Source organism: Oncorhynchus tshawytscha, linkage group LG04 (genome assembly GCF_018296145.1).
Source record: "Oncorhynchus tshawytscha isolate Ot180627B linkage group LG04, Otsh_v2.0, whole genome shotgun sequence".
Lineage (NCBI taxonomy): Eukaryota > Metazoa > Chordata > Actinopteri > Salmoniformes > Salmonidae > Oncorhynchus > Oncorhynchus tshawytscha.
In genome coordinates, this window is record NC_056432.1 from 33,138,739 (window position 1) to 33,372,597 (window position 233,859).

At 43.8% G+C, this 233,859-nt stretch overlaps 7 protein-coding genes across 14 annotated transcripts; 4 read left to right on the forward strand and 3 right to left on the reverse strand.

Moving 5' to 3' along the window:
• Positions 1-14,561: 14,561 nt before the first annotated feature.
• LOC112248585 (protein unc-45 homolog B) lies at positions 14,562-24,089 on the reverse strand. 2 transcript variants are annotated; one of them, XR_006083224.1, is made up of 21 exons: positions 23,984-24,089; positions 23,088-23,258; positions 22,932-22,968; positions 22,610-22,785; positions 22,284-22,373; positions 21,964-22,131; positions 21,620-21,785; positions 21,231-21,401; positions 20,833-21,004; positions 20,274-20,574; positions 20,001-20,095; positions 19,471-19,612; positions 19,193-19,333; positions 18,398-18,525; positions 18,197-18,263; positions 17,935-18,048; positions 17,679-17,794; positions 16,684-16,801; positions 16,400-16,555; positions 15,091-16,042; positions 14,562-15,045 (listed from the first exon to the last, which is right to left on the reverse strand). XR_006083224.1 is itself a non-coding variant. In XM_024417734.2 (20 exons), the coding sequence occupies exons 2-20, from the start codon at positions 23,256-23,258 to the stop codon at positions 15,770-15,772; spliced, it is 2,802 nt and encodes a 933-aa protein (XP_024273502.1). In that variant the 5' UTR covers positions 23,984-24,089; the 3' UTR covers positions 14,562-15,769. The 2 variants fall into 2 exon arrangements, 1 of the variants encoding a protein (XP_024273502.1); XM_024417734.2 differs by having other exon boundaries at positions 14,562-16,042.
• Positions 24,090-31,610: 7,521 nt separating this feature from the next.
• Positions 31,611-118,128, forward strand: pip5k1bb (phosphatidylinositol-4-phosphate 5-kinase, type I, beta b). Of its 2 annotated transcripts, XM_024417739.2 has the most exons (16): positions 31,611-31,910; positions 65,931-65,988; positions 78,527-78,623; positions 79,303-79,371; positions 80,550-80,680; positions 91,641-91,758; positions 93,812-93,964; positions 94,162-94,458; positions 104,891-105,093; positions 105,308-105,391; positions 106,060-106,108; positions 106,238-106,322; positions 108,181-108,336; positions 111,216-111,333; positions 115,124-115,253; positions 116,893-118,128. In XM_024417739.2, the coding sequence occupies exons 4-16, from the start codon at positions 79,303-79,305 to the stop codon at positions 116,893-116,895; spliced, it is 1,596 nt and encodes a 531-aa protein (XP_024273507.1). In that variant the 5' UTR covers positions 31,611-31,910; positions 65,931-65,988; positions 78,527-78,623; the 3' UTR covers positions 116,896-118,128. The 2 variants fall into 2 exon arrangements, with proteins under 2 accessions (XP_024273507.1, XP_024273506.1); XM_024417738.2 differs by lacking the exon at positions 65,931-65,988.
• A 930-nt stretch (positions 118,129-119,058) lies between these two features.
• On the reverse strand, positions 119,059-154,033 carry cert1 (ceramide transporter 1). 5 transcript variants are annotated; one of them, XM_042320660.1, is made up of 19 exons: positions 153,950-154,033; positions 151,755-151,908; positions 150,053-150,187; positions 141,231-141,347; positions 129,401-129,508; positions 128,442-128,580; positions 128,152-128,238; positions 126,359-126,516; positions 123,348-123,440; positions 122,963-123,049; positions 122,626-122,712; positions 121,969-122,046; positions 121,147-121,242; positions 120,762-120,894; positions 120,591-120,661; positions 120,369-120,497; positions 120,095-120,224; positions 119,679-119,815; positions 119,059-119,367 (listed from the first exon to the last, which is right to left on the reverse strand). In XM_042320660.1, exons 2-18 carry the CDS (start codon positions 151,845-151,847, stop codon positions 119,688-119,690), a joined length of 1,869 nt encoding a protein of 622 aa, XP_042176594.1. In that variant the 5' UTR covers positions 151,848-151,908; positions 153,950-154,033; the 3' UTR covers positions 119,059-119,367; positions 119,679-119,687. The 5 variants fall into 5 exon arrangements, with proteins under 5 accessions (XP_042176594.1, XP_042176595.1, XP_042176596.1 ...); XM_042320661.1 differs by lacking the exon at positions 153,950-154,033 and having other exon boundaries at positions 128,152-128,235; positions 151,755-152,443; XM_042320662.1 differs by lacking the exon at positions 153,950-154,033 and having other exon boundaries at positions 128,442-128,577; positions 151,755-152,439.
• A 175-nt stretch (positions 154,034-154,208) lies between these two features.
• polk (polymerase (DNA directed) kappa) lies at positions 154,209-163,750 on the forward strand. 2 transcript variants are annotated; one of them, XM_042320658.1, is made up of 16 exons: positions 154,209-154,313; positions 154,513-154,663; positions 154,874-154,993; positions 155,154-155,306; positions 155,754-155,885; positions 156,019-156,175; positions 156,687-156,887; positions 157,141-157,265; positions 157,398-157,564; positions 157,694-157,726; positions 157,842-157,938; positions 158,758-158,929; positions 159,137-160,378; positions 162,995-163,043; positions 163,226-163,306; positions 163,409-163,750. In XM_042320658.1, the coding sequence occupies exons 2-16, from the start codon at positions 154,532-154,534 to the stop codon at positions 163,410-163,412; spliced, it is 2,865 nt and encodes a 954-aa protein (XP_042176592.1). In that variant the 5' UTR covers positions 154,209-154,313; positions 154,513-154,531; the 3' UTR covers positions 163,413-163,750. The 2 variants fall into 2 exon arrangements, with proteins under 2 accessions (XP_042176592.1, XP_024273504.1); XM_024417736.2 differs by lacking the exons at positions 154,209-154,313; positions 154,513-154,663; positions 154,874-154,993 and having other exon boundaries at positions 155,169-155,302; positions 163,226-163,750.
• Positions 163,751-165,810: 2,060 nt separating this feature from the next.
• On the forward strand, positions 165,811-171,250 carry LOC112249693 (ankyrin repeat and death domain-containing protein 1B). Its single transcript, XM_024419473.2, has 15 exons — positions 165,811-166,239; positions 166,864-166,964; positions 167,354-167,452; positions 167,640-167,738; positions 167,981-168,085; positions 168,210-168,314; positions 168,438-168,536; positions 168,670-168,768; positions 168,909-169,007; positions 169,153-169,251; positions 169,503-169,601; positions 169,703-169,798; positions 170,309-170,510; positions 170,763-170,894; positions 170,998-171,250. The coding sequence occupies exons 1-15, from the start codon at positions 166,056-166,058 to the stop codon at positions 171,051-171,053; spliced, it is 1,674 nt and encodes a 557-aa protein (XP_024275241.1). The 5' UTR covers positions 165,811-166,055; the 3' UTR covers positions 171,054-171,250.
• A 1,427-nt stretch (positions 171,251-172,677) lies between these two features.
• Positions 172,678-190,277, reverse strand: poc5 (POC5 centriolar protein homolog (Chlamydomonas)). Its single transcript, XM_042320665.1, has 13 exons — positions 190,092-190,277; positions 189,313-189,396; positions 184,872-185,025; positions 183,979-184,086; positions 183,582-183,772; positions 182,583-182,759; positions 182,076-182,180; positions 179,974-180,153; positions 177,316-177,487; positions 174,604-174,740; positions 174,112-174,213; positions 173,642-173,824; positions 172,678-173,501 (listed from the first exon to the last, which is right to left on the reverse strand). Exons 2-13 carry the CDS (start codon positions 189,394-189,396, stop codon positions 173,367-173,369), a joined length of 1,728 nt encoding a protein of 575 aa, XP_042176599.1. The 5' UTR covers positions 190,092-190,277; the 3' UTR covers positions 172,678-173,366.
• An 8,340-nt stretch (positions 190,278-198,617) lies between these two features.
• On the forward strand, positions 198,618-229,922 carry sv2ca (synaptic vesicle glycoprotein 2Ca). The gene is made up of 13 exons (XM_024417740.2): positions 198,618-199,016; positions 207,189-207,989; positions 215,198-215,378; positions 217,187-217,338; positions 222,164-222,297; positions 223,077-223,166; positions 223,805-223,915; positions 224,022-224,110; positions 224,601-224,765; positions 225,054-225,187; positions 225,405-225,611; positions 225,781-225,940; positions 226,086-229,922. The coding sequence occupies exons 2-13, from the start codon at positions 207,383-207,385 to the stop codon at positions 226,267-226,269; spliced, it is 2,214 nt and encodes a 737-aa protein (XP_024273508.1). The 5' UTR covers positions 198,618-199,016; positions 207,189-207,382; the 3' UTR covers positions 226,270-229,922.
• Positions 229,923-233,859: the final 3,937 nt, after the last annotated feature.

The window sequence follows — 233,859 nt, forward strand, 5'->3', positions numbered from 1 at the left end:
CTCCCTCATCTTTTGTAGGAGCAGCATTCCCTTTCAGCGTCTCCTGCTCATTTGGGTTCTGCACATCTGCGTTCTGAGGTTTAAAGTATGGAAGAAGAAATTAAGTGTCACGACTCCCACCGAAGGTGGTTCCTCTCCCTGTTCAGGCGGGGCTCGGTGGCCTACTAGCCATCATCGATCCATGCTTCCTTTTCTGATTGTTTTGTCTTTGGTTCATTCACACCTGGTTTTCATTTGCTTTAATTTCTGTGTGTATATTTACCCCTGTTTCCCCGCTTAGGTTTGTGCGGGATTATTTTCTTGTTTCTTGTGGAGGCTTTCCTCAGTGTATTTCGCGTGTGTTTAGTATTGTAGGTGCGTTGTTTATTTGCGCTTTACGGGAGTACTGTTAGTTCCCATCGTCTTGGGTGTTGTTTTGGGGTATTGTACTGTACCGTTTTTTGGGATTTGCCCTTTTTAAAATATACGCTACACTGACATCTCTGCTCTCCTGCTTTTGACTCCTTACCTACCTACCTTCAGTGCGTAAACGCAACATTAAGAGAGAGTATGGAGGTGTAAATCACAGAATGAACTCAGGACACAGCAAAGGAGTGAGATTATGGAGAGACAGCTAGTGCCATCCGAGTTATATTCTTTATGTAACATATTCTTTATGTACCCTGCTGCTCTTTTGTCTCTGTAGAGAACATCATAATGCATGTTGAATGAATACCCATGTAAATTAACAGCAGTATGTATTTCGATGGAATCTACTCTAGGTAATACAATAACACAATGTAACAGTAATGGTTTTAGAACATAGTGTCACAACAAAATGTAAGAGCAGTAGAAATGGTTCTGAGAAAACATTGCGGGAAGGTTCTGGTAATGTTGATGCACACACTATTAAAAACACCTAACTTTAAGAGTTGTTTTGGTGTGACGTTATTACATGATTGTTCCAGTAACGTTCCCTAAACATTCTTCAGCAATCATGTCTGGATTCAATTAAATTCGTTCTGAGAAAACATTACTGGAACGTTCCCGCTAACGTTAATGGAGATGTCATCCGAGACACCTATCCAGGTATAAGATCTTAATTTGATCAGTTTCTCACAGCAGGAAAATAATCCTGCATCAACAGGAAATGTGAATTACTATGTGGATTATAATGAATGGATATTTCTGTATGGGTTGATACATTCTTTCATTGAAAATGGAAATTACAAACATGAGCATCTTTTTAACCTCGAATAAACTACAAGCTTTCATTTCATGCAGCGCAGGAACATTTCTCCTGCAACACGGTGGTCAAATTAAGATCCTGTATAGGCCTAACAAGCAATTATGTGAACTGATGACAAACTGCCTCCAAAAGAAAACTCCAGCTCAAACAGCACTAGCAGAACTAAAACTGGGAAGTAATTTATACATTATTTTAGCAATAAACACATTATGCCGTACATACCTACACGTATGCTATGGTCACAAGACGCTTGCCACCTTATTGTCCCTAGAATTTCTAAGCAAACAGCTGGAGGCAGGGCTTTCTCCTATAGAGCTCAAATTGTATGGAATGGTCTGCCTATCCATGTGAGAGACGCAGACTCGGTCTCGACCTTTAAGTCTTTAATGAATCTCTCAACCTTTTAGTCTGGCCCAGGGGTGTGAAGGTGAACGGAAAGGCACTGCAGCGACGAACCGTCCTTGCTGTCTCTGCCTGGCTGGTTCCCCTCTCTCCACTGGGATTCTCTGCCTCTAACCCTATTACGGGGGCTGAGTCACTGGCTTACTGGTGCTCTTCTATGCCGTCCCTAGGAGGGGTTTGTGCCGTGGGGGAGATCTTCGTGGGCTGTACTCAGCCTTGTCTCAGGGTAGTAAATTGGTGGTTTGAAGATATCCCTCTGGTGGTGTGGGGGCTGTGCTTTGGCAAAGTGGGTGGGGTTATATCCTGCCAGGTTGGCCCTGTCCGTGGGTATCGTCAGACGGGGCCACAGTGTCTCCCGATCCATCCTGTCTCAGCCGCCAGTATTCATGCTGCAGTAGTTTATGTGTCGGGGGCTAGGGTCAGTCTGTTATATCTGGAGTACTTCTCCTGTCTTATCCGGTGTCCTGTGTGAATTTAAGTATGCTCCCTCTAATTCTTTCTCTCTCTCAATCCATTTCAAGGGGCTTTACTGGCATGGGAAACATATGTTAAGATTACCAAATCAGGTGAAGTAGATAATAAACAAAAGGGAAATAAACAATAAAAATGAACAGTAAACATTACACTCACAGAAGTTCCAAAAGAATAAAGACATTTCAAATGTCATACGCCTCTCTCTCTCTTTCTCTTCTCTCGGAGGACCTGAGCCCTAGGACCATGCCTCAGGACTACCTGGCCTGATGACTCCTGGCAGTCCCCAGTCCATCTGGCCGTGCTGCTGCTCCAGTTTCAGCTGTTCTGCCTGCGGCTATGGAACCCTGACCTGTTCACCGGATGTGCTACCTTGTCCTGGACCTGCTGTTTTTGACCCTCTCTCTCTACCGCACCTGCTGTCTCTAACTCTGAATGACAGGCTATGAAAAGCATACACACAAATTTGTCCTGAGTTGCTGACCTGTTGCACCCTCTACAACCACTATTATTATTACTATTTGACCCTGCTGGTCATCTTTGAACGTTTGAACATCTTGGCCATGTACTGTTATAATCTCCACCCGGCACAGCCAGAAGTGGACTGGCCACCCATCAGAGCCTGGTTCCTCTCTAGGTTTCTTCTTAGGTTCCTGCCTTTCTAGGGAGTTTTTCCTAGTCACCATGCTTCTACATCTGCATTTCTTGCTGTTTGGGGTGTCTGTATAGGACTTTGTGACATCAGCTGATGTAAAAAAATCTTTATAAATACATTTGATTGATTGATATATCTACTTTAATAAGAATCTAGAAACATATGCCAGACTAGAGAAAACATTTTCTGTGTAGTGTTAAACAGTAGCACAAAAAAACGGTGGAGATATTATCAAAAACAACTGAAACAAATTTTCAGTCAGTAACCCTGTGCATTATGTTGAATATAATAATCTGTCTGTACACAATGTAAGCTAAATCTGGTTTAACAACAGATATTTTTTTATAAATTCCACTGCTAACATTGTGTGTAACATAGTCTTTTGTTACTGCATTTTAGAGGGCCAGAAAGTCATGGTAACATGCAGGGGTTGGAACCGATTCGAGGAACAGAACTAAAGTGATCTAAACTCAGCACAAAAAGAAACATCCTTTTTTCAGTACCCTGTCTTTCAAAGATAATAATATAATAGTAAAAATCCAAATAACTTCACAGATCTTCATTGTAAACAGTTTAAACACTGTTTCCCATGCTTTTCCATGAACCATAAACAAATAATGAACATGCACCTGTGGAACGGTCGTTAAGACACTAACAGCTTAGAGACAGTAGGCAATTAAGGTCACAGTTATGAAAACTGAAGACACTAAAGAGGCCTTTCTACTGACTCTGAAAAACACCAAAAGAAAGATGCCCAGAGTCCCTGCTCATCTGCATGAACGTACCTTAGGCATGCTGCAAGGAGGCATGAGGACTGCAGATGTGGCCAGGGCAAGAAAATGCAATGTCCGTACTGTGAGACGCCTAAGACAGCGCTACAGAGAGACAGGACGGACAGTTGATCGTCCTCACAGTGGCAGACCATGTGTAACAACACCTGCACAGGATCGGTATATCCGAACATCACACCTGAGGGACAGGTACAGGATGGCAACAACAACTGCCCGAGTTACATCAGGAACGCACAATCCCTCCATCAGTGCTCAGACTGTCCGCAATAGGATGAGAGAGGCTGGACTGAGGGCTTGTAGGCATGTTGTAAGGCAGATCCTCACCAGACATCACCGGCAACAACGTCGGCTATGGGCACAAACCCACCGTCCCTGGACCAGACAGGACTGGCAAAAAGTGCTCTTCACTGACGAGTTACGGTTTTGTCTCACCAGGGGTGATGGTCGGATTCGCATTTATCATTGAAGGAATGACCATTACACCGAGGCCTGTACTCTGGAGCGGGATCGATTTGGAGGTGGAGGGTCCGTCATGGTCTGGGGTGGTGTGTCACAGCATCATCGGACTGAGCTTGCTGTCATTGCAGGCAATCTCAACGCTGTGCGTTGCAGGGAAGACATCCTCCTCCCTCATGTGGTAACCTTCCTGCAGGCTCATCCTTACATGACCCTCTAGCATGACAATGCCACCAGCCATACTGCTCATTTTGCGTATGACTTCCTGCAAGACAGGAATGGCAGTGTTCTGCCATGGCCAGCGAAGAGCCCGGATCTCAATTCCATTGAGCACGTCTGGGACCTGTTGGATCGAAGGGTGAGGGCTAGGACCATTCGCCCCAGATATGTCCGGGAATATGCAGGTGCCTTGGTGGAAGCGTGGGGTAACATCTCACAGCAAGAACTGGCAAATCTGGTGCAGTCCTTGAGGAGGAGATGCACTGCAGTACTTAATGCAGCTGGTGGCCACACCAGATACTGACTGTTACTTTTGATTTTGACCCCCCCCCCCCCTCCTTTTGTTCAGGGACACATTATTCCATTTCTGTTAGTCACATGTCTGTGGAACTTGTTCAGTTTATGTCTCAGTTGTGGAATCTCATGTTCATACAAATATTTACACCTGTTAAGTTTGCTGAAAATAAATGCAGTTGACAGTGAGAGGACATATTGTTCCAAAACAGAACCAATATTTTAAAAGCATGGGAATTGGTTAATAACATTATTTTATGTTCCGGGCATTTTTTTCCAGTCACACAAAAAAAGCGCCTATGTAAAGCCCTCACTCTGTCACTCAGAAACTGACTGCCAGCTGAAAATCTTTGCCAGTGTGTGTGTAGGCTATCTGCCCCTCCTCCCTCCGAAACATAGTCTACTGTAGCTACTGAGGTTACAAACATGATTCAGAAATTAAGGAGAGATTTTTTTTTAAATACACCTTTTCAATGCTAGTTAAAGATATTATAGTTATCACGTTTCACATTGGATTTATTAAGTACAAAAAAGTAAGATGTGTTTTTATTTTAATTCTGGTGCCGCTCTTCACAATGCTTGTTAGCTAGCCGTCTAACTCTGGTTGTCACGCCCTGACCTTAGTATTCTTTGTTTTCTTTATTATTTTGGTTAGGTCAGGGTGTGACAAGGGGTGGTTTGTTGTGTTTTGTCCTGTTGTAACGGCAGATCTCCTCTTCTTCTGAAGAGGAGTAAGGATCGGACCAAGATGCAGCGTGGTAAGTGTCCATAACTTTAATCAAAGAAAGTACTGAACACTGAATACAAAAATAACTAAAGAAACGTGAAGAAACAAAACCGAAACAGTACCGTGTGGCGACAAACACTGACACGGAAACAAACACCCACAAACCAACAGTGAAACCCAGGCTACCTAAGTAGGATTCTCAATCAGAGACAACTAATGACACCTGCCTCTGATTGAGAACCATACTAGGTCGAAACAGAAACCAAACATAGGAAAACAAACATAGACTGCCCACCCCAACTCACGCCCTGACCATACTAAATAAAGACAAGACAAAGGAAATAAAAGTCAGAACGTGAGAGTACCCCCCCCCCCCAAAAGGTGCGGTCTCCGGCCGCAAAACCTGAACCTATAGGGAGGGGTCTGGGTGGGAGTCTGTCCGCGGTGGTGGCTCTGGCGCGGGACGTGGACCCCACTTCACCACAGTTTTTGTCCGCCTCCTCAACCGCCCCCCCGTGGCCTCTTATGAGCGGCGACACTCGCTGCCGACCTCCGACTGGGGACCCTAGCCATGGGTCCCAAATGGAGGGGAGATTCCGGAAGCGCCGGACAGGCGGGAGACTCCGGAGGCTCAGGACAGATGGGAGACTCCGGCAGCGCTGGACAGGCGGGAGCACCTGTAGGCAGAAGACAGAGAGACAGCCTGGTGCGGGGGGCTGCCACCGGGGGGCTGGTGTGTGGAGGTGGCACTGGATAGACCGGACCGTACAGGCGCACTGGAGCTCTTGAGCACCGAGCCTGCCCAACCTTACCTGGTTGAATGCTCCCGGTAGCCAGAGCCCGCATTGGGCTGTGCTGGCGAACCGGGGACACCATGCGTAAGGCTGGTGCCATGTACGCCGGCCCGAGGAGACGCACTGGAGACCAGATGCGTAGAGCCGGCTTCATAGCACCTGGCTCGATGCCCACTCTAGCCCGGCCGATACGAGGAGCTGGAATGTACCGCTCCGGGCTATGCACACGCACTGGGGAAACTGTGCACTCCACCACATAACACGGTGCCTGCCCGGTCCCTCTCGCTCTCCGGTAAGCACGGGAAGTTGGCGCAGTTCTCCTACCTGGCTTCGCCACACTCCCCGTGTGCCGCCGCCCAATACATTTTTGGGGCTGCCTCTCGGGCTTCCAGCCGCTCTGCAGTGCTAGCTCCTCATAATGCCGCCTCTCTGCTTTTGCTGTCTCCAGCTCTGCTTTGGGGCGGCGATATTCCCCTGGCTGTTCCCAGGGTCCTTTACAGTCCAAAATCTCCTCCCAAGTCCATTTCTCCAAGTATCGCTGCCTCTCCTGCTGCTGCTGCTGCCTGTTCCCACGCTGCTTGGTCCTTGGTTGGTGGGTGGTTCTGTAATGGCAGATCTCCTCTTCTTCTGAAGAGGAGTAAGGATCGGACCAAGATGCAGCGTGCTAAGTGTCTATAACTTTGATCAAAGAAAGCACTGAACACTGAATACAAAAATAACAAAAGAAACGTGAAGAAACTAAACCGAAACAGTACCGTGTTGCAACAAACACTGACACGGAAACAAACACCCACAAACCAACAGTGAAACCCAGGCTACCTAAGTATGATTCTCAATCAGAGACAACTAATGACACCTGCCTCTGATTGAGAACCATACTAGGCCGAAACAGAAACCAAACATAGAAAAACAAACATAGACTGCCCACCCCAACTCACACCTTGACCATACTAAATAAAGACAAAACAAAGGAAATAAAGGTCAGAACGTGACTCCTGTCTAGGGTTTTTGTATGTTTATGGGGTTGTTAACTAGTCTAGGTGTTTTGTATGTCTATGGTTGCCTAGATTGGTTCTCAATTAGAGGCAGCTGTTTATCGTTGTCTCTGATTGGGAACCATATTTAGGCAGCCATATTCCTTGGGTAATTCGTCTGTGATTGTCTATGTGTTAGTTGCCTGTGTCTGCACTTACATAGCTTCACGTTCGTTTTGTTGTTTTGTAAGTTTAAGTGTTCTTCGTTTCATTAAATAAGAAGATGTATTCATCTCCTTTTTTTTTGTTGTTGTTGTTGTTGAATTTTACCCCCTTTTTCTCCCCAATTTCGTGGTATCCAATTATTAGTAGCTACTATCTTGTCTCACCGCTACAACTCCCGTACGGGCTCGGGAGAGACGAAGGTTGAAAGTCATTTGGGTTTGGCCCGTCATTACTTTCCTGGATTAAGATTGTGTATTCGTCCCCAGTGGCTTCTGTTCACACCAACAATGTTACCTCTAGCTACTTCCCTCTCCTCAGTGGGGCCAGGCAGGGTTGTTGTTTATCCCCTTTCCTATTTGATATAGCTATTAAGCTTTTTGATATCGCCCTGCGGGTGGAGGAGAGGATTAAGGGAATATTAAGGGGCGACATAACTCACAGTGTGTCCTTATATGCAGACAATCTTCTTTTATACACCTCTAACCCTGTGGAGTCTATATCCTATCTCTTGGACATGCTACAAGGTTTTGGGAAATTCTCTGGTTATAAGTTAAACCTAACAAAAAGTTTGCTCCTCCCCATTAATCAGTTAGCAGAAGGGATTGGGTATGACCATTTGCCTTTTAAGGTGGAGCATCAGGTCTTTACTTATTTTTGGAACTTCAAAACACTCCTGGAGCGCACTAAGCAGGATTTAATAAGGTGGTTGTCTCTTCCCATTAAATTAGCAGGTCGCAATAGCTATGTTAAGATGAATGCATTACCTAATCAAATCAAATCAAATTTTATTTGTCACATACACATGGTTAGCAGATGTTAATGCGAGTGTAGCGAAATGCTTGTGCTTCTAGTTCCGACAATGCAGTAATAACCAACAAGTAATCTAGCTAACAATTTCAAAACTACTGTCTTATACACACAAGTGTAAGGGGATAAAGAATATGTACATAAAGATATGTGAATGAGTGATGGTACAGAGCGGCATAGGCAAGATACAGTAGATGGTATCGAGTACAGTATATACATATACATATGAGATGAATAATGTAGGGTATGTAAACATTATATTAGGTAGCATTGTTTAAAGTGGCTAGTGATATATTTTACATCATTTCCCATCAATTCCCATTATTAAAGTGGCTGGATTTGAGTCAGTGTGTTGGCAGCAGCCACTCAATGTTAGTGGTGGCTGTTTAACAGTCTGATGGCCTTGAGATAGAAGCTGTTTTTCAGTCTCTCGGTCCCAGCTTTGATGCACCTGTACTGACCTCGCCTTCTGGATGATAGCGGGGTGAACAGGCAGTGGCTCGGGTGGTTGTTGTCCTTGATGATCTTTATGGCCTTCCTGTAACATCGGGTGGTGTAGGTGTCCTGGAGGGCAGGTAGTTTGCCCCCGGTGATGCGTTGTGCAGACCTCACTACCCTCTGGAGAGCCTTACGGTTGTGGGCGGAGCAGTTGCCGTACCAGGCGGTGATACAGCCCGCCAGGATGCTCTCGATTGTGCATCTGTAGAAGTTTGTGAGTGCTTTTGGTGACAAGCCAAATTTCTTCAGCCTCCTGAGGTTGAAGAGGCGCTGCTGCGCCGTGTCAGTGGCACTGTATTGTCCTCAAAGCGGGCAAAAAAGTTATTTAGTCTGCCTGGGAGCAAGACATCCTGGTCCGTGACGGGGCTGGTTTTCTTTTTGTAATCCGTGATTGACTGTAGACCCTGCCACATACCTCTTGTGTCTGAGCCGTTGAATTGAGATTCTACTTTGTCTCTATACTGACGCTTAGGTTGTTTGATTGCCTTGCGGAGGGAATAGCTACACCTAGGTATAGACCTAAGGATTTCTGGGCGCATTCCGCCCAGGGAAAGAATCGGGCCCACTCTGTCTGCCAGTCCTGGCATAGACTCCTCAGGAACCTCCCCAGCTTCTAGTTCATCCTTTCCACCTTCCCATTGGACTGAGGCCGGTACCCGGGAGTGAGGCTGACCGTGACCCCCAGTTTCTCCATGAACGCCCTCCATACCCGTGAATTGAATTGGGGCCCATGGTCTGAGACGATGTCCTCCTGAAGGCCATAGTGCCGGAAGACCTGCTGGAACAGTGCCTCAGCAACCTGGAGAGCTGTGAGGAGACCAGAGAGAGGAATCAACCTGCATTATTTTGAAAATCTGTCCACAACCACCAGAATGGTGGTGAAACCTTCAGAGGAGGGGAGATCCGTAACAAAGTTAATGGACAGATAAGACCAGGGATCCTGAGGCACGGGAAGGGGAAGCAGCTTCACTGCTGAGGTGTGCCAGGGGGACTTAGTTTGAGCACACACAGAACAGGAGTTGATGTACTGAACAACATCCTGCGCCAAGGTGGGCCACCAATACTTCTCGGAGGGATATTGGATAGTATGGGTGATTTCAGGATCTCGACGACAGCTGTGTGTGCCCAGGTCAACATCCACTACCTTATCCCCGTGGGAATGTAGACGAGCTCAGTAGAACAGGTAGTGGGTGTGGGTTCCCTCTCCAGAGCCTGGTGAATGTCCACATCTACGTCCCAGACCACAGGAGATACGACATGAGATGGAAAGGGATAGCAGGTCCTCCGGCATTCGGGTGATCAGTCTGTGATTTTCATCCTCGACCATGAGATTGTGGGGTTATGGCGTTGGAGCCATGGGAGGCAGAGGATGATCTTGTGAGCTGATGCACTACTGATGAGGAAGGGAATATTCTCCTGATGAATGGACTTCAGGGTGGGGGTGAGTGATGTGGTGATGTGTGTGATCGATTATCAAGAGCTTGGACCGGAAATGGAAATGAAATACTCACACCTGCCCCAGGGGTTGGAAGATCACGTGACAGTCCCTCTGCTCTCGTGAAACCCGAGTTGGGATGTACCAGACACTGCTGAAGCTGGTGTCCTCCTTGACCACAATAGGGACAGAGCCCAAGCTGTTTCCGTCTATGTCGTTCAGCCGCAGGGAGGCATGTGACCTCTACCTCCACGGGCTCAGGCTCTGATACCGAGTGGTCAATGAGGGAGGGAGAGAAGTGATGAGGGTACTGACATTATTCCCAAAGTAGGTTTTCCAAACAGATGGCAATTGCAATGAGTGCGTCCAAGGAGAGGTTGTCATCTCGCCATGCCAGTTCCATTTGGACCTCCTCGCGCAGTCCTCTTCTGAATAGCATATGGAGCGTCGGCTCATTCCAGCCGCTGTATACTGCTACAGTCCTGAAGGTGAGCGCATACTCGGCAGCAGTCTGGTCATCCTGCCTTAGTTGAACTAAGTGTTCGCACCCTCTCTGCCCTCCGGTGGATGATTAAAGATACCTCTGAACAGAGCCATGAACCCCTCATACGAACCCCCAGCTCCTCCTCTCCTCTCTCCCAGACGGCTGTAGCCCAATTCAACGCCCGCCCAGTCAGCAGAGAAGTAACAATGGCAACCTTGGACCTTGGTGGGAGCTCCCATCTGGTGCGCAAATAGAGGGATAATTGGAGTAGGAAGCCCCGGCACTTAGATGGGGTTCTGTCATATTTATCCAGGAGGGACAGACAGGCATCGCTGACCTGGGTGGACTACTGAGTGGACTGGTGCTACCTCACTAGGTTGACTGGTGGCACAGTCCTCCTCTAGATGAAGGCAACGCTGCTTGGGCATGTTCGAGACGTTGAAGAAGGCGAAGAACCTCTTCCACAGCCTTCCCCAGTTGCGTGAGTAGGTATCCCTGTTCGTCAACCTGGGAGATGTCCTGATTATCTGCCTCTTCCATTTGTTGAGGATGTATTCTGTAACGTATACGCTGGGAGTCGGGAAGCAATTGCAGGTAGTGAATTTAATATTAAACAGAACAATACAAGAACCACGAGTAGCGTATAGACATGAAACACATAGTAAATACTGCCTGGGGAATGGAACTAAGGAAGTGACAGATATAGGGGAGGTATTCAGTGAAGTCATAGAGTCCAGGTATGACAAAGTTTGATGTCAACATTTTCCCACAAGAAGGACTGCTGCGCCACCTTCCTGTTCAAGTGAGTACAGAACAAGGTGAGTCCAAAAATGTATTGTATGCTACTGTATAATGATGTAATATGCCAGGTAGATATGTATACTGTAGCTTAGAAAGCAATACTAGGGAAATGCGCAGATACATGTTGTGTAAGGTACTGTAAAACCTAAAAACGAATTATTGGCCCATCGTCTCAGCGAATGCTTGAAATAGCTGATAAGAACCTTGATAGTGCTGCTGCAAGTGTTATGTTTTTTTTTGTGTGTTTTTATTTTAATTTAGTTTGAGTACGTGTGCGTATATGTGTGTATGTATATATGCCCCAAGGAAAATAAATAGATTAAGAAAAATAAATGCTTTTATTTGACTTTATCATTCATTTTAATTGTATTTTTATTTTTTCAAATGTATTATTATTTTTTTACTTTTTCTTTTTTTTAAAGCCTGTCACATCTGTGAATGTGGAATGTGTTTTGTTGGTTGATTGAACAACAAGAAAACTTAATAAAACTTTAAATTGAAAAAAGAAAGCAATACTAAGTGTATGTTGTGTAGTAAGCTGTTAGTAGCCCATATGTCTCACCCTAATAATTTGGTCCCTTTCCCCCTCTTAACATAGCCTACAGTTCTGGCTTGGTGTACAGGGAGAATACTGTAAGAACGGCCCATGTTCTGAATTCTGTCGCTGTACATTTCAAAAGTGCTGAACAAATAATTTTATTGACTACGTCCGTCCTAGCGCGCTCATTAATGTCGTAATCGAAATTACGGATTGCTTCTAATCTGCTCTCATTCCCTTATGCCGTAGTTTGTACCTCTCAATTGTCAGTAGAAACCACATTTGTTTAAGCAAGTTGTCACTATCGTCGTAATGATGAGACCAAGGCGCAGAATGCATAGAGTTCCACATAATTTTAATACAGAGAAACTCACTAAACAAAACAATAAAGAACAACGAATGAACCGTGAAGCTATACAACTAGTGCAGACAGGCAACTAAACATAGACAAGATCCCACAAACACAAAAGGGAAATGGCTACCTAAATATGATCCCCAATCAGAGACAACGATAAACAGCTGTCTCTGATTGGAAACCATATCAGGCCAACATAGACATACAAAAAACCCGAGATGACCCACCCTAGACACTATCACGCCCCAACCAACACAGAGAAAAAACAGCTTACTATGGTCAAGGCGTGACACAAGTCAGCCATAGCTCCCGAGTGGCGCAGCGGTCTAAGGCTCTGCATCTCAGTGCTAGAGGGGTCACTACAGATACCCTGGTTCAAATCCAGGCTATATCACAGTCGGCTGTGATTGGGAGTCCCACAGGGCGGGGCACAATTGGTCCAGTGTCATCTGGGTTTGGCTGGTGTAGGCTGTCATTGTAAATAATAGTGTTTTCTTAACTGACTTGCCTAGTTAAATAAAAGTTCAATTTAATGAAAACAATACCAACTATGTTTTTTAAAAGGCAGTAGATGAGGCTGAATTAACTGCTTCGCTGACAGATAAGTATCTACTGATAGCCAGGTGTAGTGGTGGTAAGGATTCACTCCATGGTGCTGAAAAGAAAGCTTTTCTGTTGGGACAGTTTTATGTAGGCCCTAATAGTTTGTGGGCACCATTTGTCACAATTATAGTGCAGTTAATGTATTGTTCAGTGTTGTGTAGTGGCTTTGCTGGCATGCATCTACTTTAAAATTAGAGTTAGGCTCAATGGTGCTGCCAATGCTGTCACAAATGCTATAATGGAACAGATACAAAGATGAGTCCTCTATCTTGCTGGCCTGTTGTTTTCAATCGTATCTGCACTCTCATTGGCTAGAATGGTCCCACCTGATCTCGCCTCCTCCCGCCTGCCTGCCATCTTTGAGGACATGTATTTCCTTTGTTAGAGTGGTCACGTGTATATCTTGTAATATAATAGACAATCTTTGGCGCTACATCACAAGGTTATGCGCTCCTCCCCCTCACAGCAGCTCTAGATAGAACTTTGTGGAATAATACAGACCTACGGAAAATGTTTACGTGTCACAGCAAACATTACTTTATTCGGAAGGCCTGATGTGAGATATAGCATATACACAGAGTGTACAAAACATTAAGATATTGAGTTGCACTCCCTTTTGCCCTCAGAGCAGCCTCAATTCGTTGGGGGATAGACTCTAAAGGGTGTCGAAAGCATTCCACAGGGATGTTGACTAGTGTTTCCCATAGTTGTGTCAAATTGGCTGGATGCCTTTAAGGTGGTGGACCATTCTTGATATACATGGGAAACTGTTGAGCGTGAAAAACCTAACAGCATTGCACTTCTTGACTCAAACCGGTGCGCCTGGCACCCACTACCATACCCAGTTCAAAGGCACTTAAATATTTTGTTTTGCCCATTCACCCTCTGGATGGCACACATACACAATCCATGTCTCAAGGCTTAAAGATCCTTCTTTAACCTATCTCCTCCACTTAATCTAAACTGATTTAAGTGGATTTAACAAGTTACATCAATAAGGGACCATAGCTTTCACCTGGTCAGTCTGTGTTCCTAATGTTTTGTACACTCAGTGTACATTCTACGTGATCAATTTGGGGTTTACAATTGAACCTTTTCTGAGATCTCTGCCAAGAAAGGAGGAAAGAATCAGCCTGTGGGCTTACTGCACATGCAAAAATACACACACACACATCCACATCTGTGTGAGGCTATTTGCCTTCTTTTTCTGGAAGTCATCCAGATGGAAGTCTTATTTTTGCGGGGGTAGGGGTCACCTGGAGGTCAATTCTGACATAAGCTGTATACCAAGATTGTGGATAATGGAAAATATTACACTCAGACTTTTTACCATTGAAAGAAATGGTCAGTTCCGGTCTACTTAACTGGGTGTCTCCCATAGACACCAATGCAATAGCAGTTGTGTCTGGTCTATTTAGTTAATTGACTTTCATTCAACCAGAAAAAAAAATGTGATGGGGGTGTCTCACATCCTCTTCCATCTCTGTTGTTAAAAACCAAGTGAGCACAGTGGATGGAAATAAAAATGCCACTCCCACTTCATGGTCATTGGATGCCGACAGCCCCGCCCATTTCTTCCGTTTGCCTTTAGCCAGACAACTTTGTGCTTTCACGGGTTCAAATGTTTTCCTCTTCTTCCTGCTGCAAAAGTCCAAACCTTAAAAGAATATATATTTTGCCCATGTGACTGTTTTAACTGCTTATCAAAAACAGTCATGACCAATGTCCACTGTTGAAAATCATACTAGGCTGTACTGACAAACAGTAGAATAAAATTGTCCACTAAAATTAGGATAGACAATAGTCAAAATTCTCATCTTTATCCTTAAGTGTAAAATACAAATAACATTAAACAAACACCTCTTATCCACACAAATAAACTCTACTTAACTTACAAAAAAATCTATATAAAGTGTAGCCGGTTCAGAAGGGAAACATGAGTGTGGTGGCTTCAGCTGATCGGATCAGCGGATATTGCACCAGTTGGATTCCCATGAATTACATGCGGTCTATTGAAGTCGACCAGTTCTGCACATGCTTCCCCAATGCTGGATGTCACACGCTCTCATGCGCTGATGTCTCTTGCTGCTGTAACTAGCTGTTACTCGCTATGCTTGCTGTTTCTGATATCCCACCACCAGCCCAGCCTCCACCTGTGGGTTCTGTTTCTGATGTCCCACCACCAGCCCAGCCTCCACCTGTGGGTTCTGTTTCTGATGTCCCACCACCAGCCCAGCCTCCACCTGTGGGTTCTGTTTCTGATGTCCCACCACCAGCCCAGCCTCCACCTGTGGGTTCTGTTTCTGATGTCCCACCACCAGCCCAGCCTCCACCTGTGGGTTCTGTTTCTTCCTTCGGGGGGGGATTTGATATAGCGTATCGTGCTCACTGCCTATAGTTTTATCATAACATTCATATGACGCTTGGCTCTGGCAGTGAGCTACCCTGCAGGACAGAGCTCTAATGCCAAGACAGGCATTGTTATCTTTTCTAATAAATGGTTAAACGTTCACGTGGTGTTTTCTTTCTGAAAATTCTAAATAAAATATCTCAAGAGATTAATTTGTACTGTCTCTGATTTCATGATAGGTGGCTGTTCAGGTGCACCATCAGTCCCATCTCCTGGCCTCCCTGTCCATTGGCCCACACTCAACACAGAGTTTCTCAATCTTCAGTCTCTGGACCTCAATCTGTGGGGTGTATCTGATCAGCAAGTTAGGCAGACTGTAATTAGCTCACACGTTGCAGTTTTCATTAAAAGGCACAAACTGTAAGTCCAATGTACTGTAACAAGTGTTGGCCTGACACTTTGGGAGGACTGTGGGCAGTGAGGGGTATGGGCGTTTGCAAGTGTACCCACCAAATATACACACTCATTGGACTAAAATGGAACTGTCATACATGTTCTTATTTCTGTGTGATTTGTTTCTGGTTGATTGGGTTGCGCCTTTAAGGGAGTAGGTCTATTGCAAGCCAGTCCGTAGTACTATAAAAAGCTTAAGAAACACTGCTTTAAGAAGGGGTTGTGAATGGCTTAATGAGGCCGAGGTCCATGGCCTTGACCAGGCAGGTGCGTGCCACATCGATCACAAGCTGCCTCTTGGGGTTGTCCATTGCTTTGCCAATCACTGTCAGGATCTCCAGGATCTCGCTCTCGATCAGCTTCTTGGCTAGCTCGTTGTCGTCCGAGTTCAGTATGTTGTACACAATCACCAGGCCTCTGTGCTGGATCTGGGGCTGGTCATGGAGAATGAGCCTCTGAAGGATCTCCATCCACTGCAAAGTCTGCGGAGTGAACCGAGAAAACACTGGTCAGTCAAAGTGATGAAGTGGATGAGGCCTCACCATACATTTTGAATAAGTATAACTATAATCAGTGTTGTGATGATACAAATGTATTAAGTAATATATAACTATATTCAGTGTTGTGATTATACATATTGATTACGTAACACATAACTAGTCATTGTTGTCATGATACATACCGACTGTCACAACTATAAATTGATGTTGCGATGATACAGCGTTGTGATTGATTGGGACAATTCGGCAGTTCAAATCAGTTAATATCTTTGCACAGGACCTGCCTTTGGGTCACCCCAAGGTGAGTGTACTAGTGTGAATGCAACCAGGCAGACATACCACCAGGGTCATCTTGGTGCACAGTTTCTTCTGGGCGGCAGTGAGCATGGCCAGTGCTCCAGCTGCAGCTCTCTGGAGCTTTTCATCGTCCTCAGCACACATCAGCACCAGCAGCTTCAGCCTATCATTCCCATCCTCCAGGTACCGATCCTGCACCTGAACACACAATGGTGACGTTAGTTACACTGGGTGACACGTTTGTTACCTGCACACACACACACACACACACACAACACACCGTATGTGATGACACTGTTCCCTAAGATTGAGGGGTGTCCTCTCACCTCTTTGCACGTCACCAGGTTGCACATGCACTCTGTGGCTGCCTGCCTGATATGATCATGGTCTTCAAACATGTACTGCTCAATCTCAGGGAGAGCCTTCTCTTTCAGGATCTTCACTCTGGAGCCGTGGAGGATGGGAAGTAATAGTTAAGAAATCACGCAAACGTCTCATCTCCTCCACTGAAAACGCTCTGGCAGCAACCGTCTCATCTCCTCCACTCAAAACGCTCTGTCAGCAACCGTCTCATCTCCTCCACTGAAAACGCTCTGGCAGCAACCGTCTCATCTCCTCCACTCAAAACGCTCTGGCACCAACCGTCTCATCTCCTCCACTCAAAATGCTCTGGCAGCAACCGTCTCATCTCCTCCACTCAAAACGCTCTGGCAGCAACCGTCTCATCTCCTCCACTCAAAACTCTCTGGCAGCAACCGTCTCATCTCCTCCACTCAAAACTCTCTGGCAGCAACCGTCTCATCTCCTCCACTCAAAACTCTCTGGCAGCAACCATCTCATCTCCTCCACTCAAAACTCTCTGGCAGCAACCATCTCATCTCCTCCACTCAAAACACTCTGGCAGCAACCATCTCATCTCCTCCACTCAAAACACTCTGGCAGCAACCATCTCATCTCCTCCACTCAAAACACTTTGGCAGCAACCATCTCATCTCCTCCACTCAAAACACTCTGGCAGCAACCATCTCATCTCCTCCACTCAAAACACTCTGGCAGCAACCATCTCATCTCCTCCACTCAAAACGCTCTGACAGCAACAGTGAAAAAACAAAAACAACTCTGGAATGTCCCCAGAGCATATCTGAGCTCACAGCTGTTTTCTGGTTAGAGTCATATTTATTTTGACAAACTTATTGAACACTTGTCCTCTCACACATCGACTACCTTATAGTGATTGTTGAATAATCTGTAATAGTCTCAGGTGTTTAGTTGGGTTATACATACTGTGGTGTGGTTGGTAAATTAAATTAACAGGCCTCACCTCAGTTTGTCGTTGAGACCAGCCAAGTTGGTGAGACTCAGAAGTGCCTCGTAGTTCTGCACCCCGTCTCTCTCAGGGTGCAACAGGCTGACCAGAGGACGCACCACCTCATAGATCTGTCAGAGAGAGAGAGATGACAAGGCAGGGTGAGGGAGGTAGGGTAAGAGAGAGAAAGAGAGCAGGAAGCAGAATGAGAATGAGAAAGAGCCCACACCCTCTCCCCCACGTAACAGGAAGTGGTCAGACAGGTTCTTACCCTCTCTCCTGGGAAAGCAATCTCTGGGTTGGACACAGCAGCGATCTTGGCCAGGGCGTGGGAGGCCCTTATTTTCCCTATAGCTGATCCTTCCAGAGCCAATGGGATCAGAGCCTGGGGAACACACAAGAGATCAGAGGTTCAGACAGTCAGAAACCCTCTGGTTAGATAAGGGTAATACATCAAATGTAAGGCTGGCTATAGGAAATAGTGATGATTCTAGAACAGAGGATCTGATGAGTCTGTTGTGTCTGTCACTCACCTTGCCCCCTCCATGGGCGCAAATCATGCCACGGTCTTTGGCATCATCTGCCAAGGCAAGGAACACCCTGCGGATGAAAGCAAACACCATTGATTTCAATCCGATTTGTTCTGCAGCATTGCTTATTGCGTGTACTGACTGTAGGTTGGCTCTGGATAAGAAGCTAAATGTTCAAGCCTAGTACAGTCCCAGGTTGCTCACCTTGCCAGCATCTCTTTGGTCTGGTCAGTCAGGAGAAGGTTGTCAGCTTTCACCATGACAGTGAGAGCTGAGATGACCCCTCCCTTTAGCATCCTCTTCACTCTCTTCTGGATGAAATCCTTCTTGTCCTAAGGGCAGAGAAGCGTGTGTATTGTCAGCACCTCCCCCAGTCAATATACCTAGGACCTCAAAATATAAATAATAAACTTTGCTAACTGTAGAGAGCAGCATAGTCACATGTATATAGCTTTTATACTAGTTTAGTTTACAGTGACTTGGTGTCCAGTTATTTCCTGATATAAATAAGGATGACTTGTTTGGTATTTGTTTTTTTTTATTAGGATCCCCATTAGCTGTTGCGAAAGCCGCAGCTACTCTTCCTGGGGTCCACACAGAACATGAACCATGACATAATACAGAACATTAATAGACAACAACAGCTCAAGGACAGAACTACATACATTTAATAACGGCACACATAGCTGACACATCAATACATACACACAAACTATCTTGGTCAAATAGGGGAGAGGCGTTGTTACGTGAGGTGTTGCTTTATCTGTTTTTTGAAACCAGGTTCTCTGTTCATTTGAGCAATTTGTGATGGAAGGGAGTTTCATGCAATAATGGCTCTATATAATGTATGCTTTCTTGAATTTGTTCTGCATTTGGGGGCTATGAAAAGACAGCTGGTGGCATGTCTGGTGTGTTTGTGTGTGTCAGAGCTGTGCGTAAGTTGCCTCCCCCTGCCTGCTGGACAGACAGGGGGAGGCCTGTGTCTTTCTCTCATCTTACCTTGGGGTGCTGCTCTGGGACGTGCTGCTTGGAGAACTTGGCCAGCTGAACCAGCTCAGGCATGATGTCTTTCTTCTCATAGCTGTTGGTGCAGTTGACCAGGGTACAGGCCACAGCATATAGGATGGTCTTATCTTTAGACTGTATCACAGGGAAACAGGGAAGAGTGAAGTTAGGTACTCTCCTCCAGGTCCCATATTCACCCTTTAATGCCACTATGCTCCGGTCATCTTCTATGAGTTGGGTCTCTGCTCTGTCTTTAATAGTACAGTACCTACCTTGGCCAGTTCAAACATGGCTTTCATGGCAGGCTCGTCCTCAACAAAGTCATCCTTTACATCAGCGTCTTGGGTCAGGTAGGCCAGACCTTCTATAGCCCACTTCCTGGTCTTCGTGTCCATGGCAGAGTTACACAGCCACCTGACACACAGGAAGAGGGTTAACAGGGAACCGGGCTAACAGGAAATGGTCCTCCATCTTCAGATTATGACCATGGGAAGCCATTTCTAAATCACACTGAGGGAATATAATATTGTTCTCTCTGCAACTGAAACACATCAATATATCAATACAAATAGCACATAATTATCCTCATAAAGGATCATAATTGTCTGGACTTGGTGTGTAATTAGTCAAGTATAAGGGTACAGATATGTTCACATTCTATTACTCGTGATAGTTGTAGTCCATAATACTTTTTTTGGCTGTGATCGACTGTGTCTATGAATACTTCAGTGATATTAAGACCACAAAGTTACGTAATGGCAGATAAGCTTTCAAAGCTACCGACTCCAAAAAACAGACTCACTTCCTGCACTGCTTGGCCAGTTTCTCAGTGGAGCCCTCAGCAAACTGCCTCATACTATAGTCATCTCCACCTGCTGAGCCCAGCTTACACAGACCCTGGGGAAAGAGACACACAGACACACACAAAACAGTGAGTTCATGAACTTGGAGGGAAAGTTACACTTAGATAAATCTGAAGAGTCACTGTAACGTTATCAAACATGAAGAACTATCAATGAACCCCTCAAAAGAGCAAATTTCTATTCTATAGTATGGAAATCTACAGCTCACTCACCACCAGCGCACGGATCTTGATCTTCTCGTTCTTGGTCTTCTTGTAGATGTCTTTGAGCAGCGACACGCCGTTGGTGATAATGAAGGAGGCGCGGCTCATCTTCGTCGAGGAGTGGATCAGCGCTTCCACGGCGACCATCTGGTCCACCTCACGCTCAGAGCCACACAGCGCCACCATCATCTCCATGATGCCCTGGCGACCCACCAGCTGGTTGCCAACCTCAAATGGCCCCTGCAGCAGGCCTGACAGAGCGTTGATGGCGTGGATGTTCCTGTCCATGTCGTTGGGGTCAAACTTGCCTCTGTGGAGAGAGTCAGGGACAGGGGGAGTAGTGTTAAGGGTAGATGAGGGAGGTGGGGAGAGGTCAGGAATAAATGTTAGTCAGCTGATTTAGTACTCATCACCATCATCAACTATAGTGCCGTTAGATACTTCCCTCTTTGTAACATTACTCATGATGTACGCGTGCATCACAGATACCTATCAATCTCTGTATGATGTTACTCTGATTAGATATGCTACTCGTATGTTACTGTTATGTTACTAATATGTAACTCACTTGATGTACTCGTCACAGACTTCCCTGTAGTGGTCTCTCTCAGGGTCGCAGCGCAGGTCGTCCCAGAGCTTGTCAAGCAACACGCTGGCGATGAGCTGAGTGTTCTCCGTCATGGGCAGCTGGTCTGGGAGGTCAGGTATCTGGCCACACACCTTCAGGATCTTCTTCAGACCTGGCGGGGGGTTCACAAAGCCAGATGAATGACAACATCCCTAAATTAAGTTGAACAACAGTGAGGAAGAAAATTTTACTTTGTGAAGAAACAGTCTTGAGAATGTTCATCTCGTCTTTGGTGTCATAAACAATCAGTGTCCCTGTGTAAGAATTTCCACAACAAACATTTGTCAAAGGTCTACTTAGTGTCACAGATCATGAGCAAAGCTAACCGACTCGCTCACCATGGTCAATGGTGAAGAGGCTCTTGGAGTGGTCATGATCTTTCTTGTCCTTGCGAGGCACGTTCCTGCACAGCAGGTTCAGGGCCTGGTCTCTGCCGTGTCCTGAAACCTTCTTACTGGCAACCATCTCCAGCAGGGCCATCAGGATGCTCTTCAAGTCTTTGCTTGCATCTACAGGGGAACAGAATAAGTGTCAGACCACTTTTATGAAGCGTTTATAAAACACAAACAAGTAAATAAATATAAAACAGAACAATGTGTTTATATAGCTAATAGATGCTATTCGGAGGCAATTCGCATTGGGTAAAAAACCCTCCATACATGTATATAAATGTAGGGCTTTTGACTGGAACAGGATAGGAATGCAGAAACGTAAGTGGATGTCTCACCCAAAACCAGGGCTTCCTCCTTCCCATAAATCCTCTGGTCTCCTCCGGTAAGGGAGTCGTTGATGCACTGGAACAGGTCGGAAGTTGCCAAGGCGATGTCCTCATTGTCGACAGCCATGATGCTGCACAGCTTGTCAATGCCCACCAGGTGGATAATGGCCATGGTCTGTTTAGAGACAAACATACAGGTCAACTGAGTGTACACAAGGGGGACTATGGCTAGACATTACAATAGAAACTTTGAAAAGGATCCATATCTGTCACAAAGGACCAGGAATTGGGAGGATTGGCTCCCCTTCTTACAGAATCCCTTATGCACTGCCCTGTCTTCACCTGCCCCTCACCCGTGCTTTGTGTCCAGTGCACATTCCCGCGAAGGTACGGATAGCGGCCAGGACCATCTCTACTTTTCCGGTCTCAAGCATATCCAGCAGCAGAGGCACTCCGTTGTTCTGGAAGATTCTCTCAGCGCCAGCATCTTCTCTGGCCAGAACCACCAGGTTGTTAGCAGCCTACATGGGAAGTAAATACTATTCATACTGGCATAAAAGTTACACACATTGCATTTGATATCAGACTGTAAAAATATTAAAGACCACAGCATCATGCTTATCACAGTAAGTGGAATCAATGGAACTGATCTCTACTTCGGTATCATTCAAACCTTTTCCTTCTTGTCCTTGTCCATCTCCTCATCTAGCAGAATGTCAAACATGTTCTGGACCCGTGAGTCTGTGGAGAAGGTTGTCTTCAGCTGTAGACAGAGAGAGCGAGAGAGAGAGAGCATAAGAGAGAGAGAGCATGAGAGAGAGCATAAGAGAGAGAGAGAGCATAAGAGCGAGAGAGCATAAGAGGGAAAGAGAGATGCAGATAAGTACCGTAATGTGTGTTTTTATGTCTTGTTCATAAGTCAAACAAATATTATAATCACATAGTTATCAGTAAGTAAACCAATGGCTTGTGTCTAAATGGTCCCAGTTGGTAGCACACCTTGGCTTGGATCTCCGCCCCCAGCCTCCTGAGGGTCTCCAGGAAGGTCTTGTTTTTGGGCTCGATGGTGGAACACCTCTGGACGTCTTTGAAGGCCATGTCCAGCTTGTCCAGCTTCTCCAGAGCCTGGCACCGCCGGAACAGGGCTTTGACGTCTGCTGCATCCACGTCAATGGCTGATGGAGAGCAGAGAATAATACAAGTGTCTGGGTTGAAGTGAAAATACCACTGTGGTATGAGCATAATCCATGATTTGTCAGTTTATGTTATGGTGAGCATGGCAAAGTGTTTATTCCTAAACATATACTAGACTGTACCGTACCTTTGGAGGCATCGGAGGCTGCATTAGTGTAGCTTTCCTGAGAAAGAAAAAGAGTTCAAAAACATCAGAGGATCAGGAAATCACAACCAGGGATTAATAATTATAAAACGACAGTTTTTGCTTGTTGAAGGCCTGTGGTTGAGGTTAGGTGTTTACCTTTTTCAGGAAGCAGGCTGATCTGTTTCTGTAGATGACAGCGAGCACCTTTTTGTCTTTGCACAACTTGGTGGCTTTTGTGTAGCACTCAATGGCCTTGTCCACCTCACCGGCTTGGAAATGCTTGTTTCCCTCATCTTTTAACTGGATTGGATCTGCCATCTCTCCCATCTGGTGAGGAAATGAGAAGTTATAGTTCAACGGTTACAGGTTACAGTACGACTTGAACATTAAAGCCAATGAATGACTGGTACTCAAAGAGTAAACAGCACATATTTCTGGAACATTACATTACTCTTCTAACACTATAAATTGAACATGTATCTCTATACTTAATAGAGAAACAATACATTTAAAACACATTGCAGACAATTCTGAATCTGGAACAATGCTGTAAAAAAATATACCCACCTGTTCCTGGTAGATTGTAACTTTTACAACCAGCTAAAACACCTTGACAAGGTTTCCATTCATTTTGATCTCGGAAAAATATATATAATCACAGTTCAAAATTCTAAATCAGCATGAGTGATTACACCTCACTGTCCCAAAAATGACAAACAAATATAATATTGTAAGAAAAAATAATACTCTTCTTACCGTTCTCACTACAATGTCTCCTTACCTGAGTCCCCTTTAGCAAATGGCCCAGCACGTTCTCTAACTTTAAATGGCCACCCCTCATGCCTTACTTGGGCATCGTTTTGCACCACAGTGGGGGCCTTACCACTAATACAATCATTCTAATGGACAGCCACTCCACCGCTCCTGATAGACAATCACCATGTCCCCTGTCCTCTGTCCCCTGTCCTAGTAGAGCCCCTGGCAGGCAAGCATGTCACTCAAGACTGTGTACACTCAATACATGTCTCTCAATAGCGCCATATAATGTATACCTTTCAGGATTGTGTGTTCTTCTCTTCTCCTTTTATTTTCACTTGAGTGTCTAGTGTTGAGCTTCACTCCCGGATTGTTTTGCGTTCTATTTTTTTGGTATTGGGCAACCCCACCTCTCCTTTATACTCATCTCATGAGGTGGGCCAAAACCAGGGTGGGACCACATAAAAAATGGATGGGGGTCTACTCTACACAGAAGAGACACTTCCTGAGAGAACTGTACACTGAATTCTCACATTTAGCATTGGATCGGGTTTGTTAAAACGTCTCATTTCTTTTATGACAACATACCAATGCTGAGTCATTAAAATAATTGCATAGTAGTTTATCTTTTTGTTCTCTATTTGTACGTTATGACATGGGTAACCCCCTTGAAACATGGTCTGGCCCTGATATGGTCTATTTAAAGAATAGGTTCGATGACACCTGAGAACTCACCAGAAAATGCTTGTGCACTTCTAGTGAGGCGGGGGTAGGTGTAGTGGGGGGTCTGGCAGCTCACTGGAAGCTGTAGGAACACACAGAATGACCTGGCAGCTTCTAGAACAGGCCTGGGCTAAGGCCGGCCCGGGGGGGCGTATGCGGCCTGCAACCTGATTCAATACTGTCCGCTAAATCATGTTCAAATCATATAAAGTATTTGTAATAGTCAAGTTTTGAAAAACGTATTTGTTATTCAAATTAAAAGCCAAATGAATACTCGGCTTTCTGTAATGATTTAACTCCCACCGCTTGTGGAACATTTATTTTGAAGGCACGTATAAATAACAACTGCACGAGAACATGCAGTGACTGACAAGCTGACACACACGTCAGTTACAAATCGTAGTTAGCTAGAAATTGCGCAAAAATAAGTTTTAAAGATTTCAAAGAAAAGGAAAGTAGACAATGAATGTAGGGTGTTCCAGCAAGAGTGGACATCGAAATATGTCTTTATTGAGGTATCAAGGAAAGCTGTGTGCTTAGTGTGCAAAGAGAGCATCGCTGTCTTGAAAGACTAACGTTACAACTTGGCCTGACACTTCTAGACGAAGCATGCAGGGAAATATAGGAATATGCATTCTTAGCAGATGGCAAGTGCATCGAAAGTGTTGCTTTCTCAGCAAGGACTTTTCACAAAAATGCATTAAGCAAACGACGGAATTGCGAGAGCTAGCTATGTACTGTCCCACAATATTGCTAAACATAGCAAACCATTTACTGAGGGCGAATCCATTAAATAATGTTTAATTGACTGCAGCAATACTTTGCCCCGACAACAAAGAGCGGCGTGTTGAGGAAATCGCAGAGAATATGGAACAACAGTTGAAAGACAAGGTAGAGAATTTCACCTATTTCTCCTTGCCCTGGATGCGAGCAGTGATGCACGTGACACGGCGTAGTCGATATTCTTACGAGGCAAAACCCCAGATTTTGAAATTACAATTGATTTTGCTTCAGTGCAGTCAATGAAAAACACAACCACAAGGTCTTTTGAAAAGGATACAAGATCAAGTAGTTGAGCTAAACCAAGATCAGGAAAGGATTTTCCTGCATTGCATAATTCATCCAGGAGGTGCTCTGTAAATGGTTTCTGAAAATGAGCCATATTGTGGATACAGTCACTAAAGTGGTACACTTCATAAGAGAAAAATCTTTAAACCACAGGCAGTTTAGTTTGTCTCACTGTTGGAAGAGAGAGTCGGGTGATGCAGATCTCCCCTGCCACACAAACGTGAGATGGCTGAGTTTGGAGAAAGTGCTTAAAAGGGTGTGGGACCTGAAGCCAGGAGATTTCTGAGTTTTTGCAAATGAAAGGAAAATGTGGATTTCCACTGATTTCAACTGCAAGATAAAGAATGGTGGACATCATGGCCCTCATGAATGAACTGAATTCCAAACTACAAGGGAAGGGCCTTTTTGCACATCAGATGTACAGCCTTGTCAAAGCCTTAAAGGTAAAATTACTCCTCCTGACCCGCCAAGTAGAAGCCAACAATATCACCCACCTTCCGACACTACTGGTCGGTTCCCTATCAGATGACCAGCGGGAGACGTATTAATCGCTGCTGCGTGCTTTGAACGGGGAGTTCTCATCATTTTGAGGATTTCAAAGTGTTGGAAAATGACATGCTGTTGGTTTCCTCTCCTTTCACCTCCAGTGTGGATAACGCGCCCAACTTGAGCTTATCGATCTTCAGTCTGATGCAATGATTGGAGAACTATTCATAACAATGTCACTGACGAGGTTCTATTTATCTCTCGATGAACAAAACTTTCCAAAGATTAGGAGTCATGCTCCGAATATGTTTGTACTATGTATGTGAACAGACATTTTCAGTGATGAAATATAACAAGTCAAGGCACAGATCTCTTACTAACTCTCACCTCTCAGCAATCCTGCGCATAGCGACGTCAGAAACTATATCTGACTTCCCTGCTCTAGTCAATGCCCATCAGAGATGTCACTCCGAACACTGATTGAGTAGTTTAAATGTAATGTTAAGCTCTCTCTTTCTTGTGTTTTGTGCATACCCGGTAACAAGAGCTCTGTCCGTGGTTCTGAATGCACAGTTGACTTTTCCCTCCGTGTCGTTCATTGCATGTTTAATAATGGAAATATCCACCAAAAGGAGAACATGGATGTGGTTTATTTCTGTGCATGTTAAAAAATTAAAATAAGTAGCATATCTGGATGTGATTTGGGGTAGATATATCTATCAACACAGTCATACACAATGTATAATCCAGTAATATGATTCTGGCCCGCGAGGGCAAAAATATATTCTGTGGCCCTCGATGGAAAATAATTGCCCAGGCCTGTTCTAGAAAGAGAAAGCACTCGAGTGTGAGTGTGTGTTAGGCATGTTCTACAACTTTCTGGGTCTACTCAAGGGTTACCCCATTCATGGACGCAAACGACGCAAACTACTTTAGCAATAGTATCTTCTGACTCACGGAATTCTGTTAAGAGCCCTGATAGTTGCTCTAAACATTAACACGATTCTCTCGTGAAACAATCTTTCACATCTACGAGAAATAATTTTCAAAAAACAAAAAGGTAAATTGCCACACACCTTTTATAGGGTTAGGGTTTGTGTTCCCAAACGGCCATATCTCCACGTTAAAGCGTTAGTTTACGAAAGACAGACTGCCACCTGTGCTGAAGAGGAAGTGTAGTTCGTCAACTGGAGGCACACACAGTGTATGGATCTATGCAAAACTACTGTAGTCAGTGTATTTTTATTTGAAAGATTGTTTCGCGCTGACATGAAAGATAAGGGGCATATCAGTATACGTTTTGAAAAATGTTTGTATTGAAAGCGATGATTGACGTTTCGAAACATTAACACAGCGTCAGAATTGTAGTTTACGCGGAGCCAAATGTAATGGCTGAAAACCTTACATACGGAGAAGGGTTTGAGAGCTACTTGATGGTACTCCTGACTGATCTATTTAGAGCTGTTATAAGAAACAAATAGAGGGAAATAGAGACCATGTACAGTACATTCGGAAAGTACTCAGACCCCTTGAAAGTTTCCGTTACGGCCTCATCCTAAAATTGATTTTTAAAAAGAATCCTCTCAGCAATCTACACACAAATACCCCATAATGACAAAGAAAACAGGTTTAGAATTTTTTGGCAAATTAATAATAATTTTAAAAAAGCAAATTCGGCAACGATTACAGCCTCGAGTCTTCTTGGGTATGACGCTAGAAAGAGAAGCCTGGCACACCGGTATTTAGGGCTGAGCGATATGGCCAAAATCTCATATCCCAATAACGATACATATCATGATATAGCACATTTTCTGTAAATTCAATGAATAAATAGTTTATATAAAATGACCACATGTAAAGGCCTATTTATTATTGCATTTTGAATTATACTCAACATGTCACGTTTTGACCTTAGTTCTTTTGTTATGTCTTTGTTTTAGTATGGTCAGGGCTAGAGTTGGGTGGATTGTCTATGTTCCTTTTTCTATGTTTTGGGATTTCTGTGTTTGGCCTGGTATGGTTCTCAATCAGAGGCAGCTGTCAATCGTTGTCCCTGATTGAAAACCATACTTAGGTATCCTTGTTTCACTTTTGAGTTTGTGGGTGATTATTTTCCGCGTCAGTGTTTTGTTCCACATGGAACTGTTTCGGTTTTGTTTTTTCACGTTGGCATTTATTGCTTTGTACAGTGTTCATTATTCTTATTAAAAACCAAGATGAACACTTACCACGCTGCGCTTTGGTCCTCTCCTTCATACGACGACCGTTACAGAATCACCCACCAACCAAGGACCAAGCAGCGTGGTATCGGGAAGCAGCGAGATCTGGACTATGTGACAACTTGGGACGAAATAGAAAGGTGGTCGGTCGACCCAGGGAGAGTGCCGGAGCCCGCCTGGGATGCTCTGGAACAGTGCAATGGAGTTGGCACGGCGATGAAGGAAGCCCGAGAGGCAGCCCCAAAAATTTATTGGGGGGCGGCACACGGGGAGTGTGGCTAAGTCAGGTAGGAGACCTGAGCCAACTCCCCGTGCTTACCGTGGAGAGAGGGGGACCGGGCAGGCACCGTGTTATGCCGTGAGGCGCACGGTGTCCCCGGTGCGCAGGCATAGTAGTAGGGTGCGGTACATAGCAGCGCCTCGTATCGGCCGGGCTAGAGTAGGCATCGAGCCAGGTGCCATGAAGCCTGCACAGCGCATCTGGTCCCCAGTGCGTCTCCTCAGGCCGGGGTACATGGCACCAGCCCTACCCATGGTGTCCCCGGTTTGCCAGCACAGCCCAGTGCGGGCTATTCCACCTCGCTGCACTGGCCTGGCTACGGGGAGCATTCAGCCAGGTAGGGTTGGGCAGGCTCGTTGCTCAAGACCTCCAGTGCGTCTTCACGGTCCGGTCTATCTGGTGCCAACACGCACCAGCCCTCCGGTGGCAGCTCCCCGCACCAGGCTGTCTCCGTCTCCCTCCTGCCCAGCGCTGCCGGAGTCTCCCTCCTGCCCAGCGCTGCCGGAGTCTCCCGTCTGTCCTGAGCTACCGGAGCCATCCGTCAGCCAGGAGCTGCCGGAGTCTCCCGCCTGTCCGGTGCTGCCGGAATCTCCCGTCCATTCGGGACCCGTGGCTTGGGTCCCCAGTCCGAGGTCGGCGGCGAGGGTCGCCGCTCTAAAGGGGCCATGGAGGCCGTTAAAGAGGTGGAGAAAGACTATGGTGGAGTGGGGTCTACGTCCCGTGCCAGAGCCGCCACCGCGGACAGACACCTACCCAGACCCTCCCCTATAGGTTTTCAGGTTTTGCGGCCAGAGTCCGCACCATTGGGGGTGTACTGTCACGTTCTGACCTTAGTTCTTTTGTTATGTCTTTGTTTTAGTTTGGTCAGGGTGTGAGTTGGGTCTGTCTATGTTCCTTTTTCTATGTTTTGGGATTTCTGTGTTTGGCCTGGTATGGTTCTCAGAGGCAGCTGTCAATCGTTGTCCCTGATTGAGAACCATACTTAGGTAGCCTGGTTTCACTTTTGAGTTGTGGGTGATTATTTTCCGTGTCTGTGTTTTTTTCCACACGGAACTGTTTCGGTTTTGTTTTTTCACGTTGTCATTTATTGTTTTGTTCAGTGTTCATTCTTATTAAAAACCAAGATGAACACTTACCACACTGTGCTTTGGTCCTCTCCTTCATAGGACGACCGTTACACAACAAATAAAAAGGTACCTACTCATATTTGATTTCTCCTTTTATTTAGAACCTTTGTGCAAATTTTCGTATAAGCATGTAACAAAATATGAATGTATGAAATCTAAAAAGGTAAATAGAAAACATTTCAACTATAGTTGCAAACAAAATGTATATATTTGGGTGCTTGCCTCTTTTGCATATTATTTTGCCATTAATACATGTCACACATCAATTTGGTACCTTGGGTCGAGTGTTTGCGCCATATCACGAAACCCCTGTTTCTTGGCCGTGTAAATTGAGGCTACATCTTTTCAGATGTAAGTTGTAATGGTAGCTGTTATCTCCTTCCATCTTCATGATTCTTTGCCATGTGGTGTGCCGCGGGCAAAAGCCTCTTGCAACGTATGAGTCAGGGTTTGTTTTGAGCACTCGACTGTACTTTTTGGGGGCTCGTCCATACACTCTCGCCGAACTGTTTCACATGATTCTTGCGCAGGTGGTAAGAGGTTAGTGGTGTTTGAGCCTGTTGTTGGGACCGGACTGCGGCATATTTTGCAGAGGACGGTTTTCTGGTCCGTGTCAGACTTGTCATACCCAAACCACGTCCATGCGACCGAAGTAGCTCCTCTTTAAGGTACGAGCTCCATGTCTCTGTGCTCTGTGTCACGTTCACTCTCCATGTTTGTTTGTGTTGCAAATTTTCTTCCATACGGCAAAGCGTCGTCCAATTGACTAAAAGTATTGGCATAGAGTGTGGTTTGCGACACAAAATAAATGATAAGAACAATGAAACGACAGACGTTTTTTTTATCGTCACACGATATATATCGTCATATCGCCCAGCCCTACCTGTATTTGGAGTTTCTACCATTATTCTCTGCAGATCCTCTCTAGTGTTGTCAGGTTGGATGGGGAGCGTCCCTGCACAGCTATTTTGAGGTCTCTCCAGAGGTGTTTGATTGGGTTCAAGTCCGGGCTCTTGCTGGGCCACTCAAGGACATTCAGAGACTTGTCCCTAAGCCACTCCTGTGTTGTCCTGTTGGAAGGTGAACCTCCGCCCCAGTCTGAGGTCCTGAGCGCTCTGGAGCAGGTTTTCATCAAGGATCTCTCTGTACTTTGCTCCATTCATCTTTCCCTCGATCCTGACCAGTCTCCCAGTCCCTGAAAAACATCCCCACAGCATTATGCTGACACCATCCTGCTTCACCGTAGGAATGGTGCCAGATTTCCTCCAGAAGTGACGCTTGGCATTCAGGCCAAAGAGTTCAATCTTGGTTTTGTCACTGTTTTACGTTTAGAGATGTCAATCATCACTGCTTGTGATACGACTTTTGAAACATATGACCCTTTTCTTTAAATCACCGAGAAAGAATCCTTAAAATAAAAAATATACACTTGTAGCAGTTTTGCAAAGATCCATCTAAACAGCTATGAGTGCCTCCATCTGACGAAACTACACTTCCGCTACTCTTCCCGAGTTACACTGACACACAGTTGTTCGGGGCGTGCTAGATAGCTAATTATCACAGGTTGCAGGACTCTTGTCTTCCATAAACAATCACTGTAACATAGCGATATGGCCGTGTGGGGACACTTACCCTATCAAGGTGTGTATCAATGTAACATTTTGTTTTTTGAAAATACTTTCTCGCTGATATTAAAGATAAGGTCCCTATGCTTCCAAAACAATACCGCAAGCGATGGGTGTTAATGTTCAAATTGAGTGTTGCTGCTCTTAACAAAACTCCCCCATACATAAGACGTCTTCATCCAATTACTTATGTGTAATGGAACTGAGAGTCATGATCAAGGACTAGTCTTGGGCATGACCGTTTATAATGAACCCTTTTCTATTTAGCCATTGAATTGTACAACTTTGTTGGTAGACATTCCAAATGCAACAGTAGTTGTCAGCCACTAGATGGCGGTATTCCCCATAATGAAATGCACCATACACCAGCAAGGAGATCAGTGGTGAAAGTCAAACCTTCTGTAGCCTACCATCACTGCCCTGTAGATGGCTTGCTTATACAAGTTCTGCATCACAGCAGAGTAGGTTGGTGCACTGAATGCCTGGTTATGCTGAGAGGCGGAGAATGAGAGCTGTGTGTACCCAAGTCTACCTCTCTGTCAGGAGCCAGATACAGCATAGACTACCGTACGCAGGGAGCCGCACTCACTGCTGCTTGCGCTCTCTAATTATTGCCTAAAGGGGACTGGAATACTCCCTGAAATCTCACGGAAAGACAATATCAATTTCGCTATCCAAACGAGGAAGAACAGCTGGTAAGTTTGATGTGTTATTCTTGATAATTGTGATATTTACCTGTCCGTTGAAGTATCCATTTGAGTTGTGCCATATTGGTCAGGTGACATGACATGAGACGTTTCAGCAATTGCTGGCAAAGGTGTTTTTGTCAGTCGAAGATTAAGCGGCTACCTAGTAGGGCAAGGACGTGTTAAATTACTAAAATAGTCAAGCCTGGAAATGCAATATAACATAACCTTGACCCCGTTTCGTGACCACCAACTAATACAGCGAAATGTTGATGAGAACACCAGGACTTGTTTATCAATGGCCTGCAAAAGAAAACATTTCAGTGCACCCCAATTTATAAGGCTAACTTTAATTTATCTTCAGTATGGTGGCAAGGTTTACTGGTAGCTGTTGATGTGCTACTCTGAGAAACAGTTTATTCAGAAAAGTGTGAAATTACGTAATATTGCGAGGAAGTGGCGCCATGGTGTTAGCCTTCATGTAGCAATAGCTCAAGGTATCAGTTCTTGAACACGTTACAGTTGCCATTGGTGATTAATAGGCTAGACTCTCATATTGATGATCACATAGGGTTTCTGCTGAATAGCCCATTTCTGTTGATTTCTGGAAAATAAGCCTACCAATTTACTGGTGAGATGCATTATGTTATCAATATTGGCTAGGTTGGGGACCTTTCTCAGTGTTCCAAGGACTCTGTGAAGCCTGGGACTTTTCAACACCTGGCATCCTCAGGGATACACACACTATATAATACTTTTTAGCAGGTCACCTTAATGAATTCTGTAAAGTCCGCTCCGCGTGGAAGAGCTGAAAAAATGGTTGTCTATCAACAATAATGACAAGCCACCGGGGTCGGACATTCTGGATGTAAAATGACTGAGGACAATATTGCTACTCCTATTTGCCACATCTTCAATTTAAACCTACTAGAAAGTGTGTGCCCTCAGGCCTGGAGGGAAGCTAAAGTCCTTCCGCTACCCAAGAATAGTAAAGCCCCCTTTACTGGCTCAAATAGTCGACCAATCAGCCTCTTAGTAAACTTCTGGAAAAAATGGTTTTTGACTAGATACAATGCTATTTTACAGTAAACAAATTGAAAACAGACTTTCAGCACGCATATAGGGAAGGACACTCAACAAGCACTGCACTTATACAAATTACTGATGATTGGCTGAGAGAAATGTATGATATGATTGTGGGGGCTGTCTTGTTAGACTTCAGTGCAGCTTTATCGATCATAGTCTGCTGCTGGAAAAAACATATGTATTAAGGCTTTACACCCCTGCTATAATGTAGATAAAGAGTTACTTGTCTAACAGAACACAGAGGGTGTTCTTTAATGGAAGCCTATCAAACATAATCCAGGTAGAAGCAGGAATTCCCCAGTGTAGCAGTTTAGGCCCCTTGCTTTTTTCAATCTTTACTAATGACATGCCACTGGCTTTGAGTAAGGCAATGTATATGGATGACGCAATGCTGTACACGTCAGCTACTACAGCGACTGAAATGACTGCAACACTTAACAAAGAGCTGCAGTTAGTTTCAGAATGGGTAGCAAGGAATAAGTTAGTCCTAAATATTTCAAACTAAAAGCATTGCATTTGGGTCAAATCATTCACTAAACCTCAATTACATCTCGTAATGGATAATTTGGGAATTGTGCAAGTTGAGGTGACTAAACTGCTTGGAGTAACCCTGTGTTGTAAACTGTCATGGTCAAAACATATTGATACAATAGTAGCTAAGATGGGGGAGAAGTCTGTCTATATTAAAGCGCTGATCTGCCTTTTTAACAACACTATCAATGAGGCAGGTCCCTCAGGTCCTAGTTTTGTCGCACCTGGACTACTGTTCAGCCGTGTGGTCAGGTGCCACAAAGAGGGACTTGGGAAAATTGCAGTTAGCTCAGAACAAGGCAGCACGACTGGCCCTTAGATGTACACAGAGGGCTAACATTAATTACATGCATGTCAATCTCTCATGGCTCAAAGTGGAAGAGAGATTGACTTCCTCATTACTTGTTTTTGTAAGAGGTGTTGACAAGCTGAAGGTACCGAGCTGTTTGTTTAAAATACTAGCACACAGCTCAGACACCCATTCATACCCCACAAGACATGCCACCAGAGGTCTCTTCACAGTCCCCAAGTTCAGAACAGACTATGGGAGGCGCACAGTACTATATAGAGCCTTGACTACATGGAACTCTATTCCACATCAGGAAACTGATGCAAGCAGTAGAGGGCACACACTTGATGTAGTGTGAATTCTGTAATGAATGTATTGTAATATTTAAATTGTATAACTGCCTTAATTTTGCTGGACCTTGGCAGCAGCTAATGGGGATCCATAATAAATACAATTTGTTTTATTTACAGTAGGATATAGAATTTGACCAATAGGGAACTTCCTCTTGCGTTCATACATGCGTGTGGTTGGTTACACACAGCCCTTTTGATTTCTCGTTTAAAAAAAACTATTACCACAGAATTTGAGCAATGGCTGTACTTTTTTATAGACTATATGCAATTTAATTAGAAAGAATCTGAACTGAAAAATCCCCTACTAAATAAAACACATTACACAAACTGTACTACTATTACCATCATAGCTGTTATTTAAAGCTATTCTAGATGATATAGCTAAAAGTTGAACAAACCATACAACTCTATTCACAAGGACTACTTTGAACAATTTACACAACATTTCACAAAAACGCATTTACTGTAAGAACTGTGCAGATACAAAGTTTGGTATCAGAATTAAGGTAAAATCTCCCTCTGTTTTTTACGTGACCACGTTTTCCAAAAAACTGTTAAATATCTGCTCTGAATCAAGATTCAAAAAGATGTCTGCAGAAAGAATGGGGTGTCAGCTATGTCATGACACCTTGAGTATGAAAACATATTATTTTTGTGATTGAACTACAGTAGGTGAAGTGGATTTACATCCAGTAACAGAATTACAGTAATGGAATTACATCATGGGTCCCTGATCTGTACTGTACAGAAATGCATAATTATGAATATCATTCTCTTCATGGTAATGAATCCTAAATATGTACACAAAGGTAGAAATGTGCTATATATCCTTATTTTGCATATCTGAGTATTATTCTACATACTGACTATAATAATAATGAGCTCCGCCCCTAAACAAGACTACATTTGGTTGGTCCAGACCAAATCTGAACCAATCATAGACATCCAAACGTGTGAAATATAGACATCACAGCACAATAGAGTTAAGTGCAGTACAGTAGAGTACAGTAAAGTAGATATACTATATATTCAAAAGTATGTGGACACCCCTTAAAATGAGTGGATTTGGCTATTTCAGCCACACCCGTTGCTGACAGGTGTATAAAATCGAGCAAACAGCCAATCAAACATTGGCTGTAGAATGGCCTTACTGAAGTGCTAAGTGACTTTCAACGTGGTACCCTCATAGGATGCCACCTTTCCAGCAAGTCAGTTCGTCAAATTTCTGCCATCCTAGAGCTGCCCCGGTCAACTGTAAGTGCTGTTATTGTGAAGTGGAAATGTCTAGGAGCAACAACGACTCAGCCGCGAAGTGGTAAGCCACACAAGCTCACAGAACGGGACCGCCGAGTGCTGAAGCACGTAGGGCGTAAAAATCGTCTGTCCTAAGTTGCAACACTGCCTCTGGAAGCAACTTCAGCACAAAAGCTGTTCATCGGGAGCTTCATGAAATGGGTGTCCAAGGCCAAGCAGCTGCACACAAGCAAAAGATCACCGTCAAGGGTCGGCTGGAGTGGCGTAAAGCTCACCTCCATTGGACTTTGGAGCAGTGGAAATGTGGGTTTGGAGAATGCCAGGAGAACCCAACCTGCCCCAATGCATAGTGCCAACTGTAAAGTTTAGTGGGAGGAGGAATAATGGTCTTGGGCTGTTTTTCATGGTTTAGGCTAGGCCCCTTAGTTCCAGTGAAAGCTAATCTTAATGCCACCGCATACAATGACATTGTAGATGAGTCTGTGCTTCCAACTATGTGGCAACAATTTGGGGAAGGTCCTTTCCTGTTTCAGCATGACAATGCCCCAGTGCACAAAGCAAGGTCCATACAGAAATGATTTGTCAAGATTGGTGTGGAAGAACTTGACTGGCATGCACAGAGCCCTGACCTCAACCCCATCGAACACCTTTGGGATGAATTGGAACGCCGACTGCAAGCCAGGCCTAATCCCCCAACATCAGTGCCCTCTCTCACTAATGCTCTTGTGGCTGAATGGAGGCAAGTCCCTGCAGCAATGTTACAATATCTAGTAGAAAGCCTTCCCAGAAGAGTGGAAGCTCTTATAGCAGCAAAGGGGGAACCAACTCTATTAATGCCCATGATTTCAGAATGAGATGTTTGACGAGCAGGTCTCAATACTTTTGGCCATGTAGTGTATGTACTGTATAGTACATTATACTGTACTCTAGTGTGCTCTATTATACTGTACTTTTCCATGCTGTTCTGTGCTGTCTAAACTTGTGAAACATAGACGTCTATGACCTGTTCAGATTTGGTCCGGCCAAGGCGTACTGACCAAATATGAACTACTTTTCAACGTTGATGGACATCCGGTGTCGATTTGTGCTCAGTGGGTGAGGATGCTTGTTACAGTAAATGGAAAGAGGGTAGGTGGTAGGTGTCGGTAAGAGCTGTGAGAGGTGACATTAACCGGAGAGAGAGAGAGAGAAGATTGAGAGGGAGGGGTTGTCCAGACTGTTTTCAGTCTTGCTTTTACCAACAGATATGAGCTGAACATAACAGTATGCCAGTGGAAGGACAGTAGCAGGTGACCCAACTGTGACTACAATGATTGATTTCCCATTATAGCCAATGGTAATTTCCATGTAAAAGGACCCATGAGCACCAATGTAAAGTGTTTTTGGAGCATATCAAATTTGGTGTCAAATTAAAGCTAAGAGTCTATAGTTTTGGGAAATGAAGGCATATATATGTTTTTGAACCATTTTTCAATCCTAAAATTAGGAATAAGCAAAGGCTTTGATTTCTGGTCACACAGATGGAAAAGGGGTCTTTAAAATCATTTACTAAAAAAGTCTTAAAAGGTATTAGAAATACATCAAACACAATAATGTTGAAGGCCCCTGCCAACTAATATCAACATGTATATTTAGTTTTGCATAAATTATTAGCCTACTGTAAGTTTAAGAAATATTAACTAGTGTCTTGTCATTTTGTTACCAAAAACCCACATATCTAAGATATTTTCAAATTCTTCTCCCTTATGAGGAGGGAGGATTCTGAAAATTCACAGACGTAACAAGGGTTGTTCCATGTCTTTTCAGCAAAACTGATATTACCAGGTTCTGACCACTAGATGCTTGTAAATCTGTTTCCAACTAGCTTGAATTTTATGCGGCATAGTTGTCAAACCTCTACTTTGAAGAATCTCAAATCTATTTTGATTTGTATAACACTTTTTTTTGGTTACTACATGATTCCATATGTGTTATTTCATGTCTTCACTATTATTCTACAATGTAGAAAATAGTAAACAATAAAGAAAAACCCTGGAATGAGTAGGTGTGTCCACATATTCCTTTATTAAAAAATAATAGACTTTTAGCTTTCATTTGACACCCAAATTGACATGCTCCTATGTAGGGCACATTTTGGGGAATATTCAGAAGTGGAAACTTTCCGTGTGAGTTAACGGGAATATATGCAAATTAATATTAATACTATTTAAATGTAGATGTTTGCATTGGATATATTTACCATATCATATGGAGGCAGAAACAAACCTTTTACCTTATCATAAGTAGACATAATTGCAAATGTATTAAATCCTTCCAATAGAAATTTTTAAAAACAATTTAGTTCCGAATATAACTTTAATTAAATGAGTTGACTCTTCACATGGGAGGATTTCACTAAACAACAAAAGAAAGGGAATATTGAATGATCCCCAATGATCCTTCGCATCTCCCAAAAATGTCTGTAAAATTATAGTCTAGAAACTAAAGCATTGGTCTTCCTCTCAGGCTTCCATGTCTTCTCCATGGACCTCCTCAATGTCCACCTCTTGAACATCAGACTCTGAGGCCTCATCTTCACTGTCACTTTCCAACCTTGTTGATGATAGCTCATTGTCAGACCACCAATTTTTCAACCCTTGTATTGGTCAGCCTGTTGCGTGCTTTGGTGTGTGTTTTCCCAAACAAGGACCAGTTGCACTCTGAGGCAGCTGATGTTGGTGGGATTTGGAGGATGATGGTGGCAACAGGGGAAAGTGCCTCAGATCCACAAAGTCCCTTCCACCAGGTGGCTGATGAGATATGTTGGGACGATAGATGCCATATTGCATTTCCATCTCAAAGCCCTTGCTGGGAAGTGTACTTTGCCAGACTGCCAATAACCTTGCCCTCATCCAGGCCAAGGTGGCGAGACACGGTAGTGATGACACCATAGGCCTTGTTGATCTCTGCACCAGACAGGATGCTCTTGCCAGCATACTTGGGGTCCAGCATGTACGCTGCGGCGTGTATGGGCTTCAGGCATAAGTCTTCATACTTTTTAATGTATTTCAGAACTGCAGTTTCCTCTACTTTGACCAACAGGGAAGTGGGCAGGGCTGAACGGATTTCTGCAAGCAGAGTCTGAACATCATACAGGATGGCATTGTCTCCCTCAATCCGTGCAATGGCTACTGCTATAGGTTTCAGGCAGCTTACCACCCTCTCCCAAAATACATTATACAGGAGGATCCTCTTGATGGGGCTGTCCATACCGGCAGACTGTGATATGGCCATTTCTTGGAGAGACTGTCAAACATGATGGCCACACCACCCCAACGGTTGTTGCTGGGCAGCTTCAATGTGTTGCTCTTATTCTTCTCACTTTGCTTGGTGAAGTAGATTGCTGCTATAACGTGATGACCCTTCACATACCAAACCATTTCCTTGGCTCTCTTGTAGAGTGAATCCATTGTTTTCAGTGCTATGATGTCCTTCAGGAGCAGATTCGATGCATGAGCAGCACAGCCAATGGGTGTAGGACTCCTCCACTTTAGACCAAGCAGCCACACATCAGATAGTGCCTGTGGCATTTTCCTGTAAAGATTAGAAAAAAATCAGTTAAAAAAACAACAAATACAATTCCATGTACAGATAAATAGTTAAGCAGTTAGATTAAACAACTCCTTTGTAAGATTTGCCTTATGTGTATACCACAAAAAGGTTCACTGTTATAAGCTAACTTTCTTTTGATGAATTTGGCTTAAATTCATCAACAACCCTACTCCTATGCAACCCTACTCCAATGAATTGCACATGTTGGTGCTCAAGGGTTCTTTTAATAGGAAATGCCCGAGTGCACATACAGTGCTTTCAGGAAGTATTCAGACTCCTAGACATTTTCCACATGTTACCTTACAGCCTTATTCTAATATGTATAAAATATTTTTTCCCTCATCAATATACACACAATACCCCATAATGACAAAGTGAAAAGTGTTTTAGAAATTTTAGCAAATGTATACAAAAAAACAGATACCTTGTTTAAATAAGCATTCAGACCATTTGCTATGAGACTCGAAATATGATCTTGTGTGCGTCCTGTTTTCATTGATGTTTCTACAACTTGATTGGAGTCCACCTGTGGTAAATTCAATTGATAGGACATGATTTGGAAAGGCACACACACACCTTCTCTATATAAGGTCAGAGCAAAAACCAAGCCATGAGGTCAAAGGAATTGTCCATAGAGCTCCGAGACAGGATTGTGTCGAGACACAGATCTGGGGAAGGGTACCAAAATATGTCTGCAGCATTGAAGGTCCTCATGAACACAGCAGCCTCCATCATTCTTAAATGGAAGAAGTTTGGAACCACCAAGACTCTTCCTAGAGCTGGCCACCCGGCCAAACTGAGTAAATGGGGGGAGAAGGGCTTTGGTCAGGGAGGTGGCCAAGAATCCGATGGTCGCTCTGACTGACAGAGCTCCTCCAGAGTTCCTCTGTGTAGATGGGAGAACCTTCCAGGAGGGAAACAATCTCTGTAGCACTCCACCAATCAGGCCTTTATGGTAGAGTGGCCAGAAAGAAGCCACTCCTCAGTAAAAGGCACTTGACAGCTCGCTTGGAGTTTGCCAAAAGGCACCTGAAGGACTCTCAGACCATGAGAAACAAGATTCTCTGGTCTGATGAAACCAAGATTGAACTATTTAGCCTGAATGCCAAGTGTCTCTATTTAGCCTGAATGCAAAGATTCATGTATGGAGGAAACCTGGCACCATCCCCACAGTGAGTCATGGTGGTGACAGCGTAATGCTGTGGGGATGTTTTTCAGCGGCAGTGATTGGGAGACTTGTCAGGATCGAGGCAAAGATGAACAGAGCAAAGTACAGAGAGATCATGAAAACCTGCCCCAGAGGGCTCAGGACCTCAGACTGGGGTGAAGGTTCACCTTCCAACAGGACAAGGACCCTAAGCACACAGCCAAGACAACGCATGAGTGGCTTCGGGACAAGTCTCTGAATGTCGTTGAGTGGCTCAGCCAGAGCCCGGTCTTGAACCCGATCAAACATCTCTGGAGATACCTGAAAAAAGCTGTGCAGCGACGCTCCCCATCCAACTTGACAGAGCTTGAGAGAATCTACAGAGAAAGATGTGAGAATCTTTCCAAATACAGGTGTGCCAAGCTTGTAGCGTCATCCCCAAGAAGACTCGAGGCTGTAGTCGCTGCCCAAGGTGCTTCAAGGATCTGAATATGTAAATGTGACATTTCTAAAAACCCTGTTTTTGCTTTGTCATTATGAGGTATTGTGTGTAGATTGACGAGGGGAAACCATTTTAGAATAGGTCTGTAACGTAAAACAAAATGTGGGAAAAGTCAAGGGGTCAATACTTTTCCGAGTGCACTATTCAGTGATGTACCACACTGGCCTAGTACAGACTCCACAATCTTGACTGTGTTATATTCAGTGTTTCCTGACAGCCTGAGTAGGAAAAACTCTGGGCCCTATTAGGCTATATAGCTGATGACTCTGCCCTGGCCTAGCTTTATTACTAAGGCATAGTTTTCTTCTGGTAAGGTCACATGGTCAGGAACAACTCTTAGTTATGCTGCTTTAGTCAAACATGTAGTCTCACTCACTGCCCAGCACATTAACAGGGCTCTTTGCACTAGTGTGCTACATTCCTCCCCAGTGCTGAGAGCCGCTAGCAGACAGACCATCCCCTACTGAAAGTCACTCTGTAATGCAGAAAAACACTGGGCTGGATGTGTGAAATACAGTGCAATCAGAAAGTATTCAGACCCCTTGACTTTTTCCACATTTTGTTACATTATAGCCTTGTTATAAAATGGATTCAATAGTTGTTTTTCCTCATTAATCTACACAAAATACCCCATAATGACAAAGCAATAACTTAAAAAAAAAAAGTATTGTTGCAAACTGAAATATCACATTTACATGAGTAGTCAGACCCTTTCTTTACTCAGTACTTTGTTGAAGCACCTTTGGCAGCAATTACAGTCTTCTTGGGTATGATGCTTCAAGCTTGGCACACCTGTATTTAGGGAGTTTCTCCCATTCTTCTCTGCAGATCCTCCCTCTCAAGCTCTCTCAGGCTGGATGGGGAGTGTCGCTGCACAGCTATTTTCAGGTCTCTCCAGGGATGTCCGATAGGGTTCAAGTCCTGGCTCTGGCTGGGCCAATTAAGGACATTCAGAGACTTGTCCGGAAGCCACTCCTGCATTGTCTTGGCTGTGTGCTTAGGAACCTTCACCCCAGTCTGAGGTCCTGTGCCCTCTGGAGCAGGTTTTCATCAAATATCTCTCTGTACTTTTTCCTGACTAGTCTCCCAGTCCCTGCCGCTGAAAAACATCCCCATAGCATGATGCTGCTACCACCACGCTTCACCGTAGGGATGGTGCCAGGTTACCTCCAGACGTGACGTTTGGCATTCAGGCCAAAAAGTTCAATCTTGTTTTCTTCAGACCAAAGAATTTTGGTTCTCATGGTCTGAGTCTTTACCGACACAGGATGTGATCATGCTGGATCAAGGTTACTGGAAGATGATTAGAGTCATCCCTCAAGGAAGTAGACAAAACCAGAACGCCATCTTGGTCTCATTGTTGTGTGCTGTGTTTCCTCTACCGGTTTCTTTTATTCAACACTGAACTACAGTGGTGCAAAAAAGTATGTAGTCAGCCACCAATTGTGCAAGTTCTCCCACTTAAAAAGATGAGAGAGGCCTGTAATTTTCATCATAGGTACACTTCAACTATGACAGACAAAATTAGAAAAAAAAATCCAGAAAATCACATTATAGGATCTTTAATGAATTTATTTGCAAATTATGGTGGAAAATAAGTATTTGGTCACCTACAAACAAGCAAGATTTCTGGCTCTAACAGACCTGTAACTCCTCTGTCTTCCACTCGTTACCTGTATTAATGGCACCTGTTTGAACTTGTTATCGGTATAAAAGACACCTGTCCACAACCTCAAACAGTCACACTCCAAACTCCACAATGGCCAAGACCAAAGAGCTGTCAAAGGACACCAGAACATTTTTTGTAGACCTGCACCAGGCTGGGAAGACTGGATCTGCAATAGGTAAGCAGCTTGGTTTGAAGAAATCAACTGTGGGAGCAATTATTAGGAAATGGAAGACATACAAGACCACTGATAATCTCCCTCGATCTGGGGCTCCACGCAAGATCTCACCCCGTGGGCTCAAAATGATCACAAGAACGGTGAACAAAAATCCCAGAACCACACAGGGGGATCTAGTGAATGACCTGCAGAGAGCTGGGACCAAAGTAACAAAGCCTACCATTAGTAACACTCTACGCCGCCAGGGACTCAAATCCTGCAGTGCCAGACGTGTCCCCCTGCTTAAGCCAGTACTTGTCCAGGCCCGTCTGAAGTTTGCTAGAGAGCATTTGGATGATCCAGAAGAAGATTGGGAGAATGTCATATGGTCAGATGAAACCAAAATAGAACGTTTTGGTAAAAACTCAACTCGTTGTGTTTGGAGGACAAAGAATGCTGAGTTGCATCCAAAGAACACCATACCTACTGTGAAGCATGGGGGTGGAAACATCATGCTTTGGGGCTGTTTTTCTGCGAAGGGACCAGGAAAACTGATCTGTGTAAAGGAAAGAATGAATGGGGCCATGTATCGTGAGATTTTGAGTGAAAACCTCCTTCCATCAGCAAGGGCATTGAAGATGAAACGTGGCTGGGTCTTTCAGCATGACAATGATCCCAAACACACCGCCCGGGCAACAAAGGAGTGGCTTTGTAAGAAGCATTTCAAGGTCCTAGAGTGGCCTAGCCAGTCTCCAGATCTCAACCCCATAGAAAATCTTTGGAGGGAGTTGAAAGTCCGTGTTGCCCAGCAACAGCCTCAAAACATCACTGCTCTAGAGGAGATCTGCATGGAGGAATGGGCCAAAATACCAGCAACAGTGTGTGAAAACCTTGTGAAGACTTACAGAAAACGTTTGACCTCTGTCATTGCCAACAAAGGGTATATAACAAAGTATTGAGAATCATTTGTTATTGACCAAATACTTATTTTCCACCATAATTTGCAAATAAATTCATTAAAAATCCTACAATGTGATTTTCTGGATTTTTTTTCCTTCTCATTTTGTCTGTCATAGTTGAATTGTACCTATGATGAACATTACAGGCCTCATCTTTTTAGGTGGGAGAACTTGCACAATTGGTGGCTGACTAAATACTTTTTTGCCCCACTGTACCTAGAATCGCTGTCTCTAGCAAGCTTGTATGACTGGCTGGGGTTTGAACTCGGGTCGACTGCACTCCACTACACTGTTAGCTCGCTGAGCTAAAGCCTAGTCGTTAGTTTAAGGATCGAACACGAAGTCTTCAGGTCTCAGGCAACATTACTCATCATCTAGGCTTGGTTCCGATACCATCTCCACGAGGCTAAGTTTAAATTAACGGTGTCAGGAGATGTTTTCCCCGTGTTGGATGTCTCGGACAGAGCTTGATTAGCAATCTCTGTCCGTTAGTTTAGCATTTTGCTCGTACCTTAACCTGTTTTGGAACAGTCACAAGGTGTCATGGAGAAAAATGGGTCCACTATGGAAACCTAACAATGGAAAAGGGGTGCAGTGTCATGGATGAAAATGGGATCGTGTCGCCTTGACTTTGTGATGAGCTTCCCGTTTCCTACTGATTTGACTGTTAGGTGGAGGTGACCAGCTCAGGGTCAGGTTAGTGTGGCACTGTGGGTTTGAATGGGAAAGCAGCTCATGCAAATCGTGTCCCCTTTGACAAATATCACCAGAGCAACAGTTGTGTTCTGTCTGGCGCTGTTCCTGTCCTCATTCTGATATAAGACTTGCCAGAGCAGAGCCACGCCTGCCTGCGACATTGTCATATTTTACAGCTGGATAGGGATTGGAGATGCTCGTACCTGTTCACCGAAACTCATAATAGTTATTCTCTGTCTAACCTAACAGGCTCAATTGCTGCCACGTATATTTGACAGACAGCGAGCCGGTTGGTGGACGAGATTATTCTCTCAGACGGTTATAGGCTTCTGATTTAGGTTTGTCTATTTATGTGCTATAGTCTTTCTTAATGTGCATTGTTCCAGAGGTAAAACCATTTTAAAGTCCTGACCATACAGGGTTGTAACCATCATGACAGTTCTTAGTTTAAACATTGATGAGTGACTGTGGTCTGAATTCTGTCTGTATGCAGCAAACCAGCTTTTACGCTATTGGTGACTCAGAACTACTGATGTCACTTTTCTCTGCTGCACACAGGATGAATAGGAGAAAGATTACGATCAATATAAATGTTCTTCAGTCCGAAGGTTTGAGTGTTCCTGGGTCAAAGAGCATCATCAGACAGTCACACTGTACTACTCAGGCATATTACAGTACACTGAAGGAGTGATGGGGGTTGTTTTTCCAACAAAAAACACAAGATTTCGACACCCACCATCTCAGATTGTACTGAAATCTTTTCTGTTAGAAACCGATAACATTACCATTCCTGCAACATTATTTTGTTGAAATATAATTTGATCTCTGAGAAATTAAGAATTTATTGCATCCAATTTGGCCATTCTTTATTTATAGGATTCATATAATATTCAATAAATATAGTACCTAACACCTGATTTAGATAATGACCATTGGTCATTAAAGTTGTTAGGTTTATGTCCCATCCTACATCCTGATATTACCAGATTCTGACCAGTAGATGGTGCTGTTCCTGTTATTAGGTAGGGTATCCACCTATTCTGTGGGTGAAAGGGCGCTTTGGTGATTTCAATTTCACTTCCTTATGTTCTAAAATACATTTTACCAAGACAAATGTGATTCTTCATGTTCTGAAACGTTCAGTGGGGTCTTTCTCTAACATATCATTAATATTATATAAAAAATAGTCACATTTTGTAGCCTAAAACATCCGATAATAAGCACCGTGCAGCTTTCTCACCTCAACTTTTGGAGGATTAAACATGTTAAGGTGGTTGTCTGCAAAGACGTTTTTCTGTGGGTCGCAAAAGCTAAATTAACATGACACGAGCTGAAATTAATGTAAAAGGCTTTGAAAATACAAAGCTTGTGGTACTGTAGGCTCAGTGTTCCATTGACATTTCACAGAGATACACTTGTTGTGAGAAATCTTCAGAAAATGGCGACACCTATGCTTTGGAGGGGGAGGGGCAGGTATACTACACGGACACATACTGGCAAAGATATTCAGCTGACAGGCAGACACGGGAAGAAGTTTCTGATTGACAGAGGGAGGTCTTTTTTTTGCTTTAATATTGCAGCTGTATTGTAGGTTCTATCAATGTAATTGTCTGCATCATTTCCAATCCCCCATATATATATTTTATATATATTTTTGCCTTCTGTATTATTTTTCCTCTAACCTTACCACCCCTCCCCTAATTTGGAGTAAGCTAATGGACAACAATACCAAAGCTTCTACTTCCAGCTTTTACATACGACATACATTTTACGAACACTGTATATTTTACATGAGTTATTTATATTTTTAGTTCATTTTTTTGTCCTACCCTTCAGCTACCCTCAACCCCTCACATCTATAGGTGAAAAAAAACCAACCCTGGATTGTAAAATAACGTTATTAACTGGTTCCCATGCTTTTAAAAGAACGGTTCTGTTCTCGAACAGTATTGATCACTTTCATTCCCGGTTCAGATTCTGTTCCTTAAACAATTTAGTTATTTTCCAGTTTTCGGTTCCCTGAACCGGCTCCAACCCCTGCTCAAAATCGATATATACACTACATGATCAAAAGTATGCTCTTTGAACATCTTATTCCAAAATCATGGCCATTTAATATGGAGTTGGGTCCCCTTTGCTGCTACAATAACTGCCACTCTTCTGGGAAGGCTTTCCACTAGATGTTGGAACATTCCTGAGGTGACTTGCTTCCATTTAGTACAAGTGCATTAGTGAGGTTGGGCACTGATGTTGGGTTATTAGGCCTGGCTCGCAGTCGGCATTCCAATTCATCCCGAAGGTTGAGGTCAGGCCTCTGTACAGGCCAGTCAAGTTCTTCCATACGGATCTTGACAAACCATTTCTGTATGGACCTGGATTTGTGCACAGGGGCATTGTCATGCTGGAACAGGAAAGGGCCTAACCCCAAACTGTTGCCACAAAGTTTGAAGCACAGAAGCGTCTGTATGCTGTAGTGTTTAAGATTTCCCTTCACTGGAACTAAGAGGCCTAGCCCGAACCATGAATAACAGCCCAGACTATTATTCCTCCTCCACCAAACTTTACAGTTGGCACTATGCATTGGGGTAGGTAGCGTTCTCCTGGCACCCGCCAAACACAGATTTGTCTGTCGGACTGCCAGATGGTGTAGCGCGATTCATCACTGCAGAGAACGTGTTTCCCCTACTCCAGAGTTCAATGCGGGGGAGCTTTACACCACTCCAGCCGATGCTTGGCATTGCTCATGGTGATCTTAGGCTTGTGTTCAGCTACTCAGCCATGGAAACCATTTCTTGAAGCTCCCGACGAACAGTTATTGTGCTGACGTTGCTTCCAAAGGCAGTTTTGAACTCGTAGTGAGTGTTGCAACCGAGGACAGACGATTTTCACGCACTGGGCATCTTCGCACTTGGTGGTCCCGTTCTGTGAGCTTGTGTGGTCTACCACTTTGTGGCTGAGCCGTTGTTGCTCCTATACATTTCCACTTCACAATAACATTACTAGCAGGGCAGACATTTTACAAACTGACTTGTTGGAAAATGTGGCATCCTATGAGGGTACCACGTTGAAAGTCACTGAGCTCTTCGATAAGACTATTCTACTGCCAATGTTTGTCTATGGAGATTGCATGGCTGTGTGCTTTATTTTATACATCTGTCAGCAATGGATGTGGCTGAAATAGCCAAATCTGCTAAATTGAGGGGGTGTCCACATACTTCTGTAAATATACTGTATCTTACTTCTGGGTCATTCTATGAAAATGGTGGCTTTCCTGTCCCAGCCTTATTCACCAGGAAAAACACTTAAAAGTGTGAGATAATGACACAAATAAATATTTTTTTGTTTTAATTGGTTGTTTTATTATTAATTAAACATATGTAAGACAGTTATTTTGCAAACTTTTTTTTGTATATTGTTGAGCACGGTCAGTACCATTAAATTGGCTTGTCCCTTGGATCAGGAGTCAGGGTTTGAATAAAAAAAAATAATTCTCCCTCCCTTTTAAATGTCATAATACAAAGGAAAGTATTATAGTTATTTAGTGGACTACTTAAAAAACAATAATATCAAATAAATATTACAAATAATTTACAAGTAATAGCTGTCCATACATTTCATGTCACTGGTGTTAAAATGTGTAAAAAACACAACTTTGAAAAAATGCAACATCCTTGCCAAATTCTTCCTGGGTCAAAGGTTCATTGGAGACCGGACTGTTTTGAAAAGCACATGGTGTGCACTCTCTCTCTTCATATGTTAACAATTTGATGATTAACTTGGTAATTTCATGCAAGGATTTAAGATGTCACTCAGATTATACAGATTATAGTAAAGGAAATTGAAATATGCAATTTAATCAATCCTTTATATAAAGTAATTTATTTACAATTTAAGAAATGTGGTTTGAGCTACAGTGGCCGCCATCTTTGATAGGCCATCTTGTCTGCAGATTTGTCACTGGTGTTATTGTCACTGGTGTTACTGTTCTTGCTGGTAACACCAGTGACATGATGATAACGCCAGTGACAATCAATAACACCGCACAAAAATTCTCAAGGTTTTGTTTTATAAAACCCTCAACAATTATATAAAAAAAGTATTATTAGCATTTTATTACTGTTTCAATATTGTAATCACATAATATGGCTTTCCTTTTGATTGATAGATATGGCGAAATGAGGTGCTGCTGAAAAGCAAAGACTGCAGACAGCGCAGGGAAGTGTTTACTTGTTCACTGTTTCATATGCTAATTATTTGAATTTGAGGCACAAAACCAAAGCTGATTGCTGTCATACCTTGTCCATAGACTGCTAACACAGTAAGGAAACCAATATTTTAGTTCGTAACTATCCCTTTAAGTAGACCTACACAATATTTGTCACATGGCACGAGAATTGCTATATATATTGTTTTAACAAGCTACATAGTTTTGTGGATAGGCGTGACAGAGTAGGAAATTATTTGTAATGAAAAATATTATTAATATATTGATCAAATTTGTTTGAAATAATCTTATGTTTGTCATTGGATTCACATTGTGTCACTAGTGTTACATTGCGTCACTGGTATTACTGTATGACATATTGGTGTTCTAGCATCAGAGTTTCCCAATTTAATTTAATATGTTTTTTGTATCTAGCTAACTGTTGCTACATTCATTAGTAAACATTTTAAGGATATGATCATTCAATTTTGTTGACTCAACCTAAATGATTTCTAATGTTTAAAAAAAAGCTATAAAATGTCAGACAATATAACTTTACACACGCATGTTTAAAGTAAATGATTTATCATCCAAACAATTTTTTAGTATTATCATGAACATTTTCTCTTTTTGATTATATATGCAAATTGTTTGTATGAGAAATTACATTCTAGAAAGCCTGAATTGTCATCTAAAATATAGGTAACACCAGTGACAAAGGTTAGCACAAGCATTTTTTAAAAATAATGTAGTAAAAATATAAAAATATGTTAAGCTGTCATTTACATTGGTAAGGGGTTAACTATTATCTGACTAAGTTTAGATTTTTAAGAAGTTATATTTGTAAAAGTTGGCTGTTCAAAAAGCCACCATTTTCATAGAATGACCCCTCTATATTGTTTATGTCCTCCGGATTCAAAAAAGAAAGATGAATTCAAAGGTGAGCCTGTCATTTAGCCTTAATTCTCACACAGCATCCAGCGTAACTGACTCAATGCTATTTTCCAGATTTTTGACCACTTTTCTTTAGCCTCCATTGATTTAGTCATCCTAATATTGGTCATCCAACAAGGGTAAAAACTCTTAACAACTTTTGAACGGATTATGATAACCATGCGGCTTCTTTTACACATTGGAAAAAATATAAACATTTGACACCCTATATTAAGTGAAAAAAGTTTGATGTCAAATGGTAATTCACCCAAATTACAAAATTACATTGGTTTCCTTACTCTGTAAGGATAATCAGCTAACAAGTGCTCAGTATATGTGGGAACTCCTTAAAAACTGATGGAATAGCATTCCAGGTGAAGCTGGTTGAGAGTGCCAAGATTGTGCAAAGCTGGCATCAAGGCGAAGGGTCAAGGCAAAAGGAACACCTATGTGAGAGTGCTATTCATTGACTACAACTCAGCGTTCAACACCATAGTACCCTCAAAGCTCATCAATAAGCTAAGGATCCTGGGACTAAACACCTCCCTCTGCAACTGGATCCTGGACTTCCTGACGGGCCGCCCCCAGGTGGTGAGGGTAGGTAGCAACACATTTGCCACGCTGATCCTCAACACTGGAGCCCCCCAGGGGTGTGTGCTCAGTCCCCGACTGTACTCCCTGTTCACCCACGACTGCATGGCCAGGCACGACTCCAACACCATCATTAAGTTTGCAGACAACACAACAGTGGTAGGCCATATCACCGACAATGACGAGACAGCCTGTAGGGAGGAGGTCAGAGACCTGGCCGGGTGGTGCCAGAATAACAACCTATCCCTCAATGTAACCAAGACTAAGGAGATGATTGTGGACTACAGGAAAAGGAGGACTGCGCACGCCCCCATTCTCATCAATGAGGCTGTAGTGGAGCAGGTTGAGAGCTTCAAGTTCCTTGGTGTCCACATCACCAACAAACTAGAATGGTCCAAACACACAAAGACAGTCGTGAAGAGGACACAACAAAGCCTGTTCCCCCTCAGGAAACTAAAAAGATTTGGCATGGGTCCTCAGATCCTCAAAAGGTTCTACAGCTGCAACATCAAGAGCATCTTGACTGGTTGCATCACTGCCTGGTACAGCAACTGCTCGGCCTCCGACCGCAAGGCACTACAAAGGGTAGTGCGTACATGGCCCAGAACATCACTGGGGCTAAGCTGCCTGCCATCCAGGACCTCTACACCAGGCGGTGTCACCCCAGTCACACCCCAGTCATAGACTGTTCTCTCTACTACAGCATGGCAAGCGGTACCATAGTGCCAAGTCTAGGACAAAAAGGCTTCTCAACAGTTTTTACCCCCAAGCCATAAGACTCCTGAACAGGTAATCAAATGGCTTCCCGGACTATTTGCACTGTGTGCCCCCCAACCCCTCTTTTACTCTGCTGCTACTCTGTTTATCATATATGCATAGTCACTTTAACTATACATTCATGTACATACTACCTCAATTGGCCCGACCAACCAGTACTCCCGCACGTTGGCTAACCGGGCTATCTGAATTGTGTCCCACCACCCACCACCCGCCAAACCCCTCTTTTACGCTACTGCTACTCTCTGTTCATCATATATGCCTAGTCACTTTAACCATATCTACATGTACATACTACCTCAATCAGGCCGACTAACCAGTGTCTGTATGTAGCCTCGCTACTGTATATATCCTGCTGTTATACTGTTAATTTTCACTGTCTTTTTACTGTTGTTTTTATTTCTTTACTTGCCTATTGTTCACCTAATACTTTTTTTGCACTATTGGTTAGAGCCTGTAAGTAAGCATTTCACTGTAAGGTATTGTATTCCGCGCATGTGACAAATAAACTTTGATTTGGCTACTTTGAAGAATCTCAAATATAAAATATATTTTGATTTGTTTTATACTTTTTTATGATTCCATATGTTTTATTTCATAGTTTTGATGTCTTCGCTATTATTCTACAATGTAGAAAATATTACAAATAAAGAAAAAGTCCTTAAATGAGTAGGTGTGTCCAAACGTTTGACTGGTACTGTATATTGTTATTTTGGATATGAAGTGTGAAAATGCTAATGTAGGTTCTGTTGACTTGCACTGGATTTGTACCACATATGCGAAACAAAACCAAAGCATGTGTTGCAGTCATACCTTGTCCATAGACTACTTACAAGGTAAGGAAATTAATATGTAATTGTGTAATTTGGGTGAACCATCCCTTTAACATTGTGGCTGAATTGAAATAATAATAATAATAGTAATAATAATAATAATAGCAGGAAAAGCCATCTAGGGGTCACAATCTGGTAATAACCAGATGAGTTCTCTGAACAGGGAAAAAAACACCAAATTCACTGGGAATACATTACATAGGATGAAGAAACAATACTCAGATCCACAGCTCCATACTACTCCATACTACAGACATAGAGAACTGACACTGTATACTGTTTGTTGGGTGGGATTGGCGTGGGGTCCGTGGGTGGCTTTGGACCATTTCTTCGGATTCCTCGTCTGACTCATTGTTAGAAAAAAAGTTTAGTACAAATCGGATTTAGGTTACTATATTTGTTGAATATTATATGAATCCTATACATTAAAATGGCCAATTTGGGTGCAATCAATTTCATTTCTCAGAGATTAAAATATATGATAAAGAAAGTGTTGTAGGAATGGTAATCATATCGGTTACTAACAACAGAAAAGATTTCAGAACAATCTGAGATGATGGGTGTCGTGGCTAGTTGAAATGACAGAACGACCCGATAGGTACATAGGGCCATAATGGCAACCATGAAAGTCTCATTTGAGACATGGTTGCGTAACCCGTGGGTAGGTGGGCACTGAGCACTTTCTTTCCTTGTCTAGATAAACCACTGCTGCCTGTGACACTCACGATCTGACTGACTGGCGTGCCTTGTCCTTATGTAGGGGTTGAAGAGGTGGAACATTGGTTTTAGATGTCCTGATATAGAGCTAGCAGCGTTTTGTTTTCATAATGAAATCAGGCACTTTGCTCCTGATTGTTAGTGTATTTTGTGTGAACCTTCTTCATCGCAGTCCTCCTCCCTCTGAGCTGTGTTTCTCTTTCTTTTCATTCTCTGTCGTCTTTTCTGCAGTCCGTGCATTTAAACATTATGTTCAACTTCTCAGTTGCACCATAGTGTTTACAGGTTGACCACGAGTTACAATACTACTGTTCCATTCTGTACTTTACTACCTTTTAACGGGCATACATGTAAGTACTGTTATGTGCAGTCGCTGTGTAAAGGCCCAGTTTTCTCCTATGTATGAAAGATTCATTGCCATGAAGAGGAATAACCTTGGAGGCAAGAGGGGGAAAAACTCCCCAAAGAATGTTGTGGTTTTTTTTGCATTGTGGGTTGTTTACACATCCAGACTTGGGCAGCTTCCAGACAGGAGCTGAGGGTTCGGCCTCCATGGCAACAATTTCTTTCTTTAAGTGATGGAATTATTTGAGTTTATCAGTTTACTTTTCCACTTGGGGAAACAAACAATATTGCTGGCCTTGATTTCAGGCAGGAAACAGGTGGTTTTGAAGGCTTCTGTTGTCTTATCACTTATAGTCTGATGTCTTGTGTTTGACTCCTTATTCACTTCATAGAGACCTGGTTTAGGCTCTCCTGTACTCTGATCCATTGTGCAGAATGGTGTGTTTTTGTTATCTGTTGTGTTGCGGCCATTCACTAGGCAGGCTGAACCGTCAGCAGTTGTGTGTGTTCAGGCTGAGGGGCTGGCACCTAGCAGATGTCAACCTGATAGCACTGGGCACTCTTTATCCATCACCCTCTTTGTTCTATGAAATGTATTTGATCGCGCAAACTAAAGGAATTTGCAATGGCTACAACACTGCGGATTACAGTAAATATACAAATATACCTAATGGCCATAGGCAGTTCTTTTCTCTGAGCTCAGTTGATGTGCCGCTGCGGAGGGCTGAAACGTCTACCCATAATCCTGTATTTACAGACTCCATTAGAGACCCACTGATGCATATAACAACTCTAAAGTAGTCCTCTGAAATACACATTACATGTAATCGGTGTTTCTATAAGGAGTACATATTATGCACTTGGAAATTAAATTAATTTGAAAGTGTTGGGTTTGATGTAGTTCAATAAAATAGAATTAGATCAGATAGACATATGGATGGGCTTGATAAACCAGCTTCACTGTTAGATTTTACTAAGTTGATGTCAGAAGTTTACATACACCTTAGCCAAATACATTTAAACTCAGTTTTTCATAATTCTTGACATTTAATCCTAGTAAAAAGTACCTGTCTTAGGTCAGTTAAGATCACCACTTTATTTTAAGAACGTGAAATGTCAGAATAATAGTAGAGCGAATTATTTATTTCATATTTTATTTCTTCCATCACATTCCCAGTGGGTCAGAAGTTTATATACACTAAATTAGTATTTGGTACCATTGCCTTTAAATTGTTGAACTTGGGTCAAACATTTTGGGTAGCCTTCCACAAGCTTCCCACAATAAGTTGGGTGAATTTTGGCCCATTCCTCCTGACAGAGCTGGTGTAACAGTCAGTTTTGTAGGCCTCCTTGCTTGCACACGCTTTTTCACTTCTGCCCACAAATTTTCGATAGGATTGAGGTCAGGGCTTTTTGATGGCCACTCCAATACCTTGACTTTGTTGCCACAACTTTGGAAGTATGCTTGGGGTCATTGTCCATTTGGAAGACCCATTTGCGACCAAGCTTTAAGTTCCTGACTGATGTCTTGAGATGTTGCTTCAATATATCCACATCATTTATCCCCTCATGATGCCATCTATTTTGTGAAGTGCACCAGTCCTTCCTGCAGCAAACCACAACACGATGCTGCCACCCCCGTGCTTCACGGTTGGGAGGGTGTTCTTTGGCTTGCAAGCATCCCCCTTTGTCCTCCAAACATAACGATGGTCATGATGGCCAAACAGTTCTATTTTTGCTTCTTCAGACCACAGGACATTTCTCGAAAAAGTACGATCTTTGTCCCCATGTGCAATTGCAAACCGTAGTCTTGCTTTTTTATGGCGGTTTTGGAGCAGTGGCTTCTTCCTTGTTGAGCGGCCTTTCAGGTTATGTTGATATAGGATTTGTTTTACTGTGGATATAGATACTTTTGTACCTGTTTCCTCCAGCATCTTCACAAGGTTCTTTGCTGTTATTTTGGGATTGATTTGCACTTTTCGCGACAAAGTACATTCATCTTTTGGAGACAGAACGCATCTCCTTCCTGAGAAGTATGACGGCTGCGTGGTCCCATGGTGTTTATATTTGCGTACTATTGTTTGTAGAGATGAACGTGGTACCTTCAGGCATTTATAAACTGCTCCCAAGGATGAACCAGACTTGTGGAGGTCTACATTTTTTCCAGACTTGTGGAGGTCTTGGCTGATTTCTTTTGGTTTCCCCATGATGTCAAGCAAAGAGGCACTGAGTTTGAAGGCAGGCCTTGAAATGCATCCACAGGTACACCTCCAATTGACTCAAATGATGTCAATTAGTCTATCAGAAGCTTCTAAAGCCATGACCTCATTTTCTGTAATTTTCCAAGCTGTTTAAAGGCACAGTCAACTTAGTGAATGTAAACTTCTGACCCACTGGAATTGTGATACAGTGAATTATAAGTAAAATAATCTGTCTGCGAACAGTTGCTGGAAAAATGACTTGTGTCATGCACAAAGTAGATGTCCTAACCGACTTGCCAAAACTATAGTTTGTTAACAATAATTTGTGGACTGGTTGAAAAACGAGTTTTAATTACTCCAACCCAAAACTTCAGACAACTGTACTTAGAGCGAATCATCTTTCATACATACCACAACCCTGGCGTTACAAGCGCCATGCTCTACCAACTGTGCTATGCTCTACCAACTGTGCTATGCTCTACCAACTGAGCCACCAATTGAGTTTCTTTGAACAACCCTTTAAAAAGCTCTTTACAGAAAATCACAGAATTTCCTGAGTATACATGCTTTGTAAACAACAGGTGTAGACTAACAGTGAAATGCTTACTTACAAGCCATTCCCAACGATGCAGAGAGACAAAGGAAAAAAAATATAGAAAGATGACACGAGGAATAAATACACAATGAGTAACGATAACTTGGCTATATACACGGGGTACCAGTACTGAGTCAATGTGCAGGTGTACGAGGTAATTGAGGTAGATATGTACATTTGGGTAGTGGTAAAGGGACGAGGCAACAGGATGGATAATAAGCAGTAGCAGCAGCGTATGTGATGAGTCCAAAGAGTTAGTGCAAAGGGGGGTCGATGCATATAGTCCGTTTAGCTATTTGGTTAGCTATTTAGCAGTCTTATTGCTTGGGGGTAGAAGCTGTACAGGGGCATGATGGTTCCAGACTAGCCATGCGGTAGCAGAGAGAACAGTCTATAACCTGGATGGCTGTAGTCTTTGACAATTTGTAGGGCCTTTCTCTGACACCGCCTGGTATAGAGGTCCTGGATGGCAGGGAGCTCGGCCCCAGTGATATATTGGGCCGTACGCACTACCCTCTGTAGTGCCCTGCGGTCTGATGCCAAGCAGTTGTCATACCAAGCGATGATGCAGCCAGTCAAGATGCTCTCAATGGTGCAGCTATAGAACTTTGAGGATCTGAGGGATCTGGCAAATCTTTTCAGCCTACTGAGGGGAAAGAGGCTTGGTCGTGCCTTCTTCCTTAGTGATTGGACACCGAGCAACTTGAAACTCTCATTGAAAAGAAAAAGCCAGACTGGCCAATAAAAATAAAACATTAAGATGGCCAAAAGAACACACACTGACAGAGGAACTCTGTCAGTATCCAGTATCCCGGAGTCGCAAATTCAATGTTAACGTTGAGACTGGTGTTTTGCGGGTACTGTTTAATGAAGCTGCCAGTTGAGGACTTGTGAGGCTAGACACTCTAATGTACTTATCCTCTTGCTCAGTTGTGCACCGGGGCCTCCCGCTCTTTCTATTCTGGTTATTGCCAGTTTGCTGTTCTGTGAAGGGAGTGGTACACCGCGCTGTATGAGATCTTCAGTTCCTTGGCAATTTCTCGCATGGAATAGCCTTAATTTCTCAGAACAAGAATAGACTGACGAGTTTCAAAATTTAGTTCTTTGTTTCTGGACATTTTTGAGCCTGTAATCGAACCCACAAATGCTGATACTAAACTTGTCTTAAGAAGGCCAGTTTTATTGCTTCTTTAATCGGAACAACAGTTTTCAGCTGTGCTAACATAATTGCAAACGGGTTTTCTAATGATGAAAATTATAAACTTGGATTAGCTAACACACCGTGCCATTGGAACACAGGAGTGATGGTTGCTGATAATGGGCCTCTGTACACATATGTAGATGTTCCATTAAAAATCTGCCATTTCCAGCTACAATAGTCATTTACAACATTAACAATGTCTACACTGTAATTCTGATCAATTTGATGTTATTTTAATGGACAAAAAAATTGCTTTTCTTTCAAAAACAAGGACATTTCTAAGTGACCCTAAACTTTTGAATGGTAGTATATGTCAGAGCGGTATTGGACTAAGATGGGCGGCAGGGTAGCCTAGTGGTTGTGGAGTGGTTGAATGGTTGCAAGTTCAACTCCCTGAGCTGACAAGGTACAAATCTGTCGTTCTGCCCCTGAACAGGCAGTTAACCCACTGTTCCTAGGCTGTCATTGAAAATAAGAATTTGTTCTTAACTGACTTGCCTAGTTAAATAAAGGTAAATAAAATAAGATAGTGGCATAGTATAGAATACAGCATACATATGAGATGGGTGATGCAATATTTACACACAATTAAAGTGACTAAGATACCGTAGAGTAGTGTGGAGTACAGTTTACACATATGAGATGAGTAATACAAGATAGGGAGACATTTTAAAGTGGCTAGCATTTCATTTCCTTAATTCCTTAATTTAAAAAGTGTAGACCTTGAAATACTGACTTTACAAGTCCTTAACCAACAGTGCAGTTCAAGAAGAGTAAAGAAAATATTTACCAAATAAACCAAAGTTTAAAAAATATATACAAAAAATAACACAATAACATTACAATAACAAAGCTATATACAGGGGGTACAGAGTCAGTGTGCAGGGGCACAGGTTTTGTCATGCCCTCTTCCCTACTGTCTTGGTGTGTTTGTACCATGATAGTTCGTTGGTGATGTGGACACCAAGGAACTTGAAACTCTCGACCCGCTCCACTACAGCCCCATTGATGTTAATGGTGGCCTGTTCGGCCCGCCTTTTCCCGTAGTCCACAATCAGATCCTTTGTCTTGCTCACGTTGAGGGATAGGTTGTTGTCCTGGCACCACACTGCCAGGTCTCTGACTCCCTCCCTGTAGGCTGTCTCATCGTTGTCGGTGATCAGGCCTACCACTGTTGTGTCGTCAGCAAACTTAATGATGGTGTTGGAGTCGTGTTTGGCCACGCAGTGAACATGGAGTACAGGAGGGGACTAAGTACACACTCCTGAGGGGCCCCAGTGTTGAGGATCAGCGTGGCAGACTTGTTGTTGCCTACCCTTACCACCTATGGGCGGCCCGTCAGGAAGTCCAGGATCCAGTTGCAGAGGGAGGTGGTAGTCATTTAGGCAGGTTACTTTGGCTTCCTTGGGCACAGGGACTATGATGGTCTGCTTGAAACATGTAGGTATTACAGACAGGGTCCGGGACAGGTTGAAAATGTCAGTGAAAAAACTTGACAGCTGATCAGCGCATGCTCTGATTACACGTCCTGGTAAACCACCAGGCCCGGTGGCCTTGTGAATGTTAACCTGTTTAAATGTCATAATCACATCGACTACGAAGAGTGAGATCACAAAGTTGTCAGAAACAGCTGATGTAGTTTTATTGGGATTTGCAGCTGTGGTTGGTAAGTAAGGAATCCTGCAAGCTTCTGAGATTACTTACTTCCCCTTTAACATGTAAAACTGTCATGTTTCATGTTCTTTCACTGCAATTTCTCAATAGCGCTGATTCAATGTTAGCATTAGCTCTAATTGGCAACACTGACTGAACACTGAGTTTCCAACTACAGCAATAAAATGTGTTTATCAGCAGGGAGAAACTGTTTGAAATCTTTCTGTCCTCTTGGTTGTATAACAGCAGCTGAATCTAGATGGAGAAATTCACTTTTTCATCTGTTTGATCTTAATGATCTCCAAATGGCTAATTTCCACTTCCCAGCCCCACAGTTCCATTGGCAGCCTCTGGCTAGTGTTTGATTATCTTCCCAGGGATTGGTTTGTGGCGTTGTTATTTGTCTCTTGAGATTTGAATTGGCTGCAGCTGTAGGTCATGTTGTTGTTTGTTGTTGTTTTGGTCACGCTGAGCCCCCGCTCTCCCCATTCTCTGTCCTGGCAAGGCTAGGAGAGGCCCACAATGGGCCCTGAATAGGGAGACTGAAAGGAAGATTGATGAGGAGAGAGAGAAAGGGACTGTGTTGTGAGAGTGTGCATGAGGAAAGGGTGACGCTAGGAAGTAGAGGAGTGTGTGTGTGTCTGTGGTGGTAGTGACAAAGAAAGCCCCCTATGTGCTGTCTATCTTTCTCTCTCTTCCTTCTGTCCTTCAGTTCCTGTCCCTAGATCAGTGATGGGACCATGTCCCCTTGGCCACTTCTCACAACAACAAATATGGCCACATGCAGCGGCTCCATGCATATGAATAATCATGTCACCTCCTTCTACACCTCTATAGGCAAATGCATAGTCAACATACCTCACAACGTGCTGTGCAAAATAAACTAATACAGTATAATTGAATAGGGCTCATATACAGTTAAATGCCCCAACACACAGCTTTATGGTAGTCGACACAAGGCAACGTTTCTATTCTCTGTAAGGTAGTGCTGGCAGAGAGAGAGGACCTTGGACTGGGCTTGGCTGGGCTTGGCTAGGCTTCATTCTCTCTAAGTGTCATGTGTTTTTGTTGACAGTGGGTGGAGTGTTATGGTTTGGAGTGTATAGGCTAATTAATTTTGTGGACACAGTTCTCCTTCTCTTAGCTTGCCAGCGTGGCTGCTGAATGAGACGAGAAGAACACTGGTGTCCTAGTAACGTGTACGTTTTAGCCCCTACGCCCCTCATACACAACTGGCAGGTCCGGATCCGGACCAGAACCGGGTCAATTCGGAATTTCAAGGAAATTAGCTTTTAAACAGAAGAAAATGTATCTGCCCCATGCTAAATGTGTAGAATTGTACCAAATTTGCCTCAAAAATTGCAACATTTTCTCTACAGCAACAAGGGGGGTGTGAACAGTTTAGGGTCGAATGGGTTGGGAGGTGGGGGTTGATAAATGACAATATAGTGCTTGAGTACCCCTGCCCTACGCCATATCCTTCTCACTTGCTATATCACTATCTATAGCCATAGTTTTCACTGTCAGACCCTATAGGCTAAGCATTTATGTAGGTGCAGTGATAGTTTCGCTTGAGGCTGTATGGTAGACGTGCATCACTCACTTTAGTTAAATGACCAGAGACTCCTGCGTAAAGAGTAAAAAAATAAATACTTTATCCCACAGGTTTCCAGTATGTACAGTTATCCACAGATCTTCATGTAAACAAAAGGTATTGTAAGTATCTTCAGACAAGTAGAATTATTTCTACAGGGATATCAAAAATGAGGACATGGTCAGAAAACCGTATGGCTCCTCAGCTAAGCTTCAACTGACAAAAAGTGACAGTTACAGCTAGGGTTCTAACATGTGAAACCCATTGACCCCATATTAGTGAGCATGAGCCGCTACATGATCACTTAAAGAGACTGTATTCAATATAAAAAAGCATGAGATAATTGAAACAATGTAATTTATTGTAACATACAAAGAAACATGAACTTAACCAATAACTGTCTCTTATACTATAAATCTAGCCAAAATCCAAAAATGTCTCCCAAGCTACTTTATATTGCATTGTATTGACCTTTCTTTCTATGAAACATCTATCTTGACTAGCTCATCAAAACCCTCATGTCTCCCAGTCCACATGCAAACGACAGTAAGGCTGGTTGTACATTCCTCTCCCTTCCAAACAGAGCACCATAAAACAGAACATCACAAGACAGAAAAGCACTGTCATAGGAACCACTGTGCAAACAAACACCAGGTTTGATGAAAGGACTAGAGCTGTAAAATCTCATAAGCAATGGTCCCAAAGGAAGCAATCTAGCTTGCCCTCTACCTCGCTCTCATTCTCTTACTTTAGTAAACCATTCTCCCTTTTTCTATCGACCCCCTCTTTCTGTCTTTCTCTTGTTCACTTCTCTTTCTATATCCCTCTCATTCGCACTATTCCTATTCTCTCTCTCTTGCTGCTGCTACATTTGTGTCTCTGTCCCTCTTTCTATCCCTCTGTTTCTCCCCTCTCCCACTTGTTTGGGCCATGTGACTCTGTGTGCACAGAGGGTGACCTGCTCCTCTAGGCTCTGCTCTCTCCATCCTGCTCTGCTCTTCTGGACTGCGGTTGATCTCTGCTCCGCTCTGCTGCACAGTGCTGCTGGAAAGAGAGAGACTCCCTGAAAAAGAAACTCAACGATTATTCTCCAGGGCGAGCTCTCTCTTTCTCTCTTTCTCTCTGTCGCACTCTCTCTTTCTCTCTGTCGCGCTCTCTCTTTCTCTCTGTCGCGCTCTCTCTTTCTCTCTGTCGCGCTCTCTCTCTTTCTCTCTGTCGCGCTCTCTCTTTCTCTCTGTCGCGCTCTCTCTTTCTCTCTGTCGCGCTCTCTTTCTCTCTGTCGCGCGCTCTCTTTCTCTCTGTCGCGCTCTCTCTTTCTCTCTGTCGCGCTCTCTCTTTCTCTCTGTCGCGCTCTCTCTTTCTCTCTGTCGCGCTCTCTCTTTCTCTCTGTCGCGCTCTCTCTTTCTCTCTGTCGCGCTCTCTCTTTCTCTCTGTCGCGCTCTCTCTTTCTCTCTGTCGCGCTCTCTCTCTTTCTCTCTGTCGCGCTCTCTCTCTCTCTCTGTCGCGCTCGCTCTCTCTCTCTGTCGCTCGCTCTCTCTCTCTGTCGCGCTCGCTCTCTCTCTCTGTCGCGCTCGCTCTCTCTCTCTGTCGCGCTCGCTCTCTCTCTCTGTCGCTCGCTCTCTCTCTCTGTCGCGCTCGCTCTCTCTCTCTGTCGCGCTCGCTCTCTCTCTCTGTCGCGCTCGCTCTCTCTCTCTGTCGCGCTCGCTCTCTCTCTGTCGCGCTCGCTCTCTCTCTCACGCTCGCTCTCTCTCTCTCTCTGTCGCGCTCGCTCTCTGTCGCGCTCGCTCTCTCTCTCTCTCTGTCGCGCTCTCTCTCTCTCTGTCGCGCTCTCTCTCTCTCTCTGTCGCGCTCTCTCTCTCTCTCTGTCGCGCTCGCTCTCTCTCTCTGTCGCTCGCTCTCTCTCTCTGTCGCGCTCGCTCTCTCTCTCTGTCGCGCTCGCTCTCTCTCTCTGTCGCGCTCGCTCTCTCTCTCTGTCCCGCTCGCTCTCTCTCTCTGTCGCGCTCGCTCTCTCTCTCTGTCGCGCTCGCTCTCTCTCTCTGTCGCGCTCGCTCTCTCTCTGTCGCGCTCGCTCTCTCTCTCGCGCTCGCTCTCTCTCTCTGTCGCGCTCGCTCTCTGTCGCTCGCTCTCTCTCTCTCTCTCTGTCGCGCTCTCTCTCTCTCTCTGTCGCGCTCGCTCTCTCTCTCTGTCGCGCTCGCTCTCTCTCTCTGTCGCGCTCGCTCTCTCTCTCTGTCGCGCTCGCTCTCTCTCTCTGTCGCGCTCGCTCTCTCTCTCTGTCGCGCTCGCTCTCTCTCTGTCGCGCTCGCTCTCTCTCTCTGTCGCGCTCGCTCTCTCTCTCGCGCTCGCTCTCTCTCTCTCTGTCGCGCTCGCTCTCTGTCGCGCTCGCGCTCTCTCTCTCTCTCTGTCGCTCTCTCTCTCTCTCTGTCGCGCTCGCTCGTTCTCTCTCTCTGTCGCGCTCGCTCTTTCTCTTTCTCTCTCTGTCACGCTCGCTCTTTCTCTCTCTCTCTCTGTCGCGCTCGCTCTCTCTCTCTCTGTCGCGCTCGCTCTCTCTCTCTCTCTGTCGTGCTCGCTCTCTCTGTCGCGCTCGCTCGTTCTCTCTCTCTGTCGCGCTCGCTCGTTCTCTTTCTCTGTCGCGCTCGCTCGTTCTCTCTCTCTGTCGCGCTCGCTCGTTCTCTCTCTCTGTCGCGCTCGCTCGTTCTCTCTCTCTCTCTGTCACGCTCGCTCTTTCTCTCTCTGTCGCGCTCGCTCTTTCTCTCTGTCGCGCTCGCTCTCTCTCTCTGTCGCGCTCGCTCTCTCTCTCTCTCTCTCTGTCGTGCTCGCTCTCTCTCTCTCTGTCGCGCTCGCTCTCTCTCTCTCTGTCGCGCTCGCTCTCTCTCTCTGTCGCGCTCGCTCTCTCTCTCTGTCGCGCTCGCTCTCTCTCTCTGTCGCGCTCGCTCTCTCTCTGTCGCGCTCGCTCTCTCTCTCGCTCGCTCTCTCTCTCTCTCTGTCGCTCGCTCTCTGTCGCGCTCGCTCTCTGTCGCGCTCGCTCTCTCTCTCTCTCTCTCTGTCGCGCTCTCTCTCTCTCTCTGTCGCGCTCGCTCTCTCTCTGTCGCGCTCGCTCTCTCTCTCTGTCGCGCTCGCTCTCTCTCTCTGTCGCGCTCGCTCTCTCTCTCTGTCGCGCTCGCTCTCTCTGTCGCGCTCGCTCTCTCTCTCGCGCTCGCTCTCTCTCTCTGTCGCGCTCGCTCTCTCTCTCTGTCGCGCTCGCTCTCTCTCTCTGTCGCTCGCTCTCTCTCGCGCTCGCTCTCTCTCTCTCTGTCGCGCTCGCTCTCTGTCGCGCTCGCGCTCTCTCTCTCTCTCTGTCGCGCTCTCTCTCTCTCTCTGTCGCGCTCGCTCTTTCTCTCTCTCTGTCGCGCTCGCTCTTTCTCTTTCTCTCTCTGTCACGCTCGCTCTTTCTCTTTCTCTCTCTGTCACGCTCGCTCTTTCTCTCTCTCTCTGTCGCGCTCGCTCTTTCTCTTTCTCTCTCTGTCGCGCTCGCTCTCTCTCTCTCTGTCGCGCTCGCTCTCTCTCTCTCTCTGTCGCGCTCGCTCTCTCTCTCTCTCTCTGTCGCGCTCGCTCTCTCTCTCTCTCTCTGTCGTGCTCGCTCTCTCTCTCTCTCTCTGTCGCGCTCGCTCGTTTCTCTCTCTGTCGTGCTCGCTCGTTCTCTCTCTGTCGCGCTCGCTCTTTCTCTTTCTCTCTCTTTCTCTTTCTCTCTCGCTCTTTCTCTTTCTCTCTCTGTCGCGCTCGCTCTTTCTCTCTGTCGCGCTCGCTCTCTCTCTCTGTCGCGCTCGCTCTCTCTCTCTCTCTCTCTGTCGCTCGCTCTCTCTCTCTCTCTCTCTGTCGCGCTCGCTCTCTCTCTCTCTCTCTGTCGTGCTCGCTCTCTCTCTCTCTCTGTCGCGCTCGCTCGTTCTCTCTCTCTGTCGCGCTCGCTCGTTCTCTCTCTCTGTCGCGCTCGCTCGTTCTCTCTCTCTGTCGCGCTCGCTCGTTCTCTCTCTCTGTCGCGCTCGCTCTTTCTCTTTTCTCTCTGTCGCGCTCGCTCTCTCGCTTTCTCTCTCTGTCGCGCTCGCTCGTTCTCTCTCTGTCGCGCTCGCTCTTTCTCTCGCGCTCGCTCTCTCTCTCTGTCGCGCTCGCTCTCTCTCTCTGTCGCGCTCGCTCTCTCTCTCTCTGTCGCGCTCGCTCTCTCTCTCTCTGTCGCGCTCGCTCTCTCTCTCTGTCGCGCTCGCTCTCTCTCTCTGTCGCGCTCGCTCTCTCTCTCTGTCGCGCTCGCTCTCTCTCTCTGTCGCGCTCTCTCTGTCGCGCTCTCTCTCTCTCTCTGTCGCGCTTGCTCTTTCTCTCTCTCTCTCTCTCTCTCTCGATGTCGCGCTCGCTCTTTCTCTCTCTGTGTCGCTCTCTCTCTCTGTCGCGCTCTCTCTGTCGCGCTCTCTCTCTCTCTGTCGCGCTTGCTCTTTCTCTCTCTCTCTCTCTCGATGTCGCGCTCGCTCTTTCTCTCTCTGTGTCGCGCTCTCTCTCTGTCGCACTCACTCTCTCTTTCTCTGTGTCGTGCTCGCGCTCTCTCTCTGTCGCGCTCTCTCTCTGTCGCTGTCGCGCTCGCTCTCTCGCTGTCTCTCTGTCGCTGTCGCACTCGTTCTCTTTCTCTCTCTGTCGCACTCGCTCTCTCACTCATTTCCTATTATCTTCTATGTAGCAGAACCCCTTATCTTCTAGACTCTTGTGTGACTTGTGAGCGCCATAGAGCAAAACCGAGAGAGTCTCAGCTTCTCATAGTCTGGTCCAGTGGAGGTACCTCAGTGAATTTGATAAAAATAGTGAAACATTAAAAACGTTATCCTGGGGCCATAGGGCGAACCTCACTAGGGTACTTGGGACGCTCGAGTCCCACCTGGCCAACATCTGGTGGAGTTGCAGAGCGCCAAATTCAAAAACAGAAATACTCATAATAAAAATTCATAAAACATACAAGTGTTATACATCGGTTTAAAGATGAGCTTCTCGTTAATCCAACCACGGTGTCAGATTTCAAAAAGGCTTTACGGTGAAAGCATACCATGCGATTATCTGAGAACAGCGCCCAGCAGACATATCATTACAAACAGTTACCAGCCAAGTAGAGGAGTTACACAAGTCAGAAATAGTGCTAAAAAAATCCCACTTCCTGGATGGATTTTTCTCAGGTTTTCGCCTGCCAAATCAGATCTGTTATACTCAGACATTATTTTAACAGTTTTTGAAACTAGAGTGTTTTCTATCCAAATCTACCAATTATATGCATATCCTAGCTTCTTGGCTTGAATTGCAGGCAGTTGAATTTGGGCAGGCTTTTCATCCGGACAGCTAGTTTCTGTCCTCCTCTGGGTACATTGACTTCAATACAAAACCTAGGAGGATCATGGTTCTCACCCCCTTCCATAGACTTACACAGTAATTATGACAACTTACGGGGGACGTCCTCCAACCTATCAGAGCTCTTGCAGCATGAACTAACATGTTGTCCACCGAATCAAAAGATCACAGAATGAATCTATTACTGATAGTAGAAGCTACAGCTAGCTAGCACTGCAGTGCATAAAATGTGGTGAGTAGTTGACTCAAAGACAGAGAAAGACAATACTTGAACAGTTTTGAACAAATTAATTTCTTCAAAAATGAAGCAGAAGCAAGAGAGTGAGCTATATTTCGTTGTAACTGCTAAACTGCTTGCTGAATGTACACTGTACTAGGTCTGTCCCCGACTGCGCTGCGTTAAAAAAAATGACAATGGGTGACTGTGAGACTAGCACCCGTTGTCTCTCTCTCCTCCCTGCTGCAGCGACCACCACAGAACATCAACAGTGTTTATCGCGCTGTCCCTGTTGCTGAAGATGTAACATAATTACAGACATTTCTGACTGAAAAGTTCTGTTACCGAAATTCCTCATTTGTTTAGGAAAGAAATTCCCTACTCACTCAACCCTTGCTCTCTTTACGTGACACATTTATGCATTGCATGCACGTGACCAATAGGGCCTCATCTATAGCATATCATAATCACATAAAAAATGTGGTTATAACAAACTCTGAACACTGTAACACATGCGGAAGCAAAATGGATGCAGAGGTCATAACAAATCAACTCAAAACGTGGGAATGTTTACTGGTTTCTCAGGAGGTAAAGGGGAAGTCTGACGTGTGGAATACATTTACTGGAGATCAATAAAAAGAAGGTAAGGAGCAAATGCTGTGTGCATATTATGTGTTAGGTTACAATATCATTTTTCTGACCGTTTGGAACAATCTAAACAACACTAAATAAATGATAAGTGTACCAGAGTCTGTTGTAATATTTTTGTAAAGCCTTTATTACAGCAAAGACTAAAAGCAGTTGAATACATTTTTGAATGCAATGTCCGAAATGGAATGGTTTATTTTTGTTATTTTAAAACTAAAATGCTTGATTGCTTTTCAAATCATGAATGACTCGTATGCTGTGTGATGACATGAACAAATTAATTAAGTAAGCTAATGTATTAAGACTGTCGTGTCTTTGGCTATGCCGGATTAAGTGATATGACATGCTATTCTATAAAATAATTTCTCCGTCATTAATATTACCTGATTGAGATAATGATGTAAATGTAATTAACTAGAGGCGGGCACCACAAAATAATATTTATAGAGCTGTTATCTTCCGAATAAACTCTTAAAGACCTAGTAATATTTTGCATCAATAGCAGTCAATATTAATCGTCATCTTAATTTAGTCTCATCTGAAAGTTGTAAATTCTTAGTTATCTGCACGAACCCTGGCTAACAAGTTGAATCAGCAATACAAAATTGGGTTTAATTATTTATTTACTAAATACCTAACTAATCACACAGAATTACACACACACATATTTAAATCATAACTTGATTACACATTACGTTCTAAAGGAAAACATCCCTAGCGGGCGGAACAGATATGACAGCTTGTTACACAAAAGAAAAGGGGCTGGGTTTGAGTGAAAGAGCGGGAAGAATGAGGAACAAAGAAGCTGTGCTATCATAAATACAGTATCTTATGCATTCTAAATTACCGGCCATTTGGAAAAGGAAAATGCAATAAATATTTACTCTGAGCTGCGCTTCGGTAGGTTGGTGGTAGATGGAAGGCCGTGTTGCCCAACCGAGTCCTTTTGAAGAATGTCTCTGGTGGTCAAATGGATACGTTGTAGTAACATCGTTGTTTTATAGACGGTATACTCTGTCTGTTCCTTCCTAATCCTCGTTTGCATCTGCTGTTGCTAACTCAACGGCTAGGAGGTATCACTTCTGTAGTGAATAAGAGTTCAACGTTCATACCATTCGCAACCAAAGCTCACGCTGATGTTGGCTTCGTTCTGTAGTTATTATCTGAACCATTCTGACAGGACCGTCGTCCTCACATCGTCGGAACAGGAGGTTATAGTGTCGTCAAGGGCTTATATAGGAAGGGAGAGGAGGGCGTGTTTGAAAAGTTTTATAGCCCATGTCCCTTCACAGGGGCGGGCCACTGATTGAGCAGAGCCCTATCTTATGAAAACCCAAATCTCACATTTTAGAAGCTAAAATCACATTTCATCCCATCACGAATAATTTCATATTCAAACATTTAAATTGAACAACAATTCCATGTGAATCCGATAACTCTGAGGTGTAGACTTTCCACTGTAGAGTTTGTCATCTTATCATTGATGAGAATGTCTCCGATGACAACCGAACTGACATCATATTCATTAAGTACCACCGCATTTGTTCAATTGATCGGATTACCAGAATATAGTTCATTTCCCCCCACCTTCTGATGTTCCCAGAATCTCTATGTTAACCAAGGGTTTTGCAAATGTAACCTCAGTAGGGTAGAGAGAGGAAAAAGGGGGAAGAGGTATTTATGACTGTCATAAACCTACCACCCAGGCCAACGTCATGACAAGACTAAACAGGATGCGTTCTTAGGCCTACAGCTCGATGGTGGTTATACAAGGCTGCCATACTAAGCCTACTAATGATAATGACATTTATTATTAGAATGATGATCATAACAATAATAGTAATAACAATAAGGAGATCAAGAAAAAGAAGGGTTACTATTATTATCGATATTGTTTTTCGGACAATTTGGAACAATGTAAACAACACAAAATGAATTCTAAATAATACGAGGCACCGTTCTAATGAATATAAAGTGTAAAGACTTTATTACGGCATGGATAAACAGTTTCACAAATGTACTAACTTGTTGTGGTTGCGTGAGTCTTGGTGCTCACGGAATCAGTATTATTATCAGCTATTAAACAAACACTCAAACAGGCAACAAAAGCAAGATCTGTCTTATTGCTGTAGATACATATGGATGATTTACAGTTGAAGTCAGAAGTTTACAGACACCTTAGCGAAATACATTTCAACTAAGTTTTTCACAATTCCTGACATTTAATCCCAGTAAAAATTCTTTGTCTTAGGTCAGTTAGGATCACCACTTTATTTTAAGAATGTGAAATGTCAGAATAATAGTAGAGTGATTTATTTCAGCTTTTATTTATTTCATCACATTCCCAGTGGGTCAGAATTTTACATACACTCAATTAGTATTTTGGTAGCATTGCCTTTAAATTGTTTAACTTGGGTCAAATGTTTTGGGTAGCCTTCCACACGCTTCCCGCAATAAGTTGGCCCATTCCTCCTGACGGAGCTGGTGTAACTGAGTCAGGTTTGTAGGCCTCCTTGCTCGCACACGGTTTTTCAGTTCTGCCCACAACTTGTCTATAGAATTGAGGTCAGAGCATTGTGATGGCCACTCCAATACCTTGACTTTGTTGTCCTTCAGCCATTTTGCCACAACTTTGGGAGTATGCTTGGGGTCATTGTCCATCTGGAAGACCCATTTGCGACCAAGATTTAACTTCCTTATTGATATCTTGAGCTGTTGCTTCAATATATCAACATAATTTCCCCTCATGATGCCATCTATTTTGTGAAGTGCACCAATCCCTCCTGCAGCAAAGCACCCCCACAACATGATGCTGCCACCCTCATGCTTCACGGTTGGGATGGTGTTCTTCGGCTTGTAAGCATCCCCCTTTTTCCTCCAAACATAACGATGGTCATTATGGCCAAACAGTTCTATTTTTGTTTCATCAGACCAGAGGACATTTCTCCACAAAGTACGATCTTTGTCCCCATGTGCAGCTGCAAACCATAGTCTGGCTTTTTTATGGTGGTTTTGGAGCAGTGGCTTCTTCCTTGCTGTGCGGCCTTTCAGGTTATGTCGATATAGGACTAATTTTACTGTGGATATAGATACGTTTGCTCCTGTTTCCTCCAGCATCTTCACAAGGTCCTTTGCTGTTCTGGAATTGATTTGCACTTTTCGCACCAAAGTACGTTCATCTCTAGGAGACAGAACGTGTCTCCTTCCTGAGCGGTATGATGGCTGCGTGGTCCCATGGTGTTTGTACAGATTAACGTGGTACCAGCAGGCATTTGGAAATTGTTCCCAAGGATGAACCAGACTTGTGGATGTCTACAATTTTTTTCCGGAGGTCTTGGCTGATTTCTTTTGATTTTCCCATGATGCAAGCAAAGAGGCACTGAGTTTAAAGGTAGGCCTTGAAATACATCCACAGGTACACCTCCAATTGACTCAAATGATGGCAATTAGCCTATCAGAAGCTTCTAAAGCCATGACATCATTTTCTGGAATTTTCCAAGCTGTTTAAAGGCACAGTCAACTTAGTGTATGTAAACGTCTGACCCACTGGAATTGTGATAGTGAATTAGAAGTGAAATAACCATTCTGTAAACAATTGTTGGAAAAATGACTTGTGTCATGCACAAAGTCGATGTCCTAACCCGACTTGACAAAACTATAGTTTGTTAACAAAAAATGTGTGGAGTGGCTGAAAAACGAGTTTTAATGACTCCAACATAAGTGTATGTAAACCTTCAACTGTATAAAGCCAGGCACATTTAACAGTTAGGCTTTTGATTATAGACCTAATTAAGATGGTTTCCTCTCATCACTTTTCTTACACAATTAAGGCAAGGGCAGTTTTCTCATCTCTTAACCCCGCTGCTGCCTCCACCGCGTTTTTTCTCAACACCAATATGCTGGTCATCTTTGCCATTATGCACATAGCAACATGGTCTAGGAAAGGCGCCAATTCAACAGCGCACTGATGCGTTCCAGAACCACGGACAGCGACCACTATCCAATGCGGGAGAAAGAAATTTGTTATGAAATAATATTATTTTTGGTAGTGTTGCGCCATTGTTCTTACATAATATAACCATATACAATTTCAGTAGCACATCTTAGAGTTATGGATTGTGCCATCCCAATGGCCTCCACAAGTCCACTGAGACAGGTGCGAATCAGACGTGTGTCTTGTACACAAATCTTTTGCTACTGCTCGACTAAAGAAATCTCGGTCGACAAACAGCCTATCAAACAAACAATCGACCAATCAATGAAATGGTTTCAATCCTACACTGTACTGCATGATTGTAGCGGGTTTATTAAACCATTAGTTCTAGTAGCTATGTTGACTGAATTTAGCTAAAGTGGTGACAAGGATGTAGGGTGTGTGTAGCGGTTAGCAGTTATGATATGATGATTTGCCTTGGAAAGGCTTTTTTCGGCTGGTCACAGTCAGCAGATGTGTTATGCACTGAAGTCCACAAGCGAAGGGATAATAAGGTGAGAGGAGGAGATCGCTTAGATTTGAGAAGGAATTATACGATGAGCAAAGTGATCGTGCTGTTTGTATGTGGCTGCTATGAAAGTGAACTGTGTTTGTGTGTAGTCAGGGGTGTATTCCTTCCACCGATTCTGTTGAAAATGTTTCTTAAATGGAACGAAACGGGGGTAAACATACCTGAACTTGTCCAATAGAAACTCGTTTGTAACTGTTGGACTAATGATTACACCCTAGTTTAGCTAAGTGCAGGCAAGATTGTGCAAGGCGGTATTGAATGTGTCACTGTCTGTTACCTTCATTACTCAAAATTTTCTCTCGACCTGTGTGCACATTTATAGGCTAGGTTGCAACAACCTCATGATGGGTATAAGGACAATTTTTGTGTCATGAAATAGCCTAAACCTATCGACATTACATTGCTCTGGGTGAATGGAATGTGAATGACAGTCATCCAATATGCTGTGATGGAAATAAAGCCATGCTCATAAAAAATATAAAAAATAGTCCTCCATCATCATAAACGGCACCGACCGCCACTGGTGGGGTCATAATAGTTTGTATCTCAAACCGTTTGGACTTTACAGACGTTTTTGTGAGATTAACTGTTTCCGGGATCGGTAGTTCAAATAGAGTGCTTATTCTTTGCTAATGTTTTATATAATGTATCTCATGCCTTTAACCCTGCTTTCTGTTCAATTGAGCAGCGTTGTCTGTGTTTAAATTTAAAGGGATAGTTTGGGATTTTTGGCAGTGAAGCCCTTTAATCTACTTCCCCCGAGTTAGATGAACTTGTGGATAAAGTGTCCAGTATGACAAAGAGACATACTGGACACGGAGTTAGAGGTAATTGTGCTAGCCAATACTAACTAGTTTAACACAAAGACTGGAAGTCTTTGGGATCAGCTAGCATTCATCTGACTCTGGGGAAGGAGACAAAGGACTTAATTGTCAAAATCCCAAACTATCCCTTTAAGCACTGCTAGTTGGACTAAGTTTCCAGGTGCAGTGGACTGTTTTGAACAGTTAGCCTGCAGCTTTGTTCCTCTCTCAGAGGAGTGGTATGAGGGCATGCCAGATGATCCACAGACAGGCACTAACTTTCTTTAGCAGAATGTGGAACGGTTACAGAACTGGCTGTAAATTGTTCAATGCTGTACTTACGTAGAGGTTTTTGGGGCACTGACGCAGTATAGGTAGTGCGTAGATGGACGCAGTAGATTTTTGTGTGCGGGTCTTTATTTCTCATTCTCTCTCTCTTTCAAGCTGTATTGGCTGGATGAGCTTTGTTGTGTGGTCTATGTGGTAATAGTGTGAAGTAAGGACAAGACTGCAGTGGTGCTGCTTTGTGTTTGGCAAAGCATCATGGGCTGTGATGAGTTGAGATGGTATTTAACTAGGACAAGAAGTCTTTCTCTCTCTCTCTCTCTCCATGCCACTTCTCCTATGCAGTATTATTCTATCTAGTCATACCTCCCTCAGCTCAGCTAGGTTTCTCTGGTTCATTTAAAACTGTTTCTCAGCATCTGTTTCGTAAACGGAACACTTCTGTGAACATTTTCACAGAAGTGACAATTTTACACGAGGGGGCTCGGCCAATTTCATAAGGCCTCGTCTGACAGTGTACCCAATTAGGAGAGTGAAGCGCGAACCTCCAGCGACGAACAAAGAGAGTTTACACGGTCAGGCAGGCATGTCTGCTGGGAACGGGAGGGAGCCCACAACAACCACGGTTAGCCTCGACCTAATCAGTCTAGGATTGTCTTCTTACTTAGTCCTTAAACCTTCTGCTGTAGTTAAGAGGTATCGGATATGTTTGAAGTGTTTTTAGGTATCTTCCAGAGAGATAGTGTTGTCTAAAGGGATATCTTATAAAGCCAGTATAAATATACTGGAGGTAATTTAATCTCTCCTTTAATTGTACCAGGTCGGTTCCAGCAATATTTGAATCTCTTTTGAATTTCTAGTAGATGTGTCCTAGCCAAGGCAGCAATTGCTACGATTAAGTATCTTAATACCGTAGATCCCTGGGGCTAAGCTCCCTCTTCATGTAGCCCACTCACTGTGTCTGTGCCAGGAATCATCTGGGCTTGTTTAACATCCCTCAGTCGGGGTTGAAAGTCACGGCAGCCTGGCAGTCTTCAGCTCTCTGCATTGCTGACACACTATTGATTAGCCATCGCGTCTTCTATCGGCTGCAGTAATCCAAGAGTGTCAGGGGACTGAGGATAAACCAGCTTTGCTCTGTAGTATCCCTCCATGGAGATGATGTGGAGATATGAGATGCACCGTTTCAAGGTTTATAGTGGTAGTTTATATTAAAAAGAAGGGTCTCTGGGCTGAGCCTGGTAGCAAGTCTGTCACGTTCGTTGTCCTGTCAAACATGTGTTGTTTTGCTTCATGACTTTATGATTGGAGATTACTGCTCGTCTTCCAGGCTCTGCTGTTCAACAACAGGTTCTGCCGTTATTATGCAAACATTTGGACCATTTTCGACTAATGAGCTTTGATGCAAAAGCCAAGAGCACATCATTGAGAGCAGCTCAGCTTTCAGATTTAATCCCAGTGGATGACGTGTGAGTGGATCTCTCTGCTTCCTTCTCAGTATTAATAGTATTAGTTTCTGTGTTAGGAGGGTCAGGTATCACAGTAACATGGAATTATGGTGGGATTATTATTATCACCGATATTCTTTCCTGTCTCACAGTAAACCCCTAGGGATGTGTGTGTGTGTGCGTGAGAACAGAGGGATATAGTGGAGAAGAGAAAGGGAATAGAGTGAAGCTGATGGGGGAAAAATGAACTCCTTGAGTTATGGAGACCGTGAGAGCACAGCCACACCTCACTGTGTCAAACTTCCAGTGCGTGAGACCTAGCAGACATATCCAGACATATCTCCGTCAATATGTCACTGTGTGTGAAGCTATACAGTTGTGTAAAAGTTTTTGCTGAGAAGTCCTCACGTTCTCTGCAGACAAATGTGTGCGCACTTACATTTGAGTATTGTCCCACGTATCTGAGGTGTGAAGTGTTGTGTATGAAATGGAGTTTGAGTCGGAGTGAAAGGGTGTCTTCACGCCTTATTACAGAGGATCTACGCTGCTGTGCAGACTGAGTGCCTCAGTTTACGTCTCGTCCCACACCACTACTCACAGAGCAGAACCTATTTAGATCTCATTGATGATTGTAGCTAGTCTCCTAAACTGTGCTTTATTGGCTCCCTCTCCCTGCCTTTTATCTCTTCTCTTTTTTATCTGTCTGTCTCTCACAAAACGTGTACACACACACACACTACGCAGCAGTGCTGTTCCATTTGATTCTGATTGATTGTTGTTGGCCCCTTTACATTAAAGTACTGAGCCTGTACTTCATTATTGATCCAGCTCCTTTTACCCATTTGATTCTAATCCAAACCACAGCAGTCCATCCTCCAAAGCAGAAAAATACATACTTAAATATACTGAAATCATACTTGAATATATATATAAGTATATATACTGTAAGTACTGTATGTCCTTCATTTTAAATATCCTAAAGTCTATTTATTATCTAAATTGGAACCATTTTAAATACATTTAATGCATTTTAATGTAAACTTTATTAGTGTTTTATTAACATTTAAATTTATTAAATACATTTCAAATGATCTAAATTGGGACACTTTTTTGGGACTTAAGATATGCTAGAAAAGTACATCTCGTATTTGAAGTATACAGTATAATATGAATTTGTATTTTATTTAAGTATACTTGTAAAATATCAAAATAAAAGTTCTCTGCTTGGGCTATTCCACCTGCTACGTTATCTTATGTAGCTCAGGAATAGTGTCAGTGCTTCACCTCAGGAAGTACACATTTATTTAGTCCACAGCATTTCCCCAACATTATGGCAACGTTCTTATCAAGTTCCTATAACCACATTGCAGTGTCCTTGAGAGAGAGAGATTGTTCTTTTAGCTTGCTGCTCTGAGATCAAACATCACACAATTTACATCAAATCAGAGCCATGTACTCAATATCTGGCTGTGTGTTAATGGTGTTAGTGAGTTTCAACAGCTGCTGTTGCACCAGACGATGAGATGACGCTTCTATTTGAAAGTGGGCTATCCATCCACCTTTCTTTGTTTAGCTGGGAACAACAGCTCTGCAGCTGTGGGCCTCTCGTGGATTGTTTTGGAAAAGGTCTGATGGAGGGAGCGCTGGCTGGGCACAACACGGGTCAGATAGCCTCAGAGAGGGGGAGGGCGGGATAGAGGGAGAGAAGGGAGGGGTGGGGGATTAGAGGGTGTGATTGAGGGAGAGAGATGGGGATAGGGGGATAGAGGGAGAGTGAAAGGGGGATAGAGTGAAAGGGGGATAGAGAGAGATTTGGGGGGGGTAGAGAGAGTGGGAGTCAGGGAGAGTAGGAGTGAGGCACCAGCACAGCAGTGCCAACAGTCCAGGTCCCCTAAACAATGACACACGAAGCCAGACTGACCGACTGGCTAATTAACATTCCTCATGTTCAACAGACAGACAGACCCAGCACCAGAAAACATTTTGTTGTTGTTATAATTATTACCAGAGTGTAGGGTGCCCCAAAGGGACTCTTCTTATCAACTGTATGCAATCATTTCCTCTGTGTTGTCTTAGGAATTCAGTCTTCTCTGTGTTGAATTCTCCAACCCCCACTGTCTCACCTCTGACAAGCAGAGGTTACATCCTGGAAGTCTGACATCTGATTGGAGGTTAACTTTACAGTAATACTATGGGTGAACAACTCAGCTTTTGAACAACTCTGATGCTTATGAAGGGGTCTTTAGATGAATTGTTCTTCCTTATTTGTTTCTCTCTCTTTGAACATGCTTAGAATAATGCCTTGTAATGCTTTGTAACTTAAGCTTTATGCCTTGTATAATGTTATCGTTCATTTGACAAAGTAATTAAGTACACTTATATTTAGAATTCCTTCTCAGACGTTTCTTCATTACCTATGACTGTAACTCAACCATAGTCTCTTGCGTATTGCTAATTATTTTTATGAAGTCAGATGAGCATTTTAATAGGCTAATTGGTCAGTCTTATTACGAGTCACATGTGATGTGTGTATATATAATGTAGGTTACTGTATAGACACATATTACTGCCCACTTCAGGGTGAAATGTAGCCTGGCTGACGTGACCCACATGACTACACAGCGAGAGATGGTGTTAGCCAGATTAGGTGAAATGACCTTGAGGCTGTGAATTGTGCTCTTTATACATGTTATGCAATAGCATGACCTCCATGATATATTCATGATAATTGCATTTCCAATTCGCATTTGAATAAACATGTTATGACTCAGTGCTGCCCATGAAGGCCAACAGCCAGTGTACACACACACACACACACACACACAGAGAGAACACACACATACAGACAGTCTCTCCTGAGGCCAATGTTTATACACACACACACATACAGACAGTGTCTCCTAACCTGCCCTACAGCACAGACATCAGCTCCAAGTCAAATAGTATTTACTCTGTGTGTTGCTGCTGTGTTGTTAGCAACGGCAGAGCTGGTGCACCGATAAGGCTTCAGTTTGAGGATAAAGACAGGGTCTGTCTGCTACATACCCCTCTTAATGTCCGCCTGCTTTGTGTTTTGTTTGGGTCCAGACACACACAATAACATTTTCAATTAATAATAAAACCAGAATTGACAATCCTCATCAAGGACAATTTCACGCCAGCCGGAGCTCAAAATATTTTTGGTATCAGATTGTTCTGGAAATTCTCACAAAGAAGCTTCATTGGGAGGAAGGATGTTTGAAATGCTTTTTACATTTGTATCACAAACCATTTTTGAGAATCATAATGAAAGTGGCCATTTCAGGCCCTTTTTAGACCTGTTCATGCCTCCTGTAAGACCCTATGATCTGTGAACACTACATGACACCTTGGTGTCGTTATGCTCATTATAATGGGCTCTAACATATGGAGTGTGTCTACATTCTGAAAGACACATTTTCAGTCAAAACTACTGTTTTTGATTTAGCTGATTCTTAGACATTGTCTGGAACCATATAATCTTCAAACTCATCGCTTTTCCAGAGTGGGCTCTCTGGTACTTTTAATGATATGACCCATTTTATACATAGAAATTAACGTTATAAGTCATTAAATCTCCACCCAACACAGCCAGAAGAGGATTTGCCACCCCTCAGAGCCTCGTTCCTCTTTAGTTTTCTGCCTTTCTAGGGAGTTTTTCCTAGCCACCGTGTGTCTACATCTGCATTGCTTGCTGTTTGGGGTTTTAGGCTGTGTTTCTGTATAGCACTTTTGTGACATCGGCTGATGTAAAAAGGGCTTTATGAATACATTTGATTGGTTAACCAATCACAGCCCTCCTTTTGGATTGCAAATTCCAATGACTATTCAATGTGTTGATGGTGCTCATAAAACGTGTCCTACCTTCAGAATTAGCAGAGAGCCCAGTCTGGGAATGTGATATACTTGTAGAGTATATTGTTCCAAACAATACGTCTTAAAGTGAACACAATCAAAAAGGGTCATTTTGAGATATTAATATGACTATTTTTAATATTGAATAAATTAAGGTTGTAAATCAGCAAAAAAAAACGTAATTCAGCTACCAAGCTTAGCACTGTTCTTCAAGTAAATGTGTTTTTGGAAAATGCTCAGTGAAAATTGTTAGAATAAGTCCCTGTGAAGAGAATTGTATGGTTTGTTTTACTTTGCAATCATTCGTTGTTGTATGGTATACATTTTAAAGTGAAAATCCTAGTCTCAGCATTTCTCTGTTACTGTGGAATTGCCCTGTCTTGAGGCTGGTAGACTTCCTGACATGATGTCTACTTGGGAGGGAGAAAGCCCAGCTGTATGCGACAGGTGACATCATAGTTGTACATTTGACATTTTGGTTCCTCGTTCGTGTGTAGACGCACAAGAACACACACACACACACAGAATGCTAATTGGATGAAGGCTCACCAGAGTGAGCCCTGATTGGACACATGCCTGATGAAGTAAGATATGTTTGGACACAGAGCTGATAAGGAGGAGTGCTTATAGGTTGCAGCGGGACACACAGGCAAAGCTTATGTAAGTAATAATGGCAGGTGGACTGACTGGGCTGCGCTCTGAGTAGCAGGTACATTGATATGCTGGAGGTGAGGCCACTGCAGGTTTAGCTGGAGGTTAACAGACAGAAATAGACACAGAAAGAAAACACTGAAATATATCCAATATCTCGCTGTGTAAATGCCCCCACCATCTCTCTTTCTTCTCTCTCTCTCTCTCTCTCTCTCTCTCTCTTTCTCTCTCTCGCTGTCTTTATGAAACAACTGCACTTAGACTCATTTCACACTCACATACATTCTAGTTACACACACACACAAGCTGATGGTGTGGCTGAATGGTGAATAGCTTGTGTGTATGTGTGTGTGTGTGTGTGTGAGAGAGCCTTGGCTGAGGTTCCATTAGTCCTCATGCAGTAGTACACTCTGAGAGTCTGCAGTCTCTCTGCTTGCCGTGGAGTCATTTATCCAGCGCAGTTACTGCAGCACGCATGGCTGCTCACACACCCATCTACCTCCCCTCTTTCCTCTTCCCCCCACAGCAGAGCTCCTCACAGGGAGTTTTTGTTTGGCTGTGTGAGGGGGAATTATGGAGTGACTGACAGCAGGAACACCACTAATGAATGCACAAAAATACCCAGTTGTCTTGCCTTCTCAGAGAATAGATCATTTGCTGCGGGATGGTTAATCACTTCAGGTTTTGAAATAGATGAAATTGCCTTTAACTGTCGGAAATTAACAAAAAAATATGAAATTAATATTTTGAGGGGCCACCTGCTAAAATTGCTCCAATAATGAAAACACTTTAGCGTATCTGCTGGAATTTCCCAGTTAATGAAAAAATGTTTGCCTGCAGACATTTTTCCAAGTTTCGATTCTGACATCTGAGGTACGGCCTAACATTGAAGCAGAGGGCATTCTCCTACTGTTCTTTCACTCTGTAATCATATAATGTAATGGAGTCTTTCCTCTCTTCTCTTCCAGAGGCTGTCTGGAGATTGAAACCTCCCCATGACTGCCTGATGACCAAGAGATGTGGTCGTGATCTCTGTTCCACTGGCAGAGCTTTTCACTAAGCAAGGTGACTGATTACACCTTCACTTTTCACTTAGCAGGGTGACTGATTACACCTTCACTTTTCACTTAGCAGGGTGACTGATTACACCTTCACTTTTCACTTAGCAGGGTGACTGATTACACCTTCACTTTTCACTTAGCAGGGTGACTGATTACACCTTCACTTTTCACTTAGCAGGGTGACTGATTACACCTTCACTTAGCAGGGTGTGCTCATTATACCTGCTTCACGCGGACACTCCTGTCTACAGGGTCTTATTGATAAGCATCACTGCCAGATACTGCAGATATACTGTGTTAGTTTACATCGTCACATTAAGACCTACAGGAGCAATTCAGCATGACAATGTCTAGCGTATGTAGACAATGTGGCTGTGTATCTGTGTCAGATGATGCAGTGAAAAATGCGTAGCTCACCAATCTGCACAGGTCTATTAGTCAAACTCAAACTGTAGGCCTATGTGGTCGTGTGCTCTAGCCTGAGAAAGACGGTAGTGGCAAAACCTCCCTCTTTGTGAGCTTTGTGTTGACATTATGAAATAACCCAAAATGAATCTAGTCAGTCAATGTGAATTGACTTTATTCCTGTACCACTGACCTAAAGTAGCACCTGAAGAAACTTTGTTTGTTTCTAAACTTTGACCAGTGAGTTCCTTTATTCTTCTGCTCTGTCCTCTCATCAGATGTCAACGACCACAGAAAATGGAGTGGGAGGGTCTCGAAACACGAGCGGAGAGAAAACATACAAGAAGGTACAGTTTCATCCCTCCATATACTGCTCTCTCTGGCTGGATTCTACTGGCCTTTTATGACAACCATGAAGGGAGGTTTCTTAATGCTTGTTGAAATGAATGACCATTTATCACTATGAAGCCTGTTGATGTGACCCAAGAAGCCTTTTAAAGTGACCCATTGTCATATGAGCTCCTATCAATGTCCTGCTTCTACACAGTTCGCACATGATGGGAAGCTATCCTCACAGTCCATTCTCTGCTTTACTACATTTTCATTTGGATCAGACGTGGTGGTGATGGGATTTTTGTGCCACACACAATATAACAGGGCCTAATGCAGTCGATTTGAAACATCTAGGTATTGAATTTGACATTATCAGAACTATTGAAGCCATCGAAGACGGTGTCATGGGCATCAACTGGCTTTCAATTTCATGACGTTAACGTGCTTGTTTCAGAAAATCGGACATTGTTTTCTGATTGCACTGTATGTTCCTGAACTGACTTTTACAAGACATTTTACACGGACTTTTACAAGACATTTTACACGGACTTTTACAAGACATTTTACACGGACTTTTACAAGACATTTTACACGGACTTTTACAAGACATTTTACACTGACTTTTACAAGACATTTTACACTGACTTTTACAAGACATTTTACACTGACTTTTACAAGACATTTTACACTGACTTTTACAAGACATTTTACACTGACTTTTACAAGACATTTTACACGGACTTTTACAAGACATTTTACACGGACTTTTACAAGACATTTTACACGGACTTTTACAAGACATTTTACACTGACTTTTACAAGACATTTTACACGGACTTTTACAAGACATTTTACACGGACTTTTACAAGACATTTTACACTGACCTTTACAAGACATGCATGGAATTTGCTACCTTGCTCTTTGGAGTTTACGCCTAGTTCACCTACCTTTTTTTTAAGGTATCTGCAACCACAGATACGTATCTGTATTCCCAGTCATGTGAAATCCATTGAATAGGGCCTAATAAATTGATTTCAATTCACTGATTTCCTAATATGAACTGTAACTCCGTACAATCCTTGAAATTGTTGCATGTTGCGTTTTATATTTTTGTTTGATGGATTTTTTGCTTGATTGAGTTGTTGATTCGTTAATGTATGTGTTGATTGTTTGGTTGTCCCTGACCCTCAGACCACATCGTCAGCCCTGAAGGGGGCCATCCAGTTGGGCATCGGCTACACAGTGGGCAACCTGACCTCCAAACCTGACAGAGATGTTCTCATGCAGGACTTCTATGTGGTGGAGAGCGTCTTCCTGCCAAGGTGAGGAGCAGGGACATGACGGATGATTATATTGATGCTATAGTATATAAACTCAGCAAAAAAAGAAACGTGCTCTCACTGTCAACTGCGTTTATTTTCAGCAAACTTAACATGTGGGGCGGCAGGGTAGCCTAGTGGTTAGAGCGTTGGACTAGTAACCGAAAGGTTGCAAGTTCGAATCCCTGAGCTGACAAGGTACAAATCTGTCGTTCTGCCCCTGAACAGGCAGTTAACCCACTGTTCCTAGGCCGTCATTGAAAATAAGAATTTGTTCTTAACTGACTTGTCTAGTAAAATAAAGGTAAAATAAAAAATAAATAAAAAATGTGTAAATATTTGTATGAACATAACAAGATTCCACAACTGAGACATAAACTAAACAAGTTCCACAGACATGTGACTAACAGAAATGGCATAATGTGTACCTGAACAAAGGGGGGGTCAAAATCAAAAGTAACAGTCAGTATCTGGTGTGGCCACCAGCTGCATTAAGTACTGCAGTGCATCTCCTCCTCATGGACTGCACCAGATTTGCCAGTTCTTGCTGTGAGATGTTACCCCACTCTTCCACCAAGGCAAGTTCCCGGACATTTCTGGGGGGAATGGCCCTAGCCCTCACCCTTCGATCCAACAGGTCCCAGACATGCTCAATGGGATTGAGATCCGGACTCTTTGCTGGCCATGGCAGAACACTGACATTCCTGTCTTGCAGCAAATCACAGACAGAACAAGCAGTATGGCTGGTGGCATTGTCATGCTGAAGTGTCATGTCAGGATAAGCCTGCAGGAAGGGTACCTTCCCTGTAATGCTTAGCGTTGAGATTGCCTGCAATGACAACAAGCTCAGTCCGATGATGCTGTGACACACCGCCCCAGACCATGACGGACCATCCACCTCCAAATCTATCACACTCCAGATTACAGGCCTCTGTGTAACACTCATTCCTTCGACGATAAACGCAAATCCAACCATCACACCTGGTAAGACAACCACAACTCATCAGTGAAGAACTCTTTTTGCTAGTCCTGTCTGGTCCAGCGACGGTGGGTTTGTGCCCATAGGCAACATTGTTGCTGGGGCGGCAGGGTAGCCTAGTGGTTAGAGCGTCAAACCCTCGAGCTGACAAGGTACAAATCTGTTGTTCTGCCCCTGAACAGGCAGTTAACTCACTGTTCCTAGGCCGTCATTGAAAATAAGAATTTGTTCTTAACTGACTTGCCTAGTTAAATAAAGGTCCAAATTAAAATTAAATGTCTGGTGAGGACCTGCCTACAAGCCTATTGCGAGCAGTCTGAGCACTGATGGAGGGATTGTGCATTCCTGGTGTAACTCGAGCAGTTGTTGTTGCCATCCTGTGCCTGTCCCGCAGGTGTGATGTTCGGATGTACCGATCCTGTGCAGGTGGTGTTACACGTGGCCTGCCACTGCGAGGACGATCAGCTGTCTGTCTTGCCTTACTTGTTGTAATATTAATTGTATTTCAGAACCATTTGCTTTGCTAGTTATAGGCTGTTAGCTAGCTAACATTGAACCTGGTTGGTTAGCTACCTGCAGATTCATGCATGGTAGTAACGTCATGAGTTGGGATTATGGTTCATTGTTTCATTAGCTAGCTACATGTCTTAAGGTCACAAAATCAAAGGAATACCTCCCAGATTGCAGTTCCTAGGGCTTCCACTAGATGTCAACAGTCTTTAGAAAGAGTTTCAGGCTTGTTTTTTGAAAAATTAGATAGTATTTGTAGTTTTTCTAGGTGGCTCCCATTTTGACTGTAGTATTGTGCCGCGCGTGCATGAGGGCACGCACTTTATTATTTATCTCCGGTAATGAACATACTATTCTCCGTCTTAAATTGTACTGTTTATTTACATATTAGGGTACCTGAGGATCAATTAGAAACATTGTTGGGACGAAGTTTATTGGTAACTTTTGGAATTCCTTTATATGCATTTTGAAACCGGCGGATTACTGAATCAAGCGCGCCAGCTAAACTTACTTTTTTTGGGATATAAAGAAGGACTTTATCGAACAAAATTACCATTTGATGTGTAGCTGGGACCCTTGGGATTGCGAACAGAGGAAAATCTTCAAATATAAGTGATGTATTTTATTGCTATTTCTGACTTTTGTAATGCCTGTGCTGGTTTGGAAAATGTTTATAATGAATTTGTGTGTGGGGCGCTGTCCTCAGATAATCGCATGTTATGCTTTCGCCGTAAAGCCTTTTTGAAATCTGACAAAGTGGCTGGATTAACAAGAAGTTAAGCTTTTAAATGATGTAGGACACTTGTATTTTCATGAATGTTTAATATTACGATTTTGTATTTTGAATTTGGCGCACTCCGATTTCACCGGATGTTGTTGAATTTGATCCTGGTAACAGGATTTCCGTACTAAGAGGTTTTAATAAAAGACTCCACTATGCAAGTATCCATTTCAATAGATTGTTCATGCTGTCACTGTGAGCTGTTGATAGATGTAGCTGGTAATTTTGCTCTGGCTATCTACTCCGATTTCAGAGCACTCTCGTCTGAGTGTGCCAGAGCTTAGAATAACTGACAAATTTACCAATATGGCCGGTGTTAGTAAACGTTGGCAAAATAAAGCCTAATTAAATTGCTGCCAGCAGCATAGTTGCAGTCACCAATGCTCTGGATAACACAAAAACAGCCTAACCAGCTCTGCTCGGGCTTGTAAAATGGTCAAAGTGAGCTGTTCTCTCATTTGTGTCTGGAAGTAGTTAGCAAGCTAGTCAATGTTAGCCAGTTAGCTTGGGTGCTTGACTGCTGTTGTTAGGACAGAATGCTCAGATCAACCCTTAAAGAGATGGGTGGGGCTAAAGGTTAAGAGGGTGTGAACGATGCTGAATGGGTGTAGACAAAGAGGAGCTCCAGTACATGTACCAAAAATATTCAAAGGCCATTTTCCCAAAAGGGATGTTTCAAGTTATCAACTTTCAAAGCAGAATTACTTTCCCATTGTTCCTCAACTGTAGTGCATGATATACAATTTTCTAGCTCTGAGTCTCTACTTTTATCTAATGTAAAAAACCCAATTACAAATTTTGTTTCATAAGACCGAATCGAGCCGGTCAGTCACCAATGTGTCGGGGGAAACCCTGTTCAACCGACGACCGAGGTCAGCCTGCAGGCACCCAGCTCGCCATAAGGAGTCACTAGAGTGCGATGAGCCAAGTAAATTTCGGGAGCACGGACTGTAGGCCATTATTAGGCATTTTGACTATTGTATTAGTGAATTTCACTCTGTATGTAGGCTTGTTCTAGCTATTTGCGTTGCACGACCCCATCACGCAGAGCCTATATTCATATCAATAAATGAGACAAAACTAAATATTGATTAAGTCTTGGCTATAATCTGTCCTGATTGAAATAGCCTTGGGGTCCCTTAATGGTCTGGACTTTTCCCTATCAGCCACTGCACATGCTTCTTCAACAAGTGTGTTTAAAATGCTTTTTGAGACTGTATTTAGAGGCCTGTGAGCTAGGGTCTCTTTTTAATAATAATAAAAAGTTATAAAACACAAATAGAGTTCTACGATTATTACGCAAAGCACCAGTACCCAAAATGATAGGCATTCAACTTAGTCAATGCAATTCAGGCTATTTGTTTTTATTTGGATAGGTCTAAATTAAACATTAAATTATTAAAGTGATAGGCTAAAGAACTAAGAATTTAGATAATTTTGAATACACACATGGATATCAATCAACTAATGGATAAGACTTCTATTCCCTTTTGATTTAGTTCCTATTGCAACTGAGACAAATGACTGAATGGCTGACATATTGACTGGATTAATTAAATGTTCAAATATGTTGGAATGATGAGTTGCACGCATCATGCATGCTCTGCACTGGTAAATACTGCTGGTTATGTTTCATTATTCCTGGTAGACACTACTGGTTATGTTTCATTATTCCTGGTAGATACTACTGGTTATGTTTCATTATTCCTGGTAGACACTACTGGTTATGTTTCATTATTCCTGGTAGATACTACTGGTTATGTTTCATTATTCCTGGTAGATACTACTGGTTATGTTTCATTATTCCTGGTAGATAGTACTGGTTATGTTTCTGATTGGAGACCGAGCCCATAGAATGGGATGGTGCAATATTGAAATGGTCATATTTTGATAAGGTGCATGCATGTGGATGTCCACGTCACCCAGAGACATGCCCATTCTGTAGAGAGATACACCTAGCATACTGAAACTTCACTGTTGTAGGCATAATACAGCTAGTGCTATCTAGACTTGTACTGGCAATCAAATCCATGACATTAGCTACCTAGCTACCTAAATGTGAAGTAAACTCAACTGAGGAGTAATAGAGAATGGAGACTTTTAACTTGAAAATGTGCAGGATACCGCTTCCCAGTTTCCCTGACTTTGTTTATACTGTGTTATGTTTGAGCACTCCTCACAGGCTGTTCGGTGAACATTGTTTTTGTTGGTGAGATGAAACTGCCAAAACTCTCAAAGGTATTATTGTACGTCAGAATTGCAACACAAGATTTGTTCAAGCCTAAACTGTTCGTCCGTAATCGTAACACGATGTTTGAATGTTCACTGGTGAAATTTCACATTTACGTTTCACACATGGCTTTTCTTACGATCCTAACAATTTACATATGGATTTTCTTAAGATTCTAGCGATACGTACCTTTAACCTTTTGTCAGCTATCTCACTCCATAGCTTAACCCCTCGTTGATTATCCCTTACGTATAGTAATACTGAGTAGCAGTTTACAATATGTTGTATCTACCTACGTATGCTTTCACACATACATGCTTTACAGCCTGAGTAGATGAATCCTAATAAGTCCTTTAGAAACACTACAACCTATGTTGACGCTGCTGTGAAGTGACTCGTTGACTTTCAGCAGTGAACCTGCAGTATGGCTGAAGAGGGAACAGAGGTTGAGCTAGATCTGTCTGCTAGCTGAAATAGGAAAGCTTCATGTCTGGATCTCTCCATGAAACAAGGGAGGAGGCGTTCTCCTTAAACAGTAATGACGCACATAGAGGATTCATATCCTAAAGAATAAAAAAGGGGCTTCTATCATTTAACATGAATGTGAATCGGCTAGTTGAAGTCATGGTGTATGGACTCTGTCAATCCAGTGGATTATATACCCCAAATCCCTGGAAATCAGCTTACTGTGTCTTTTAACACCAGTGTGCAAAACATACTGCATGCCGTGTCATGCCTGGCCTATCAAATTGTCTGTCTTTAATAATTACATCAGCAGCTTAAAGAAACACTTTACATAACCCCAAACACACCCAGGAATACACTCACCCATACACACAAACAAACACATGCACATACACACACACACACACACACATACACAAGTGTAAGAGATGACATTATTAGTGCCGTCAGATCACATCTCTTGGTATTAACAGATGAGCGAACGGCATGCACTGTTTGAGTAATCTTCTTGTCTATATCGCACATATTTCGCCAAAGATGTAGAAAATCTGTTACCGAACGACATTAAACAAACCTCTCCCCATATGAAAAACAGAAAATCACCAGAGAATGTCATCCTCTTGATTGGTTGAGTTTTGTAAGCAAGTTTTTAAAGAATTGATATTTGCTAATGGTCATGCCAGCCTCTTTCCCTTCCAAGCTCGGCAGAGACTTGGACTAGGAAATGCTTTCTGTGTGTCCCTTTCCAAATGGCACATCAGGACATGCAAAGTCTGTCCTTCAATAGAAACTGAACACACTGGTATATGCAAACATGCTGTCAGATTTAACTCGCACCCTTGAGTTTCACATTTATTATTCTCATTTCAATATATACTGCAGGTTAAAGGGATTTTATGCAAATTTTCCTGCTTAACACAGGTGCAATAGCCATCCCAGAATGTTGAAATTAATTTGTTTAGCCAAACATACAGAGAGAGAACAATATGTTCTCATTTGTCTCTTTATGGGCATCTTTTGACTGAGAGCGGGCTGGTGACAATGACAACACTGGAGAGACCAGGTGTTTTAACCTCTACTAGAAGAGACAAAAGACTCTCCATGGAGGAAAAACAAACAGAACAAAATGAGTGTAGGAGGAAGCTTAAGTCATGACGTGGCTACAGGCATACAGTGGTTCCCAAACTGTGGGGCGTGAGGAGCCGCCGGGGGGGGGTTTATTTTAATTTTTTAAAGGAACTCAGTCCGGCTTTAAACATACTCTTGAAAGTTGTAGCATGCACGACAGCGCCAGCTGTTCTGGACGACCGTGTGGTAACGCTCTTTCTCGGTAGCCGATGTGAGCAAGACCGTTAAACAGGTCAACATTCACAAAACCGCGGGGCCAGATGGATTACCAGGACGTGTACTCAAAGCATGCGCGGATTAACTGGCAAGTGTCTTCACTGACATTTTCAACCTCTCTCTGACAGTCTGTACTACCTACATGTTTCAAGCAGACCACCATAGTCCCTGTGCCCAAGGAAGCGAAAGTAACCTGCCTCAATGATTACTGCCCCGTAGCACTCACGTCGGTAGCCATGAAGTGCTTTGAAAGGATGGTCATGGCTCACATCAACACCATCCTCCCAGATACCCTAGACCCACTCCAATTCGCATACTGCCGAACAGATCCACAGATAACGCAATCTCAATAGCACTCCACACTGCCCTTTCCCACCTGTACAAAAGGAACACCTATATGAGAATGCTGTTCATTGACTGACTACATCTCAGCGTTCAACACCATAGTGCCCTCAAAGCTCATCACTAAGCTAAGGACTAAAATAAACACCTCCATCTGCAACTGGATTCTGGACTTCCTGACAGGATTCCCCCAGGTGGTAAGGGTAGGCAACAACACGTCTGCCACGGTGATCCCAGACACTGGGGCCCCTCAGGGGTGTGTACTTAGTCCCCTCTTGTACTCCCTGTTCACCCACAACTGCGTGACCAAACACGACTCCAACACTATTAAGTTTGCTGACGACACAACAGTGGTTGGCCTGATCACCGACAATGATGAGACAGCCTATAGGGAGGAGGTCAGAGACCTGGCAGTGTGGTGCCAGGGCAACAACCTCTTCCTCAATGTGAGCAAGACAAAGGATCTGATCGTGGACCACAGGAAAAGGCGGGCCGAACAACACCTTTTCCCCCCTAGGAGACTGAAAAGATGTAGCATAGGTCCCCAGATCCTCAAAGTTATACAGCTGCACCATCGAGAGCATCCTGACCGGTTGCATCACCGCCTTACAGAGAGTAGTGTGTACTACTGGGGCCAAGCTTCCTGCCATCCAGGACCTATAAAATAGGTGGTGTCAGAGGAAAGCCCAAAAACTTGTCAGAGACTCCAGTCACCCAAGTCATAGACTGTTATTTCTGCTACCGCACGGCAAGTGGAGCGTCAAGTCTAGGACCAAAAGTCTCCTTAACAGATTTCACCCCCAAGCCATAAGACTGCTGAACAATTAATTAAATGGCCAACAGACTATTTACATTGACCTCCCCCACTGCGGGGGTCGTGGGATGTTCCCCAATGCTGGAAGGTGGGCCCGAGTGAAAAAGTTTGGGAACCCCTGCAGTAACAGAACAGCAGTAGTTTTTGACTCAATCTCTCCTTCTCTCTCTTTCTTTCTGTCTATTTCTCTGTCTACCTCTTTCTCTCTTTCTCTATCTCTCTCTCTTTCTCTCTCTTTCTTTCTTCCCCCCCCCCCTTGAGAGACACAGGGCACGAGTGACTGATGCAGAGCTCTCAGAGAGGATCCTCCGGGATCCTCCTTCACTTCCCTTATCTCCATTGGTTCCCTGAACTCATACTGCCAGGCTGTCACTGGCGTTGGCGTCTGTACATCTCAGACATTGTTTATCTGCTGTAACTTGTCTAGTGTTATTTTCTCGAACAGTACTCTAGTTCTGCTCTGTGTGGATAAGACATTTTCATTGCTGTGTGTGTTTGTGTGCTCTTTCATCTAAATGGTTCTAATATGAGACTATACCGTTTCAGTCACAGCAGGCAGGCAGCACATAGCTCTGTGCAGCTGGAGGTCATTCTCTTTGCTACACACACACACACACACACACACACACACACACACACACACACAGCGTGATTTCGTTCAGCAGTAGGCTGATGATCACACCTATTTATGTTGAGGCTGTAGCCTGTCCTGTTACTGGGTGGAAGCACTGGGTGGAAGCATCTTCGGCCAATTGAGGGTTCAACAACCAGGTTTCGATAGCAGCTCGCTGTGGAGGTGACCCTGAAAACGAAGCCTTTTTAACGCCCTTTTAATGGATTGAGATTTAGGATGCAGTGTGTTGGCGTGTTGTTACAGGATCATCTGGAGCTAATCACCCAGTAAACCTCCTGTATTCTGTTCCACCTGGCACGGCTACAGGTTCGTACCGAAACAGGCTCAGTCTCTACGTGAGCCATGTCAGCCTCTCATCAAAGAAAGAGAAAGAAAGGACAACAGAAATGTGTGTTATTTATTACTCTCTCTCTCTCTGAGTGGTTGTGTGTGTGTGTGTGTTTGCGCGCATGTATCAGCAGTTAACCCCTTGCTAGAGAGATGCCAGAGAGATGGGCCCTTCAGGTCAAAGTCATTACCACCTCTCTATTATTACACTGTCATTATCACTGGGACAGGTAGATCAGAGGAGAATACACCATGAAGTTTCAATATGCAGCACTACCATATAGAATATATAACATACTGTGTGAGCAGGACCAGCTATTATCTATATGTTATTCTACACTCACATTACTTTTCATTCAAAACTATTTTCTACCGTTCTTTTCTATTATGCCATAGCTTTAGTTTCGGATTCACGTACTTTACTCCAAGGCTGTTGTACCCTCCTCACCACAGCTCTTATGAATGCCCTGACACATCCTGCATTTGTGATCAGTCGTCATTGCTATCAGACAAAAGGCTACAGGACAAGCAAAGAGAGAGAGTGAGTGAGAGTGAGTGAGAGTGAGTGAGAGTGAGTGAGAGTGAGAGTGAGTGAGAGAGTGAGTGAGAGAGTGAGTGAGAGTGAGAGTGAGAGTGAGAGTGAGAGAGAGTGAGAGTGAGAGTGAGAGTGAGAGAGAGAGAGAGAATATATTCATTCTAGTGAGTGTGCGTAGGGTCAGTATGTGTGTGTATATATATGTGTGTATATATTAATTCTAGTGAGTGTGCGTAGGGTCAGTGTGTATGTGTGTATATATATGTGTGTGTATATTAATTCTAGTGAGTGTGCGTAGGGTCAGTGTGTGTATATATATATATATATATATATATATATATATGTGTATATATTCATTCTAGTGCGTGCGCATAGGGTCAGTGTGTGTATATGTATGTGTGTATATATTATTTCTAGTGAGTGTGCGTAGGGTCAGTGTGTATGTGTGTATGTATATATATATATGTGTGTGTATATATTCATTCTAGTGAGTGTGCGTAGGGTCAGTGCAAGATAAGAGTCAGTCCAGATAGTCTGTGTACCATTAATTGACTATTAAGCAGTCTGGCTATTTGGTTGTCTTCTGGCTTGAAGGTTCGGAGCCTGTTGGTCCGAGAGCTGATGCTCTGGTACTGTTTGCTGGACGGTAGCAGAGTGAACAGTCGATGGCTTGGGTGGCTGGAGTCTTTGGCAATTTTTCGGGCCTTCATCTGACACCTCCTGACATAAAGGTCCTGGTTGGCAGGCAGCTTGACCCCGGTGATGTACTGGGCCACCCACATCACCCTGTAGAACTGCTTGAGGATCCAAGGGCCCATGTCAAATCTTTTCCGCCTCCCGAGGGGGAAGAGGTTCTGCCGTGCCCTCTTCACGACTTTGCAGGTGTGTGCAGACCATGTTAAGTCCTTAGTGAAGTGGACGCCAAGGAACTTGAAGCTCTCAACCCGCTCCACAACAGCCCTGTGGATGGGGGCGGGCTCTCCCCTCTTTCTCCTATAGTCCACGATCAGCTCCTTGGTCTTTCTGACGTTGAGAGAGAGGTTGTTGTCATGGCACCACACTGCTAAGTCTCTGACCTCCTCCCTATAGGCTGACTCATCGCTGTCGGTGATCAGGCCTACCCTACCACCGCTGTGTCGTCAGCTAACTTGCTGATGCAGTTGGAGTCGTGTGTGGCCATGCAGTCGTGGGTGTACAGGGAGTACAGGAGGGGGCTAAGTACACACCTCTGAGATGCCCCGTCTTGAGGGTCAGCGTGGCGTAGGTGTTGTTGCCTACCCTCACCACCTGGGCACGGCTGCCAGGAAGTCCAGGATCCAGTTGCAGAGGGAGGTGTTCAGTCCCAGGTTCCCCAGCTTGATGATGAGCTTGGAGGGGACTGTGTTGAACGCTGAGCTGTACATGAACAGCATTCTCAGATAGTTATTTCCCCTCTTGTCCCGGTGGGAGAGGGTCGTGTGAAGTGCAACTGAGATTGCGTCATCTGTTGGGGCGTTCTGCGAAATTGGAGTGGATCTAGTGTGTCCGGGATGATGGTGTTGATGTGCGTCATGACCAGCCTTTCAAAGCAGATACATGACGGATGTGTTTCGTGCTGTGGGCTCAAGGTGACTGCAGACTGCCGTCAGTGAGTCTGTGGAGAACTCCATGCCTTCTCTCTGTCTATGGACACAGATCTCATATCATCATAATGCTGGTCCCCTGTGTTACATGGTGTTGTATTATTGTGTTCTATGGGTGTTGTTTAGGGTAATCAGAGGCATGCTCTCTCGCCAGGCTCTGGACTCTAAACAGGGCGAGGTGCCACTGGTTCATCTGGCTTGCCATAGGTAGCTGTCCTTAAAGACATCCTCCAGCGATTTTTGAACTTTTACTGTTGAAAAGCGATATCCCGAGTATAAATACAGTATAAACACGGAGGTGTGTCTCGCTTGTTTCTGTATGTGGGGATATTCTAACTAACTGTTCTGTGTCTTTGTGTCCGGTGGGCCGTTTCCATCAGCGAGGGGAGCAACCTGACACCGGCTCACCACTACCCAGACTTCCGCTTCAAAACCTACGCCCCGCTGGCCTTCCGCTACTTCCGGGAGCTCTTCGGGATCAAACCAGATGACTACCTGGTAGGTCTAAACACTGCACCTGGTACACACCAGGTACACTCCTAGTCCACACCTGATTATGGATTGAGACACATCCCGTAGGTTAGAGTTCATCCTACCTATCATGTAACTTTCACCAATCAACTCATTGGGATCAGTGGTGACTAAAGTGTATGGGAGTGTAACCAGAGTTTTACAAAGCAGTGGTTTTACCCTGTTCTACCTATCCAGCTGTGGAGGTGGAGATGGGGGTTGGGTTTGGGGGATGAGGTAATAGTTGTGCTAATTTCATTATGATGGGTTTAATTGCATCCCCTGCACATTTAAATGAAATCAGGCTATAATTTCCCAGAGGGTCGAGGTGGATGGATGTGTGGCGGCGTGTGTGTGTGTGTGTGCGTGTGAGAGCGCGTATATCAGCAGTTAACCCCTTGCTAGAGAGATGGGCCCTTCAGGTCAAAGTCATTACCACCTCTCTATTATTATACTGTCATTATCACTGGGACAGGTAGATCAGAGGAGAATACACCATGGAGTTTCAATATGCAGCACTACCATATAGAATATATAACATACTGTGTGAGCAGGACCAGCTATTATCTATATGTTATTCTACACTCACATTACTTTTCATTTGAAATGATTTTCTACCGTTCTTTTCTATTATGCCATAGCTTTAGTTTCGGATTCACGTACTTTACTCCAAGGCTGTTGTACCCTCCTCACCACAGCTCTTATGAATGCCCTGACACATCCTGCATTTGTGATCAGTCGTCATTGCTATCAGACAAAAGGCTACAGGACAAGCAAAGAAAGAGTGAAAGCCAGAGAGAGATGGAGGGAGAGAGACTGAAGGGTGAAGCAAACACTGTCGTAATGTGTCCCTGTTGATTATGCATTTATTCAAACACAGAAACAACAACGGAGATGAATTAAGACAGAACACACACACCACTCAGGGTCCTGAATGCAAATGCAGATAAATTGTGGATGTGTTCATGCTGTGGGCTCAATGAGTCTGTGGAGAACCCCATGCCTTCTCTCTCTCTCGCTCTCTCGTTGTTTCTCTCTATTAGAACACACAGCTCTGTTTTACTGCATTATCATTAAACATCCACACTATTCCACCTTCACTGACTTCCCCTGGTCCTTTGATTTCCACACAGAGGGGGTTCTGTGTTAGAGCAGGGCTTTTATGTTCATTTGGAGAATAACGCCACAGATGTTTTTGGAATGATTGTCGTCTACATGGGTTTTATTGCCAAAGGCCCATCTCATGTAAGCTAAACTGGAAATGTTCTTTTGTGCTTTGTTTGTGAAGGTTCAACTGATAAACGCACACGAATGCTGGTGGAAACAGAATACATTCACCCTTGCCCTGAGGCCTATTGTATGGTCTTAGATAACCTCTGTGGAAGTAATAAAGCTGAATGTGTGGTTTGTAAAAGCTGAGTGCACAGAATTACGGAAAGTACTATACTGATGCCATACCCTCAATGAACTATTGACCACCTGTCTACAGCCAATCCCAGCAAAACAGACCTTTCACTCAGTTTGTGGTGTGTGTGTGTGTGTGTGTGTGTGTGTGTGTGTGGAGGAGATGATGGGGGGGGTGTACACGCGTGTCTGCATGTGTGCGTGATAATCATATACCGCACCATAAAAGCCTCACACCCATCTGTGAATGAATGAAACTGTATGTTTGCTTTCCAGACCACCCTTATTGGCAACGTAATCCTTTTTAACCACAGTAAACGGGTGAAGGGTTAGTAGTTTGTCCATGGTAGAGGTTGTGCTTTATAAATCAGTAGAGAACATTATTTCCCTGAGGATTAGGCGCAGCGAGTTCAATGACCATAGGAGTTATCGAGCAGCACAAACAGATCTGGGACCTGTGGTTGTACAGGCATACTAAAACAATTTTGTTATTGTTTTTACAGGCATATTAAACCAGTTTTGTTATTGTTTTTACAGGCATATTAAACCAGTTTTGTTATTGTTTTTACAGGCATATTAAACCATTTTTGTTATTGTTTTTACAGGCACATTTAACCAGTTTAGTTTTTCTCCTCAGTACTCCATCTGTAATGAGCCTCTGATTGAGCTGTCCAACCCCGGGGCCAGCGGCTCTCTGTTCTACCTGACCAGCGATGACGAGTTCATCATCAAAACCGTCCAGCACAAAGAGGCTGAGTTTCTCCAGAAACTTCTCCCAGGTTACTACATGGTGAGTAACTCACCCAACCTAGTCTGCTTTTCCTATATAGTGCACCACTTTTGACCAGGGCCCATAGTGCAGTACTTTTGATCAAGACCCTATGTAGGGAATAGGTTGCCATTAAATGGACGCAGACCTGGACCCAGGCCTATTAAACAGAACCTATTCATCAACTAACTGTATTCCACCTCTCTCTCCACACGCAGAACCTGAACCAGAACCCACGCACCCTGCTGCCTAAGTTCTACGGCCTGTACTGCATCCAGTCTGGAGGCGTCAACATCCGGCTGGTGGTGATGAACAACGTGCTGCCGCGCTCCGTCAAGATGCACTACAAGTACGACCTGAAGGGCTCCACCTACAAGAGACGTGCCTCCAGGAAGGAGAGGGAGAAGGCCTGTCCCGTCTACAAGGACCTGGACTTCCAGGACATGCATGAAGGGCTCTACTTCGACGCTGACACCTACAATGCCTTGATGAAGACCCTGCAGAGAGACTGCCGGGTAGGTGTGGACTGGGACAGCTGTCTGTCTGTGTCGATCTCTGTCTGTCTGTGGGTGCCTCAAGCTCCGACCTTGCGGTGGAACCTCACGAAACTATGTTACGACACTGGCATGAGTACCAAGAAAAGTAGATTACACAGCTGGTTTGAATGTAATGCCACAATTCAAACTTGTTAGATCATCCCAGTATTACAAAGCATCTAAGCAAACATATGGCGGAAGCAGTTTTAACAACAACAACAACAAAACAGGAAATGCATTTTCTTTACATTCTTTCAGTATTGTATGCAGGTTATAGAGTCATTCTGGCTTTTCCCGTCATCCTAGAAATGGAAAGGAAAAGTGCTATCAGATGAGGTGGTTCCTGTGACTCATTTCTAAGGTCTGCTCTTTTCATCCCCACACACACTCTGGACTTAAATGGCCAAACTTCTTATGACACCCTTTGGACATTGGGTCAGATGCCAGAACTAGAGAAGGGCACAGATTGTATTTGGCATGGGAATCCAGTGAAGTACTGGGACTCGTTCTGTCTATGGGAAATCAGCAACCTCTCCCCCTTCACATAGGATACAGATGTGGGATCTTAATTTGATCACTCTTTTGTTGATGAGAATTTTCCTGGAAATGCAAACTTCTAGTGTATTCAGCAGGAACTTCAAACTTCTAGTGTATTCAGCAGGAACTTCAAACTTCTAGTTTATTAAAGGTTTAAAAAGGCTTCTAAAGTTTGTCATTTCCAATTTAACATTTCAGACTTGATTTGCCTTAACCTGAAATGCATCAACCGCTACATAAAATGTCCATTTAATTATAATCCACATAATAATTCACATTTCCTGTTGCTGCAGAACTATTTTCCTGCTGTAGCAAACTTGCTCAGATTAAGATCCTACATCTGTTCTCTGCCACCTTAGTGCACACACTCATAGTATACACTACATGTGCGGCACACATGTACACTAATGCAAGTATGCACACACGCACATGCACCACACACACTTCCACTCTTCCACTTCATACCCTGCCACATTGATTTTAAGCCAAGAACAGTGTGCTTGTGATTGTAGGGTTGGACGGTGTGTTTTGAGAAAGGGGACTGTGTCTTTCTGCAGTGTTTGGCATTGGGATTGTGTGTTTCCACGGTTGGTTCCTTGGGAGCTCTGTGCTCTGTTTCAGTTCCATGACAGTTTTCCAAACATTGAGTGTGATTAAGAAATGTTCCCAGCAGCGTGAGAGAGAGAAAGTAAGAGAGAGCACCACTCTAAAGATAGGAGGCTGCATTCCTGTCTATTTCAGAGCAATAGCCAGATTGTCCTGTCTAATCTAGTGAAGTGGTGGGATCAGAGCTGTTGTTTAACAGAACAATAGGAGCCAGGAACTACTTTACCACTCCTGAAATGTACATAGACCAAACAGGACCATAACAAGTCAACTTAGAGAACCAAAGCGGTACATGTTGGAGTTTTTCCTTATCAGCTGACTCAAATGAGCAAGTCATCAAACTTGGATGATTTTGAATCAGCCGTGTAGCGCTAAGACAAAAAGACTCAAAATATTCATCCATTTCTGTCCCCAGGGCCAGAACCACTGGTTTATGGCACGACTAGATCTATCTCTGTTGTTATTGTGCTCTGTTCACACCTACACGACCTGTTGGTGAATTGAAAATGGAGTTGGTGGAAACAGGAAAAAAACCACATACAAAAACATCTAATGTGGACTGCCTCAGGTGATGACCATATAGATGGTGTTTATAAAATGATTGACAATGATGAATGGCCTTATCTATTACAACATGTATCAAATCACCTCAACTACCCCGTACCCCAAGCACATTGACTCGGTATTGTTATTGCTATTTTATTGTGTTAGTATTTCCTTTTTTAATGGTGCTAACTTTCGTACTTTTTAACTCTGTGTTGTTGGGAAAGGGCTCCTAAGTCAGCATTTCATGGTAAAGTCTACACCTGTTGTATTTGGCTCATGTGACAAATAAAATGTGATTTTTATTTGGGCTAGCTCTGAGGTGATGACAGGGCATACAGTTGAAGTCGGAAGTTTACATACACCTTAGCCAAATACATTTAAACTCAGTTTTTCACAATTCTTGACATTTAATCCTAGTAAAAATTCCCTGTCTTAGGTCAGTTAGGATCACCACTTTATTTTAATAATGTGAAATGTCAGAATAATAGAGTGATTTTATTTGAGCTTTTATTTCTTTCATCACATTCCCAGTGGGTCAGAAGTTTACGTACACTCAATTACTATTTGGTAGCATTGCCTTTAAATTGTTTAACTTGGGTCAAACATTTCGGGTAGCCTTCCACAAGCTTGAATGAATTTTGGGTGAATTTTGGCCCATTCCTCCTGATAGAGCTGGTGTAACGGAGTCAGGTTTGTAGGCCTCCTTGCTCACACACACTTTTTCAGTGTTCTATTTCAATTTTCTATAGGATTGAGGTCAGGGCTTTGTGATGGTCACTCCAATACCTTGACTTTGTTTTCCTTAAGCCATTTTGCCACAACTTTGGAAGTATGCTTGGGGTCATTGTCCATTTGGAAGGCCCATTTGCGACCAAGCTTTAACTGATGTCTTGAGATGTTGCTTCAATATATCCACATAATTGTCTGTCCTCATGATGCCATCTATTTTGTGAAGTGCACCAATCCCTCCTGCAGTAAAGCACCCCCACAACATGATGCTGCCACTCCCGTGCTTCACGGCTGGGATGATGTTCTTCGGCTTGCAAGCCTTGCCCTTTTTCCTCCAAACATAACAATTGTCGTTATGGCCAAACAGTTCTATTTTTGTTTCATCAGACCACAGCACATTTCTCCAAAAAGTATGATCTTTGTCCCATCTGCATGTGCAGATGCAAACAGTAGTCTGGCTTTTTTTATGGCGGTTTTGGAGCAGTGGCTTCTTCCTTGTTGAGCGGCCTTTCAGGTTATGTCGACATAGGACTCGTTCAACTGTGGAAAAAGATGCTTGAGGAAACAGGTACAAAAGTATCTTCACGAGGTCCTTTGCTGTTGTTATGGGATTGATTTACACTTTTCGCACCAAAGAATGTTAATCTCCAGGAGACAGAACGCGTCTCCTTCCTGAGCGGTATGATGGCTGCGTGGTCCCATGGAGTTTATACTTGTGTACTATTGTTTGTACAGATGAACGTGGTACCTTCAGGCGTTTGGAAAATGCTCCCAATGATGAACCAGACTTGTGGAGGTCTACACATTTTTTTCTGAGGTCTTGGCTGATTTTCTTTTGATTTTCCTATGATGTCAAGCAAAGAGGCACTGAGTTTGAAGGTAGGCCTTGAAATACAGTCGTGGCCAAAAGTTTTGAGAATGACACACATAAATTTTCACAAAGTTTGCTGCTTCAGTGTCATTAGATATTTTTGTCAGATGTTACTATGGAATACTGAAGTTTAATTACAATTGTTTCATACGTGTCAAAGGCTTTTATTGACAATTACATGAAGTTGATGCAAAGAGTCAATATTTGCAGTGTTGACCCTTCTTTTTCAAGAGCTCTGCAATCCGCCTTGGCATGCTGTCAATTAACTTGTGGGCCATATCCTGGCTGATGGCAGCCCATTCTTGCATAATCAATGCTTGGAGTGTGTGGGTTTTTGTTTGTCCACCTGCCTCTTGAGGATTGACCACAAGTTCTCAATGGGATTAAGATCTGGGGAGTTTCCTGGCCATGGACCCAAAATAGCGATATTTTGTTCCCCAAGCCACTTAGTTATCATTTTTGCCTAAGGTAAGATGCTCCATCATGCTGGAAAAGGCATTGTTCGTCACCAAACTGTTCCTGGATGGTTGGGAGAAGATGCTCTTGGAGGATGTGTGTGGTACCATTCTTTATTCATGGCTGTGTTCTTAGGCAAAATTGTGAGTGAACCCACTCCCTTGGCTGAGAAGCAACCCAACACGAATGACCTCAGGGTGCTTTACTGTTGGCTTGACACAGGACTAATGGTAGCACTCACCTTGTCTTCTCCGGACAAGCTTTTTTCCGGGTGCACCAAACAATCGGAAAGGCGATTCATCTGAGAAAATGACTACCTCAGTCCTCAGCAGTCCAATCCCTGTACCTTTTACAGAATATCAGTCTGTCCCTGATGTTTTTCCTGGAGAGAAGTGGCTTCTTTGCTGCCCTTCTTGATACCGGGTCATCCTCCAAATGTCTTCGCCTCACTGTGCGTGCAGATGCACTCACACCTGCCTGCTGCCATTCCTGAGCAAGCTCTGTACTGGTGGTGCCCCGATCCCACAGCTGAATTAACTTTAGGAGACCGTCCTGGTGCTTGCTGGTCTTTCTTGGGCGCCCTGAAGCCTTCTTCACAACAATTTAACCGCTCTCCTTGAAGTTCTTGATGATCCGATAAATGGTTGATTTAGGTGTAATCTTACTGGCAGCAATATCCTTGCCTGTGAAGCCCTTTTTGTGCAAAGCAATGATGAAGGCACATGTTTCCTTGCAGGTAACCATGGTTGGCAGAGGAAGACGATGATTCCAAGCACCACCCTCCTTTTGAAGCTTCCAGTCTGTTATTCGAACTCAATCAGCATGACAGAGTGATCTCCAACCTTGTCTTCGTCAACACTTTGTTTGGGATTCAGTTCATTTGCTTTGCAATTCATTTGATCACTCTTCATAACATTCTGGAGTATATGCAAATTACCATCATACAAACTGAGGCAGCAGACTTTGTGAAAATTCATATTTGTGTCATTCTCAACTTTTGGCCACAACTGTACATCCACAGGTACACCTCCAATTGACTCAAATGATGTGAATTAGCCTATCAGAAGCTTCTAAAGCCACAACATACTTTTCTGGAATTTTTCAAGCTGTTTAATGCCATAGTCAATTTAGTGTATGTAAACTTCTGACCCTCTGGAATTGTGATACAGTGAATTATGTGAAATAATCTGTCTGTAAACAATTGTTGAAAAAATGACTTTTGTCATGCACAAAGTAGATGTCCTAACCAACTTGCCAAAACTATAGTTTGTTAACAATACATTTGTGGAGTGGTTGAAAAACTAGTTTTAATGACTCCAACCTAAGTGTATGTAAACTTCCGACTTCAACTGTATCTCATGTGGGAGGAGCATGAAGTTATCCATCGACACTGATCTTAGGCCAGTTTTGCATTTTTAACAAATTGTTGAAGTTGGTAATTGTGGAGGGTCTGCTGATCCTAGAGGCTGTTGGGCATATGTTTTAACAGTGTGTGTTGTCCATGACAAGAGAGATCATTATAGTGTTCCCCTGTCTCCCTCCTGCCCCAAGGTGCAACCAGGATGTGGAGACACAGAGCCACTGAGACCAGGAACAGGAACGTAGACGCTTCCTATTACAGGCATCCAGCCTTTGAAACCTTCGCAACGTTATAGCCTACGATGTGATTGTCAATGGCATTTGTTTTACTCCCCCACAACATGGCTTCCATTAACCAGCTTTAGCTACTCTTATTTTATTGGACACTCTGAGAATAGCTCAACTGAGCTGTTATTCCACAGCAAACGACAAGTGGTGACTAATGAATGGAGTTAGTCTGCATGAGTAGCATGCTGTTAGGGGTGAATATATATACTGAACAAAAGAAGTGAATATATATACTGAACAAAAATATAAACGCAACATGTAAAGTGTTGGTCAAATAAGATTCACAAAATTTTCCATTTGCAAAAACGGGTATTTTTTTCAAATGTTGTGCACAGATTTGTTTACATCCCTGTTCGTGAGCAATTCTCCTTTGCCAAGATAATTCATCCTCCTGACAGGTGTGGCATATCAAGAAGCTGATTAAACAGTGTGATCATTACACAGGTGCACCTAGTGCTGGGGACAATAAAAGGCCACTCTAAAATGTGTGGTTTTGTCACACAACACAATGCCACAGATGTCTCAAGTTTTGAGGGAGCATGCAATTGGCATGCTGACTGCAGGAATGGATTGTCCACCAGAGCTGTTGCCAGAGAATTGAATGTTAATTTCTCTACCATAAGCTGTCCCCAACGTTGTTTTAGAGAATTTGGCAGTATGTCCAACCGGCCTCACAATCGCAGACCACGTGTAACCACGCCAGCCCAGGACCTCCACATCTGGCTTCTTCACCTGCGGGATTGTCTGAGACCAGCCACCCTGACAGCTGATGAAACTGAGGAGTATTTCTGTCTGTAATAAAGCCCTTTTGTGGGAAAAACTCATTCTGGTTGGCTGGGCCTGGTCACGCCTTGATGGCTTTGGCAATGGCTGCTATAGCTGGCTGATTCCTCTCCTTATGTTTGTCCACTAAACTCACTAACTCCTCAATGTTGACTTTCTATTGGATACAGCTCAAGTAGGTAAGAGTCCGTCACAGACTCTCGAAGATGGCCTCTTGTTTGAAGTCTTTAGAGGGGTCTTTCTTTTTCCGTCCCAACCGCTCTCCTCCTTCTCTCTCATCCTCGTGTGTTTCAAAGTAGTTATCTTCTTCTTCTAGGAAGGCACGGCGCTAAAGGGAACAGTGTTTCATGTTGAATGCAGTGGTTGTACTGTAAGTGACTCTGGACTCTGTAGCTAGTTTGTTATTGTCACTGCTTCCTGTCTTCCCTTCCTGAGCTGGAAGCAAAGTGCCCTCAAAGCAATATCTCTGTCCGTTTCCATGAGTAAGCAGTAAACCCCTCGCCCCAGGGCCTGCTGCAGCACCGAAAAACAGGAGAGGGGGGAAAGGAAGGGGTAGAAGGGGGAAGAGGTTAGAGTTGTACGTAAATTCAGCCAGGGTAAGAAGGGGAGGTTAGGGGCGAGATGAGATTGGGAGACCATGACGTCTCTGCTGCTGTGCTGTATGTGGGTCACTGAGGGAAATGTAGGGTGCTCTCTCTTTCCCTCCTCTCCTCTCTTCATCTCACAACAGCTCCCTCGATGCCCTCCATATGGCGAATGAGCTGAGAACATGAATAAACTATATCCATGTCTATGACTAGAGGGAGAGAGAGACTGAAGGAAAGCCTGCTCGTGTTTGACTTGGAACAGGGAGCAATGTCATTGTCATAGCATGGCTGGGCTCTGAGATGTTGTTGAGATGATGACAATGTAAACTGTAATGACAGTGTAGCAACGGGGACAATCTTTTGTAAGTGGTTGCCAATCATGAGTGTTGAGGTCTTTGACTAGGGCAGAGGGATGTTGACTGCCATTTAGCTTGATGTATAAACATATTTTTGTCTGGGAATCCCCCTATTAACTCGAGACGCAAACAAACACACACTCACATGCACACACAAACGTACACACGCGCTCGCCCGCACACCACACGCCACACACAAATAGAATGGGTGGGAAAGTAATGTTGCATAATTGTTATGGAACTCGAGGCCGGTCATGTTGTCAGACAAAAACAAGCTTTTATTGGTCCCACTCCTCTCTTCCTGGGTCATGTGATTCTGTAATTCCATTGGAACATGACAGGGACAACAATGCCCTCTCACAAAGCCTATCAAACCAGGGCCGATGTCAAATGACACCCTATTCCCCGTATAGTGCACTACTTTGGCAAGAGTTGGATCGGGCTGCACGCACGCTTACCCCCCCCAAAAAAAAGCGTATGGAAGATTGTTGAATTAGAAATGTTAATGGAGACATTCCATGAAATGTCAATGTGAAAGCTGGGAGTGTGATTTGTATGAAAGGCAATGGCTGGCACCATATTTTAACTGCAATGGAAAGAGTCTCTCTGTCATTCCTCTCTTCAAAGGGTGCCAGTGTATTAGTGTCATTGTAAGTGGGCCATGCTGTACTGTGGGGTTTCAAAGACAGACCCTCTCAAGAGACCGATCCAGAGGAGAGACAGGGCTTGGATGTGCTGAATTATATCGAAGATAATTTGTTCAAGGAAAAGGGAATCTTGTAAAAGGGTGACTTAGTGAACACGTGTTAAAATAGTCTCCCTAATACTTTTCCATCCACTTTTCCAGAAACTCTGAAGACAGACAGCAGTGTGAAGTCAAATATAAGGTGAACATCTACAGTGTGTTGATATTATGTTGAAGTGATTGTTAGTTATTGTTGGCTTACATTGTCTAACCAGCAAACCGGGATCAGTCCCAGAACATTAGCTAAGATTCCATTAAGTTTTAGTTAGGGATTTATCTAACATTAGGATGATAGCATCCCGAAAACATTGAACAAATATTTTTGAAAAAAAAAAATAACATAATTTTTAAAATGAAATATCCTTGGAATGTTCTAACATTAACTCAAATGTTGTGCACAACATCTGTAACAACCACCACAGAACATTCCCCGAATGTTTTCATAAGGTTTCCAGGTAATACAATAACACAATGTACTATTTAATGTTTTTAAGTCATTCTGCCGCAACAAAATGGGAGAGCAACGTTCTGGGTACGTTCTTATGAATGTTCTGGGAACTTTCACAGAAACAATTTTGGTTTTCTGGGTTAGCTTTTTATTGCAGGTGAGGAGGAACACCGACTTTGTACCTTGGCAAATCACTGCTCAGCATCAATTGAAAAGGGATGCACACATTTGAAGTGCCCGTTGCAGTAGAATAGAAGCCAACCTGATGAAGGCAGGCAGCAGTATGGTTTGTGTAGCGATGGTTTGCCTGGCAAGGAGAGGTGGTCAGGCCAGCTGGGAGTCACATGGGCCTACTGTGGGCAGGTTGGTGTGTGGGTCTATTCAAAATGGTGTCCTTTGAATAGGAACGGAGGAGTCAGGAGGAACAGATGCAAATCAAATACATGGAAAAGGCAAAGCTCGAACAAGAGCACAAGTGTTTTCTGAGTGTGTGTGTTTGTGTCTGCGAGCGTGTGGGTGTGTGTGTGTGTGTGTGTGTGGGCGTGTGCGTGTGACTGTGTGTATGGGCTTGAGTTTGTGATTTGCATTAGTCATATAAGCACACTAAAGAAATAATTAACCATGATTAAACAACCAGCAACAATGTAGTTTATAAAGCAACCATAAATACATTTGTCATTGGGAATAACCAGGACATAGCTGTTGTATAATATTATTTTGGCTGTACTAAGTCATGTCACATGTTTCCTTGTGCCACATCAATGGATTCTAGTTACAGATACATCAGTGGTATGATAAGATGTCAAAATGCCATCTTTGCTGACCTATAACCTACTGTCCACTCCTAGTAAGTGTGTGTTGATGTTAGTGTCTTAACAAAGATCCTCATTCTGGACATCCTAGGCCACATTACTTTGATTAGATCACAAAAGGCTGATTATCTGGTTCTGTTGTGGTCCTTTTCCTCAGCGTGTTTTCTATTGGCCAGTTTGTTATATGGGATAATGAAAGCTGAGTCCCTTATGGCACCCTATTCTCTTTATAGTGCCCTACTTTTGAACTAGTGCACTACTTAGGAAGTTAGGGTGCCATTTGGGATGTACCTGATGCTGGGAATACTGTTGACGAAATCCATCTGCGTTGCTGATTTTAGGGGTTACCATGACAATCATGATGAACGTTCTTGTCATTTTTAGGTCTGCAGCCAAGCCACATTTGTCTGGGTGTTCCCTGTTATGACAGATTTGACAAAACCTGCTGTTTCATTCCCAGTTCCTGCTTTTTCTTTCTTTTATTATCGTCTCTCTTAGACGGACAGTGTTATTAGTTTTGGGGATTTGCAAGGTAATGCTTAGAATGACATGGTTCCTGTGGTCCAATGATCAGATGATCAAATTTGCATCCAAAAATGGCTAATCTTATTATTGCTGATAGCACCATAAAAATGATGACTTTCCATGCAAGCACGTCTGCACACATGTATGTATGTATGTACACACACACACACACGGCATGCAAAAGCAATGCCAGACTAAAAGGCCTGATAGCACCCGTGACCCCATATTCAGATTGTGTTTTTTTGAGCCCCTCTGATGTCGTGAGAACGTTCTGTTTGAGCAGTGAGAGGAAACCTGGGGCCTGAGAAACCCTGGGAACAGAGACACACGGGTCAATATGTAAAACATCACTCAACCGTGGAGCAACACCTTTCTTTATATAGCTCAGGAATCAGTTACAGAAAGATTTCTTCAATGCTTTTTGGCGTTTGAGGCACACTTAGCTTAGTGGTTGCATGACACACTTTGTACTTTTCAGTTCTGTGTAACTAAAGCTTCTGGCCAACATAGTAAAATAGAATAGAATATCACTAGTGCCTATTTATTTTTGGTCCCACAGAAATATGGGTCACATTTCAATAAACCAGATGATAGTAAAAACTATTTGTTGTTGTTGTTTAAAACGAACACACCTGTGGCTGATACTAGTCAGTCGAGGACTAACAGCAAGGCCAAGACAGCGCCGACTGCATTTCCACTCTCTGCTAGCTAACAGGTTGCTGATCATGGTAATTAAGGTGTGGTTTCATGTTGTGTGCTGCAGGTATTGGAGAGCTTTAAGATCATGGATTACAGTCTGCTCCTTGCCGTGCATGTCCTGGACCAGAGCCCAAAGGAGGGGGGCGAGCCGGGCCAGGCAGGGGGGGACGGCAAGAGGCCCGTGGCCCAGAGGGTCCTCTACTCCACAGCCATGGAGTCTATCCAAGGGGACGGCAAGGCTGCCGAGGCCCACACCACAGACGACACGTGAGTCGGCTCACCACAGGCATGCTGCCCATACAAACACACATACACAGTAATAGTTTGATGACATTTAGACATACACTGGCAAAACTCTCACAAACACTCGCAATGATCAAAAACCCAACCCTCACTGAGATGCTTTGAAGGATGACTTGGCAGAAAATCCTGACTGACTACTTTCTGTGACGGGACTTGTATTTACTCTGCTGTATTTCAGGATGGGTGGAATTCCTGCCAAATCACACAAAGAAGAGAAGCTGCTTATTTTCCTGGGTATCATCGACATCCTGCAATCCTACCGGTATAACATGACTTCATAACATGCTATAAAACATTTATTACATGGAATAATGACATACTATTTACATGTTCAGCATTATATTCTGTAACCTGGAGTTTTCTGTCCCTATGCTGGGGAGGGAGAAAGAGACGAGAGACGCAGAGGGAAAGAGAAGAGAGACAGAGGGAAACAAGAGGGAGAAAGAAGAGAGGGAAAGAGAAGAGAGACAGAGGGAAAGACAAGAGACGCAGAGAGAGACAGAGACCGAGGGAAAGGAGGGAGAGAGAGAGAGAGAGACATAAGCTCCTCAGTGTGAAAAGCCTCTAGCACCAGAGAGACAGAAGTGTCTCTTAACACTTTTCCCTGTCCTTATCTCAGCATCTCTAAGCTGACCTCAGGACCCGTCGGTTAGTGTCTTGGCTGGTTGTTACATAATGAGCACAATGTAATGGACAGCTTCATATTGTTACCCATATATATTTTCTTCTTAGTCGTCTTCCCTCCCCCACTATTTGATGTTTGCCTGCCTCAGCCCATCAGGGGAGCGTATTGCATAACATGAACGTAATATTGCTGTGGTTCCTGTTCTGTGTTTGGTGCCAAAATGAAGGCTCTCAGGTTCTGGATGTTGGGGGGGTTGTTGCATTACGAGCTACGTTTGTGCCAAGGCTTCTTTTTTTCTACCTCAGATTCATTAAGAAGTTGGAGCACTCGTGGAAAGCCCTGGTCTACGACGGCGTAAGTTGATATGCTGCAAATCTGATCCACGTGTCCTTCTGGATACACACCATTCATAGGTTCCTTTCTTATTGATCTCAAATAGCCCTCTCTGATAAATGCTTGTATTGTCTTCTGTTCTGTCCTCAGGACTCTGTCTCAGTGCACAGGCCCGGTTTCTATGCCAACCGATTCCTCAAGTTCATGAGCACTTCGGTGTTCCGGAAGACTCAGAGTAAGTCTGCTGGCTCTTGTTCCTCAGTCCCCTATGAAAGGGACACCTGTATTTATGTTAGGACTTTCAACTGGCACACGTGCCAGGCACTGGGACCAGGAAAGATGGCCTGCGGGAGGTTTGATTAAAGTGTGTAGAATGGACCTAATATATTTTGTAATAACTGTGCTTTTTCTGGCCCGCAAATTGATTTTGACAAAAAAAATTGTTCAAAAAAGAGTCTGTGCGGCCCTCCGTTGAATTTCGAAATCCCAATGTGGCCCTCGAGCCAAAACATTTGTCCACACCAGAGACTGAGACAGGTTAATCCTTCGGTGTGGCACGTACAGTTTAGTCAACTGTAAACTATTGGAAATCTTATGTTTGTACAGATTCCTAGTTTGATTTGTTTGTTACCTGCAATATCAGGTGATTGTGGAGTGGATATGATTTATAGACGCTTTAAGTCAGCTTTTCCCAAACTCTGTCCTGGGGACCCGAAGGGGTACATGTTTTTTAGGTTTTTGCCCTAGAACTACACAGCTGATTTCAAATAATCACAGCTTGATGTTGAACAAAACCGAACCTTCCAGTAAATGTATAGAAGTAGCTGTGTTGAAAGCAACAACACAGCTGTGTCGATGTACAGTATACATTTCTCCTGTGAGAGGAAGTGATTGTGTGTTACCAGTGTAGTGTGTGTGTAGAACAGGTTTGTTATGTTGACGATCGAGTGGCACATACACACTGTTGTCAGTCAGTTAAATGGGTCAGGTTTAAAACCCTTCCTTGGCTCTTCTGTCTGTGCTTTCAGGTTACACTGACATACTGATATACACTGAGTGTACAAAACATGAGGAACACCTCCCTAATATTGAGTTGCACCCCCTTTTGCCCGCAGAACAGCCTCATTTTGTCAGGGCATGGACTTGAAAGCGTTCCAAAGGGTTGCTGGCCCATGTTGATTCCAATGCTTCTCACAGTTGTCAAGGTGGCTTTATGTCCTTTGAGTGGTGGACCTTTCTTGATACACGCCGGAAACTGTTGAGCATGAAAAACCCAGCAGCGTTGCAGTTCTTAACACACTCAAACACTCACACTCAAACCACACTCAAATGACTGGCCCATCGCTCTTAGCCACTAGGATACCTGCCGGGCTTTTCCCAGAAATAGCTCGTTGTTTTCAGAGAGGAAATAGTTGCCCTCTGCCCCATGTTTGGGTGGTGGCCATGATGGCCCCCTAGTGGTGGTAATGTGGGAATCAACTTAAGGGGCTGAAGCCCCCCTCACTTCAGGGTTTTGACTTGGGGGAATATTTTATGTCAAGATGATATAAAGCAGTGTTATGCAACTGTGGACCGCTAATTAAATGAAGATGGTTTCTGTGATGATTTGGGATTTAGCTGCCTGGTATTATCATGCCAATGCTTCTGCAGTTAGATACGATGGGGAGAGGATTTCATGCTCTGCTTGGGAGTCAGAATGGAACGTCTGAGGGACAGTTGTGTAATAATTATTATGCGTTAACAGTTTGATCTTTTTACTGCTAATTTGGGACAGACGCTCCGAGCCTGATTATGCACGATAATGGTTGCAATTAGGATAATCTGTTCCCTCCATCTCTCCCTATTTCTCTCTTGCTTTCTCTCCCCTACCCACTCACTCTCTCCCCTACCCACTCACTCTCTCCCCTACCCACGGTCTCCTCTTGTTCCTTATTTTCCTCTCTTCCTTCCCTCCTCTTTCCTTCTCTCTTCCCCCACCACTCATTTACCCCTCCTCTCTCTCTTTCTCTCTCTGTGTTTCTCTCTGTTTCTCTCTCTCTCTCTCTCTCTCTCTGTTTCTCTCTCTCGGTCTCTCTCTCTGTTTCTCTCTGCAGCCATTCGGTTCTCCCCTTCTAAGAGAGCGCGTACGTCCATCCCTGCTCTGAAGTCGTTCTCTCAGGAAATCCTGTCTTCTCAGAAGGAGGAGAACGAGGAGGAGAGTCGGGACAGGCTGGGAGGAGCACGCAGTCTGGCCAGTCTAGACGGACAAGGTAGACCAGCAGCACACTATCATCAATCATCCACACATTCATGTGTTTTATTTCCCTTTGGAGGTTGAGCCAAAAGCACCAAACAGGAGTCACTTACGCTCCCCAGATCTGTCATGTAGAACACACCTCTATGTCTGGATAGATGGACCTTTTTAGAACCACTTGGTCCACATAAACAGGTCCTTCACTAGCGCCGTAAAACTGTCTCTTGTCCACCTCCAGGCCTCACTGAAATGTTGCCTCACCGGAATGATAGCACAGCTCTGTTATTACAGCCAGCCCGTTTTGTGTGCGTGTGTGTGCGCGCGACTGAGTGAGCATTATCAACAAATTCTCATTATCACTCGCTCTTTGTCTCTTGGGGATCCATTATCAGGGCCTGACTCCAGTGGCGGGGGTGTATATGGCTGGCTGAGTTAGAATCAGGACCCTGTCAGCAGTGATGGGGGTGTATATGGCTGGCTGAGTTAGAATCAGGACCCTGTCAGCAGTGATGGGGGTGTATATGGCTGGCTGAGTTAGAATCAGGACCCTGTCAGCAGTGATGGGGGTGTATATGGCTGGCTGAGTTAGAATCAGGACCCTGACAGCAGTGGCGGGGGTGTATATGGCTGGCTGAGTTAGAATCAGGACCCTGTCAGCAGTGATGGGGGTGTATATGGCTGGCTGAGTTAGAATCAGGACCCTGTCAGCAGTGATGGGGGTGTATATGGCTGGCTGAGTTAGAATCAGGACCCTGTCAGCAGTGATAGGGGTGTATATGGCTGGCTGAGTTAGAATCAGGACCCTGTCAGCAGTGATGGGGGTGTATATGGCTGGCTGAGTTAGAATCAGGACCCTGTCAGCAGTGATGGGGGTGTATATGGCTGGCTGAGTTAGAATCAGGACCCTGTCAGCAGTGATAGGGGTGTATATGGCTGGCTGAGTTAGAATCAGGACCCTGTCAGCAGTGATGGGGGTGTATATGGCTGGCTGAGTTAGAATCAGGACCCTGTCAGCAGTGATGGGGGTGTATATGGCTGGCTGAGTTAGAATCAGGACCCTGTCAGCAGTGATAGGGGTGTATATGGCTGGCTGAGTTAGAATCAGGACCCTGTCAGCAGTGATGGGGGTGTATATGGCTGGCTGAGTTAGAATCAGGACCCTGTCAGCAGTGATAGGGGTGTATATGGCTGGCTGAGTTAGAATCAGGACCCTGTCAGCAGTGATAGGGGTGTATATGGCTGGCTGAGTTAGAATCAGGACCCTGTCAGCAGTGATGGGGGTGTATATGGCTGGCTGAGTTAGAATCAGGACCCTGTCAGCAGTGATGGGGGTGTATATGGCTGGCTGAGTTAGAATCAGGACCCTGTCAGCAGTAGCCACTAAGCTTTCGTAACTCTTGACCTTCCTCCTCTGTAACACCACTGTTGGCCAATATTACAGGAAGAGATGAGGGTGTGGACTTCTGAATAAGGCCGAGGGAAGTCTTGGTTTATATTGCAACATAGCTTCTTTAGTTAATTGGAAATCCTATTTTTTTCCTGTTTTAACTAAACAACACCCTGGTACATTATGTACAACCGTCACATAACATACCATGTACCCCATCCATGGGTGATTTCATTTGGCCCCCAGAAGTGTTTTTTGTTTGGGGAGGAGCATAAAAGACTGTGAAAACACCAGCAAATCAACTCCAAGTGATGTTTATCTGTTCTAAAGTATTCCCACGCACCATAGAGAGACGTATATACATAAGGTTTTAAATGATTGTTTTCATCAAATATTCATCTAGAGGATGATCCCTTCCATTAAGCAAATTAAATGTTTCAATTTGAATAGCTTACTCTATTCCAGTTAACCAATTCTACTCATACTATTTTGAGGGATAGAAGGTTCATGCAGGGACACTTACATAATTGTTTTATTCACACTTTATTATCTCATCTAATTAGACTAAATCAAACACACATGTTCTGTCCTGTGGTTTCCAACTGTCTTTAGACCAATAGTACAGCAGCGTTTATAGATTGACTGACTGAAGGCATTATCACTGAGGTCATGGCTTTGTGTTTGTTTATCACTGAGGTCATGGCTTTGTTTGTTTATCACTGAGGTCATGGCTTTGTGTTTGTCTGTCACTGAGGTCATGGCTTTGTGTTTGTTTATCACTGAGGTCATGGCTTTGTGTTTGTCTATCACTGAGGTCATGGCTTTGTGTTTGTTTATCACTGAGGTCATGGCTTTGTGTTTGTCTGTCACTGAGGTCATGGCTTTGTGTTTGTCTGTCACTGAGGTCATGGCTTTGTGTTTGTCTGTCACTGAGGTCATGGCTTTGTGTTTGTTTGTCACTGAGGTCATGGCTTTGTTTGTTTGTCACTGTGGTCATGGCTTTGTGTTTGTTTATCACTGTGGTCATGGCTTTGTGTTTGTTTGTCACTGTGGTCATGGCTTTGTGTTTGTTTATCACTGAGGTCATGGCTTTGTGTTTGTTTATCACTGAGGTCATGGCTTTGTGTTTGTTTATCACTGAGGTCATGGCTTTGTGTTTGTTTATCACTGTGGTCATGGCTTAGTGTTTGTCTGTCACTGAGGTCATGGCTTTGTGTTTGTCTGTCACTGAGGTCATGGCTTTGTGTTTGTCTGTCACTGAGGTCATGGCTTTGTGTTTGTCTGTCACTGAGGTCATGGCTTTGTGTTTGTCTGTCACTGAGGTCATGGCTTTGTGTTTGTCTGTCACTGAGGTCATGGCTTTGTGTTTGTCTGTCACTGAGGTCATGGCTTTGTGTTTGTTTATCACTGAGGTCATGGCTTTGTGTTTGTCTGTCACTGAGGTCATGGCTTTGTGTTTGTCTCTCAGTGAGGTCATGGCTTTGTGTGTGTTTGTGTGTTTCTCCCAGTGTTTGGCTCCTACCTGCGTCCTGACCTCGTCCCTGACACCCCGTCCTTCTACGAGGGCTCCTCCATGGGAACCATCTCCTCCATCTTTGTCAAGCTGGAGACCCAGTCTGAAGACAGGTACCTCTATCTGCCGTCTACCTCTGTTTCCTCTAGACCTTCCATGTCTCCCCTCCATCCCTCTACCTGAAGACTCCCCTTCCAGTTCTACCTGTCTTCTCAAAGGCCCAATTCCAAATGGATATATTTACACCCTTGTGTAAATATTGGCAACAATGATTTTGACCTGGGACACCAGGTGAGTGAACAATTGAGCTAATTAATGACAGAACCAACAAACCGTCCAGATCAGATCAGCAGCAGAGCCCCTGAGTTGATCAGCCCTGCCTGCCATAGGGATTTCCCTGAGGGGAGAGTGTGATGTAGATGATAACAGGTTAGACACACTGAGCTACCTGGGAGGCCTGAGGGAAAACATAGGACTGTGCCCCCACACGTTGTGGTGACGAGCCACATGGAACAGGTGACTCAGATTTGTCAGGCTTTGTGACAGTTTCCACTAAAGATGCCCAGGAAGACCTGCTGGGAAGACCTGCTGGGAAGACCTGCTGGGAAGACCTGCTGGGAAGACCTGCTGGGAAGACCTGCTGGGAAGACCTGCTGGGAAGACCTGCTGGGAAGACCTGCTGGGAAGACCTGCTGGGAAGACCTGCTGGGAAGACCTGCTGGGAAGACCTGCTCAACCTGCATTGAGTTCAGATGCAGTGCAGTCCATAAACCATAGACTTAAAATTCTAATCTCCCTCTAGAAAGAACCGTTTCTTCTCCTCTCATCTCTCCCCCCAGCCCTCTCCGTCTGTCCGTCCAGTAGTCTGTTTCTTCTCCTCTCATCTCCTCCCAGCCCTCTCTGTCTGTCTGTCCAGTAGTCTGTTTCTTCTCCTTTCATCTCCCCCCAGCCCTCTCTGTCTGTCTGTCTGTCTGTCTGTCCAGTAGTTCTGACTCTAACTCAAAGCCTCCATTCTGAGGCCTGCCTGGTCTTGCTCCCTTCTCAGGCACCTGTCTGTTGCCCTCAATTGTTTTATTAATGTTTCATTAATATTTGACTCCAGGCTTTCAGAAGGTCTGATTAAGAGGCATTGTTTAGATGAAAAATGGTGTGATTTGCTGCCAGGGTGACTTTCCACTCTGTATATACTGTGTCAGTCAGTAAGAGGTGTGTTTGTCTTTGTGTGTGTGTGTGTGTGTGTGTCACCTTTAAGAGAGGTAGGCAATAACGTGCCATAAAATGGTAAACACATTCCTCAATTTAAGCAAAGTCAGGTGACTTTGTAAATGGCCTGTTTCAGATTTCACGCCAGCCCCATAGAGCCCCCTGCTGTTCACGATGCTGTGTTTTCATGGACGTTTATTTTCCTACGTCAGGAGAAGATTATTTGGGGACTGTTTTTTGATGTCCATAGCCCAGTAAAGGAGCTTCACATAAAACAGAATGTCCCAGAATTCCCTGCCCTAGATTCACTCATATCCTGTTGTCTGAGTACATAGACATAAACTTCCCCTAGAGAGACCTCTACAGCCAGACATCAGACATCACACAGTCAGACTGTTTCTCTCTCTACATCCCCTGAAGGTGTTTTTTGTCTTTTTGATGCTGGATTCTTTGATTCAACATGCATTTAGCTACACCATCTGTATGGCCTGTTATGTTAGTGGTTTCCTAAATTTGTTGTGTTGTGCGAAATTGTAAACCACCTTAGGCCTTTTTTGGGTTGTTCTTGAATTGCGTGACATTTGCATACACATAGCGTTGCCTTTGCGACCATGAAAAAATAGTTGCATATCATACGTTTTTGTTGATATTGAACTGTTTATCAATGATAAAACGTATTGCAAGTACTTTATACTGCAAAATGTTATGTTTATTCATTGTTTAAAGTACTTAGAGTAAGCAAATCGGCTTGTCCCAGTAGTGATGTGTTGAGTTGTAGTGATGTGTTGAGTTGTAGTGACATGTTTTGGGGATTTAGAGTCTTCACGTTTTACTGCCTTAAAATTAAGTTTTAAAAGGGATTCAATTTGTTTTTTTCCCTACACAACATGCTCAACATTTTCAGAGTGAACGATCATTTTAGGAAGTTGTCCTAATGTCCTAAAAAAATAGAAAAACAAGGATTTATTGATGTCTTCACACCCCAGAGTTCATAGTTGGTGGAGGCAGCTTTACACATCTGTGTATCATTTTGAATAAGATTCTACAAACTTCGCACAACTCTTAGAGCAACATTTATCCATCATTGTTTTGCGAAATTGCTCAGGCTGAAGTTAATTTAAGTCCGGACTGAGACTGGACCACTCCGGGAACACGCAGCACCTCTTGGAAAGCCATTCTGGTGTCTTGGCATTAACATTTGTTTAATTGTCCCGCTGATAAATATGAACTATCCCAGGGTTATGTTTTCAGAAGGCTTTCCTCTACTTTTTTACCTGGGCTTTGCTTCTTTCATACACTGCTCAAAAAAATAAAGGGAACACTAAAATAACACATCCTAGATCTGAATGAATGAAATATTCTTATTAAATACTTTTTTCTTTACGTAGTTGAATGTGCTGACAACAAAATCACACAAAAATTATCAATGGAAATCAAATTTATCAACCCATGGAGGTCTGGATTTGGAGTCACACTCAAAATTAAAGTGGAAAACCACACTACGGGCTGATCCGACTTTGATGTAATGTCCTTAAAACAAGTCAAAATTAGGCTCAGTAGTGTGTGTGGCCTCCACGTGCCTGTATGACCTCCCTACAACGCATGGGCATGCTCCTGATGAGGTGGTGGATGGTCTCCTGAGGGATCTCCTCCCAGACCTGGACTAAAGCATTCCGCCAACTCCTGGACAGTCTGTGGTGCAACGTGGCGTTGGTGGATGGAGCGAGACATGATGTCCCAGATGTGCTCAATTGGATTCAGGTCTGGGGAACGGGCGGGCCAGTCCATAGCATCAATGCCTTCCTCTTGCAGGAACTGCTGACACACTCCAGCCACATGAGGTCTAGCATTGTCTTGCATTAGGAGGAACCCAGAACCAACCGCATCAGCATATGGTCTCACAAGGGGTCTGAGGATCTCATCTCGGTACCTAATGGCAGTCAGGCTACCTCTGACGAGCACATGGAGGGCTGTGCGGCCCCCCAAAGAAATGCCACCCCAAACCATGAATGACCCACCACCAAACCGGTCATGCTGGAGGATGTTGCAGGCAGCAGAACGTTCTCTAAGGCGTCTCCAGACTCTGTCACGTCTGTCACACGTGCTCAGTGTGAACCTGTTTTCATCTGTGAAGAGAACTGGGCGCCAGTGACGAATTTGCCAATCTTGGTGTTCTCTGGCAAATGCCAAACGTCCTGCACGGTGTTGGGCTGTAAGCACAACCCCCACCTGTGGATGTCGGGCCCTCATACCACCCTCATGGAGTCTGTTTCTGACCGTTTGAGCAGACACATGCACATTTGTGGCCTGCTGGAGGTCATTTTGCAGGGCTCTGGCAGTGCTCCTCCTAGCACAAAGGCGGAGGTAGCGGTCCTGCTGCTGGGTTGTTGCCCTCCTACGGCCTCCTCCACGTCTCCTGATGTACTGGCCTGTCTCCTGGTAGCGCCTCCATGCTCTGGACACCACACACCAGTTGTTACCAAGCCTCCACTTGGGAAGGAGTGTGTTAAGTAATGTTTGGAAGGAGTGTGTTATGTTATACTTTAGTTTCATCCCAAATATCACCCTATTCCTTACACAGTGCACTTCTTTTGACCAGAGCAGGGAATAGGGAATGTAGGGAATAGGGTGCCATATTGGGACTCGTACTTTCTTTTGTATGTCTACTCATGTGTCTTTGGTTCTCCTGTGTCCCTTTAGAGACGACATGGCGTCCAGCTCCACATTCACCCTGGAGGACAGCGCCATCTGTCTGACGTCAGAGCAGAGCACCATGGACGTAGAGGTGGACATGGACCAGGACGATGGCTCAGTGCTCGACGTCTACTTAGTGAGTTCTCACCCACTGGGTGTGTCCCAAATGGCACCCTATTCCCTAAATAGTGCACTACATTTGACAAGTGCCCATATATAGTAGTGCCATAGGGAATATGGTGCCATTTGGGAGGGGCTGTGGTGGAGCGGTCTGAGAGCTTAAAGTCCCTCTGTGTCCACATCACTAAGGACCTATCATGGTCCATACACACCAACATAGTCATGTAGGGGGCACGACAATGTCACTTCCCCCCCTCTGCAGGCTGAAAAGATTTGGCATGGCCCTCAGATCCTCAAAGTTCTACAGCTTCACCATTGAGAGCATCTTGACTGGCTGTATCATCGCTTGGTATGACAACTGCTTGGGCATTCCGACTGTAAGTCGCTACAGAGGGTAGTGTGTATGGCCCAGTACATCACTGGGGTCAAGCTCCCTGCCATCCAGGACCTATACCAGGCGGTGTCTGAGGGAAAACCCAAAAAATTGTCAGACTCCAGCCACCCAAGTCCTAGACTGGGTTAATTTCTTTGCCACATTTGTTTGCAGTATTATTTTAGTGCCTTATTGCAAACAGGATGCAGGTTTTGGAGTATTTGTATTCTTTACAGGCTTCCTTATTTTCCCTCTGTATTTTTTGTTTGTATTGTGCAGTAACTACAATTATCTCCTATCACAACCATTTAAACTCTGCAACTGTTTTAAAATCACCTATGGCCTCATGGTGAAATCCCTGAGTGGTTTCCTTCCTCTCTGGCAACTTCGTTAGGAAGGGCGAATGTATCTTTGCAGTGTATTGATACATCATCCAGAGTGTAATTAATAACTGCACCATGCTCAAAGGGATATTCGATATCTGCATTTGTTATCACTAATCTACTAATAGGTGCCCTTCTTTGCAAACCATTCCAAACCCTCCCTGGCCTTTGTGGCTGAATCTATGCTTGAAATCCACTGCTCGACTGAGGGACCTTACAATTATCTGTATGTGTGGGGTATAAAGATGGGGTAGTCATTTATAAATAATTGTTAAACAGTATTATTTTAGACAGACTCCATGCAATTATTATGTAACTTGTTAAGAACGTTTTGACATAGGGGTTGAATACTTATTGACTCAAGACATATCAGCTGTTTAATACATTTGTAAACATAATTCCACTTTGACATTATGGGGTATTGTGTGTAGGTCAGTAACACAACATTTCTATTTAATACATATCAGGCTGTAACAACAAAATGTGGATAAAGTCAAGGGGTGTGATTACTTTCTGAAGGCACCTTATCCTGATTGCCAAGTCACTTTTACCCCTACCTACATACATATTACCTCAACTAACTCGTACCCGTGCACATTGACTTGACTGATCTGTTCCTAAATCAAATACCCATAGGTTTTCCTTGTATTCAGCCTCGTTATTTTTGTGTTACTATTTATTTTTTAATTTAGAACATTTCTCTTACCATCTCTGCATTAGTGGGAAAGGGCTCGTAAGTGAACACCTGTTGTATTCGGCGCATGTGACAAATCAAATTCGATTTGTCCCTCCAGGACTGAAGATGCCCACCCCTGCCTTAGGAACAGATATGTCAAGGGGATATAATGAGCTGTATTTGTAGTATTTACTCACACTGCACTTTCTCTCTTGTGTTTCAGTGAAAGGGGAAGCTTACAGACAGCCATTTCCTCTACCATTTTACTTTTGTCAATCATCTGACAATCGCTACACTCCATTGGACAGGGCTCCTTTGACTCCACCCCCAACGCTGCTAGATCCACTCTGTCACCAAAACAAAGGACTGAGATGCTCACATCTGATAGGCTGATGGACTGAAACAAGACACCAATGAAATCAGTGATTGACATCCATTGAAATTACATAATTAATGTGATCAATTTCAGACCCAACTGCTTCTTAGAGCATGTCAGAGAAGTCCCTTATTTTCTTTTTGTAGAATATTCCTTTTTCCATGGCCTATAAATTCATATATTTAGAAAAAGTATAGAAAAACATTTCTTTGAATGTTTTAATTTTCCTACGGACCAGAAGTGACTCTAAAGTTATAGCACTTGCTTTGTAGTAGCTGGTTGGATGAACGTTTACAGTGACAACAGCATCTTGGCCGTTGCAAAAGTGTGATGGTGTCATGGAAAACAAGGCCAATATGGAGGAGCCTGGACTCATTATGCTGTAAATGGAACTGATACATTCTGAAACCGCCAAGGCCAAACTCTAAAGACTCATTGGCTGCTATGTTGAAGGTAGCCAGCCATCTTGCTATGAAGTCCTGTCTGATTGGAATGAAGTAAAGGAGCAGTTTGAAGGCCTGCTGTTGACCTGAGATAAGGTCAGTGTTTCTGGATCTCCAGCTCCATGGAGGGTGATATGCACTCGTTCCTGACAAAATGGCACTTTGGATGTTAGTTTTGAATACTGTATGTAAGAACTATTTTTCTTGAATGTTGGGTTTAAGTGATCACCAAACCTAAACACAGTTTTGGATCGGTGGAATATGCACATTTTTACACCTATGTATGTCATTGCTAAGTACGTGGGTAGATGCACAGACAATGAAGGACTACGGTAGATTGTTTTTGATGCACAGAGACTAGTTTTATGGGGAAGGGGTGTCATGGCTGAGGATTTTCTTTGATACTGAACAAGCATGTCCTTTATTGCTAAGCAGCAGTTGGCCTCCATTTTAGACTGAGAAGCTGGTACATGACCTCACCCTGAAGACCATATCAAACTGTCTCTCTGAATTCCATGATCACGCGTCAGTTTTGAGACCATAATTTATTACATAAATCTCAAATATACGGTTTGCTGAAGAGAAATATTTTAATCATTGAATGTAAAGACACTCCTAAAATAAATAAAAATGCTTGACACTTGTCTCACATTTCCTATTCATTCATGTAGAACGCAAGAGGTAATGAGGGACACATCCACACCAAACCCCTGCTCATGTGCTAGTGTAAAGTACAAATGCAAGTCAGCTCATTTCTGTAGTGTAGCGATTTTAATTTATCGAACATTGTCCAATTGCATTATTTAGTGCAAATAACACTTAATTAAGAGGACTTAGAAATATACAAAGTGTGCCCATTCTTTATATAGAACATTCAAGACAAATGTATTCTTCAGCTGATGTCGCTCCTGACAACGCTGTTTCCCCATGGATTATGAGAAGCTGACTGGAGGATTCTGCCCTCAGCTTTACAGACTTTGTGCAATCAAAATCACAATCTTGAGCTGTGAAATGTTTAGTGTCTCAATCTAAAAGCACATCTGGTCGTAGTAGATAGATTTGTCGGGATGTGAAATGTCATGTATAAACGGCCATCCCAACAACCTCATCTCCCCTGTCCCAAAAGCCTTTGAAGAGGTCCATCTGAACACCCAATGCTGTGGCACAACGTATATCAGCCATATAAGCTGTATGTTACTTGGACAAAACATAGTGAGGGAGGGGGCAACCAACACTTGATAGTGTTGCTGGGTCACATTCAACAGATTACTTCAATCTGTTCCATCCATACTGTCAAATCAAAGAACCTATGACAATAGAGACTTGTTCTTCCAGGTTGCCTTAAGTCAATTCACAGCCTCTGTATAATACATCACATCCATAGTGCTCCTTTACAGCTATAATGATCTACAAAAAGAGTGTACAAAGCTTTGGACTCCCTCCCCCCATCAGACCACAGGTCGTCACTAGAGGGAGAGGAGAAGGTTAGCCACACTTTGCCTCAACACTGCTCTCTACTCAGTTTCCTTCTTTGTAGTGAAATTAACAGCGTGATAATCAGTGATTAAAGTATAGTCCAAAATAATATAATTGGAAATTATTTACAAAACAATTTACAAAAAGATTGGTTCTGTCGTTTCAGAAATTCTTGAATTTATATACAAACACATCCATGGACAGTTTAACAATGTTTGTGTGGCTCAGGTAGCTAGCAACTACTGATGGATTAAAGCCCTAAATCAGTCTGATACGATCGGAACATTTGTAAAGAAATTCCAGTTGACAGATGAATGGGTAATGTAGTCTGTGGGAGCCCATTGAATGATGGGAAATGTAGCCATATCGCTTCAGGACAAAAAGGTGTTTCGCCTTCCAACACCTGAGAAGACAAGGAGAAAGAAAGTTACCAAAAAAAAAATTAGGGAAAATCCACTCAAACTATTTTATTTGAATGATTCATGGTGGTGACACTTCGCATCTTAAACGTGACATGCAACAGTGGACTAATGAGAAAATAAATACTAAAAATAATTTTTTAGTTGATTTTCCCTTTAAATATGGCACACAATGAAAGACAACCTCAACTGATTTATTCATTTTACATGTGTGGTAAAGAGTAATTCAATGTCTATGGTCTATATAGAAGGCTTGTGGCTGTGAGGATACGAGGGGGGATGAGTTGGGTATTACCGGTGATATTTAGAAGAGGATAGGTTTTCCGCTGGTCTTCTCCTGGACGTAGCCGGTGAAGCGTTTGAGGAACTTGGGGTATTCCCTCTTGGCCACGGCTCTAAGGACTGAGGCAGGGGCCCAGCCTCCAGGGTTCACTAGGGAAAATCAACCTCTCGGTCAATACATAGCTACAAACAGTAAGCCTGCATGGAGTGATAGAATCACTATATTCAACATTTAACTCTCATTCTCCATCCACACAAAGCTCTGCCATAAAAGCTCTATATACCAGAGCAGCTTAGCTGGGTTCCATTATGTCAAATAAGGAACATAATGGAAGAAGATTTTTATATCGGTGGATAAAGTCAACTTGACCAGGCGTATAAGGACAACCATGTGGGGACATGAAAAAGGTATTGAGCTGCTGTACTCACCGTTGGCCACATACGTGATCTTACAGAGGACGTTGTCCCTGCTGATCTCTTTGTTGCCCTCTGGAGGACTCACCAGGGTCTGGCAGATCATGGCCACGTTGATTTTGGCACGGATACACCGGTTGGTGGGCTACACAACGAAAAGGGAGTTGATGAAAAGGTAAGAGGAGAGCGGAAGACACTTCTTTACCCCTTCCAATGCGACATCGATCCCTAGCATCAGATGTTAAGAACATGTATGACAACAATCCCTGGGTGTGTCTGTGGAACTCACCTGGGCGTTGTCGTGATCTACAGAGAAGTTGCAGACCAGCCACGTGTCTGGGTCATTCTCATTGGTCGCCAGGATTTTCCTGATAGCTGATAGGTAGAGGACATCCCTCTGAGAGGCAGGCCATACTCTCTGAAACACAACCATTGGCTGTCAGTCAAAGGTGACCTGTCCAAAGACAACCCGACCGACTACAGTGAACCTGAAGAACCAGAGGTATATTACCTTGTGTGTCTGGTAGACTATAACAGCATTGTCTGAGAGCGTCTCCACCACGTTAAAGTTTTCAATGGTGGCTGGAAGAGAAATAGAGCAAGACGGGACAAAAACAACACGTTGTGTGCAAATTAAGAAAACAAAAAGATGCTAATCTGATGATGAAAGAGGCAGACTCACTCTCCCAGTCATTGCGTACGTCCGTGTCCCAGAAGTAGTGGCACAACTCGTGTCCGGTCACACCCTTCACTGCATGGGTGGCTTTCAGAGGGTCCAGAACAATGCCGTTCTCCTCCACCTCTCTCCTGTACACCTGAGATAGCACACAGTCACCGACAGTAGCCATGTTGGACCCATACACACCGACAGTAGCCATGTTGGACCCATACACACCGACAGTAGCCATGTTGGACCCATACACACCGACAGTAGCCATGTTGGACCCATACACACCGACAGTAGCCATATTGGACCCATACACACACATCACTGTTCACGGTATGAGTGAGCGGGTAGGTAGTCTGTAGGTAGTCTTCTATACTAGGCATGCAGGGGGCAGCCTCACCTTCATCTCGCCCTCCTCCACCACCAGCTGCCAGTTGGCGTCGCCACCCATGTCCTGCAGGGAGTAGGTCATGTGATTCTGAACCACGTCCTCCACCTGAGACAGACAGTCAGACGTCAGATGTAGCGGGCCTGCAGTCACTGCGGTGTAGCAGTCTCTGCCTGAACTACATGCCACTATTAGAGAGACAGTATCACCGGGAGGGAGAAAACAAGGTACAGGACATACAGACAGCACACTTGATGCTCACATTGCTGGGGTCCATGCCTGATCATGCAGTGAATGAGGGAGCGAGTGAGGGAGGAAGAGGGAGCGAGGAAGGGGTAACTACAGGAATCCAGTCGTGCATTGCATCCGCTGAGCTCAGATGGTGGTCAGGGGGCGTGGCCATAGCTCTACACTCCCTCTCATGCCAGACACAATTCAATCAATATCATTGTGTTATGTCGAGTCGATGACAAGGCCCTTTCTCAACGTTTTCATGAATCTAAGCTGCCCTGTAGCTCAGCTTGCCTACACTGATAACAGATGTCTTCTAATCATTTTGCAAAAGGAATGAACATGGATTCGTCAAGGACAGCCCTGGACAGTGTGAAGACAGATCTCGGGGGTGGGGGGGGAAACACACTGAAGTGCATCAGAAAGATGGAACGAGACAACGAGTTGAAGAACAGGTCATCAGTCAGTGTTGAAGCTATGTAGACAGTACAGTGTGTATTAGAGCTCCTAGTCATTCCCATGCAGCCAGTCTCAGTCAGCAGAGGGCAGTGTGCATCCCCAGGGGGCTGGTGACACGCTAGCGGTGCTCAACACATACAGTACCTGTGCGCTGAATCTGTGAACATCATCTGAGGCACTGACTAATTCAACGGAGGACAGGGAGGAAGAGTAGCTATGGGGCTACGCAGCAGAGGAAGAGGGGGAGGAGTGGAGAGAAAGTGTGATGGGAGAGAGAGAGAACAGAGGAAAGGAGAGAGGGGAAAAGGGGAGAAAGAAAGAGGAGAGAAATAAAGAGGTGAGGGGGAGAAAGAGGAGAGAAAAAACATCCAGGGAATGAGACCCAGGATGCCGCCACACGTGAAAGACGAGCAGAGAGGGTTTACCACCCTTCACTACATGAGAGGGTTACCCAAAACAAGACTAAATCAATACAAGAGGTCAATAGAAACCCAGTGTAAAACAACCTGTCTGGAGAGTAGAGGAAATCCCACACAAACACCACCAGAGAAAGGCCCAGTAAGAATACCCATATTGGAAAACGTATCAAACCAACACACACGATCTCAGATGTCTCTCTATGTGGCCTACAGAGGAGAAGACAACAATAGCCATGTACTGGCAGGCCTGTTACAGTGAAACAGCTTCATAGTGAGAGGGAAGAATGTCAGAGACAAACCATATCAACTGAACAGACTTGACTGTGCTAAATGCACTGGTGACACACTGTCATATTCAGTTGGTCTGTGTGTGCGCGAGTACCTGTTTGGCAAAGCGGTGTGTTCCGATGACGGAGTATGCGTCTCCAGGGGGGACGGGGGTCAGTCTGGGTATCCTCACCTTCTCTGACTGACATGGAGGAGGAACACACAACCAGACATCAACACCACATTACTCTCAGAATACTCTCAGGTTGTCCAATTTGAAATAAAATTTACTTAAAAAAAAAAAGATTCGCTCACACCTCTAGGTCCAACATCTACATGCTAGATCTGAAAGGAAAGGATTTCTCTGCAGTAGGAAAGGTGGACAACCCACCATATTGCTTTTCCCTCTAGAGGCTGCTCAGATCTACACAGAATGTAGAAGTGTAACCTACCTGTTCCTCTATCTTGTCTTGTCTGTCCAGGGCAGCTTCCACCGCATCAAAGAACTCCTCCTCATTGATGAGGCTGTTAGGACCCTCCTGTAGAAACACCACAGTCAGAAAGACGTACTGCTTCCAGGTCAGGATGTAGCATCTAGTAGCCAAATCAATCTCATGCAACAGGGATCAATGCCCCGCAATCTGACGGAGAAATACCCACTATGACTAATACAATGTCAAAACCATGAGCCGCAATATGTCCATTTTTTAGTCTAGTATCTATACTGAATGAGCCAGTGGTAAAACATGACTAAGATCACTCATGTGGTTCCAGTATACATCACTACAGGTGGAAGTGTCAAGAGTGTCGGCAGTTTGAAAGGTTTGGAATTATTACCTCGTAGTCGGGGCCTCCATAGTGAGATTTCTTCTTCAGTTCACTCAAGGCCGACTTGTAGGCATCCTCCACCCTCCTCCTCTTCTCCAGCTCCTACACACACACACACACACGTCAACTGGAAGGAACACTGTTCTTGTAGAGCATGAGTTTATGGTAGGATCTCACGCTAGTTTAAAATGAAACATAAAAAGGTAGTTATCAAGCTGGTTAAAAAGCCCATAATCAACCACAGTTGTCAATGCCAACAACCCTGTACTTTCAGAGGATGAACAGAAAATAAGAGTTGCTGGAGATAATCTTACACTGATCTTAAAACAGTCTAGTTCACAAAAGAGTTCTCAATCCTGACCCCGTTGGTGTGTGTGTGTGTTCCCTCTGTACATCAGCACACTGTGATCCAGGCCTACATACCAGCCAGCCAACGCCTGGGAGTTTATTTCTGCTCAAACTGGTTTAACCTCCAGTCTCAAGCTCCACTACAGGCAAATAAAACTGACTCAAGACAAGAGAGTCTCGCCTTTGTCTGGCAACCCCTGAGACGAGCTCACTGTGCCCCATCTATGTGTACTAAACCTGGCCGACCGGCCTGAGAACCTGTCACAAGGAGTGTGGAGAGCGAGAGAGAGGAGCGCAAAGTGTTACGAGATGGACCACGACAGTACTGATTCATCTCTACCCCAGGTCCATTACATACTGTACTGACTAAGGATAGAAAGAACGTGTACCTTCGGAATGAAGATCTCCACCTCAAAACGAACAGATCTGTCAAACTAGTGAATAAACCCCAGTGTCATACACTACCACTTTGTAACAATTGCAAATGCATCCAAATACAACTCCAAATATTGACTAGAATAGTGGAGGGAAGGAGAAAACTGAAGTAGAGTAGTTAGTTCTGGTTCTAGGTTCCATTTTGAGTGTATTCGAAATCCACTGTGGAGTGTAGTAACCATAGCAGAGACCTAGGCCCACACCTACTGTAAAGAAGAAGCTGCATGTCTGTAGTGGGATCCATCTCCGGCCGTCGTATTTCAGGAAGTCGGCCCCCAAGCGTAACGAGGGCTTCCAGGAAGACAGACTGTACCAAGACGTCCGAGCAGTCATCCTACTACGAAGTCCAGTCTGTGTGTTGGTGTGTGTCCCGTCCTGTGACGCTCTCTCTCTGATCCACATGGGTTACGCTCAAGACACACACCCGGCCACGCTAGTGTCAATCCGGTAGCATCAGCCAACTGCAGCCTGTTCCTACCTTTTTTGGGGGTTGGGCAACTTGCCTTGGGAATAAGATGGAAGAACTGGTTTTTCGACAGCTGAGCAGGGTGAGGATGTGGAGCTTTGTCATGCGCCTGATGCATAGTAGGGGGCGGATACCAACAGACTGCAGTATCTACAAACTCCAATCTAAATTCTTAATCCATTCATATCCCCATTAAAACCTTACTTTACAGAAATGCAGCCGGGGCTCAAGACTAACGTTTTCCACTGGTGGCGTTGGTGCTACAAACGATCTCAGTTAAATGGTACCAGCACATGATTTGGTCGCAGCGCGCCGATAATGACCTGAGTCGCAGCGCACCGATAATGACCTGAGTCTCATAACGTACCTGCATTCCGTACAGAACCAGGCTAGTAATGACTAGCCATATTTCAAGTTAACATGCCCTCGCAGTGCTCGACATTCAGGTAAATTTGCCAGTGGCACATTGGACCAATTCCAATTGAAAGCTACCGGCCCAAATGACAAGAATACGTTATCTTTAATTTGTGGGCTGAACAAGTAGCCTAAAGTCTATAATGACCTACCATCCATACACAAATAATTACGTTTTATTATTATTATATTATTTACATTGATTGTCTGGAGGGAAGAAATGAAACTGTTGCGCCATCTCATAAAGGCTGTTACTTGTTGGAGATTCTGAACAGTCACTAGTCACTACAGGGCCCTATAAAATCACTTTCATGTTTCGGCCAATTCAGTTTTCCCAGTTTAATTTTCCCTGTGAGTTCTCAGATGTTTTCACTCTCAAATTACTTTTTGTTTTTCAACAACAAATGTGATGTTAAGTCCACAACAATCCTTAAACCACCTCAGGAGACCAATTTAGAGGTCTGGGAACATCATTTTTTTTTGGGGGGGGTATAGTTAAAATAATATAACATTTGAATTTTAAGCCCTTTAAATTGAGCGCCTAAGAAGATACCATTATGTTTGGCTACTAGTGTTTTGTACTGTACAATGTATAGTGTAGGCTACATGTGATGGCAGAGTTTACTAAACAAATGCCCCGTGATTGATACAAATCACCATGATACCATTCACTTTGCAGGCAACATTTAACTGAGAAAACCTTAAGAAATGTTCATTCAAACAGGGCATGATGACCGAATTGTGCATCGCAAAGATTCAACCAAGACTTTTTGAATACCTGGTCTGCATACCCATCGTTACACACCCATTGCTGTTTGAATACATCTTGATAATAACATTTTAAAAAGTGAAATGTGAACCAAAAACTAAATGCGACCTTCAGAAGCAGGAGTGTCTTGAAAGGTGTTTAACAAGTGCCTTCACTACAAAGTGCTTTCAGAAAGAATGTCAACCTGGCCATGTTTCGGTCATTCAACAGATCACATGAGAGCCTAATAGAATGTAAATCCACCATGATCTCCCCTGAAAAGTTGTTCTTTACAAATGATCTACTTGCCTATTATTGCACAACAGTGTGGCCTATCTCGGCTGGGTGGGGCATTGACGGGATGCACCAATCCCATCCAGTTACATGAACCTTGGCATGAGTGGTGTACGGTCTGCTCACTGGCTAAAACCATAAACACACCAGTCCACTTCTATTTTACCCGCCAGGTTGATTGACAACGCATACTCTTCTGCAACAACAACCTGACTGGGGAAGAGTTTCCATGGGAGGTGAGGGGTTGAATTCTTCCAGTGACCTTGGCTAAAGAAGACATGTGATTGGCTGTGGAAGCAGTAGGCTGTGACATACCTTGTCCAGCCTCTTCTGCCAGCTGTCCTCCCTCTTCACCATGAGCTCGATGCAGTGGGACAGGGTAGACAGGATCCCAGCTGTAGTGGCCTTAAACGTGATGGCCTCGCCCTTAAAATCGATCCCATTCATGCCCTTAGGACTGGCAGGGAGAAACACTGAGAACAAAAAGAGCGAGAGACTGTTAGATGGAAGAAAAAAAAAATACCTGATAAATATTTTGATGCACAACACGCAAATTCTACACAAACACACATTTGGGACGAGAACACGGTCATCCACAGTGCAGCACCCCTAGAGCTATTTAGGGGTGAAGAGCCTTCCTCAAAGGAACTGCTATGAGTAGTAGCAACTCCAGTAGTAGTTACTATAAGTGTGATTATATACACCAGGTAGTTTGGGTCCTGATTGGCTGAAAGCTGTGGTATATCAGGCAACATACCCTGGGTATGACGCAAAACTACTTGTTTACATTGGTAACCAGTTTATAATAGCAGTAAGGCACCTCAGAGTTGGTGGTATATGGCCAATATACCACGGCTAAGGGCTATATCCAGGCACTCCGTGTTGCGTCGTGCGAAAGAACCCCCCTTAGCCGTGGTATATTGGCCATATATAGTGCATTTGAAAGTATTCAGACCCCTTCACTTTTTGTTACTTTACAGCCTTATTCTAAAATTGATTAAATTGTCGTCTTTTCTCATCAATCTACACAATGACAAAGCAAAAACAAGTTTTCTAGAAATATCACATTTACATAAGTATTCAGACCCTTTACTCAGTACTTTCTTGAAGCACCTTTGGCAGTGATTACATCCTCAAGTCTTCTTGGCTATGACGCTACAAGCTTGGCACATGGGGAGTTTCTCCCATTCTTCTCTGCAGATCCTCTCAAGCTTTATCAGGCTGGATGGGGAGTGTCGCTGCACAACTATTTTCAGGTCTCTCCAGAGATGTTCGACCAGGTTCAAGTCCGGGCTCAGGCTGAGCCACTCAAGGACATTCAGAGACTTGTCCTGAAGCCACTCCTGTGTTGTCTTGGCTATGTGCTTAGGGCGTTGTCCTGTTGGAAGGTGAACCTTTGCCACTGTTTGAGGTTCTGATCTCTCTGTACTTTGCTCTGTTCATCTTTCCCTCTATCCTGACGAGTCTCCCAGTCCCTGCCTCTGAAATACATCCCCACAGCATGGTGCTGCCACCACCATGCTTCACCGTAACGATGATGCCAGGTTTCCTCCAGACGTGACACTTGGCATTCAGGCCAATCTTGGTTTCATCAGAACAGAGAATATTGTTTCTCATGGTCAGAGTCCTTTAGGTGCCTTTTGGCAAACTCCATGCGGGCTGTCATGTGCCTTTTACTGAGGAGTAGCTCCGTCTGGTCACTCGACCATAAAAGGTGGGACCTTATACAGACAGTTGTGTGCCTTTCCAAATCATGTCCAATCAATTGAATTTACCACAGTTGGACTCCATTCAAGTTGTAGAAACATATCAAGGATGATCAATGGAAACAGGATGCACCTGAGCTCCAATGTGTGTAAATAAAGTATCCGTTTTTTATTTTTAATAAAATGTGCAAAAATATGTGTTTTTCCACTTGGTCATTATGGGGTATTGTGATGGCATTATGCAGTATTGTGTGTAGATTGATAAGGGAAAAATGTATCAATTTTAGAATAAGGCTGTAACGTAACAAAATGTGGAAAAAGTGAAGGTGCCCGAATACTTTCCAAATGCACTGTACCACCCCCCCCATGGACCTTATTGCTTAAACCTACACTGTTACTCACGCTTCTCTTTGCTGCCGTTGTTGTTGTGAAGGCAGTCACCATTGGGACGCGTGCTTGTGGGAAAGTCATCTTCATCCTCCTCCACTACTGGAAACGACAAACAAGAAGAGTCCATCACTGATCTACCTCCTGGGGAACCACTAGGCAGGAGTGGTATTTACACCATAGAAATACAGAGCAAATGCATCTCTGTGACAGAGGCAGTTGTAATGGCCAGTTTAAGTACAAGAGTCCAAATGGAACTTTAAAATGATCATTCAGCAGACGTTTCTTGTCAAATCCATTTGTACCTTTGTCTCTCTGGAACTCGTCCTTGGAGACGCCGTCTGCGCAGCCGTCAAAGTACTTCTGCAGTGTGTCCACCTGTCTGCACAGGATGTCTCTGAACGTCTCCATCTCCGCCAGCTTCTCCCGCAGGCTGTGGCCCTTCTGGTCCAACACCACACACAAACAAACACAGGGGTTCACCGTTACATGTGAAAATAATTCAACAATCATGCATTGGGAATGAATGGGAGGGCTGACGACGTCAGGGTTTTCTAATCCTGGTCCCAGTTCTTCAAAAATGGTCTAAAATCGGATTTCGGCAATTGTATAGGATTAAATGTTAGAACTGGGTTTCCAAACTGAAAAAGGAGATTCGGATCCTTCGGATAGGGATTCAGTAATCCAATTAGACCTTTAAATCAGGATCAAATGTTGTTTGAGTTTTTCAATTCTCAAGGGTAGTGATTAGAATAGTTTTGATGCTAAAAATCTGGATGTTCTCGATCCCACTGGAAGGGTGGATTCAGAAAGGTGAAAGGCTCTACAACCAAGAAATGTCAAATGTAACTAGGTGAGGTTTAAAAAAAAACTCTTACAATTTAAAAACCAAAAGGTTCATTATGTTCAATTGACGGCAGTATAGGCATGTGATCAGTTGTTATATTGAGAAATGTCAAATAAATGCATCCACTTACTTATAAGTGATATGCAGGCTCTATTATTTGTAATTAAGATAGCTTTATTCATGTAGTTTACTCATCTCTGTTTCCCTATGACAGTGTAGAAGTTCAACCACAACCTGTCCAGTAGATTGTAAAGTGTAGGTGTATTCAAAGCACTGGGGGGAAAAAAACCTATTCTGTGATCTTGATATTGTGGTATCTGGATCAGAATGATTTGATCAGTTGACCAGGATTAAGAAACACTGGCCTAGACCTTTCCAGGGGCTGTAATTTCAAACAGTGTTGTGGTGGTAGTTTACCTTGAAGGAGGAGGTGGAGGTGGCGGAGAAGCCACTGGCAGCGGACGTGAGAGACAGCATGGAACCATGACGCCTCAGACTGGACTCTGAACCATACCCCGACTCCACCTGGAGAAAGGGAGGGAGGGATAGGATAACACCTCAGATCAGTCTGCATAGTAAAGAGAAACAACATACCCCCAAGCCAAAGAAATAGACACAGAGTGGAGTAAATCAAACCCAGAGAAACAGGATGTGTACAGAGAGAAATAGGCCTATATGAAAGAAGGGGGGACAGGAATACTGACTATGCCTAACCCATGTGACCCAATAGGTTTGGAGCAGGGTTTCCGTCAGGAAGATTTGGCGCAGGACAACATGACCGGCAAGATTTTCATTTACCGGACATTTCAGAAATTGACCAGACATCCATATGCATTGGGTGCGTAACGCATTAGGGTGTCCACCTACGGTGCTCAAAATCACATTTAGATTATTGGAATTCATTTGAAACAGAATAGAAATTGGCCTGTAAAGTTAGAATGATGTTCTTATACCAAGATGACTGATTTTATTGAAAAGCAAAACATTTCCTGTTATGTCTTCATTCCTGCTATAAATAATAAATCATAAAAAATAAAATAAAAACATTTAGCCAAGAACAACAACTCACCTACACAGTAATAAAACAAAGTCAAAATATAATAATTGCATAATATAACTTACAAACGACGTGTCCTATGGGCTATTTGTATGAATGTTTTATTAATAAATAAAACAGCTGTTTTAAAAACTAGGCCGCTCTAATTTAATTTAGCCTCGGCATGAACATTTTAAATTAGGTCTAATAAATCAAACACCGCTGTCTACAAACACCAGGGCCAGCAGGCAGGTCACGGCTAGAAGGGATACAGCTTGTCAAATTAACGTCTGATTTGACTTTTCGTAACAGGTTAGGAGAATTAACGTATAAGGTTAGGAAAATTAGGTTAAGGTTAGGAAAAATGGTTAGGGTTACCTAAAACGCCCAAAAATTATTTACATTTTTTTGGGGTGGGGGGGGTATGTTAATTTGACAAAAGCTGGAATCCCTTCTACCCATGACCGGGTCAGCCCTGCCCCTCTCCCGCTGTGATTCAGCACTACAGCAGTGGAAAGAGGACACTCTAGGAGGCCTCAAAATAGAGAAATTATTAAACTGATGTTCGACATGCAAATTCGATATGTAAACATTTTGTTTTAAGACTGGTTCATTGAAAGAAAGCTCATTTCACAATGCTCCCTGTAAAACGAGGCCCACGCCATGCATTTATGAAAGCACTTCAAATTATATCTCACTCTTTTTATAGTTCTACTGGATGGTGTTAAATGTTCTGTTATTGTCATTTGAACTGTGTGAGCTACGTGGATTATTGATAACTCTGTTTCCTACTATAAGCGGTTGGCTGCCTAGTGATTGCTACACAAACTAATGTAAATAGTTGGCAGCGATGTTTTGTTTCCAATTGAATAAGCTCAACTGAAATCAACCAATTAAGCATGGTACACATTACTACTCTAGTTGATCAATCCATTCCAAATCTTTATACTACACATGACACGGGTGGCATATGTTGATCTTGCCTAGGGCGGCAGCAGAATTGCTGGGACCGGGCCTGACAAACAACAATTTGCCTCTAATTTACTTGCGTTTGCAGCAGAGTGAGCAGCTGCTGTTGGGAAGTCAAAACTGTCCAACTCCTTGGAGAAGCTTGCGATGAGCATCAGCCTCCTTACTTTGTGCTCAAGAAGGCACGAACTGGAGGCCATCTGTTTTGGAGAACGAAGCCCCTCTTGGCGGGCACACTGGAAAAGGGGATAGGCCTAATCAACACAATCTTTGCCAAAGTTGCCCAGTCTGGTAAACACAGCTGAAGCCCCTTATGACAACCGCAAGTGTTTTACGTGAGGGAAAAATAGAAAAACACTACACTAATCCAAGCAGCTTGAAGATTTATTAGCCTATGAAGTATATGTCTTTGAAGTTGATATTTCAGTCAATGAATAAAAATAATTTATGCAATGGATATTATCATCTTCATGGCTGGCAAAAATTGTACTTAATTATTATTATTTATTTTTTTAAATCGGCTTTTCATTTTTATTTTCTTACATTTACCGGCTAATGGAAACCCTGGTTTGGAGGCCTATAGGAGGCTTGTCCAGGTGCATTGTATGCCTTGACGAGGAAGATGACACACACCTCAAGTTTTTCCTGTTTGTACCACTTTCAACGGTCACCAACCAGTCGATCCGTTACACTCATCAAGTCAGGATGCAACATGTTAACACCTGTCCTGACTAGAGACTAGGAGCACAGTTCAGCTCGGTGGAGTGAAGAGCAGAATAATAGCACTTCAACTACTTCATTCCTCTCTGCTGTGATATTAAGTCTTCTTCTACTCTGCTCCCAACCCCTTGTTTGTTTGTGAAAAGCACAAGGTCAGTCAGCCAGAGTAGAACACCCCATTAGCTATTTTAGGGGTTAATTGCCTTGCTCAAGGGCACAACGGCAGGAGATGGTAACCTGCAGTACATGGGATCTGAAAGCAGCAGCCTTCCGCTTGCAACTTCATCTTCCGCTTGTTTGTATTTCTTGGCCCTGGACTTGAACCAGCAACCTTCTGGCTACTGGTTGGCCTCTCACCCATTACCAGCAGGTGTCACAAGAGCATGTAACAGCAGCAAACACATTCCTCTGATGGAATCTACAGGAAGGTGACAGACAGGGGAGCAACATGTAGCCTGGCTGACGTGCAGACCCACGTGATAAACAGTGAGAGGAGTCAGTTGCTTTTGTCAGACAAAGCAACGGCTACATAACAGAAGGGGGAAAAAAATATCAAACTCAGGCATTAGGCAGTTGAGCGAATGCGCCACAGGAAGTTGGTGGCACCTTGATTGGGGAGCATGGGCTCGTGGTAATGGCCGGAGTGGAATGGCATCAAATACATCAGACACATGGTCTCCAGGTGTTTGAGGCCATTCCATTCGCTCCGTTCCAGACATTACTATGAGACGTCCTCCTCTCAGCAGCCTCCTGTGGAATGCACATCACCATGTTCACAGAGAAGTCCATCATCAATCTTATGAGGATGTCTTTTGATCGGAGTGAATGGCATACCATGACCGAATTAGAGTAAACAATAGGCCTAACTATTCAAAAGCATCTCCATTTGGCCTTTATGTCCTATTCCACTGTGCCAGAGTTTGGTCCAGGAAGTAGTAACATGTTACAGGTATAATCCATAGAAAGGTCAGATCGTAACAGAGAGCTGACAGACGTGTCCACACCACTGGAACATTGGTTACATAACGGTATATTATGGTTTTATACGCCATTCAAATTCACTTAGAAACTAACTTCTACTGAGAAAAAAAGACATGTGTAAAACAAAAGGCTAGGAGCTAGGCATTCAACATTCCCTTATCCACATGTATCTATTATATTTACAATTAGCCATATATATCTACAAAAATGACATAAAAAGAACAGACACAAGGCATTCTCTCAACGATAAACCCATTCAGTTTCAATACTAGTTTTGCATCAACCACAGCCCTCCCCCTTTACACGATGACTATACACACAGGGACCAATGAGACAATGTGCTTGATAATGAGGAGTAGCATGCAGCAGGCTAGCATAGCATACCAACACCAATTTACAGTCGGTCCGTGGTGAATCATTGAAGCTAGTAGCTCGTGCTGTGGCTAGCGCGCTAGCATGCTAACATCACACATAGTAAGTGCATGTGAAGAAGAGAGGAGACCGTTTTGGATCTGAAGCAGCCATCATGCTGACAAAGCTCCATTGAAGTTATTGATTGATTGGCTGGCAGCATGCCCTCCATCGTGCTAAAGGCAAGCCCACCATTCTGCCATTCCAGCAGCCAAAGCAGAACAGGACTCTTCTGCTGCAGTTGTCCTGCCGGCCAGCCGGCCTCATCACGGCCTCCGCCTGCTGCACCTTCCCACAACACTCCCACTCTTCCTGCTATTCCCAGGATCTAATCCAGTATTCCCAGACAGTGCCCTGCAGACAGGTCTCACTGTGGCACAGAGAGGAAGAGGAGGAAGAGAGAAAGATGAGAAAAGCAGCAGCAGCGGCTCACCTCATGGAGCAGGGACAAGGGGGGGGGAGCCTCAACGACCAGTTGTTCCTGAGGAGGAGCGGACTAAGAAGAGGAGCGAGGCGCTGGTTTCTCCTGCTTGTTAAGCAGACTGAGTGAGAGAGAGCAGCGAGAGACCAGCCATGCCCAGATTGTTGTATGAGTGAGAGAGAGCAGCGAGAGACCAGCCATGCCCAGATTGTTGTATGAGTGAGAGAGAACAGCGAGAGACCAGCCATGCCCAGATTGTTGTATGAGTGAGGGAGAGCTGCGAGAGACCAGCCATGCCCAGATTGTTGTATGAGTGAGAGAGAGCAGCGAGAGACCAGCCATGCCCAGATTGTTGTATGAGTGAGAGAGGAGCGGAGTCGTTCAAACACACCAGGGTTTTCCGTTAGTTGGCTTTTGGGCGATAAAAAAGCTTAAAAGTCGATCATTTTTATATATATAAAAAATTTAAGTCGATGATGGCCAATTGTCCGGGAGAAGAAAAAAACCCATTGCCAAATAATGCTTTTTAGCCTATTTATTGATGGAAATGCATTTGACTGGTCATGCTTATCGGTCTCTAGGTTCATTTGCATTATTTAGTGGAATGAAGTTGGCAGGGGTACAGTATATTAGTTATGCATCGTATTTATCACACCCATGATAAATACACAGCATGTACAATGAGCCTTTTGAGTGGAGAATGGGTCAGACAGGTGAGCCACTGCTACAGCAAACGGAAGGCAGGCTTCATCAGCGCGTCACACGCCACGTTGCAATGAGCTGGAGGCCGTATGCATTTTGAAAACATGCACTTAAAATAGTTTGAAACCTGTTTACTACATCCATATTTTACTACAAAGGTTTTACTACATATTATAAAAAGGCATGTCTCAACTTGCTTCAGAGTAGCAAAGCCAAAAATCAGCCCATAGGCACAATCCCAGACATATTAGGAACCCATGCAAAGTTGCTGCGTATTACAACTCCCCTCTTTCTAAAACTATAATGGATATTTGCATCTCTGTCACAAGAAACCGTTTGCAGGTGCGGTGCGCTTTTGACAAGGTATTTTGCAGTTAATTGCAGTAATGGAACGAACAGTTGCATGTAGCCTACTGAAGTACAGCTCATTGCAGTTCTTCTAACGTCAATGAATAATATTTTAAGCTAAACATTCTGATCTGTTGTATCAGATTGTTTTTTTTTAATGTAACCTGGTATTAGTGGTTGTATGAATTTGTGATCCATCATTCCACAACTGTCCCAGAATCTGTTTGGAATAGGTCATTTTTTTGTCGACAAGCTGACCAATAGAATAGGTCAACTATTCTACCATGGGGAATAGTAGATTTACATAGGCTGGTAATTCAGCGGTTCGTTATTGGTCTTGTTGGCTGAGGAAAAGTACACGTGGACAGTTATTCTAACATTTTCAAAGTGCACATCAGAATTCGGTAAGGACCGCACATCTCTGCATGTTCTGTTAATATTAATTACCATCATCTAAATGTGATTCCTGTCATTCTGAGCATCGTAGGTGGACAACCTAATAAGGTTATGCATTCAATGCATATGGGCCCGGTTCATTTTTCAAAATGTCTTGGTGAGAACAGCAGCATCTACCTGGAGCTCAGTCATATCACCTCCCTTTCCTCCAACCACAAGTCTTATCCCCCCCTCCCTTTCCTCCAACTACAAGTCTCTCTCCCCCCTCCCTTTCCTCCAACTACAAGTCTCCCCCTCCCTTTCCTCCAACTACAAGTCTCCCCCCTCCCTTTCCTCCAACTACAAGTCTCCCCCCTCCCTTTCCTCCAACTACAAGTCTCCCCCCTCCCTTTCCTCCAACTACAAGTCTCCCCCTCCCTTTCCTCCAACTACAAGTCTCCCCCCCTCCCTTTCATCCAACTACAAGTCTCCCCCTCCCTTTCATCCAACTACAAGTCCCCCCTCCCATTCCTCCAACTACAAGTCTCCCCCTCCCTTTCCGCCAACTACGAGTCTCCCCCTCCCTTTCCTCCAACTACGAGTCCCCCCCTCCCTTTCCTCCAACTACGAGTCTCTCCCCCCTCCCTTTCCTCCAACTACAAGTCTCCCCCTCCCTTTCCGCCAACTACGAGTCTCCCCCTCCCTTTCCTCCCCCCTCCCTTTCCTCCAACTACGAGTCTCCCCCCCTCCCTTTCCTCCAACTACGAGTCTCTCCCCCTCCCTTTCCTCCAACTACAAGTCTCCCCCCTCCCTTTCCGCCAACTACGAGTCTCCCCCCTCCCTTTCCTCCAACTACAAGTCTCCCCCCCTCCCTTTCCTCCAACTACAAGTCTCCCCCCCTCCCTTTCCTCCAACTACAAGTCTCCCCCCTCCCTTTCCTCCAACTACAAGTCTCCCCCCTCCCTTTCATCCAACTACAAGTCTCCCCCCTCCCATTCCTCCAACTACAAGTCTCCCCCCTCCCTTTCCGCCAACTACGAGTCTCCCCCTCCCTTTCCTCCAACTACGAGTCTCCCCCCCCCTCCCTTTCCTCCAACTACGAGTCTCTCCCCCCCTCCCTTTCCTCCAACTACAAGTCTCCTCCCCCCTCCCTTTCCGCCAACTACGAGTCTCCCCCTCCCTTTCCTCCAACTACGAGTCCCCCTCCCTTTCCTCCAACTACGAGTCTCTCCCCCCTCCCTTTCCTCCAACTACAAGTCTCCCCCCTCCCTTTCCGCCAACTACAAGTCTCCCCCCCCCTCCCTTTCCTCCAACTACAAGTCTCCCCCCCCCTTTCCTCCAACTACAAGTCTCCCCCTCCCTTTCCTCCAACTACAAGTCTCCCCCTCCCTTTCCTCCAACTACAAGTCTCCCCCCTCCCTTTCCTCCAACTACAAGTCTCCCCCCTCCCTTTCCTCCAACTACAAGTCTCCAACCCCCTCCCTTTCCTCCAACTACAAGTCTCCCCCCCTCTCCAACTACAAGTCTCCCCCCCCTCTCCAACTACAAGTCTCCCCCCCCCCTCCAACTACAAGTCTCCCCCCTCTCCAACTACAAGTCCCCCCTCCCTTTCCTCCAACTACAAGTCTCCCCCTCCCTTTCCTCCAACTACAAGTCTCCCCCTCCCTTTCCTCCAACTACAAGTCTCCCCCTCTTTCTCTACCCCCCTCCCTTTCCTCCAACTACAAGTCTCCCCCCCCCCTCCAACTACAAGTCTCCCCCCTTTCCTCCAACTACAAGTCTCCCCCTCTCCCCCCCCTTTCCTCCAACTACAAGTCTCCCCCTCCCTTTCCTCCAACTACAAGTCTCCCCCCTCCCTCCAACTACGAGTCTCCCCCTCCCTTTCCTCCAACTACGAGTCCCCCCCTCCCTTTCCTCCAACTACGAGTCCCCCCTCCCTTTCCTCCAACTACGAGTCCCCCCCTCCCTTTCCTCCAACTACGAGTCTCCCCCCCCCTTTCCTCCAACTACGAGCCCCCCCCTCCCTTTCCTCCAACTACGAGTCTCTCCCCCCTCCCTTTCCCCCAACTACGAGTCTCCCCCCCCCCTTTCCTCCAACTACGAGCCCCCCTTCCTCCAACTACGAGTCTCCCCCTCCCCTTTCCTCCAACTACGAGTCTCCCCCTCCCTTTCCTCCAACTACGAGTCTCCCCCTCCCTTTCCTCCAACTACGAGTCTCCCCCTCCCTTTCCTCCAACTACGAGTCTCCCCCTCCCTCCAACTACGAGTTCCCCCAACTACGAGTCTCCCCCTCCCTTTCCTCCAACTACGAGTCTCCCCCTCCCCCTCCCTTTCCTCCAACTACGAGTCTCCCCCCCCCCTTTCCTCCAACTACGAGTCTCCCCCTCCCTTTCCTCCAACTACGAGTCTCCCCCTCCCTTTCCTCCAACTACGAGTCTCCCCCTCCCTTTCCTCCAACCACGAGTCTCCGCCCCCTCCCTTTCCTCCAACTACGAGTCTCCCCCTCCCTTTCCCCCAACTACGAGTCTCCGCCCCCTCCCTTTCCCCCAACTACGAGTCTCCCCCTCCCTTTCCCCCAACTACGAGTCCCCCTCCCTTGCCTCCAACTACGAGTCTCCCCCCTCCCTTTCCTCCAACTACGAGTCTCCCCCTCCCTTTCCTCCAACTACGAGTCTCCCCCCCTCCCTTTCCTCCAACTACGAGTCTCCCCCCCTCCCTTTCCTCCAACTACGAGTCTCCCCCTCCCTTTCCTCCAACTACGAGTCTCCCCCCCCTCCCTTTCCTCCAACTACGAGTCTCCCCCTCCCTTTCCTCCAACTACGAGTCTCCCCCCTCCCTTTCCCCCTCCCTTTCCTCCAACTACGAGTCTCCCCCTCCCTTTCCTCCAACTACGAGTCTCCCCCTCCCTTTCCTCCAACTACGAGTCTCCCCCCTTTCCTCCAACTACGAGTCTCCCCCTCCCTTTCCTCCAACTACGAGTCTCCCCCCTCCCTTTCCTCCAACTACGAGTCTCCCCCTCCCTTTCCTCCAACTACGAGTCTCCCCCCCCCCTTTCCTCCAACTACGAGTCTCCCCCCCCTCCCTTTCCTCCAACTACGAGTCTCCCCCTCCTTTCCTCCCCCTCCCTTTCCTCCAACTACGAGTCTCCCCCTCCCTTTCCTCCAACTACGAGTCTCCCCCCCTCCTTTCCTCCAACTACGAGTCTCCCCCTCCCTTTCCTCCAACTACGAGTCTCCCCCCCCTTTCCTCCAACTACGAGTCTCCCCCTCCCTTTCCTCCAACTACGAGTCTCCCCCTCCCTTTCCTCCAACTACAAGTCTCCTCCCCCTCCCCCCTTTCCTCCAACTACAAGTCTCCCCCCTCCCTTTCCTCCAACTACAAGTCTCCCCCTCCCTTTCCTCCAACTACAAGTCCCCCTCCCTTTCCTCCAACTACAAGTCTCCCCCCCCCTCAGTTTCCTCCAACTACAAGTCCCCCCTCCCTTTCCTCCAACTACAAGTCTCCCCCCTCCCTTTCCTCCAACTACAAGTCTCCCCCCTCCCTTTCCTCCAACTACAAGTCTCCCCCCTCCCTTTCCTCCAACTACAAGTCTCCCCCTCCCTTTCCTCCAACTACAAGTCTCCCCCCCCCCTCAGTTTCATCCAACTACAAGTCTCCCCCTCCCTTTCCTCCAACTACAAGTCTCCCCCCCTCCCCTTCCTCCAACTACAAGTCCCCCTCCCTTTCCTCCAACTACAAGTCTCCCCCTCAGTTTCCTCCAACTACAAGTCTCCCCCTCCCTTTCCTCCAACTACAAGTCTCCCCCCCTCCCTTTCCTCCAACTACAAGTCTCCCCCTCCCTTTTCTCCAACTACAAGTCTCCCCCTCCCTTTTCAAGTCTACCCCCTCCCTTTTCTCCAACTACTAGTCTTCTCCCCTTCCCTCTGTCTTTCTCCTTCTTTCCAGTCTGCTTGTTATGCTTCCTCTGGGGCAGGACTGTGCAAACAACCAGTCTAGAGGGGTGTTGAGTTTCCCCACCCTTTCCACCCCCTATTCAGTGCCTGCAAATGGAATAGTCCTGTCTGAGCCGAGCAGTGCTTTTACGAAATGTAGCGTTGACTACGTTGTGTGCGGTACCACTTGATATCTGCGATTGTGTCGGATGGCTGACTACAACACATGCATTATTCATCAAGAGCTGCAATTCAGAGTAGTAAAACACCTGTCCAGGACCACACACAGCTTTACTGCTACGCAAATTAAAAGTGCTTAAAAAAAAAAAAAACCTTGACCAAATTTGAAAGATGCGACCAGAAGAGTTGAACAATGTCCATGTTAACAACTAAGGGTATAGGCCCTAGAAGTATAGTCAAATTAAGGACTTAACCCAACTCTTCTGTTGAAGTACTGTGGTGTAATACAACATGACTCACAGGGACAATGACTGAGTGGTCTCTGTAGGTAATTTAGTTCGTCATCATCCCAAATGACTCGTGTCACCACTTCCAAGGCGCTCCCACAAAGCAAACACCTCGTATTAGCCCCCAGCCACCGGAGAAGCTGACACAGCGCAACAACCCTTTTAAAATGGCCTTCTAGTATCTACTGTTTCAATATATGACTAATCTTGTGTGTCCGTATTGTGATGTAGAGTGCAGTATAAACTACACCCAGGAGCTGTCTGAAATCTGGATCAATACCACCACATTGAACCCTCGCCTCACTGAACCATCAACACACACACACCACAAGAGAGTCAAGCGTCCAAGGAAGTCCACATGCAAGTCCCTGTTAGGTCAGTAGGTGGCAGTGCAGACACATTTCCACTCCTGCAGTGGGTATGGATGAGTGAGTGGGTTAAAGACTCTGCATGGTAAAGCCGACTTCTGCAGTGGCCGTACAGAATTTACTGAGATAGGGGAGTAAGTTTGTGTTTGTACATTTGGGAGGTGCGTGGCAATGCGTTACGGAGCTCAATTTGGCCTCTGCACGCCTCCGGAGGCTCAGCAATTGCGTCACACCCTCCATACTCCAACGACATTTTCGGATCAAGCAAGTCAGTTAAGAACAAATTCTTATTTACAATGACGGCCTGCCCCGGCCAAATCCAGACAACTCTGGGCCAATTGTGCGCCGCCCTAGGGGACTCCTAATCAAAGCCGGCTGCGATACTGGCTGGATTCGAAACCAGGGTGTCTGTAGTGACGCCTCTAGACCACTGCGCCACTCGGGAGCCTAAATTGGCTTTTGCGGTTGGTCAGAGACCAGGCATAAACCCGCTACTAGTCTGGAAGACACTTAACAGGTTCCTGTGATCAGTCACACCACTTCCAAAAAAAAACATCCTTTCAACACCTACACCCAAACACACAGGCAGACGGTTGCAGATAGACGATACGCGCCTCGCTCTCCGTTTGTCTCTGACGTCACTTCACAGTGGAGAAACGTGTTGCTGCTACTTCGCTGTCTGCACCAACCGGAGGTCTAATACTTTCCTTGAAGGACTTCTGCTCCTACCTGAGCATTCAAGAAAAACTCCTTAAAACAGACCAAAAGGTAGATAACAAAGTCAAGGACTAGATTGAATTGAATGGATTCTTGGTAGTCTACGGTTGAAGTTGTGGTTCTTTCAATTCAATTTGGCCATGTGGAGGGCACTGCTGACCTGAACCCCGTACAGTCCCCTCCTGTCCTAACCAGGAGAGATCCCTTCACACAGACAGTGTTGAATGTGTCAGCCTGTGGAGTGTCTGGTCTCTGCCCATATGCAGCACATGTTAGTGTTAGGACAGTTTGTCAGCATAGTGCTGGCCATGCAGCTCAACTCGAACACACACCCAGCAATGGGACTCACCCTACATCAGGTGGTCACACCATCAGTGTGTGAACAGCACCCCCCCCCCTTGTGACCCCCAACATTTCCTGACTCCACTCCCTTTCTGTTCACCTCACAGAAATACCAGGCCCTTGTTCTGTTCTAAAATCAACCCCTAAGCTGGTACATTCTACCCCCAGTACCAGTCAACCCCACTTATTGTGTAGATATGAAAGTATTGGACAAGTAACATGGGGAAAATCAGGCCGGAGCAACAAGGACCATATAGACGCTATGGTGTATTATCATCTAACCTACGCAGATCAACATGAAGTAGTGGCGTTTCAAATGGAGCCCCAGCCCAGTGTCACCTCACTGATGTCTAGGGAGTGTAGCTCTGGTATCCGTGTCAGCTGACTCCAGTCCAAGCCCCAGCACATGCCAAGGGGAATACCTCAGTTCTATCTAAGGAGAAATTCTTCAGTCTTACCTTGTGTAGTTCGATGGAGTCAATCCATCGGAGCCGGTGCTCTGGGTCCTCTGCCCGTAGGTACCACACACTGTCGTTCACACTGATGTCAATACGACACTCATCAAACTCATGGGGCTGCAGAGAGAGAGACAGAGAACGGACAGAGAGGAGACACGAGTGACAATACTTACACTAGGAGACATCAAACCCTACAGCAGAAATGACTGAAAGGTGAAGTCTCTACCATTACCAGTTTAAAACAAACGAGTGGTCAATAGCATGTCAAATGATACGTTCCCTCTTTCAGATTAGTCAAAAACAGCCAATAATAGACTTTATTATCATGCCTTTCACTGAGTTGTTGTCCTGGGAATGTTCCAATCACCATGTCAGATGAATGAGGAATGTGGTTCTGACACATATGGATTCCATATAGAGAATGTTCTAGAACTCATTAAATAGGACTGTAATTACAACCTGATGTCTAATGCATTCCTCTCAGAACCAGTGTCTTCATAAACTTTCCCTTCTCATCCCTCTCCTCCTCCCCGATCCCCAGCCCAGCTTCAAGAAACCAAGCACATGCACCAGGAATCCCATAGCTTCCTTTGGGATTGGGTCAGTTCTCTGTTTTCTAAATTACAGCTCCTCCAATAGAAATGGCCCGCTGATGCTAGCTGATGTTGCCCTTGTTTAAATCAACTTGACTAATTAAGCGCCCCAGTTTTATTCTCTGTAACCTTTGTGGACAAACTGCAGTAAAGTAAGTAAAAACATTTCACTGTTCGTCTACACCTGTTGTTTATGAAGCATGTGACAAATATACATTTTATTTGACTTCTCCACCCTACTCCTATCAAGCATTCCTTTAAGAAACTCTTATCTGTGTGACTCATAGGAAGCATTAAGTCCACTGGCACAAGGCTGTATCAGACACGGCCCATAAAGCCTGGCTGTCTCTCCTTTAAAACTGTTCCTTCCCCAGCAGCACAGTGTGCTGCTATCCATTTCTCTGTGCGTGTGTGTGTGTGTGTGAAGAGATCTGATTTAGAACACTTCAGCCAACGTTACAGTTGCTGGTTCCTCAGGTTTTGAAAACGTTGCTAGTATCGTTGACATGATCAATAGTAGTTCACAGCAGCATTAACAACTCTCTAATGCGAAATTATTTTACATTGTGCTTGAATAGAAAAGTAACAGAATACAAAACACAATCCATTTCTGGGAAAAAAAGAGAAAAAAAACACAGATACTGCATGAAAAGAGCTTTTCAAGAAGCACAAGATAATGAACAACTGCAGAAGATATGTCAGAGAGCGATGTGTAAACAGTAGTCTGCAGTGTCATGACACAGCAGGAGGTTGAGCCATAGCCAGAAGCACAATCATCTGTTGCATTTCCTGCACAAATATCTACCATGTGTGTGAGGTGAGCGTACTGTACAGAGTCCATGGTGACCTAACTGTGAAGCTGGCTTCTACTGAGCAAGGTATTAACCAAAGGATTGTTTCCGCATTCCTCAGACTTAACATACCACTGATAGAGGAGTCCGTCAACAGAGAGCTCAGGATTTGGGATATTTGGAAAAAGAGCTCCGTTTCTCTGATATTTTATTTTATTTAACTAGGCAAGTCACTTAAGAACAAATTCTTATTTACAATGAAGGCCTACCAAAAGGGAAAAGGGATACAAAAAAAAAAAGTAATGTATAAATATAGGACAAAACACATGACATGAGACCCAACACTACATAATGAGAGACCCAAGACAACATAACAAGGCAGAAACACATGACAACACTGCATGGTAGCAGCACAAAAACATGGTACAAACATTATTGGGCACAGACAACAACAAAGGTCAAGAAGGTAGAGACAACAATACATCACACAAAGCAGCCACAACTGTCAGTAAGTGTCCATGATTGAGTCTTTGAATGAAGAGATTGAGATGAAACTGTCCAGTTTGAGTGTTTGTTGCAGCTTGTTCCAGTAACTAGCTGCAGTGAACTGAAAAGATGAGTGACCCAGGGATGTGAGTGCTTTGGGGACCTTTAACAGAATGTGACTGGCAGAACGGGTGTCGTATGGGGAGGATGAGGGTTGCAATAGATATCTCAGATAGGGGGGAGTGAGGCCTAAGAGGGTTTTATAAATAAGCATCAACCAGTGGGTCTTGCGACGGGTTCCCCAGATGACCAGTTTACAGAGTATAGAGTACAGTGTCCTATAAGTTTCATTGGTGGCAAATCTGATGGCCGAATGGTAAAGAACATCTAGCCGCTCGAGAGCACCCTTACCTGCCAATCTATAAATTATGTTGCTGTAATCTAGCATGGGTAGGGTCATCTGAATCAGGGTTAGTTTGGCAGCTGGGGTGAAAGAGGAGCGATTGCGATAGAGGAAACCAAGTCTAGATTTAAATGTGCTGAGAGAAGGACAGTGTACTGTCTAGCCCTACTCCCAAGTACTTGTATGAGGTGACTACCTCAAGCTCTCAACCCTCAGGAGGTAGTAATCACGCCTGTGGGGAGAGGGGCATTCTCCTTACCAAACCATATGATCTTTGTTTTGGAGGTGTTCAGAACAAGGTTAAGGGTAGCTTGTTTGACACTAAGAAATCTTTGTTGTAGAGCATTTATCACAAAATCTGGGGAGGGGCCAGCTGAGTAGAGCTTCCTACTGCCTGAGCTATGTTGTTGATGTAAATTGAGAAGAGCATGGGGCCTAGGATTGAGCCTTGGGGTACTCCCTTGGTGACAGGCAGTGGCTGAGACAGCAGATTTTCTGACTTTATACACTGCACTCTGTGAGAGAGGTAGTTAGCAAACCAGGTCAAAGACCCCTCAGAAACACCAATACTCCTTAGCCGGATCACAAGAATGGAATGGTCTACTGTATCAAAAGCTTTCAAAACACAATGTAAACATTCACAAGGCCGCGGGGCAAAACGGATTATGCGCTGACTAGCTGGCCTTCCGGATAGCCTGAGTGCACTTATTTCTCATTTGCCTGAACGAGAGCCAATCAGCCTGAGTATGCGTGTGCCAAGCCTTTCGCCAAATGGAATACTGCAAGATCACGGGTCAAACCAGGGGCTGAACCTGTTTTTAATTCTCATTTTCTTTATGGGGGTGTGTTTGTTAACAATGCCACTGAAAATATATAAAAAAGAAGGTCCAAATGTCTTCAACAGAGGGGATCAAGCTGATTCTATATCATTTCATAGAGGCCAGTTCACATGAACTGGCCTCTGAAATGATATAGAATCAGCTTGATCCCCTCTGTTGAAGACATTTGGACCTTCTTTTTTATATATTTTCAGTGGCATTGTTCATTAAGGTTTTTTTTAGCCAGTGTCTATGACAAATCAGGACAGGTTGTTTCACTGAGCAGCCATTATGAACACTATAAAACAGTGATCACTAAGGTCATTACAGAAAACACCAGACTGATACCTGTCAGGAGTATTTGTGAGGATAACATCAAGAAGAGTAGCCTTTTCTGGGTGCTTGGAGTCATACCTTGTGGGATTGGTAATAATCTGAGAAAGATTTAGGGAGTCCCATTGCTTTAGGACTTGGTCGGGTGGTTTAAGCATGTCTCAGTTTAGGTCACCTAGCAGGAAAAATTCAGAAGGGGCCAGGTGAGAGCTTGGGGCAGGTAGGGTACAAGCCGATGCTGATGCTGAACGATAGCACCCAGCAACAGTCAACAAAGAGCTATTTGAAAGTGTAACGCTTAATAGCAGCAAATCAAATTGTTTGGGGACAGACTTGGCGGCGACAACCAAGCACTGAAGGTGATCCTTGGTAAAGATTACCGCCCCCCCACCTTTGTAAGATCTGTCTTGCCTGAAAAAGTTTATAACCAGAAAGGTTAACATCAGTATTCCAAACACTCTTCCTTAACCACGTCTCAGTAATGACCAACACATCTGGATTGGAGCCGTGAACCCACACTTTCAATAGATCCATTTTAGGTAATAAGCTTCTAGTGTTAACGTGCAGAAAACCCAGGCTTTTACGAGAGCAGAAATCAGGAAGCAGATAGAGCACAAGTCAGAATTGGGGCTAGCAACAGTAGATGGGCAGGGTGTACATGCACATTTCCAGATATTGTCAACAGTAATACAATCAGGGAGGACAAGGAGAGCTCTGCAGTGCTGATTTATGACATTTGAATGTGCATCAGATGGCAAAAATATCATATTGTACAGCAATTTCATCAGGTAACATGAGCACAAATCCAGTGAGAGGTGGTTAGAATAGGATGGGAGGCCAAAAGTCTGTGTACCCAATAGAGAGTCAGAGTCCCGAGTGTGAAGCATGCAGGAGTCACGAGGCATATCCCTTTAATATCATATCCCTTTAATATCATATCCCTTTCACACAAAGACGTTTTTCCGGCAACTGTTTTTCCCACGTCGGCCTGGCCAAGATAAAGCAGTGTGACACAAACAACACAGAGTTACACATAAGCAAAAGTAGAGTCAATAACAATAGAAATATACCATTTATCTGAGAGGGATTGCCAGTATCAAAGGCAAAACTTTTATTTACGCCTAACGACGTAGTAATCATCTCGTAAAACTTCTGCCTGCGGCTTAGTATGAAACTTAGCCGTAATGCTGAGGCGTCATTGGCACGCACTAGGCTCTTAAACTCACGATGGTTGCTCGGCAGCGCCAGTGCTAAGCTTTGCGAGGCATGTCACTTCTCCCATCTCGTTGCATAGCCCACCACTAAGCATGCATGTTTTCTTATGCACTACGGGATGGATCCATATAGAATTACTGTGTGGATTAAAAACAAATGAAAATATTGGAATAAAGTAGGCTAACGCAATTGAAAGCATGTATCAAATGATTGCTTACTGAAACTCCCAAAGTCATCCAATCTTTGTGCCACATTTTAAGCAATAGCCTACCCACGTGTGGTCAACGAGATCATTTCAGAACCGCTTTGATTAGGACAGCGCCATCGCACTGCTTTGAGACATGGGTGGGGACTCATCTTGATACATCAATCCATGTCCGATTCTTGTTTTCACTTCATCTCTGTTTGGATATTGGTTGGGCTACAGTCAGGCTGGGAAAATGTTAGCTAAATGGAGGCGAGTGCTGCCCATGACCATCTTGTCTAATTGGTTCATTTATTACAACATTTTGACAGCATGTTATGTAGTTCAACAATTAAATTGTTTTGCTCTTCACTCGCAGTCGCTTAGTATTCTAGGCCTCCTCCTGACCAAAAGTCTGACTTGTCTCAATCAATGTGATTTTGAGTCACTGAATTTCTGTCTGTATTGACTATTTGATTAATTGGTTTCTGGTTGGACAAATACATGGAGGAGGTATAGCTCATCTATTTGTTTTCTCATCAATCACTGATCAGAAACATTTAGTGTGCAATAATGTAGCCTAAATAAAGTGTAGGCCTACTATTTTGCTCGATCGCGGCTATTCAACTCCAAAAGCCCACGGAGGTTGTGAAATATGAATACAAGACTCATATGTTTTAGAAAATAGGATTGCTATTCTTTTCTAAAATCAGTATCATGAAGAATATACTTTCAATGGTAAGACCCTACGCCCGCTCCCTAAAAGTAGAGTGAGGGTAGGAAAGAGATGAAACGTGGATAAACTCCAAATATCCATTTTTTATTTTGACACTAAAAATATGCCATTATGGTTTTGAAAATACTTTTTAATAGTCTTATACTTCTTAGGACCTGCCTAAACAAATTATTAAATGGTGTATATTCAATGGATTTATTAAAATATAGGCCTACCTACATCTGCACACCACTACTACTAGATACCAGCATACCGCTACAGTATTTGCACGGGAGGTATAGAAGGCGTATGCAGGCAAATTGTGGGGGGGGTGGGCTTGTTTGTAAGGTCATAAACATTGCCCTATTTTTATTTATTGTACATGCAAAATACTGTAAATGCTATATGAAAGCAGTAGGAGTCTTGTTGTCGCCTTCATTATTCCAGACTGAATGCCACCGACTGGGTGGGTGTGCTGCTAGTATTAAACCATTGTAGTCCTCGGAGTTGCATTTACCTAGAGAAAAGGAACTAATGCTCTCTCAAGAGCACACAGACACCTTTGCAACTTCCTTCAAAGTGGACGCAGACATAAAAATGGTCTCCACAAGTTCATCTGACTCTGGGGAAGTAGAATCAGGGCTTCATTACCAAAATCCCCAAGTATCCCTTTAAGGGAAGTTGCAACATCCCATATTGTAGTGTTAATCCGATTTGATCATTTAAATCATATTGCACAAATAGCAGTAATACCATTTGTTTGACTTCTGTACTGAACCCTGGTATTTTCAGAGAAAAAAATGTCATGTTTAACCAGGGTATTGGATTTCAGCTTATCTGACCAACAGGAGGCCTGCAGGGGGGAAATAAAGGGTCAAATGGCAAGAAACAGAAGCTGTTCCATAAATGATAAGAGTCCAAATGTGGATGTGTCCAGAATGGGTGACACAATAGAGAATGACATTTCCCACAGAACGAATACCCCTTTTGGAGCAAAATCCACCATTTGTCCGCCCAGATACAGAAATCCCTCCCTAGAAACATACTGCAGATCGGTGGGAAACGATGTCTCAGATTCTGAATAAGAAACGAGAATACAGAGTCTACAATAACCTCCCTAAAAAACAGAGACAAGCATTGGACGATTTAAAAATAAATGATTCCACTGTGATAGTACGTAATGCTGACAAGGGCGGAGCTGTGGTGTTGTTAAACTGTGATGACTATGTGAATGAGATTTAGGGACAATAGAACACCACTTTCTATCAGAAATTGTCACGTGACCCCACACCACTGTTCAAAGATGGGATTCACTGAAAGCTGAAGTCTCTGTTGGAAAGCGGATAAATTATGCAAAAAGAATAGGAGTTCATGAAAGTAGACAATCCAATCAGGAGCGTTATTCATGCCTTACCAAAAATCTGTGTATACTAATATCCCCTATCCGGGAAGCCTGGAAGCCATGGCACACTGTCTTAGTCAACGACCCACATGCACACTGTCTTAGTCAACGACCCACATGCACACTGTCTTAGTCAACGACCCACATGCACACTGTCTTAGTCAACGACCCACATGCACACTGTCTTAGTCAACGACCCACATGCACACTGTCTTAGTCAACGACCCACATGCACACTCCCTAGCACTAACTGGATTGTTGAACTGGCTGAGACGGTTCTGACTAAGAATGTTCATTCAACAGAAGGAAACTGCTACAGGTAGTAGAAATGGCACTGAATTATGCCAAACTGTATGTGGGGTTGTTTGAGAAGGTGATTTTCAGCCCTAACAATCCATTCCTGTGCCATTTATCAGACTCTGGAAACACTTCATTGATGCTGTATTCCTTCTATTTCAGGACACAGCAGAGGGAACCATCGATTCCAGTCCATCAATACAAGCAGTGAACATTTAAAATTCACCCTCACCTTTGATGCACATGAAACAAGTTCTTGACATTTTGATTAAGGGGGGGGGGGGTAGCTTTAGCGCGGACCTATACAGGAAGCCGACGGACAGGAATTCCCTGTTACGCAGGGACAGCTTCCACCGCTAAAAAGAAAAAAAGAGCCTCCCCATTAGCCAATGTAGTCACAAACGCAGTATTTGTAGTACACAGAGCGACAACGACAAAAAAGCCAACTATCTGGATGAGCGTTTCGGACAGCGGGGTTACCCAGATGAACGGCTGCATGACGCAAGGGAACGTTATTAAAATATGACCCAGGATGATAGCCTCACGCTATCAGTTTGACCACATCATAAAAATGTTAAAACACTGGCACATCTTGAGCACTGATCAACAGCTGGACTTTTAAAGAAACCCTGCAGGTAGTCTTCAGACGCGCCCCCAACATCAGTCAAATGGTGGCGAGGTCTGATCTTCCACCACTGCCACGCAGTACCTTTCTAGACAATGTGCCGGACGGTAACTATAGATGTGGCCGATGTACCCAGTGTAACTTTACGAACATTTATGTCATTTTGTAAATAGATATTATTTTCTGGAACTACTACATGTGCCCAACTCACTGATATCAAATTTAGAGAGACACAAATTGCTTTTGCACCCACCATGAGTCATGTCTGCAATCATCATGTGAGGTGAAATGTACATATGTGGATGTGAACACTCGGTTTGTTTGACCTGACGAAGATGAGTTTCTGATGGAAACGCTGTCAATAAAGCGGTGAATTGGGAGCTTCGACAGTGTGAGGGCCGCCTTAATCTTCACTAGTATTCTTTATTAGCCCTGCACCTATGAACTCACACTTTTCTATAGAAGAAACAGAAGCACGGCATACAAAGGCTAAAAGTATGTGGCCAAAGATTACATTCCAAGACGGAATGAGGATTTCAGTTGCCTAATAAAGGACTATGTACACGTGTTTACAAACGGGTCTCCTTGCGGTGTCAGTATGCCCTTGTCTGATAAAAATACTGCTCTCTATCCCCTACTGTGCACTAACAGCCTCATTACTGGTTAATGTTTAGCTCTCTGGGGCAGAGAAAATTGGACCCAAGGAATGACAAGTTATTGCTCAAAGTAATGACAGAGAACATCCTAACATTGTCTGAGTTTTAGGCAAGCATTTCACTAGCATATTTTCACCTAATCTTTAAAACCAGTAAAACGGGACCAAGATAGTCTTTTGAGATAACCTTCCCTTTCCCTGCTGGTACGATGGAAATCATGAAGTCCATTTTGCTGTGACATGTGCCATAATAATGTGCCATAATGCTGCTTCCTGAGAGGAAATAGACCTTTACTCTAACTTACTGTGATGATCGCCTTGCTGAGACATAGAGAGCCCCTGCAGCCGTACTCCCGCTCATCCTCTGACTTATAGTAGCTCAGAGTGTTGTTCTTCAACACTACCCACCGGTCCTGCCATCCATGAATGTAGTTCGTCCACTGTCAACGAACAAAAAGGCAGATAGTCAAGACTACATTTCTACTAGCAGTGCAATTACAGTAGGAAGGAGGTAATGTATTTAGTTTCACAGTTAAGTTTCAAATCACTAAAGATAATTAGTTAATTGGGAAATCCATTCAACTGAAAAGAGAACTGGGTGTTTATGGCCCACAAAGATGCCATACAAAGCAACTGAGCCCACCTTGTTATGAGTGGATGGAGCAGTTTGTTTGTGGTACCCATTGTCTGATAGTAGGCCTAATTGATCAAACATTGTCAACCTAATCCAACCATTGTCCACAATAAGGAAGTGTCCACCACAGGGAAGTGTACAACAATTGACTATCAATCACAACTCATACACCGGTTTGAGTGCTTTGAATCAAAAGCTAGCTATCTACACTGAACAAAAAATAAACGCAACGTGCTAAAATTTCAAAGATTTTACTGAGTTACAGTTCATAAGGAAATCAGTCAAAATGAAATAAATGATTTGGGCCCTAATCTATGGATTTCACGATTGGGAATATTGATATGCATCTGTTGGTCACCGATACTTAAAAAAATATGGAGGGGTGTGGATCAGAAAACCAGTTAGTATCCGGTGTGACCACCATTTGCCTCATGCAGCACAACACACTCCTGCGCATAGAGTTGATCAAACTTGATTGTGGCCTGTGGAATGTTGTCCCATCCTTTTCAATGGCTGTATGAAGTAGCTGGATATTGACAGGAACTGGAATGCGCTGTCGTATACGTCGATCCAGAGCATCCCAAACATGCTCTTTGGGTGACATGTTTGGTGAGTATCCAGGAACTGGGACATTTTCAGCATCCAGGAATTGTGTACAAATCCTTGCAACACTGTGCATTATCATGCTGAAACATGAGCTTATTGCGGCGGATGGATGGCAAGACAATGGGCCTAAGGATCGGATCACATCAAGGTATTCGGTAAACCCACCGCAAACCATGACGCACTCTGTTCAAAGTTGACATCCGAACACCGCTCGCCCACATAAAAGCAATACACGTGGTCTGCGATTGTAAGGCCTGTTGGTCATACTGCAAATTTTCTAAAACGAAGTTGGAGGCGGCTTAGAGAAATGAACACTCAATTCTTTGGCAACAGCTCATGGACATTCCTACAGTCAGCATGCCAATTGCACGCTCCCTCAACTTGATACATCTGTGGCATTGTCTTGTGTCACAAAACTGCACATGTGGCTGTTTGTCCTCAGCCCAAGAGGCACCTGTGTAATGATCATGTTTATCAGTTTCTTGATATGCCACACCTGTAAAGTGGATGGATTATCTTGGCAAAGGAGAAATGCTCACTAACAGATGTAAACAAATTTGTGCACAACATTTGAGAGAAAGCTTTTTGTGCATATGGAACATTTCTGGGATATTTTATTTCAGCTCATGAAACATGGGACCAACACTTTACAGGTTGCGTTTTTGTTCAGTGTAGTTATTCTAGTTGTATCCCAGCAGTGTTTTGAGAGGATCAAGCCCTCATTAGCCATTTTAATAAAGATCAATCGTTTGTTTTGTAGGACTTACCTTGCTTAGGACGCCACCGAGTTCAACAGGATGCCCAGATTCGGGATCCACATCTTCATCGGAGCCCGACGAGTTCGAACTCTTCTCCGACATTTAGCAACCAAGTCGTTGGGTAACGTTAGCTAGGTAGAGGCTGGCGTTTACCACGAGAAAACTAAAATACACAAATTGATAAGACGTGGCCAAGCGAGTGTTGCCAAATCGATAAGACAGCAAAACATGAGACAATCAGGAGTGGCTTGCTTAGCTGTCGTAGCTAGTTAAGACTCTGGCATGCAATCTAAATTCACAATTCCTTGCGGGATGTGTGTTTCAATAAGCAACACGACGTAACGTTTAATAGAAATACTCTGCAATGCAATTAGCTTAAGCTAGTTAGCTGGCTAGAAATCCAGTCATAATGCAGCAGACAAAATAGTCCTTCTGTTCAAATGCGCCATATCCCCAACGATCAAATACACAGCGCTAATCCCTTCAGATGGCTCAAAACTACGATCGCCAACTAGCTACCCCGCTAGCGCCCTCTGGCGGACCTTGGGACGACCATAGAGATGTATAGATTTCGCTTTTGTAGTATTTGTCCCATAAATTTGTTTCAAGTTTTAATGTCACATGCACATGTACAGTGAAATGCCTTTCTTGCAAGCTCTAACACCAACGATGCAGTAATCAATTCAAATGCAATACTACAAATAAGGTAGAACAAAAACATACGATATAAAATAAAAACACAATAAAGTAAGCATAAAGTAAGCATACCATACCATATACAGGGTCAGTTCCAGGACAATATTTACAATGTGTAGGGATACTAGATCGATAGAGGTACATACGTTTTGGGGAAAGGTGACTAGGCATCAGGATATACACTCCATGGCCAAAAGTATGTGGACACCTGCTCGTCAAACATTCCAATTCATCCCAAAGGTGTTCGATGAGGTTGAGGTCAAGGCTCTGTGCAGGCCAGTCAAGTTCTTCCACACCGATCTCAACAAACCATTTCTGTATGGACCTCGCTTCGTGCATGAGGGCATTCTCATGCTGAAACAGGAAAGTGCCTTCCCCAAACTGTTGCCACAAAGTTGGAAGCACAGAAACATCTAGAATGTAATTGTATGCTGTAGCGATAAGATTTCCCTTCACTGGAACTGAGGGGTCTAACCCAAACCATTATTCCTCCTCCACCAAATGTTACAGTTGGCACTATGCATAGGGACAGATTTGTCCGTCGGACAATGCCAGATGGTGAAGGGTGATTTATCACTCCAGAGAACACGTTTCCACTGCTCCAGAGTCCAATGGCGGCGAGCTTTACACCACTCCAGCCCACTTTTGGCATTGCGCATGGTGATTTTAGGCTTGTGTGTGGCTGCTCGGCCATGGAAACCCATTTCATGAAGCTCCCGGCGAACAGTTCTTGTGCTGACGTTGCTTCCAGAGAGAGTTTGGAACTCGGTAGTGAGTGTTGCAACCGAGGACAGACGATTTTTACGTTCTACGCGCTTCAACATTCGGCGGTTCCGTTCTGTGAGCTTGTGACCTACCACTTTGCGGCTGAGCCATTGTTGCTCCTAGACGTTTCCACTTCACAATAACAGCATATACAGTTGACTGGGCAGTGCCAGCAGGGCATACATTTTACGAACTGACTTGTTGGAAAGGTGGCATCCAATGGAGGCTGATGGCTCATAATAATGGCTGGAATGGAATCAAACACCTGGAAACCAAATGTTTGTCTATGGAGATTGTATGGCTGTGTGCTCGATTTTATACACCTGTCAGCAATGAGTGTGGCTGAAATAGCCGAATCTACTAATTTGAAGGGGTGTCCACATACTTTTGTATATATAGTGTATGATAAACAGAGTAGCAGTAGCATATATGATGATTGTATGTGAGTAGTCAGTAGAAATGTATGTGCATATTATGTGTGTGTGAGCAAATGATGGTGTTAGTGTGTTGGAGTATCCATGTGCTTAGTTTGCAGTTATGGAATGTTTGCTCACAAGTATAATTCATTGGCTGATCCCTCCTGATGACCTGGATGGAATTATGTGATCCTTCCTTAACCCATAGGAAGTCTGACTCGGTTGACTTAGTTCAAAATGGGGAAAGTCCTCAAGGACGTTGCTCATGCATAAATTCGCTTTTGGGCACTAGAGTCCTCTATACATCTCTATGGGGACGACACAAACCTTGGACTCGGCCTGTGGTTGTTAGGTCAGGTGGTAGAGAAAGGAAGATAATTCCTCCATTATCTCTGGTTAGGAGATCGCCGCTATGCAGAAACTGTTCAAAATACCTGAAACAGTTTGTGATATTTAATTGTTTTAATAAATTAATGGATTAATATCACGTTTATTCATAAATCAACAACATTTCATCACCTGTTAAAAGTTTGTCGCTGGATTTGTTTCTTGAAGGTCTTGTTTATACGCGCGTTGCGTGGTTTTACATCCGTAAACAAGGAAATTGCACCTCCCCCTAATTGACGTAGAGTGCGGAAGCAAATTCAGACCTCAAAACTGAAGAGGCAAAGGCAAAGAATATACTTTTACCGTAAACAAACAAAATATTATTTATTTTTGCCATGGATAGTTAGAAATTAGTATTACTAGCTGTTTAGATTATTTTACATTGTGGAACCAACTTGTATGGATGAATACATATTTTGCTAGCTAGGTTGTTAGCTAGCAAGCTAGTTAACTTGCCATAATACTTCTTAGCACATTTTGTTTGGTTTATGTGTTCAATGCAGGGTCTCACTTGAAGGACGTATGGCGACAGGGGGGACCTCCTCTTCCAGTGGGGAGGGCTTCCTTTCAAGAATGGCCCTCAATGACAACAAGGCTGGAATGGAGGGCCTTAACAGGGACAAGATTAACAAGATCATCATGGAGTCCTCCAAGGTACAGTACAGGTTGAGAACTTCTGTCTGTTTATCCAAACACCCAAACAAACAGTCTAGACTTTGAGTCAATACCCTAGCTAGTTACCTTACTCTAATGGCACAGGAACTGACAAACCCACGTGTGTTGAGGTCCAGTGGGTTCTCTTCTCCATGCTCCATGGCCTGTTACTGGAGGTCACCCACCTCTCTGGTTCCCTCTCTAATGCAGGGCTCCAGGTTCTATGAGAACGAGCTGAAGAAGGAACAGCAGGTGAACCAGCGTATTGAGAGGATGATGTTGCAGAAAGCACACATCACTGAGCAACAGCTGAGCAAAGCGCAAGCACAGGTACAGGGCCATACACACACACACACACACACACCTACACAAATAAGTATTATGTGACCTCTAACACACAGATACACTAGGTTTACAGTATAACTTCTACAGTATATATTTCTGTGTTATAATTTGTTTGAAGCTGTCACCTCTGAACGTTTTGTTGTAGGTGGAGAAGATGACCTCTGACCTGGAGAGGGGGCGTGACCTGAGCCGTGTGATTGTGCATGTGGATATGGATGCCTTCTATGCTGCGGTGGAGACGAGAGACTGTCCTGACCTGATGGACAAACCCATGGCCGTGGGCTCCATGAGCATGTTGGTGAGATTCTATACGCCATGAATAGCACTGTTAATTTGCTAGAAACGTTTATATTGACCAACAGCCTCAGAAGCCAAGGCTTCTCGTGAAAGAGACAGGATTTAGAAGGCTGGCCACGCAAGACTATGACCAACAAGACCCGCTAGAGACAAATAATAGAGATGAGTGTAGTGGTTGTTTTGTTTGATTGTCATTCATTCGTGATACCAATTGTCTCCAGTTATCATGTGGTGTCAAAATAAGAAAGCCAAGTCTGTTGAATTTCTCATCATTGCTACCCAGAGGGAGGATCATATCTGGGAATCTTTCTCCTTCACATATGAACTGGTTTATGGTCTTCTCACTAGATCTGAAAGATGTCCTTTTATTGCACAACAACACATATCTCGTATTGAACCCCAGGTTATTTATCTCTACAAATGTATGTGTTTTGTCCACTCTCCTCAGTCAACATCCAACTACCATGCCAGGAAGTTTGGGGTTCGTGCCGCCATGCCTGGCTTCATCGCAAAGAAGCTCTGCCCAAACCTGGTTATTGTTCCAACCAACTTTGACAAATACAGAGCAGTGAGCGCTGAAGTAAGGATCTGACACACACACACACACACACACACACACACACACACACACACACACACACACACACACACTGTATATATAAATCCTCCCCAAAGAGACATATGAGTCCCTAATCATCCCAAATCTCTGCTAGGTCCGGGAGGTGTTTGCCGACTATGACCCCCACTTCCTGCCCATGAGTCTCGACGAAGCATACCTGGACATCAGTGACCACCTTGAGCAGAGGAGAGGCTGGCCAGAGGCCCTCCGTACCCACCGTCTCCACACCAACAACACTGGGACAGCTAGAGGTAGCTAGATCCATGTCAGTGCTAGGTCAGATGTCTAAACACAGGGGATGACTATGTCATAACTGAGAGTTATGGTCGTTTGTTACACTGTTGGATAGCTTTTTTTTAAACAATATTGCAGTTGTTGTTTACGGACTGTGATAAAGTTGTCATTTGTAAGACAACTTTGAGAGTAGACTGTAAGTAGTTTAGATGTAGTATAAAGGCAGCTATGTGTTATATGGAAGATGTAACAAAAGGAGAGAGGTTTACTAAGAATTTAATAGCAAAAGCCTCATGTCATTCTTCCTCTATTTCCTGCCTGACAGAGAAAGTGAATTAGAAGGGATTAGAACTATGTCTGTGTATTCTGTCGCTTTCTCTTATCTTGTTCACTTTTGCCACCTGTCAAGCGTAAAGAGGGACAAGGGGAGCAGACGATAAGAGATGTGGATCCTCTTCTGTGAATCATCTCTCACTATCTCACACCTTCTCTCCTTGTCTATCTCTCTGTCTCTCTCTCTCTCTCTAGTTGAGGACCATGGTGGCCTACAGGAGACAGTAGAGGTAGAGGGTTTGTCTCCTGTCCTGTTTGAGAACAGCCCCAGCTCCTCCCCCTGTCTGCAGGATGCTGCTGGGGGAGAGGTGGAAGTGTTTGGGACCTGTGCCGAGGAGGCGGTAAGAGAGATGCGTTTCCGCATCGAGCAGAAGACCTCACTAACAGCCAGCGCAGGTGAGAGAGATGCTGTGTGTTCATGTTCCTTGGAGGACACATTGGATGAGTCCCAAATGGCACCCTATTCTCTATTCACTATTTTTGACCAGGGCCCATAGAGAATAGGGTGCCTTTTTGGACACCTCAGAGTTACATTGTTAGTTGTGTTAAAATACCTCAGGGAATATTTGATATGTTACTATCCCAGGCTAACTTTATCATCATATTCTGTGTATAGTTATATTAAGCATGTATGTATGTGTGTGTGTAGGCATTGCCCCAAACATGATGCTGGCCAAGGTCTGTAGTGATAAGAACAAACCCAACGGCCAGTACAGACTCCCCTCTAACCGACAGGCTGTCATAGACTTCATACAGGACCTGCCAGTCCGGAAGGTAGGCTGTAGTACACCTACCCTTAAACCTAGACAGCCTATTTTAAGGGATGCATACTCTAGGTGATTGTTTATGGAACATGTTGCTGGCTGATGACTTACAAATACAGATGATGGTCTTTTGGTGTGCCAGATCTCAGGCATTGGAAAGGTGACAGAGAAGATGCTGGGAGCTCTAGGTATCACCAGCTGTTCCCATCTTGGCCAGGAGATGGCGCTGCTGGCCCTGCTGTTCTCTGAGACGTCTTGGCATCACTTCCTCCACATCTCCATGGGCCTGGGCTCCACACACATCGAGAGGTGCTGGCGGGCAAGCAGAGGGGGGTGGGCAGTGGGCAGTGGGGAGAGGGGTGACTATACAGAAAACTCATCTGTAAAATGAGTTCAAGTCATCTGACTGAGTCTGTCTGTTTTTGTATTTCCTTACAGGGACGGAGAGAGAAAAAGCATGAGTACAGAGAGGTGTTTGTTTTTCTTTTCTGGCAACATATATGTGAAATACATAGATAAATAATGGTACATACTCGAACGCTGCCCATATCCAACCTGTTTCTCTATCTCCCTCATTCTCTGTCAGGACCTTTGGAGAGATGGGTGCATTAGAGGAGCAGTTCTCGCTGTGCAAGGAGCTGTGCCAAGACCTGGCTCAGGACCTGCAGAAGGAGGCGCTCAAGGTACTCTACAGCACAGCTCAGTTCATTACAGTACACTATTAGTAATAGTATAGGTCATTACTAGAATATATTGCAGTTGTATAGTACATTTATATTCTTAAACAGTATATTCTTAAACTCAAATTCACTGTCTGATCTACAGGATTCATAGTAAAAAAAAAAATGAAATCAAACTCTAGTATTTGTATATGTTTGAAATCGAACTCCAGTATTTGGCTTTTTGTGGCTATTGTGTGAAATGCAGAGCCGTTCCACAGTACATAACACATGGAACTGTTTGTTATGGCTGGTGTGTTAGTATTCAGCACCATTGTGAACAGCCATTGCCTGACTGCCTGCCTCTTGCTCTGTGCATTGAGAGAGAGCAGAAAAGGGTTCTTGAACAGAAAGGATATTTCCGTAGAGAGGGTATTTTGGGGTCTTAAAACATTTCAGCGCTAGTGTTGGCTCCCAGACTCAATCTGTCTCTAACCAGCATCTCACACAATTACCAGAGCGTCTGTTCCCATCCCAATCGATAGAGAGAGCTGGCTTGGCACGGCCGTCACCCGCTGACTGAGCCCTAATATGCTTTTGATACCTGGAAGAAATGGAGAGCCATTATGGAGAATACCAGGGACCAGTGTGAGCCTCAGCCTGCCTGGGGAATAGGCTGCTTGGGAATGACCATCACTCTCCTAGGAAAATGCCTTTGACCCTTCTTCACTTAGTGTCATCTGTCAGTCAAATCTATGTCTGTTCTGTCCTTTTGACTCCTCCCCCAGGTCCAACCAGATTTAATCTGTGCTTCACCCTTTAATTTGCTCTGTGTTCTTCCAGGGCAAGACGGTGACGTTGAAGCTGAAAAATGTCAACTTTGAGGTGAAAACCAGAGCGTGGACGTTGCCGTGTGCTGTTGCTACGACGGAAGAGCTCTTTGCTGTCGCTAAGGACTTGCTGAAGACTGAGATCGACAACGTCAGCCCCCAGCCACTGAGACTGAGGCTTATGGGTAATCTTACTTTACCTTCTCCCGTCTGTTTAAATGTGGTGTCCCATTGGCAAGAAAATACATTAATATCAGCTTTCATATATGTTGTATATAACGATAATATATGAAGTACTTTCTACTGATTCTGTTAATAATTCATATATTTGAACTTGTAGCTTGATTAAAACAATTGACTGCAGTTTTAAATCAACGCTTGCGTGTCTGCAGGCGTTCGGGTTTCCAGTTTCGCCAGTGCTGACGACAAGAAACCCCTGCAGAAGAGCATTGTGGGATTTCTCCATAAAAAACAGACTGACTCTAGTAGCACCTCCCAGATCTCCTCCCACAAGCCCGTGAAAGAGCATCCACCTAGGCCTCCAGGCCAGACTCAGCCCTCTGCCTGCCCTTCCATGGTACAGCAGAGACGGGGGCAAGAGGGTCACGCCTGGGTACCCAGCCTGGGAGGGGTGGAGGTGGGCGGGACTGGGGAGAACCAGCAGTCCTTCTTGCAGAGAGCTCACGCCCAGAGGCTGCGACTGCAAGCTGAGAGAGAGGACCCACCAGAGAAGGGAGATTGTAATGGCTTCGAGACCAGACGGGGCCCAACCTCATCGACCACCACCCCCGAAGGGACACAGACACACACTCCGAAGAATACAAATACATCAGCAGAGACAGACATCTCTATGAGTGCATTGACTGCTTCGGACAAAATGACACATGAACCTTCAGCCCATGCGTCTACTTCATCATACTGTTCAACAGAGCCAGAGTCAGGGACAGACAGTCTGACCTGCCCTGTATGCTTCAGGGAGGTGAACACCACAGAGCTGACAGTCTTCAACAGACACATTGACCAGTGTCTCAGTGGGGTTACTATGGGGCAAAACAACCACACAGACACAGAGCTAGAGAGAGGCCCCTGTGTCTGTGAGGAGGAGGTGGAGAAAGAGATAACTGGAGGGAAGAGGGAGGAGGGGCCGAAGGAGAAAGGTAGTAAGCTGCTCAGTAGGTGCGTGTTGGACTCAGTGGGCCTTCGATTAGACTCAAGTGCAGGTGATCATACGGAGTCCACTACAGGTTTACTTCTATATGAGACGAGTACAGCTAATATTTCACTAAGCACTGTGGGCCTGAACCCTGTCTGCCTTAACACTTGTCCAAATGGAGATGTATCTATACATAGAGCTAACACCCTGAAGGTTTCATCTCAAAGTGACCCTCATGTTCGGGTTTGTCTGTTGTCCCCCGGTGGCCCTCGGCCAATGACTACGCCCAAGCCCGAATCACGTGACCACAGAGGCCCTGCCCTCACCTGTCCAGTGTGTCAGGAGACCCAGGACACCAATGACCTCACCCTTTTTAACCGACACGTTGACCTCTGTCTGAACCAGGAAGTCCTGCATGAGCTTGGGGGACTGGCATCTGTGGACCGCACCACCCACACCGCACCACCTGCTGCACACAAAGGTCCGTGTTTCAGATATGTTTTATTTACTGAATGATCATGCATTACTGCCATTGTCATTCAAATAGACCAGGGACTTCTAAACTCTGTTTTTCTATGTGCTGCCACTACCAGTCTCATCCCCAGTGCTTCCATGGGTCCTGTTTCTGCCTTTTCCTACTCAATATGTAATCCACTTACGTGGTGGGTGTGTCGGGGGCATAGAGAATAATGTGTTGTTTTACAGGAAATGTTGCAACGTGAAAGCAAGTTTTCTGCAATTCTAGGCATTTTGCCATGCCTAATTGTGAAACTTAGCAACATGGTAAAGGCCCAAGGGCCACACCCTCTCATGCAATAACATGCCAATTGGCCACATGGTGGGCCTAGAACAAGCGATTGAAAATGCTAGCTTTGAAAGGTCAGCCCCCCCGCACCCTGTGTTCTTATGCTCAAACGTTATAGAAAAAAATCAATGGGTACATAAATCGGGGCCCCTGGGCATGTCCCCTGTGTGCTCGGTTGGTAATCCAGCCATGCCAAAAATACTCATAAATTAGAATGTTCGATTCTTCCTGAATGTCTAGCTTTTATTTAGGATATCTATTTTTTTATTCATAATTATTGGCACCCTTGACAAAGTTGAGCAAAAAAGACTGTATAAAATAAATAATACAAATACTGAGCTATATTGTATGCAGAAAAGTTGGGAAATGTATTATTTTATACTAATACAACTGCTCAGAGAGAAATATTTTTCTAAGAAGTTGTTTAAAACATCTCTAAAAGATAGGGTCAGAATTATTGGCACCCCTGTTTTCAGTACTCAACCTTCCCCTTGTGAGGATAACGAACCTGAGCCTTCTTCTCAAATGTTTTATGAGATTGTAGAACACGTTGGGACGGATCTTTTATCCTTCGTCTTCTCTTATGGACTGCCTTCTTCAATTCAAACCACAGATTTTCAATGGGGTTCAAGTCCAGAGACTGAAATGGCCATTGCAAAATGTCGATTTTTGTGGATTTTGATTAGTGCTTGGGGTTATTGTCTCGCTGGAAGATCCACTTGAAGCCAAGTGTCAGCCTCCTGGCAGAGGCAACCAGGTTTTGACATAGAATACCTCTATTTTCATGTTATCTGACTGTAGAACCGGTTCCAATCCAAGTGTCAATGCCGTTTGTCAAAGTCCAGGTGGTGCTATGGTCAGATGACATGAAGATGGAGCTCTTTGGCCACACACACCAATGGTGGGTTTGGTGTTGAAAAACAGAAGCATACTGTATGTAGACAAAGTACTTCATACCTACGGTAAAGTATGGTGGTGGTGGATCTTTGATGTTATGGAGCTATTTTGCTTCCACTGGTCCTGGGGCCCTTGGTAAGGTAAACGGCATCATAAAGTTGACCAAGTACCAGGACATTTTAGCCAAAAACCTGGTTGCCTCTGCCAGGAGGCTGACATTTTGCTGCAAGTGGATCTTCCAGCAAGACAATAACTCCAAGCACATGTCAAAATCCATAGGTTAATTGATCACAAAATCAACATTTTACAATGACCTTCTCCATCTCTGGAATTGAACCCCATTGAAAACCTGTGGTTAAATTGAAAAGGGCCGTCCATAAGCACAAACTAAGGATATCAAGGATCTGGAAAGATTCTGTATGGAGGAATGGTAAGATCCCTCCCAATGTGTTCTCCAATCTCATAAAACATTTTAGAAAAAGGCTTAGTGTCGTTATCCTCGCAAGGGGAGGGTGCTGGAGTACTGAAAACACGGGAGGGGGCTGGACTACTGAAAACAGGGGAGGGGCTGGACTACTGAAAACAGGGGAGGGGCTGGACTACTGAAAACAGGGGAGGGGGCTGGACTACTGAAAACAGGGGAGGGTGCTGGACTACTGAAAACAGGAGAGGGTGCTGGACTACTGAAAACAGGGGAGGGTGCTGGACTACTGAAAACAGGGGAGGGTGCTGGAGTACTGAAAACAGGGGAGGGTGCTAGACTACTGAAAACAGGGGAGGGTGCTGGACTACTGAAAACAGGAGGGGGCTGGAGTACTAAAACAGGGGAGGGTGCTAGAGTACTGAAAACAGGGGAGGGGGCTGGAGTACTAAAGACAGGGGAGGGGGCTGGAGTACTGAAAACAGGGGAGGGGGCTGGAGTACTGAAAACAGGGGAGGTGGCTAGAGTACTGAAGACAGGGGAGGGGCTGGAGTACTGAAAACAGGGGTGCAGTCTTTTTTGCTCATCTTTATCAAGGGTGCCAATAATTATGGACCTGACTGTAGGTTAGTTATTTTTTATACATACTTTCTGTCTGGTTTTATTCATTTAGGTTAACACTGAAAGCTATTTTCCATCCTGAAAATGAATTACACTATCCTGAAGTCTTATGGTTAAAACTAGAAGGGGTTAAAACTTATGGTTAAAACCCTTCCCTGCTCTCTGCCACTGGTAAATCCCTTCTTCACCCATTGAATCCTGACAATGGAAAGACGATCTCTCCCAGTTTCTCTTTAACTATCCTGCCTGGGAGATTAGTCTTTATAGCTTTGAAATGAACACAAATGACTTGCCGGACATAGACAGTCGTCGTTCTGTTTTCAGTGGAGAGTTTTTTGTGTTTCCCTCCACAGAGCGAGAGCAGCCCCTGCAGAGAGCACCGCAGAAAGGCAAGAGCAAAAGGTATGACTACATCTCCTTACACACATAAAAGAGAGAGATTAGTTTGAAAGTCAGCACATTCACCAAGGAGTTAATTCAACATGTTGTGTGGTACGTCAAAATAAGATGGTTGCAGATACTGGTGCAGACAGTGAGAATCCCTCAGTTAAATGTGCTGTGTTTTTATTCTGCTACACTTCCAGGAGAGGCTTGTCTCCCCCACCGCCCTCTAAGAAGGCCAAAGCCCTGGGCCCAGCTTGGAACACTATTGACAAGTTCTTCAGGTGATGCAGCTTAGGTGACAACACACACTACTCCTAGACGATCCTGCGCATGAAGTATTATGCTCAGACAGTGATAATGACTGACTGTTACCTTGATCTCAGGTGAATGGAGTGCTGGTGACCTCACTAGCAACCATCCCTACCTACCTAGTACTTTTTGGATTGCTTACTCAAGCATTGAAGATGCACTTCTTTCAAAATAAATACATTTTTATCTCTTGTGCAGTTTTTAAAAAAGTCATAATGGTCATAAGTTAGCAGGCAGAACCTTTGCAGGGGTTTTAGTGAAGGTAGTTGATGCAAACCAGTACCAGTATGAGATGGTGTATTTTTGCATAAGATAACTTAAATATAGGCTATGTATAAAAAATTTAAATAAATGAATATTGTTGTATTCAAATTTCATAGGCTATTTTTCTTACAGAAAATAAAACTTGCCACCAATGTAAATGTGTCTCAATTAATTATTCTCCTTGTGTCATTGTGTTGAGCATTTAATGTGCACAGTACAAATGAGGCTATTACGATTGCTTGAAGACATGCCTAAGGGCCAATCAGATTTGTGAACATGGTCCCTAGCTGTGTGTTGCCGCATTCCATGTCTGTTGTGGGGTGTGGAAACACTTTGTTGCTTTTATGAATTTTGTCTTGCTGCTTTTTGTTCTATGTTACTCTGTCTGTATGCTACGTCTTGCTTGTCCTATGTTACTCTGTCTGTATGCTATGTCTTGCTTGTCCTATGTTGCTATTGTCCATATTGTAATTGTTTTTAATAACCTGCCCAGGGACTGCGGTTGAAAATTAGCCGGCTGGCTAAAACCCGGCACTTTTACTGAAACGTTGATTAATGTGCACTGTCCCTGTAAAAATAAACTCAAACGATTCTATCGATGAAGATTAACAGCCATCGTCAATGGTGACAACATCGTGATGTGACAGACGATGGTTTAACCTATTTGAACTTGACTGACGCCACGCAGAATGCATAGAACGCAGTCGGTCAGGGCAGCACATGAGGGACATTCCCAGTAATCTATCTTCCTATTAGCTATAGCCTATTTCAGCGCAAAATGTCCAGTCAGACAATATCCTCGCTCTCGCTCTGTCAGATACATGGGCCTCATAGTCTAAATCTTTTTTTTTATTTTTATAACGGACACTCCTTAACTATATTGTGTCTAGCTGTTTTAAAAAACGTAGGCTATATTCCCTTGTCTCTCCATTCGATATGACTGAGTTTGGGGTATAGTATGCTTTCATCATTTTATGCATGCATTCTCTCCCGATCAAACAATGTATTCATCTGAGTTCCATGTCAAAAAGTTGTTTGAAGGGCCTACAAATGTACGGGTAGCCATGGGACTAATAACAATAATGAGAGCGAAAAAACAATATCAATGGCCAAAATAAAAATATAATTACAAGTTTAATCAAGTTCAAGCTTATTAATTAAGAAAAATGATCCATCTGGTCAAAAAATCCATCCATGCGAAGTTTAAACCAAATGGCCTATAATATATCCTGCTAGGCCTACCATAACTTTAAAACAAATTAAAGTTATGAATAGTAGCCTATTTCCCAAATATTCTAATAGCCTGAGAAGGTACTGTTGTCCTCAAGTTGCCACTTTAAAAAATAACAAGAATGAAAGTCGATAGCCATAGGCCTAGGCTAGGCTATTCTCAAGCACAGCTTTATGAGAAAGAACAAACAATAGCCTGTTATGACAGGAGGATGACGCACAGCAATTATTATCCAGTTCTGAACTGAGTAGACTGCTTCTATCCAGCTCATGATTTATAACGTAACTCACTATGGTAAGAAAGCCTGTTCCTCATCAGTTGACTGTCACTTTGCTCCATCATGTGCGCGAGACACACATACACACACACACACACACACACACACACACACACACACACACCTGTTTCGTTCCATGCTGAAACTCTAGCACCTTCTAACTCAACTCTGGACCATGAAGCCAGTTCCACTGCATTTTTTAATTGTTCCCCTCTAATCAGGGACAGATTTAGACCTGGGACACCAGGTGGGTGCAATTCATTATCATGTAGAACAGAAAACCAGCAGGCTCCGGACCTCATAGGGTAAGAGTTGAATATCCCTGGAGGGGCAGGACCGAGTTTGGGAAACCCTATTGGGCGATGTCAGTCTACATCTGACATCTACAAATCCATTTAAACACACATATGACCTAGACTACTGTTGTAGTTTAGATTGGAGCTTAGATTCATAATAATATAATGATAGTCTACTTTACAAACATGTAGGAGCTTAGTCACTAATCAAATAAATTAATGACAAGATGGGATTCATGAATCTGCACTCATACAGTTTATTCCAATGTTAGACTGCATGTGCAGGTAGTGCATGACACAATATTGATCATGCACTCAATGTGAAGGGTGTGAGCTTCTAGAACAAACAGAGGTCAGCCCTCCAGCCCAGGAAATGTACATACATTGCTCCATTCCCACACCAATTTATATTCCTTATGCAGGACGAGCTCCAGTGAATGCTATATCACCAGTATAAGAGAAAGGGTTACCAGTGCTGAGTTCTCTTCAGGTTCCTCAGCATCTGCTCCAGATCCTGACCAGACTTTCTGCATTCATTCAGTACTTCTACATGGTTGTTTGGCAAGACAAGTATAGAGAAGCAGAGGTGGTATAAAGCAGAGACAGACTGGGATCAAGCCCAGGTTCCAGGGAGAAGTCACCAGATATTCACCATGGAGAAAAGGTACTTGAAGGAGATACCGTCTCTGAAGGAGAGGATGGGGGCACAGCTGAAGGAACTAAACCTGAACCCTAAAACACTGAAAAACTCGAAAAAAGCAGTGAAGGGATTCACAGACTTTATACAGAACAAGGAGAAGGAGGAGACAGACAACAGCTACGATAATAAAGAGATGTGTGAGTACCAGGTGTGTGTGTGTGTGTGTGTGTGCTTACACATGCGCGCGCGGGTGTGTGCGCACTCATGTAAATGGCTGAGTGACTGGAAGCCCGTTTAGATTTTTTTTAAATGTTTTTATCAAAGTCATCTAACTTAAGTAAACACTGATGACTAAGGTGGTTGGTTAAGGTCCAATTTAAGAATTATAGCCTGAGGAAACAGAGCCTGGCAATTGCCCAGTTTGACAGGATTGTAAAAGTGTGTTCTTGTAATTATGTTATCACATGTTTAGCAACATTGGTGAATATTCATGCTAGCAAATTCTTCTAGAGATCAAAGCAAGCAATGAATATCCTTCTCCTCTTGATTATGAGGTGTGTTAGGCATGCCCTACAAGCTCTTTGCTCACTGGGTGTTCACGTCCAGTCAAATCATTATCCATGACAGATGTATAGGCTCTACAAACACAGAGAAAGAGCTGTGTTTGTATAGGGCACACACACATGACTAATTCCGCCCTGATACTATTCAAAGTAACTCCTATTTCACACGCTCTGAAGAACATTTCCTCTGAAGAAAAACATGCATATTGATGTATTACTTATTGTGAAGCACCTTGTGTCTCTGTTGTGTGTTTGTAGTGTTGGCGCTAGAGAAGGAGTACATTGACGCAGCAAAAACAAATGATGTACAGACCATGAAGCTTCTGGGGAAGGCGGTCAATGTCGACGCAAAGAACTTGGTGAGTCAGTCCTCATATCCATGGAACACCGAAGGTCAAATAGGGGGTGCTTATATTTGTCCTGTTTCACCCATGTACAAGTGTGTAGTATGAAATGGAAATGTGTTTTTTTGCACATTCCACTCCACCTGAGACCCTCAGAGTGGGGTCCCGGCCAGGGATCAGCCATTTGTGACCTTGGAGCAATTAGGATTAAGTGCCTTGCTCAAGGGCAGATCAACAGATTTTTGACGTAGTCGGCTCAGGGATTTGAACTAGCCACCTTTTTGTTACTGGCCCAACACTCTAACCGCTAAGCTACCTGCAGCTAGCCACACTGCAGTTAATATCGCCATATATTCTGCTCTGTGTCACTTGTTCGATTAACTTGTCCCATGCATTGATCCTAGCATGATCGCACTGCCCTGCACTATGCAGTAGCTGGAAAAAACATAGAGGCCGTCCAAGTACTTCTACAGCGCAGAGCAAATCTCAACCAAGCGGACAAGGTAGGACGACACAACACTATTCCATTGTTAGTGATGGTGACATTTTAAGCTTGTCCTCTTCAACAAACAATCCGACAGTTGAAGAGATTGGCCATGGTTTGTGAAAATGAAACGGCTCAACTCCCTCTGTCTTTTTCTTTCCCTCTATTTCTCTCTCCCCCTATTTCTTCCATACATACTCACATAGCATGGAGTGACAGCCATCCACCTGGCTGCCTGGTTTGGGAGTGTAACCATCATGAAGTTGCTTGTGCAGGGTGGTGCTGACCCAAGTGTTCAGAATGCGGTAGGGAACCTCTGTTTAAAACATTCTCTTTGCTATTCCAGAAGGCCTTGAATGTGTCTCAGTTATCCCTTTCCTTGTGATGCTGGTCAAACCTAAGTTCTCTGACATCTCAGTCATCTGGGATGCCAATTACAATAATCAACCACCGAGCCAATTTCTACATAGCCATTGGAGAATCCAATATGTCAAATTGTCTTGAGGTGTCATGCATGGAGATGGTGAGTTGTATTGTCTGTTCTCAGGTGGGACTGAACATCATGCACTGTGCTGCCATCAACAACCACACCGACATCGTGACGTTCATTATCTACGACTTGATGATGAAAGAACTGGACAAAGAGGACCTGGTAATCACATAGACATACAGTATCAGTAACCATTGCATCCATTTCAAATGTTGGTTGGGCTGCCTTTGCTCAGTAAGCTGACTCTTTTTCTTCCTCTCCTCTTCTCCCTCCTTCTCTTTCTCAGTCTGGACACAGGGTGTTTGCGTCGGCAGCAGAGCATGGCTCTGTTGAGATGCTGCAGATGTTGATGGAGGAGGCATACAATATGGCCACCATGGAGGAAGACCAGGTGTGTGTGTGTGTGTAGAAGGCTGTATGACTGTTCGACTGTTTCTCCATCTCTCCTTCCTGTTTACTGTGTATCTCTCCTTTCCTCCCACCCTCCTGCTTTTCCTCTTTCTTTAATTGCTAGAATGGGGACACACCTCTGCACTTGGCTGCCAGCAATGGCCATTTGGATGCCGTCCAGCTACTGTTGAAGAGCTTTGATACTCGTGATGAAGTCAATAAGGTAGAGTCCCACTGGAAACATTGTCTGGAGCCGTTTGATTGCCAGCATGTGTGACTGTGTTTGCTCAATGCCTACACCATACAGTAGCTGCTTTAGGTCAATAGCTGATCAATGAGTGATGTATCTGGGGCAGCTTGGGGAGACAGCTCTGTACCTGGCTGCTGAGGCTGCCCATGAGGACTGTGTCCAGGCTCTGTTGGAGGCAGGCTGTGACCCAAACATTGTCACCATGGTATGCCAGCAAACCATACCAACCACACACTCCAACCAGTCAGTATAATGGTCACCACTAGGCAAAGTTACTAAATCATTAAAGGAAGGATCCCTCCAGACCCAGTTTATTATACTATAGTACTTTACCACCCCCCTTAGGGCCAAAGCAGTGCTCTACACCCTGTCTCAGAGAAGGGTTACACGTCGTTGGTGAAACTCCTCATAGAGAACACGGCCCAGATGGACTTACAGAACCAGGTGAGAGTGAGCATAGAGGATTCGTACTAAGTCTTGGTCAAACATGAATGAAGCCAACATGTTATCCTAGTAATTACTCAGTAGTAAGTGACCTGACAGAGAGTTTCTATCTAATGGTCCATGTTGGTTGCGTCTCTGTTGGCAGCACCTCCAGGCTCCTCTCTACCTGGCAGTGAAGAACTGTCACATCCCTGTCATCCACACACTGCTGGAGGCTGGCTGCAACGTCAACATCACTGATCATGTATGTACAACGCATGTGCACTCAGTCCTAATGCTATTTTGAAATCATCAGTTGCATCCCAAATGGCACCCTATTCTCTGCCCCATGGGCTCTGGTCAAAGTAGTGCACTATGTAGGGAATAGGGCCCCTTTTGGGATGCAACTAATGATTTAGAGGCATTGTAATGGTTATGGGTTTGAGTTTGGTAACCTGACTCTAGATCTGTGGTAAAGGGCAACATGTACCTTGAGCTCCTGTCTGTCCTCCTTAGAGGTCCCAGACTGTCCTGCATGTAGCAGCAGAGCTGGCCAGAGTGGACATTGTTGACATGCTTCTGAAAGCTGGGATGGACCTGACCCTCCAGGACAAGGTGGAACATGGACGACCACAACTATGATGTAAACCTGAATTTGACCCCTCTCCTATTCACTGCAACTTCCCACTCAATGTTTTCTGCTTTGTTTTGAGCAGCAGGGTAAGACAGCACTGGCTGTGGCAGCCCGAGCAGACGAAGTCATCATCGTGGACATGATCATCAAGGCAGAGAGATATTTCACATGGAGGAGGGTAATGGAGAACCATAATGGAAATAAATAACTTCATTGTGTGTTTGTTTATTTTATATAATTGTGAAAGAATGCAGACCTTGTACTGTTATGGGAGTCCTCCCTATTAGTGATATGGCTGTATGTGTTTATAAATTATACAATTCTGTAAATTCAATCAATCAATGAGACTAATACGTTGCTATAGTCATCTGTTAATCCATGCACTGTAGTGAAGCTGGAAATCAAAGATTATTCATCACAGATGATTAATTTCCTAACATCACAACTCCAGATGAATCCCTGTAATACCATTAATACTGGCTGTGGGAAAAATGATTTGTGCTGAAATGCTCGACAACCAATTTCATTGTCAATTTGATAGTGTTTCTTCCAACCTTACCTGACACTCAAAACAAGTGGCTCTGGCATTCAATAAGCATGGGCCTGCGTGTGCTTGTCTGTGGACACCGTGCTCAGTGTGTGAAGCTTGTGTCCTTTCTCAGGTGACTTAATGTGATTACCCTTCCAGGCCAACACTGAGCTTAATGAGAACCTTCACAGCCAGTCTCCGCTGACGTTTAAATTAGACCATCGCGCGGAGAGCAAACATGTCCGCGGTACGGCCTGGCACCTGGCCTACCGCCTGCTGGAGCCGGGTGACTGGAAGAGGCTGGCGCTGCACTGGCACTTCACCGAGCAGCAGGTGGCTGCCATCGAGGAGCAGTGGACAGGTGACACAACCCAGTGTAGCCCAGTGGGGTAATCATTCACAGGAATATCAAAAAACAACTCGTTGATTATAAATACAAGAGGTCAAGGTCTGGCAAGAGGGATTCTAAAGTATTGTTCTGTAGTTACTTGGAATTGTGTCCCAGAACCAAGCCACTTAATAAGGAAAGTTTCGACAATAGCTTTATTTAGTTAATGTTTCCCTTATTTTACCAGGTAAGTTCTCATTTAGTCTGTTCACTGCTTGTGTGTAGGGAAGCGGAGCTACCGGGACCATGGGAACAGGATGCTGTTGATCTGGCTCCATGGGTCAGAGCTGGCCCAGTTGAATCCAGCTAAAGAGCTGTACCAGGGCCTGCTTGCCATAGACAACAAGACCGTAGCAGGTATAGTGTGTCCATGACCCTTACCTCATAGAAGAAAAAAAATATGACATTCATGTTGAAGCCATAACAGAGAATTATAGATGGCTGTTTGGTTGTTTTGCAGATAAAATACGAATGGACACAGAGGACGGAGACATGAAGAAATGCATCCTTTCATAAAGGGTGTCGTCATCTACAGACAGACATACGTTCAGTCAACCAGATTCTATATTTTCCCAAATGAGAGCATTTGTGTGGTTCTTTGTCAATGGATCCATAGTAGTACACATTTCCATGTACCGTCGGAAGTTTACATACACTTAGGTTGGAGTCATTCAAACTCGTTTTTCAACCACTCCACTTTCAACAACTCTTGTTAACAAACTATAGTTTTGGCAAGTCAGTTAGGACATCTACTTTGTGCATGACACAAGTAATTGTTTACAGACAGATTATTTCACTGTATCACAATTCCAGTGGGTCAGAAGTTTACATACACTAAGTTGAATGTGCCTTTAAACAGCTTGGATAATTCCAGAAAATGTCATGGCTTAGAAGCTTCTGATAGGCTAATTGACATAATTTGAGTCAATTGGAGGTGTACCTGTGGATGTATTTCAAGGCCTGCCTTCAAACTCAGTGCCTCTTTGCTTGACATCATGGGAAAATCCCAAGACCTCAGAAAAAAAATTGTAGACCTCAACAAGTCTGGTTCATCCTTGGGAGCAATTTTGAAATGCCTGAAGGTACCACGTTCATCTGTACAAACAATAGTACACAAGTATAAACACTATGGGACCACACAGCCGTCATACTGCTTAGGAAGGAGATGCGTTCTGTCTCCTAGAGGTGAGGTTACTTTGGTGCGAAAAGTGGAAATCAATCCCAGAACAACAGCAAAGGACCTTGTGAAGATGCTGGAGGAAACAGGTACAAAAGTATCTATATCTACAGAAAAACAAGTCCTATATCGACATAACCTGAAAGGCCGCTCAGCAAGGAAGAAGCCACTGCTCCAAAACCGCCATAAAAAAGCCAGACTATGATTTGCAATCACACTCTGGTCTGATGAAACAAAAATAGAACAGTTTGGCCATAATGACCATCGTTATGTTTGGAGGAAAAAGGGGGAGGCTTGCAAGCCGAAGAATACCATCCCAACTGTGAAGCACGGGGGTGGCAGCATCATGTTGTGAGGGTGCTTTGCTGCAGGAGGGACTGGTGCACTTCACAAAATAGATGGCTTCATGAGGTAGGAAAAGTATGTGGATAAATTGAACATCCAGTCAGGAAGTTAAAGCAACATATCAAGACATCAGTCAGGAAGTTAAGGCTTGGTCGCAAATGTGTCTTCCAAATGGACAATGACCCCAAGCATACTTCCAAAGTTGTGGCAAAATGGCTTAAGGACAACAAAGTCAAGGTATTGGAGTGGCCTTCACAAAGCCCTGACCTCAATCCTATAGACAATTTGTGGGCAAAACTGAAAAAGTGTAGGCGAGCAAGGAGGCCTACAAACCTGACTCAGTTACACCAGCTCTGTCAGGAGGAATGGGACAAAATTCACAGTGGGAGCGTGTGGAAGGCTACATGAAATGTTTGACCCTAGTTAAACAATTTAAAGGCAATGCTACCAAATTCTAATTGAGTATGTACACTTCTGACCCACTGGGAATGTGATGAAAGAAATAAAAGCTGAAATAAATCACTCTTTACTGTTATTCTGACATTTCACATTCTTACAATAAAGTGGTGATCATAACTGACCTAAGACAGGGAATTTCTACAAGGGTTAAATGTCAGGAATTGTGAAAAACTGAGTTCAAATGTATTTGGCTAAGGTGTATGTAAACTTCCGACTTCAACTGTACATCTAATTAGGGAATGGTTTATTATTCTGAGAATATTTGCAATTCATGTTTTATTCATGTTCAAGAATTTACCGTAAAAGTTTATAGTGCAGATTTTGACCAAAACATGAACATATGGCCTTGATACAGTCCTGAAAACTTGACCACAAGTGTTGTTCTCAACACATCATCAACGCAATATTATTTCAAATATGCGATTTCACACAACAGTCAAGAGACTGACTTTCCATCATTTAAAAACAACAAATAAAAAACCAGAAGAAAATACAAAAACAGTCATTCACAATAAGAAGTAAAACTAGTGAAAAAGTCATTATCCAAATGCTCTGAAAAGACAAGGTAGTTCCATCCGTCACCATTCTACCTTCCATTCCAGAGTGTTATCATGTTTATTGATTGCAATTTGAAAAATTATTTTCTGTAATCCTAAACTTAGTTCTCACAGAAATGGTTCAGGTCCTTCATAGTTCTCTCATAGTAGTGAACGTGTGTGTGGTTACGTATGTGTAGAATATTTGGGAATATTCATTTGTGCACATGTGTCTCCATGACCAAGTCATGTACGGGAAGACTACTTGTATTTGCATATGACCATAGGTGATATTGTTGAGTGTGTGTGTGTTTACTCAACCACTTTGATAGAGTGTACGTGGTAGGCTGAGTGTGTTCTGGAGGAACTCTTGCTGCTGTAGGGGCCCTGGCCCTGCTGAGAGGAGGAGCGGGGGAACTTAGCTGCGGTGGCCTGACCCACCGTGAGCTAGGAGAGAGAAAGAGAGCGATAAGTGAGACAGGTTGAGGTTTGTTCAGCAAAGGTGCGTGTTTCTACAGATCATAAATCAACTTGTCTGGTGATTTTGGTTCATCGTAAAATAGACATGCTTGGTGATGATGGTGTACCTGTGTGACGGGGTGATGGCGCTCCACGATGACAGAGCTCATTGGAGGAGCCACACCCATGACCTGGAGGTTGCTGGGAGCACGTACGGAGCTGGGAGCGCGGAGATCGGCGCGTGCCGTGATGCGAGCGGTCACGGTTTTGGAGGCTTTCTGTTGACCCGATGTGATCACCCGTGTACTAACCTGATACAAATGATGATCATTAAGGAACAGTCAACAAATACGCGTGACCTTTCACTTTTTGATAAATGGTGAGGAAAAGGTCACAGTAACCAGAGACAGTGGCTAACACCCTTTTCTCAAACACTTCCCATCGTGGATTTCAGATTGGTTAAAACTCCCTCTAGTCAATGATTATACCAATCCAATGCAATGATTGTAGATCCATGACAGGAAGTGGGGGTATAGAATCGGGACATGGCCATAAGAAGCTCCCAGTGCCATAGACCATAATCAATGCTAGTACTAACCTGTCTGTGGGAGCTTGCAGTGCCACCTGGTGGTAGGGTGCTGTGGACCACTGTGGTGGAGGGGAACAGCTCAACTCTGGAGGCTGGGACATTGGAACCCACCTGACGGAGAGAGTGAGTGGGCAGATATTAAGAGTGCAGGTAGAAGCCCATACACAGGAAAGGAGATGAAGAAATTAGACAAACTGATGCCCTGTAAATATAACAGGCCTATCCAATGTATCACACAGAGGCCTGGTGTGTGTTTGAGGAGTCATAAACCATTATCTCGAGACAGGCTGTGACTGAACATTGTGTAGTGGCAATTATAAAATACTTTTAGTGAGAAAATGTTAGTCTTGAGAAAGAATATATACAACTGCAGCAAATGATATGACAATATGATATTTAATGATGGTGGAACCTGATCCATAGTAGTAGTGATTGCCATTGCATTTATGGACTGTAACCAGGGTGGGTGGGTGTGTGTGTGTGTGTGTGTCAGCATCTCACTGTCTCCTCTGTGTCACTCTGGGACGGTGGTACAGGGGGGTCAAAGTGGACCGGGCTGAACCGAGTGGAGGAGGCAGGCCTTTGCTGGAGATGGGCCAATGAGCCGGTGCCAGGATCATCCCGAGGGGGCGGAGCATCTATGGAGGGAAGACCAATAAGAGCAGTCATATAATCATCTGTACACAGGCTTAAGTCCTGAAGCCAGACCAGCTTCATGACTGGACATGTGAAAGCTGATAATCAAATAAGCCCAGTATAATCAAATGTGACCAACATAAATCACATTCTGTCATTTGCAGACACAGAGCCCTGTCAATTATAAAACAAGAGACAAATTACTGTATGACATTCCAGATTATTCTGATGAGAACATTTTAATTAGATTTACCCCCCCCCCTCCCAAAAAAGACAAAACTCAAATCAGACACAGATAAATGTATGTGTTGAAACTAGAACCACTCTTTAAGTTCGAGCTGAATCTCTAAAATGTCATACATGCATTTGCGGACGGCGACCGCCACACCAAGGTTACAACCTCCACAGAGCACCATGCCGTCAGCATTTCCAAAGATTTACCATCATCACGCAAGGAGCCAAAGTGTCACACTGCAGAAACAGTGTCTGTGTTTTAGGGTAACAGAGCCTAGGCAATAGACTAATAAACTGAATGCGTGGCTTGATCAGATACAACTGGGGGAGGTAGTATAATATAGGGGGGGGCATTAGACATTTTTGGACTGTTCGAGTAAAATATATATTTTCACAACACAGGGCCCGTACTGTTTATATGCCAACAGTGCGCAACAATGCCTAATTAAATCATAACCATTACAGATCTAATATAAATATATTAGTACCAGTCAAAAGTTTGGACACACCTACTCTTTCAAGGGTTTTTCTTTATTTTTACTATTTTCTACATTGTAGAATAATAGTGAAGACTTCAAAACTATGACATAACACATATGGAATCGTGTAGAAACAAAGTGTTAAATCAAAATATGTTTTATTTGAGATTCTTCAAAGTAGCCACCCTTTGCCTTGATGACAGCTTTGCACACTCTTGGCATTCTCTCAACCAGCTTCATGATGTAGTCACCTGGAATGCATTTCAATTAACAGGTGTGCCTAACAGGTGTGGAATTTCTTTCCTTCTTAATACATTTGAGCCAATCAGTTAGATTGTGACACGGTAGGGGTGGTATACAGAAGATAGCCCTATTTGGTAAAAGACCAGGTCCATATTATGTCAAGAACAGCTCAAATAAGCAGAACGAAATGACAGTCCATCATTACTGTAAGACATGAAGGTCAGTCAATTCGCAAAAAAACCATCAAGCGCTATGATGAAACTGCCTCTCATGAGAGCCGCCACAGTAAAGGAAGACCCAGAGTTACCTCTGCTGCAGAGGATAAGTTCATTAGAGTTACCAGCCTCAGAAAACAGCAGTCCAAATAAATGCTTCACAGAGTTCAAGTAACAGACACATCTCAACATCAACTGTTCAGAGGAGACTGCGTGGATCAGGCCTTCATGGTGGAATTGCTGCAAAGAAACCAATACTAAAGGACATCAATAAGAAGTAGAGACTTGCTTGGGCTAAGAAACACGAGAAATGGACATTAGACCGGTAGAAATCTGTCCTTTGGTCTGATGGGTCCAAATGTGAGATTTTTAAGATATATAACTGAATATTTTTACAAATGAAAAAAGTTGCTAGTACGAAGTTATGCGCATTTCGAGTCTGGAAAAGTTAGTCTCAAAGATTGATAATTTGTAACGGGGCTCAATTTGGTGAATTGAAAGACTTGAAACATTTTGGGGGTGTTATCAACCAAAATCTGTTTTCTTTTCGATATACAGATGTTCTATTTAGTTCATTATGCCTGTTCTTTGGATTACCATCTCCACATTGAACACTGTATGCTGATGAATTATGTCCCAGACATCTGTTTGGTGAGTAGTCCTAGGCTTAATGATTCTGATGAAAATACCCTCTTGGTCTTTATCAAACTAATGTTTTTGCATATTTTCAATGTGGAACCTGTCTATGTTTATGGAGAGGGGGGGGGGGGTTATAGCCTAGGCTAACCAAGTCTAAATGGCACTAGCAGTTCGCAAAGTAGCCTAAGCGGAAAATAGACGGGACGCAATTCTATTCATGGAATAATTCTAAAACTGCAGCTCGTTGTTGGAACACATATTTTCCTAATTCAATCAACCAGTCCATTTTACATTTGTGATAACATGTTGTCACTTGTCAAGGAATGTATCTTGTGTATCCCATCAGTTAGATATGTTTTTGTAATCATTTATTTCTGTAGGTCTAATGGGAGCTTGTGTGTGTGCACTCTGCACCTGTGTGTAGAGGGAGTGTTGGAATGCATTTGAGTGAATGAGAGACAGAGGGGAAAGGGAATTTAGGGAGACGACTGATGCTCGGCTTGTTTTAAAAAAGAAAGAAATGCACATCCACAAATGGGACACATTTGGGACAACATTTCACTTGCCCGTTCTGGCAGCCACAAAGCACATTCCACTAAATAGTTTCACAGCACTTGAAAGGTTTTGACGTCCGTTCGAGTACTAGATTACTCATGCCCATTCCTAGTGTAATATACTTCTTTTAACAATCTGTTCTATGAATTAAAGTGTCAGGAACAGAGGGGTTTCTTGACAGAGCCGTGTGTGTGTGTGCGGGTGTTACTAACCGTGCAGGTCGTGCTCCGCTCGTCCCTCCCCAGTGTGGAACATGCTGAGAGCCTCCATGTTGAGGGCACACACGCCCCTCATAAAGGCCTTCTTCATGGACTCCTCATAACGCTCCCTCTCGGAGTGCAGCCTCTGGATCTCAGCCTGGGCAGCATCCAGCGCTTCCACGTGCTACACAGAGGGAGAGGAAGGAGAGAGAAGAAAGAGGGGGTGAAAGAGAGAGGGGGGAGGAGAGAAGAAAGAGGGGGTGAAAAGAGAGGGGGAGAGAGAAGAGAGGGGGGGGAGGGGGGAGAGAAGAAAGAGGGGGTGAAAGAGAGAGGGGGAGGAGAGAGAAGAAAGAGGGGGTGAAAGAGAGAGGGGGGAGGAGAGAGAAGAAAGAGGGGGTGAAAGAGAGGGGGGGAGGAGAGAGAAGAAAGAGGGGGTGAAAGAGAGAGGGGGAGGAGAGAGAAGAAAGAGGGGGTGAAAGAGAGAGGGGGGGGGAGAGAAGAAAGGGTGAAAGAAGGGGGGAGAGAAGAGGGGGGGAGAGAGGGGGAGAGAAGAGGGGGTGAAAGAGAGGGGGAGAGGGATTCATTCATTTATCATCATTGTTAACTGTACTGTAATTAAAATGCAAAGGCCACATTGGGGAAAACATAAATAAGAGGACTGGCTCGATTGTAACTGAGGAATGAGGTTGAAGGGAAGCTTGTTTCATTTCCTTAACTCTGAACCGACCCCCTACTCCATGCTGCAATTCCTCGCTCTTGCTGTAATAACCATCTCTCTCTCCCTCTCTCCATCCCTCCCTCTATCCCTCTCTAATAACCATCTCTCCCTCCCTCTATCCCTCTCTAACAACATCTCTATCCCTCTCTAATAACCATCTCTCCCTCCCTCTATCCCTCTCTCTCTCTCCCTCCCCCTATCCCTCTCTAATAACCATCTCTCTCTCCCTCCCTCCCTCTATCACTCTCTCTCCCTCCCTCTATCCCTCTCTAATAACCATCTCTCCCTCCCTCTATAATAACCATCTCTCTCTCCTCCTCTCCTCTACCTCCCTAATAACCATCTCTCCCTCCCTCTCTCTCCCTCCCTCCCTCTAATAACCATCTCTCTCTCCCTCCCTCTATCCCTCTCTCTACCTCCCTCTAATAACCATCTCTCTCTATCCCCCTCTACCTCCCTCTAATAACCATCTCTCTCTACCTCCCTCTATCCCTCTAATAACCATCTCTCTCTACCTCCCTCTATCCCTCTCTAATAACCATCTCTCTACCTCCCTCTATCCCTCTCTAATAACCATCTCTCTACCTCCCCTATCCCTCTCTAATAACCATCCTCTACCTCCCTCTATCCCTCTCTAATAACCATCTCTCCCTCCCTCTATCCCTCTCTCCCTCCCTCTAATAACCATCTCTCTCTCCCTCCCTCTACCTCCCTCTAATAACCATCTCTCTCTATCCCTCTCTCTACCTCCCTCTAATAACCATCTCTCTCTATCCCTCTCTCTACCTCCCTCTAACAACCATCTCTCTCTACCTCCCTCTATCCCTCTCTAATAACCATCTCTCTACCTCCCTCTATCCCTCTCTAATAACCATCTCTCTACCTCCCTCTATCCCTCTCTAATAACCATACCTCCCTCTATCCCTCTCTAATAACCATCTCTCTACCTCCCTCTATCCCTCTCTAATAACCATCTCTCCCTCCCTCTATCCCTCTCTAATAACCATCTCTCCCTCCCCATCCCTCTCTCCCTCCCTCTATCCCTCTCTAATAACCATCTCTCTACCTCCCCTATCCCTCTCTAATAACCATCTCTCCCTCCCTCTATCCCTCTCTAATAACCATCTCTCCCTCCCTCTATCCCTCTCTCCCTCCCTCTATCCCTCTAATAACCATCTCTCTCCCTCCCTCTATCCCTCTAATAACCATCTCTCTCTCCCTCCCTCTATCCCTCTCTCTATCCCTCTAATAACCATCTCTCTCTACCTCCCTCTATCCCTCTCTCTCTCCCTCTCCCAGGCTGTTCTGTTCTAGCTCTACTCTTTCTCTGCCCATCTACAGTACTGCCATTCCTCTCATCCACTCTGAAACCCTTCTCTTTACCCCCCCCTCACTTTTTGCTAGGCCTACAAGCCTTTACTACACTCCCTCAACACCATAGGAGGTTGGTGGCACCTTAATTGGGGAGGACGGGCTCGTGGTAATGGGTGGAATGGTATCAAATACATCAAAACACTTGGGTTTCAATGTGTTTGACGCCATTCAATTCGCTCTGTTGCAGTCCTTTCTCTCATATCAACCAGGCTCACTCACTACTATAGTGCAGCAATTATACATGACCATTATTCGAATCTCTTCACATAGCCCGACTTACAGAAAACCCTTCAAAAAGGTATATTGGAAAAGCTGAAAGGTGCCAGGCCTGCAGAACTATGCAGTATGGTGAATGCCACTATTTCTGTAAGACAATGTTTACTCAGTTTCTCAGTTGTCTAGTTAGCTTCTGTTCTGTGCTCATGTGAAACGGTCTTCTTCTTTTAGGACAGAACACCATTTCAGAGTGCTGGAACCAGAGATCATATGTAATTCTATGGTTGGAACTGTATAGGCCTACTCTATGTAGCAACCTCTGTGTGTGGATGTGTGTGTGTGTGTGTGTAGCTCCTCCCTACCTCTGCCATCTTGTCCTCATAGCCAGCTGACAGGCGCACACAGACCTCCTCTGCCCGGGCGCGGCACGCCTTCTCCACCTTCTCCTTCCAGCTCCCCTCGACCAGGTTGTGCCAGCCTGCCCACACCTTCCTCTTCAGCTGCAGACGGTAGTGCTGCTCTGCCAGCCGGGCACTGTGGGCCTGGGGAGAGGTAGGGGACACAGGGAGGAACGTTTAGGAAGACTCTGCTACACACAGGAATCAAACCGACACTTCAGATATTTAGTGAAAAAAGCCCCCTTAAGTTAATACTTTGTAGCGCCACCTTTGTAGCGCCACCAAGTCGCTTGGGGTATGTCTCTATCAGTTTTGCACATCGAGAGACTGAATTTTTTTCCCATTCCTCCTTGCAAAACAGCTCGAGCTCAGTGAGGTTGGATGGAGAGCATTTGTGAACAGCACTTTCCACAGATTCTCGATTGGATTCAGGTCTGGACTTTGACTTGGCCATTCTAACACCTGGATATGTTTATTTTTGAACCATTCCATTGTAGATTTTGCTTTATGTTTTGGATCATTGTCTTGTTGGAAGACAAATCTCCGTCCCAGTCTCAGGTCTTTTGCAGACTCCATCAGGTTTTCTTCCAGAATGGTCCTGTATTTGGCTCCATCCATCTTCCCATCAATTTTAACCATCTTCCCTGTCCCTGCTGAAGAAAAGCAGGCCCAAACCATGATGCTGCCACCACCATGTTTGACAGTGGGGATGGTGTGTTCAGGGTGATGAGCTGTGTTGCTTTTACGCCAAACATAATGTTTTGCATTGTTGCCAAAAAGTTCAATTTTGGTTTCATCTGACCAGAGCACCTTCTTCCACATGTTTGGTGTGTCTCCCAGGTGGCTTGTGGCAAACTTTAAATGACACTTTTTATGGATATCTTTAAGAAATGGCTTTCTTCTTGCCACTCTTCCATAAAGGTCAGATTTGTGCAATATACAACTGATTGTTGTCCTATGGACAGAGTCTCCCACCTCAGCTGTAGATCTCTGCAGTTCATCCAGAGTGATCATGGGCCTCTTGGCTGCATCTCTGATCAGTCTTCTCCTTGTATGAGCTGAAAGTTTAGAGGGACGGCCAGGTCTTGGTAGATTTGCAGTGGTCTGATACTCCTTCCATTTCAATATTATCGCTTCCCATCAATTTTAACAGTGCTCAGTGCTCCTTGGGATGTTTAAAGCTTGGGAAATCTTTTTGTATCCAAATCCGGCTTTAAACTTCTTCACAACAGTATCTCGGACCTGCCTGGTGTGTTCCTTGTTCTTCATGATGCTCTCTGCGCTTTTAACGGACCTCTGAGGCTATCACAGTGCAGGTGCATTTATACGGACACTTGATTACACACAGGTGGATTGTATTTATCATCATTAGTCATTTAGGTCAACATTGGATCATTCAGAGATCCTCACTGAACTTCTGGAGAGAGTTTGCTGCACTGAAAGTAAAGGGGCTGAATAATTTTGCAAGCCCAATTTTTCAGTTTTTGATTTGTTAAAAAAGTTTGAAATATCCAATAAATGTTGTTCCACTTCATGACTGTGTCCCACTTGTTGTTGATTCTTCACAAAAAAATACAGTTTTATATCTTTATGTTTGAAGCCTGAAATGTGGCAAAAGGTTGCAAAGTTCAAGGGGGCCGAATACTTTCGCAAGGCACTGTATTTAACCTATGAATATCAGGCACCGGACCAATAATACTACATGTCATTTAAAAAAAATCATAAGTGGAAAATCTAAGTGTGAAAACGTAATGTATGCATGTTAAATGTGATGCGACATGGTAATGCATGTGTCGGTTAATCATGCAGAGATTCAGGATTTGCATAACCCTGCTGGAGTACTGTCAGCACTTAAAATGTACACTTCCCCTAAGAATGTTATGACATTCATTTCACAGAATAGACATGTGCAACTCATTCCTTGGTTAAAGGGGTGAACTGTCATTTTAAAAAAAACAGACATTAAGATGCAGTGCGCCGTATACGTGTGTCCCGTACCCACTGCTCCCCATCTCAACCACACCCTAGCCCTCTGAGGGAGACCCCTCTCCCCCCCGGTCTCTCACCTGCTCCCTGGCTTCGCTGTGCTGCAGTCTCCAGTGGGTGAAGGTCCTCATCAGCTCCAGCCTCTCCCTCTGTCTGTCCACAGCCTGGCTCAGGTTCACTATCACCTACAAGAAAAACAATACACGTCACACACACACGATGCCTCACACACACACGATGCCTCACACACACACACGATGCCTCACACACACACGATGCCTCACACACACACGATGCCTCACACACACACGATGCCTCACACACACACGATGCCTCACACACGATGCCTCACACACACACACACAATGCCTCACACACACACACAATGCCTCACACACACACACAATGCCTCACACACACACACGATGCCTCACACACACACACGATGCCTCACACACTCAATTCATCATAACACACCAACACTGTTGAAGAGAACTGTATGGCTTGTCTTTACATAGGTAAGACTCTACCAGTAGCGGGTGTGTGGTGCAGAGGTGTGTGTGGTATGATATGTGTAGACTGCGTACCTCGTCCTTCCTCTGGTTGGAGGTCTCGTAGGTGTGGAGCAGTTCCTTCAGGCTGTCCATCTCTGCAGTGAGGCCTGCTATACAGGCAGCATGCTTCTCCCTCTCCTTCCTCACCTCCAGCTTGTGCTGCTCCATGAAGGCCAGCTTCCACTTCCTCAGCTCCATCAGCACGTTGGCCTGGGGTGGAGAGACAGGGATGGAATGGGTTAACAAAGAAACATAGCAGCCCACTTCAACGGCATAATAGAGATACTGAATCACAAATGACAAATCAAGAATCAGATGATCATTTAGGAAACACGTCACTGAAAGCGAAATGTGATAAGCGCTGTAGATGCGGTAACGAGGTCAATGGAACGCAGACCGTGAGGGATAGAAGAGGGACGCCAGATTGGCGCACATTCAACAAATCTGATCTAAGAAAGTGGATATTGGTCAAATCCGTCATGATTGATGCATCGTAACAGGCTGTTACGTGTGTGTGGTTACTAAAGTCAGATTTGGATTTATTTGGCTGTTTTCGACTGCATAACATTTAGAAGTAGTCCGTTTTCAGGTTTAGAAATGACTGCTAAATGCGTGCTCCTGTTCGTATAGGCAGGTAGCATAGCTAGAATAGAGAAATCGGTGGTGGTAGTCAAGTGTTTTTAAACTGCAATGCAGTTGATTGGTGATGATGACATGAACATATTATTGGGTTTGACATCCATACAAGCATTATACTCTGATTTCTACCTCAACATAGTGTGAAATACACATATAAACAACAGCCTAAATGTACGCTAATTTTGCTGGGGTGCAAATGAGGAGATTCGGGATATTCCCATCCCCATGCGTTTCCATTGTTTTGGTCGAGTACCCCTGGCCTCTTTACCGCGTCTATCAGGTCAACAGAACATAACCCAAGAACACAGCCTCATAAGGATCTATTCTCGCCAAGCTCAAACAAAATCGCCAGACATTGAATAGACAGACAATAAAGAGGCAGGGCAAGCCAACCTTGAGCTTGTCGCTCCACGTGTCCAGGAGGTTCTCCATCTTGTTCAGGTTCTCCTCAGAGACAAACATCTCTGTCACCACGGTGACCAGGGGGTCTGGACTGCCGTGTCTGGAGCTCTCCGACGGCGTCGGCAGTCTGTCTGAGTGAGCGTCTGAGACAACAGATGACCTGCCAGCCATCTCTTCATTACCTGGAGGTCAAGAGACTGGGTTGATTTTCTGCACTCAAACCTGATAAAGAACCACAGTGGTCCCAAAGAATGTTTGATGCTCTGGGAGCATCAAAATAGTATACTATAATTATATATATCCCATGCCTGTTCTGTCTCATGGTCTTTATAATAATGCTTTTTATTGGACTATAGTTATAAAGCATGTATTGGCTGTGTGTATTTACCCTCAAAGGTGTGTGAGTGTGCCCTGGGCTCCACCATAAAAGGGGAGGCCCGTGCTGACCTCACTCCCCTGCTAGAGCGTCTCCCATCTTCAGCTTCAGAAACTGAGCCTGAGAGGCAGAGAGCCGGAGAGAGAAACAGTGATAGAGAAACAGAGAGTGCGTGTGATGGTAAGAATACTAAGTAAGAAAACTCTGGCTCTTCATCCAGGAATGCATTTATGGCAATATCTTAATTAAACCCTGCAGTGAGAAGAAAAAAAGTCTGTACTCTAAAGAGCAGTTTGGGCAGGATGCCAGCATATCATTACCAATCAGGCGCACAAAATCCTGCCTGCTTTTTACATCCCAGTACACTACTCCATGACAGTTTAAGCTCTACAACTGAGAATGCCGTGGTCTGGAGAAAAGACTGATAGACTGGGTGTAAGCTGCGTGTAAGCTTGCTTGTGGCAGGGAACAGAGAATGAATGGCTCTTCTGATATTAAATAGAGTAGCTCAGACACCTACACTCCTGTAATGTACGGTCTGATATCATTCTCAGTTATATGATTAACTAGTAGTGTCAATGCCTCTCAGTCTGTGTTTTGGGACAGGTCTTGGCTATCATCAAGAAGTTAATCTCTCCATGTCAAGTGTTTCGGTACTTGTGAAATACACATGGAACATTCAACAGCTTGTTGGGCTTGGTGCAATCGAGTCTGTGTGTGCCCGGGTTAAAAGACACCGACAGAGAGAGAAGCATTTCTTAACAGAAAGACCCAAAGCAGGAGAGAAGCCAAATCCTTTACGACAGTGGATCATTTGAAGGGAGCAATGTGGAGGGCCTCAAGCTGTGTGTCTGTCAGAACGGCTTAGTGTAACAAGTGTGTGGGTGAGCAGTGGCCCACTGTACCTGCTGAGCGATGGGACCTCGCGTCATCATTTCCACGGGAACTCCGTCCATCCGCAGACAGTTGTGAGGCACTTAGAAGCTGCAGTTGAGTGGCGGGCTGCGGGTCATACTTAGGAGTGACCACTGCATAGCGGAGAAGTTCTTCATATTCATCCTGTCAATCATATGAGAAGAGACATTGAAACAGGGCAGCAGGTAGCCTAGTGGTTAGAGCGTTGGGCCCGTAACCAAAAGGTTGCTGGATCAAATCCCTGAGCTGAGTTCTGCTTACTGCGTAGATAGGTTATCACTAGTTAACACAGCAACAAAGCTCCCACCCTCATCCGACCGTGAGGCTGCCTGAGAAACCAGCCCATTCAACATCACCAGTTGTCATCATAGGCAACACTATGGTGAGAAACATTTCGGTTCCCAAGGCAAAAACCCTGTGCTACACGAGTACAGGACATCACAAGGCTGCTTCCGACAGTTCTACGACAAATGCTGGGAGCTGACACTGTCGTAGCCCATGTGGGGTCAAACGACGTCAGGAGGGCTAGTTTGGAACATTTGAAAACGGATTTTAAAGAACTGATTTTAGCATTAAAAGACTCCAAAAAGTGGTCAATCATTTCAGGTCCAGTATCATCGTTGGGCCGCAGTGGTGAAAGATTCAGCAGACTGCTAGCATTACACATCTGCCTAAAATACTACTGTAGCTCTGCTGGAGTCACTTGTATAGATAACTTTGATACCTTCTGGAAATAGAAGGTACTCTACAGGAATGAAGGAGTTCATCCAAATCATCTTGGCTCCTGTCCATGCATTTCAAGGCTGCGTTGAAACAATGACTGTTCAATGATCCAAGACCAGCTCATTAATCCCTACCATTGAGACAATGAGTTGTCATAATGCTGCATCAAATGTACATGATCCTAGGGGCATTGGCAAACACAATGTAAGCACCTTCATTTATGTGCCCCTAATTGCACCGAATACTTCTGTTTATCCTACAGCTATTGTAAGCAGTAATCATGAGCCTATGAACCAGAGTTACATTGTTAGCACTGAGGCAGTGTGCCCTAGTAGGAAGACCACATAGTGCAGGGTGACCTGCACAATCAGCTCCAATTTAAATAACATGAGTAAGTCTACTTCTGATAAGCTTCCCAGTAAAGCATTAAAAACAATCAAGCAACCCAGAAAAGCGCTAACAATATCTCATATTAACATATGCAGCCTGAGAAACAAGGTCCATGAAGTCAATAACTTGCTTGTAAGAGATGACATTCATATTCTGACTATCTCTAAAACTCACTTAGATTATATCTTTGATGATACAGTGGTAGCAATACATTGTTATAACATCTACCGAACAGACAGAAATGCCAACGGGGGGCGGTGTTGCGGTCTATATTCAGAACCACATTTCTATAAAGCTTAGAGACGATCTAATGTTAAAGTACTGTTGAAGTAATAGGTTAATATGCCTCACCTAAAGCCCATTCTTGTGGGAAGCAGCTATAGCCCACCAAGTGCTAACAGTCAGTATCTGGATAATATGTATGAAATGCTTGATAATGTACATGATATCAACAGAGAAGTATATTTTCTGGGTGATTTAAATATTTACTGGCTATCATCAAGCTGCCCACTCAAGAAAAAACTGCAAACTGTAACCAGTGCCTGCAACCTGGTTCAGGTTGTCAGTCAACCTACCAGGGTAGTTACAAACAGCACAGCAATTAAATCATCAACATGTATTGATCACATGTTTACTAATGCTGCAGAAATTTGCTTAAGCTGTATCCAAATCCATAGGATGCAGTGATCACAATATAATAGCCATATCTAGGAAAACCAAAGTTCCAAAGGCTGGGCCTAATATAGTGTATAAGAGGTCATACAATACGTTTTGTAGTGATTCATGTGTTGATGATGTAAAGAATATTTGCTGGTCTATGGTGTGTAATGAGGAGCAACCAGACGCTGCACTTGACACATTAATGAAATTGCTCATTCCAGTTACTAACAAGCACGCACCCATTGGGAAATTCACTGTAAAAACTGTTAAATCCCCTTGGATTAATGAGGAATTTAAAAACTTTATGATTGAGAGGGATGAGGCAAAAGGTATGGAAAATAAGTCTGGCAGCCCAACTGATTGGAAAATGTATTGCAAATTAAGAAATCATGTGACTAAACTAAAAAATAATAAAAATAAACTATACTACGAAACAAAGACAAATTAGATAAAGAATGATAGTAAAAAGCTTTGGTGCACCTTAAATTAAATTATGGGAAAGAAAGCCAACTCGACTCCATCATTCACTGAATGAGATGGCTCATTCACAAAGCCCACTGATATTGCCAACTACTTTAATTACTTTTTCATTGGCAAGATAAGCAAACTTAAGAATGACATGCCAGTAACAAACGCTGACACTACACATCCAAGTATATCGGACCAAATTATGAAATCCGTAAAGCCAGTGTGGAAAAAGGTGAAAAATGTTTTGTTGTCTATCAACAATGACAAGCCACCAGGGTCTGACAATCTGGATGGAAAATTACTGACGATAATAGCAGACGATATTGCCACATCTTCAATTTAAGCCTACTAGAAAGTGTGTGCCCTCAGGCCTGGAGGAAAGCTAAAGTCTTTCCGCTACCCAAGAATAGTAAAGCCCCCTTTACTGGCTCAACTAGCCGATCAATCAGCCTGTTACCAACCCCTAGTAAACTTCTGGGAAAAATGGTGTTTGACCAGATACAAAGCTATTTCCCAGTAAACAAATTGACCATAGACTTTCAGCACGCTTATAGGGAAGGACACTCAACAAGCACCGCACTTACACAAATTACTGATGATTGGCTGAGAGAAATGTATGATAAAATGATTGTGGGTGCTGTCTTGTTAGACTTCAGTGCAGCTTTTGACATTACCGATCATAGTCTGCTGCTGGAAAAACATATGTGTTGTGGCTTTACACCCCGTGCTATAATGTGGATAAAGAGATACTTGTCTAACAGAACACAGAGGGTGTTCTTTAATGGAAGCCTCTCAAACATAATCCAGGTAGAATCAGGAATTCCCCAGGGTAGCTGTTTAAGCCCCTTGCTTTTTACATTTTTTACTAACGACATGCCACTGCCTTTGAGTAAAGCCAAAGTGCCTATGTATGCGGATGACTCAACACTATACATGTCAGCTACTACAGCGACTGAAATGACTGCAACACTTAAAGAGCTGCAGTTAGTTTCAGAGTGGGTGGCAAGGAATAAGTTAGCCCTAAATATTTCTAAAACCAAAAGCATTGTATTTGGGACAAAACATTCACTAAACCTCAACTTAATATTGTATTAAATCATGTGGAAATTGTGCAAGTTGAGATGACATAACTGCTTGGAGTAACCCTGGATTGTAAACTGTCATGGTCAAAACATATTGATACAAAAGTATGTATATGTCCATAGTAAAGCACTGCTCTGCCTTCTTAACAACACTATCAACAAGGCAGGTCCTACAGGCCCTAGTTTTGTCACACCTTGACTACTGTTCAGTCATGTGGTCAGGTGCCACAAAAAAGGGCTTAGGAAAATTACAATTGGCTCAGAACAGGGCAGCACAACTGGCCCTTGGATGTACACAGAGAGCTAATATTAATAATATGCATGTCAATCTCTCCTGGCTCAAAGTGGAGAGATTGACTTCATCACTACTTGTATTTATGAGATGTATTGTTGTTGTTGAATGCGCCTAACTGTCTGTCTAAACTACTGGCACACAGCTCAGACACCCATGCATACATACATACTACATAGAGCCATGACTACATGGAACTCTATTCAACATCAAGTAACTGATGCAAGCAGTAAAATTAGACTTAAAAAACAGTTGTTTTTTTAAAAACACTATATGGAACAGCAGGGATTCTGAAGCAACACAAGCATAGGCACAGACACATGCATTCACACATACACACGATAACATATACGCACTATACATACACATACACATGGATTTAGTGCATATGTGGTGGTGGTGGAGTAGGGGCCCGAGGGCACACAGTGTGTTGTGAAATCTGTGAGTGTATTGTAATGTTTTTAAAATTGTATAAACTGCCTTAATTTTGCTGGACCCCAGGAAGAGTAGCTGCTATGCGGATCCATAATAAATGGCTAAACCCCATATATTTCTACAATTTCTTCTTAAAATCTGATTTTGAACCAAACCTTACCGTAACCACACTGCTTACTTTATGTCTAACCATAACCTTAAATTAAGACCAAAAAGCTCATTTTAGTTTCCATGGATTTTTACGATATTGACTTGGTGGCTGTGGTAACTTCAATTGCAACCTCATCAAAACAGTCGACTGATGAGTTTTAAAACATGAAAAATTGCATTTCTCTTCATGAACACATCTCCATAAATCTGTAAAAGTAAGTGCTTTGTTACCTGCAGCTCAGAGGAGACCGAGCTGCCCTGATCTGAGTCCCCTGGCAGAACTGGACTGCTCGGATCCCCTTCATCTGAGGACATCTGAGGAAAGATACATAAAAATGCAACTGGTTGTTTTAACAGGAAAGGCACTTGGAATGGTCATCTGCTGATGAAGTCAGATAGCATGATGAAAAATACTACATAGCTCATTGAGATGTAAACCAACTACTGTACTATATTCAAAGATTCAGCCTAGAAGAAGGACCAACATAAAGGTAGCTAAGGTTATGGTAGTTTCGCGAGGACAGCCTACAAAATCTCGTTTGGTGACTGTCAGGGTTCGTGCTATTCGGAATCCTTGTCGGGAAGTCCCTACCCGTTGAAATTTAAATGCTTACAGTACGGTTTATGGTTAGGCAGAGTTTCCCAAACTCCTGGGGCACGTTTTAGTTTTTGCCCTAGCACTACGTCCGTGCTATCCTTGGGACGGCCCTAACGTTACCCAATTGAAATTGACATTTTAAATGGTTAGGTAAGGTTTACTGTAGGGACGTCCCTAGGATCCCAGATAGCACAGACCATGTACATTTTGATCAACATCATTTAGGCTAGCTAGCTGGCGTTAATTTAGCTAACGTTAACCCGTATCAGTTCGCTAAATTAGCTATCGTAGTAAACATAGCTAGCTAACAGTAGCAATAGCAAACTAGCGCTTCCACACACACACGATGCAGCTTTGGAACGAATTTGTCTAATTTTGTCTTATATCACGTCCACATTTTCAAAAGTGTTACCGTGGTGCTTTGGAGTATATCGAACTGCCTTCGTCTTGCGTTTGTTTTGTGTTATCAACTTGTTGATCTTGACAGTTTCAAATCGCTAGGTTTGTGTTTCAAACTGACTCATTTTTACAACAATGCGGGATTAGATTGGTTACTGAGTCGAAGGTCCCTGCTAAACGACTTTTGATTGGGCAGCGCGTTTCTCTGGTAACAGTAAACGGAAACAACGTTGAACTCGGTGTCGTCTAAAATGATGGTCATGTACTTTTGCGTGTCATGTTGTAACAATTGGATTTAACTAGATAACTAAATAGCTGGTTGTAGTAGCGCCATACGTTTACAATACTAGCTAGCTGTATCGAGACAGACTATTTGATGACAATGGATTTTACTCCATATTATCTGCCTAAATTAATTAGTGAGATCTGGAGCCATGCTTGCTAGCTGCTGGTATTATTCGCTGATCAGAGGTAGGCTACTGTAATATTTAACTCCAGCTAGTAAACAACTTGTACTGTAACGTTAGCTGCGTTGCCAGTTGAAATGGATCTGTCAATGCTCCTTTCTCATTTGTCATTAAGCAGGGCAAAACGCCTTGTGTGTGTCCATTCTTCTTTTATAGCACATGGCAGTGGTGGCAGCAGCACTGGCTGGTTTAGTAGCCTGCAGACCATTGCCTTGGTTAAATCATGAATTAAAACAATCAGTCCCACTTACCTGTCTGAAGTAGGTATATGTCTTTGGTGAATACCACCACCCTGAGAACCTGCCTGTTGACATTGTTGTGCCTGTCAGTTGGGAAACTACTGACACATAGCTAGGTTCACCTGTACAAACGAAGACAGAAACGCCTTTGAGGTCATAAACCTCATGCTTAATAGCATTAAGCCCCATATGTTGCAGAGCCCTGGCAGACTGGAATGGAGGCGGGACAGACTCAAGGCAGCAGAGACATATGGTCCCTCTTGGCCATGGCAGAAATGTCTGTTACTCTTGGACTAGGACCTCCTTACCACCTGGATGTGCAGTGAGAAGGCTGCTATGGCACTGTCATACACAATGCTAGCAGCATTGTTATGATACTTGTGGCATTTCTTTGAATTAGATGCATGAGGGAAAACACTGTAATGCCATGTGTGTCGGTGTCATTGAGATTAACCTGACAAAGTATCTGGGCTATTCTGCCAAGGAGGAAGAGTAGTCCAAAAGGGTGCTTGACAACTGATCCCCTAAGTGGCAAAGCATAGGTTACTCTGGCTGAGGAGGAAGTGTGTATTTCAGGTCACTATAACATATGGTCCAGAAAACAATTCGATAAGACATGATAAAGTATGCAATGAAACCACATTGATCAGTTTTCAATGAATAGTTTGCCAACAGTTAATCAAATGGCTACATGGACTATTTGAATTGACCCCCCCCCCTTTTCTCTCTTGCGCTGGCTCTATGCAAACTGGACACACACACACACATGCATATTGACACCACACACACTTACACAACCTCAGATTGAGGGGTTGGGTTAAATGTGGAAGACATATTTCAATTGAATGCATTCAGTTGTGTAACTGACTAGGCATCCCCTTTTCACACTCTTCACATACGCTGCTGCTACTCTGTTTATGATCTATCTTGATTGTCTATTTACTTTTACCCCTACCTACATGTACATATTAACTCAATTACCTTAACTAACTACCTTGTATCCCTGCACATTGACTCGGTATCAGTACTCCTTGTACATAGCCTCATTATTGTTATATATTTGTGTTACTATTTCCTTTTTTTATTGAGAAAATTGTTCTCAATTTTTAAGTCTGCATTGTTGGGAAAGGGTTTGTAAGTAAGCACTTTACGGTAAAGTCTACACCTGTTGCATTCGGCGCAAATACGATTTCATTTAATTTCATTATTTAGCATTTTGTTCTGATGATTGACAGAATTCAGTAGCTTCACAGAGATGACCTATTTCCATTTTACAGATGTCTCTTTGAAGATGATTTTGTCACCAGATCTTTCTGTAGCAGCTTCCCTGCCCTTTATGATGGCATTAGTGAGCAGCTGCAAATTTGGTATGCTTTTCTGCAGTGGTAAGATATAACAGAACAAGGCATGGGTACATGATAAAATAATCCTTACATTGTGTGTGTGACAGGAATGAACTAAAGAAAATAAACCGCCACAAGAGACTCAATGTCACGATGACAAGTGAAATGAAGCCGGAAATGCACCTCCACCCCCAATCCGAGACTGTATACCCTGTTTCCAACAGACAATGTGGTTCAGGGATTGGAGTACAGCCACACTAAGACACTCAAGTCATCATCGGATACAATGGACTACTAGTAAGCAAGTGTGTGTGGGTGGGTCAAACAATATCACTATTATTCACTGTTCCTATGGTACACATGGAATAGCTGATATATTGTCCCTTCTGAAAATCAATGGTAATTGCTGTGTTTTGATCCTTACAGGCATACAAGAGAAAGAGTTAGCGCAGAAGATAATGCTTACCACAGGCAGTGCAGTGCCCTTTCTCAAAACACTCATTCTTGTAGTGGAAAGAGTTTATAAACCACAGTTGATAGGGGTGAGATTAAACTGTTTATTACTGTGTATTACTAGATCCCATTTGTAAATGCCACCTTTGTTTGAGATAGAGGAAATGCACCTGGGCCTGTGTTGAAATGGGATGCAGCTCACATCTCTTCTAGCCTGTAAGAGGTTCAATCTGTTCCAGGACAATAATCACAATCCATTTGACTTTCCTCCCCCTGGTATTTTAGCTCAGGTACGTGAGACTATTCAGGACCTTGAAATAGTAGACAGTAGAGAAATTAGAGAATAATGTCCGGGGTTAAAACTGATTGAAAAAAGTATTATTCGGGTTTTGGCTGACGTTTGATTGTTTAATTCTGTACGTTGACAAAAAAGACATCCTTTGTTTATACATTAGGCAGATAAAATAATCCATGTGGATAGAATGAGCTGGAGAAGACTTCTCAGAACAGAGTGCCATAGAGAAGATGGCCTATGCTCCCAAATGAGCGATGGGTCAAAGTAAGTAAGTACGTTTGTTTATACCTTTCGCCTACCTGATGCATGTACAATGTACAGCATTTAGGTCCTATAATTAAATTTGTTATATAAACTGTAAAGTAACTTAACTTTCTACAAAATTGCTGCTGCTGCCTACAATCGATTTTCTGCAGACTCCTGACAACAACTACAATGTGCTATCTTCAATCATAATGATATCAACCGATTTTCTGCTCAAATCCGACAGTGATGATCTCTCATACAAGACAATGGTGATAATTGTCAGGGGGGCGCTTTTCTTAGCTGCCTGCTGTTTTCAGATTAGTTTTGATTACCTGTTGGCGATATTGGACATCCCCCTCAGGCTAAAGTCATCTATCACACCACGACAGCAATAACACCAGTGTCCTTTTGCATTCATGATGCTCCTTTCCCATACAATCACTGGGGTTAGCTTCTTGGTCTTGTGCCTGTAAATATGGAAACGCTGTCTCCGTTCATATAATGTAAGTATACACTCTCTGGCAATTGTGTAAGAGAGGGATAAAGGTCAGCTGACCAATAACAAAGGTAGAGAGGGGGGCTAAGTCAGTTACCTCTCCCACTAGGCAAAAACTATTATCATCAATGTCTAAATCGCTGTCTGGACAAAGATAAGGCACTTTATGACTAGACTCTTGCACAAGTCCACCCCCACTATAACTGTTGATTTGCAGATAATGGCTGCTTATGTGCAGCTGTGTACCTACGTGTATGGGCATGTTTTGCCAAAGTAGGATTCTTTGAAATATGAATAAATATGTGATAAGATGGTGTGTGTGCGTGTGGCCAATGGCCATGTGCGTCAGAGCGTGTGTGTGTGTGTGTGAGGATCATTCTGCTCTCCCGTACATTAAGCTAAGTGCTCCTTGGCTCTCCAGCAGTAGTAAATGAAGTCTTATGGCCTGAAGAGGTTTTGTCTTCCAGCTCAGAATGAAAAGCAGAGACTGTCCCCAGCCTCAGGTCACCGCTCCTGTGAATCATCAAAATCAGAGGACAAAGAGAGAAGCCTCTCTTTTGTGTGTTAGGGAGTGTGTCCGTGCCAGTATGTATGCATCTGTGTGTATAAATGCCTTTCTGTGTGTGAGTCTTTTCTGTGATGGTATTTAATGCACGTACAGTATATAGCCTGTGCCAGCTCTCTACATTTCTTGTCATTACAACAATAACAAAAGAAGAAAATAAATCAACATAATACCACCAGTCCCTGGCAGTATCACCATTCCATTGCTACCATCTAGACCTCTGCATTTATCTCAAACTGCTGGAACCCATTTTAAATGCAACTCCTTTCATAATCATATCTTACAGTGGCTTAAATCTTATATACAACAAGAGGTAAACCCCACAGAGGAATATAAAATGGGATGTTTTGTGCAGATAATCATCTCTCTGCAGTGGATCTTGTTCCTCTGTGGTACTGCTGCAACGGTTTGCGGTCTTTAAGGATGTGAGTACTGTATGGCTGAGTGTCCTGTCCTGCATCAGTCCCTCACTTTACTCTCTGACCATCTCTCTCCACAGCTTGTGGATTTGAGAAGCGCTAGCATTTGACATAACAAGCCCAGCACTCACTGTCTCACAATTCATCTGAAGAGCCTACTTATCTCTGGTTATGTAATTATATAACATTATTATATAATCATTGTGTGATATTCTGTTATATGTAAGAATTAGAATCTGTGTGTACTGTATTGTGTGTATAGAAATAAATAAAATAAACTCTGAGCTACTTTTGAAGTGTCTCTTTCATGACTCTAGACTGCAGTCTCTTTCATCAGCTGAAAATATACTGTATAGTCAACTTTTTTATTCATATTCAATGCTGAAAGGGAAACACCTTACAAAACTGTGAACATTGATCACTATGCCCTCAATGTTATTGTTCTGAGAAGAAGGTGCAATGACCTGGGAGCGGTGATAGACCAGGATGATACTTTGAAACACTGACTAAATGAATAGCATTCATTCAATGTTCTGCCAAGTAATTATGGGTGCCATCATTATAGATATGGAAGGATGAGACACGCATGGCATCATTTTTGTTGATTATCAGTCAGTATTCTTCTGGTGACTAATGCCAGATTTGGCTCTTGGACTGCCCTGCATTAGGTTGCATGCCATTATTCTGCAGGTGCACCCTACAGTGTATGTTTGCAGAAAGGTAGGAACTGGTATTAATATCTCAATTGGAATTCTGTGTTGATGTTTAGTGAAAGCAAATCCCATGCTTCTCACTAAATGCTAACATAGAATTTTAATTCTCCATTTTGTTGATTTAATAAATTTGAATGATCTTCTAACTTTTTGTCTTAGATTATAAAAAGCCTGATCTATGGTTAAGAAAGGAGTTAATCCAAGAATGGACCAGACAGCACGCTTCACTGAGACGCAAAAGAAAATGAATGTAACCTAAGGCAAGGCTTAATTATGTAGGAAAGTATACATATACACTGAGTGTACCAAACATTAGGAACAATAATGAGTTGCACCCAGAACAGCCTCAATTTGCCAGGGCATGGACTCTACAAGGTGTCGAAAGCGTTCCACAGGGATGCTGGCCCAGGTTAACTCCAATGCTTCCCACAGTTGTGTCATGTTGGCTGCATCTCCTTTGGGTGGTAGACCATTCTTGATTCACACAGGAAACTGTTGAGTGTGAAAAGCAGCAGCGTTGCAGTTCTTGACACAATCCGGTGAGCCTACTACCATACCCCGTTCAAAGGCACTTAAATCTGTTGTCTTGCCCATTCACCCTCTGAATGGCACACATACACAATCCATGTCTCAAGGCTTACAAATCCTTCTTTAACCTGTGTCCTCCACTTCATCTTCACTGATTGAAGTTGATTTAACAAGTGACATCAATAAGGGATCATAGCATTCACCTGGTCAATCTATGTCATGGAAATAGCAGGTGTTCTTAATGTTTTGTACACTCAGTGTATGTATATTTTTACTTGGACCAACTTGATGAATACATGCTTGTAACTAAGCAAGCACAACACAGTGTTACTTATAATGTATTTAGTGGAAGTTACAATTTTAAGGACTGTATCTCATCATGATTCAGCCATTTTATTGAGAGAAAAGTGTGTTGTGGCCTAATTCACTGAATTATCTGCCTGCAATAGAAATGTAATCAATGATGCATGTATCCAGTGTGTCATATCCACCAACAGGTATGTAGCCTAGCCTACCAGTGCTGGTAGTAGTAAACCGTGTTGGACGTACCAGTACAATTTTGGATCTGCAGTAAACTGTCGAAGTAAGTAGATTATTCTTCATTCTATAGTAGACTAGTAGCCGGCCCTGCGCCAGGGAAAATACATTTATTATGCTGGAGTTAAGGTGTTCCTCACCCACACAATCTAAATAAGCACAAATCAGTGCATTTACACCAGCAATGCCCCTGAACATGTACACACACGCGGTAATAGTGGTATTGTTATTGCGCAAATTCAGCACTGAAATAATTTCAGGACCGTGGACAGCAGCCATTCCCGTAGAATGACTTTCTGGGCCATGGACTGCGGCGAATGAAAATCTGTTGTCGCCTTGTTGGCCTTATGTGGTTATAAACAATTTACACATAGCCTAATGCACTGCTGCTTTTTAGCGGAATAAGCTAGCCTACCTTGTTTTCAACATTATACCAGCCATGGTCTACATATGTTTTCAAAGATTTAAGAAAGATAATTACTCATTTTTGTCAAGTGAACTTGAAAACATTGCAGTAGGGTAAATTGTGTTTTCTTTAGCCTACACTTCACGCTATTGGAGACTGGCGGGAATTATAATTTGGCACAATGGTTTGCAACAGGTCGAGCTGTTGGAATTTGGAACGATGCCGGATAGAACAAAGCTGACTCCATAAAACACAAATGAGCAAGATACTGCAACATAAACACAAGGCTATACTATAGAAACGTTTCAGCAAATACAATCTGTTTACAGCACCATTAATTTGCCTTTCAAATGGATGCCATTCATCTTTAGCCTGTCATCGGAAAGATATGACATTTTTTAAATGCTTTTGTAGAATAGCATGAGTTCTTAAATCTGTAGAAAATGTGTTTGTTAGAGTCATCTAAGAACTGTCTCTTAAAAAGTCCTGCTCTGGAAATCAAAACCTCGTATCATATCGCATACAGGCAGTACTTGACTTGGGATGAAAGAAGTGCACGAGCTGTCGGTCAATTAGACTATGTTAATCGAAATTCACAAATAGTGCTATAGAGACTTTTGATTATTCACTATTAATAGTTGATACACATTTTCCATGACTTCTCACCAAATTCTCATGACTATTATTATAGCCTACATGAAAAAGTAAACATTGTTGACGCTGGAAGGACTGCTGTGTCTGATCCCATGAAGGCCTACCCTCTCCTGCCATTGTGCCCGGAGAGGGTGGGGGCACTTAACCCCCCACAAAGTAAAACTGCACATGTTTTTCATCCGGAGAGCTCCTGGGTGTGCAGGCTTGGCTTTTGAGCCAGCCCTGAAACACCCAAGTCTGCTTATAAAAGTCATGTTGAGCAACTGATGTTTAAGCTACAATGTGGTTAGACCAGGGCTTGAACAAAAGCCTGCACATCCAGTAGCTATCCTGGAGGATGGTTGCCACCCTTGATATAAAATATTGCAAAATTACAACCAGATATTTTTGTCTTTATGAAATTATAAACTCATTCAATGAATCAGGGATCAAATGGATAAGGTAGGCTACTTCAAAGCAAGATATCTAACTAGACATGTTAATATATATAAGGCTAAAATATGAATGTTTCAGGGGAGATCAATGCACAGGAAGTTATTTGTCAATTAGGCCATTCTTAGAACTGGTTTAACGTTATTGTAATTACATGCCTACTGTTTAATAGAGGGGAATCCTAGATTTCCAACGGTGCACATTTATTTAGGCTATCTACAGTCCCGGTGGAAAGGCGACAACTACATTAATGCTGAGCTATAGCTATAGTTAAATAGCGAGATAACTGCTACAAGTTATGTTTTGAATTGGCTATGTAGTTAGTCTGTTTGTCTGTCATTATTTTATACTTGCTGCTGAAATGTCGTTCTCTCCTCCGGCATCCGCCCACTCGCACTGGCACACACTCGCACTGGCACACACGCAACATACACATACACGCACTGAAGGGTCCGATAATGGCTGATATGTAGAATTGTAAGTGATTGATAATACTAAAAGGTGTGTCTTCATGAATTACATTAACAAAAATCAATACAATAATTTCCATGACTTTTCATGACCATTACAACCCCACATTTGACATCTTGTAACAGCGCATCATGCGCATTCAGGTTGGCGCATTTTTAATCTGCACAATCTCAAACATCCTACTGTCACACACTGATTCACAGACTAGCTGCAAATACATTTGAACAAAGTGGGATCAGGAAATGAATCCCCACTCCCTATTGCTATTCAATGCAGATCCAGTACGCAATTCCCCCCAAAATAGAAGTACCGGTACGGCGCTCCGGACAGCTCTGGCCCAAGTCAAGCATTTACAGTCCGTCGCAGTGTTTCACGTCATGCTCCCTCTAACTACATTGTTCCATTTCACGGAATTGCCGGAATCACTCAATGAAATACAATTATTGATTGCACTCTCTCCTAGCTCTCCCCGTCCCTCCTACTTCTCCCTCTCTCGTTTCTTTCCTGAAGTACTGCAGGGAGATAACAGCACCGAAAAAAACACCATCAGACAGCAACTACCTCAGTTCTACAGTGGGACACCAGCACATTTACATTCACAAGACACAAGCAACTCGCCTGGTGCAATGGCTAACAACCAGCGAAATCCACTTTTCCTCTCTCCTTAAACAACGGTAAGCGCTTTAATTTCTTGAGACAAAACTGAGATTAGTATTTTTCAAAAAACCTAGCCTACAGTGTTTCCTTTATTGTTTCATATAGACTTTCTGGGAATGCAGAATCATTTTCACTATAGGCTAAGTGCAAAGTAGGCTAATGTAGCAAAATACACTTTTGATATTGTTAAATGCAAAGTTCCATTGCGTAGTTCTAGACTGCAGTGCAACTGTGTGGAGGATGTTGTCAGGGATCCCCACTTTATTCATAATACAAAGCTACTGCTTAATCTCATGCATAGCCTACGTCTGAAGTTGACCAGCTTTTTCAGTGTTTATGCTTGATTTTTCTTTGGGCTATGCATAGTCCGCGCAATAAATGTGCTTCGAACCATCCAGATACATTACTTGGAGTATATATAGGCTTCATTTGGGACACTAGCCTATAATGTAGGTTAACATCAAAGAGACAAGTTCGGTTTTAGTCATGTAACATTGTGCCTACCCCTTTACAGACCCACCAAGTAAAGTCATGATGCCCATGATATCTGTTCTTCATTACATTTTATTTCAATTGAAGTCGATAGTTGTTACAGTCTCACATCTCTGCAAGTCTGACAGGAGCTCTCTGCTGCGGTGAATTAGTAGGCTATCACATGGCCGGTTACCCGGAGCGTTTATAGCACTCTGCATTACCGCCAAAAAGAGCGCGAGGCTGCGGGTACAGTAGCGTGCTGGGTACTGAGTCATCCGTGGACTGCACCTCAGAAAATGCAACGATTGATAGGCAGGCTACCAAGGAGCATGGCCAGTGAACCAGAAATCTGCATCAAAGTCCTCTGTAGGAGCACTATAGGTAGGCTTGGCAACATTTAAAGGGTAGGGAGCATACACCTAACCACATGAAACAAATGTATTTGCATTAGTATATGCATCAAAAGTCCCAATGCAAAGTTACACCTCACTTTTTATATATAAAAAAAGTGATCAGAATTCCTGAAGAATTGCCAAAGTCATGTTAGGGAGTGATGTAATATGGAGGACCTGGAAAGCAAGCCTATTCCCTATAATGTAAACTCCAACAGAAATAACTTCAAAAGTATAACTTCAAATTAAACCAAATCGTTTGCACTCATGACTACTGGTTTCAATTGAATTTTCAGCCAATTTACAAGCAAATACTTGATGAATTTATTGTTACAAATCAGCTTGCAATGTTGCTAGCCAACTAGCCTGCTAATGTTAGCCCTACTAGCCTGCTAACATTAGCCCTACCAGCCTGCAAATGTTACTTTAACACTCCATTAGTCATCCAGTTGCTATCAACACCTAGCTTACAGCTACATGTTTTGGAAATACATAATTCTATCTAACCAGTTAGCAAATAATGTTACCGGTACTTAAAGTTATCTTAGTCAGCAAGCCAGACAGCTAAAGTTAGTTATTTTAGCCTGCCAGCTAGCCTATACAGATAACTACCCAAGCTTACCAATGTTGACCATCACCACGGTCAACATAGCTAAGTAGTAAGCCAAAGAACAACTTGTCTAGCACAGGTAGGAACCCACAAAACACACACAAATACACCACCAGATATAATGTAGAGAGAGCGGAGAAATACAGATTGACGGCTCTGTTAACTACCAAAGAAGAGTCAGAGAGAGGCCTTCAGAGGGAGAGGCTGTTTCACCGGCCGAGGGAGAGTCAGCTAATCCAAAGCGATTTAATGAGGTAAATTCACATTGAATTTACCCGGTTCATGTACATCACTGCTGACACTTGCGGTATACCGGCAGGTTGGTAGGAAACAGAGGTTGCAGGGTTCACATTCACACATGGCACAGCACCTGGTTTCATTCAGTCTCATTCCGAATCCTGCCTTCCACTGGTTAAACTAAGCCATCAAAGTCATCTGGGGTGAAATGAGCACTGCACACAGTAGATGTGCGCACGGTTCCCTTACTCCAATCTGCTCGCTTCAACCGGACAAACCAGTCCCACTTCAAAGCTAGCTTCTTATTTTTGGGCAACAAATGAGTCGTAACCCCGTCCTTGTGGGTATTACTGCAGTATGTGGGTATTACTGTACTAGCTACGAATGACAGAAAACGAATACAACACTCACTCACTAGCTCATCCACTGCTAAGTGCACAGAACAAGAGATGATGCAGTTTTTCGCATGCATGTACAGTGTACAGTATTCAGACCCCTTGACTTTTTCCACGTTGTTACGTTACAGACTTATTCTAAAATTGGTCACTTGCTCAGTTTGGAGACTTTTAATGGTGCAGACTTTTTTTGGTACCCTTCCCTAGATCTGTGCCTCGACACAATAATGTCTATGGACAATTCCTTCAACCTCATGGCTTGGTTTTTGCTCTGACATACACTGTCAACTGTGGGACCGTATAAAGACAGGTGTGTGCCTTTCCAAATCATGTCCAATACATTTTATTTACTACAGGTGGACTCCAATCAAGTTGTAGAAACATCTCAAGGATAATCAATGGAAACAGGATGCACCTGAGCTCAATTTCGAGTCTCATAGCACAGGGTCGGAATACTTATGTAAATAAAGTTTTATAAATTTGGCAAAAAATTGAAAAACCTGTTTTCGCTTCGTCATTATGGGGTATTATGTATATATCGATGAGGATTTTGTTTTATATAATCCATTTTAGAATAAGGCTGTAATGTAACAAAATGGGAAAAGTCAAGGGGTCTGAATACTTTCCGAATGCAGTGTATATGGTTTCTTCTTCGTGGATGTACATAGTAGCTCACTAATGCCAACACTTGGTTTTGAATGTAATTACATGCATTGCTAGTAGCTAACCGGTTCGCCATATGACATTGACAATAGTTCATTGTGGGTAGTTCTGAAGATATCCAAAAATAAGTTCATAAATATTTCAAAACCCCAAAACAGAACTATTTTTGGAATTATGGGAAACCACACCATGACTACGAACTAAGTCAATAAGTCTTTGACAATACTACGTTGTTACTTGGTGAGTAAAAACTCATGCTTCCTACCCTTTACGTTGTCTTCAAAACAGCTTGACAGATTTTCATGGGCGGTGTTGTCTGTCTGTAGTCAGTTGGTGGGAAACAAGAGACAGTTTTTCTTTATCCTCACTTGACTTTTAATGGTGTTGACAGCTAAATTAAGCCATGTGTAAACTGTGGCTTTCAGATTCAGGAAAAAGCTCCTGGAAGTTCTCCAATCAGTTAACCAATCAATCCCAAATCTTATAGTTTTGTTACTCAAATTTAAACCCAAATCTTTTTCTCCCAGGTGGACCATACACTCTAGCAACCCCTCTCGACTCAAAGTTACATCATTGAGAGAGGTAGTTAATTGACACTGGTCCAATGACAATGCAGTAAAAGTGGAGGCCTCCAAATAGACCCAGTGAGTCAGCCATGCAAGTAACCCTGTCTAAGCACTAAGCAAATTAACAATTTACAGATACATTATTTGTATATCTGGGATGATTGAACCTGGTAATGTAATTACTTGGCATCATACAGTAATGTTATTCAGCCACGACCTCTGAACTTCACATTGTATCTCCAGTTAACATTTGAACCACGTTTTCTGCAAAAATGTCCTGCATAAATCCTTTAATCTCTTCACATATACATGTGTGTCTCCATTTTCACAATTTTCTCTCTTGGTGTAACTTGTGGTGGTACAAAGAAGTCCCTTTCGTAACTAGTGTCAGGATGGTGAATCACTGCCAAAGACTATAGTGTAAAAGCCGCATCCAGCAGCGAGTGGCGTGCTCGCCGTCTTCTGTGTTCGAGCTCTCTGTGTTTCCTAGCTCTGCAGTGAGGGGCTGGCATGGCTGGGTGACCATATGTCCACCGCTCAGATCAAACAGGAACCCGTGTGTGTCCACTGGGAACCAAGGGACAACACATACAGTACACTGTTTGGATCCTCCCTCCCTCCCTGACTCAAATGTGACTCTGTTAACTATTATGTGACATAGTAATAGTAAACGGGTACTAGGTGATATTGTAATACAAATCCCAAAGATGAACAGGGTGCAGTTATCTGATATCCCATTGGCCATTATCTCCTGCATCTGTGAAATCTGCCGGATGTGTGTATACTACCTTGGCTTGAACTGTGAATGCTCTATATGGGATCCTTCAGCTTTATTGTAGGTCACAACATAGTGTGTGTAGAGTGCATATATAAGTGCCGTTCATTTTGACCAGCACCATCACGTGACGTCACAACATCATTACTTCCATTCACTGCAGTGGTGAGGGAACTATCTATTATTATAAGCATGGGGTGAATTCCAACTGTATGTCTTATCTTCACTCAGCACGAGATTCATTGAAGTCGACAATAATATTTATAATTCTGGTTCTTACAGAGAAAAAAGGTATTGCCAACTTGCAAAAGTTGACTTCAAACCATTCGCCATCATCAATATATCCTTGTGAAGGTTGACTCTGCACTACAGAGCACTATTGAAGCAGGTTTCCTCCAGGTCTAATCTGTGTACCCACATGACTAGTTTGCCTTAGCTCTCTTCCATTCCTCTCTCACTTTCTTTTCTCTCCTATAATCTCTCTCACTCATCCCCCTCTTCTCTCCCTTCAACCCTCTCTCTGTCTTTCCTGCCATCCCCTCTCCTCTTTCATCTCAACTCTTTCTCCCTCTCCCCATCTCACCTCCATACCGCTCCTCTCATCCCCCTGTCTCCATACCACTCCCTTTTCCTATCCCTCTTTATACATCTCTTTTCTATGTATTCAACCATTCTGCTCTCTCTCTCTCTCTCTCTCTCTCTCTCTCTCTCTCAGTAATGGCATCAGTGTCTGATGAAATCTCCTAACTGAAGACATCCCAATCTCAGGCTCCATCTTGCAGATGAGGTCATGCACTCTCCGTTTTGATGCTGGATGTCCTCCCCTCTTTCAAAGGGGAGGACAACCACAAGTCAAACATGACTAGGATGGAATATATTAATAATTTCTGTTTAAATAGATTGCTTCCCCTATATTGCTATTATATCCACCATAGGATTTTATGATCTCATGGAAATAAAGGAGTTGTTCACTGCCTTCAGTAGGTGTGGATCAGGAAACCTGTAAACTCCTCCTGCAAGCTTTTGTTTTTCATTCTAACCTCCTGCTTGTAAAAGTCAAATGGCCTTGTGTCAGGTGATCTGTGTCATGAATTCAGGCCAAATTGAGAAAGCAACATATTGTGATATAAACTAACTGTGGGGCACCAAGACCCATTTGCATGCAACACTGCTGAAGACACAAATGGCCAACACGATACATTGAATGTAAAACCAATGTTGCTAGCTAGTAGCTATATCTCTTCGAGTCTTGACTCAGATGGAATGGAGTGCAGGAACTCCTGACTCAGTGATATACTCAACTAATCATGGTCCTAATGGATCTATAGCGCTTAGCATTGTTGATCTCAGCCAACCCAAAGTAGTTTTTTCCCTGTTAACCCCTCTGTATGCCAGTCCACACTCTCCCGTGACAGTGGTACCCTGCTAGTGCAATCTCTGGGCGTTGATTGCCTTGTCAGGCCTGGTGCAGGATGACATCACAGTGTGAACTGAAATGGGTTTGGTAGGAATGGAGGAGATGGAGAATGATGGGGGTGGGGATGGGGCGTTACAACCAAGTAGAGACTTATTTTTTTGGTTGGTAATTTTTTTTGTAAAAACATCCTTTTTCAATCAGTACACACATTCATGGATTTAAAAAATAATCATTTTGACACATTTTTCACACTCGGTAGGAAGGTACATAGGGCCTAGTTTGGTGAAATGCCTTACCTACTGTATATAGTTAGGGCAGTTAGATATGTTTGAAGGAGACTAGGTAGAGGTTTGGAGTGATAACGAGTTAGTTAGTTTGACAGGTGGATACGAGGGGATGGTGGAAGGAGAGGTTGAATGGAAGGGTGTAAATGAACAGAAGAAAGTAGTGCGTGGTATAATGGATAGAAAAGGGGAACACGGTAGGGGAGTGATAGACAGATCAGATGTGAGGAGAGGGACGTAGGAGTGGTATGATAGATGGCAGTGAGACTGCCCCTGTTGGTCTGGCTGTCTGTGCTGTCTCGGTTTCGTCAGTGGTGGTCAGGTGAGGTGGACTGTGAGGGCCTTGGTATGCACACATGTCTTCACTGATCCTCATCACCACTGACAGGGGGGCTTGGACTCTGCTCCACAGACTCTCTGACAGACAGATGCTGGACACACACACACACACACACACACACACACACACACACACACACACATAACCCACCGTGTGTGTGTGATCAGTGTGTGTGTGTGAGAGAGAGAGAGTGCATGAGAGAGTGTGCGTCTGTGTGTGTGAGTGTTTGTGTGCTTGCTTACTTTGCATTTAGAGGTGCTTGTGTATGTGTGAGCACCCAACTCATGACCTGCATGAAACACTAGGAAGCGTCAATGTCTTGAGAGTCTGTCAGGAGTCTTGACAAGCCACTGGCAGCGCCTGACTCTGAGTTCACATAACAGAAGCATTAAAAGGGCAAGCTTCGCTGTCAAGATAAACTGCAGAATGGGCTCCAATAGTAGAGTAGCACAGTATAGCAGGGGGGTTGAGAGAGACAGGTTTGCATATTAAATCTCTGAAGATAGTTATTTAACTTCACCTAACCTGAGTGTCCTCTGTAATACAGCTCAGCGATGTTCATCAAACTAAGGTTCTCTGCAAAAAAAGGATCCCAATAACGAGAACGACAAAGCAGTAACACACAGAACCCTGTACTAGTCACAATGATGAATAACACAGGCAATATGACCAGTACATATAAAAGGAGACTTGGTCTTAACTGCAGAAGCCAGCCAATGAGACAGAAGGGATTAGCAGAGTCACCTTGAATCAGCTGTGTCATTCTGCCCAGTAAAATTGTATAATGGGAGCTGGAGCCTGGGAGGTGATTTGTGGCCTCCTGACAGAGTTTCAGTGTTCATTAGGCCCTGTGGAGAGCAGCTCAGAGACACACTGAACGGATGCAGAGATACACACACCCACACTTGTTAATTAAAAGTACACAAAAATATAAAATTTCAGCACTTAGAATATTTACAGAATAAGGACACGGCTCTCAGTCTCTACCAGAATCAAAGCCTTCTTCCATTGGATAATTGCTTGACAGTTCCCAATTAACTTCTTTCTTCCCTCCAATCAGCAATGTATATTTTATGCAGCTGTAGTATGAAAGAGTTCAGCCAGGGTGATTAAGTCCATCTGTGATATACTGTAGGTCTTGGTTTACACTTTGATCATTCACAATGAATCACTCCAGGGTTATGTTGGGGTCACACTCCTGCCTGCTAACCTAATGTAGCAGGCGTAAAGGAAACACCTGAACGGCAATTCTTTCTTTCTGATCCTGACGAGAGGGGAGGTTCTCTTCTGCACTATTCAACCAATCCAGTAAATGTGGAGGAGGAGTTAAGATGGAGTGTTGCGTTGTTAACATCCAAAAGCGGAAATCACGTCACAGGCTCTCTTTCCATTTCCCCTGAAAACCGGATGCATCCGGTTGTTTCCACTCTGCTGAGGGTGCACTCTTGCCAACCCAGGCCTCCTCTGACTGGGAGGGTTTCCCCCTGCCCATTGTGTGTGTGCGTGTGTCCTAGTTCATGTGTATGAAATCAGAGACATTGCCAAATCAATTTCCTTTCGAACACACAGTGTGTATGTGTTTGTACATTATGCTGGTGACACAGAGGCCATTTGCTTTCAGTGTTTCCCGTGGATCCTCCTCATGCATGGATTTAAGGATGACACTACGGTTCTGCTTGGGTCACCACACCTGCTCTTATATACCAGAACCTTGATCATGACTCAGCACATTTCCTGTCTCTGTTTAAGACCTGAGACTGAAGGAGACTCATGAAATATAGAACAGGGGAGCTCTCCTGGAAATGTAATATACTTCATGAATATAAACTGTGTAATACGGCCAAAGCCATTTTCTTTACATCACTCAAGGAAATGATTAAAGGGGAAAGGGGCAGGCAGGCAGGACAGCGAGCGAATGTTTAAGAGAGTTAGGTGTCAGAGCTGTTTTCCTGCAACACCTGTTTGTCTGGTTATGAATGTCGAATGTCGAAACTTCCCGAGTTATTCACCTCTCTCTCTCTTTCTCTCTTCCACAGCTTGACCAATGAACACCACAGCCAGTGAGGGTAACTTCCTGTTGTGACTGCAGACTTCAGGGTTTTCCCTGTTGCATCTCCAGACCCACCACTCTGATCTGCTCCCAAACCTCTCTGCCGGATTCCATCCATCTCCCTCCGCCCTCTTCTTACCCCCCTGTACTCCCACCCCTGAACGTCCATCAGAGCTAAAAATGGACGACAGCTACGAAAGCAGGACTTCCTTAGTGAAGGGGGCCAAGGACATCGTCAAGGAGGCCAAGCGGCACGCTGTGAAAAAGGTCAACAAGGTCGTGGACAGCACCACAGACGAGTACTCCCAGCGCAAATACAGCCGTTTCGAGGACGAGGTGGACGAGGGAGACGACTTTTACCGTAACCCTCCCAGGCAGGACGGAGGCTACAATGACAACGACCAGGCCAGTGATGCCAGCGACGCCACAGAGGGCCATGATGACGAAGATGAGATCTACGAAGGGGAGTACCAGGGAATCCCAGCGGCCGGAGACAGGCGGGCCAGGGAGGGGCAGGTGGCTCTGGGGCAGCCCGTCACAGACAGCCTGAAGGACCGTAAGGAGCTGGAGCAGGAGAGGCAGGCGGACGAGGAGGAACTGGCCCAGCAGTATGAGCTGATCATCCAGGAGTGTGGCCACGGCAGGTTCCAATGGCAGCTGTTCCTGGTGCTGGGCCTGGCCCTCATGTCGGATGGGGTGGAGGTGTTCGTGGTGGGGTTTGTTCTACCCAGCGCCGAGACGGACATGTGTGCTCTGGGTGGCTCCAACTCCAGATCTGGATGGCTAGGTAAGCAGTTAGGTGTGTGTGTGTGTGTGTGTGTGTTTAAAACATGAGTGCTTAGCAGTTTCTGTAAACTTCTGTAAGATCACAACAGGATTAAATTACGATTGTCCACAGAGTACCGTGTAACGGTACGTTGGTTTCTGTGTCCTTGTTGAGGGACTAGTTTTCCCAATGTGTTCACTTGGAGTCACACTAGTCCAGATGCCTGCAGGTCTGTAATCCATCACTATCGAGTCTGACATGACATGTGTGTCTGGGGGCTGCCTGTGTTAATGTCATATTGTAAAAACATAGAATCAGTCAGCCCTCCACCCCCTGCACAGTGAGACATGGCACTACTACTTTCACTGCTCCATGCTCTGCTTACCCTTATTCATGCTCCCTCCCTCCCTCCCTCCCTCCCCCTCCCTCCCTCCCTCCCTCCCTCCCTCCCTCCCCAGATGAGGTGACTCAGGCTGAACGGGATTGTGTTTGTCTGTGTGTATTGTGGAGTTACTTTGACCTTGTTGGAGTCCAATGTGATCATCATCAGATGTGTCTCTTTTCATTTAGTTTTGTCATTTTTCTTTTTCAGAGCGGGGTTAGAGCCACAGAAATAGGAAAATAAACCCGCCCGCGTCCTCCCGTCCCACCCGGAAACCATGATTTTCTGTGGAATATTTAATTACACACCTGTGCATTTTGTATACAAACAACACCAATGTCAGTGCTTTGTTGGTTAGTTAGTTCAACCTGAGTTTACTTAGTTGTTTCCATGCAGACCCATCGCAGGGAAACATGAATAACATCCCAGAGACTGAGGCTTTGCATCTCAAGCTGGTCAAACTGAGCCCAGTGTAACAGGATAATACAATCTGAAAAATGAAATGAAATCAATCAGATTAAATTACAGAATAAAATTTGTACCTAACAGGATCTCATAGGAATCTTAACTGCTGCATGGGAACGATGGAGGAATGAGAAAGCACCTCACTGTATCACTTTTCACCTCCTCTGTTTTCCTCCCTTTCTCTTTCTGTAACTCTCTTTCCCTTTCCTTTCTTAGTCTCTTTCTCCTTTGTTCTCCCTCCTCTTTTTTGTCTCCTTCATTCTCTCTTTACATCTCTCCCTCCTTCCTCCTTTTACCACTTCCTTCCTTCCTTCCTCCCATCCATCTCTCTCTCTCTCTCTCTCTCTCTCTCTCTCTCTCTCCCTCCCATCTCTCTCTATCTCTCTCTCTCTCTCTCTCTGTCTCTCTCTCTCTCTCTCCCTCCCATCTCTCTCTCACTCTGTCTCTCTCTCTCTCTCTCTCTCTCTCTCTCTCTCTGTCTCTCTCTCTCTCTCTCCCTCCCATCTCTCTCTCACTCTGTCTCTCTCTCTCTCTCTGTCTCTCTCTCTCTCTCCCTCCCATCTCTCTCTCTCTCTCTCTGTCTCTCTCCCTGACTCTCTCCCTCCCTCTCCCTGTGTCTCTCTCTGTATATGGTAGCCAGCTGGCAGGCTGTGAGTATCTGCGTGGTCCAGGCCAGGGGCAGCTGAGCATGGCTAAACTGCAGTGAGATAGCAGTGCCACTGCAGAGATTACCCGCTGCTACCGCAGAGAGAGTGTGTGTAGTAGAGGGCTGTGGGGTGGGAGAGCGTGTGTGTGTGTGGGGGGGGGTTCTCTTATCGAGCACTCATAGTATCAAAATACTTCACGCCTATCTGGTCATTACCCTTGATGCAAAGGAGCTTAGAAGCATTACTTAGCTGAATGAGTCATCCCATTGTGCTTGCACCCCTGGGCCCAAGATAAGTATAATTTCATAAAGATTTCATTGAAATCTTTGCTACCCCCACCAACCAAAAATGTGACAAAGAGACCCAATCTTTTTTTCTGCAGAGGTGGTGGTTTTCTTACGGCAAAAGAGGGGGCACGAATCCCATCAAGCCTGACATGATCTGGTACAAATGTGATTACACGCTGCTCAGTGTAAAGGAGCTGAACAGAAGAGAGGAGAGGAGGGGAAAAGGAGAGTGGAGGAGAGGAGAGGAAAGGAAAGAAGAGGAAAGATATGGGAAAGAAGAGGAGGACACAAGCAGAAAAAGAAGAGCAGAGAGAGATCAGCACAGTGAGAAAGAAAGCAGACAGGAAATGAAAGAAGATCTGAAGAGAGGAGAGGAGAAAAGAGACGAGAGGATAGGTAAAGAGAGAGTATGAAAACAGTAAAAAAAACAAATAAAAGGAAATCACCAGACCGTTGTTTACAGTGACAGAATTAGCTTCAGACAGGCACGCCGTACTCCCCTATATTCAGACAGGCACGCTGTACTCCCCTATATTCAGACAGGCACGCCGTACTCCCCTATATTCAGACAGGCACGCCGTACTCCCCTATATTCAGACAGGCACGCCGTACTCCCCTATATTCAGACAGGCACGCCGTACTCCCCTATATTCAGACAGGCACGCCGTACTCCCCTATATTCAGACAGGCACGCCGTACTCCCCTATATTCAGACAGGCACGCCGTACTCCCTATATTCAGACAGGCACGCCGTACTCCCTATATTCAGACAGGCACGCCGTACTCCCCTATATTCAGACAGGCACGCCGTACTCCCCTATATTCAGACAGGCACGCCGTACTCCCCTATATGCAGTATGAATAGAACAGGGCAAGCGTTTTGTGTGGCGCTGAAACAGTTTACCCCTCTAAGAGTGAAGAGCATCAAAGCGTGAAATCGGAAAAGAGACCATGATGCAGCTGAGCGCTCTTACTACTCTTAGGGGGCTCCTCAGGATCTGACAGCACAAAAATCACCACCACCATGCCCCCCCCCCTCTCTCTTCACTTCCTCTCATACACCCTTTCTCTGAACTCCGTTTCCTCTCTTTTTCTTTGTCTCTCACTCTCTTATTCTTCACTCCTCCTTTTTCCGAACTTCTCTCCCTCGTTCTCCTCTCACTATGCTCATTTCTCTGCCCTTTTCTATTTGTTTACATCCTTTTCCTTCCCCTTCTCCATCTGCCCTGTTCTCCTCCCCATTACAATTTATTTTATTATCTCTCTCTTTTTGCCCTTCATTGTCAAGTTTACAAGAGCTGCTGAATCATGATCCTTAACTGGGTGTGTGTGTGTTTTGCCGCACTGTTCAGCTCCAGTACCTCTCCCTTTAGGGTTTGTGTGTTGGTGCGTGTCTGACTGTTTGTTGAACATTTCCCTGTTTTGTAGATGTGTTTTGACATATCTGTGATCTATGTGAGTTCTTTGGGACAGTTGTGTCTGAGAGTTCTGATGCAGCGTGTTTTGTATGGGACGATGTAGAGTTTCGTTGCCATGCAGTTAACCTGTCCAAATTCAAATACAGTATATTCTCTTCACTTTTGGGACCAGAGGCACACCACCCTGCATCCCACTGCTGGCTAGCCTCTGAAGCTACACAGGGTTGGTCCTGGTCGGTCCCTGGATGGGAGACCAGATGTTGCTGAAAGTGGTGTTGGAGGGCTCGGTAGGAGGCACTCTTTCCTCGGGTCGAAAATAAATATCCCAGGGCAGTGTAGTAGGGTGTCTTTTTTTCTGTCAAAGATTCAGTCTCGTTTCACCCTGTTGAAAGAACCCAATCACCCAGACAGTCATATTGTTTCACCACCTCCTGCTTGGCCACAGATCACCTCATCATCACAACTCTCCTCTCTCACACCTTCTAGCACCCAACAGGGAATAGAAACACACACGTTCACCCTGCCTTTCCCCAGCTATTCTAGATGTGACCTGTGTATAAATTATGTCATCTATCTCTCCAACCGCCAGGCTTCTGGGCAATAGCCTATAGAACTAGACTTTTTACACGTGAATAGACTCGGACGCTCAGGCTTTGCTCACGTGGTTTCTATACGGAAGGTAAGGTTGAAAGCCTGTGACAGAGGATAACATGTGAATTGACTTGACCCTCTGTTGGCCTGCAGGTTTGAATGAAGCTGCGTTCACCCCCCCGCCACTCCCCTGCCATGACAGGACAGGGAGTGGCTACAGATAACGGGGAGCACTGAGCCACTCTGACAAACGGTCTGCCTCTAAGCTAGCCTTAACTGAGGGGTGAATGTCTATTTGGTCATATCTATTCCTGTATCATTTAGTCTAGCAGTACTTTATTTCATAACCATGTGTGATGTGTGTGGATCGAACATTCCTAAATGCACTAGTATCATACTTCTTAGAAAGTGTGGCCAACCCTGTTTCACCACCAGATGCTCTGTCCACTGCTGCTTCCTTCTGCAGAACAGTTTGTGCAGCGTAATAATCTCTTGGGTTCTACAGGAGCAAACTAGCGCCTAGAAAAGTGCCTGGTCATAACAAGAGTAGCAGGGGACTATAGTCTGTAGTCTAGAGGCTGCACAGTTAAAGAGAAATATCTTGTCTGAAGTCATGCAGCTTTTATGGGTACTTGTGTGTCTGAAAAGCATATAGAGGATACTAGCATATAAATATAGGTTTTGCACAACCATGTGTAGCTGGCTAAATGCTTCTAGACAGTTGGTGAATGGGACACTGGAGTATTTCAACATAGTGATACTGTAGATGTCTTTCCCCCATGAGTCATGTTATTTCCTGGCGCCAGTGCTGAGATGATCCCCCTCAGATGCTGTGCAGTAAAACACACAACAATCAATACACGAATGAGGTATTCGGACGTCCTCTAGGGGCTATTAGACAGTATGATCATGGTTCAACTGTTTTACGGTTTTAGAAGATATCTGGCATCCTAGGCTCCTTTCTCTCTTTTTGAGACAAAAGGGTTATTTGTGGGGGGGAAAGGGTTCTTCCTAGAACCATAAGGGTTCCCTTGTGGGTAGGGCTGGGAAATTCTAGGGACCTCACCATACGATATTATCACAATGCTTAGGTGCTGATACGATATGTATTGCGATTCTCACGATTCTGGTATTACGATTAGATACTGTGATTTTATTGCAATTTGATGTTCCAAACATATGACATATATGTCTGCTGCAGCCTCCCGAGTGGCTCAGTGGTTTAAAGCACTGCATCGCAGTTGCTAGCTGTGCCACTAGAGATCCTGGTTTGAGTCCAGGGTCTGTCGCAGCCGGCTGCGACCGGGAGACCCATGGGGCGGTGCACAATTGGCCCAGCGTCATCCGGGTTAGGGGAGGGTTTGGCCGGCAGGGATGTCCTTGTCCCGTTGCGCTCTATCGACTCCTGTGGGCACAATGCATGCTGACACGGTCGTCAGGTGTACAGTGTTTCCTCCGACACATTGGTGTGGCTGGCTTCTGGGTTAAGCGGGCATTGTGTCAAGAAGCATTGTGGCTTGGTTGGGTTGTGTTTCGGAGGACGCATGGCTCTCGACCTTCCCCACTCCCGAGTCCGTACGGGAGTTGCAGCTATGAGGTAAAGACTGTAACTACCAATCGGATACCACGAAATTGGGGAGAAAAAGGGGTAAAGGTTTTTTAATTTTTTTATTATAAAAAACATGTCTGTTCCGCCATCCCTACAGAAGTGGACAAGCTGAAGAACCCTCTAAGGCTTGCAAAACAGTGGGGAAAAGTATGGGCAGTATTTGATATATCACTATTATTTATGTTGTCCCTTTTGTCAGGAAGAGATCAAGGAGTATGCTGTCTTCCTAATGCCTTGGCTTCAGGGCTGTATCAGATGGCCGAATGGCTTGCTCACTCTCCCCAAATCCTCATCTCAACCATTAGATCATAAAGAAGGACCTCAGATTAGCGACTATGGCCAAGTGTGAATGACCCCAGTTTGACCCCTGAAGTAAGAGAGTTCATTCAGATCCTCATCTATCCACAACAGTGGGGAGATGAGATCTGAATGAGGTGTATCTTGTTATACCCTGAATTGCAATTATTTGGACCAGACGTCATTGCCTCAGGCTAAATTATTGTAATGCCGAAATTTAAAATACAAATGACAGTGCTTTTGCGAGCATAAGAATAAAAGTGCTGAAAACATGTTGGCTCACTATTTAAAAAGAAGATGGAGAGAAAGCTATATGATGCAGGTACAGCCGACTAGAGCTCGCTAACGCTACCTAGCAAAAACATAAATATATATATTTTTTTACAAATCAATACTTGGAGTCAAAGTATCAATATAATATTGTCCAAAAAACATATAGCAATACAGTGTATGTAACTGTATAGATGTGTTCCGCCATCCCTACAGAAGTGGACAAGCTGAAGAACCCTCTAAGGCTTGCAAAACATTCATGTCACACTAGTGGGTCCAGGTTCATTCCTTCTGTATTCACTCATCACATCACAGTGGGATTGAGAATGGGTTGTGTTTTACTGTAGGGACTTCATCGCTTGTATAACTCCGTATCATTCTGACACGTAACAGGAATCGGATAGTTCTTGGTGAAAGTATTTATGAAGTGTGCTCTTGGGATGTGAAAATAATTGAACACAAAACTGAAAGAAAAGTTGAATCTACAGTATCATTTGGGTTATGGTTTGGGCAGCAAGGCAAGAGAGATCCTTTGTTATTCCTGCATGAGATAAAGGTGTTAACAGTCAAAAGATGAGCAGGATTTATCAAGTTGTTATTCTACCAAGACATCTCCACTCTCAGGAGAAGTGGAATTTATTACACAAAACAGAGTCATTCAACAGATTTGGTGATTACATGTTCTTATTGATGTATGATAATCAGCACTAATGGGCCTTAATGCCGCTCCATACTTTACTGTGACAATTTTATACCCTTCACTTTAGCAGCTAGAGCCCACGGAGGGGCCATAAATCCTAATGGTTCAGTCCCAAATGGCACCCTGTTCCCTAGATAGTGCACTACTTTTGGCCAGAGCACTATGGGTCCTGGTCAAAAGGAGTGCATTAGAAAGGGAATAGGGTGCCATTTAGGAAGCACTCAATGTCTCCTGGCAGGGATATGATGTCAGGTACAGAGGGACTAGAGGTGGTTATGACATTGCATATTAAAATAGCATGGGATATATATATAAAATAAAGGAAACAGTAATGCCCACTGTGTTCTGCTGAAGACGATGTGAATCCACCATTAAGATTAGCTTTATCCACCAGTCAACAATTCTTATCTACACTGTCAAATTCACACAGTATTTGTTGGTTTGTTTGAAGGTTCGATGACAATCGGTTTGAGCATTGCTTTGTGCTGTGCAAATAGATATGGTATAAATCTAAAGTATCTCTCTGTCTCTCTCTCTCTCTGTCTGTCTCTCTCTCTCTGCAGGCAGTATTGTGTACCTGGGGATGATGGTGGGGGCGTTCTTCTGGGGGGGCATGTCGGACAAGGTGGGCCGCAGACAGTGTCTGCTCATCTGCATGTGTGTGAACGGCTTCTTCGCCTTCCTCTCCTCCTTCGTTCAGGGTTATGGCATCTTCCTACTCTGCCGCGTGATCGCAGGCTTTGGGTGAGTCTATCTGACTGGGGTTACAATGGCAAGCAACATCAATATGTTATTTCTCTTAAATAATGGGCTACTGAATTGTAATAATCCACACTAAACAAACAATTAGAAAAGTGAATTACAAATAATACTGGAGATTAAAAAATGTATTGTGAGTTGTGACATGAACAGTAGAGTAAGGACAACTGACTCAGTTTGTTCCAATTTACATAGCTAGCTACAACCAGGATGTGTCCTTTCAAGTCGTTCATCAAATGGCCCTGCAGTTCTACGTCGTTAACTCCTTAATTCCCATAGAGACTGCTTTTCACAGTAGTTAGTCATTCATTCATTATCTGTTGTTGTAAATAATCTGTTTTGGTTTCTTGAATGAATATCTAGTTGTGGACCCCTCTGTTTACATAGACTAAACTCTTATATTTCACCCATATAACCCCTAGAGGTTTCACTCACTCCTATCTATATCCATAATAATAATAATGTGTGACTAGTAGTGAATGTGTCAACCACTCTCCTGTCAGTATGGCAGTATGCTCCTAACATCCATCATGAAAGTCTTTAGTTTAGACCAACTAGGCTGTGTCAGTGATAACAGGGGATTTACTGTAATATATTTACTGTAATATAGGGCCTTTGTAAACACGTCTTCTACTTGGAGTGGATTAATGATTTTAACATTGCTGGTAAAATGCCTTACAAGACTCAAAAACAAAACACTTAGCAGGAAAGAATTCCCCTCATTCGTCAAATTAATTTGAAAAAGTTCAAGCAAAAAGTGCACAAGAATTCTAAAAGCAATATCTGTAGCAAACAACATTCAGTCCTTTCTTACAGTCTTGCACTCGCTGATTCTGGTGTCTCATTCAATCAGATGTGTTTTTGTCAAGGTTTCCCCTGGCTTGACAAATCCTAGGGACGTTTCCTTAGCCATCACTGTCGTCATGCCACACTGGCTTTTGGTAAGCCTTTAGTGAAAGGCTCTGTGACAAATGATTGTCTGAAATGTGCTTCTGGGGCATTTAAAAAGCAGCCTTATGATGGACAAGTGACATTTGGAAACTACTGTACTAGCCCAGTATGACCATCCTGATCTCGCGAGCTTCCATTCTATTTCGCTACACAAGGAAACGAAACAAAAGCGCAGCAGGATAGTGGAGACGTCTTTACAGCACCATTTCTGAATGTCCATATTGTTATTCATTGGCTGCATGGCCTCTAGCCTCACATGTCTAGCAATGTAAGAACAGAGCATTGATTTATAGAGAGAAAATATTGGAGGGGTGTAACGGTCCCTGTCAAAAGCTCATTTACTAATTGCCTCCCGCCCCTCTCCCCAGAGGGACTCAATGTAATTGAAAAGGCTTGCCAGCCAAACTGCCTTCTGTTGGAGTCATGGACGACTGGCTCCAAGCCTAATGGTTAACTGGAAAGCCAAGGAAATGCCCTTTTGGCAAAGTTGGCTTATTTTGAGGAAAATTGTTAGTGTTTGTTTCTATTGTCTACTTTTACAGTAGTAAAAACTGTTCCAGCTGCATCACATCTGAACAATACAAAAGGTTCCTCAGAGAAAATAAAGGCCCCACAAAATATTTTTTTTAAATAACAAAAAAATATATATATTTTTGTCGTTGTTGCAGCAATGTACTATAGATATAGTTCATTTTCGTGGGTCAACTCATTTGTAGGTGTTAAGAAAATGTTACCTTCCACATAATCCGTGTGGCTCTACTCGTCCTATGGCATATCATCTTCTGGTGCATTGCGCCACCAAGTAATTAAGCAACTCATTGTCCTGTCCTTGTCTCCTTCAGAACAGGGGGAGTTGTACCCATCGTCTTCTCCTTATTTGCGGAGGTGCTGTCCAGAGAGAAGAGAGGGGAGCACCTGAGCTGGCTCTGCATGTTCTGGATGATTGGAGAGATCTATGCTTCAGCCATGGCCTGGGCCATTATACCACACTACGGTAAGTAGTATACTGTTATACCACATTAACGCACCACGGTGACTCACCAGGACTAGTTCACACTCACACAGGTGGAATGAACACATCATAGGCATTTTAGTAACAAAACCTTCTTGGTTAGATGGTTATGATGCCCCTGAATGTGCTATACTAATTTGACATTGTACAGTTTACAAAGTAAAAACAAATCAAACAATGGGACACAATGTTAAAACTTACTGCACAAATCCAGGTTGGCAGAGTATAACCAGTGGAACGTTTAGCTGTGACCGTGGGTGAAGGTGCCAGTGTGCCCTGCTGGTGCATCAACTAAGTGGCTGCAGACTGGGAGAGGGACAGTTGAAGTGATTAATGTAGGCCTGGAAACCACGGGGATACACATACAGGCACACATAGGGATATTTAAAGGATGAAGGCGTAACGGTGGGAGATAGGAGACTGTGATTTACGACCGCTACACTGGAAATAAGCTGCACTCATCAATAAAGAAAAGGGGAAAGGCTTGAAAATGGGCTTTCCTCTCTCTCTTCCTCACACTATATCAATCTCTCCCACCACCCGTATCTCTGTCTGAGCCTATTTCTCTCTGCTCATCTTCTTTCCCTCTCACTCCTTTCTTTCTGTCCCTCTCTTTCCTCCCCCTCTTTCACTGTCTCCCAATGTCTCTTCCAACCACTTCTTACTGTCCCTCCCTCCCTCCCTGTCCCTCCTCTCCTTCTCTCTGTCTGGGGATGTTCTTCTTGATCAAGCATAATTAGCTTTTTCTTCTTGCTCTAACCTAATGGGACAAAGCTACAGCTAGCCATGATTTATGGTCGAGCCGTGTTTTAGCCCAGCCGTGGGTGACGTCAGTGAGAGGCTTCATGGAGGATATTTCACTGTGCCGGCCGTGCCGAGCCACTGAAATGCCTGTTTGTACAAATAGTGACTGCACTGTAGACATTGAAGGAAATGATACCTGAAACAGTGGGGGTTCATTTAAGATTTCAGGTCATTGAGCTGCTTTTAGGAAAATCCACAGTTTCTCTTTATTGTGCAGTGGCTATAGAGGAGGGCTATACACACACACACACACACACACACACACACACACACACACACACAATCTGATAAACCCAGTGAGTCTCACTGAGAAAGCTCTGCTGTCAGGTCTGCAGATATCCCTTTGAAGGCTTGATAGTAAACCCACTCTGCTCTCATTCTTTCTGACACACACTCTCTCTTTCCTCTCTCACTCTTCCTCTCTCCATATCCTCTCCCTTTCTATCCTTTATCTCCCCCTTATCTCCCTCCCCCTTTATCCCCCCCACCCCCTCTCTCTGAGCGTGCCCTGCATACTCCAACACTTTTGGGTGATTTTTATGTTCTCTCCAACTGCCGCAGTGCCCGCCAACAGCGATGTGGCTGAGGAGCCTGAGGTGTAGTCTTTTGTCTCATATAGAAACAGATAATGATGGATTACCACACATCTACCACCTCATTGGTGTTTAATACTCCATTAAAGTTCTTTATATACCTCCTCACTTGTCTTCAACACTCTGCAGCTCCTAATGTCTTCTAAAGCACCATGACAAAGACACAGATGGAGCCTACAGAAGCCTGAATCAGCCTGCAGAGATCTCTGTCATACTGCAGCCTTTAGTTACACTACTAGGGGTCTCTCTCTCCCTCTCTCCCTCCATCCATCCACTTAGTCAATTATGTACATTATCCCAGTAATGACATTTTCAATGGCTAAAAAGACACTAACCCTCCGGGGCTGACAGCATAGCTATATCCCCATAGACAAGGCAATCACTGCAGCACATCAAATCTTACACACACACACACACACACACACAAATACATTACCATCAGCATACATGTGTCATGTTAACACGTACACACACATGTGCAAGCGTGCACAGACACACAGAGTTCATGCATTCACACCAACACACACATGCACAAGACCCTGAATGTAAGGAATTGAGATTGCCTTCATGGTAGTCACTGGGAATCCTTGACATCCTCCCACATACACCTACAGGATAGTGTCATTACTCAGTGCACAACTACAGTAACATCCCAGCAGTTCTATACATTAACGCTTATACAAACACGGTGTGTGGATGACTCCGATGCATGCACAGAATGATGTACAGCCCCTGTCATACATGGGTGGTTTGAGAGAGATGATCTGTGTATGACAGCCTTTCTTCAAGTCTGGCTTTATTTCCACAGTGGTTCATAAGCGGTGGTATCAATCTGCCATTAGATTCATTTCTAGCACTCATTTCCTTGCATTAACATTAACAGTGCTGATGGATAATGGGGTTATTCCTTTAAATCGTGTTAAAAAGAAAAAGGCCTGATCCAGAGGGAGAGACGTGGGAGGTCACGACTAACATCCCTCTTCTCCCTCCTTCCCCAAATAGGAACAGGGAACATAAGCACACACACACATTGCATTAGCCCTCTTACACTAATGTACACTCCCACACACTGAAGAACAGTCATTGTCAGTAAAAAGGAGATAAGGAGAACAAAAATATACCTCTTCATTGTTTTGGATTTACCCTGTTACTGTAGTTCTCAGCTACAGTGTTTATAGTGTACATACAGCATGTGGATTTGTGTTAATTCTGTGTCCATTGTGTTGTCTGTCTGTATATCCTGCTTATCGTCTGTCTGTATATCCTGTTTATTGTCGGTCTATATATCCTGTTTATCATCGGTCTGTATATCCCGCTTAACGTCTGTCTGTATATCCTGTTTATCGTCTGTCTGTATGTCCTGTTTATCATCTGTCTGTATATCCTGTTTATCGTCTGTCTATATATCCTGCTTATCATCTGTCTGTATATCCTGTTTATCGTCTGTCTATATATCCTGCTTATCATCTGTCTGTATATCCTGTTTATCATCTGTCTGTATATCCTGTTTATCATCTGTCTGTATATCCTGTTTATCGTCTGTCTGTATATCCTGTTTATCGTCTGTCTATATATCCTGTTTATCATCTGTCTGTATATCCTGTTTATCGTCTGTCTGTATGTCCTGTTTGTCATCTGTCTGTATATCCTGTTTATCGTCTGTCTATATATCCTGCTTATCATCTGTCTGTATATCCTGTTTATTGTGGCGGCACCACAAATTCCTGTACATACACATTTATTTGGCGAATAAAGGTGATTCTGAAAAGATTTTACTTTCTCGATGTTCCATCAAATTTTCAGTAAGACCCATTTTCAGTAAGACCCATTTTCAGTAAGATCCATTTTCAGTAAGATCCATTAAAGTGGGCAACAAATTTGATATGTATAAACTATTTCACAGAATGTATGAAACACACATTTAAGGGTTTGAAGGGTTCTACTGTGCCTAAGGGAAAGCGCTATGAAATTACAGTGCTGTACATGGGTCGCTCAGTGTTGAGGCTAAGATTATTTACATGGCTGTGTACTATTACAATGATTGAGGATAGATATAATTGAAGGCTACAGCAACCTTTTCCAGCTCGAGGACATAATTAGTCCGGCACATTCCTTTCCAATGGCAAACGTGCAAAAAGGTGGAGGAATTCAGATATGACATTGTTTGTAGAACGACCCACAGAGTTCTTAAACTACGGTGCGCCACATGGTCCAATGTGCCAGTAAATCAGCACAATCTAATTTTTCGTTTTTTCAAATTGGAGCCATCTTGGAGGTAGAATTGGGATCATGTATACTGTGATAATGCCGATACAAAAAAAAGAGTAACGTAGAGCAATGTACAATAAGGCGAACATAGCAAATGAGGTAAGTTGTAAGTACATGGGGCCGCCATCTTTATGCACCTTCGCTGTTGAATAGTCCAGAAAATGACTTTAGAATGTGCTGAGATAAGTGGCATTTAGAGAGGGGAATTGGAAATGGATTGTGTGTGTGCATGTGTTTGTGTATGTGAGAATATGTGTGTGTGTGTGTGTGTGTGTGTGCGTGTGTGTGTGTGTGTGTGTGTGTGTGTGTGTGTGTTTGTGTATGTGGGAATATGTGTGTGTGTGTGTGTGTGTGTGTGTGTGTGTGTGTGTGTGTGTGTGTGTGTGTGTGTGTGTGTGTGTGTGTGTGTGTGTGTGTGTGTGTGTGTGTGTGTGTGTGTGTGTGTGTGTGTGTGTGTGTGTGTGTGTGTGTGCATGTGTTTGTGTATGTGAGAATATGTGAATGTGTGTGTGTGTGTGTGTGTGTGTGTGTGTGTGTGTGTGTGCATGTGTTTGTGTATGTGAGAATATGTGTGTGTGTGCATGTGTTTATGTATGTGAGAATATATATGTGTGTGTGTGTGTGTGTTTGTGTATGTGAGAATATGTGTGTGTGTGTGTGTTTGTGTATGTGAGAATGTGTGTGTGTGTGTGTGTGTGCGTGTGTTGCTGCTATGAAGATGAATTGGACATAGTCTCTACCTGTGGGATGAGATCAGGTACAACATGATTTAACTTAAATGTCCTTTCTTTCCTTCCTTTATTTGTTTGCTTTGTGTGTTGCACTTTCCTCTGTGTGTGGTCTTCTGGAATATACCTCATAGAAATTGTGCAAATAGAACAGACGTCCCATCACCAAGGGAAGCAACAGTCAGTTGCCCACAAGTAACTTAAAAGACCCACTCCTGTGACATTTTTTAACTACTATGAACGGAGACCAAAAACAAGCTGAATATTGTATGAATTGAAAACTCGAAGCTCCCTCTCTTGAGAATGTGACCATTATGTAAAACATGCTGATGTGTTCTCTTGTGTCTGATTGTTTGATGATGTATTGTGTGTGATTGGTTGCTGATGTGTTCTCTCGTGTGTGATTGGTTGCAGGCTGGAGTTTCAGTATGGGTTCTGCCTACCAGTTCCACAGTTGGAGAGTGTTTGTGGTCGTCTGCGCCCTGCCCTGCGTTTGTGCTGTTGTGGCTCTCACTTTCATGCCCGAGAGCCCCAGGTTTTACCTGGAGGTAAAGTAAAGCGTTATGGGAAATGGGGTTTTAGGGAGAGTGCCTGCCCCTCACAGACTATGTCTGTGTGTGGGCATGGATGGTCAGCTTTTCAATTCAATAGTTCCAGTTCTGAACAGTATAGGCAACTAATAGAATGTAGACCAATCCCAGATAGACATATAGCCTAGATAATTGGTTATTTAAGTCTGATGATAGTGCAAGGATCGGTTATCATTAACCCAGGGCCCTATAGCAGCTTAGGTCCCTATAGCATCTATTTCCTCAAAAAACCATTGAAGAGGGTACATTATCCTAGGTTACTATAATGCTTAAGTGTGTTCATGACAGTGGGTGCTGAGGAGTATTTTATTTGTTTTTGCTCAGTCTGATTGGGTGGGCCTGGCTTCCCAGTGGGTGGGCCTGTGTCCACCCAGGCCCACACATGACAATGCCCCTAGTTCATGAAAGTTGGAAATGCTTTGTTCTTCAACAGCAAGGCCTATGAGGCAAACAGTTAGTCAGCCTAAAGCTTCAGCAGCAGAGGTCTGGGCTACATGGCACGACCATTTTGCATGTTTTGTCGAAGATGGCAAATAATAAGCTAATAATAAACTAACGACTGTGACAGTTGGCTACGCCTGTTACTGTAGGAGAATTATACTTTGAAGTAAAATGAGTCATCATTGTCGTGACTCCTGTCATCTCAGCCCATCTCCTCCCTGCGTGAGCATGGCTGTCACGGAGGAGTGCTCCCGGTTCTCTCTCCGTTAATCCCATTTAATTCTCCCTCCTGTCAGGTGGGGAAGCACGACGAGGCATGGATGATCCTCAAGCAGATCCATGACACCAACATGCGAGCGCGTGGGCAGCCGGAGAAAGTCTTCACCGTGAGTGTTTTCCCGCCTCGGCTCTTGCTTTGTTCACGCAGTAGAAAAACGAAGGCTTATAACCGCCAGCGCTGCGACTTGTTTAAATATGTGCCGAGTATAATATCAATGATATGAAAAGGTTTTGAAAGGTATTTTGTGCCATTCAAATACGCAATGCCCGAGGCGCACCTGGAAACAGCACCCCAGTCAATCTACATTTACAGCTTTTCATTTGGTGTCAGATGTCCTGTCTCTGGAAGTGAACTAAAGCCCTTGCAAATCTCATGATACATCTGTAGCCTATATTTTAAGGTGCAGGTTTTTGCTGCTAATGCAATAGCATAAGGGCTCAATCAATCTTGAACTTGCCTATCAATTTGCATAGCCTACCTTTTTCCATAGAAAAAATTAAAAGCAATGGAGAATAGTTGTAGATACTGTAAGAGAACCAGGTAAATTCCAATTCCTCGAGGTGCTTCCAGGGCCCGAGTTTCCTTGTACCACCCACAGATATCCAATGAATGGACCACAGCCATAGACCACCTTCCAGTTACATTTCTCCACCAGCAGTAGCCTACAAGAAAGAAACACCATAAACATGACTTTTGATGTAATTATGTTATTAAAAACTCAATTTCCCATAATTCCCATCCCAGGTGAACAGAATCAAGATCCCCAAGCATTTGGATGAGCTGGTGGAGATTAAATCAGAGTCGGGGAACCCAGTCTCCAAGGCCCTCTTCAGGTCCAAGACCGAGCTATGTGGGGTGGGTTTTCTCTGCCTCTCCCACTGCTGGCTCGCTAGATGGCCATTATCCTGCACTGCACTCTCACAAATCATTATTGATGTGTCTCTCTTGTTTCTCCACACAGATCTGGGTTAACTTTATGAAGTGTTTCGACTACCCTCTGAAAGAAAGCACTATCAAGCTAGCTATTGTTTGGTTTACTCTGTCATTTGGGTAAGTGTTTCTATTGTAAATGACTCCCACTCCCTCCCTCTCTCCTGATAGAAAGGTCCGGTTCTTAATTTAGAGCTGTAGGAGTCAGAATAGGCCAACTTCTTTCGTCAGGAAATGGCATAGACTTTTGCGCTGGCAGCCACATTGCATTTCTGTCAGCTGTCCAACGTGGTAGCAGAGGTCGCAGCTCCCTGCTCTCAGGAGAACTACTGAATCAATATGCTTTCATTGGCCTCTCCTCTCAGTGTGACAGGGTGGGAATTCAAGCAGCCTGAGAAGAAAAGAACACTCCTGGAAACCCAACAGAAACCGTGTATTCTACCCCTATAGTTCCAATACATTTCAACTGGCTCCTATGTATAAACATGGATTTCTCTCTATTTGTTAACCTATATCCACTAAAGTGACTCCCTACGCCAAATTCCCTGTGGGTACGTACATAACCTAACCTTTATGTTGGTGACGACACTGCGTGTGTCTGTGGATCCAGGTACTACGGCCTGTCTGTGTGGTTCCCTGATGTCATCAAGCACCTCCAGGCAGATGACTACGCCTCCAAGGTGAAGATCCACAGCAACGAACGCATCGAGGACTTCACCTTCAATTTCACCATGGAGAACCAGATCCACACCAATGGTGTCTTCATCAACGACAGGTAGGGAAGAAAGAGAAAACTCTTCCAACATTAATGCTGAACAAGCAGTTATAACTGCATCCTCAATGAAAATGGGACTGGAGTATGGATGAAAATGTGAGTCATTACTATGGTGCTTTTATATTCATCTGGTATGTTGTTTTATCTGCTTTGTCTCTGTCAACTAGATGAGATGAGTAAATGTTAAATACAGAATCGACAAGGATTTATCTGTAAAATGAACATGACATGTAGGCATTAGTAACTAACCATGTCCACACATACACTTTCCTCTGTTGAACCGTCCAGATTTGTTAATATGAAGTTGAAGTCCATCACCTTCATTGACTCCACCTTCCGTAACTGCTACTTTGACGACGTGACGTCGGTGGGATCCTACTTCCGGAACTGTACCTTCATCGAGGCGTTCTTCTACAACACTGGTAAGACAGACAAACAGAACCAGAAAGAGAACAGGGGCATTTCTGGGCTACCGTGAACAATCCAGAAGGATCTTTGTCAGGCTTGACCTGTTCTCCTTTCTTTCATACTTCCTTTTTTGTAAAGATATATTTTCGATGGGCTGAAAAATGTTTGCTAGGTATTGTCCTTTCTTAGCTACAGTCTCAGTCATGCCTATTTTCCTGTTTGTGATGGCAGACATCGATGACTCCAAACTGATAGATGACACAGAGGTGATCAACAGCACGTTTCACCACAACAAGACGGGCTGTCAGATGACATTTGATGACGACTACAGCGCCTACTGGGTCTACTTCATCAACTTCCTTGGAACTCTGGCTGTTCTGCCCGGCAACATCGTCTCGGCACTGCTCATGGATAAAATCGGACGCCTTTCCATGTTAGGTATGTACAGGGATAGTTTGCAAAGTCCTTTCTGAGGGCTGCATTTGTTATGAGCATGACTGTATCAGGTTGTTCAAATAAAAAAGGATGTTGTGTGTTTGTGTCTGCGTGCGTCTGCGTGTGTGTGTCTGCGCGCATCTGTGTGTGTGTGTGTGTGTGTGTGGTACAGGTGGCTCCATGGTTCTGTCAGGGATCAGTTGTTTCTTCCTGTGGTTCGGCACCAGTGAGTCGATGATGATCTTCATGCTGTGCCTTTACAACGGCCTGAGCATATCAGCCTGGAACTCACTGGACGTGGTCACCACAGAGTCCTTCCCTACAGACAGAAGGTATAGTTAGCAAGAAAATATAAATGATCCATTCCTATCTGCACACACAACAAGCATGAAAAAACACACAGACATATAAAACTCCTGTAAATCACTAAAAGACTTTCTAATCTCCCCCCCTTCTCTCTCTCTCTGTGTGTGTCAGAGGGACAGGTTTTGGGTTCTGTAATGCTTTGTGTAAGCTGGCTGCAGTGTTGGGAAACCTGATCTTTGGTTCTCTGGTTGGCATCACCAAGTCCATCCCCATCCTCCTGGCCTCATCTGTGCTGGTGTGTGGAGGCCTGGTGGGGCTCCGGCTGCCTGATACCAGGGCCAACGTACTGATGTAGCCCCAGGAAGGACCACCTGGCCTGTGGAAGACTTGGGCCAAACCTGGTGCAAAGGGTTTGCTTCAAACATGTCCTATGGATGTTTGAGATTTGATTTGCTTATTGCCGCTTGTGGTCTCAAAGGGAGTTCAATTGCATAACTCCCCACCCCATATTGCTACAAAACAGTATATCTACTTTCACTTTATCAATTTATGTATGTACAAGACACAACCCAAGCTCCAGACCATCTGCACAATTCCCCGGTGTCAAAGGGAAACTCCTATTTATTATTGAATGTAATATTTGGGGATGTCACAACGCCCCTTCCAGGATGGAATGATGTCACTCAATATTTTCATGTTATTTCATCATGATATAATCATAAGAGTTAGTGGGGTATATATTTTAGTGAAGCTTGTGGTGAGCATTGTTCAGGGGAATTGATGGTCAGTTGTTCATGACTGATTGATGGCCAGGCCATTGCCTGTGGATTATGTCCATCCATCCCTGTATAGTACTGGCTGTGAAGGGAACTACTGTATATGGGTCCTGTAGTTGGCTGAAGTAGACTCTATATCAGTGTCAAGGCCTGTTTGCTATGAGCTGGCTTGTGAAGTCAATACTGAGTTAGTGCTATGTGAGTTTTATAGATGTCAGTAGCGCCTGTTGCTTTGTATCTTATGAGCAGTAGCTTCTAGGCATGTTTGTCTGGAGTCATTGCAGGGGCAGGGTTAGTGCTGTACATATGAATGCGTTCTTATTAGGCCAGGACAGATGGAGGAGAGAAGGGATAACAAGCTGTTCTGAGCACAGCCACCCTGCAGTGGGAGAGATGGGGGAATAGATGATCAGAAAGACTGGAGACCACACAGCTGCAAAACAGCTGGCCTAGACAGACAGGCCCAGGGAGAGAATAAGGGTATTTCTGGGCCACCGAGTGTAGATGGATCTTTGTCAGGCTTGACGTGTTCTCACATAATGTTTCACTTGTAATGTCTGCTAGATATACGCACATACGCTGAACTGTCAACCATGAAGAGTCATGGTGATGGACAGGTCTTAACTAAGCTAAGCTTCTCCCAGATAACATCTGAAACTATAATAATGTGTTTGTTGTCAGTTGTGGCTATTTATTTATTAGTTTACACTGACAGATGCATAAAGATGTGTTTTTATTACACTGTTCTGCCCCACTCTACCACAGTCATATATAAACACTCAATGTCAAAGCCCTTTGCACCAGCTCTCTAGGCCATATTGAATAACTTGATTTGTTGTTATTTGAAGTGTACATACTAAATGTATCAATATGTTAATATTTATGTTTTTTTTGCGGGTATGTATCTGCAGCTGTTCTAAAGAATTTGTTGGGGGAAAATGTAAGAATCTAATTTTTTTGTATCTACTCTTGTTCTCCACTTCTCCTATGTGTTGTATTGTATGCAGGCTTCCTGATTGGGATTTATTTATGTTCAGCCTTTGATTTGGCGTTTCTCTTCGGCACTGACTTTGTAATGACATGTCAGGCTGCTTCCTTTTCAAGATACTGAATGGCCTTTTTTTTTTTTTTTAAATGTGTCTCTTCTTCACCGGAGCGTTCTCCTCATAGACAACAGAACAGGAGACTGAAGGGTACAGGAGGTAAACAGGAAGTGAACTCTGTGTGTGTGTGTGTGTGTGTGTGTGTGTGTGATGTCCCTTCACATTGTGACGTGTAAAAGGTACAACCTCCATATCAGTTTAAAAAAAGATGCCCTCCCCTCAGATGAAGTTGGAAGACAATATTATTTTTAAACTGGATTGGAAAATATCAAATGTTATTTAGAGCAATAAGTAAGTAGTAAGTAAGTTAGTAACTGCTTGCATAAGAGTGACCCCCCACAGGACGTAATTGAAGTGAAATGACGTGAAAACAACGTTGATTCAACCAGTGTGTGCCCAGTGGGAATGCATTTGCGTGGATATTTTAAGCAATATTTAAACAGTTTTACAACATTGAGTAAACTATTCCAGTGCTTGTTATTTAAAAAAAACACCTGTGACAATTTGGAAGACATTTTGGAATCAGTAACAAAACAGTATTTTTCAAAATGTTGTACACATAATTCAGTACGTAGCACATGTATAAATCTTTTCACTGTATAATGTCATTTCATTAGTGCTGTACACTGCATAATGTTTCAGTCTCTAAATTCTCACCCAAAGTTGACAAATGCGTCTGACGTTGATAAGGCATCCTGCAGGTAGCTGTCGTTACTGTAAGCAGTATGATCACCAGACCTCAGTCACAGGTCTACATCTCTACATGGCTCCTTAGTATTATCTATGGCTTACTGCCTGTGTAGCTCTCCTGTTCCCGTGTGTGTTGTATCTGTGAGTATATTGTAGTGTTCGTAGTCCACTGTATCAAAACTGCGGTCTGCTTGCCCCCTCCATATTTTAGCTTTACATCATCTTGGATATGGTAACGTCTGTTTGCTGATTGTTTGCTTCTTGGTATGCGCTACAAATGATCTGACTTGTTGATGATTTCATGATTTTATAAGTGATGACATAATCAATGGAACTTGAGTATTTATAGTAGTAGTAACAACATTCTGATTGGGCTTGTGTCAAACCAAAGCTACTGACTGACTACTGTTACCATCTCAGCAGTGTAGTGCATACAATAAGATACCAGTTATTTATGAACAAGGGTTGCAGCTGTATGGTGGTACTGGATGTGTTAAACCTAGCGTCTTAGCCTAATTGTGACAGCATTGCCTGTGGTATCTTACAAAGGATAAATAAGTGTCTCTCTTTTTTTGTGTGGGTGTGTGGTTTGGTTTCACTATCATTGTGGGGACCAGAAGTCCTCACAAGGATAGTAAAAACAAGGAAAATCTGGACAGGTATGGACATTTCGCCAGTCCCCACAAGGAAAATTCCTATGTTTGACTTAGAGGTTAGGTTAGGGATAAGAGTTAGGCTTAGTTTTAGGGTTAACGTTAGAGTTAGGTTAAGGAAAATAGGATTTTGAATGGGAATAAATAGTTTGGTTTTACTATCCTTGTGGGAACCAATGTGTGTGTGTGTGTAAATATTGTACATATCAATGCTGTGTTTGGTGGACTTCTGAGTTAAATCTGTATGCTTTTTGATTGACTGATGCCTCTCCAGCTGTGTTCAAGCGATAAATCCATCTATCCATGTTCTACGTCTGTGTTTCCTTGGCTAAAAGCCACATGTCCTCTACTACTGTGTGTACAAACTTGCATGTGTGTATGAAACTTCTCTTTTTTTGTGCTCAACTTTGTGTTCTTATTGTATTCTTCTGCCAGAAGAAGAGAAAATGTAGATTTTTGGAAGAAAAAAAGTGAATGTATCACTCGTCAGTTTTTTGGGGACATTTTTTTAAGTGAACAATGGTGTGGGCTCAGATGAACAAAGGTGTGGGCTCAGATGAACAAAGGTGTGGGCTCAGATGAACAAAGGTGTGTACATTATTGTGAAGGGCATGCCAATTGTGGGATGACTGTATGTACAGACATCTATAAACATGAAGCTGTGTAGAGAAATGTTTGCCAAATGATGCCCTGTGAATATTGTTTTAATTAAAGGAGAATGGCAGGAATTGCAAATAGTGCTGCTTATGAGCATCAAGTATATGAAATAAAGATTTATGTTCTCTAGCAAATTCAATCATGTGTTCATTCAACTCCTGAGGATATAAAGCTTGAGTGCATTGCAGCTTATATAGGTCTGCAGCAGGTCATTTTGAAGATAATATTATATCAGATAGCGTGCATGCAGACTGCAGAGCATTGGGCCCAAAATCGTATTACACTAATAATAGCTTTTATTTAGCCCTGCACTCTCATAATCAGACCTCTAAGAAATATATGAGTTATCTTGCCTTCAATGTTTGCAAGTCAGAAAATATTATCAATTGTTGTCAGGAATTAAAAATGCAGATTTTCAATTAGTATAGACTACTATAATTCCAGTCCTATAAAGTTGGAAATGACGCAGCTAAACTAAAGTGAGGGCTTGTGGTATTAGTTTTAAAACAACAACAGAAACAGCAGCATTGAAGACATCAAAATGCTAATCCACACAATCCACATGTCCGTATTCACTGCCTTATTGTCGTAGCTAGTGTGCATTACGCATGCCAAGTAAAGACATGACATCTACCCCTGGCTTTGGCCTTTTAATAAAAATAAAAACATTCCAACAAAACGAACAGAGAAAATGTAAAGTGACATTTTACGTGGAATTTGGAGTTATAGACTTCTCTCACACACACCCTGCAACATCAGCACAGCAGTGACAAGAAAGAACTTGGGCAACACAATAAATGATTACAGGCAGGCGTGTCAAGCTGCACTGCTCTGGCCTAGTTACATGTCATGGCTGCAGGTGACCTAAAGCTAAGGGCGTTGGGCCTGTAACTGAAATGTCGCTAGGTCGAATCCCCGAGCAAGGTGTAAACTCTGCCTAGGTGCCCTTGAGCAAGGCACGTAACCCTTATTGCTTGTGGGTCACCATTGATAATGGCATTTCCAATTCACACATGCATATTAATACACACTTGTAAATGTTTGAAATAGGGCATTTATGTAATCCACCATTGCTGGGACAGTGCTGGAATGGAAAATTAAATATCTGAACAAGTAGGGTTTAGGTTGGCATGATAGTGTGTAGCCAGCATTAATTTCTCATCCCTGTCCATAAACCCATTCTACCAGGAACTGAAAAGCATGGCTGGCAGCAGTAGGCTTCAGGGGTGGTCAGATTAGCATGAAGTGAGCTATAGGAAATTGTGTTATCAGAAGGACCCTCTACCCTCTTTATACAGTAGTGTATTACCTTTGACCCGAGCCCTATAGGCCCTTATGATGCATTACCTTTGAACAGAGCCCTATAGGCCCTTAGGATGCATTACCTTTGACCAGAGCCCTATGGGCCCTTATTAGGACCAGGCCTGTGGCCAAAATATCATATCACAATATGTTCTCAAATAAATGTAAGGTACAGCAACCATTCTAATTGTTTAATACTCAACCAAACTAAGACAAAACTGACAGTGAAGTAGCACAATTTGTATAACTTTTCATTTATTTAGCACTGTATCAACATATTGTTAAAAATGTATGTGAGTCGATACTGGTATACCTTAAGATACCATATATTGCCCAGTCGTAGCCCTTATAGAGCTCTACTTTTGACAAGAGCTTTATTGGTCCTGGTCCAAAGTAGTGCACTCTAGGGGATAGGGAGCCATATGGGACTCAGAACCTCTTCCACCTGGCTGACTTCAAGCTTGGTGTATAAAGTGAACCTCTCTGATGTCCAGAGGTGGGACCAAGTCACTATGAATCGAGTCACAAGCAAGTCTCAAGTAACAAGATCCAAGTCTCAAGTCGAGTCCAAAGTAGAATAGGTCTTGACTCAAGTCAAGTCCAAGTCGTGGGTTCTAAGGTCAAGTCAAGTTGAGTCACAAGATTTCAAGTCAAGTCTCAAGTCAAGTAAAACATTTTTTTTTATACATGCAATGACTTTTTCAACTACAAATCTTTTTCTTTTTATTGAGCCTACCAGATAGCCCATTTCATTATTTTGTCTACAAACACATTTTAATGATGTATTTCTTAAATAGGGACCATGTAGCAGTGGTAAAGGCATGAAATCAGCAGAAGGCAAGGCAGGTTGACATGTTCACTGTGTAGATGTACAGTATTTACAGGTCCTGGTGATCCAATGGTGAAAGCACCATATCATACAAAACATACAAGTAGATTGACCAAATTTACACTGGTAATAGCCCAAAGAAATAGCCTCGGGTAGAGGGCAAGACTGTATAGCTTCCCCTTAAGAAACCAAATCGAATCTGTGTAACAGAAGCTCAAACAGGTAGGCCTACATAATATAAGCAATTGGACCCCAGGATCATACAAGTAACCAATAGGCAATTACAACCAATAAACTGGTTCTACAATGTAAAAGGCCATTTCCATGTGCACTGTTACGTGTAACTGATAGATACATTTAAAAACATGAACGTGAGTGTGTGGACGTAAATTGTAGTCTTTTGTCTGTAATATGTTTCGTTGTGCCGATACTCCAGTAAATCTATTGGGATCCTAATAAATCAAATCCACATCCATTGTAACATTGGTAAACGGTACAGGGATGGAATAATGAAACGCTAGCAATTATTTTAGTATCAGATGGAATATCACATAGGGCCTATGCATTTAAACGTGTGAAAGCAAGAGCAAGCGTTTCAACAAGAGAAAAACAGCACTCTCCACTGGTGGGAATTTGGAGAGCGCAAGTGAAGAGTCTCGACTATGGTGCGTCTTCGCCACAGTAATAATTCATTTTAAACCAATTCCAAATACAAGCTTCATAAGTAAAGTATACATTTCAAGCAATTGTTACATACCAAAATACCAGTAGGGCTATGCTAGTAATTGTTTCCCCATTGCTGAGTTAATATTCTTGATCAGAAAATAATTTTTGAAGCTGCATATTTATTTATTATGGCAATCCTTTCTTCATATAATCTGACGTTTGCGCTTCACCAGATCCTATATCTGTTCCCTAGCTCACCCCCGACCTGTCTTGATTGACAGTTTTCTAGTTCAACCAGAGTGCCGAGTGTGCGGTTCACTAGCCAATCTGTTGCAGGTTTTTTTTGCAAATGCAGTGCTGCGGCTGCTGTCTCTGGCTTCGTGTAGAGTCGTCCACATGGACTCTGTGACACAAAATGAGTGACAAAGCATTACAAAACCTGGCCACATAAATTCAAGGTATCAGTCTTAAATCAAAGTCGAATCCCAAGTCTTGAGGCTTCAAGTCCAGGTCAACTTATTTTATTTTCTATCAAGTCGAATCTCAAGTCATAAAATGTGTAACTGGAGTCAGACAGTCCAAGTCATGTGACTGGAGTCCACAACTATGCTGATGTCTGCAAGCCAAGTATCATGTCATCCCAAACTATCCATGCATTTCTTGATATACCAACTACGTCAACTTTTAAAAAACTACCCTTTTATTCTAATGATTCCATAGACAAGATAGCCACCACATCTTCACCTATTCAATTGCCATCTCGAGGCAATTTTGCAGTGGTGTAAAGTACTTAAGTAGTACTTAAAGTATTTTTACTTAAGTCGTTTTTTGGGGTATCTGTACTTACAATTTATATTTTGGACAACTGTTACTTTTACTCCACTACATTCCTAAAGAAAATCATGCAATTTCTACGCCATACATTTCCCTGACACCCAAACGTACTTGTTACATTTTGAAGGTTTAGCAGGACAGGACAATTGTCTAATTCACGCACTTTAAGAGAAAATCCCTGTTCATCCCTACTGCATCTGATCTGGCAGAATCACTAAACACAAATGCTTTGTTTGTAAATTATCTGAGTGTTGGAGTGTGCCCCTGGCTATCCATAAAAAAATATATTTAAAAAATTGTGCTGTCTGATTCGCTTAATATAAGGAATTTGAAATGATTTATATATCTACTTTTACCTTTGATATGTAAGTATATTTAAAACCAAATACTTGTTGACTTTTACACAAGTATAATTTAATGGGTGACTCACTTTTA

Coding starts and splice junctions, on each gene's coding strand:
- LOC112248585 (XM_024417734.2), bottom strand. CDS start 23,258: ATGGGAGAGATGGCAGATCCAATCCAGTTAAAAGATGAGGGAAACAAG. Junction 18,526..19,192: donor TCCCAGAGCAGCACCCCAAG/GTAAGATGAGAG, acceptor CTCTGCCCTTAG/GACAAGAAGGATTTCATCCA. Junction 16,556..16,683: donor ACCTGGTGACGTGCAAAGAG/GTGAGAGGACAC, acceptor TTGTGTGTTCAG/GTGCAGGATCGGTACCTGGA.
- pip5k1bb (XM_024417739.2), top strand. CDS start 79,303: ATGTCAACGACCACAGAAAATGGAGTGGGAGGGTCTCGAAACACGAGC. Junction 106,323..108,180: donor GGTGTTCCGGAAGACTCAGA/GTAAGTCTGCTG, acceptor TTCTCTCTGCAG/CCATTCGGTTCTCCCCTTCT. Junction 111,334..115,123: donor GAGACCCAGTCTGAAGACAG/GTACCTCTATCT, acceptor GTGTCCCTTTAG/AGACGACATGGCGTCCAGCT.
- cert1 (XM_042320660.1), bottom strand. CDS start 151,847: ATGTCGGAGAAGAGTTCGAACTCGTCGGGCTCCGATGAAGATGTGGAT. Junction 150,188..151,754: donor TCGGTGGCGTCCTAAGCAAG/GTAAGTCCTACA, acceptor GTTCGTTGACAG/TGGACGAACTACATTCATGG. Junction 123,441..126,358: donor GGCAGAAGAGGCTGGACAAG/GTATGTCACAGC, acceptor GTGTGTGTGTAG/GAGCTGGAGAAGAGGAGGAG.
- polk (XM_042320658.1), top strand. CDS start 154,532: ATGGCGACAGGGGGGACCTCCTCTTCCAGTGGGGAGGGCTTCCTTTCA. Junction 154,664..154,873: donor TCATCATGGAGTCCTCCAAG/GTACAGTACAGG, acceptor TCTCTAATGCAG/GGCTCCAGGTTCTATGAGAA. Junction 156,176..156,686: donor CAACACTGGGACAGCTAGAG/GTAGCTAGATCC, acceptor CTCTCTCTCTAG/TTGAGGACCATGGTGGCCTA.
- LOC112249693 (XM_024419473.2), top strand. CDS start 166,056: ATGGAGAAAAGGTACTTGAAGGAGATACCGTCTCTGAAGGAGAGGATG. Junction 168,769..168,908: donor ACCCAAACATTGTCACCATG/GTATGCCAGCAA, acceptor CACCCCCCTTAG/GGCCAAAGCAGTGCTCTACA. Junction 170,511..170,762: donor CATCGAGGAGCAGTGGACAG/GTGACACAACCC, acceptor GCTTGTGTGTAG/GGAAGCGGAGCTACCGGGAC.
- poc5 (XM_042320665.1), bottom strand. CDS start 189,396: ATGTCCTCAGATGAAGGGGATCCGAGCAGTCCAGTTCTGCCAGGGGAC. Junction 182,181..182,582: donor CCAACCAGAGGAAGGACGAG/GTACGCAGTCTA, acceptor TTTTTCTTGTAG/GTGATAGTGAACCTGAGCCA. Junction 180,154..182,075: donor ACAGCGAAGCCAGGGAGCAG/GTGAGAGACCGG, acceptor ACCTCTCCCCAG/GCCCACAGTGCCCGGCTGGC.
- sv2ca (XM_024417740.2), top strand. CDS start 207,383: ATGGACGACAGCTACGAAAGCAGGACTTCCTTAGTGAAGGGGGCCAAG. Junction 217,339..222,163: donor GGCCATTATACCACACTACG/GTAAGTAGTATA, acceptor GATTGGTTGCAG/GCTGGAGTTTCAGTATGGGT. Junction 224,111..224,600: donor TGGTTTACTCTGTCATTTGG/GTAAGTGTTTCT, acceptor CTGTGGATCCAG/GTACTACGGCCTGTCTGTGT.